Below are 212,346 nucleotides of genomic sequence, written 5' to 3'. Positions count from 1 at the left end.
TGCGTCATATAATTCTGTATGTGTGTAATTAGTGAGGATGTTTAAATACAAATATTGTCACAAAAACCTTATAGTGCTGCAGTTGATGAATAAATGTGGAACTGTTTTGTGCTGTTGTTGCTTGTTGTGAACTTGTCAGCCTCACGTCAGATTGTTGAAGATATTAAACCCATTACAATGGCATTTTTGAATTCTTATAGATTTTTCTTATTTTTTAAGGTTTTGTTCATGCACAAATTTCACAACCATTTGACTTTTTTTTGATTGGAATACTTTTTGATCAATCCAACAATATTCCTGTGTACATGTAAATATAATTTGTCGTACAATTTGTATGGCAGTATATTTGTGTATGAAGTTCAGATACAGACTTTCTTGGCCAAGTTGTTGAAAACTTTTGAGGCATTAAGTATTGCATTATTCCGTCCCCGTGTCCTGAAGCTTGTGTGGTCCTTAACCCTTTGTATGCTGGGAAATTTGTCGTCTGCTAAATTGTCATCTGCTGAATTTTTAAAATTAGCATTTTCTTCGATTTTTTTTCAAAGAATACTATCAGAATAGCAAACAGTTTGGATCCTGATGAGACGCCACGTTTTGTGGCGTCTCATCTGGATCCAAACTGTTTGCACAGGCCTTTAAAATTCGGTTCCCGCACTGAAAGGGTTAACTCTTGGGTAGACCTCACTCAAACTTTCACAGTTGAATGACCTTTATGATTAGATAATCTTAAAGAAATTAATCTTGGATGCAACAGGTTTTTAACAGAACAATGGCATTTTGTTAGTTTTAAAGCCACACACCTTGAAATCAAATACATGGCATAGTAAATTTAAGTATATTAAGAAAAATATTTTATCTATCCCAATTAGAATATATCTGGTGGTTACAAGGTAGGAATCGGTCGTTTTTTTTGCGGTTAAAACTTAAAAATAATCGTGTATGTCGAAATGTACGTATAAGTTTAGAAATCCTACTTTCGTTTTTAAAATTAAAAAAAATTAATTACTTGCTAACTAGGATTTAGATTTAATGACAATTTTGCACACTTTCAAAGTGCATTTATATGTTTTGATTAACATTTACTTCATTTCAAGGTGTGTGGCTTTAAGTCCCCAACAGTTGGAAATGGAGGGGACCATATTATTACCCTGATTTGTCCCTTCCAATCTGACTCCTGTGATAATTCTCGAGTGCTTCAGCTAGGTTGATAAAACTTTTTAAGTTTCTAGATCTCGAGGCCATTAGGGGAATATACAGATTATTTCAGTTTTTTTGTCAGCAATGCAACCACAATTTTTTTTAACAAAAGTAATTTAAAAGTAAAATTGGATACTGTGAGAACTCAAAAAGTACTCTATCTAGATAGCTGTAACTTTGTATGAGGGTAGAGAGCCATATGGAGAATATGCTCTTCATTTCAGTTTTGTGTCTGAAACAAATTGTGGTTACTATGGTTACAGATGCAATGGTCACAGAAACGATTCAAAACTGAAATCTTAATACTGAAATTACTCAAAATGCATATAGGCTAGGTTTATGAAACTTGACGTGTTGATACAGGGCCATATGAGAAACATGAAGATTGTTTCAATTTGTCCGTCTCTCTGTCTATTTATAAAATCAAGATCCTGCATCAACTCTTATGTAACTCCTGATGAGAAAAGAGGGTCATACTCGTATTATTTAAGTTTTTTTAGTCAGACAAAAATGTGGTATCTATGGTTACAGAAGAAAAACTAATTGCATACTAATACAACTGAATACAATACTTAAGCTAGGTTGATCAATCATCGCCCTAGGGTCAAAACTGGTCACACCTAGGGGGTCAAATCATAGCAAAATAACAAATCTTTGTCTGAAACCACAAGGCCAAAAACGTTAAATATTTGGTATGTAACATTGTATTGCTGTTCTCTACAAGCCTTGTTCAAATAATGTCCCTGCGATCAAAACTAGCCATGCCCCTGGGTCCATTTTATTATTACAACTTGCTACATATTACATGAGGCATATTCTTCCCTATTGAGACAATTTCTAGTTAAAGTATAACTTGTTAAAATCTGGGCACAGACGAAAGTTTAACAGAGTATAAATACCAGTACACAATACATTTATTCAAAAAATGTTCGTATTTGGTCAATATAATAGAGCTTTAACCAAAGGCGAACATTTGATATTGGAGTTAAATTTCAATATGGTTAAAAGTTGTTTCAGTATTTTATGAGCTTCATCACAACAAAATGGGTTTGATGCCAAATGTGGCAAACCTGCAGTCTGGTCAGGAGTAACCATGTCCGCTATAGTCACCAAGTTGTCGTGGTCTCGTTAGTGGACAGTGCAGCCCCTGAACAAACTTCATGAATGCTACACTGGCTGCATTTGGCATAAGACCCATTTTCGCATTATGCAGCTCTTATATATAAAACAAATATACAATTTGTTTATATTTAAAGGGATCTTTTCACGCTTTGGTAAATTGACAAAATTGAAAAAAAGTTGTTTCAGATTCGCAAATTTTCGTTTTAGTTATGATATTTGTGAGGAAACAGTAATACTGAACATCTACCATGGTCTAATATAGCCATTATATGCATCTTTTGACGATTTTAAAACCTAAAAATTATAAAGCGTTGCAACGCGAAACAATTGAATAATTTGGAGAGTTCTGTTTTTGTCGTTAAATTTTGTGAAACTACGAAGATTGCTTATATAAGGTATAAAATACGTCAAGTACGTGTACTCGGCGGAATAGCTCAGTAGGCTAAGGCGTTTTTACTTCAGGACTCTGGCAGGACTCCAGGGGTCACTGGTTCGAAACCTGGACCGGGCAATGTTCTTTTCCTTTTTTAAATTTTATTCTTGATTTTTTACTGGAGCTGTTACAATCCAATGCTTACATTTATCGATATAAAGCATTTAATGAATAAGTTAAAAAATGCCAAAATCTGTGAAAAGGCCCCTTTAAGTATGGACGATATTTTTATGCCCCCGGATCGAAAGATCGGGGGTATATTGTTTTTGGCCTGTCTGTCTGTCACTGTGTCAGTCAGTCATTGTATGTGTGTCACAAAACTTTAACCTTGGTTAAAGTTTTATAACTTTTGCAATATTGAAGATAGCAACTTCATATTTGGCATGCATGTGTATCTCATGGAGCTGCACATTTTGAGTGGTGAAAAGCCAAGCTCAAGGTCATCCTTCAAGGTCAAAGATCATTGTATTTTTTTGTTCCAAAAACTTGAACCTTCATTAAAGTTTGGTCATAACTTTTTGAATATTAATGATAGTAACTTGATATTTGGCATGCATGTGTATCTCGTGGAGCTGCACGTTTTGAGTGGCTAAAGGTCAAGGTCATCCTTCAAGGTCAAATTTATGGCTTCAAAGCGGCGCAATAGGGGGCATTGTGTTTCTTACAAACACATCTCTTGTTTATGTATACATTTATTTCTTATTTATTGAAAATATTTACATTTCAAACAATGAACTAAGTATTTACATTAAGTGAAAACATGAAGGTACACAAATACAGTCACATTTTACAAAGAAATTAAGATAAGACAGTAGAAATTTTGAAAGATTAAACACAAACTGAAACACAGATATAATAAAATGGCAGAGAACTGCAATGAAAGATGAACAGTAACTAAGATATCTGATTCTAAGTAAAAGAAGAATTAAGATCATGTTTGTGCCCATGAGGAGGGTATTCAATGAGTCGCACTGTGAAAAAAGGAGTGAAATCATATGCGTAAAATGTCGTCCCAGATTAGCCTGTGCGGTCTGCACAGGCTAATCAGGGACGACACTTTATGCATAAACTGCTTTTTGCAAAGGAGAGACTCTTTAAACGAAAATATCATAAAAGTGAAAAGTGTCATCATTGATCAGCCTGTGCGGACTACACAGACTAATCTGGGACGACACTTTACGCACATGCATTAAATCCCTCTCAAAGAACACTACACATATTAAATGTAATTTTGAGGCATAAAAAAGCAGCATTAAATTCTATTGCATATGCATAATATTCATATTAAAGTATAATTATATTAAGTTATCCAATTAAAAAATATCATGAAAGCTGGATATGTGAATTACATGAAATAATGAAAATGGAACAAGAACAGTTCTAGAAAATTTAGCAAATATAAAAGCAATGTAAATAGATTTTATGAAAATGGAACAAGAAAAGTTCAAGAAAATTTAGCAAACAGAAAAGCAATATTTGTATATTGAGAACACTTATCATTAAATTGCAAGCTAAATGATAACCCACAAAAAACAATCAAATAGACATCAGAATAAGTTGTCTTGTCAACGTTGGCCTTTGACTGGCCCGAAAAATATTATTTGGCAGGTTCTACCCATCGCCACCAACAGCATCAAATATGGCCTTAAAAGTCCATCTCTTGGTAAATTATAACTCATATAATGGATATTTAATTGGTTTCTTTTTTTACAACACATCCTTATTGCACATTGTATTTTAAAGCGTCACTTATAATCATATGATGGCTTTTTTTACATGCACATGTTCAAGATCAAATATTTAAAAAAAAACAAACCCATGAGTGCTGTCTTTCTGTCCTTGACAGCTCATATAACTCATGAGTGCTGTCTTTCTGTCCTTGACACTCCACCTATTTTGGGGAGTAGTTGGCAACGATCCATGGATGTTTCATCACATCCTCTAATGGCATCCTCGTTCTGGGGTCGTGTCGCAATAACTACAACAAACCATAGATAATAATTTGTAAGTCAAACACCAAATTGTTTCTTTTTAATCCCATTCCGCAAAACAAGTGGGAAATTATGGGAATACCCTTAGTCCTTCAGTTTTTCTATCAGTCTGTCTGTAACACTTTTGTATCTGCTCCATGTCTCCTATACCCGTTGACAGATTTTCATGAAACTTGCCTTAATTGTTTAGGTCATTGAGACAATCTTTCAGAAGGCATGAGTCTTTCATGCCAGCTCAAGGTTAAGGTTGTACTTCAAGGTCAAATGGTTGAGCATCCATTTTTGTATCCGCTCCATATTGTTTGTACCCTCATATGTTAAGATCATTGATACTATGTGCAGTAGGAATGCATCAGTCAAGCTAACTCGAGGTCAAGATTATACCTCAAGATCAAATGTTTGAGCATCAATTGCCATGTCTGGTCTATATCTCTTATGCTCATTGAAGTATTTTCATGTTTAAGTCTCTCAAACAATGTGCAGGAGACATGAGTCGGTCAAAAGATTTACTCTACATTATCATGTGCGGTCTAAATCTCATATACCAATTGAACTATTTTCATAAAACCAAATTATGAGCTGCGGTCCTCTATACAAAACATTTAGAACAAGGCTATTGTCAAGCAATATGGTCCCCTACCGGCTCCAAAATTTGTCAGAAATTCAACCATTTTCAGTTTATTTTAAAAATTTAAATTTTAGGTTGTCATAGCAACCACAATTTTTGACGTAGGAACAAAATGAAATGACGTGCATAATGTCCATATTGCCATTTATCCATGTTGCAAGTTTCATGAAAAAATATTAAGAACTTTTAAAGTTATCGCAGAATCAAGAAAAGTGTGACAGACAGACTCAGACAGACAGACGGACAGACACACAGAGCGCAAACCATAAGTATCCTCCGGTGAAACCGGTAGGGGACAACAATATATATGGATTATAATAAAGAGCAGTTCCCTATTTATCTGCTAGGCTAAGGAATGCTATAGAGCAATTTCAACAGACATGGAACTTGGGCACTGAGCAGACTCCATGTTGGAGAATTTATCATTCATGCATATTACTCAACCATTTGTACTGCTTCTCCAACAGACAAAACACCCACCATTTTCAAATAGATTAATATGCAATTTAAAGCACTCTGGTCAATGCGTTTACTATTCGAAAGGATGAAACCAGTTTAAAGAAAAAAAGGTCTACGCAGCGAGCATGCTATGAGCTACATGTTTGAAAGACTGGGCTTAAACCTTTCCCACTTAGATGCAAAAAGAATATGGCTATGTGCGAACAGGATAAAAACCAACGGTTTTATGCTGTTTGCTGCTTATCAGTATCTAAGGGTTGGAAATGAAGTCTTTAAAACTTGAATCTAGTAGAAAAGGTCTAAAATTAAATATAACTTTCTAAAGTTACACCAATGCGTGAAAATACGAATCTAAGTGGTAAAGGGTTAATTCATGAGCGTATTGTCCCAGATTAGGCTATGCAGTCTGCAGAGGCTATTCAGGGCAGACATGTTTCACCTTAACTGGATTCTTGTTTCGAAGAGACATCTTTTAAACAAAAAATTTCATAAAGGCAGAAAGTGCAATCTTTGTTAAGCCTGTCCTGACTGTACAGGCTAATCTGGGAGGACATTTACAATTTTATGAAGCCCAATATTTCAAGAAGGAGGCTCATATGGTATACTTAACCCTTTGCATGCTGGGAAATTTGTCGTCTGCTAAAATGTTATCTGCTGAATTTCTAAAATTAGCATTTTCTTCATTTTTTTTCAAAGAATACTATCAGAATAGCAAACAGTTTTGATCCTGATGAGACACCTTCTGTGGTGTCTTATTTGGATCCAAACTGTTTGCAAAGGCCTTCAAAATTCGGTTCCAGCACTGAAAGGGTTAAAGGGTCATAAAAGATTCACTTACACTTCCAATCAAGTCTCTTGCTCCAGGGGTCACGCAGGGAGGGTAGCGTATATCCACACGTGTTATCCGTCTGTAAGTCTCTGAGTTGCTCTCCGTCTCGAAGGGAGGCTTGCCAACCATCAGCTCGTAGCACAGTACTCCCAGGCTCCAGAGGTCGACGTTCTCGTCATGGTAGGAGCCCTCAATCATCTCCGGGGGCAGGTAGTCCAGAGTGCCGCACAGCGTCGTACGTCTGAAACACAGACACATGTCAGTGTTTTTTAATCCATTTGGGCTGAAATTCCGCCCCCATCCCATTCTCATAAAGTAAATATTTTTACCAACCAATCTCATAAAGAATATTTATGTCCCAAATGAAAACCTTATATTCCAAATTGAAGGTTTCCACAAAAAAGCTGCTTTTTCACAATCTAAAGGGCACTGGACCTATTCTCATAATGGCGAGGAAAAACCACTCAAGGTTGAGTGGAGCACAATCTGGTGTGAAGTGGAAGGGAGATGCTCCTGCTCCTGTTGGATTCCCCAAGCTGCCCCATTATGTTTGTCTGGGAAAAGCGTGAAAACAGACATTGTATTTTGTTTGAAAATAGTAAATGTTTCCAAAAAAAGGTCAAAACATAAAAAAGTAACAATCCTTGCATTTTGAAAAGAAGTATAAAATGTTGTCTCATCGATTCAGTCCTTTACCCTTCCATTTTTGTGATCCTCGATTTTTATCTGAATGAATGATAGAGACATAGTGACTGATCTTCATTAGTGTTAATTCACTACCACTACAGTGATCTTTTCATTTTCAATATGCAGGGAATAATCTAGAATTTACTATCTATGGGTCCCTGAACTCGCAGATTTTAGACCAATGAGTCCCAGGCCAAAATTAATTAGTCCAACTTGAAAAAGAATGTGTCCCAAATTTTGAAAGATACCAAGTAGTGAAGAACATTTAAGTGACACTAGCTCAATAACTATATTTTGCATTAAACTTTTAATAATCTCTAAAACAGAGTATTTTGAAACAAAAAAAAAACAAATTCAGGGTTATCACTATCTTGTGTGCCTTCACAAAGGCTTTAAGTGTCTGTTTCATGAATGTAACCTGTTACAAAATTTCAACTTTATTCAAGTCAATGATAATATTATTGTTAACATCCGAATTTCGAGCCTGATAATGTTATTGTTAACGTCCGAATTGCGAGCCGTTGACCTACTGTTATTTAAGTTTAGAGTTGTTTGTTTTGGATCTAGCTTCAACACCTTATTTTGGAGTCATTATTTCTGAATGATTTATGACTAAGTTACAAAAAGTTAAAGTAGGCCTTCATCCGGGGACTCTAGAATATATCATAACACACTCTATTTAAAAGGTCGATTCTAATTGGTTCGTATTATACAGCAGCGGCTCAACTAGAGCCAATCAAAAGACTTGTTGCAGTCTTCAAGCCTCATTCGGTTAAACTCAGCGTTCATCGCTACACTTTTGACGCATACCCAAGATGGTTCGTACTGATCGTGATTCGCGTATGTGTTAACGGATTCGTTTCAGCAATGCGTCCAAGTGGACGCACATATTTCAAAACTATGCGTCCATTTCGATATTTGTGCGTCATAGACGCGGGACACGCATGTAGATTATTCCCTGAATGTGACACAAACATTGAAAATTGTTCTTTTGGCAATCTGGGAACAACTCCCTTGAGTGCCTACCACTTCGTCGGGGCATGAAAAAATGGATACCTTTACCGTTCCTAACCTTATCAAAGTTGAAAAATATCTTTGAAGGAAACAGCTGCCGAGGCAGCCATTTCTGCCGATTTTATTTACGCCATGAAGATTATCTAAGGAAATATTTCTGCATACATTTGGGGCAACTGTTAGTGCAGACACAGATTGATCTGGATACCCATACATTGATACATATAGCAGGAAACCCATACATTGATACATATAGCAGGAAACCCATACATTGATACATATAGCAGGAAACCCATACATTGATACATATAGCAGGAAACCCATACATTGATACATATAGCAGGAAACCCATACATTGATACATATAGCTGTTGTTTTTTTCACCATTTTGGGAATAAGGCCACGTCCCTTTGATTGGGAACATTTGCTGCGTTTTGACTAAAATTGGGAAATTAGTGTTGTTTTTGTTGTTTTGTTAAAAAATGCTTCAAAATCGAAAATACAAGTATTTTCAGTAGTATATTTACTAAGGTTAAAATTATTTGGGTGGGGATGAACAAAATATTGAGATTTAAACAAATATATTCAGCTCCCATTTGGGAAAAATGTATACTTTTTTTCATAGGGAATGTGACCATTTACCGGACCCGATTTTGAATGGAAAATAACAATGTGTAGTAATCGCAGAGCCAGCAAAATGTTAACTACCATGTTTTAACAGCCCAGATAAATAGGCGATACCTTCTTAAGTTTTATGATAAATTCAAATATTATTGTCATTTTTATTATATTTCTTTAAAAAAAAGTATGTGTTAACATGTATATGCTATTATTATAATTCAGCAATTCTTTCATGTTATAAGTCATTTAAAGCCTAATGTAATACTCTTAAATAAAACTTCTGTGGATAGAAGCATCTGATGCTTGTGTACATTGACAACTAGAACCTTACCATATTTCAGGATAAAGTATTTAACATTTTTAAGAAGACACATGTACACATACATTTAATATAGGATTTGACTAAAAAAGTTTGTTTATAATTAGTTTAAAGTATTTATCTTGTCATGACGTAAAGACATACTCACAGAAAGCTTCTTTAATTAATTTGTTAATTTTACTATCTTTTCTTATTTGTATCAGATTTTAAAACAATATCTAAATCAGTCCTTAATATATTTGTTCTTACTTTTGACATAAACTAAAAACATTTACTTTCAAATGATTGAACACGTTTTACACAACAAATGCATACAAATCATTAAGACACTTTAAGTAAAATAATACTAAACATACACTTGATCCAATTGATTCAACTTTATAATTTGTTTAAGTTTAAAATAATAGTTTGGTATTAATCTTTAGTTATTATACCCTACCACCCCTGCTACAAAAGTCACACTGCCCTGACAAGACACAAGCAAACTTATTACATCCTACCACCCCTGTAACATAAAGACGCCAAGACCTGGCTATAAATACCAGCTGGTGAACTCTGATGTCCCATTTATATCTGCTCTTACCCAGACTGACCCATTTTTCCCCCACATAACACAGTGCAATTGCACAGGGCAATGAACTCTACTTGTTTTCAGTCTGCTTTTCAATCCAGATCTAATGGAAAAGTGAAAGTTCTCCCAGTCAATGACCTCCAGTTCAGTTCAATAAGCTCAGTGCTATGTTATGAGGTTTAGTACAGGCAGTTTAACTATGGTGTAAGATGGGAGTGTCAGATGGGAGTGTTAGACCAGTGCAGTGCCTTGCAGCTCAGTGCTGTCAGGTTACTTACATCATAATGCAAACCCACAATGGTCTGCAGTTCAGTGCAGGCAGGTTACTTACACCATGCTGCAAAACTAGGCTTTCATGTGTAAAGTTTCAAGGTTCACAGCATGTGGCTGTATTCAACCATTTTAGTCAGTCTCAGGGAAAACAGGTATTTGAGTAAAGTGTTATACCAGATTAGTTTGTGCAGTCTGCACAGGCTGATGAGGCCAGTGTATTTTGGGGCCCAGTCCCTTTGCTTGGGGCGAAATTACTGCTTTTATTAAAATTTGGAAATTAGTAATGTTGTTGTTTTGCTTACAAATGCTTCACAATTGAGAATAACAGTGTTTGGAATATTATATTTTGAATATTATATTTACTAAAGTTGACTTTTAGAGGTGGGTGAGATATGAACTAAATGTTTAAATCTAAAAACACAACTTCAATTTATGTGTAGCATAATATCATACAGTTGTTTTTTCCTCATTATGGGAATGGGGCCAGGTCCCTTGAGATTGCCAAAAAATCACAGCGTTTTGACTAAGTTTGGGACATAAGTGTTATTGTTGTTTTGCTAAGATATGCTTAAAATTTGAGAAAATAAGTGTTTTCAGTATCATAATATTAACTTTAATTCCCTTTATAGAGCTGCATGGGAGATGACATTTTATGTCCAAATATATACTTTTTCCCATTGGAAATTGAGCCATAATTATACTGGCCCAAAATTTGAACAAAAATAACTGTCATACAACTTTCATTACTAACCTACAATATGGTAATGATGTTCTCGCCTACCTAAAACATTCTATGCTGTAGATGAGAATGAAAAACTTGTCAGTAATAGAAATAATATACCAATTAACTTGTAACTTTCTTGTTTATAACAGGTATTTACTTATAATAATTGGCACTATTGTTTTGACTGATTTCTCGCCAAAATAAAGGGCTTAGCAGTGAATTTTTTGCTAAAACTTATCGCCAATTTTTTTATTTTTTTTTAAGAAAGAAATCTCTTATGACTTATGATTTCTTAACTCTAGATCTCAACTTTTAATTTAATCATCCTACAAAATATATAACTTTAATTTAGTCATTTTTGTCGATAAATAATTCCCAAGTTTGCCACTTTTATCAATTAAAACAATCCCAACATGACCAGACTCCTGTTCCCAAAATAGCTAGAAAAACCCCTGAACATGCACTTAAAAACAATTTTATTTCTGTTACTTATAATCACATTTATAATGCTTAATTTTTCCCAATTTCATGGTTTATCGCACTATTTTTCCCAACTTCATGGTTCATCGCGCTAATTTTCCCAATTCAAATGGCACAGGTAGTAACAAATACAAGCAAAAAAAAATCACTGCTTAGAAATATGTATAAAATCAAGATTGTCATTATTTTTTTAAGTACATGTTGTATTTGCTATTTCGGAATTAAATATTAGTAGATCTAGTAGTAATTGAGGTCATCAGCGATGCCACAACTATCATCAGATGCAATTTTTATTAAAGAAAGTAAAGTGTTAAATGAATTAAATTACCAAATAAATCTCATTCTTTGATAAAAATCTTTAAATGCATTTTATTTTAATATTTCACAGTTGAGTTATGTTTCAATATCAAATATACATTTGCAAATCTATTATCAATAATACATATATGTACATATACATAACATAAATCTGATGCTTATAAAAACAAGAGCACCACCGCCTTACCGGTGCACGCCGCTCATCTATTTTTCTTTTAAAAGGTGAAGGGACCTATCTCAATACTTCAATCACAAAGGAGGGAGGGTCGGGGTGGAGAGGGGTGTATAGTGTGGGTGTGTGGTCATTTATTACATTATCTTTCAAAAAAGCAAAAAAAAAAAGCAAAAAAAAACGGTCTTTCAAAAATAAAACAAGGGACAAAATTGTCACAAAACCAGGTTTTCAATATAAAAAAAGGCTGATAAAGGGAGACAACTGCAACTCAAAATGTGCATTGCTACTGATTGTTCATCACAATTACCCCCTTTGTTTCAAAATCAATCTGTTTTTTTGACCCCGTGACCTAGTTTCTGACCCGGCATGACCCATATTCGAATTCTGGGAGGGATTCTGGGGTGGGGTGGGGCGTGGGGATGGTTTCGGTGGAGTCTATTGTGGTATGTCAGGTAAGAGTCGTTTTGTCAAAGTATCAATCAAATCTGATCATGTTATATATAAAGAAGTTATGACAAGGTACAGTACCCTCATGATAGCATGAAAGTATTTGAAGTTTGAAAGCAATAGCCTTGATACTTTAGAAGTAAAGTGAATCTAAACACAAAATTAAACCATATATTCAAAGTAACTAAGTAAAACAAGGGCTGTTTGTAAAACATGCATGCCCCCAATATGGGCTGTCACTTGTAGTGGCAGCCATTGTGTGAATACGTTTTTTGTCACTGTGACCTTGACCTTTGACCTAGTGACCTGAAAATCAATAGGGGTCATCTTCCGGTCATGATCAATGTACCTATGAAGTTTCATGATCCTAGGCCTAATTATTCTTAAGTTATCATCCGGACACCATTTTACTGTTTCGAGTCACTGTGACCTTGACCTTTGACATAGTGACCTGAAAATCAATAGGGGTCATCTGCCAGTCATGATCAATGTATCTATGAAGTTTCATGAACCTAGCCGTAAGCATTCTTGAGTTATCATCCAGAAACCATTTTACTGTTTCGAGTCACTGTGACCTTGACCTTAGACCTAATGACCTGAAATTCATAGGGGTCATCTGCCAGTCATGATCAATGTACCTATGAAGTTTCATGATCCTAAGCGTAAGCATTCTTGAGTTATCATCCGGAAACCAATTTACTATTTCAAGTCACTGTGACCTTGAGTTTTGACCTGGTGACCTGAAAATAAATAGGGGTCATCTGCCAGTCATGATCAATGTACCTATGAAGTTTCATGATCCTAGGCCTAAGCATTCTTGAGTTATCATCTGGAAACCATTTTACTATTTCGAGTCATTGTGACCTTGACCTTTGACCTAGTGACCTGAAAATCAATAGAGGTCATCTGCCAGTCATGATAAATGTACCTATGAAGTTTCATGATCCTAGGCCTAAGCGTTCTTGAGTAATCATCCGGAAACCATCTGGTGGACAGACCAACCAACCGACATGTGCAAAACAATATACCCCCTCTTCTTCAAAGGGGGGCATAAAAAGGGTCATAATTCCGTCAAAATGACAACCAGAGTTATGCAACTTGTCCTGCACTGTCCCCTTATGATAGTTTGCGAGTGTTCCAAGGATGAAAGCAAAAGCTTTGATACTTTAGGAGTAAAGTGGACCAAAACACAAAACTTAACCAAATTTTCCATTATCTAAGTATAACAAGAAACCGTCGGTGACGGTTGATGCTCCCCAAAGGTTTTTTGGTCACAATATTGCACTATATATTCAGATAAAAGGAAACGTCTTGAGGGGCATAACTTTGGACAAAATAATACGATGGATGGTTTAGAAACTTAAAAATTTCAAAAGCCATAACTCTCTAACTAAATCATCTAACCAGAACCCACTAATAACATGCGCATCTCCTCAAGGTAGTTAAGCTTCCCATAAAGCTACATTGAATTCCAATCAGTAGTTGGGGAGAAATAGCCCGGACAAGAATTGCACTATATGTACAGTTTATAGAAATTTAAAAGGGCCATAACTCTGTGAAAAATCATCCGACCATAACCGGCTGATAATATGCATATCTCCTCTTGGTAGTGAAGCTTCCCATAAAGTTTCATTGAATTCCAGTCATTAGTTGCTGAGAAATAGCCCGGACAAGAATTGCACTATATGTACAGATATGGAAAATTTCAAAGGGCCATAACTCTGTGAACAAGAATTCGTCGGAGACGGGTGATGCTCCCCAAAGTGTTTTTTTGTCACAATATTGTTCTATATACCGTATTTTTCGGGGTATAAGTCGCGACTTTTTTACAGGCAAAAGTAACATGCGTCGTATGCCCCGGAGCGTCTTATGTATGTACAAAATTGATTTTTCCAAAGTCAGAATGTGAAATTTTTAAGTCAGAATTGCATAAATCCGCGAGTTTGATAACCATTGCCGGTAATTTGTTTCGCTGTTTTTGTAACACAATTTTATTTTACACATAGTTGGTTACACACTACTAACGATACTATTGGGGTACCGTAACCAAAAATGCCTATGGTACCGTAACGTAAATTAAACAACGCAACAAAAAAAGCAGTCGTCTGCTAAATTTATTTTACGAGCTAACCTTACGATTTTTACAACAATTTGAAACAAAAAATAACAAAGTACAACAAAAAAACACAATATCAATGAGAAGCAGAGTATACAACAATAAGTATACAATCAGATACAGCACAATAAAAATTCACATCATTTATTCGCCATGGTCGTCGACATCTGAGAATCCATCAGCGATGTCCCCAGTGTGCATTACAAGCGTTTATTGGTATGCCTGCAATACCACATGTCTGCAAACCTGAGATCTCAAATACCCTTTAATCATCTGCGATAGATGAACGAACATAATCTCTCCCAGTGTGGATTAAAAGCGTTTATTGGTAAGCCTGGTACACCACACGTCTGCACACTTGTATTAAGATTATCACGATAAGAATATTAGCCCTTCTCATAACAGGCCTCATTTTAATATTCACCAAAAAAATGCTCGTGTTACCAATTTACCAATGCCGGTATACTTTATGCTACAAAAGTTTTGCAAACAATACACATTAAAACAAACAAACATAGCTACACTATTTTAATAAAATGGTACATTTATTTTTTATGAAACAGCAAATGCTGCATTTATAGCCTAAATGCAGTTTATTACACAATAATTGTTTTTTATTTTGTTTTGTTGTATTATCAAATGCGCTTATTTAAATTCGTATTTCCAATTTTATTGCTAACGCCATGTTTAAGCTAGTCACATCTATAGCTCATGTACTTTTCTTTGTTCTGTTAGAAAGCGCGCGAAAATTAGCGTGGGTGTATACACTGTTGAAAGAAAAACTGTGTAGCAAAGAGAATGCTGTATCTTTGACGTTACGCTCATTTAGGTAGTTTATTATTGAAACAGAAAATGTTCTGTGTACTGATTTACAGGAAAATCTGGTCAAGACTTGATTTAATTTGGTATTTGTGAGAACATGATCAGCAGTGTTTAAACTGCGATGTTTTGACAAAACAGATACAAATGTGCAAATGCAACGGCTTGCGGATAGGGTCAAATATAACCGGTAATACATTGTTCTGAATGATGTTTTTCTTTAAATTAATACGTTCAAATAAATTTAATGGAAAAAAATATATCAATACAATGAGCATGTGAGAGAACAAATGCCAGCATTGTTTTTAAGATGAATTTTCTATCTGAAATAAAACACGAAAGAGGATTAAACATTTAATGGATAAACATGTGTGACTGCATTTTTGGGAATATTTAATGATGATTTATGTGCGTCGTTTACGCCGGAGCGTCTTATGTATGGACAAAAATAAAATAATTTTAAAAAAATGGGGATGCGTCTTACATTCCGGTGCGACATTTAACCCCAAAAATACGGTATTCAGATAAAAGGAAACGTCTTGAGGGCACAGTAGTTGGGGGGACAAGAATTTTTTTATATAAAATTTCAAAGGGCCATAACTCTGTGAAAAATCATCCGACCAGAACCCGCTGATAATATGCACACCTCCTCTTGGTAGTGAAGCTTGCCATAAAGTTTCATTGAATTCCGGTCATTAGTTGCTGAGAAATAGCCCGGACAAGAATTGCACTATATGTACAGTTAATGGAAAAATTCAAAAATTTCAAAGGGCCATAACTCTGTGAACAAGAAACTGTTGGAGACGGGTGATGCTCCCCAAAGGTTTTTTTGTCACAATATTGCACTATATATTCAGATAAAAGGAAACGTCTTGAGGGTACAGTAGTTTGGGGGACAAGAATGTTTTTATAGAAAATTTCAAAGGGCCATAACTCTGTGAAAAATTATCCAACCAGAACCCGCTGTTAATATGCACATCTCCTCTTGGTAGTGAAGCTTCCCATAATGTTTCATTGAATTCCGGTCATTAGTTGCTGAGAAATAGCCCAGACAAGAATTGCACTATATGTACAGTTAATGGAAAATTTCAAAGGGCCATAACTCTGTGAAAAATCATCCGACCAAAACCCACTGATAATATTCACATCTCCTCTTGGTAGTGAAGCTTCCCATAAAGTTTCATTAAATTCCGGTCATTAGTTGCTGAGAAATAGCCCGGACAAGAATTGCACTATATGTACATTTAATGGAAAATTTCAAAGCATAACTCTGTGAAAAATCATCCAACCAGAACCCGCTGATAATATGGACATCTCCTCTTGGAAGTCAAGCTTCCCATAAAGTTTCATTGAATTCCAATCATTAGTTGCTGAGAAATAGCCCGGACAACAATTGTGCACGGACACACAGACGGACAGGCGAAGCGGCGACTATATGCTCCCCCCAAAATAAATTTTGGGGGAGCATAAAAATCATCCGACCAGAACCCGCTGATAATATGCACATCTCCTCTTGGTAGTGAAGCTTCCCATAAAGTTTCATTGAATTCCAGTCATTAGTTGCTGAGAAATAGCCCGGACAAAAATTGTGCATGGACGGATAGACAGACAGACAGACGCACACACAGACAGACGAAGCGGCAACTATATGCTCCCCCCAAAATAAATTTTGGGGGAGCATAAAAATCATCCGACCAGAACTGGCTAATAATATGCACATCTGCTTTTGGTAGTGAATTTTCCCATAAAGTTTCATTGAATTCCGGTCATTAGTTGCTGAGAAAAAGCCCAGACAAGAATTGCACTATATGTACAGTTAATGGAAAATTTCAAAGGGCCATAACTCTTTGAAAAATCATCCGACCAGAACCGGCTGATAATATGCACATTTCCTCTTGGTAGTGAAGCTTCCCATAGTTTCATTAAATTGCGGTCATTAGTTGCTGAGAAATAGCCCGGACAAAAATTGTGCACAGACGGACGCACGGACAGACGAAGCGGCGACTATATGCTCCCCCAAAATTTTTTGGGGGAGCATAATAAAGTGGACCTAAACACAAAACTTTCTAAGTATAAAAAGGGCACATAATTATGTCAAAATGCCAGTCAGAGTTACATAATTTTGCCTGCACAGTCCCCTTATGATAGTTAGTAAGTGTTGCAAGTATGAAAGCAATAGCTTTGATACTTAAGGAATATAATGGACCTAAACACAAAACTTAACCAAATTTTCAATTTTTTAAGTATACAAAGGGCACATAATTCAGTCAAAATGCACACCAGAGTTATCTTAATTTGCTTGCCAAGTCCCCTCATGATAGTAAGAAAGTGTACCATGTTTGAATGCAAGAGCTTTGATACTTTATGAGAAAAGTGGACCTAATCACAAAACTTAACCATACGCCGACGCAGACGCAAAGGTGATGCCAATAGCTCATAATTTATTTTTCAAAAAATAGATGAGCTAATAGAACAAGCGCACCGCATAACGGGTGCCACGCTCGGCTACGGGTGCAGTTTTGAATAAATGAAGGCTTGTCAGAATTATTATTTTTTATTTTTTTTAAAGGTTAGTGACCTTGACCTTTGACCTAATGACCCAAAAATGGGTGTGGCGTGTAGAACTCATCAAGGTGCATCTACATATTAAGTTTCAAAGTTGTAGGTGGAAGCAATTTGATTTTAGAGCCAATGTTCAAAACCTTAACAAAATGATAAGGTTTTAGCACGACGGGGACGGTGGACGACGAGCTGGCCATGACAATACCTCAGGTTTTCTCTGAAAAGGCCGAGCTAATAATGATTTCACTTTGCTATTCTGTTTTTTTTGTTATTCTATATTGATTTTAAATCAAACTTATTTAAACAATTGTATCGAATACTAACCACTTTCACCAAAAACACAATTTACGCAATCGAATGACTTGTCAGAGCTATTACAATAATTGTATTCCTAATTATGCATGACAACCACACAATCACATAATCCGAAATATGTTTTGGATGTGTTCAATGCTTAAACAAGATTTTACTGTTAAATAAGAATCCTCAACGAGGGCATTGGTTTCCCTAAAGTGTAGCTAAAACTGTGTTTTGTCATAGAAATTATCTCACATGAGATACGTCATAAATTGCTTAATCAATTGAATGAAAATGAAAGTACGAATAGCTGGTTTTGTAATAAATTTTTGTTGTAATATAAACAATAACACACTACAGAGCTGGGCAGGACATATATAATCTGCTCCTCATAATGGCCCTCAGGCTGTTATGAGGGCAGTGTGCCGATTATAGATGTCCGTCCCAGCTCTGCCGTGTTACTGTCTAAATAACAAAAATGTAACCTTTTATTAAATGAAAATCATTTATGTCACACCAGAAATAAAATATAGTTTGACAGAAGTGGGTGTGGAATATTTGGAATACATAATTAAATTGTGCATCCTGGTTGTTAATTTTAACTTGAGTGTTAACAAGGTTTTACTATAGCCATATAAGGAAAAATGCCAAACCCCTGGCAGCCATGTTTTTCAACAAACCAGAACCATTTTGGAACTCGTCCAATACATCATTGGCACAAATCTTCTGACCATATTTCATGAAGATCGGACAATTAATGTGGCCTCTAGAGTGTTCACATGGCAAGAGGCAAAAGTTGATGCTACACAACACACAGGACTGACACAAGGCTATCACAAAAGCTCACCGTGGGCGCATTGTGCTCAGACAAGCTAAAAATGTTTGTTATACCCTGTCGTTTAATAGTTAATTCAAAAGACAACTTCAATTAGAGAGCAGACACCTTGCTGAATGTAAAACATGTTTTATGGGAAAGTTGAGAGCCAGTCTTATAGTCCAAACACCTTAAAACCAAGTAAAATATGGTAACCATAACAAAGTATGTTAATTGAAGTATTCAGTACAAATATTTACATGTGTAAATTATACCATTTTTACCATTTTTAAGGTGTGTTACCATTAATCTATTTTATATAAATTTGAAACAAGAACAGTTAAAAAAAAACATATCTGTGTTGTTATAATATACAAATATATAAACTAAAACTTTGTCACAGACATGATGAATACCCCCACATACGAATACCCCCACATGAAGAGCGAATGAAGAGTACTTGAAATAGGGAACACCATGCTGAATCTGTAAAACCCACTAAGTGACCCCATGACCTAGATTTTGGCCCGGCATGGCCCATGTTGGAACATGGCCTAAAGATCATCTAAATAAAACTTCTGACCAAGTTTGGTGAAGAGCGGATGATAAGCACTTGAAATAGAGTATGGACACCATACTGAATGTGTAAAACGCATTAAGTGACCCCGTGACCTAGTTTTTGGCCCGGCATAGCCCATTTTCGAACATGGCCTAGAGATAGAGCTTAATATTAAAACTGCCATTGCAAGTGGTAACTTGGTGATTTCTTAATCTGCTCAAGCATCTGGCACGCAGGTAGCTTCAATATTTAGCATTACCCAAATCCTGGCTATAGAATGTAATTTATATGAGAAAATGGCGGAACTGATTTGTTTGTTTGCACTTTCACTTCAAGGGATGATAGTTAAATGTCCTATCAGAAATGTTTAATATTACTAGTATCCTCTTTATATGGAATAACATGGTGGATAGGAGCACATGCTTGGTGTCGTAAATCATGTTTAACTTGCCAAAATCCCAGTTATAAAACGCAATATCTTGTCAGATACAATTCTAAAGAATTGTTATCCCCACGCTTTTTGAAAAAAAGGTGGGGATATTGTGGTGATCTCCGCCGTCCGTCCGTCCGTCCGTCCGTCTGTCCGTCCGTCTGTCCGTCCGTCCGTCCTGGCCACTATCTCCTCCTACACTAAAAGCACTAGAACCTTGAAATTTACACACATGGTAGCTATGAGCATATGTGCGACGGTGCACTATTTGGAATTTTGATCTGACCCCTGGGTCAAAAGTTATAGGGGTTGGGGTGGGGCCGCGTCAGAAATTATCACTCATTTTTTTAGGTTATTTTACATTTACTTCTTTATTTCTACACCGATTCACTTCAAATTGATACTGGACCTCACCTATGACAATACGGTCAATCTCAACCATGCATGGCCCCATTCCCAACCCTGGGGCGCCCCGCCCACATAGGCCACACCCACCAAAAATTTCCATTTACTATAATTTTTTCATTTCTACACGGATTCACTTCAAATTGATACTGAACTTTTGTTATGACATTAGGGTCAATCTCAACTATGCATGGCCCCAATCCCAACCCTGGGGCGCCCGCCCACATAGGCCACACCCACCAAAAAATCCATTTACTATAAAAAAAATTTAGGTTATTTTACATTAACTTCTTCATTTCTACACTGATTCACTTCAAATTGATACTGAACCTCTCTTATGACAAAACGGTCAAACTCAACTATGCATGGCCCCGTTGCCAACCCTGGGGCGCCACGCCCACATAGACCACACCCGCCCAAAATTGCCTTTTACTATAATTTCTTCATTAATACACTGATTCACTTCAAATTGATACTGAACCTCTCTTATGACAATACGGTCAATCTCAACTATGCATGGCCCCATTACCAACCCTGGGGCACCCCGCCCACATAGGCCACACCCTCCCAAAATTGCCTTTTACTATAACTTCTTTATTTTTACACCCATTCACTTCTAATTGATACTGAACTTCTCTTATGACAATACAGTCAATCTCAACTATGCATGGCCCCATGATCAACCCTGGGGCGCCCTTGGGTCAAACATGCGGCGTGGGGATACGCGTCGGCCTCTGCCGCGCCATTTCTAGTTTAGTTAATATTTTCGTAAATAACATCAATAAATACCATTTTAAAAGTGTAATTTAACCATTGTCAGATTTTTTTATATTTGTTGCCATTTTTGACGTCGAAACAAAATGAAAAGATGTGCATAATGTCCATATTGCCATCTATCCATGTTCCAAGTTTCATGAAAAAATATGAAGAACTTTTAAAGTTATCGCAAGATCCAGAAAAGTGTGACAGACAGACAGGCACACAGAGTGCAAACCATAAGCCCCCTCCACTGAAATCACAAGGGGACAATTATCATGTAGTAAACTGGGGGATTTCGGTATCCGCATACTGTGAAACCATTATATATCGTCAGGCATTAATTTTCGTATATTTCGTCAGTCGACCGATTGACGAATTCAAGATCCTAACGAACAATCATGTCCCATATTTGAACAAATTAAGACTGAATTACCAAAGGCATGAGGCACTAAAATCCAACGTAATCCACGCATACATACTCCGTCTGTTATGTAATCAAGATAAATCCGGTTTTGACACAAAAGGGTGTATATTACACGGTGTACTTAACTGACATGTGACATTGCTCTAAAACGCCAAAGCAGTTCAGCTGTATCGACTGCGTTGACTTCGTTTAGGTAGAATTGTAATGATTAACGCTAATTGTTAACAACTTAATTAACCATTGTGTGTATTGTGTTTTTCAGTGTTGTTGCAGAAGATTATACAGCCTCCACGCACCGGATTAGATCCGGATCAACGACAATACACAAAATTAAAAGATGATGCTGTATATACTTACCATATACATTCTCCGCATTGATTACAAATAAATACAGAACATTTTGATTTGTGTTTGGTTGTTTGTGTTTAACTACAATACAGGTGTAAAAATTGCTTGTGCTTCGTTTTATGGGCTATCGATCTTTTTAATCCTTGACATCTTTTACAAGTTTTACGATACATGTTTCAAATAAGTGTTACTTGTAGCAATTGAAAACATAACAGGTAAAGAGAAATTAGCAATCATGACGATTAATTCCATCCAAACGTAGGGAAATTGTTTTCAAAAATTCACTTTTATTTTTGCGCGATTTTCAGGAAATCCCCGGAAAGCACGTGTTTCGAATGACTGAGTATGACGCAATAAAACATGGCTTTGTATCCTATTGCATTCAATCTAATTTTAAATCACTCTTCCATTGGTTGTTACAATTAAATCTGAACTTTACCCTATGAAACCGCTGTCCCATAATGCACTGTTAATTTTACACTTCCGAAAATTATTGTACTTAAAGTGATCAAATATTTACGATGCAAAACTCTTGAAACTTTATTGAAAACTGACCAAACAGTTTGCTAACACTAATGTTAACCAATAATCTTCGCACCTTCTCTAATTTGCGCCGATAAAGGTAAGATTGTTATGAATTTGGCCATGATAATAAATGAAAAGGACCAATTGGCAACTGGCTTCACTGTTTCAAAGTTTAAACCCGGGTTTCAAACACTTGTTAACAGTTATTTGGTCCCACTAATCCGCTAATCATAATGATACACTAATGGGGGCAAATTCCTGATCACCTGATAACAAAAGACTAGTATATTGACATGTGATAAACAGGCCCCACCTCCTGCAAGTGACTCTCAAGTGTCCTCTTTCTTTCCCCACTACGATTTTTCGCAACCGCGATATATTTCGGACAAACTAATCGGATATTGACTGAAGCATTTTTTTTTCAAAGTCAGGAATTGGCGAATTTAAGTGCTGACGAAAACATCATTTTTATAAAAATGACGAGATTACAAGCTGGCGAAAATAAATGATTTCACAGTATCTGAAGGTCTAAAAGCGTGTTTAACTTACTGAAATACTCATTATAGATAGCTTATGTTATTTTAAAAATATATGTTTTGGCATATTTAAATAAATAAATGATACCAAACCATTTTACCATTGCTATAAGGGATGAAAACATGCTCACTTAAATCATAAAGAATGTATCGTAATTTATAAGCATACACTTTGGTGTTATCTTGTTTAGGTTTTCTGACAGCTTGATCACGTGATTAAGTGGGTGAAGCAATTGTCTTCCAGGCAAGACGTTAATCTAATACCTTCAATACTTGCATTATTATGCTCCAAACAAGATCCAGACAAACAGTTGCTGTTTTTGTAAGCTCCAATAATGAGGGAGTTATGATAAGGACGATCACAATAAAGAAAGGGCAATAACTAGAAAAACATTAAGAAGAGAGTTGCAGTACTTGAACTTGCCACTTCCTCTCAATGCCATCTATCAATTAAACAAGTATTATTCAAATCTGGGTGACTTATGCTCCAAACATGAACATCCAGTTAAGTGCAATAAATCCTGAAATCAGATTTATGGTCCATGTACACTGCTCTTCCATCAAAGCATTTTAGCATTATATGAAGTTTTATCAGTATTTGAATCCCCACAATACATCCCCTGTTATATACTCTGGACAAGCAGTGGGACAAACAGAGCGACAAAAAGACTGATGGAAAGATTGATGATGCCATTACAAAAAACACATCTTGATAAACACTATATATATATACTATATACGATATACAGGGCAACAGAAATGACCGATTCAAGAAGGAGTATTTCTGACCTCTGAGAAAACAAGACAGAACAAGTCAGGGTACAAGATGACATGTTTCCTGCAAAAATGGGTCTTATGTCATATGCACATTCGCACAGTGTGGTCCGGCGCTAAGCTGATTGCCTATGAGACCATGAAACTGCGTGGGACCTAATAGTGAAAAGAGTAGATCCTGATCAGACTGTGCAACTGGTTTGGGGCTACACTGGCCACATGTGGCATTACACACATTTTTTCAAACGCTGTAGTTCAGATGATATTACCTGGAGGATGGAGCATGTACGGACCAGCCAAAGTCCGCAATCTTGAGGTCCTGAGTCAGACCAAGGAGTAGGTTCTCTGGCTTGATGTCTCGATGGATCACCTTCTTGCTGTGGCAGTACTTGAGGGCATTGGCCAGCTGGTACACGTACTGAAAGGGACACGTCATATGAGGATAATTGAGCCTTGGCCTGGAAAAACTGCAGGGCTGGATGCGTCGGCAAAAAGTGTCATCCCAGATTAGCCTGCACAATTAGGCTAATCAGGGGCGACACTTTCTACATACACTGGATACTCGTTTAGAAGATACTTCATTCAAATGGCAAAGTCCATTCTTGAAAGTGAAAAGTGTGGTTCCTTATTAACCATTGGAGGCTGCACAGGCCTATGTGGGAGGACACTAATCGCACATAAATTAAAACCAGTTTTCCTAGAACTAGACAATAATTGTTCTCTAAGGTAATCGCCATGAAATTCCATTATGTAAAGTCATGTCAACTACATGAGAGCTTAAAATATCTATTATACACAATATATACCCTGTACATTATAGAGATTACAACTTGTAGGTTACTGTTTATATTTATACGTTCAATTTGTGAACAGAAGAGGCCTATAACATAAACATTGTATGTGGTTCAAGTCTTCATTACTAACAAACAAGAGCTTTGTCACATAAAAATGACAAATACCCCAACACTGCATTGTCACATATGTTCGAATACAAATAACTCAGGAGTGTGTAAATCACTGGATGAAAAGGGACTGTACATATTTACAGCAGTGCTCCAGCTAAGCCTAAATTGAAAGGCGCCCCGCCCTGTCCTCCCGAAGCCCAGCCCTGCCCTCCCAAAGCTCCTGCCCTTCTGATGCCCCACCCTGCCCTTTTATTATAATTTTTTTTTTGCAAAGACAATTATAATTTATAAATCTTTTATAACATTGTAATTAAATTATTCCTCATTGTAGACATTTTATTTGCATAATTTAATAATAATGGATACGACCGCGCTCTCGAAAGTGCCCTTTTGATAAAATAGCCCCCCCTGCCCTTTTCAAATCCTAGCAGGAGCACTGTACAATTCATGGTGATTAAATATTTCAAGTTCAATTCAATTGCTTTAGAAAAATAAAAGGAACTCAAAACTCAAAATGAGAAGATGTAATATACTGCCATGTTGTTTATAACATGATGAACACCTGACAATGGGATTAACCATCATGGCTACGTTAGAATTAGCAGTAAGCAAAATAGACATAGGCTACGGTGCTAATATTTCTATTTGGCTAATTATTTATGAATTTCTACTACAATTTATGTAACCAAAATGAAAATGAACCAGCTGTCTAATATTTCAAATGGAAATTTAACTTAAATTACAGATTTAATATTTGAAACAAGAGATGTGTTCGTCAGAAACACAATGCCCCCTACTGCGCCGCTTTGAAATAAAATATCTATTTATCATTTGGCAGGTATAGAAATCATCTCCCTTTAAAGCTTATTACTTCCCTTGGATTTTGTCCAATCCAACCATATATATATATATATATATATATATATATATATATATATATATATATATATATATATATATATATATAAATATATAAGCTGAGATTTATAATTATAAAAATTATTTCCCTTGAAAATAATTGTCTCTAACAAATCTCTATTTTTAGTAGCAAACAATTAAAAGCCACTACCATGACTGTAGATTCACCACTCAAAATGTGCAGCTCCATGAGATACACATGCATGCCAAATATCAAGTTGCTATGTTCAACATTGAATAATTATCTCCCTTTAAAGCTTATTAATTCCCTTGGATTTGTATTTTTGACCTTAGACCTTGAAGGATAACCTTGACCTTTTACAACAATGTGTTTGTCAGAAACACAATGCCGCCAACTGCGCCACTTTGATTTAGTTAACAAAAATATAATTTGGCAGGTCAGATAATTATGTTCATTCAAAGCTTATTACTTCCCTTGGTTTTGTTTTTTCAACCCTGTGACCTAGTTTTTGACCCGGCATGACCCATATTCAAACTTGACCTAGATATTGTCTAGATACAACTTCTGACCAAGTTTCGTAAAGATCGGATGAAAATTATTTGAATTAGAGAGCGGACACGAAAAGTGTGACCGACAGACTGACAGTGCGAAAACTATATACCCCTTTTCTTCGAAAGGGGGCATAAAAACAAGAGCTGTCTCCATAGGATGACATATGCCCCGGATAAACACTTTGATAGAAGTTATCGGCATTTTTCGAAACCTAAACGCAGATTTTTAAACCTAAACACGGACCCTAAGTTCAAGGTCAAGGTCAAAGGGGTCAAAATTTGTGTGCGTATGGAAAGGCCTTGCAGGGTTTTTTCCACTTTTTGGGAAGAAAGCCCATGGCTTTGGAATTGGGAATTTTAGCGGCATTTTCATGAAATTGTGAAAATAAATTCATTAATCTTTTTTTTTCACACGAAAAGTCCACTGATTAGGGAAATACTAAATTTGATATAACTCTTAATAATCATTCAAATTAAAAGAACAAAATCATTTAATACTTTGTTAGATGTAATTAAATTTAAAATTGAGATAAAATACGCATTAGACACATCTTTCTTTTTTGGGGGAAATTGGGAATTTTTTGCCACATTTTGTGAAAAAAGTATACTTTTTGGGATTGGGAACATAGCCGAATTTCGGTTATAAAATGGAGCCAAAAAAAACCTGCCTTGTCCATATACACATGCATTCCAAATATGGAGGTTACATTTGAAGCGACATAGAAAGTATGAGCATTTTTCGAAACCTTAACGCAAAGTGTGACAGACAGTGCGATAACTACAGTGATTCATTTTGCCGTGCGTCCCGTGTGCCAGACGCACATTTTTTCTGGGGACGCATCATTCTCAAACATGTGCGTTTTCGGGACGCATAAATTAAAAATTCCGATTCCGATTTCAACATCGTCAAAGTTGTACATGATACAGAGTACGATTCGTGGATATAAGCAAAACACATGTCAACACCGTTCTGAAAAAGTAGAACGGAAGTCACATTATAACATTGGGAATGTAGTACGCTTATTTTGATTGGTTGAAATATATCAATTATCCATTCAGTTACGGCGTTTTATTAAAAGTTTGTTGGACGATTAATTGGCTGTCCCGGATGGTAAACAAAGAAAATGCGACCGAAAAAGGTTTTCGAAATTGATCCTCAACAATTTAAACTAGCTGTGTAGATATTTATCGATAACACAGCCTCGATGTAAACCATGTGGTTAAAATATGAAGAATAAACGGCGGAAAACACAGTTTGCGTTCGTCTGTTGTGAGCGCAGACAGTTATTATTTATATAGTAAAGCGATGTTATTATACTTTTCTGGATTAATTGAGCAGTGTTGTTTTTTCTAAAGTGACAATTAAAATTTGCAAGTTCTGAAATAAATAGCATTATTTTTATACGGTACATACATAATAGTGATACAGATCGTACAGTATTCCGTCCTATGTTACGTAGAATGTAAGTACATATAACAACACAGACATCTGCTGTTCATACTGCAGGATGTGAGGGGTTTTTTTCTATACAGAATAAGGTCTTGACCAAATTCATGAACAGGTTTACTGTAGGGAAACAAATCAAACTCATGAGAGTGCAGTTGTGCAATTTTGCCCGGAATGAATTTGTGGAAAAAGCTCTCCCTGTTAGGAGAAAAAATAAGGCGAGAAGGCTATACACCTTAGATATAGTATGAGTGTTGTTACACTAAATCTGTATTGAAGTTGTAAACCTTTTGACCAAAGGAGAAATTGTATTTTGTCACACTGTTTGAAAGGGCTAATTTTGACCAAAAAATTATAAACTCTAGTCATCCAATTTATTAAAAGTCTAGTCAGTCCAAACTGTTGAAGATGTAAAAAGTTCTCTGTTTAAGATGTTATATGTTTCACTGTTTGTTATTAAAAGTAAAACAAATAAAGATTTTACTTGCTTTAAACCTATTTCTGTTTTTAGCTGTAAAATTGCATAAAAGAGACCCTGGCTAAGGTGTATCATGTTAAGTAGATTATTTGTAATGAATTTACAAAAAACACAATCTGGGACCCATTGTTTTCAGTTTTGACCCATTGATTCAAAATATGCGAGTCCCAGGGACTCATTGATGTAGATTATCATGAATCACTGTTACTTTATCAAAGTCTGCTTTGGCTCTTTAGGAGCAAGAATTTGAGTTGTCTACCTTGGCAGTTGTCTTCTCATCAAAGCGCCTCTCCTTCTGTAGAACCTTATACAGCTCTCCCCTGTAGGCGTACTCCAGTATCAGGTAAATACGGGTCTTGTCATGGAACCAGTTGTACAGGCGCAGGATGTTATCATGTCTACGATGAGTTTAAAAGCCAATTACAAACTCTATATAAGTAATACATGTTGCATACGCTATACAACCAATTAAACAAACCGCCTTGCGGGTGCAGACCGCTCATCTATCTTTCATTATAAAGGTGTATGGACCTATCTCAATTTCAATCACAAAGGAGGGAGGGGTGGAGAGGGGTGTATAGTGTGGGGGTGTGGTTATTTATTACATTATCTTTCAAAAATGCAAAAAAATGCAAACAAAAAAAAAATTATTTTGGGGGGGGGGATTCTTGGGTGGGATGGTTGGACGGTATTTCAAAAATAAAATAATAAAAATAAATATTTGTGTTTTTTAACCATGTTTGAAAAAACAAGAGATGTGTTCGTCAGAAACACAATGCCCCCATTTGCGATGCTTTGATAAAAATTAAAAAAAGTTACCTTTGACCTTGAAGGATGAGCTTGACCTTGAACTTCCACCACTCAATATGTGCAGCTTTATGAGAACGCCGCTTTGAAATAAAAAAAAATACCTTTGACCTTGAAGGATGACTTTGACCTTGAAGGATGACCTTGATCTTAAAGGATGACCTTGACCTTGAACTTCCACCACTCAAAATGTGCAGCTTCATGAGAACGCCGCTTTGAATTTTTATTTTTTTTAATTTGATCTTGAAGAATGACCTTGACCTTGAACTTCCACCACTCAAAATGTGCAGCTTCATGAGAACGTCGCTTTGAATTATTTTTTTGGCCTTGAAGGATGACCTTGACCTTGAACTTCCACCACTCAAAATGTGCAGCTTCATGAGATACACATGCATGCCAAATATCAAGTTGCTATCTTCAATATTGAAAAAGTTATGGCCAATGTTAAAGTTTTCGGACGGACAGACACCATATATTTGACATTTGACTTTGAAGGATGACCTTGACCTTCACCTTTCACCACTCAAAATGTTCAGCTCCATGAGATACACATGCATGCCAAATATCAAGTTGCTATCTTCAATATTGAACAAGATGTGTTTGTGAAACACAATGTCCCCCTATATGATGTTTGACATTGTAGGATGACCATGACCTTGTGAAGGATGACCTTGACCTTGACCTTTCACCACTCAAAATGTGCAGCTCGATGAGATAATCATGCATGCCAAATATCAAGTTGCTATCTTCAATATTGCAAAAGTATTAATAAAATAAGCGATTTGGGCCACATATATTTGACCTCTGACCTTGAAGGATGACCTTGACCTTTCACCACTCAAAATGAGCAGCTCCATGAGATGCACATGCATGCCAAATATCAAGTTGCTATCTTCAATATTGCAAAAGTATTCATAAAATGAGCGATTTTGGCCACATATAATTGACCTCTGACCTTGAAGGATGACCTTGACCTTGACCTTTCACCACTCAAAATGTGCAGCTCCATGAGATACACATGCATGCCAAATATCAAGTTGCTATCTTCAATATTGCAAAAGTATTCATAAAATGAGCGATTTTGGCCACATATATTTGACCTCTGACCTTGAAGGATGACCTTGACCTTGACCTTTCACCACTCAAAATGTGCAGCTTCATGAGATACACATGCATGCCAAATATGAAGTTGCTATCTTCAATGTAGCAAAAGTTATTGCAAAATGTTAAAGTTGGCGCAAACAGACAGACAGACCAACAGACAGGGCAAAAACAATATGTCCCCCACTACTATAGTGGGGGACATAAAAAGTTATGGCCAATGTTAAAGTTTTCGGACGGACAAACGCCATAAATTTGACATTTGACCTTGAAGGATGACCTTGACCTTTCACCACTCAAAATGTGCAGCTTCATGAGATACACATGCATGCCAAATATCAAGTTGCTATCTTCAATAGTGAAAAAGTTATGGCCAATGTTAAAGTTTTTTCTTACGGACGGACCGACTTACTGACGGAAAGTTCAACTGTTATATGCCACCCTACTGGGGGCATAAAAATTAAATTTTATTGGGGTGAGGGGTGGGGTATAGTGTGAGGGTGTGGTGGTCATTTATAAGATGATCTTTCAAACAAAAAAAGGGGGGATTGAGGGGGGATTCCGGGGGTGGGGGGGGGGTATGTCAGGTAAGAGTTGTTTTGTCAAAGTATCAATCAAATCTAATCATAAAAAAAGAAGTTATGGCAATTTTAGCAAAATTTAATAATTTGACCTTGAGAGTCAAGGTCATTCAAAGGTCAAGGTAAAATTCAACTTGCCAGGTACAGTACCCTCATGATAGCATGAAAGTATTTGAAGTCTGAAAGCAATAGCCTTGATACTTTACAGTGTTTTTTTTGGATGAAATATTCGGCGTTATTCGGCCCCATCTTTAGAGTGTATATTTTTCCCCCAAATATTTTTAAAATTCCCCTCTCGGATGTGTTATTTAATTTTAATCAATACCTCATTTAAATACGTCTTTCGTTACAAATTTACTACAATTTTCCTGAACTGCATCCGCGTGTTTACTTTATTTTATTTATTTTAGCCTTTACCGCAAACCGTACGTAGTTCACTATCAAGACTTTCGCTTTACGACATCTACCGCAAACTATACGTATTCCAACATGTCGCACAACAACCAAAGCTATCGTAAAAAAACTGACAAATCTGTTTTAACTTAAAAACAAGGGCTGTTTGTAAAACATGCATGCCCCCCTTTATGGGCTATAAGTTGTAGTAGCAGCCATTGTGTGAATACCAAGTTTGAATGCATAAGCATTGATATTTTATGAGAAAAGTGGACCTAAACGCAAAACTTAACCGGACGCCGACGCCAAGATGATGACAATAGCTCATAATTTATTTTTTTTAAATAGATGAGCTAAAAAAGGAATTTTTAGCCAATAATTTTTACTTTGAATTTAAACACACACAAAAAACAGAATGCACAACAAAATTGTACTATTTTTACACAGGAAAACAAAATTGTTAGTAAACCTAAAATTGAAAAAAAAAAAAATTAACATTAATAGCTACTGTCATCAGGGTCAAAACCAATAAAAATCATTCCATATAGACTGCAACAATTCAGTGTGGCGCCCAATTTAATATTTTCCCTTAAAAAAAATTGTTTGGGTGCAAACATTCTTGCTATATTGCTCATGGTAAACGAATTATATTTTTATACAGCCCCAAAAAACTATAGTTTTCTTTCATACAACAAAAATGAACACAATAACCCATATCACCTAAAATGTCAAAATCTCTACTTACTGCAGATGCGACTGTATTTCTATTTCTCGCCTCAGCTGATGTTCTACACCAGACTTCTGCAACTGGGATTTGAACAGAACCTGCAACAAGGAGATATACAATGCCCCAGATAATTATTTGGGAAATAGGGTTTTCACCCATCAATTTTGAAAAATAGGGTGATTTCATTCTTGAAATAGGGTGAACTGATTTATAAAAATGTATATCTTAAAATCATTGCTGCTTTACTGTGGGAGGTGGGACTTACCGATATCAGGTAAGTAATTACTAATTAAAATGAATTTTACTAGAAAAATTTGTTTTAATAGCTTAATTACGTTACCTGATATCATATGCTGAATTTGCAGCTGAGGCGGGAAGGTTCGCGAAAATCTCCCCATCACAGCGGAACCCATATCTCGGGTTCTCAGCTAATCTTCGTTATTACGGTATTAACTTAATTCACGGATAAGGGTAATATACCTATGCCGTAGAAGATACTACCGTTTGTGCAACCACAAGGGGGCCCAACAAATACAAGTTGTCCTGTTGGCACTCCAGAGAACGAAGATAAAAAGATGAAAAAGTGGCCTGATTCCTCCAGAAAGCAGCTTGAAGCACGTCAGAGAGTGGGGTATGATTAATATATGCCCACGAAGCCGACATTGCTCGTAATTCATGCGGTCTAATCTTAAAAAGGGATGAATCCCTTGAAGAAAGAGAAGAGTAAGCCCTTTTTATAGTCGAGGCTACCCAACGGGAAATAGAAGCCGCAGACACATCGCCCCCCCCCCCTTATAAGGGAATGAAGAGTCTCTTGCGAGAACCTCGAATAGACTTAACTCTACTAAGATAGAACTTCAAAGACCTGACAGGGCAGAGGAGTCTATCTTCATCTTCCAGTGCCCCAGATAATTATTTCTGTAATAGGGTTTTCACCCACTGATTTTGAAAAATAGGGTGATTTCATTCTTGGAATAGGGTGAAATGAGTTATAAGATGCATACAGTAAAACCATTGCTGCTTTACTTCTGTTGAAGCTGCACACAATTGTATTGATTCAATAAAACTGTAAACTAATATAATTAACTTTAATAAACTGATGTTTCATAACATCTTTAATCCTTGAAACTGTCAATAATATAAACTTTAAACTTAAAAAAAATCGATAACACGAATGATTCGGCACTTATTGACTCTTGCTTTCTTGGTTCGATAAAGTACGCGATCGACACATATTTTGGCGCAACAATTGCGGACGTCTTTCTTTTAGACATTTTTATTACGCATCGTATTAGAAACTGAAAGTACAGACACTTTACAAATATTTGCACAATGAACGACGGATTAAGTCAGATTGAAAACGCATGTATGTCGTCGTAAATAATTTTGTCAGCCGCTTTATTTAACTATGAAATCTAGTCCGCAGAGCGTTTGAATAGCTTTGACTGTTTTATTGCCCCGTCATCCAGGCGCTTGCTGAATAAAAGCGTCGCCGCGTAACGAAAATAATCGCAAAAAATACCGAAAATGAGCAAAGTTTTTTCGATCAAAGCTATTGTATCGTACGCATCAAATAAGACGAATGTGCGTAAAAGGCAAATCGGGTGCGTTTTCAATACGCATGATATTGTATTTCTTTGCGTTTTAAACATTTTAATAGGGTGAAAGACGCAGATACGCAGCTTATCTGGGGCACTGATCTTCATTACCACAAGTTCTAGAAAGACTTGGGACCTTGAAGGGTTTAGAAGCCATTGAGGGGAGTTGATTTTTAGCAAGGAATCCTGGCTGACACAACAAGGTGACAGAGCCATCGGAGGAATCAAAACGAAGATGGCTTTCTTCGAAAGAAAGAGCATGAATTTCACTTCTACGTTTGGATAAAGCCATGGTAAGAAGGAAAACGGTCTTCCAGGTTAGGAATTGTAAAGAAGCCTGATTAAGGGGTTCATAGGGAGCTTTAATAAGCGATCCAAGAACACAAGCCAAATCCCATTTGGGGGTAAGAGAACGTGACACAGGACATTTAAGTTCCATGGCTCGGATCAGTTCCGAAATGGCTGGGTCAGCACAGACTTGTGATGACTTACGAAAAGCCAAGGTATGCGAAAGCACAGACCTGTATCCTTTGATGGAGCTAAGAGAAAGTTTCTTATCATCAAAGAGATAGATTAGAAAATCTGCTATGCGTCTAGCAGAGGGATTGAGGGGATCAATTTTCCCTCGAACACACCAATTAGAGAAGAGTTTCCAGCGAGCATCATAGACTGCTCTGGTGGACTTTCTCCTTGCAGAGGCAACGAGCGTTGAAGCCCTGACAGAAAAGCGTTTCTTCTGCAGGGATTGCCTGATAACGGCCAGACGTGTAAGTGGAACATGTCTGGATCCAAGTGAAGTCTGCCTCTCTGAGATAGGAGATCTGACCTGTGCGGGAGTTCCCTGGGAAATTCGCACAGGAGACCGATAAAGGTCGTTGAACCAGGATCTCCTGGGCTACCAAGGGGCTATCAGGAGGATCCGGCAAGAGCTCACACTGATTTTCCCTAAGATTTGGGGAATTAGAATGGGTGGGGGATAAGCGTAAGCGTCCAGTTGATCCCAATCGAACGAAAGCGCCTCTACCGCCCACGCTGCTGGTTCGTACACTGGACTCACATACAGAGGAAGTCTGTGGTTGTCTCTGGTCACAAACAGGTCGACCAGTGGATAACCGAATGTGAGGAATATCTGATTGGCCACTTCCTGATGAAGTTTCCACTCCGATGGAAGTAACTTGTGTTTGCGAGACAAACCATCTGCCAGGGCGTTGAGACGACCTGGTATGTGTTTGGACAAGAGAGAGACATTTAGGATCTTGCAAAGAACAAGTAATTTCATTGTTTCCAGATACAGGGAGTGAGAGTGTGTAACGCCCTGTTTCTGGATGTAAGCCACGACTGATGTGTTGTCTGTCGATACCATCACACAGGAGTCCCGAAGATGTGATTGGAATTGAGAAACAGCTAGAAAGACTGCTCGCATTTCGAGATTGTTTATGTGCAGGAGAGACTCCTGAGGAGACCACAATCCTGATAATGTCAGGCTGCGGGGTTCCAGGTGAGCGCCCCAACCTTCCATGCTCGCATTCGACAACAGGGTCTCCTTGTCTAGCCACCATAGAAGGTGGGGGACTAAGGACGGAAGGATGGGAATCTGTGTTAGAGAATTGTCTGGAGACCAATTCCATCGAGCTGAGAGATAGTGCTGAAGAGGACGTAGGAAGAGACGTCCCAACTGCACGAAGTCTGCTACAGAGCTCAGGATACCGTTGAGTGAGAGGAAATCTTGAGCTGTGATATGAGATTGGGACAGCACCCATCTGACCTTCAAAAGGAGGTCTGATATACGTTGCGGTGAGACCCTGACCCGATTGATGTGGGTCAGAAAATTCATTCCCACGAATATGAAATCCTGAGAGGGAATGAGGTCTGACTTGGCTACATTGAGAAGGAGTCCTAAAGAGAGGAGCTCCTTCCAAGAGAACTCTAGGTGTAGCAGAAGCAGTTGACGATCGAGCTGGTGTAAGAGCCAATCGTCGAAATACTAAATCAGTTGAACCCCGTGTTATCGGAGGTGTGCGCTCACTGCGGCCATGAGTTTGGTGAAAACTCGTGGAGCTGTGGCCAATCCAAAGGGCATCGCCCGAAACTGGTAGACCTGGCCTTGAAAGGAGAAGCGCAGGTACTTCCGGTAGTTGGGATGGATAGGAACATGGAAGTATGCATCTTCCAGGTCCAAGGAAACCCCCCAGTGCATGGGTTTGATGGAGCGCCGAATGAAGGCAGGAGTCTCCATCTTGAAAGTAGGTTTGACTAGAAACGTGTTGAACACTTTTAAGTCTATTACTGGTCTCCAGGAGCCGCTTTTCTTTTGAACAAGGAAAAGGCGACTGTAAAATCCTGGAGAACAAGGGTCGTGAAACCTTTCTACCGCCTGTTTTTCCAGGAGTCCAAGAATGGAGTCTGGAAGTTGTGGATGCGGAGATACCAGATCTATTGGGACGCGTGAGAGTGGGGGCCTTTTTTCGAATTGAAAAGTGAGGCCTTGTGTGACAAGAGAATGAACCCACGTTGAAGTTATTTGGAGCCATCGATTTGCGAAGTGCATAAGTCTGGCCCCGACTGGTACCTCCGGCATCAGAGGTTGTGGCGGTAGAAAGGGGTATGACCTAGGGCTGACCTTTAGGAGGTCCACCCTTGCCGGAAGAAGGATTAAATGACTTCTTGTCCGCATTGGGTTTGCCCTTACTCCAATTTTGGTTTACAGAAGGCTTCCGATAGGAAGTTGTTCTGTTCTGAAAAGGAGGCCTATTTGTGGGCTGACGTGGAGCAGACGGATGCTTAGTAGGGAAACTGTCCCTTTTAGCGTTCTTGGCCGGTGGGGCTCCTGGGGGCTTAGAAGCACGGCGCTTAAAAACCACAGGGCGCTGGCCAAATTGCTCCTAGCTAAGGAGGCATGTATCTGATCTTCACGATCAGCAGTAAGTGCCGACTGTATCCTCCCTCCGAAAAGAGACTCTGCTGTTAGTGGAGCAGTTCAAAGGGAGTTTACGCCTGTTTCCAAAAGGAAATTATTGGGCAAGGAAGAGAGGATGAGGTCTCTCCGAAGCCTTAACATCTCAGACATAGACGACGCAGCATTGTGAGATAAACACTGCGTAGTACGTGAAAGATGTATCAACAAGGCCCGGAGCTCCTCTGGGATTGAATCAGAGAGCTCCCAAACCAAGTCTAAGGCTGTGGCTGCCATGAGATCTAGCTGGTTAGCCAGACCTATGGAACGGCGTTCTCTCAGCTCCCAATTTTCCAACAGGGAAAGAGGGACTGATGTATGGGTAGATGATGAAGGCATTGTAAGTGAGAGAGGATGAGGTCTCTCCGAAGCCTTAACATCTCAGACATAGACGACGCAGCATTGTGAGATAAACACTGCGTAGTACGTGAAAGATGTATCAACAAGGCCCGGAGCTCCTCTGGGATTGAATCAGAGAGCTCCCAAACCAAGTCTAAGGCTGTGGCTGCCATGAGATCTAGCTGGTTAGCCAGACCTATGGAACGGCGTTCTCTCAGCTCCCAATTTTCCAACAGGGAAAGAGGGACTGATGTATGGGTAGATGATGAAGGCATTGTAAGTGACAGCTTACTAATGTCAGCATCAGGAACCGGAAGTTTGGAAAGATCCAAACCGGTAGCAGGGTCCGGTACCGGGGCCTTATAACTTTTCCCGCCGTCCATCTGTTTAGGCTCCGTCAGCTCCTTAGAGATTTCCATGGAGATGGCGAAGGCCAGTGCCTTCCCCAGGAATTTTTTCAGGCGCCCCGAGGCCGATCGGGGGTGGGATTGGGAGGGGTTTCCCCACCCGACGTTGATTTTTTTTTAAATTTAACATGTCAATTCACGTTCTGTGGTGCGTTATAACTAAAAGAAAAACAGCGTCAAAAGACGTCATTTGGTGCGCTATGACTCTTCAAAAAAATCCCCCAGTCATTTAAAAATATATTTTTTTTTTATTGTTTAATTGTTTTAAAACTTTTCCGCACAGATAGTAAAATCCCGACTCGAACGATTCCCCAATACATCCGTTTCAACCCGACTCTATTACTGTATACTTACTATTTTTCAAGTTTCTATTTATTACGCGATAATCCCGTTTATTCCGTTTTTATCAATCTCTTTCTGGTAAATATTTACGATAAAAGCTTTCAGTTATTTCTTTAACACAAACCTTGCCATTTTTTAAGTGGCTATGTATAGATTTGATGAAATATTGCCTCTGAATATGCGTCAATCCCCTGACCTGTTGTGTGCTTGTTAAAACGCTCAATACACGCCATTTGTATGCAATAGACGCGACGTTGTACATGCTGCATAATTTTCGCGCTCTTTTTAATTGAGAAAAAGATTCGACACAAAATAAATTTGCACTGCTAATTTGAAGCAAAAATATTTAACGTTGCGGTTACATTTACATTTGGAAGTGTGTTTCGGATTAAAAACGCGTTAACATCGACTTACGGGAATGGGTTTCGGATTACAAATTTAATTATTCCCATTTGAGATTTCAACAAATATTAACCGTTGCGTTATAAATTCAACGATAATTTGTTTAAACACTTTACGAGTCGAATAAATGTTTTGACGGAATTATGCATGAAATTTACGTTGTCCACGAGGATCACGGCCTGTTGCCATCATCAGTCGTCTTACTATCGATTATCGGACGAAACATTTACAAGTGTGCGTAATTAATTCAACGAAAATTTGTTAAAGCGCATTACGTGTCGAATAAATGTCAGAAAAACGAGGTTAATCAGTTCTATAAATGGACATGTTGAAATATACATGTACTGGAATTAAATAAATTGTTATCACATAATTGTAACCGGGAGTCATTTGCACAACTTACTCGCTATAATAATTAATTGTTTACCACTTGCAATTGATTTCTTGTATTAATTATGAGTCATAGGTAACACTTGTTTACAGTAAAAAGGTGTGATGATGATGCCCTAAACCGTCTTTAATGTTCTGTACTGTACTAATTACCGGTTTATATTACTCAAATGGTACAACTTACTAATCAAGCTGCGATAAACTCTTACTTCATGCCCGACGTCAATCAAAAAAAATGGTCGATAGTTAACCCCGCCCTCATAAGCATTTGCGTAACCGATTGGACGATGAACTTCACAGTTTGACGACTGGAAAGTTACCAGATACATCCTTGTCAGCATTTAAATGACCGTGTAATGTGGCTAGAATAATCGATACGCGCGTCATGCTATTCTCTTATCAGTGGATTATCCATTACCCCATGTGATGTTTATGGCGATTAATTGTGAAAGTAGGAACCGAGTGCTCTTTTAAAACAGGGAATATTGATACACTGATAGGGAAACCTTGATTTTTTTGGACAATCTCCACTTTCTTTTACTGAAGAATACACTGATCGGAAAATTTTAAGCGCCCCGGGGACTCTGATTTCGAAATTCAAGCGCCCCGGCAAGGGGCGCTTAAATGGCCTGGGGAAGACCCTGGCGAAGGCTTATTGGCTGGTTCAAGTGACTGGAAAACAGCCATTGTGGAAGAGCCAATAGGAAGGCGTAGATCCACTCGGGAAGTAGCCTTACTTATCCTGCCGGGCTCTCGTCTGCGTGCTACCTGTTCTGTGACGGTAACCGCAGATCCTGTGAGAGACAAGGAAGGGCGGGGGCAGAAGTCCTCATCTAAGGTATTGAACATAAGTTCGTATACCTGATTGATGGAGGCCAAAAAAGTTCGGCCTCATTAGACTCCGAACCCGCCTCAATCGAACCGTCTGCGGGAGCATTGGATATATTGAAACCGGTGGATATAAAAGTAGGAATAATAGATTCATTCGCTTCTATCATGAGAGAATCGTTTTCTGGCACCATCAAAGATATAGCTGGTGAGTTAGGTCTCTCAGAGATCAAGTCAGCAGACTCACTTTGAATACCAGAGGTCACTGATAAAGGATCAGTCGAAAAAGGGACAAAGATTCCCGGCGACTGTTGGATCCACAAAGTATTGGGATTTGATGGTGTAGCGGCAGCCCGGGGTATACTTCTATGCAATGTGGAAGAGACCCGTGGAGCTGAAAACGCAGCCGAAGTGGTTAGATTGACCCCTGTACCTTGAGCCTGATATGTATGCAAACTAGTGTTTGAATACAAATTATGCTCAGTGGTTGTAGGAACGGCTCAAGTGTGTGTTGAGGCCAAAATAGAGGCCGACACACATGGAAGGGTGTCAATAGATTCCTCAGAGCAGGATCGACTAGGGGACCTAGGAGTCCGAGAGCGCCTAATAGAGGAAGGTCTATGTCCCTTATCCCTGCGATGCCGAGACACTGTGCGGCGGCGCTGGGAATGATGTTTCCTGATCAAATTTCTCCCCGAGCGCTTGTGTGATCGCTCTTTACGAGGCAATCTACGTCGAGAAACACTCGGTGAGCGTGAACGACGTCCCCTCCGATAACGATGAGGGCTATTTGAAGTAGACGATGAGTCATACGACGTCGAGCCCGAGGTGGAGGAGTAGCCGGAAACATCAGACACTACACATTTACGTCTGTGACTCACAGTAGAAACGCGGCTGCGTCTACCTTTGAGGAGTACTGACAAGGTAGTGTCATCATCTACGGTGACCGGAACGGTCTGTGGCACAGACCGGTACCCGGTGACCGGATCGGTCATTACATGACCGGTGACCGGAACGGTAAATGACCGATGACCGGTCATAGCATGACCGGTGACCTGTCATAGCATGACCGGTGACCGGTCATAGCATGACCGGTGACCGGACCGGTGACCGGACCGGTCAATGTTGACCGGTGACCGGTGAAGTCTCCGGACCGGTCAACTGGTCATTCCCGATGAACGGACCGGGCAAATTTTGTCCGGTGTCGTCACGGGGTAAGGACCGATGCCTGGCAGCTACTGGTGGCATATGGTCAAGATCGTGTGGTGAAAAGTCCTGACACACGGAACTTTTCCTTCTTTGATCTGATGCCGAGTCATTCAACTGGTCATTCCCGATGAACGGACCGGGAAAATTTTGTCCGGTGTCGTCACGGTATAAGGACCGATGCCTGGCAGCTACTGGATGCATATGGTCAAGATCGTGTGGTGTAAAGTCCCGACACACGGAACTTTCCCTACTTTGATCTGAACTATTCTTGTTGCGTCCACGACTCTTGAAGGGTCGACGCTTGATGGCCGAGTCATTCAACTGGTCATTCCCGATGAACGGACCGGGAAAATTTTGTCCGGTGTCGTCACGGTATAAGGACCGATGCCTGGCAGCTACTGGATGCATATGGTCAAGATCGTGTGGTGTAAAGTCCCGACACACGGAACTTTCCCTACTTTGATCTGAACTATTCTTGTTGCGTCCACGACTCTTGAAGGGTTGACGCTTGATGGCCCAGGTATCTGCAGACCAATGCTCACAGAATGGGCAGCAGTTATCCTGGGTACATCCTGCACACGACAGGCAGCTACCATGGTTGTCCCATGCTGCCCTTATGTGTCCACATGAGCCACGTGTTTGAGGCATATTTTGCCTTGAACAAACAAACAAATACACAAAACAATACAGAAATACACGGATATATATACGGAGAATGTTTTAACGCAATACAAAAACTTCTCTATTCTGCTAAACAGAAGAATCCAGCGAAACAGAAGCAACAATTAAGTCAATAACAAAAATGTCGGCCTTTGTATATCGCCATTCGGAATAAGAGTGGATTCTGGGTAATGTCCCGTTTTGGTTGTACGGCTACACGGCACTATGTGACCCTTCTGACCTACCTGACGGGTTAATGAAAAGTGTGGGATTCCTCGGACGGAAAATTCCGGATGAATTACGATCCTATCGGAGTAAATAGCATATGATATCAGGTAACGTAAAAAAATCGATAACACAAATTATTCTGCACTTATTGGCTCTTGCTTTCTTGGATCGAAAAAGTTTGCAATCAACTGATATTTTGGCGCAGCAATTGCGGACGTCTTTCAACCTCTCTTAAACATTTTGATGTTGCATCCTAATAGAAACTGACAGTACAGACGCTTTACAAATACATGCGCAATGAGCGACAAATTATGTCAGATTGAAAACGCATGTATGTCTTCGTCAATTATTTGGTCAGACGCTTCATTTAACTGTGAAATCTAGTCCGCAGAGCGTTTTAATAATTTTGCCTGCTCCGTTATCCGTGCGCTTGCTGAATGAAAGCGTCGCCGTGTTATGATAATAATTCCAAAGTTAAGAGAAAATTCTGAAAACGAGCAAAGCATTTTCGATCTAAGCTATTGCATCGTACGCATCAAATTTGACGAATGTGCGTAAAAGTCAAATTGATTGCGTTTTCAATACGCAAGATATTGTATTTCTTTGCGTTTTAAAACGTTTTAATTGCGTGAAAGACGCAGATACGCAGCTTATCTGGGGCACTGGATATAGTGGACATTAAAATCCCAGTAAGTAACAAGTATTATATATTAGCCATAGTGTTTTTTCTTAAATTTTGTTTTTGTATGTTCAAATTTTGTGAGATAAACTTAAAGGTGTCATAAAGTTTCACTCCTGTGAAACTAGATGGCTCAGTGCCCCAGATAAGCTGCGTATCTGCGTCTTTCACCCTATTAAAATGTTTAAAAACGCAAAGAAATACAATATCATGCGTATTGAAAACGCACCCGATTTGCCTTTTACGCACATTCGTCTTATTTGATGCGTACGATACAATAGCTTTGATCGAAAAAACTTTGCTCATTTTCGGTATTTTTTGCGATTATTTTCGTTACGCGGCGACGCTTTTATTCAGCAAGCGCCTGGATGACGGGGCAATAAAACAGTCAAAGCTATTCAAACGCTCTGCGAACTAGATTTCATAGTTAAATAAAGCGGCTGACAAAATTATTTACGACGACATACATGCGTTTTCAATCTGACTTAATCCGTCGTTCATTGTGCAAATATTTGTAAAGTGTCTGTACTTTCAGTTTCTAATACGATGCGTAATAAAAATGTCTAAGAGAAAGACGTCCGCAATTGTTGCGCTAAAATATGTGTCGATCGCTAACTTTATCGAACCAAGAAAGCAAGAGTCAATAAGTGCCGAATCATTCGTGTTATCGATTTTTTTTAAGTTTAAAGTTTATATTATTGACAGTTTCAAGGATTAAAGATGTTATGAAACATCAGTTTATTAAAGTTAATTATATTAGTTTACAGTTTTATTGAATCAATACAATTGTGTGCAGCTTCAACAGAAGTAAAGCAGCAATGGTTTTACTGTATGCATCTTATAACTCATTTCACCCTATTCCAAGAATGAAATCACCCTATTTTTCAAAATCAGTGGGTGAAAACCCTATTACAGAAATAATTATCTGGGGCACTGATGGCTGTTGGCAACATTATAATTATGATATTAGCATGTCAAAATGTTGGCTTTTGCATTTTTTACCTAACGTAAATTCTAGTTTTTTTCCTGAGATATAACACTTATTTTGGTGTCTGCTGTAACATATCTTTTTTTCTGATAAAGGATATTCATGTATATCGTCATTAAAATTCATGAACTGGAACCGTACTACAATTTTTCCAATACTTAACAATTATTATTATATCTTTTGATTTTGTATTTGACATGTAGACAGTGGCATAAACTAGAACTTACCTTCAATGCGACAATAAACTTTGTGGTTTTTTCTCTTGCAAGATAAACATTGCCAAATTTTCCCTTTCCTAGTGGCTTTCCAATGTCAAAATCAGCCAGGGACCAAACTTTTCTGTGAATAAGAAAGACAAAATATTCTTAAACCAAGCATTTAGTATTGAACTTTGTCTTTTAAATGAATAACTGAAAAAAAATGATGTAGAAATATTTCTGTATGTGTCCAGTCCATGATGCAACACAGGGACCCTTCGCTTGGTTGAGTTCTCCCCAAACTGAGCCAACCGGGCAGCAACTTAACAGACCAAGTTCAACCCCGAGCCATTTACATGAAATGTCAGTGTAACTGCTCCCATATTCTAAACACTCACCAACTCTTCTTAATAATACGTGGAAAGTATCTTATTGGTATTGAATTGATCGGAGTTGCAAAACATGTTTTTGTTTAACCGTAAACACCAAGAACATAATATGTCATCATAGTTGTAAGTTGATAAACTCGAATTTGTTAATTGTACTTATGAGTATTTTGTTCGGTAGTTGGGGTATTTAAATACTTTTAGGCTTGTAAAAAATTGGCACTGAACGTTTGGTCAGACGAAAGCAGCCCAAGCATTTCTACGAGTTTGAAAAGTGTTTTCTTGTAGTTTATGTAGGCAAGTAGCCATTCGTGGTCATTTTTCGTCACGAGGCAACCTTTCCCAACAAAATGGTACATAGTTTACAAAATCGACCGCCATTTAGGCACTTAATGGCTTAAAAAATTTGATGTAGGAGATTTTCCTGTGTCAAGAGATTCCTACCTTGTATATATATATATATTATATAAGAAATATTTTTTTGTCAAAATGATGAAAAATGTTTTTTTATTGGTAGCAGACTCTTTCGGCCCCAAGCTTTTTCGGCCCAGACCGAAATTTCAGGCTTTTTCGGCACCAAGCTTTTTCGGCCCCAAATCGACCAGGCTTATTCGGCCCTTTATTTTATTACACCTATTTACAGCGGGTGTATGATTGAATAAAGGTGTTTAAAATGATATTTTGTGTTGTCGGTTTGTTTCTTTGTATTGCTTTTGTTTATGGATGATTAAATGACATTAATTGAAAACAATTATCGTTTTACAAACTGTTACCAATGTATGTTATTGTTTAAATTGTTAAATTGTGCCAGCTTTTAATTGAATCGATTGTCGGTCTGTTTGTTAAATTGCGTTTGATTAAAGGTGCAAATGCTGAGTATTTGTTTGTTCAATTGTTGTTGTTTTTTGTCGGTTATTTAGCAGTTCTTAATGGAATTATTGCACATACGTATAAAAGTGCAATTATTGTGTTCATTTGTGTCATAAATTATTGTGCTGTCTATGTTATTCTTAGGCTACTGGTTTTATAATTGTGCTTTGAAATTTGGTATGATATTGAATGTTACTTGTGTTTATCGCTAATAAATTATAATAAACAGTGTAAGTATAAGTGTTCGTGATTGTGATTTTGCGATGGAGGAGGACTCTTAAATATAATGTCTAAGATTTTCGACAAATTATACAATTTTTCATCAACATATGTTGCATTTATACACATACCAATATACCATTCGAAAATTGTATATGGAAATCAACAAAATCTATTACAGCCGACCTTGTATGCATACAATCTATACTTTTGGTAACAAAAACTAATACTAACAATAAAATTCAAAATTTTCTCGCGAAATATAATTGTGAAAATGCTTTTTAAATGAGAACTGAGACATGTAATGCAAACTTGAATAAATCTAATGGCCTCATTACTACTTGTTAATCTGGTGACATATGTATTAAACAACATGATAAAGGTCATACGACCAGGAATAGGTTCGGATGCTTTTCAATGGCTTCACTCAATAAGGCAGGGTTTTGTTTGGTTTGTGGGGGATGGGGCCTTTAGCCCTTATGTGGGGGAAATTTTACGCCTGATTTTCCACTTTGGGGGAAAAATTGTGCGCTTTTTTCTTTAATTGGGGAAAATGTTAAAAGTCTTACTTTTACTGCTAAATTGGTTAAAAAGAAAAAAAAAGTGTTATTTTCTTCATAGACCATCTTAACTGGGATTGACTATGGCTGACTGTGGCAGACTGAGATCTTCTTGACAGGGACTGACTATTTTCTCGGCGTTTCCCTTTTTGGGGGATTTGGTTACTTACTCTCTCATTATCACATTTGTACATGTTTGCTCTATATTCATTGCTTTTTTCATAATTTATTACGTTTGACAAGATTAAATTAAAATAGAATTGAGATATTATTATCATGAGACACATCTTTCTATAAAAAAAAAATAATAATTTTTTTTGGTCCAGAAAGGGGAAAAATCCAGCCTAGTTTCGTGGGGGAAGACGCCGTTATTCGGCGTCTTATATATAAGGTTTAAAAAACCCTGGAAGGGGTTGTAGTAATTAATGAATTATGATATGATGTTTATTATTATTATAGCCTCATCCAATATTTACATTTTTCATAATTTTGATTATATAAACATTAAGATATTGATGCAATACAGGTAAGTGTCTATGCCAACTGACTAGCTAAGATTTTCGACATATAAATTATTTTCCTAAGTAAGCTTGAACATGGGTCTTATTTGCCAATGTTTTAATTTATTTTATTGTCATGGTTTTAGTTGGCCAATTTTTTAATTTATATTATTGTCAGTTCAAAGTATAAGGATTTATAATCTTATAATCTTTTTGTTACCTGTTGATTCGAATACATACCACACATGTATTTAACAACCTGATAAAGATCATAAAACCTGTCATAGGTGTGAGTGTGCTAGACAATAGCTTCATTCGATAATGAATGACGGGGTCAGAGTAATTAAAGAAAACATTATCTGTTTAATGCATAAACGATGTGTGAACAAGTGTATGATGTCAATTAGTATAAAAATTGATACTTTAATTGCTTATGAAAATAAATTGATAAGTATCTATGAAACAATAATGGTTTCGTTCATTAGTGTCAATTCATAAATCAATTGTGAATTATTAATAAAACAGGCTGTCAAGTGACCTTTTTTCAAAAAGTAGGAAAAAATAGGAACTACTTTTGCAAGAAAAGTAGGAAAAAAGTAGGAAAAAGTAGGAACTTTTCCCTCAAAAGTAGGAATACATAATACTTATTTTTTAGACACAGGTCCAGGAAACATAGCTTGAAACAGAGCAGGAGTGCCATCACATGTTCTGTATGGATACCCACTTGAAGCTACCTTAAGGGCCCAGAAGATTTCAGCCTTTTGTACCTGTTCCTTGTGTGATGGATGTACTTGCATACAGATAGATTTATCCCCACAACCCTGAGAGCTGCTTGGCTTTTGGGCACTTCCAAACAAACGCTTTTGTGAATTATCATGCATGTATTTCATGTTTTCCTTGTGTTTTTATCCATCTGCATGACTTATAAGTTGATTAGCACCAGAATTACTACAAGATGGACTTCATTCAGACAGTACAATATCTTGCAAACTCATTGCCGGTATCTCTCTTGCACCATGATCCCAGTGTTTTTCAACTGTTGTCCAACTTCTCCATCCATGAAGGGTTAAACTTTGTTTTCCCACTAGGAATTTTAGCACTTATAGTGTATCTATGATAATTAAGTTTCAAGCAAAGCTACCCTGATAAAGAAGTATACATGTAATTAGATGCTGTTCATTTTGGTGTATCATCAAATAAGTGGTTAGAGGTCTTCCGTGTATCTATATAAAAATGGTTATTATATTGTGCATGTTATATCCTTAAGCAGAAGACCAAATTTATTTAGTGATACACCAACTTGTTGTACAAGATTAATACTAGTATATAAAGCAGTGTAAATGCTCTGCTACAGCTACATTGTGAAACCTTTAAATTGACAATAGGGTGCAGTTATAATGACTTAAGTTACATTCAAAATGACTGGTCATTGCAGAGCAGATTATGCAACTGGAGATAGGACCTTATCACCTGACATCTTTTATGACAGCATTGATTGGGCAATGAAACAGTTGCACTACATTGTTTATTCCAGTTTCAAATAATGGCTTTTACATTATTGATGACTTTGCGGGAGTGTAATAATGCCGTTTAATAATTTTAATACTTCGCTTTAAAGCGGGTATATACGATTTTTATATGTGCTGAATTGTAAAATATTGATACAAATATGTTATAATAACACACACTATGCAAGAAAAATGATACATTTAAGACGAATTTCATAAAATACAGCAAATACAAATTAGCGCCCCGAGCCGATTGTGACGAAGATAATTCGTAATTATTTTCCTACAATAACCGACGCATTCGTCTTTTTTGTAAGTGTTCATGTGTCGTATGAATCGATATCGTTGCAGAAATTTCAAATGAACCTTTAAACTAAATTTAGATTCACATCGTACATGCATGATATATATGCTGGCGAATTCGGCTGTACAGCCTTTTTCGATTTCAGAATTAACTATCTGGCTTATTTAGCATTTTTCGACACATGTTCTTCTTAACTTTTATTTTAGTTTATATTGAAATATATGTATAATAAGTTTTTTACACATTTTATATTTATTACTAAATATTTGACAAGATCGTATATACCCGCTTTAACATCTTGAAGTTACCTCACTAGCTATGGCATCATTAGACAAGAATTGTGTTTGTCCGAAACACAATGCCCACTATTGCGCAGCTTTGAAATAAAATTTCAATGTATCATTTGGCAGGTTTAGAAATTATCTCCCTTTTAAAGCTTATTACTTCCCTTGGATTGTATTTTTTAACTTTTGACCTTGAAGGATGACCTTCACCTTTCACCACTCAAAATGTGCAGCTTCATGAGATACACATGCATGCCAAATATCAAGTTGCTATCTTCAATATTGCAAAAGTTATGGCCCATGTTAAAGTTTTCGGACGGACATACACACACAGACAGACAGACAAATGGACTGACAGTACAACTGCAATATGCCACCCTACCGGGGGCATAAAAATGTATCAGGGCATTTAGGCTCTGTGCATTTATCTTTAATTACTAAACATGATGTACCTATGATATCAATAGAACATCATATCCGTTGTCATGTAATACAGAATTTATTACATTATATTTGTAAATGATGAAAACTCGGCAAAGCATCAGTTTTATCTTTTTTCCAATAACTTGTGTAATAAATTCCATATTACATAACCACTCATACAATACATGTATCTCTATATCTCTACATTCCAAACAGCAATATCATGTAAACATGCATAAGGTTTGGTCAAATTGTTGTAAATGGAAACAAAATAAAACTGGAATAAACAATGGGTTCCCTCAGCTCTTGCATCACTGGGAACTGTGTAAGGTAGTGAAGTCTGCAGTGTACACATGCTAAGGAAGTAAACAAGGCACTATTGTTACTTAAAAAAAAAACTTGTCAATAATTTTAAAAGTTACATAAGAAATAAATATTTATGCTCCTGAAGAGGTGCTAGCAGACAGTCAGCATGGGTTGTCAGGTCTCATCTAGATGAATGCACCTTAACAGGGATACAGTCATGCCATAGATTCATTCATCCTGCAAGTTTACTAAATAAACTCTTTAAAAAAAATAAATTCTCCATTGAAAATGAAAAAGTAGGAATAGTAGGAAGATTTGGTAAAAAAATAGGAAAAAGTAGGATCCTGATGAAAAAGTAGGAAATAGTAGGAAAAAGTAGGAAAAAGTATGACCGCTTGACAGCCTGATAAAATGAACACTTGTGTGCAGTAAATTATATATTATGTATTGTGTTGTATATTAATGTATTGTGTTGTAAAGACGTATGTATTCCTTATTGTTATAACTTTAAAATTATTCAAATATGTGTAATAGCAATAAATTTATAGTTTGTTTTATTTTCAAAGCCGTCTCAGACTCTTGTATCTATTCTTAAATAACGCCTCATTTCCATGACGATATACCTGAAGCAAAAGACAAGAGAATCTTTTTCAAATGGATTAATCCTCGATACAGATAATATATATTACTGTAATAAACAATATTACATAGTTGTTAAGAGTTTCAACCAACATATTTTCAACCATTTATTCAAAGAAAAAATGGGGCCGAAAAACCTGGTACTTGGGCCGAATGAGCCTGAATATATGGCCGAATAGGCCTGAAAAACCCGGGTCGAAAGAGCCGACAACCGTTTTATGACATATTGATAGTGTTAGTGCCACGCGCCCAATACCTGTGGAATTTATAGACAAACTTGAGTCTTATGACAAAGACCTACAGATAACACAGATTGGAAACTCTCGGCTTCGCGATAGCGATAATATCTAACGGCGGACGCGGGTCACGTGACATTGATTTTGGAGATGCTGTTGTACAATGTACCTGTAGACTCTTCCCTGTTCCAGCTACTGTCGGCCATTTTGTTATAAAGCAATCAATTATTCTTCGTAATTAGTCGTTAATATTTGTTGTCGTAGGATATTTTGAGCATGATCTGTTCTGTTTATATTATTTTGATATTGTTATTAACAATCTTAATGTGTTAATTAGTGTTTTTAGCGCTCGGTTGTCAGTTTGCAGAGCAATGAATGTCTGAAAGCGCAACGTTACGAACATCACGTAGTGAGCAAAGTCGGTCGCCGAAAAAAGACATATTGAATATTTTTTGTGTGAATAAAAATAAGTATTTATTTTCTGTGTTGATAATTCTTTAGGTTTGGTAGTTATTATTCTAATTAATTATTAATTTATCGGAATTTGAAAGAGAACACTGGATTCGTTCATTTTCGATAATTTTTTAAAAATTGAAAGGCCCGAAGCATTTTTTAAAAAACATCTTCATTAAGCATCGCATATTGATAACGTAAGATTTTTATGCTAGGTGAGATGTTAATCTATGTATGATTGATAAAAAGTAGACGAAAATGAGGTATTTTAAAGGATTTTGCATTTGTACAATTTGTACTATTTTATACTGTTATTCCATTCAATCATTTTTCACACCTGTCGCCAAAGTGGTTTGTTTCTTTTTGAAAAACTTTTCTATTTCTCATCCCATATCGTTGAAGTAAGATTTTTATGCTAGGCAAAGTGTTAATCTAAATATAGATTTAAACAAACTAGAAGAAAATATTTAATTTTAAGTATTTGGCCTTAAACAATATTTATACAATTTTAAGCTCTATTCTTCTGTTGTACAAGATTGCTGTCAAACGTGTTTTTGTTCTTTTTGATAAACATTTTCATTTGTCATCCCAAATAGATTAAGTCAGATTTTTATGCTTGGTGATATGTTAATCTAGGTATGAATTAACTAAACTGGAGGAAAATGTTCATTTTAAAGGATTTTGGCCTTGTACAAAGATGGTACAATTTTAAGCTCTTTTACCCTATTATACACACATGTCGTCAAACGTGCTTTGGTTCATTGTAAAAAACTTCGTCATTATTCACCTCACATTGAAGAAATAAGATTTTTATTCTGGGTAATATGTTTATCTTGGTATGAATAAAAAACACGATGAAAGTACAATGTATGGGTTTAAATTCTCATTTAATATCTTCTTTTATTAGTATAACCAGTTTTCCTGTCAATGTTACACATGCAAGTTAATATACAAACATATTTTAACAGATAGCTGTGAGATTACAATTAAAACACAAACAAAAGCTGTGAGATGACTATAATTCGCCGGCTGCGGCCACTGATCACACAATCTAAATCAATCAACAATGCAAAATGATAATTGAAGTCAGGATCCCTTCTTTTAATTAATTCTCAATAATAAAGAAAAAACACACAAAGCATCTTCTTCAGTTCGCTAATTGATCCGACGATTAACACGCGCGTGAAATCTTTGTTTTTTTCTTTTCGCGAAATCTTAACCCACGATACTGAAAGCTTAATTTAATTACCAAAAGAAAAAAAACTGGATTACAAACAAAACTTTAATAACCTATAACTCATGAATAAGATCTAAATAAAAAGAGAATTAAACAATTGATAAATCTACACAATCAATATTGAAATAAGTCTAACTGAAACCGTTTTTGGATCGAATGATCATAGCATTTATTATACTGTAATGTTGTTTTAATCAGAGACCTAAAGTCGATTGGTGTATAGCGAATAGCTAAGCACTCCGAGTTTAATTTCAATTAATACATCATGCATTCGGTAATTAAACCATTAAATCTCGAAAGACACATGATTTTCCCATTGAAACATGCCAGCGGTTTTAAATTTCCGAAAAATATTTGTTTACAGCGAGAATTTCATGGTACACTGATTCAGCCATTACCGGATCGCTTAGGTCTTTATCGGATTACATGTGTATCGTGTTATTTCTTGAAATTTGACACAGCATTTGTAAAAAATAATTAAAATATATATACATTTCCAAAAAGGAAATTCATTTTTGAGTTTAATAAGACCAAATTCATGGAAATCGCTGCACAATTGATGAAGTAATTGCTGTTCAAAGCAATGCACCCTATATTCGGGTCATTTTGAGTTGAATCTATATATAGATTTGATAGCGGAAAATATGTTTTCAGAGAAATCAATTTTTCGTTATAATTTGATTGTTTTTCATTAAAAATAATGTTTTTACTTATTAATATTATAGCCACACGCTTACCACATGGACAACTTCAATTGAGATTATATTTATTTTGAGACAATCCCCACATTCCTGAATATGGGTCATCACATGTCTGTTATTTACTAAATCCCGAGTTGCAGCTTTCATGCTTATTTTATATGGTACGCATCAATTTGGTTTCTGAGCATTCTTACTTTTGTAAAGGACACATAATACTGAAATATTACATCAATGAACATTATGTTTACCAAACAAAATCTGCAAAATTCAAGAAACCATTCATCTGCACTTTTCCTGTCGTCACAAAAACGGTGCGTACACAGGGCCCTCAATCCATTTTAGGGGAAGCAGGTCGCTACCCATAGCAGGGGGAATTTTCGCGGCGTTTCCCTTTTTGGGGGATTTTTAACTTATTCTCTAATTATTATATTTGTACATGTTTGCACTATATTCTTTGCTTATTTCATAATTTAGTATGTTTGACAATATTAAATTAATATAGAATTGAGATATAATAATCATGAGACATCTATCTATCTTATTTTTTAGGGGGATTTTTTCCCCCCAAAAGGGGAAAAAAGTATACTTTTCAGGGGGGGGGGGGGGGGGGGGGGGGGGAATGCGGCCGAATTTCGGCCGTGGATTTGACAGATTGAGGGCCCTGGTACATAACGTGACCTTGTTTTGCTTTCAAAAATAGAAACAGTTGTAAACATTGACACTCATCAACAAAAACATGAATCGACTTAACAATGATAGGCTTTTTGTATTCAATTAATAAAAACTATAAATCTTAACATAAATGAATGTATTTTGCAAAAAAAGTTTAACCTATCCGCTACTCACTAAAATCCGCTATACACCAATCGACTGTAGATATATGTGTCCACATATATCTATCCGTTTTGAAATAATAATATAAGGTTTTAACTGTTTGAAATACCAAATTATACAAGAATATTTTATCAGCAAAAGCCTTTCAAATAAACTATTCAACAGCATTCTCGCCGCGATTTTTTCAACGATCGCGGCATTATAAATTCTTATAGTAGGTAAATAAAATCGAGATTTTATAAGTACCAAGTTACAGCCGCCTTTCTATAGCGCCATAATATTTTCGCATAACTTTGCTCGATAATCGTAGCCGTTGCTATTGACGCGTCGCTATCTTATCGCAATCGTGATACACCAGATATCTCCGGACTACTCCGATTGATTCATGGAATAAATCGTCTGCTGATCCTAAGTGTTCTTATCGGTTTCTCTACCACGTGACCCCGCCGCGAAGCGCGAAGTTTCCAATCTGTGTTATCTATAGGTCTTTGCTTATGATTTTGACATTAAATATGGTTAAATCAGGAAGAACGTTGAGCTGTACGTATGTACCCATAATAGCTCAGAGCATTCAAGAAGAACTAAATCTCTGACTAGAGTACATCAGGATAATTCTATTTTACATACTTTCCCTTTGGAGTTCCGTCATTTGATGTTGGTTTATTAGCATCGTTGACAGGTTGCAAAACACGCGGCTCCATTCTGTTAAAAACAAGTACCCATGAAACTACTGACAAAGAAGAACATCAATTTTATTTATCAGTTATCACAGCTACCTTCAAACACTCGCGGAAACATATGACGATGGTGAGTACGTTAAAATGGTGCTTTTAAATAAGATCGTCAATCGTATTGAACGTTCAAAATATAAATGTTTGTCGTTGTGCATTAATATTTCGACTAAGTATCAACTTTTAACAATTTTACCTTTGTTTTGTTTTGTTTAAATCTACCAGTTACTTTATTTATTTTTAATTTCCCCGCTACATTCTAATGACAAGTAATTTCATTGGGTGTTAATTAAAACATTTGTAAACATGCTGTTCATTGGTCTAACATGTAAGAACGGTTACACCGCAGTAAACTTTAAGTAAACGGTTATAAAACACTCAAGATACAACATTTTGAAACCGTGTTGTTACACTTTAATCGATTATGAACGAATGATGAGTCAATTTTTGTTGTTTTTTCAACATGAAATCCATGGGTTTTTTTTGTGATGAACTGCAATTGCCACAACTGTTACATTATTTAAATTTCAGTGACGTACCTAGGCATACGGCAGTACGCCCGTGCGTATAATTAAGTTTCAAACTTAAAAAAAAATGAAAACCCTGAAAATTAAAAAAAATGCAATAAAAAGTGGGGGCTTAGGGGCATAATTATGTAACAAGCAAACAAGGCGTCCAGTTTAAGAAAATAACTGTGGGTTCAAAACTCAATACAGTCTTAACTCCGTGCATACGAAGTAGTCTTTTTTCACTCATGAGGGGTGGTAGTCGTGTAGACTTGACTCGTTTTACGACTGTTTTGTGGCCCTTTAGTATGTTTGGAACCAATATTCGGACGCGGATACCAGATTATGTTTACATAGCGCAAATTTTCAAAATGTCGGCGAACGATCCGTTTTATCCATTTTTTTTTAGAGATTGCGTTAGGTAAACATGTTCATTATATGATACTCAAAAGCTAGCTCTTATGACAAGATAAGTGAAAAAATGTTCACAGCTTTACATTTCCCGTAAGATAAGTCGATCTATAAATCTACGAGTTCAATTAAAGTTCAGTATGCTCACTCAAGACTTAGCGAGCATGCTGTTGTTGTTGTTGTTTTTTCAAAGAGTGTTTCTTTTACAGTTTAATTTAAAAACTAATTAAATTTTATGTTTACAAATACCTTCAAAATAAATCAGTTTCAACAGAAAATGATGACAGGCTTAGTTTTATGCGCCACTTCGCACCAGGTGTGACGACTCGTCTAAACAAATACACACGACGTGGGAGCGTGGCACTACATTTTTACAGAGTCGCAACATATATACGAATATGGGAAAGGTTTCCATGGAAAATATGCTTAATCATTTACTTTTTTAGAGGAAGATATTGAGAAATAAAATTGCCAAATGTCGCTGAATTTAAGATATCAACAGAATGATCCTTCTGCAATGAAATCCAAAAATGTCTGGGGGAAGCAAGAGTCAAACATTATAGCATCAAATGACAAAACTTAATAGCTGAAAGATAACGACACAATGATCATTCTGCAATGAAATCCAAACTTTTCTGGGGGAGGAAGCAAGAGTCAAACATTTCCTCACATTTGCATACCCATTCCCTTGCACTAAAAGGCTTCTTGATTTAAAGTTTTGACACTAAAACTTAATCGATAATGGTCAATAGTTGGCAATTTTTGTTAAAAATATTTTTTCTCATTTTTTTCCAAGATTAAATTCGAGGATAAACATTGCTGAAATGCAACACCAAATTACACTTTTTGCAAAGAAATGCCCAAAATTTTCTACGGTAGGATCCCATACTCCCGCCAGTAATAGAGTTGAACATGCACACCTATGCAGCTACGAATCCATTCTCCCTCGCAATATGGCTTCTTGATTTTTAACTTAGCATTGACATTTAAACTTCGCAAATAAATTATAGTCGAAAATATATCTGCTGTTGACAATGTTTAATAAAATATTTACTTTAATCGGTCTTTTTCAGTCAAGAAATTAATGAATTAAATTGCCAAAACGTGGCTGAAAGATAACACTAAAACGCCCAATCTGCAATGAATTTTCCAAAAGTTTATTGGGGGAGACCTCCCTACCTGCCCAGCAGGAGGGAGGACCCCCTCCGGCACCTACCCCCCATTCGCAGCTTCGCTGCTCGATCGTGCGTATAGCTGAAATAGCCTCAGGAACGCCCCTTATATTATTATGTCATCTATCTAATGTATTATCCAATATTAAATAAAAATACTGACTGGATTATATCTAAAGACCAGACCAGACACCCTTACACTAGTATTTTTGTATATATCATCTCCTACAAAAATGAACTTATCCGATTGGCTTAGAGCGATCACATGCCCATGGAGTATTTTCCATACACCCCGAGTAATTTTCATACTACCTGAGTAATCGAGTAGTCGGTCGAGATAAAATCGTTACACCGTTAGTAACTGACGGTGTATGGGATATACACCGTCAGCAATAGACCAGTCGCCAAATTATCGATCGCTCCGCCCACATAGTCACGTGGTCTAGTGATTAGAAAACTCCGACAAGCAGATCGCAATTATAGCGGATTACGCGAGGGAAATTCTATATTTGTAATGATGTATTATGCTCTTTTCTATATAATAAATTATTAAAGCCGCACACTAACCTAAACTGCTTTGTAAAACGTTAATACAATCATAAAAACTTTAGAGAGAAATGGCGTAATCAAAATAAATGAGTTAACGGCAGACTGACTATCAGAAACGTTTCTTATAAATATTATATAGGGAGGTGATGAAAAATCCGTTGCAAAAATGAGCATTTATTTCATATTGATTTTGAACTTGTATTCAACCTTCTGACAGTGAACCCGGTGGCTATTCATATATAATTATGAAAATATGTTTATTAAATGCAAATGGCATATCCATATCATGATGGGTTTTTTGTTTATTAAAAATTGTTTAGATCTTTGTTTTATTGTGTTATTTTTAAAAAGACACCGATTTTTTTATTTGGATATAAATTAAATTTTGATTGTAACCATAATTTAATACAGGCCTAATTTCGTGGTTTCATTAACAGATAGTCTAATATGTATTTTATTTCATTTATGTTTAATGCGAACCTGTTACATTTCACTATCAAAAAATGAAATGTTGGTATTACGGTGCTGTTCACGAACATTCGAACTGAATACATTTAGCATATTATGCATTTGCTTATTTATAACAAGATGGCCCTTATATGTTAATTGCAATTTTCACATTTCTCCCCGTATCAAAATATGTTGTATTAGAAATGTTGTTGTTGTATTATAAGCCGTACATTTTACACTTGAAGTCGCTTTAAGCTGGCTAAGCCGCGTTGAAATCACCTTTGTGTTGTTTTCACTTTAGTTAAAACAATATTTAAGTTAACAATTTATAATGATTTCCCTTGTTTATGATCCACAGAAAATAAATATATAATTGGAAATCATTTAAGTAATTAAATAGTTTTCTTTTCTTGTGTACAGTACCTAACAATGCCTTAATGTTCCTTCATTCTGAGATCCACGCAACATACTGTTATTTATTAATCATCGACAATTACGCTGAGATTAATAAGCACGTGTGGCAATTATTATGTTGCCCAAACTGCTTAATAATATTGTGCATCAAACGGTATAACACGTTTTATAGAACACACACCTGGTGTGGTTAAACTATTTATAGTGTTTGTTTTCTCATTACTCGTTCATATGTTCAAGAAATAAAGATAAAATAATAACCTTTTATAAAGTATTATAGCACCTACAATTTTGAATAATAATCGAACAGTAATGATCATGCATTTGATATAAAATCTGTGTATACTCTTAAAAATTACGTCCATTCCATATGTACAACACGCTTTGTTTGTCGGACAAAATGGCGGCCAGATAAGCGTTGCTGAGGGGTGTGTGAAAAATCGATATCTGATTGGCTGATCGACAAAATGTGGGCGGAGTTGGCGACTGGTCAATTTAATACCATACTCGAGCTTCGCTCTCGTATGGTATGAAAATACTGAGGGTGTATATCCCATACACCGTCAGTTACTAACGGTGTAACTAATATTACCTTCAAGACAGCTGTTGAAATATGGGCGAGTATGGTAAACTCACCATAAAGCACTGCATGGTCAACACATCTAAAGAACTGGTAGATTAGTTTTGTCAAATTGGGCAGTAAATAATTTCAAGCATTACATTTACTATTTAAATCACTATTTTCTTGCAAAAAAATTATAAACACAAACAAATCCATAAAATTTATAATTATATTGAATAACAATTTATTGTTACCTACAGACTGCTGACTAGCATTTCTGTCTTACTAGAATCGTAACATTTCACATGTCATCTTTTTAATAGAGATATTATTTCAAGAATTTGATGTAGCTGACACAGATCAGGGACTTATTAATATTCCATAAAGTAAATCATGGTCAGCTTATACTACTTCTTCTTCTTCGCCAAGTAAATTGTTAATTGTATACCATTTAAATGTACATGTTCTGTTTCCATAAAAATCAAATAATGACAACAAGAATGCCACATACAAATACAGTATGTTTCATGTCATTTATTTTTTGTATAAATAGTATGTATCATACAGGTTCAACATTTTAACACTTTTAATACAAAACCCACATTTTAGTAAGCATGTCATGTTAAACAGAGTATGGTGAACATAAGCTTAGTGCCTCTCAGAAAATGAACACAATATAATAAGGCTTGAACAAATTAGCTTCAAAACAGATGGACACCACAACAGGTCAAACAATAACTTTTTTAAATAGACCTTATTCAAAATAATTTTAAGAATGTTTAAATACAAACAAAATGTATTCATATAATGGAATGCATATATTAAAATGTAACGGACAAACATGCAATTCTATCTAAAAACATTAACAGTTTTCACATAATTTTGCTTACATATATATCCATTTTCCCTTCATATTCATACTTAATAATCAAAGATATTGGACGCTAATTTTTTATAGGCAAAAAACATCCAGATATTTTTACCAAATAGAAAATACACCAATAGAGCAAAAATAAATACAACAAATGCAATACCAATCTTAACCCTAAAATAATGTCTAGCTTCACAAATTTTTTGCTACTGATTGCAACTAATGTAAAGTATTGCTAATGCTACAGAACAGGAAATTGGTAATAAAAAAATCCTATTGTTACAAGATGACTGGTCATAACTAATCTCATCATGACGAGATGACAGCATATAAAATATACCTTCCTCTGAGGATTTCCACATTCAAGAGCATACATTTTATGAGCCTTGCACTGGGAAAATCAGGCTTATTGTATGTGCGTTTAGTGTCTTCCCAGATTAGCCTGTGCAGTCTTCACAGGCTAATCAGGAACAACACTTTCCACTCTCACGGAATTTTTGGTTAAGGATGTCTCTTTTAAACAAAGCAAGTGAAGACAAAAAGTGCCATCAAAGACTAGCCTATGCAGTCTGAAAGAGTCATCCTAGATAAGCCTGTATGGACTTCACAGACTAATTTGGGATGACACTAAACACACATGCATTTAAATCCATTTTCTCAGAGACAGGCTCATATGCATATATATTATTATTACTTCTTACAGTTATCAACAAAAAACCGTCGGAGACGTGTGATGCTCCCCAAAGTTGTTTTTTTGTCACAATATCTCACTAAATATTCAGATAAAAGGAAACGTCTAGTAGTTGGGGGGACAAGAATTGCACTATATGTACAGTTTATAGAAAATTTCAAAGGGCCATAACTCTGTGAAAAATCATCCAACCAGAACCAGCTGATAATATGCACATCTCCTCTTGGTAGTGAAGCTTCCCATAAAGTTTAGTTGAATTCCGGTCATTTATTGCTGAGAAATAGCCCGGACAAAAATTGTGCACGGACAGACGGACACACACACGGACAGACCAAGCAGCGACTATACGCTCCCCCAAAAATTAGCAAGTCATCAACTGACAAACACACCCTGAATTCACTCACATCACCACTAGCAAGTCATCAACTGACAAACACACACAATCCTGTTAAGAGCCAAATTATGGAGACATTTCTCAGGCATCATCATACACAGTTCATAACCACAAAATGATGCTTGTAGAAAACTATTTTCTACTATTTCATGCAGTTATCACTGCTATCACCAATGGGATATATGCACAATAACAGCAATAAACAATAATATCTCTGTCAGCACCAATCGCGCCCTCTACCTTCCACAAATTTGAGGAGCTTATGGTAACACCAGATACCTGTATTCATTCTGACAATGCATCGCCACCACTCAATGTCTGACCACACACGTGTATTGATAATAAATATTTCTGGACAAGACTTTGAGATGGAAAATATTTGCATCCTAACCTTATCCAGTTTACTGTCAGTATCCAAAATCATCAATCTTCAATTCGACAAATTCATTAAATTCACTAAATATAATTGTATTCCATCAAGTGGAGTCATCATCATCACTGTCACTGGTGCGGTGGTAACGTCTCTCAGGGGAGAGTATCCAGCCAATGACTAGAATGACGAGGAACACAGATACACCATACATCACTGTGTATGTGTGGTTGGCACGGCGATGTAAGGAAAACCCAATGTACCTGAAACACATAGTGTTATTTTTCATTTCAGAAATAATTTTTAAATTATTGTAGCTTATCAATCAGTAATGAACAATTTAGAGTCCTAATGAGTAAGATTATTTTTCCAACAATGAATAACAAAAACAGTAAGATGTTTATTGATTTTCAGTAATTAAAATCATATGGAAATATTATGAACTTGTTAAAGAATTAGGTATATTTTCAAATAAAATAAAAAATAAGATTAACATTCGGTCAGCTTTTTTGGCACCTTCAGATAAAAGACGCTTTCCTAAAATGTATCTAAATAACAACTAAATTCAAAGTAAGATTAAAACAGACCACAGGTTTAGGGTCAGAATACAGCCTACAGCTTAATTTCAGCTGCATTTGGGGAAACTGGGTTAAATATATGTGTGTAACCTGTTTTCCCAAATTGCCCAGGCTAATCATGGAAAAAATTCTGTCGTAACTGGACTTTTGCTAAGGTAAGACTTCCTTTCAATTACACATGTATAAAACAATAAAAGTTGAAAGTGTTATCCCTGATTAGCTTGTACAAACTGCACAGGCTTGTTATCCCTGATTAGCTTGTACAAACTGCACAGGCTTGTTATCCCTGATTAGCTTGTACAAACTGCACAGGCTATTTTCTTGCAAAAAATTATAAACACAAACAAATCCATAAAATTTATAATTATATTGAATAACAATTTATTGTTACCTACAGACTGCTGACTAGCATTTCTGTCTTACTAGAATCGTAACATTTCACATGTCATCTTTTTAATAGAGATATTATTTCAAGAATTTGATGTAGCTGACACAGATCAGGGACTTATTAATATTCCATAAAGTAAATCATGGTCAGCTTATACTACTTCTTCTTCTTCGCCAAGTAAATTGTTAATTGTATACCATTTAAATGTACATGTTCTGTTTCCATAAAAATCAAATAATGACAACAAGAATGCCACATACAAATACAGTATGTTTCATGTCATTTATTTTTTGTATAAATAGTATTATCATACAGGTTCAACATTTTAACACTTTTAATACAAAACCCACATTTTAGTAAGCATGTCATCTTAAACAGAGTATGGTGAACATAAGCTTAGTGCCTCTCAGAAAATGAACACAATATAATAAGGCTTGAACAAATTAGCTTCAAAACAGATGGACACCACAACAGGTCAAACAATAGCTTTTTTAAATAGACCTTATTCAAAATAATTTTAAGAATGTTTAAATACAAACAAAATGTATTCATATAATGGAATGCATATATTAAAATGTAACGGACAAACATGCAATTCTATCTAAAAACATTAACAGTTTTCACATAATTTTGCTTATCCATTTTCCCTTCATATTCATACTTAATAATCAAAGATATTGGACGCTAATTTTTTATAGGCAAAAAACATCCAGATATTTTTACCAAATAGAAAATACACCAATAGAGCAAAAATAAATACAACAAATGCAATACCAATCTTAACCCTAAAATAATGTCTAGCTTCACAAATTTTTTGCTACTGATTGCAACTAATGTAAAGTATTGCTAATGCTACAGAACAGGAAATTGGTAATAAAAAAATCCTATTGTTACAAGATGACTGGTCATAACTAATCTCATCATGACGAGATGACAGCATATAAAATATACCTTCCTCTGAGGATTTCCACATTCAAGAGCATACATTTTATGAGCCTTGCACTGGGAAAATCAGGCTTATTGTATGTGCGTTTAGTGTCTTCCCAGATTAGCCTGTGCAGTCTTCACAGGCTAATCAGGAACAACACTTTCCACTCTCACGGAATTTTTGGTTAAGGATGTCTCTTTTAAACAAAGCAAGTGAAGACAAAAAGTGCCATCACAGACTAGCCTATGCAGTCTGAAAGAGTCATCCTAGATAAGCCTGTATGGACTTCACAGACTAATTTGGGATGACACTAAACACACATGCATTTAAATCCATTTTCTCAGAGACAGGCTCATATGCATATATATTATTATTACTTCTTACAGTTATCAACAAAAAACCGTCGGAGACGTGTGATGCTCCCCAAAGTTGTTTTTTTGTCACAATATCTCACTAAATATTCAGATAAAAGGAAACGTCTAGTAGTTGGGGGGACAAGAATTGCACTATATGTACAGTTTATAGAAAATTTCAAAGGGCCATAACTCTGTGAAAAATCATCCGACCAGAACCAGCTGATAATATGCACATCTCCTCTTGGTAGTGAAGCTTCCCATAAAGTTTAGTTGAATTCCGGTCATTTATTGCTGAGAAATAGCCCGGACAAAAATTGTGCACGGACAGACGGACACACACACGGACAGACCAAGCAGCGACTATACGCTCCCCCAAAAATTAGCAAGTCATCAACTGACAAACACACCCTGAATTCACTCACATCACCACTAGCAAGTCATCAACTGACAAACACACACAATCCTGTTAAGAGCCAAATTATGGAGACATTTCTCAGGCATCATCATACACAGTTCATAACCACAAAATGATGCTTGTAGAAAACTATTTTCTACTATTTCATGCAGTTATCACTGCTATCACCAATGGGATATATGCACAATAACAGCAATAAACAATAATATCTCTGTCAGCACCAATCGCGCCCTCTACCTTCCACAAATTTGAGCAGCTTATGGTAACACCAGATACCTGTATTCATTCTGACAATGCATCGCCACCACTCAATGTCTGACCACACACGTGTATTGATAATAAATATTTCTGGACAAGACTTTGAGATGGAAAATATTTGCATCCTAACCTTATCCAGTTTACTGTCAGTATCCAAAATCATCAATCTTCAATTCGACAAATTCATTAAATTCACTAAATATAATTGTATTCCATCAAGTGGAGTCATCATCATCACTGTCACTGGTGCGGTGGTAACGTCTCTCAGGGGAGAGTATCCAGCCAATGACTAGAATGACGAGGAACACAGATACACCATACATCACTGTGTATGTGTGGTTGGCACGGCGATGTAAGGAAAACCCAATGTACCTGAAACACATAGTGTTATTTTTCATTTCAGAAATAATTTTTAAATTATTGTAGCTTATCAATCAGTAATGAACAATTTAGAGTCCTAATGAGTAAGATTATTTTTCCAACAATGAATAACAAAAACAGTAAGATGTTTATTGATTTTCAGTAATTAAAATCATATGGAAATATTATGAACTTGTTAAAGAATTAGGTATATTTTCAAATAAAATAAAAAATAAGATTAACATTCGGTCAGCTTTTTTGGCACCTTCAGATAAAAGACGCTTTCCTAAAATGTATCTAAATAACAACTAAATTCAAAGTAAGATTAAAACAGACCACAGGTTTAGGGTCAGAATACAGCCTACAGCTTAATTTCAGCTGCATTTGGGGAAACTGGGTTAAATATATGTGTGTAACCTGTTTTCCCAAATTGCCCAGGCTAATCATGGAAAAAATTCTGTCGTAACTGGACTTTTGCTAAGGTAAGACTTCCTTTCAATTACACATGTATAAAACAATAAAAGTTGAAAGTGTTATCCCTGATTAGCTTGTACAAACTGCACAGGCTTGTTATCCCTGATTAGCTTGTACAAACTGCACAGGCTTGTTATCCCTGATTAGCTTGTACAAACTGCACAGGCTATTTTCTTGCAAAAAATTATAAACACAAACAAATCCATAAAATTTATAATTATATTGAATAACAATTTATTGTTACCTACAGACTGCTGACTAGCATTTCTGTCTTACTAGAATCGTAACATTTCACATGTCATCTTTTTAATAGAGATATTATTTCAAGAATTTGATGTAGCTGACACAGATCAGGGACTTATTAATATTCCATAAAGTAAATCATGGTCAGCTTATACTACTTCTTCTTCTTCGCCAAGTAAATTGTTAATTGTATACCATTTAAATGTACATGTTCTGTTTCCATAAAAATCAAATAATGACAACAAGAATGCCACATACAAATACAGTATGTTTCATGTCATTTATTTTTTGTATAAATAGTATTATCATACAGGTTCAACATTTTAACACTTTTAATACAAAACCCACATTTTAGTAAGCATGTCATCTTAAACAGAGTATGGTGAACATAAGCTTAGTGCCTCTCAGAAAATGAACACAATATAATAAGGCTTGAACAAATTAGCTTCAAAACAGATGGACACCACAACAGGTCAAACAATAGCTTTTTTAAATAGACCTTATTCAAAATAATTTTAAGAATGTTTAAATACAAACAAAATGTATTCATATAATGGAATGCATATATTAAAATGTAACGGACAAACATGCAATTCTATCTAAAAACATTAACAGTTTTCACATAATTTTGCTTATCCATTTTCCCTTCATATTCATACTTAATAATCAAAGATATTGGACGCTAATTTTTTATAGGCAAAAAACATCCAGATATTTTTACCAAATAGAAAATACACCAATAGAGCAAAAATAAATACAACAAATGCAATACCAATCTTAACCCTAAAATAATGTCTAGCTTCACAAATTTTTTGCTACTGATTGCAACTAATGTAAAGTATTGCTAATGCTACAGAACAGGAAATTGGTAATAAAAAAATCCTATTGTTACAAGATGACTGGTCATAACTAATCTCATCATGACGAGATGACAGCATATAAAATATACCTTCCTCTGAGGATTTCCACATTCAAGAGCATACATTTTATGAGCCTTGCACTGGGAAAATCAGGCTTATTGTATGTGCGTTTAGTGTCTTCCCAGATTAGCCTGTGCAGTCTTCACAGGCTAATCAGGAACAACACTTTCCACTCTCACGGAATTTTTGGTTAAGGATGTCTCTTTTAAACAAAGCAAGTGAAGACAAAAAGTGCCATCACAGACTAGCCTATGCAGTCTGAAAGAGTCATCCTAGATAAGCCTGTATGGACTTCACAGACTAATTTGGGATGACACTAAACACACATGCATTTAAATCCATTTTCTCAGAGACAGGCTCATATGCATATATATTATTATTACTTCTTACAGTTATCAACAAAAAACCGTCGGAGACGTGTGATGCTCCCCAAAGTTTTTTTTTTGTCACAATATCTCACTAAATATTCAGATGAAAAGGAAACGTCTAGTAGTTGGGGGGACAAGAATTGCACTATATGTACAGTTTATAGAAAATTTCAAAGGGCCATAACTCTGTGAAAAATCATCCGACCAGAACCAGCTGATAATATGCACATCTCCTCTTGGTAGTGAAGCTTCCCATAAAGTTTAGTTGAATTCCGGTCATTTATTGCTGAGAAATAGCCCGGACAAAAATTGTGCACGGACAGACGGACACACACACGGACAGACCAAGCAGCGACTATACGCTCCCCCAAAAATTAGCAAAGTCATCAACTGACAAACACACCCTGAATTCACTCACATCACCACTAGCAAGTCATCAACTGACAAACACACACAATCCTGTTAAGAGCCAAATTATGGAGACATTTCTCAGGCATCATCATACACAGTTCATAACCACAAAATGATGCTTGTAGAAAACTATTTTCTACTATTTCATGCAGTTATCACTGCTATCACCAATGGGATATATGCACAATAACAGCAATAAACAATAATATCTCTATGTCAGCACCAATCGCGCCCTCTACCTTCCACAAATTTGAGCAGCTTATGGTAACACCAGATACCTGTATTCATTCTGACAATGCATCGCCACCACTCAATGTCTGACCACACACGTGTATTGATAATAAATATTTCTGGACAAGACTTTGAGATGGAAAATATTTGCATCCTAACCTTATCCAGTTTACTGTCAGTATCCAAAATCATCAATCTTCAATTCGACAAATTCATTAAATTCACTAAATATAATTGTATTCCATCAAGTGGAGTCATCATCATCACTGTCACTGGTGCGGTGGTAACGTCTCTCAGGGGAGAGTATCCAGCCAATGACTAGAATGACGAGGAACACAGATACACCATACATCACTGTGTATGTGTGGTTGGCACGGCGATGTAAGGAAAACCCAATGTACCTGAAACACATAGTGTTATTTTTCATTTCAGAAATAATTTTTAAATTATTGTAGCTTATCAATCAGTAATGAACAATTTAGAGTCCTAATGAGTAAGATTATTTTTCCAACAATGAATAACAAAAACAGTAAGATGTTTATTGATTTTCAGTAATTAAAATCATATGGAAATATTATGAACTTGTTAAAGAATTAGGTATATTTTCAAATAAAATAAAAAATAAGATTAACATTCGGTCAGCTTTTTTGGCACCTTCAGATAAAAGACGCTTTCCTAAAATGTATCTAAATAACAACTAAATTCAAAGTAAGATTAAAACAGACCACAGGTTTAGGGTCAGAATACAGCCTACAGCTTAATTTCAGCTGCATTTGGGGAAACTGGGTTAAATATATGTGTGTAACCTGTTTTCCCAAATTGCCCAGGCTAATCATGGAAAAAATTCTGTCGTAACTGGACTTTTGCTAAGGTAAGACTTCCTTTCAATTACACATGTATAAAACAATAAAAGTTGAAAGTGTTATCCCTGATTAGCTTGTACAAACTGCACAGGCTTGTTATCCCTGATTAGCTTGTACAAACTGCACAGGCTTGTTATCCCTGATTAGCTTGTACAAACTGCACAGGCTATTTTCTTGCAAAAAATTATAAACACAAACAAATCCATAAAATTTATAATTATATTGAATAACAATTTATTGTTACCTACAGACTGCTGACTAGCATTTCTGTCTTACTAGAATCGTAACATTTCACATGTCATCTTTTTAATAGAGATATTATTTCAAGAATTTGATGTAGCTGACACAGATCAGGGACTTATTAATATTCCATAAAGTAAATCATGGTCAGCTTATACTACTTCTTCTTCTTCGCCAAGTAAATTGTTAATTGTATACCATTTAAATGTACATGTTCTGTTTCCATAAAAATCAAATAATGACAACAAGAATGCCACATACAAATACAGTATGTTTCATGTCATTTATTTTTTGTATAAATAGTATGTATCATACAGGTTCAACATTTTAACACTTTTAATACAAAACCCACATTTTAGTAAGCATGTCATGCTTAAACAGAGTATGGTGAACATAAGCTTAGTGCCTCTCAGAAAATGAACACAATATAATAAGGCTTGAACAAATTAGCTTCAAAACAGATGGACACCACAACAGGTCAAACAATAGCTTTTTTAAATAGACCTTATTCAAAATAATTTTAAGAATGTTTAAATACAAACAAAATGTATTCATATAATGGAATGCATATATTAAAATGTAACGGACAAACATGCAATTCTATCTAAAAACATTAACAGTTTTCACATAATTTTGCTTACATATATATCCATTTTCCCTTCATATTCATACTTAATAATCAAAGATATTGGACGCTAATTTTTATAGGCAAAAAACATCCAGATATTTTTACCAAATAGAAAATACACCAATAGAGCAAAAATAAATACAACAAATGCAATACCAATCTTAACCCTAAAATAATGTCTAGCTTCACAAATTTTTTGCTACTGATTGCAACTAATGTAAAGTATTGCTAATGCTACAGAACAGGAAATTGGTAATAAAAAAATCCTATTGTTACAAGATGACTGGTCATAACTAATCTCATCATGACGAGATGACAGCATATAAAATATACCTTCCTCTGAGGATTTCCACATTCAAGAGCATACATTTTATGAGCCTTGCACTGGGAAAATCAGGCTTATTGTATGTGCGTTTAGTGTCTTCCCAGATTAGCCTGTGCAGTCTTCACAGGCTAATCAGGAACAACACTTTCCACTCTCACGGAATTTTTGGTTAAGGATGTCTCTTTTAAACAAAGCAAGTGAAGACAAAAAGTGCCATCACAGACTAGCCTATGCAGTCTGAAAGAGTCATCCTAGATAAGCCTGTATGGACTTCACAGACTAATTTGGGATGACACTAAACACACATGCATTTAAATCCATTTTCTCAGAGACAGGCTCATATGCATATATATTATTATTACTTCTTACAGTTATCAACAAAAAACCGTCGGAGACGTGTGATGCTCCCCAAAGTTGTTTTTTTGTCACAATATCTCACTAAATATTCAGATAAAAGGAAACGTCTAGTAGTTGGGGGGACAAGAATTGCACTATATGTACAGTTTATAGAAAATTTCAAAGGGCCATAACTCTGTGAAAAATCATCCGACCAGAACCAGCTGATAATATGCACATCTCCTCTTGGTAGTGAAGCTTCCCATAAAGTTTAGTTGAATTCCGGTCATTTATTGCTGAGAAATAGCCCGGACAAAAATTGTGCACGGACAGACGGACACACACACGGACAGACCAAGCAGCGACTATACGCTCCCCCAAAAATTAGCAAGTCATCAACTGACAAACACACCCTGAATTCACTCACATCACCACTAGCAAGTCATCAACTGACAAACACACACAATCCTGTTAAGAGCCAAATTATGGAGACATTTCTCAGGCATCATCATACACAGTTCATAACCACAAAATGATGCTTGTAGAAAACTATTTTCTACTATTTCATGCAGTTATCACTGCTATCACCAATGGGATATATGCACAATAACAGCAATAAACAATAATATCTCTGTCAGCACCAATCGCGCCCTCTACCTTCCACAAATTTGAGCAGCTTATGGTAACACCAGATACCTGTATTCATTCTGACAATGCATCGCCACCACTCAATGTCTGACCACACACGTGTATTGATAATAAATATTTCTGGACAAGACTTTGAGATGGAAAATATTTGCATCCTAACCTTATCCAGTTTACTGTCAGTATCCAAAATCATCAATCTTCAATTCGACAAATTCATTAAATTCACTAAATATAATTGTATTCCATCAAGTGGAGTCATCATCATCACTGTCACTGGTGCGGTGGTAACGTCTCTCAGGGGAGAGTATCCAGCCAATGACTAGAATGACGAGGAACACAGATACACCATACATCACTGTGTATGTGTGGTTGGCACGGCGATGTAAGGAAAACCCAATGTACCTGAAACACATAGTGTTATTTTTCATTTCAGAAATAATTTTTAAATTATTGTAGCTTATCAATCAGTAATGAACAATTTAGAGTCCTAATGAGTAAGATTATTTTTCCAACAATGAATAACAAAAACAGTAAGATGTTTATTGATTTTCAGTAATTAAAATCATATGGAAATATTATGAACTTGTTAAAGAATTAGGTATATTTTCAAATAAAATAAAAAATAAGATTAACATTCGGTCAGCTTTTTTGGCACCTTCAGATAAAAGACGCTTTCCTAAAATGTATCTAAATAACAACTAAATTCAAAGTAAGATTAAAACAGACCACAGGTTTAGGGTCAGAATACAGCCTACAGCTTAATTTCAGCTGCATTTGGGGAAACTGGGTTAAATATATGTGTGTAACCTGTTTTCCCAAATTGCCCAGGCTAATCATGGAAAAAATTCTGTCGTAACTGGACTTTTGCTAAGGTAAGACTTCCTTTCAATTACACATGTATAAAACAATAAAAGTTGAAAGTGTTATCCCTGATTAGCTTGTACAAACTGCACAGGCTTGTTATCCCTGATTAGCTTGTACAAACTGCACAGGCTTGTTATCCCTGATTAGCTTGTACAAACTGCACAGGCTATTTTCTTGCAAAAAATTATAAACACAAACAAATCCATAAAATTTATAATTATATTGAATAACAATTTATTGTTACCTACAGACTGCTGACTAGCATTTCTGTCTTACTAGAATCGTAACATTTCACATGTCATCTTTTTAATAGAGATATTATTTCAAGAATTTGATGTAGCTGACACAGATCAGGGACTTATTAATATTCCATAAAGTAAATCATGGTCAGCTTATACTACTTCTTCTTCTTCGCCAAGTAAATTGTTAATTGTATACCATTTAAATGTACATGTTCTGTTTCCATAAAAATCAAATAATGACAACAAGAATGCCACATACAAATACAGTATGTTTCATGTCATTTATTTTTTGTATAAATAGTATTATCATACAGGTTCAACATTTTAACACTTTTAATACAAAACCCACATTTTAGTAAGCATGTCATCTTAAACAGAGTATGGTGAACATAAGCTTAGTGCCTCTCAGAAAATGAACACAATATAATAAGGCTTGAACAAATTAGCTTCAAAACAGATGGACACCACAACAGGTCAAACAATAGCTTTTTTAAATAGACCTTATTCAAAATAATTTTAAGAATGTTTAAATACAAACAAAATGTATTCATATAATGGAATGCATATATTAAAATGTAACGGACAAACATGCAATTCTATCTAAAAACATTAACAGTTTTCACATAATTTTGCTTATCCATTTTCCCTTCATATTCATACTTAATAATCAAAGATATTGGACGCTAATTTTTTATAGGCAAAAAACATCCAGATATTTTTACCAAATAGAAAATACACCAATAGAGCAAAAATAAATACAACAAATGCAATACCAATCTTAACCCTAAAATAATGTCTAGCTTCACAAATTTTTTGCTACTGATTGCAACTAATGTAAAGTATTGCTAATGCTACAGAACAGGAAATTGGTAATAAAAAAATCCTATTGTTACAAGATGACTGGTCATAACTAATCTCATCATGACGAGATGACAGCATATAAAATATACCTTCCTCTGAGGATTTCCACATTCAAGAGCATACATTTTATGAGCCTTGCACTGGGAAAATCAGGCTTATTGTATGTGCGTTTAGTGTCTTCCCAGATTAGCCTGTGCAGTCTTCACAGGCTAATCAGGAACAACACTTTCCACTCTCACGGAATTTTTGGTTAAGGATGTCTCTTTTAAACAAAGCAAGTGAAGACAAAAAGTGCCATCACAGACTAGCCTATGCAGTCTGAAAGAGTCATCCTAGATAAGCCTGTATGGACTTCACAGACTAATTTGGGATGACACTAAACACACATGCATTTAAATCCATTTTCTCAGAGACAGGCTCATATGCATATATATTATTATTACTTCTTACAGTTATCAACAAAAAACCGTCGGAGACGTGTGATGCTCCCCAAAGTTGTTTTTTTGTCACAATATCTCACTAAATATTCAGATAAAAGGAAACGTCTAGTAGTTGGGGGGACAAGAATTGCACTATATGTACAGTTTATAGAAAATTTCAAAGGGCCATAACTCTGTGAAAAATCATCCGACCAGAACCAGCTGATAATATGCACATCTCCTCTTGGTAGTGAAGCTTCCCATAAAGTTTAGTTGAATTCCGGTCATTTATTGCTGAGAAATAGCCCGGACAAAAATTGTGCACGGACAGACGGACACACACACGGACAGACCAAGCAGCGACTATACGCTCCCCCAAAAATTAGCAAGTCATCAACTGACAAACACACCCTGAATTCACTCACATCACCACTAGCAAGTCATCAACTGACAAACACACACAATCCTGTTAAGAGCCAAATTATGGAGACATTTCTCAGGCATCATCATACACAGTTCATAACCACAAAATGATGCTTGTAGAAAACTATTTTCTACTATTTCATGCAGTTATCACTGCTATCACCAATGGGATATATGCACAATAACAGCAATAAACAATAATATCTCTGTCAGCACCAATCGCGCCCTCTACCTTCCACAAATTTGAGCAGCTTATGGTAACACCAGATACCTGTATTCATTCTGACAATGCATCGCCACCACTCAATGTCTGACCACACACGTGTATTGATAATAAATATTTCTGGACAAGACTTTGAGATGGAAAATATTTGCATCCTAACCTTATCCAGTTTACTGTCAGTATCCAAAATCATCAATCTTCAATTCGACAAATTCATTAAATTCACTAAATATAATTGTATTCCATCAAGTGGAGTCATCATCATCACTGTCACTGGTGCGGTGGTAACGTCTCTCAGGGGAGAGTATCCAGCCAATGACTAGAATGACGAGGAACACAGATACACCATACATCACTGTGTATGTGTGGTTGGCACGGCGATGTAAGGAAAACCCAATGTACCTGAAACACATAGTGTTATTTTTCATTTCAGAAATAATTTTTAAATTATTGTAGCTTATCAATCAGTAATGAACAATTTAGAGTCCTAATGAGTAAGATTATTTTTCCAACAATGAATAACAAAAACAGTAAGATGTTTATTGATTTTCAGTAATTAAAATCATATGGAAATATTATGAACTTGTTAAAGAATTAGGTATATTTTCAAATAAAATAAAAAATAAGATTAACATTCGGTCAGCTTTTTTGGCACCTTCAGATAAAAGACGCTTTCCTAAAATGTATCTAAATAACAACTAAATTCAAAGTAAGATTAAAACAGACCACAGGTTTAGGGTCAGAATACAGCCTACAGCTTAATTTCAGCTGCATTTGGGGAAACTGGGTTAAATATATGTGTGTAACCTGTTTTCCCAAATTGCCCAGGCTAATCATGGAAAAAATTCTGTCGTAACTGGACTTTTGCTAAGGTAAGACTTCCTTTCAATTACACATGTATAAAACAATAAAAGTTGAAAGTGTTATCCCTGATTAGCTTGTACAAACTGCACAGGCTTGTTATCCCTGATTAGCTTGTACAAACTGCACAGGCTTGTTATCCCTGATTAGCTTGTACAAACTGCACAGGCTATTTTCTTGCAAAAAATTATAAACACAAACAAATCCATAAAATTTATAATTATATTGAATAACAATTTATTGTTACCTACAGACTGCTGACTAGCATTTCTGTCTTACTAGAATCGTAACATTTCACATGTCATCTTTTTAATAGAGATATTATTTCAAGAATTTGATGTAGCTGACACAGATCAGGGACTTATTAATATTCCATAAAGTAAATCATGGTCAGCTTATACTACTTCTTCTTCTTCGCCAAGTAAATTGTTAATTGTATACCATTTAAATGTACATGTTCTGTTTCCATAAAAATCAAATAATGACAACAAGAATGCCACATACAAATACAGTATGTTTCATGTCATTTATTTTTTGTATAAATAGTATTATCATACAGGTTCAACATTTTAACACTTTTAATACAAAACCCACATTTTAGTAAGCATGTCATCTTAAACAGAGTATGGTGAACATAAGCTTAGTGCCTCTCAGAAAATGAACACAATATAATAAGGCTTGAACAAATTAGCTTCAAAACAGATGGACACCACAACAGGTCAAACAATAGCTTTTTTAAATAGACCTTATTCAAAATAATTTTAAGAATGTTTAAATACAAACAAAATGTATTCATATAATGGAATGCATATATTAAAATGTAACGGACAAACATGCAATTCTATCTAAAAACATTAACAGTTTTCACATAATTTTGCTTATCCATTTTCCCTTCATATTCATACTTAATAATCAAAGATATTGGACGCTAATTTTTTATAGGCAAAAAACATCCAGATATTTTTACCAAATAGAAAATACACCAATAGAGCAAAAATAAATACAACAAATGCAATACCAATCTTAACCCTAAAATAATGTCTAGCTTCACAAATTTTTTGCTACTGATTGCAACTAATGTAAAGTATTGCTAATGCTACAGAACAGGAAATTGGTAATAAAAAAATCCTATTGTTACAAGATGACTGGTCATAACTAATCTCATCATGACGAGATGACAGCATATAAAATATACCTTCCTCTGAGGATTTCCACATTCAAGAGCATACATTTTATGAGCCTTGCACTGGGAAAATCAGGCTTATTGTATGTGCGTTTAGTGTCTTCCCAGATTAGCCTGTGCAGTCTTCACAGGCTAATCAGGAACAACACTTTCCACTCTCACGGAATTTTTGGTTAAGGATGTCTCTTTTAAACAAAGCAAGTGAAGACAAAAAGTGCCATCACAGACTAGCCTATGCAGTCTGAAAGAGTCATCCTAGATAAGCCTGTATGGACTTCACAGACTAATTTGGGATGACACTAAACACACATGCATTTAAATCCATTTTCTCAGAGACAGGCTCATATGCATATATATTATTATTACTTCTTACAGTTATCAACAAAAAACCGTCGGAGACGTGTGATGCTCCCCAAAGTTTTTTTTTTGTCACAATATCTCATTAAATATTCAGATGAAAGGAAACGTCTAGTAGTTGGGGGGACAAGAATTGCACTATATGTACAGTTTATAGAAAATTTCAAAGGGCCATAACTCTGTGAAAAATCATCCGACCAGAACCAGCTGATAATATGCACATCTCCTCTTGGTAGTGAAGCTTCCCATAAAGTTTAGTTGAATTCCGGTCATTTATTGCTGAGAAATAGCCCGGACAAAAATTGTGCACGGACAGACGGACACACACACGGACAGACCAAGCAGCGACTATACGCTCCCCCAAAAATTAGCAAATCATCAACTGACAAACACACCCTGAATTCACTCACATCACCACTAGCAAGTCATCAACTGACAAACACACACAATCCTGTTAAGAGCCAAATTATGGAGACATTTCTCAGGCATCATCATACACAGTTCATAACCACAAAATGATGCTTGTAGAAAACTATTTTCTACTATTTCATGCAGTTATCACTGCTATCACCAATGGGATATATGCACAATAACAGCAATAAACAATAATATCTCTATGTCAGCACCAATCGCGCCCTCTACCTTCCACAAATTTGAGCAGCTTATGGTAACACCAGATACCTGTATTCATTCTGACAATGCATCGCCACCACTCAATGTCTGACCACACACGTGTATTGATAATAAATATTTCTGGACAAGACTTTGAGATGGAAAATATTTGCATCCTAACCTTATCCAGTTTACTGTCAGTATCCAAAATCATCAATCTTCAATTCGACAAATTCATTAAATTCACTAAATATAATTGTATTCCATCAAGTGGAGTCATCATCATCACTGTCACTGGTGCGGTGGTAACGTCTCTCAGGGGAGAGTATCCAGCCAATGACTAGAATGACGAGGAACACAGATACACCATACATCACTGTGTATGTGTGGTTGGCACGGCGATGTAAGGAAAACCCAATGTACCTGAAACACATAGTGTTATTTTTCATTTCAGAAATAATTTTTAAATTATTGTAGCTTATCAATCAGTAATGAACAATTTAGAGTCCTAATGAGTAAGATTATTTTTCCAACAATGAATAACAAAAACAGTAAGATGTTTATTGATTTTCAGTAATTAAAATCATATGGAAATATTATGAACTTGTTAAAGAATTAGGTATATTTTCAAATAAAATAAAAAATAAGATTAACATTCGGTCAGCTTTTTTGGCACCTTCAGATAAAAGACGCTTTCCTAAAATGTATCTAAATAACAACTAAATTCAAAGTAAGATTAAAACAGACCACAGGTTTAGGGTCAGAATACAGCCTACAGCTTAATTTCAGCTGCATTTGGGGAAACTGGGTTAAATATATGTGTGTAACCTGTTTTCCCAAATTGCCCAGGCTAATCATGGAAAAAATTCTGTCGTAACTGGACTTTTGCTAAGGTAAGACTTCCTTTCAATTACACATGTATAAAACAATAAAAGTTGAAAGTGTTATCCCTGATTAGCTTGTACAAACTGCACAGGCTTGTTATCCCTGATTAGCTTGTACAAACTGCACAGGCTTGTTATCCCTGATTAGCTTGTACAAACTGCACAGGCTATTTTCTTGCAAAAAATTATAAACACAAACAAATCCATAAAATTTATAATTATATTGAATAACAATTTATTGTTACCTACAGACTGCTGACTAGCATTTCTGTCTTACTAGAATCGTAACATTTCACATGTCATCTTTTTAATAGAGATATTATTTCAAGAATTTGATGTAGCTGACACAGATCAGGGACTTATTAATATTCCATAAAGTAAATCATGGTCAGCTTATACTACTTCTTCTTCTTCGCCAAGTAAATTGTTAATTGTATACCATTTAAATGTACATGTTCTGTTTCCATAAAAATCAAATAATGACAACAAGAATGCCACATACAAATACAGTATGTTTCATGTCATTTATTTTTTGTATAAATAGTATGTATCATACAGGTTCAACATTTTAACACTTTTAATACAAAACCCACATTTTAGTAAGCATGTCATGTTAAACAGAGTATGGTGAACATAAGCTTAGTGCCTCTCAGAAAATGAACACAATATAATAAGGCTTGAACAAATTAGCTTCAAAACAGATGGACACCACAACAGGTCAAACAATAACTTTTTTAAATAGACCTTATTCAAAATAATTTTAAGAATGTTTAAATACAAACAAAATGTATTCATATAATGGAATGCATATATTAAAATGTAACGGACAAACATGCAATTCTATCTAAAAACATTAACAGTTTTCACATAATTTTGCTTACATATATATCCATTTTCCCTTCATATTCATACTTAATAATCAAAGATATTGGACGCTAATTTTTTATAGGCAAAAAACATCCAGATATTTTTACCAAATAGAAAATACACCAATAGAGCAAAAATAAATACAACAAATGCAATACCAATCTTAACCCTAAAATAATGTCTAGCTTCACAAATTTTTTGCTACTGATTGCAACTAATGTAAAGTATTGCTAATGCTACAGAACAGGAAATTGGTAATAAAAAAATCCTATTGTTACAAGATGACTGGTCATAACTAATCTCATCATGACGAGATGACAGCATATAAAATATACCTTCCTCTGAGGATTTCCACATTCAAGAGCATACATTTTATGAGCCTTGCACTGGGAAAATCAGGCTTATTGTATGTGCGTTTAGTGTCTTCCCAGATTAGCCTGTGCAGTCTTCACAGGCTAATCAGGAACAACACTTTCCACTCTCACGGAATTTTTGGTTAAGGATGTCTCTTTTAAACAAAGCAAGTGAAGACAAAAAGTGCCATCACAGACTAGCCTATGCAGTCTGAAAGAGTCATCCTAGATAAGCCTGTATGGACTTCACAGACTAATTTGGGATGACACTAAACACACATGCATTTAAATCCATTTTCTCAGAGACAGGCTCATATGCATATATATTATTATTACTTCTTACAGTTATCAACAAAAAACCGTCGGAGACGTGTAATGCTCCCCAAAGTTGTTTTTTTGTCACAATATCTCACTAAATATTCAGATAAAAGGAAACGTCTAGTAGTTGGGGGGACAAGAATTGCACTATATGTACAGTTTATAGAAAATTTCAAAGGGCCATTACTCTGTGAAAAATCATCCGACCAGAACCAGCTGATAATATGCACATCTCCTCTTGGTAGTGAAGCTTCCCATAAAGTTTAGTTGAATTCCGGTCATTTATTGCTGAGAAATAGCCCGGACAAAAATTGTGCACGGACAGACGGACAGACCAAGCAGCGACTATACGCTCCCCCAAAAATTAGCAAGTCATCAACTGACAAACACACCCTGAATTCACTCACATCACCACTAGCAAGTCATCAACTGACAAACACACACAATCCTGTTAAGAGCCAAATTATGGAGACATTTCTCAGGCATCATCATACACAGTTCATAACCACAAAATGATGCTTGTAGAAAACTATTTTCTACTATTTCATGCAGTTATCACTGCTATCAACAATGGGATATATGCACAATAACAGCAATAAACAATAATATCTCTATGTCAGCACCAATCGCGCCCTCTACCTTCCACAAATTTGAGCAGCTTATGGTAACACCAGATACCTGTATTCATTCTGACAATGCATCGCCACCACTCAATGTCTGACCACACACGTGTATTGATAATAAATATTTCTGGACAAGACTTTGAGATGGAAAATATTTGCATCCTAACCTTATCCAGTTTACTGTCAGTATCCAAAATCATCAATCTTCAATTCGACAAATTCATTAAATTCACTAAATATAATTGTATTCCATCAAGTGGAGTCATCATCATCACTGTCACTGGTGCGGTGGTAACGTCTCTCAGGGGAGAGTATCCAGCCAATGACTAGAATGACGAGGAACACAGATACACCATACATCACTGTGTATGTGTGGTTGGCACGGCGATGTAAGGAAAACCCAATGTACCTGAAACACATAGTGTTATTTTTTATTTCAGAAATAATTTTTAAATTATTGTAGCTTATCAATCAGTAATGAACAATTTAGAGTCCTAATGAGTAAGATTATTTTTCCAACAATGAATAACAAAAACAGTAAGATGTTTATTGATTTTCAGTAATTAAAATCATATGGAAATATTATGAACTTGTTAAAGAATAAGTTTTATTTTCAAATAAAATAAAAAATAAGATTAACATTCGGTCAGCTTTTTTGGCACCTTCAGATAAAAGACGCTTTCCTAAAATGTATCTAAATAACAACTAAATTCAAAGTAAGATTAAAACAGACCACAGGTTTAGGGTCAGAATACAGCCTACAGCTTAACTTCAGCTGCATTTGGGGAAACTGGGTTAAATATATGTGTGTAACCTGTTTTCCCAAATTGCCCAGGCTAATCATGGAAAAAATTCTGTCGTAACTGGACTTTTGCTAAGGTAAGACTTCCTTTCAATTACACATGTATAAAACAATAAAAGTTGAAAGTGTTATCCCTGATTAGCTTGTACAAACTGCACAGGCTTGTTATCCCTGATTAGCTTGTACAAACTGCACAGGCTTGTTATCCCTGATTAGCTTGTACAAACTGCACAGGCTTGTTATCCCTGATTAGCTTGTACAAACTGCACAGACTTGTTATCCCTGATTAGCTTGTACAAACTGCACAGGCTTGTTATCCCTGATTAGCTTGTACAAACTGCACAGGCTTGTTATCCCTGATTAGCTTGTACAAACTGCACAGGCTTGTTATCCCTGATTAGCTTGTACAAACTGCACAGGCTTGTTATCCCTGATTAGCTTGTACAAACTGCACAGGCTTGTTATCCCTGATTAGCTTGTACAAACTGCACAGGCTTGTTATCCCTGATTAGCTTGTACAAACTGCACAGGCTTGTTATCCCTGATTAGCTTGTACAAACTGCACAGGCTTGTTATCCCTGATTAGCTTGTACAAACTGCACAGGCTTGTTATCCCTGATTAGCTTGTACAAACTGCACAGGCTTGTTATCCCTGATTAGCTTGTACAAACTACACAGGCTTGTTATCCCTGATTAGCTTGTACAAACTGCACAGGCTTGTTATCCCTGATTAGCTTGTACAAACTGCACAGACTTGTTATCCCTGATTAGCTTGTACAAACTGCACAGGCTTGTTATCCCTGATTAGCTTGTACAAACTGCACAGACTTGTTATCCCTGATTAGCTTGTACAAACTGCACAGACTTGTTATCCCTGATTAGCTTGTACAAACTGCACAGGCTTGTTATCCCTGATTAGCTTGTACAAACTGCACATGCTTGTTATCCCTGATTAGCTTGTACAAACTGCACAGGCTTGTTATCCCTGATTAGCTTGTACAAACTGCACATGCTTGTTATCCCTGATTAGCTTGTACAAACTGCACAGGCTTGTTATCCCTGATTAGCTTGTACAAACTGCACAGGCTTGTTATCCCTGATTAGCTTGTACAAACTGCACAGGCTTGTTATCCCTGATTAGCTTGTACAAACTGCACAGACTTGTTATCCCTGATTAGCTTGTACAAACTGCACAGGCTTGTTATCCCTGATTAGCTTGTACAAACTGCACAGACTTGTTATCCCTGATTAGCTTGTACAAACTGCACAGACTTGTTATCCCTGATTAGCTTGTACAAACTGCACAGGCTTGTTATCCCTGATTAGCTTGTACAAACTGCACAGACTTGTTATCCCTGATTAGCTTGTACAAACTGCACAGGCTTGTTATCCCTGATTAGCTTGTACAAACTGCACAGGCTTGTTATCCCTGATTAGCTTGTACAAACTGCACAGGCTTGTTATCCCTGATTAGCTTGTACAAACTGCACAGGCTTGTTATCCCTGATTAGCTTGTACAAACTGCACAGGCTTGTTATCCCTGATTAGCTTGTACAAACTGCACAGGCTTGTTATCCCTGATTAGCTTGTACAAACTGCACAGGCTTGTTATCCCTGATTAGCTTGTACAAACTGCACAGGCTTGTTATCCCTGATTAGCTTGTACAAACTGCACAGACTTGTTATCCCTGATTAGCTTGTACAAACTGCACAGGCTTGTTATCCCTGATTAGCTTGTACAAACTGCACAGACTTGTTATCCCTGATTAGCTTGTACAAATTGCACAGACTTGTTATCCCTGATTAGCTTGTACAAACTGCACAGGCTTGTTATCCCTGATTAGCTTGTACAAACTGCACAGGCTTGTTATCCCTGATAAGCTTGTACAAACTGCACAGACTTGTTATCCCTGATTAGCTTGTACAAACTGCACAGGCTTGTCATCCCTGATTAGCTTGTACAAACTGCACAGGCTTGTTATCCCTGATTAGCTTGTACAAACTGCACAGGCTTGTTATCCCTGATTAGCTTGTACAAACTGCACAGGCTTGTTATCCCTGATTAGCTTGTACACACTGCACAGGCTTAACTGGGACGACTCTTTACGCACATGCATTAAACCCTGTTTTCCCAGTACAAGGCTCATATCCATTCAAACTCTGAAAGTTCAAGATTAAAACAGACTACTGGGTTAGGGCCAGGATACAGCTTCATTGACAGTCTCGATACAGTAATCATGTAGCCACAATAAACAGGCATACCCAAACTTGCATGTGAAGATCACATCATTGTAGCCGTCATTGTTGAAGTCTCCGACCACAAGGGGCCCGGTGGAGGGGCAGGGGGTAGAATGCTCGGCCAGCACACGTCCTTCGGTGAGCTCTATCAGGCTGACAGAGGACCAGCCAACCAGAATCAGGTTCACCTAGAAATCAGCATATGAGGTAATATGGGCTTAAGGCATGTGCAGAAAATGCGTAAAGATACTTTAAATGGTATTTTTGGTTTAAAGTAAGTCTCTTTTAAATGAAAATCCAGTCCAGACAAAAAATGTCTTTCCTGATCAGCCTGTGCAGATGTAACTTTACACTTCAGCAATAAGACCTGTTTTCCCAAAGCATAGCTAAAATAGAGGGGCAGGGCGTGGAATGTTCGGCCACATGCCTTTTAGTGAGCTCTATCAGGCTGGGGACCAGGACACCAACATTAGGTTCTCATAAAAATCAGCATTCAGACACATAGCATAGGTTTAGATCAACGCAGGGATACTCTTTAGCCTGTGGCATGTAGATTTTGGCCTGGGCAACTGGATTTCAATAGAGTTCTCCAGGCAGGAAACTAGGTTTTTAAAAGCTGATAACAATTCAGTGCAATTAAACATTGAATTGGAGAGTGGGGATCAATATAAGTTTAATAATATGAGTCGCGTTCTGAGAAAACTGGGCATAATGCATGTGCGTAAAGTGTCGTCCCAGATTAACCTGTCCAATCTGCACATGCTAATCAGGGACGACACTTTCCGCTTTTATGACATTTTTCGTTTAAATGAAGTATCTTCTTGGCAAAAATCCAATTTAGGCGGAAACAGGCTAATCAGGGACGAAACTTTATGCACATGCATTATGCCCAGTTTTCTCAGAATGCTACTCACATTCATTTATTTTTTGTGAGGTTATTAATTCAACTGAGACTCATAATGAAATGTATCAAAAGTGTATGATGTGAGCTACGTTAATGTTGAATTATCTATTATTTATTTGGAGAAAGCATGAGATACACAAAACATGACATGTACATGGTTCTGGACTCATTACTCTTAACCTGAACCCAAATACAAAAGATGGTTGACGGTGCGGGCCACCAATTGTGAAAAAAAATTAGTTTCTATCCCTGTCACAGAGACCCATCTTAAATAACACAGAATGACATACTTGTGATATGACACAATTTTAAGGAAGGAATTTCTAGGCACCAACATCTATGGTTACTTAATTACAGTAATTATGCTGATATTCCCTTGTATCTTTCATTTGGACATTAGCTAAGGAACATACAGAGCATAATCATCTATTTTATTTGAGTTCAGTCCTGAAAATATAGGTATTCTGCCATTCGCAGCCAAGGTAGCTCCAGACCAGCCTGTGCAAGCACTGGTTCATCAGGAGCTACCCTGTCAACAAAGCAAACCAGGAAACCAAAACCATATGTGTGGTATGTTTTTGTTTTCCTGGTCCCCAGCCTGATAGAGCTCACTGAAGGGCATGTGGCCGAACATTCTACGCCCTGCCTCTCTATTTAAACTGTGCTTTGGGGAACAGGTCTTAATGTCGTAGCGTAAAGTTTAATCCGCATATGCTGATCACGGACGACATTTTTTGCCTGGACTGGATGTTCATTTAAAAGAGACACACATAATGCTGCTGCTTGCGGCAGGTGTCGCTGGCTTAGTCAGCCCTTCTTGGGTAAATGACAAGCAACAAACTTGGTGGTTTCGTTGACTATATTGTTTGCAGACTGATGATAATATTAAGATCTGTTATGATCTGCAACAATGCACAAATCTTAATAAAAATCTTAATAGATACCTTGTCTCCATACAGCTGGAGGGGCATAAGGACTCTGTCAGGGTGGAACGAGTTGAGAAACTCATGGGACTGCTCCGTCCAATCAGATTTCTTCATCTGCCGAACTACCAGCGCAACCCCGTCCCAGGAGGCTGAAGTCTGCGTCTTAAATATGAAGCACTTGGTTTTAAGATGCAGAAAATACTGTGCAGGGCTCAACATTAACCTAAAAACTAACTTCCCCTTCCGGGCAAGTACTTAGAAAATCTACTTGCCCTGAACGTAAAGCCACTTGCCTAAACATGAAATATCACATTAACTGTAAACCTCATATTTTTTAATAAAGATCAAAATGATACATGTACACCACAAAACCTTTTTTATTTTTGAACATTTAACAAAATGATTACAGCAATTTAAGTCTAAATTAAATGCTGTTTGTTCTTTTTTGCACTTGCCCTGGCGGACAACTAGATTATAAAATTACTTGCCCGGACCCAACTTTTACTTGCCAGGGGCAATAGGACAACCATTAATGTTGAGCCCTGCTGTGCAGCACCAAAACAGGTAATTTCACTCAATACAATTACTGTTGGAAATAAATGAATAAATAATTACTAAAAATGATAATATGAAATAAATTTATATTTGGTTTGTTAGTTTCTCAAGAAATTTTGATGCATTTACCGGCATTTAATATAAGCCGGTAACTTAACCAACTCTTTTTTTTCGGCGAGGGAAGCTGATTTAAGAGGTTTACCTTCTGCCAGTTAAAGTAAAAGTACAAATTAAATTTTAATAATACATGCATATTGAAAGTGCAAATGTGTCAAAAGCCAAAATACTAATGTGCATTTTATATTCAACTAATAATAAAATGGTGTTACAAAAAATCTGATTAGACAAAACATAAATTTGAACTTAATCTTTGTTGAAAAGATAAAACAACATAAAAAAAATCCACAAAAAGACAAATTATTCTTCAATACTTTTTTAAAGATTGTAACCAAATTTGCTTTAAAATAAATTAAAAAACAAAACATAAATGGGCCACACTCTATATGTAAACCTGTCTAAGTGCATGCATATAAAGTATCTTTCCACATTAACCTGAGCAGTCCGCACAAGCCAATCTAGGACGACACTTATTGCTTTAATTGAAGTTTCTGATCAAATAAAATCTCTTTTAAACAAGCGGAAAGTTAAGTCCCTGATTAGAATGTACAGAATGCACACGTTCATCTGGTACAATACTTAACGCACATGCATAAAGCAAAGTTTCCAAGAGACCAGCTCTAAGTCTTGGCACCAGCAACTATGATAACGATAGTTTAGTAGATGTACCAGTTTTCCTCTTTTAGAGATCTTCATGCGTTTTTCAAGTCAGGAGCGAATTGATCATCAACAGGGATTTCAATTGCTTTTGAAAGCCTGGAGTAAAATGACCCGGGCTTAAAATGTTCAGGGGTTAAAGGATCAAACTACTTTTGTTTTTTAGTATTTGTTTTTGGTTATTTGTTCTTTGCTCTATGAATGTTGCTTTCTATAAATTTGTGCACATTACTAAAAACAAGAGGGCCAAGATGGCCCTAGTTCGCTCACCTGAGAGGAGTCGGTTCATTCAATATTTACCTAATGTCAAACTTGACCTAGATATTGACCAGACAAACATCCTGGTCAAGTTTCATCATTATTGAACCAAAACTCTGGCGTAGGGAGTGTTTTTGTAAGATTTGAAATAGTGACCTATATTTTGAGTTGACCCCCCTTACCAAACATCAAACTTTGCTTACAAGGATTTTGTATAATATACCAGGTAATGAAAATTTGGACAATCTAAGGGCAATAATTATGGCATTAATTATGTGGTTTTGCTCATCATCAAACTTGACTGAGATCTTTCAGCAACTTTGATAAAGAATGCATGAGAAATGTGAATGCTAGAGTGTTTACAAACCAATGTGGAAGAACAGACAGCGGACAAAGACTAATCCTAAAACCTCGCCTGAGTAATCAGGTGAGCTAAAAAGTGTGTTACACCGATCTGAGCCATTTTCCAACTTGTCCGAGAAATCAATAAAACCAATGTATTGACTAGGTTTCATGATGATTAGGCAAAATATGTGACTTCTATAGTGATCAATCACAAGGTTTCTCTCTATATAGTCACACAAGGAAAACTGCCCCACCCCCTGGCAGTCATGTTTATTGACCCATCGGGACCATTTGCAAACTCATCTGAGATATATATATAAAACCAATCTTTTCACCTAGTTTCATGATGATTGGGCAAAAAATGTGACTTCTAGAGTGTTCACAAGCTTTTTTTTACTATATAAATATAAGAAAACTCCCCCCCCCCCCAACAGCCATGTTATTCAACTGACCAGAACCATTTTTCAACTCAACTCTCGTATCAAGGAAACAAATGTTCTGACCAAATTTCATGAAAATTGGGCAAAAAAAGTGACTTCTAGAGTGTTCACATGTTTTCACTATATTCATATAGAGAAAAATGCCCCGCCCACTGGCGGCCATGTTTTTCACCGATCTGGACCATTTTTGAACTCGTCCGACAAATCAATAAAACCAATGTTTTGATTAACTTTCATGATGATTGGGTCAAAATTGTGACTTCTAGAGTGTTTACAAGGTTTCTCTTTAGCCATTTAAGGAAAACTGCCCCGCCCACTGGCGGCCATGTTTTTTAACGGACCGGAACCACTTTTGAACTCAACCAACATATCATTAAGACAGACATTTAGACAAAGTTCCATGAAGATTGGGCATTAAATGTGATTTCTACAGTGTTTACAAGCTTTTTTTTTACCTTGTGACCTAGTTTTGGACCCAGCATGACCCAGTTTCGAACTTGATCAAGATATAATTGGGACAAATCTTCTGACCAAGTTTCATGAAGATTAGACAATAAATGTGGCCTCTAGAGTGTTTACGAACAAATGTGGACGAACGGACGACGGACAAAGACCTGTCACAAAAGCTCAACTGAGCAACAGGTGAGCTAAAATCAAGAGCTGTCACCATAGGATGACATATGCCCCCTGTAAACGCTTTGATAGAAGTTATAGCATTTTTCGAAACCTTAACGCAGATTTCGAAACCTAAACGCGGACCTTAAGTTCAAGGTCAAGGTACAGGGGTAAATAATTTTGTGTCTATGGAAAGGCCTTGTCAAAATACACATGCATACCAAATATGAAGGTTATATCTCAAGGGACATAGTAGTTATGAGCATTTTTCGAAACCTTAACGCAGATTTCGAAACCTAAACGCGGACCTTAAGTTCAAGGTCAAGGTACAGGGGTAAATAATTTTGTGTCTATGGAAAGGCCTTGTCAATATACACATGCATACCAAATATGAAGGTTATATCTCAAGGGACATAGAAGTAATGAGCATTTTTCGAAACCTTAACACAGATTTCGAAACCTAAACGCGGACCTTAAGTTCAAGGTCAAGGTACAGGGGTAAATAATTTTGTGTCTATGGAAAGGCCTTGTCAATATACACATGCATACCAAATATGAAGGTTATATCTCAAGGGACATAGAAGTAATGAGCATTTTTCGAAACCTTAACGCAGATTTCGAAACCTAAACGCGGACCTTAAGTTCAAGGTCAAGGTACAGGGGTAAATAATTTTGTGTCTATGGAAAGGCCTTGTCAATATACACATGCATACCAAATATGAAGGTTATATCTCATTGGACATAGAAGTTATGAGCATTTTTCGAAACCTAAAGTGTGACCGAAAGACAGATGGACGGACAGACGGACAGGCGGACAGTCCGATCACTATATGCCCGCTTTTCTTCGAAAGGGGGCATAAAAACATCCAACCTCGAATAACAATTAACACATAAATGACACAACTACACTGTATTATTATGAAAACCTTAATAATCAAAGGGGAGTAATTACTGTAAACTTAAATGCAATATTAAGAAGAGTTGTCTCCCAGGTAACATGACCTTAATTCATGATAGTTTACAAGCCTTTTTACTACATAAATATAAAGAAAACTGCCACCTCCCCCTGGCAACCATGTTTTTTAACGGACCGGAACCATTTGCAAACTTAACTTACGTATCTAGGTAACAAAAGTTTGTACAAAATTTCATGAAAATTGGGCCAAAAAGGTGACTTCTAGAGTGTTGACATGTTTTCACTATATACATATAGAGAAAAATGCCCCGCCCACTGGTGGCCATGTTTTTTCACCGATCTGGACCATTTTCAAACTCGTCCAAGAAATCAATAAAACCAATGTTTTAACCAAATTTCATGATGATTGAGCAAAAATTGTGTCTTCCAGAGTATTTACTAGGTTTCTCTATAGCAAAATAGGTTAAACTGCCACTATATACATATAAAGAAAAATGCCACGCCCACTTGTGGCCATGTTTTTTCACCGATCCGAATCATTGTCGAACTCGTCCAAGATATCAATAAAACCAATGTTTTGACCAACTTTCATGATGATTGGGCAAAAATTGTGACTTCTAGAGTGTTTACAAGGTTTCTCTATAGCCAAATAGGGAAAACTGCCACTATATACATATAAAGAAAAATGCCCCGCCCACTGGCGGCCATGTTTTTTCATCAATCTGGACCATTTTCAAATTCGTCCGAGACATCAATAAAACCAATGTTTTGACCAACTTTCATGATGATTGGACAAAAATTGTGACTTCTAGAGTGTTTACAAGGTTTCTCTAAAGCCAAATAGGGAAAACTGCCACTATATACATTTAGAGAAAAATGCCCCGACCACTGGCGGCCATGTTTTTTCACCGATCTCGACCATTTTTGAACTCGTCAGAGATATCAATTAAATCAATGTTTTGACCACCTTTTATGATGATTGGGCAAAAAATGTGACTTCTAGAGTGTTTACAATGTTTCTCTATAGCCAAATAAGGAAAACTGCCCTGCCCACTGGCGGCCATGTTTTTCAACAGACCGGAACCACTTTTGAACTCAATCAAGATATCATTAAGACAAACATTTTTACAAAGTAACATGAAGATTGAACATAAAATGTGACTTCTACAGTATTTACCGGTACAAGGTTTTTCTTTTTTTTTGACCTAGTTTTTGACCTGGCACAACCCAGTTTCCAACTCGGCCTAGATTTTATTGGGGCAAAGCTTCTGACCAAGTTTCATGAAGATGGGACAAGAAATGTTGTCTCTAGAGTGTTTACGAGCAAATGTTAACGGACGGACGGAAGGACGGACGACGGACAAAGACCGGTCAGAAAAGCTCACCTGAGCAATCAGGTGAGCTTAAAAAAGGCGTAATAAAAAATAACATTTTTGGTTAAGTTTCATGGTAACATGGCATCAAAATGATGCAAGGGAGATAATATGGAGAAGTAAAAAGTAATACATTTATAAATGCTTGCATCCAAAATCAGGATTCTGCTTCAATAGAAATCCCTGATTAACAAGTATTTTCTGAGGCTATAAAAATTCAGCCATAACTTCAACCTTTAATAAGATCTTTGATATGATAGGGCTCAGGGAGCACCTACCTGCCAGTTAAAGTCCCCGTTCTTGTCGACAGAAGACACGCGTCCTAGACTCCCGATAGCTATAAGGTCGTAGGCATCTGTCTCCTTACGCAGATGGTGACCGAGGAGATGACGGATGATTCCAGACTTCCTCGCCACACTGACAATAAAATGGGCCCTATAGTGTGTCAATAGAGCCTTGCTCTGTGAAAACAGGGTTCAATCCATGTGCGAAAAGTATTTACCTAGATAAATTAGGGATGACACTTTCTGCTTAGTCTGGCTTTAAACGAAAAATACCATAAAAGCGGAAAGTGTTGTCCCTGATTAGCCTGTGTGGACTGCTTAGGCTTATCTGGGATGACACTTTATGCAAATGCTTAAAGCACCATTTTCCTAGAGCTAGGCTCCATATAACTCTTATACTAAAGATTTCTGTAAGCATTAATAACATATTGTATTTAAGTAAATGGCGTCCAAGAAGTTGGGCAAGATCAGCAACACGAAGGTGGACGGCAGCTTCATCAGTGACGGCTTCTCCAACTGGTAAGCGGGTACCGAAAATTTCCGGAAGCACAACGAAAGAGAGTGCCACAAGGAGGCGGTCAAGCGACTGGTGACGCTTCCCGCAACGACGCGTGACGTGGGAGAGATGCTGTCAGCGGGGCACGCTAAGGAGAAGGCCGACAACCGGAAGCAGCTGCTGCAAATCCTACGCAGCATATGGTTCCTCGCAGTGAGGGCATCGCGCTACGTGGGCACGACGATCATGAGGGGATTTTCATGCAGCTGCTACAACACAACGGGGAGACGGACAGCTCTATCCTCGCGTAGCTGGAACGGAAGCAGGACAAGTTCGTCGCCCCTGATATCCAGAATGAAATACTTAAGCTCATGGCACTGCGAATCCTCCGTAAAGTGGCCAGCGACATCAAGACAAACGAGTTCTACACAATCATGGCTGACGAGACAACAGACAAGTCCAACCGAGAACAAGTGGTGGTAGTCTTCAGACACATGGACGAGGACTTAAATGTGCATGAGGCCTTTGTTGGGTTTCACCAAGTAAATTCCATTGACGCCACTACACTGACGTCGGTCATAGAAGACTCTCTTCTAAGAATGAACCTATCCTTGAGCCAGTGCAGAGGGCAGTGTTATGACGGGGCCAGCAACATGACCGGAGCAAAGCGTGGTGTGGCGACCAACATTTTAGTAAAGGAGGAGCGAGCTGTGTTCACGCACTGCTATGGACATGTGCTCAATCTGGCGGTTGGGGACTGTGTACGTCAGTGCAAGCTCTTGCGCGACACCATGGATGCATGAAGTCTCCAAACTGATTAAGTATTCACCAAAGAGGGACAGTACCTTACAGACCCTGAAGGAGGAGATGAGCCTCGATACCCCTGGGTTCCGTGTACTGTGCCCCACAAGATGGACAGTGCGTGCAGCAAGCCTGTGTAGTGTCTTAGACAACTACACTGTGTTACAGACCTTGTGGGACACCTGCTACGAGCAGACCAAAGACTCTGAGATCCGTTCCAGGATAGTAGGCGTGCGGTCCCAGATGGAGAGCTTCGACCTCTTCTTTGGTCGCCATCTCGGTTACATCATCCTGCTACATACAGACAACTTGAGCCGCACCCTACAACAGAAGGACTAGTCCGCATCAGAGGGTCAGGCAGTTGCTTTAATGACGGTGGAAATATTGACCAGCAAGCGCTCCGACGATGCCTTCGACAAGTTTTGGGTTGACGTCAACAGCCAGCTCGATGACGTCAACGTAGGAGAGCCAGTGGTTCCCAGGCGACGCAAGATGCCGAAACGCTATGACGTTGGAACCGGGGCCCACGAGTATCCAGCCACAGCACGTGATCGGTACCGCCAGGTCTACTTTGAAGCATTCGATTTGGTGATCGCGTGTATCAAGGACCGATTCGATCAGCCATGCTACAAAACCTACAGATCCCTCCAAGACCTTCTTGTGTGCTGCGCCCGTGGTGGGGACTACGCCACTCATCTGCGGAGCATGATGGACTTCTACAGGGACGACTTCAACGAGCAGGCGCTCACCACTCAGCTGGAGACGTACCAGGTCGCCGTACGGGACAAGGTCAAGACCATCACGGACATTGTCACGTTCTTCCCCGACTTGCCTCCTGAGTCTTGCCTCTTTTTCTCGGAGGTGATGCGCGTCCTCCGCCACGTCCTGGTAATGCCCGCCACCAACGCCACCAGCGAGAGGTCCTTCTCCGGCCTGAGACGCCTGAAGACGTACCTCCGGACGTCTATGACACAGGAGAGACTCACTGACCTCATGACGCTCCACGTGCACAGGTGTGCTACCGACGCAATGGACTTGTTAGATGTTGCCAATGAGTTCTTCAGTGTGACACTTGGCATTAACATTACGCGAACAGTTTATGATAAATTGTGGCTTAAAAATGAATTATCCGTAATTTTTGTTTATTTAACTTAATTTAATAATATTTATTCATCCTGGTTCAGTATTTTAATAGTGCTCGAAATGTGGATACATTATTTACTAATCATGTCATATTGTATTGGTTGTTGTGTATTTTCATGTGGTTATTTATAACACTCTCCCATTTTCAGGTGTTAAATATGTCCATCAGTAATAAAATATATCCATTGTGAATGTAATGTCAATGTTTTTATTTCTCATATCACTTGTTAAACTCCGTCATTAAAAGACATAAACATTTACTTAATTTTATGTTGTAATTAGAGTTTTTGGAAAGAAAATAATAACATTTATATCAACATGAAAGTTCCCCCAAAACGCACCATATTAATTGTAATTGTATTTTTTTCGGAACCACGGGAGAGGACAACCCTCTCAAACGAACCTCTTTATGTTCCCAGTACAGAAACTGGACCGCCCCCCCAATGTTGGGAGGTAATGTACGCCCCTGATTTTTCTAATATTAATACCCAGTTTTGTTGGCACACGCGTTTTGAGGAAAATGAAAATATAGCATTTTAATTTATAGTATGTTCTTTTTGCTATATTGAGTACAAACTTTCTTTATTTATGTGTGGGCTCCCTTGAACTTTGTTTAAACCTTGGTAATCATGGCATTAGACCTACCATTTGTTACATTTCAGATTTTATTCGCTTTTGCCACATTTTATAATTATCAACATTATTCTTAATATAATGTTTAAATCTTATTTTCAAAAATCTTCCAAATATTCATATTATTTTTTGGTAATTCAAATTATGGTCTCTTATTATAGTTGGGCCTTACTCTGCCATATACAAAGCAGCTAATTAATCAATATTAACCAAATTCAGTATGGCTACTGTTTATTTTCATGAAATCCCAGTAAACAGATGCAATGGAAGAAATGTTGTTGTTATCATAAACATTTGGATACAGAATATTTTGAGCCAGATGGGGCACTGATTTTTATCATAAATGTAATGAATTGTAATATTCATACTAATAATGAGCTGTGTCATGAGAAAATAGGTCTTATGCCATGCGAAAAAGGGTCTTATGTCATAAGAAAATGGGTCCTATGCCATGTACAAATGGGTCTTTTGAAATTGTCGCAGTCTGGTCAAGAGCTTCCTATCCAATTGTGAGACTTTGCATGACGTTATAGCGGACAGCGTAGTTCCTAGCCAAAATGAACTTTTATGGCATAAGACCCATTTTCACATGACAGTTGGCCACAAATGGTGCATTTACATATCAGCACTTCTCTTTCAAATCAGAAGTCTTCAATATTGTTCTATTACCACAAAATGATAATAAATCTGAAAACTATGACTTATATTATGAAACTCCTTCTGGGAAAACAGGGCTTAATGCAGGAGCTTAGTGTCGTCCCAGATTAGCCTGTGCAGTCATCACAGGCTTATCAGGGGTGACACTTTCTGCTTTTATCATATTTTTTATTTATTGAACTCCCTTCTTAGAATGCACAGGCTAATCTGGTATGACAATTCACACACATGCATGAAGCCAGGTTTTCCCTCAGCAAGGCTTATTTTAAACAATTGTACATTCATCTTTTTATAACCAGCGGTGGCAACTTGCCAAACATGAATCAGAAGTCATAAATATTGTTTTGTTATCCAAAACTACTGTTAAAATCTGAAAACAATTACTTGAAATACTCATATATTCACCTTTTTATAACCAGTGGTGGCAACTTAACAAACATGTCCTCATCGTACACCCAGTTTGTGGTGAAGAACAGCCGCTTGGTCATGCACACCGGGAACCGTTCCAGCTGCTCCTTGATGGGAAACAGTCGCTGGATCTCCAGGAAACACGGGCTGTACCTGTGATTTGTAGCCCAAAATAAAAAGCCGATTTCAAATGGCAACAAAATGTGTTTGTGAAACACTATGTCCCCCCCATAAATTTGACCTTTGACCTTGAAGGATGCCATTGACCTTGACCTTTCACCACTCAAAAAGTGCAGCTCCATGAGATTCACATGCATGCCAAATATCAAGTTGCTATCTTCAATATTGCAAAAGTAATGGCCAATGTTAAAGTTTGATGCAAACAAACCAACAAACCAACAAAAAGACAGGGCAAAAACAATATGTCCCCTGTATAGACTCAGGGACACAAAAAGGTAATATTTTCCTAAATAGACCGTTCCATAATTTAGTCATAACATAATTATCTCCCCTGAATTCTCTCCGCGTCCGCCATTACACTGCTGCTTTACAATTGGTAACAAATATAAGAGAGCACCGATTATTCAACGGATGAATTTCTTTCTAAATTCTAAGGCCGTCATTACATGGTCTTGGTTGTCTTGGAAAACTAACACATTGACACATTTAAAAAAACATTTAATTAAATTAAATGCAATATTTTTTATTTGATTATTTGCATCAATCTTTAAATCGTGTATGCCTTTGCATTCCAGTGTTTAATTGCCACTTTGTTCTGCATAATCTGATTATCTCGTTTTGATCAGATATTGTCCAGACTTAACTAACCACATGGTGTGATAAACCACACTGGGTGGCAGATGACAATCTGGTCATTAAACACAATTGATGATGCCACCATGTCTCATCTTCCTGGTAGTATTAAGCAGTCATTTGGTAAGATAATTTACCTCCAACATACTTAACAGTTGCGTAAATAAGATATGTTACATATTTTACAAAGTAAAAGTTATGTCCAATATAGAATATCAGAAATTGTACACCGTAAAGATACTAGCCCGTTTAATTTATGAAAAAATAAAGTATTTAAAAAAATATAAAAATAAAACATTTAACGTATTTAGCGGGTATCGGTTAATTAAAACTATGTCATTCCGTATGAAGATTTGGTGTTACGGCAATGCACGAACGATATAAAACAATAAATTACATTTGACACCAAACAGAGGTAACAAATATTTTAAAAAATATATATGTATATAAATATATGTGTGTTAAAATGTTAGATATGTGTCACTCATACTCACTAGTAACGAGTTTTCAATATACATGAGTACACAGTTCAATTTGCATCATATGAAGTTGTGTTTTTTCAGTTGTATGTTAATATTCCTCAATAGCGTCATTCTTTGTACAAAACCCATCAAATTAAAATTACATGTAAATACTGTCATGTCCTTTGCTTTTAATATGGCTTTGTAGTATGTTTATTTTCAAAGCACTCTTTACACTTTCTAACACTCATTTATTTATCACACTAGCGTCCTCATGCCATTGATAATTATATTTTTATAATAAGATGTATTACTATTGTAATTTATTGAAGCTTTTCTGCAAAAAAAATATTACGGCTTATGCATAAAGCTCTTTATTGTGTCAAATTGTCGGCCTTTCAGTCTTCAGATAATCTTTAATTTGATGCTTATGCCGCGTTTTTAAAGTTGCAAATAAATGTATTAATAAATTCGCTTTGCGCTTAATAATATATTTTTGAAATATTATTTAGGTGTTTTTTTATCGGAGTTTTTTGTGTGGATTAATTGTCTAAACATTTGGTGTCGTTATCCATATGTTTTGCGTTACTTCAAAGACCTATAAAATACAATTTTTAGTATTTTTAGCTTTATAGCTGTTAAATGATTCAACGATGAAAATATAGATATATCACATAGATCGCATTCTCTTCATCTTCCGAATAATCACATAAAAGGTCGTCAAGATCAATATCACTCTCTCATGATAAAAAGCTCGTTTTTTAACGTGACAAAATTCCATCTAAAAAAATAAATATAAATCCAAACCACAATTTTTTATCTCTGATATCAGTTAGAACAAGAAAAATAATGGAAGGCGTATCAATAATATCATACTTAATATAATATGTAATGATTTTGGAATGTAGATTTTTACCAAATGAGATCAATTACAAGCAATTAGCGGTAATTAATTGCGCGAGAATCTTTTATAAGTATTAATTAAAATATAATCTGCTTGATGTTGCGGCTATTAAAATCAACACAACAATACATGCGTGAATTGTTTGTGAAACGTTAAAAGTAGCAAGTCTAATCAAAGACATAGTATGAGCGACTGAACCAGCAAAATTTTCGCCGATGATAACCACTTGATTACAGATAAACAAAAACAAATACACAAAAGCATTTTAAACATTTTATTTGTAACAATCAATCTCAACTTCAAACAATCATTTAAACAACAAAAATGTGATAATCGCCTCACATTCATTCATTAAGTAATTTATTTATCCGACAACGGTGAAGCGTGTATTCTCTACGTCTTTGGCTTTTGGAATCGCAGACTCGCACAAGTTAGCAGCAGTGTAATGGCGGACAGTCATGTGACTGACAATATGGCGGCGGTCAATTTATCGATTATGGAACGGTCTATATCTGACCAAAATTTCATAAAAACTATGCCATACTTTTCCACTAAACTGAAATTATTATATTTTTATAAAACAATATAGGCAATTTAAAATATAAAGTTTAAAATGCAGTTAAACATACTTTTATAAACAATAAGAATACTGTTATTTATAATCATAATAATATTGTTTCAATTTTTCTCAATTAAATGGTTTATGGCGCTTTTTTGCCAATCTAAAAGTTACAGGCTTTGAAATATAAAGCAGAAAACATCATTGTGTACCTCTCCTGCTCGCCCCACGACAGTTTCTTGATGTCATTTTCTGCGTCAAGGGTCCCGTACACCGCCCCATCGTCGGGAAGCTGGAGGCGGGTGATTGGTCGACCAGTTAGCAGGTTCAGGACCTCGACCCCATTCTGGTGGTTAATGACCACTGCGTTGGCATTAGTCACGTGTTCGGAGTGGCTGTGTGGTCTCTGGCCACCGTAGGCATATCCTGTATAATAAAGTGTATCCTGTGTAATTAAGACATCTTCTGTGTAATGCAGGCATATCTTGTGTAATGTAGGCATATCCTGTGTTAAGTAGGAATATCCTATGTCATGTAGGCATATCCTGTGTAATGCAGATGTATCTTGTCTAATGTAGGCATACCCTGTGTAATGTAGGCATATCATTTGTAGTGCAGGCGTTTCCTGTGAATTGTAGGCATATCCTGTGTAATGTAGGCATATCCTGTGTAATGTAGGCATATCCTTTGTAATGAAGGCATATCATGTGTAATGAAGGCATATCATGTGTAATGAAGGCATATCATGTGTAATGAAGGCATATTATGTGTAATGAAGTCATATCATGTGTAATGCAGGGCTCAACACTAACGGTGGTCGGTTGGTCCGGGGTCAGTAAAAAATAGGGAGGACCAGTGAAACTAGAAATTTGGTTGATCCGTCGGACCAGTTAAAAATCCTGGCCTGCTTATTGTGAAATACTGGTGGAAAGCCGTTTTCATCAATAAAACAACTTTATATGTTCATAATAAACCGATAATTTCATCATTATTTTATGGATAAAAATAGCAACATATTGGAAATTTCAATTTTGCTTGATGCCCAGATGACAAAACCTGTTGTTGCATCAAAAAATCGATTTGCAATCCACAATTGTCTCCAGAAAATGTCTCCGGACTTCGCTGTGATCAATACACAAATTGACATAAAATTCTAATTGTTCGGATCGTGAAATGAACAAAATGGTATTTATTATTTTGAAAAAGCAGCAATAATCAGCATTTGATCGATCTTAATACCATCAGAATATACTTTGTTTACCGTAAGAATTTAAACTGGAGGGCGCCGAATAATGTTTTGATATTGCGGGAGAGTAAACGACTTAACGTGCGATTTTTCAAGATTACAAGTTTTCCAGATGTGGAATTTCATTCCAGGGGTGGTTGAACCTACGCCTAAAAACCTTAAACTAATGAAGAGAAGCTTGAAGTACAGCGAAATTATGAAAGGGATATTGAGATAGTTTAGTAGATAGTATAGTTTTCTTTTTATAAATGCACACTAGATTGTGGATAGTCTGGAAAGTAGTTTGAAATTTAAGTAAAATAACAGAGAAATTGTCGGACCACTTGAAATCTTGGAGGACCAGTAATTTCTGAAAGCTGGTGGTCCTTTGGGTCAGTAGGTAAAAAAAGTTAGTGTCAAGCCCTGGTAATGCAGGCGTATCCTGTGTATTATAGGCATTTTTTGCGTAATGAAGACATATCATGTGCAATGAATGTGTATCCTGTGTAAAGTAGGCATATGCTGTGTAATGTAGGCATATGCAGTGTAATGCAGGTGATGGGACTGTTACACTAGCAAGGGGTTTACCATATTAGCATTGTTCCTGGAAAACTGGGCTTAATGCATGTGTGGATTACATGTTGTCCCGGGTTAGCCTATGCAGACCACACTAGCTCATCAGGGACAACACTATTCGCCTAGACTGGATTTTGTTCAGAAAAGAAAGCCAAGTAAACAAAGTCTTTGACTCCACATGAACCATTTTTTTAAATAGCATATACATGTAGTAAAGAAAAAAACATCTTAACCTGGTGTACTTGTTTTTGACCCCATTCAGCACAGCTCAAAACGCAGCCTAGATGGAGATAACATAAATTTTCTGACCAACCTTCATAATTGGGCAAAAAATGTGGTAACATGCTAAAAGTTGATACTGCATGGTGCCAGAAATAGACTGACAAAACTAGCTCACCATGAGCACTTTATTTTCAAAAGAGATAACAACAAGACATGTGTCAATAGGACACATATGCCACCATATTCCTTTCTTTTAATTTACCCTTTGACTACTTAGTGTGACCTTGACCTTCGCAGAAGGGAGATGGGTTGAACGACAGACACATCGTCTAATGAGACAGGCTTTTCATCTTTGAACTCTAAATGTGACCTTGACCTTTGAGGTAGGGAGACAGGTGTGCCAATTTATTTTAACAAGAGCTGTCAGAAGACAGCGCGCTCGACTATTTAAGTGCTTGACAGTATAACGTAAGCCATCATGGGGAAATAAGGTCAAGGTAATATAGTCATATTCTAAGTGGAAGAGGACCATAATTGAAACAAACAGATCGCTTATGTTTTAAAGACCCGGGTGTACATTGTCCAGGGTAATCATGGAACTTAGGCTGGAAATCCATGGTATAACATGGAATTCCATGGAAATCCCTGGAATTTGAAACAGTTTCCAGGGTTTTCCAGGGTTTTGTTCTAGAAATGTCCATGAAACGTGGACTTTTTTTCCGAGCATTTTCCAGCCTTGGATGGAAAAGCATGGAAAAGGAATGGAAAACGCTGGATTTAGGCTGGATAACCATGGAAAATATTTTCAGATAGCATGGAAAGTGGAACATAGAATTTTTTAAGCATGGAAAAGACTCTAACATTTTCAGCTGACCCTGGAAAAAACTTAGACTTTATAAGAGGAGAAAATAACTTATAAAAATGCAACACATTTTATTCAAAGTAAATCAGAGTTCAACAATTTACACAACATATGAATAAAACATAAAACAATGTGCATAGTTTGGGCAGAAATAGTAGTAGTTATAGTAGTAGTAGTAGTAGTAATAGTAGTAGTAGAAGTAGTAATGCTGGTGCTGGCAGTAGAATATGTTGTAGGAGTAGAAGTAAAAGTGTTTGTTGTATAAGTTGTACATGCAGTTAAACTACTGATAATTATACTATTGGTGCAAATTTAAGTGACAGTAGCAGTAGTAGCAGTTATTATTGTGTTGTTGTTTTAGCATTTACAGGAATAGTAGCAGTAATGGTAGCAATAGTAGAATAAATAATAATAACAATACTAGTAGCAGCAGTAGTAGTAGTAGTTAAGGAAGTAGCATTAGCAGCAGCAGCAGTAGTAGTAGTAGAAGTAGTAGTAGTAGAAGTAGCAGCAGCAGCAGAAGTAGCAGTAGCAGCATCAGCAGCATCAGTAGCAGTAGTAGTAGCAGTGGTAGTAGCAGTGGTAGTAGCAGTAGTAGTTGAAGTACTAGTACTAGTAGTAGTAGTAGTAGTAGTAGTAGTAGTAGTAGTAGTAGTAGTAGTAGTGGTAGTAGTAGTAGTAGTAGTAGTAACAGCAGCAGCAGCAGAAGTAGTAGTAGTAGTCGCTGCAGCAGGAGTTGTAGTAGTAGTAGCAGCAGCAGCAGCAGTAGCAGTAGTAGTAGTAGCAGCAGCAGCAGCAGGAGTAGTAGCAGCAGCAGCAGCAGTAGCAGTAGCAGTAGTAGTAGTTGAAGCAGTAGTAGTAGTTTAAGCAGTAGTAGTAGTAGTAGCAGTAGTAGCAGCAGTAGTAGTAGTAGTAGTAGTAGTAGTAGTAGTAGTAGTAGTAGTAGTAGTAGAAGCAGTAGTAGTAGTAGTAGTAGTAGAAGTAGAAGTAGTAGTAGTAGTAGTAGTAGTAGTAGTAGTAGTAGTAGTAGTAGTAGTAGTTGTTGTTGTTGTTGTTGTTGTTGTGGCTGTTGTAATAGTAGTAGTAGTTTTGCAGAAGTAGTAGTAGTAGAAGTAGTACTAGTAGTAGTAGTATTAGTAGTAGAAGTAATAGTAGTAACTTTCAAAGCAATGTCTACAAGTTTAAATTCCTTAACCCTGTTCAAGGTGTATACACACTCAATATTTAACTACAGTCCAGGTTTGCAATTAACAAACTATCTGAGATGCCTGTGTGTGAGTCAGATATGTCTGCGGCTAATCTATTGGTTATAAAATATCACAGCCTTTTCTGAGTGGCTGAGTTCAAATACAGAAAGTTTACCTGTTGGATTGAAATTCTGGAGAAAATATGCAGGTTAAACTTGTTGTTAAAATGAAGTTAATGTAATTTCACAAACAGTAGAGTTAATGAGTTTTTCCATTAACAAGAATTTCTTAAAATAATAATGTATGGATATCATTTGGAAAGTGACATGAAATGTTGTTAAAAAGTGATGCATACAAGTGTTTCAGAAGTCTGTCTAGGAATAGAACAACAACTGAAGGTTTGTGCTTTTCATTATTTCTAAATATTCCTTTAAATTTATTCTTGTTATGTCATCATTGTAGACCTTTTTTATGTGACATTTTAGGTAAAAGTATGGCAAATATAGAAGTTTAAAAGCAGCTGTCACACACATTTTCACTAAGTGCAGTTTGCAGCTTGATAAAGGAAGTCCTATGTGGAGATATTAATAAGCTTGAATGTAGTATCGGAAGTTTATAATGCATGGCTAGGGAACTGAGGCTAAGGGAGTTATGTGCTGTGCATGACGAGAACTCAATGCTCATTAATGCTGTTAATGTTTATAAATAAATTAATTAAACCAATAGCATTGTTTTTTAGGTTTCCGTTTGCATTTTCATACCAATAGAATTACACATCATTCTAATTATAGCAATAATAAATTTGTACTAATCATACCAACAAATTTTGTTATGCTATGCTTTGTGATGTATTAACTTCATTGTAAGTTATTATTTAAAGACCATTTTACTAAATATTTAAAACAATACTTGAATTATTTTCTATATACATTTTCATTATGTGCTTTAACTGTAGCTCAGACCAGTTGATGGAAGATACTGCAGAGTTTGGCAGGGAAATAACCCAAGACAGCAAAGCGGCTCTTTTGGCGCATTTACCAAGAGGACTAACATGGCCACAAATTCATGGTAAATATTGTTATGCCCAGGGCTCATATAAGTAATTTAGTGTTAACCACCTGAAAGTATTTTGTCTTTTTGGTATCCAATATTTTGGTCTAGTTTCAATTACAGGTTATTTTTATATGAATTAGCAATTTAGCATAACTTTCATATAGCAATATCTGAATATAAAATTCCTATATATGTTTGAGTTTCCAGATACATGCTAGTGTACCCCGTTTTGGGGCATTTAAGAAAACAACAATATAAATTTCAAAATAAAAGAGAGTCATATAAAAATATAAGTTAAATCACCAATTTATTCACTTGAAAGTCTCAGTTTTCCTGTGTGGTTGCCTGTTTGCAAGTAGATTAAAGCCCGCTTGCAAACTTTAAGAGAATAAATTTCAGTAAATGGAAAAGAAATAATTGCTTACTACTTAGGATCGTAAATGTTCACTCAAATACAAAAAAGCCAGATGTACTGAATTGAGCAGTGATATGAAATATCTAAAATAGATTAAAATATGAATGAGCATTGAAGTATAGATATTCAATCATATGATTACTGCACATTTACTTTTACAGATGAATGTAAAAAACTTATGACTTTCTTGTAATATTGTTTGCCTTGTTTTTCTTTCAGAGATCATGCAGGAGCCGTACAGTATAACAGCAGTACAAGTTCTATAAAAGATCCACGACCTACTGAAGCCCAGCTAATTAACAAAAAAGTTTTTAAAAACTGTAATTTTATCCCACCTGGGTACTTATAATTTACTAAGCTGCCTACACAAGTTTTAGACTTGCAATTACATTTTAAATTGTCACTTGGAAAGTAATACATGTACATGCATTATGTTCTGAATTTCTTTGAACAATACAATTATATAAAAGTATTTTAATGAAATTAAGCACCTAAATTGCATTAAAGTGAAAGTAGCTGAGAACAAGATGTGTTTGTGAAACACAATGTCCCCCTATATGACGTTTGACCTTGAAGGATGACCTTGACATTGACCCTTCACCACTCAAAATGTGCAGCTCCATAAGATACACATGCATGTCAAATATAAAATTGCTAGCTTCAATATTGCAGAAGTTACATTACATGAGCAATTTTGACCCATATATTTGACCTAGAAGGATGACCTTGACCTTGACCTTTCACCACTCAAAATGTGCAGCTCCATAAGTTACACATGCATGCCAAATATCAAGTTGCTATCTTCAATATTGCAAAAGTTTTCATAAAATAAGCGATTTGGGCCACATATATTTGACCTCTGACCATGAAGGTTGACCTTGACCTTTCACCACTCAAAATGTGTAGCTCCATAAGTTACACATGCATGCCAAATATCAAGTTGCTATCTTCAATATTGCAAAAGTATTCATAAAATAAGCGATTTGGGCCACATATATTTGACCTCTGACCTTGAAGGATGACCTTGACCTTGACCTTTCACCACTCAAAATGTGCAGCTCCATGAGATACACATGCATGCCAAATATCAAGTTGCTATCTTCAATATTGCAAAAGTAATCATAAAATAAGCGATTTGGGCCACATATATTTGACCTCTGACCTTGAAGGATGACCTTGACCTTTCACCACTCAAAATGTGCAGCTCCATGAGATACACATGCATGCCAAATATCAAGTTGCTATATTCAATATAGCAAAAGTTATTGCAAAATGTTAAAAGTTGGCGCAAACCAACCAACCAACCAACAGACCAACCAACCAACAGACCAACCAACAGACAGGGCAAAAACAATATGTCCCCCACTACTATAGTGGGGGACATAAAAATAGTATCCTTGTGCTCATGGGCAGCTACATATATTGTGACATACATGAAGCAGGTAAAATAACTTAAATTTTTCATTTTGTTTCTTGTATATCGTTTGTACAGGGTTCGTGAATTGTTACTGTATATTACTTGACTTGCTTGCATTTTGTTACTTTGAATACATGTTGTGAAGGTTGCATTATACTTTTTAACTTTTAAAATAGCGCCTGTTCTGTTATGTAAGGGCCTGATTTATGATAATGGACCTAGAGGCTTTGTAAGCATGTATTAAACAACACTTGTTTGATCTGAATAATTTGTTAAATAAATCTAACACAATTTGTAATCTGATGTTATATTTTGATGTATTGTGAACAAAATAATACATCGAAGAAACTAAGGCATTATGTTGATTTTTTGTTTTGTTTTAATCTAACCTTAAATTATGATTTACTTAAGCTGGGAGTATTGTATTCATTTAATACATGAATATTGTTTTTAGACCAGAAATTTCTTTTTCTATTCAGTGACCATGGTAAACGCTGGACAATTTTCCATGTTATACCAGGCATCCATGGAATATTAAACATGGAAAAAACCTGGAACATTTTCCAGGGTTTTCCAGCCAGCATGGAAAAAATACCATCCGAATACTCCATGTAATCTGGAAAACCCTGGAAATTAATCCATGGTTTTCCAGATTACATGGAGTATTCGGACGGTATTTATTCCATGCTGGCTGGAAAACCCTGGAAATTGTTCCATGGTAATTATTCCAGGGAGCCTGGAAAACCATGGAAACTATTCCAGGCTATTTCCACATACCATGGACAATTTTCCACCCTTTTTTTTTAAATATTGACGCTGGAAAAGGCTGGAAACTTAGTCAGAATACTCCAGCCTCATATTTTCCACGGATTTCCATGGAAAACCCTGGACAAAGTACACCCGGGGAAGTTGTACTTTATAGATGATTCTGAGTTCAGTTATATTTTCCACAATCTATTGAACATTTGTTAAGACATAAAACAAACTAATACTAATAAGATTTTATTTCAAGTTTGATAGCAATAGCTTGGGTCGGATGGTTGGACGATCCTTCAAAAATAAAATAAACAAAATTATTGCCAAGCAATATAGTCCCCTACCGGCTCCACCATTGTCAGAAACTCCACCATTGTCGGAATTTTTTATTTTATTTGTTGCCATAGCAACCAGAAATGTTGACCTAGGAACAAACTGAAATGACGTGAATAATGTCCATATTGCCATCTATCCATGTTTCAAGTTTCATGAAAAAATATTAAACACTTTTAAAGTTATCGCAGGATCCAGAAAACCACCATTTTTAGCAGTATTTATAGTCTATTTGTTGCCATAGCAACCAGAATTTTTGGCGTAGGAACAAAATGAAATGACGTGCATAATGTCCATATTGCCATCTATCCATGTTTTAAGTTTCATGAAAATATATTAAGAACTTTTAAAGTTATCGCAGGATCCAGAAAAGTGTGACTGACTGACAGACTGAGAGACAGACTGAGAGACAGACTGAGAGACAGACAGACAGACAGACAGACAGACAGACAGACAGACAGACAGACAGACAGACAGACAGACAGACAGACAGAGTGCAAACCATACATTTCCCTCCGGTGAAACCGGTAGGGGACAATAAATATGTGAGGTGGGGATGGAGAGGAGGGGTTTAATGTGGGTGTGTGGCCATTTATTAGATGATCTTTCAAAAATAAGAAAATAAAGGGAAAAAAAATATTTTTTTGGAGGGGGGGGTTCTACATCTACAGGGTACGTTAACCTGTCATCACTGACAATTATTTAACGGTGCGCAAGAAAAAGATTAAAAGTGTGAAATATAAATATAGCATCGGTGAAGGTTGCAAAGGTAAAAGATGATAAAAGAATAAGATACCAACTACTACCCTCCATCAGAGCGACCAATCCAGCTTGCGTAGCGCTGCCAGGGTATGATACCCTGCTGGCACAGCTCCCTCCTCATTTGGAAAAGTAGTAGTTGGAAGTGGTATCCCCTAGAAGGGTTGAGTCGACAGCTCCCTCTTGAAGGATACCAAGGAGGGAGTCTCAGCGGTGCTGGCTGGTAGTTTGTTCCACATCGGTATAGTCCGTGGGAAGAAGCTGTACTTAAAGGTGTCTGTAGATGTAGAGTACTGCCTGTATTGGTGATTATGGTGGTTTGCTGCTCTTGTCCTGGAGGTAACTGGTGTCAAGTACTTTGAAGCTGGTATATCAACTAAGTTGTTGATGACTTTATATAACATAATCAGTTGAGTTTTTCCTCTCCTTGTCTCAAGCGATTCCCAGTGCAGATGGTCAAGCATACCTGAGATGCTACTGGTGTTTTGGTATCGATTGATGACAAAGCGAGCTGCTCTACGCTGAACCATTTCAACTTTATGTATCATGTCCTTCTGGTAGGGACTCCAAATGGAAGAGCAGTAGTCAAGATTTGATCGAACCACGATGTAATAGGCGTTTTTTTAGTCGATTCAGTAGCCTTGTGCAAGTTTCTTCATAAAAATCCGAGCTTACTGTTTGCCTTTTTCGTTGTTCTAAGTATGTGTTGCCTCCAGGATAGGTTAGATTGAATGTCCACGCCTAGGTATTTTGTTGTTTTATCTAAAGTAGGTGGAATGCCTTTCAGGTGGTAGATAAAGGTCTTGGGGCTTTTAGATCTAAATTCCATGCCCCACGTCTTTTCCCATGTGGCAAAAGAATTGAGGTCATCTTGCAGAATGGCTTGATCTACATCTGATGTGATTTGGTTGTAGAGAATGCAGTCATCAGCAACAAGAGCACCGCCTTGCGGGTGCAGACCGCTCATCTATTTTTCTTTTTAAAGGTGAAGGGACCTATCTCAATTTCAATCACAAAGAAGGGAGGGGTGAAGTGGAGAGGGGTGTATAGTGTGGGGGTGTGGTCATTTATTACATTATCTTCAAAAAATGCACACAAAAAATGCAGAAAATAATCAGGCTATCAAACTTGGGGGGAGGGTTCTTGGGTGGGATGGTTGGACCGTATTTCAAAAATAAAACAATAAAAATAAATATTTGTGTTTTTTAACCATGTTTCAAAAACAAATTATTTTTTTTTTTGGGGGGGGGTCATTTATTAATGATCTTTAAGAAGAAAAAAAATGAGGGGGGATTTGGGTGGGGGGGATGGTTTGGGTGGAGTCTATTGTGGTATGTCAGGTAAGAGTTGTTTTGTCAAAGTATCAATCAAATCTAATCATAAATAAAGAAGTTTATTTTAGCAAAATTTAATAATTTGACCTTGAGAGTAAAGGTCATTCAAAAGTCAAGGTAAAATTCAACTTGCCAGGTACAGTAACCTCATGATAGGATGAAAGTATTTGAAGTTTGAAAGCAACAGCCTGATACCTTAGAAGTAAAGTGGATCGAAACACAAAATTTAACCATTTATTCAAAGTAAAAAAAGTGCCATAATTCCGTAAAAATGACAACCAGAGTTATGCAACTTGTCCTTTTACTGTACCCTTATGATAGTTTGCGAGTGTTCCAAGTATGAAAGCAATATCTATGATACTTTAGAGGTAAAGTGGACCAAAACACAAAACTTAACCAAATTTTCAATTTTCTAAGTATAAAGGGCCCATAATTCCGTCCAAATGCCAGTCAGAGTTACATAACTTTGCCTGCACAGTCCCCTTATGATAGTTAGTAAGTGTTGCAAGTATGAAAGCAATAGCTTTGATACTTAAGGAATAAAATGGACCTAAACACAAAACTTAACCAAACTTTTCAATTTTCTAAGTATAAAAAGGGCACATAATTCTGTCAAAATGCACGCCAGAGTTATCTAATTTTGCCTGCCCAGTCCCCTCATGATAGTAAGTAAGTGTACCAAGTTTGAATGCAATAGCATTGATACTTTCTGAGAAAAGTGGACCTAAACGCAAAACTCAACCGGACGCCGACGCCAACGCCAAGGTGATGACAATAGCTCATAATTTTTTTGTCAAAAAATAGATGAGCTAAAAAGGCGTGTGCTGGATTGGACGCAGTCAGGGAGATCATTGATAAAGATCAAGAAGAGTAGAGGTCCCAGGACTGAGCCTAGTGGTACTCCGCTGATGACTGGTACTGTATCCGATGCCTGACCCTCTTCCAATACCTGTTGTGTTCTACCGGTGAGAAAAGACTGGATCCACATCAGTGTATTCCCCTTGATGCCATAGTGCTCTATCTTCTTCAGTAATCGCTTGTGGGGGACCCTACCGAACGCTTTACTGAAGTCAAGGATGACCATGTCTGTCTGAGTCCTCTTGTCTAGTGACGAAGCCAGCTCATGGTACAGTGTAAGTAACTGTGTTTCGCAGCTTCTCCGAGCTCGGAATCCATGTTGACAGTCATGTAGGACTTTGTGGGTTCTGGGATGGAGCATGGGGGATGGTTCGGGTGGAGTCCATTGTGGTATGTCAGGTAAGTGTTGTATTGTCAAAGTATGAATCAAATCTGATCATAAATAAAGAAGTTATGGCAATTTAAGCAAAACTTATTAAATTGACCTTCAAAGTCAAGGTCATTCAAAGGTCAAGATCAAATTCAACTTGCCAGGTACAGCACCCTCATGAAAGTAAGAAAGTATTTGAAGTTTGAGTTATGCATTTTGTCCTGTACAGTCCCCTTATGATAGTTAGCGTGTGTTCCAAGTCTGAAAGCAATAGCTATGATACTTTAGGAGTAAAATGGACCAAACCACAAAACTTAACCAAGTTTTCAATTTTCTAAGTATAAAAGGGGCCATAATTCTGTCAAAATGCCAGAGTTACATAACTTTGCCTGCACAGTCCCCTTATGATAGTTAGTAAGTGTTGCAAGTATGAAAGCAATAGTTTTGATACTTAAGGAATAAAGTGGACCTAAACACAAAACTTAACCAATTTTTCAATTTTCTAAGTATAAAAAGGGGCATTACTCATAAATAATGCTGACAGAGTTATGCAACTTAGCATGGACAATTGTCTTGTTGCCATAAAGAAGTGTTCTAAGTTTGAGTTTATTATCTTTGATAGTATTACAATTATTTGACTTTATAAAAAACTTAAACCAATGGCGACGCCAATGGCAATGCCGGGGCGAGTAGAATAACTCTCATTTTTCTTCGAAAAGTCGAGCTAAAAATTATCTAAGGCACATAACTTCATCAAACACACTTTATTTGTTAGTAATGTAGGTAGACTCGTATACCAAAAATCCCCTATATATTTTAAAATACTTTCGTGAACAAACTCCTGAAAACAGTTTTATAAAGATTATTCCTATGTCCAATTCCCAAAACTTCGCACAAAATCAATGGCCCAGAACGAAACTCACACTTCATATGTAAGTCATGTTAGTAGACTTAAACACTGAATATCAGGTCAATATTTGAAAGTGTTAAGAAAAATGTCCAGAAAATGGAATGACGGACGGACTGAAGGACAGATGGACAGACAGGGCAACTGCTAGATTCCTACCTACCAGGAGCATACAAATAAATAGTATGATAAAGTTTCATCGTTATTGAATCTCAAAATGTTGCTTTTAGAGTGATAAAAAGGATTTTACACTTTGACCTGATGACTAGTTTTGGTAAGCACATAACCAGATTTGAACTAATATATTGTAAAGATAGATATTCTGACCAAGTTAAATCAAGGTTGAAAATACATGTAGCTTATAAGGAAGTAACAAGTCCTTTCTAAGATTCAACCTCATGTCCTGTTTTTTTAATACATCTTTAAACTTGGCTTTATTATTGTGAAGATGAACACTCACACAGGTTTCATCAAAATTGATTAAAAAATATGGCCTCTAAAGTGGCAATAACATATACTAAGATTTGACCTAGTTTATTGGATGCAAATGACCAAGATCAATCTTAGCCGATAAATTGTTAATTATAGTCATTCTGACCAAGTTTCACCAGCACAGAGTCATAATGTGGCCTCTTAAATGAAAACAAGCACTTTCAAAGATTTGACTTGGTGACCAAGCTTTTGTAAGCATGTAGCCCAGATTCAAAATGGGCCTGGATATTGTAAAGATAAACATTCTGACCAAGTTTTGTAAAGACTCAGTCATAAATCTGGCTTCTGGATTGGTAACAAGATTCAGCCTAGTGATCTAGTTTTTGGACACTCATGACCCAGGTTCCAACTAAGCCTAGATATCGTTAATATAAACATTCTTACTAATTTTCATCCAATAAATATTGTCTTAGTGTGATAACAAGATGTTTCTAAGATTTAACTAGGTGAATTTTTTTTTTGGAATGCACCTGACCCTGATTAGAACTTTGCCTAGAAATTTTCCAAATAACAATTCTGACTTAAGTTACATCAAGGTTTAGTCATTTATATTGCCTCTTGAGTAGAAACAAGGTTTTTCTAACATTTGACCTGGTTATACCTACTTTTTGGACACACTTGAACCAGAATCGAACTTGCCTAAATATTCTACGATGTGCAAATATCCATAGCTTTCATCAAGATTAGATAATAACATGTGGCCTTTTGACGGGTAACAAGCTTAATGTTTACTAGACATGTAACACTATGATAGACGCCTAATATGGGGTGATTACAATAGCTCATTTTACGGTTAAATACTCAGCTAAATACTGTTTTGAGGTTATTTATACATTTAAATGAGTTGACATTTTAAAATGTTTAAATCAGGTAACATATATTTTAAATTTATTATAATATTTTTTCCATAATATTCTATCAGTTGGCTTATTTATGTGGAGTATCCATTTATCTTTTTATCTTCAAGTCTTGTATCTCTCTATTACAAAATGTTGCATTTTCATTTAATGCCGACTTCCTATTTCTCAATTCATATGGACTACAAAATCTGATATGCAGAGGAATACTCTTAATAAGATTGAGAAGGATTAAACACAATAGTGTGAGTTGACTTAATGATATGAAACATGTCTTATTCTGTAGTAGATATGTTTATCTTAAATAATGTGCAATTCAGGATTTTTATGTTTCAAATTTCTAACCTGAAACACAACAGTTGGTAAATAGCGAGTGAGAACTGTTAAATCAGCAAAGACTATCAGATGATTTGTAACCTCTGATTTCAGAGTGTGCTTCGGTTCATTGGAGATATCATGTGTCACTGTATTTTCAGAAAATGGTTTAACCCTGCTTTATTATCAGCAAAATGTTAAGCAACTATATATAACCTTGTTTGTAGCGTGGCTATGGACTTTGTATTCAGTGTGTATTTAATAAGTTGTGTATGCTTAAACCTGCAACATAATTGAGCTATATACAAGGTTTAAGTAAAGAACATGGGAAATATATAAACTAAAAAACTGTGTGAGCTTTCATAAATACTCATTTTGTTTCCATTAATGGGATAATAATAACAGTGAAAACAAAGAACTTAAAACTCAAGGACAGTTTCATGACAATATCTATCCCAAAAGGATGGCATCTCTCAATTCAGGTCGCAACAGTTCAGATTTAGTGAGGGACTATTTTTGTGGAGGTTGCGAAAGTAGAAATATTCATGAAAGTGCAGATTATTTTTGTGCATCGTGTACAAAGTTTTTCTGCAGAAAATGCATTGATCCTCATGATCAAATATATGCAAACCATTCCAAATATGGAAGAGGAGAAACAAATAAATGGCCTCTTACAAAGACAATGGAGAACTTGCTACTGAAATGTGATGTTCATAAAGACAAGAAACTTAAAATGTTTTGTCAGGACCACAGTCAGCTGTGTTGCAATGATTGTGCTTTTCTGAATCATAGGTAAGTTGCACAAAGTCATGCAATAAATGGGGAAATCCCACCAATGTCAAATGGTACAAACAAAGCTTGCCTAATTAAATCCTTTCCAACTCATATAACCCGCAAGGTATCAAGGTCAGTTTATGGTCAGTAACAAAAACGCTAACCATGTAAACTTAAAGTTTATTTTTATCAGAAAGATAGTAAATGAAGATATTTGGCGATATTAATATGGTATGTCAATAATAGATTCTTATTTTTTTTCAAAAATTGCATGATAAGTACCAGTTTTGATTAATTCAAATAGAAATATTCAACCATATAGACCAATTTATTAAGCATGAGCACGATGATTCACAATACTATTAATAATCAAATCAAATAACAGTGTCAAACCACTAAACCAGATCTGTTCCAAGAACGTGCGTACATTTTTTCAAATATGTAAGGATGATTTCTTGTGTTGCCAGCTGACCTATAAAGCTTTCATTTATTTTCATTCTTCTTGTGTTTTTCTATTATGTAAATATAGATGTCTGATTAATAATACATTATAAATAAGAGGGCCAAGATGGCCCTAGTTCACTCACCTGAGAGGAGTCGGTTCATTCAATCTTTACCAAATGTCAAACTTGACCTAGATATTGTCCAGACAAACATGCTGGTCAAGTTTCATTATAATTTCATCTGCGAGTCATGATCAATGTACCTATGAAGTTTCATGATCCTAGGCGTAAGCATTCTTGAGTTATCATCCGGAAACCATTTTTCTAAGTTGAGTCACCGTGACCTTGACAGCCATTGTGTGAATACAATTTTTGGTAATGTGACCTTGACCTTTGACCTGAAAATCAATAGGGGTCATCTGCGAGTCATGATCAATCTACCTATGAAGTTTCATTAACCTAGGCATAAGCGTTTTCGAGTTTTTATCATCTGGAAACCATTTAACTATTTCAGGTCACCGTGACCTTAAGCTTTGACCTAGTGACCTGAAAATCAATAGGGGTCATCTTCAAGTCATGATCAATGTACCTATGAAGTTTCATGATCCTTGGCATAAGCGTTCTTGAGTTATCATCTGGAAACCATTTTACTATTTCGGGTCACCGTGACCTTGACCTTTGACCTAGTGACCTGAAAATCAATAGGGGTCATCTACGAGTCATGATCAATGTACCTATGAAGTTTCATGATCCTAGGTCAAAGCGTTCTTGAGTTATCATCCGGAAACCATTTTACTATTTCGGGTCATTGTGACCTTGACCTTTGACCTAGTGACCTGAAAATCAATAGGAGTCATCTGCGAGTCATGAACAATCTACCTATGCAGTTTCATTAACCTAGGCATAAGCGTTTTCGAGTTATAATCCGGAAACCATTTTACTATTTCGGGTCATCGTGACCTTGACCTTTGACCTAGTGACCTGAAAATCAATAGGGGTTATCTGCAAGTCATGATCAATGTATCTATGAAGTTTCATGATCCTAAGCATACGCGTTCTTGAGTTATCATCCGGAAACCATTTTACTGCTTTGGGTCACCGTGACCTTGACCATTGACCTAGTGACCTGAAAATCAATAGGGGTCATCTGCGAGTCATGATCAATGTATCTATGAAGTTTCATGATCCTAGGCATAAGTGTTCTTGAGTTATCATCCGGAAACCATTTTACTATTTCGGGTCATTGTGACCTTGACCTTTGACCTAGTGACCTGAAAATCAATAGGAGTCATCTGCGAGTCATGATCAATGTACCTATGAAGTTTCATGATCCTTGGCATAAGCGCTCTTGAGTTATCATCCGGAAACCATCTGGTGGACAGACGGACCGACATGAGCAAAACAATATACCCCCTCTTCTTTGAAAGGGGGGGGGGGGGCAAATGAGAAAACTGCCCCCCTCCCAGCATTCATGTTATTCAACTGACCGGAACCATTTTTGAACTTAACTCTTGTATCAAGGAAACAAATCTTCTGAGCAAATTTCATGAAAATTGGGCCAAAAATGTGACTTCTACTGTGTTCACATGTTTTCACTATATATATAGAGAGAGAAAAATGCCCCGCCCACTGGCGGCCATGTTTTTTCACCGATCCTGACCATTTTCAAAGCAGTCCGAGGTATCAATAAAACCAATGTTTTGACCAACTTTCATGATGATTGGGCAAAAATTGTGACTTCTAGAGTGTTTACAAGGTTTCTCTATAGCCAAATAGGGAAAACTGCCACTATATTCATATAGAGAAAAATGCCCCGCCCACTGGCGGCCATGTTTTTTCACCGATCTCAACCATTTTCGAAATCGTCCGAGGTATCAATTGAACCAATGTTTTGACCAACTTTCATGATGATTGGGCAAAAATTGTGACTTCTAGAGTGTTTACAAGGTTTCTCTTTAGCAAATTCAGGAAAACTGCCCCGCCCACTGGCGGCCATGTTTTTCAACGGATCGGAACCACTTTTGAACTCAACCAAGATATCATTAAGACAAACATTTTGACAAAGTTACATGTAGATTGGGCATGAAATGTGACTTCTACAGTGTTTACAAGGATTTTCTTTTTTTTGACCTAGTGCCCTAGTTTTTGACCAGGCACAACCCAGTTTCAAACTCGTCTGAGATTTCATTGGGACAAAGCTTCTGCCCAAGTTTCATGAAAATGGGACAAGAAATGTGGCCTCTAGAGTGTTTACGAGCAAATGTTAACGGACGGACAGACGGACATACAACGGACAAAGACCAGTCACAAAAGCTCACCTGAGCAATCAGGTGAGCTAAAAATAAGCCACAAAATCTGGCAAAACATCCCGTAACTGATTTGCGTGTGATGCATCTTAGAACTGTCCAGAAAAAAAGGCATTTCTTATCTTTGATCGCATAGACATCACTTTTGATCAATCAACATCGACCACAATCAACGCTGTATATCTTTTTTTTCAAGATATTTCTTGTTTCATTCTTCAGCTGAACTTCACAGTTGTTAAATGCATTTTGCAGTTAATCATAACAAGCAAGTAAAATTCTTCTTTATCAAACTGTTAAATTCATGTTTATAAAACTGTTTAGTGTAAAATAGATCATGATTTTTTATTAGCTTGGCTGTTTTCGGAGAAAACCCAAGGTATTGTCATAGCCAGCTGGTCGTCCGCCATCCGGCGTCGTGCCAAAACCTTAACATTGGCTCTAAAATCAAACTGCTTCCACCTACAACTTTGAAACATCATATGTAGATGCACCTTGATGAGTTCTACACGCCACACCCATTTTGGGGTTACTAGGTCAAAGTTCAAGGTCACTGAGACCTCTAAAAACAATTATTCTGACAAGCTTTCATTTATTTAAACTGCATCGGCAGCCGAGCATTGGGAACCGCTATGCGGTGCTCTTGTTTCCTTAAGGATAAGTTTTTAATTTAGACTCAAAATGTTTGCCAAGACATGACCTGCTTTGCAAATTATAAATTTGATAGTTGTTTATGTTGTATTGTCGTAAGAAAATGTTTGCCAAGACATGACCTGCTTTGCAAATTATAAATTTATAGTTGTTTATGTATTATTGTCGTAATAAAATGCATGCTCACAAATGATTCTTGCGGTAATTTTATTTCTTTATTACTATTTCAGACAATGCACAAATGTGGCTCTAATTTCTGACTCAGCCAAAAACCTGTCAATGAATATGCAACAGTTGTCAAACAATCTTCAAACTATTGTTGGTGAACTAAATAAGTTTAAGAGTAAACAAGAGGCCAGCATTCAGTCCGTGGAAGTATCATGTAATGAAAAACTACAAGAAATAAAAGACATTCGAAAGAAATTAAATGCTGCTTTGGATGCACTAGAAAATACAACATTAAAAGAATTGGATGAAATTCGGACCACATTGCAAACCTCTCTTAAGAAAGATGGTGACAACTGCATCAAACTGAAAGATGACTTGCAAAAACTCATTGAAGCTGTAAATGGCCTTTGTGATAAGAGCAAGAAAGAACTTGAGTTCATAGCCAGCAGAAAATGTCTGGACAAAATACAAGAGTCAGAGTCATATCTGAAGGAGAACCCTGTAAAGGTGCAGAGTTTTATATTCCAAGCAAACACTGACATTGAGCAGTACCTGTCTAAACAGTCTAGTCTAGGGAAGATTGTAGACAGTATGCCATCTCTAAATCTCAATATGAATCCAGACCAGGTGTTAACTGTGAAGAGGAGATTGGAGTATACTGTGAGCATACCAAGCGACACAAGTCAGCGTTACTACATTGGCATTTGCATCCTACCTAGTGGCCATGTCATTGTTGCAGATTATCATAATAAAAGAGTGAAGCTTTTTGACCAGCATTACAACGTGTCCAGTCACTGTGATGTGTCTGGTAATCCATTGGACATTTGCAATATCACATCCAGTGAGGTGGCTGTGACTGTTGATCAAGAGGTCCAGTTTATATCTGTGAACAACGGGCAATTGGTGAGTGTGAGGAAGATTTTATTACAGCATGATGCCAAAGGTATCGCCCACCATGAGGGAGCGTTGTATATCACCTCTGGCAGGGCCCTGTACCACTACAGTATGACTGGAACACTTGTGAAAAAGCTGTTTGAGGATGAAAGAGGCACTTTTACATGTAAATGTATTTTTTATTAATACACATAAAAGATTTTATCTATTGATGACACTTTAAAACTCTTAACATTTTTTGATTATTTTACAGAACATAAATGTAATAAAAGTAACAATAGTGTATATGTGTAATGCATATATCATAATCCTAATCTACTTATATACAACATGTTAATTGCTTTGCAGTGTTTTACTGTGCAGTGAATCCTGCTGGTGACAGGATCTATGTCACCAACCACTATCAGCACAAGCTCATTACTCTGGCTACAGATGGGACTCTGATATCCACCTTCACGGACCCTGAACTAAAAGACCCAAGGGGTGTAATCGTAACACCTGCAGGACAAGTGTTGATCTGCGGATGCAGCTCCCAAACTGTCATACAGGTGGATCGTGAGGGAAGAAAGAGACTGGCAACTTTGGCTTCACAAAAAGATGGACTCCGCCAACCAGCCTCTGTCTGCTACAACACCAACTCTCACCAGATTATTGTTGCTCTAAGTTCTTACAGTAAAATCATTGTTATGGACTTGCAATAGCTCTTGCATTAGATGAAAACATTGACATAAAACACTTTTATAAACATAATTACCCATTTTTCTTTGAATGGCTTATGCAGTATTAGCAATTTATATCTAGGTAAACAAGAAACTGTCGGAGACGGGTGATGCTCCCCAAAGTTTTTTTTGTCACAATATTGCACAATATATTTAGATAAAAGGAAACGTCTTGAGGGGCATAACTTTGGACAAAATAATATGATGGATGGTTTAGCAACTTAAAAATTTCAAAGGTCCATAACACTCTAAATAAATCATCTAACCAGAACCCACAAATAACATGTGCATCTCCTCAAGGTAGTTAAGCTTCCCATAAAGCTTCATTGAATTTCAATCATTAGTTGCTGAGAAACAGCCCGGACAAGAATTGCACTATATGTACAGTTAATGGAAAATTTCAAAGGGTCATAACTCTGTGAAAAATCATCTGACTAGAACCCGCTGATAATATACACATGTCCTCTTGGTAGTGAAGCTTCCCATAAAGTTTCATTGAATTCCGGTCATTAGTTGCTGAGAAATAGCCCGGACAAGAATTGCACTATATGTACAGTTAATAAAAAATTTCAAAGGGCCATAACTCTGTGAAAATCATCCGACCAGAACCAGCTGATAATAATTGAATTCCGGTCATTAATTTGCTGAGAAATAGCCCGGACAAAAATTGTGCACGGACGGACAGACACACGGACGGACAGACGAAGCGGCGACTATATGCTCCCCCCAAAAAATTCGGGGGAGCATAGAAAAACATATTCATAGAGTTAAATTTTGTTATGAACAAGTAATTAAACTTCATTTGAAAATCAGTTGTTTTCATGCTTGAAAGATTGCACAATACTTGAATTTATGTCAACTATCTTTAATGTTGATGCTGATTAGTTCTTAAGTCTGGCTTTATTTCATGTTTTAATTAAACAATATACATGTTCTATGTTAAGTAATTATTATGATGTATTAACATTTGATTATTTTTATGCCATTTATGCTTTTTCTATTATAAAATTATGTATTTTGATATTGTCATATTTGAATGTGTGCTTTTGATGGCCTATTAAAGGCAATATATATAAGTTATACTTTGGAAACATCAGTAAAATGTAACAATAAGATAAAAGCTTTTATTTGGCAATGTATCCACTTACGGCTTACATTTTAACTGTGGTCTTACACAAATGTTTATTAAACCACTTACAATATGAGCTCTGTGGTGGGTAAGACTTCTAGCAGAAAAATACACTAATATCTCGGAACAATTATAAAGACTCAGAAAAGATGGAAACATTTAAATACAAATGCCCCATGAAATATGAAAACAAATCCTTATTAATAAATGATAATTGATTCAACAGCTTGTTGTTTTCAAGGCTTGCTATCTCACTTGAGTGCATATAGAGCTTTAGTCTCAATCATCATCTTTTGTTCTCAGTTACAATTAATGGGTGGATTGTATTTATTTTTGCAGAAATGTTCTTTGAATTGTCATTTTATAAAAGTTCATTGAAATCATCACATGGTTCAAACAGAATTCTCAAACCTAAATTCAAGCACTTTTCAAGGACTTTTCAAGGCCAAATTTTCATTTTCAAGGCCGAGAACCGTAGGTTAGTTTCCTTAAAAAAGTGCATTTTCAAGCAAGTTTAACACAGTAAATATCATTTATTTGCTCAAACAAATTCAACTTATTCCACAATAACTCATACATGTTATTTCTAGTTATTACATACATGTTATCCATCCTTAACTCAATGAGTCTCACATACAGTTTGTCAACCAGTTCCCGATAATCAGCAGTTCCGATTAATTTGTATTTAATTTTCCATAATGCCCCAATAAAAACAAAATGATAAGTGTCTAAGGTATACATTAGGTAAAGGAATAAATTAACAAAGTTTTAGCAAGAAATCTTTTGTAAATAGCTTACAGGATGGAAAAATGCAGCAAAAAGTTAACCGGAACTGATTGAATGAGTTATGTTTTGAAATGTGCATATGGATATAGAAGGCTTTATTATTTTCAAATAAGTTTTTTGCTGATTGAAAACAAATGCTATGACAATGTTTTGAAATACTAATTCTGTAAGCTGAATGATTTTTTATTATTTTCCTAAGGTTGAACTTTAATTGGCTATTTATGACAAAAAACTGCATATGCCGTCTGACCTAACCTGTTATCATACAAAATAAATATTACCCTTAATTTTTACATCTTCTCACATTGACACTAAATCCCGAAAAAATTATTGTGGTAAAAAGAATAAACGTTTTTGCCGGGCGATTCTAAACTGGTGTACTGACTGTATGTATTTACTTTTTAAAGTTATTACAAACAAACACATTGCTTCTCAATTTCATGTTTTCTTTGTGGGTTTCCCCTTTCTCGTGGCTTTTCAAAGCGCTTTCCCCCATCCCCTGACATCAACGGTCTTCATACAGACCCGACAATGTGCTTTTTGAATGTCATTTGTTTTCTGTACCCAGGAATATTAAGTTAACCACCCTGGTTTGAAATGACACATCCCCATTGCTGCGTTTTCACTCGCGAAAATTGATCACAATGGAGAGCCTCTGACGTATACACATAATCTGTGACGTGTACACATAACGTTTCGTACTCAATAGTGTACGAAACTTATATATTTCGTACTCAACTTTTTGCGCGAAGGAATTTATGATAATTTTCGTAATATTTCCCTTAAGAACGATTTAAGATTATAATTAAAGCGATGATACATGTAATTTTGAGCAGAAATAAACATTTTCAAGGCTTTTTTTTACATGGAATAAGCACTTTTCAAGCACTTTTTCAAGGCCAACCTTTGTTCAAGGGCTTTTCAAGCCTAGGACTCGTTTTCAAGCACTTTTCAAGCCTTGTGCGAACCCTGCATCAGAATATTTGGAAAACTGCATGCAACAGATAGTGTTAAACATTAGCAGGACAACTTGTAAAATTTGCGTGATCGCGCACAAAATTTCTTAAGATTATTTAAATTAAAATAAAAACATGGCTGCCAATAGGAATCACACTTTTAATGTCTGCCAAAGGGAGAAATACAAGGATGAAAATGTCCTTCTGTCCATTGGTCTCTCGACCTCTTATTTATAGCATAACTCAGAAAGAATTGAAGGGATTCAAATGAAATTCACAAACTGATATGGAAATATTAAAGAATAACCATAACTCTCTTCAACATATACTGAATTATTGCCCTTTAGTCAATTTCCATTGTGGATCATGACTGCGTTGTTATTGGAGGTCTTTCAATAACATTATTTTTTATTGATTGAGGACTTTGAATGGAAATGCACTTTTAAGTACCACAACCCTGTTATCAAATATGTTTAAAACTGTGCTTTTTGCACATCTGTTCCAGATTTGAAATTGCCTGATTGTGACGCTGCTTTCGGCTTATATTGTAATTTTTGTAAAAATGAGTCTCTTCTTACCAAAATTCCAGTATACACCTATAGTGTTGTCCCTGAATAGCCGGTGCAACTTTTTGACAATGAGGTTCAAGATAATTGAACATTTGTGTAAACTGACCTATCACATGTTTAGGGTCCAGTGCTGCAGGGGTTGGGGACTGTGCCCCACTCTCCTCCTCCCCCTCCCGGTACATTCCCTCATCCACCACCTTCTGGTATCGACCCAGAGTGAATCTTGTGTCCTTTACATCACGCCAGTTGTGGGGCTGAAACATGGTCAAGATTTACTTCAGTGGGACTTAAATTAGCCTGGCTCTGGGAAAATAAGCTCTAATGCATGTGCATTCTGCACAGGCTAATCGTGGATGACACTTTCTGGCAAAAACAGGATTTTTGCAAAAAAGAGACGTGATTTATACTTTAAACACAATATTAGCTGAAAGTTTTGTCCAATTAGCCTGTGGGGACTGCCCAGGCTAATCAGGGACAACACTTAAAGCCATATTTCCCCAGAGGGAGGATCATGTATGTTTTTATTCAGTGGGAATTTAATGCATCAAGAGTTTATGCTCTCACAATAAGATTGATGGACAATAATTTTGCTATCAAAAATGATCACACTTAATTGACCAGCTAAATAGCTAGCTTTTATTTGCATCTTTTAGCTTTTTTAGACAGCTTGTACAAGAATTAAAAGTGGATTGAATGAATCAACCCTTTTACCAAGCTAAGATACCTACTTTGATGTATCTGTAGTATCTTAGAAAATAAAAGTTTAGTTTAAGAAGTTTCTTACTAGATTCAAGTTATAAATGCTTCATTTTAAACACTGAAGTACTGATGAGCAGCAGAGTGCATAATATCTGAACAGCCTCCAAGCTTCTCTGTTCTGTTCTGGTTTTATGCTGTTTACAAATACCTATTTTAACTGAGCTGCTAAACAGCATTGGATTAAACAACTACATACATTTTTACCACAAATATAACAGACACAAGGTAAGCCTATACTCTCCTTCAGTGGAACCTGTGTGGTCTAATAAAAACTTAGCTCGAATTTCACAGAACAATTTCACTGGTTTTAACCAGCTAAATTTCTGAATTCAAAGGAAAAACAAATTGGCCTAGCCAATGATGAGCAGAGCTTACCAAGGCTTTGTAGAGCTCATTCTTGTAGTAGGTCCAGGGCGACTCTCCCACGTGTAGCCGATGCCGTTTTAACGTCAACTTCCAGTGATGCTCCTGACCCTGCTCCTAAAACCAAAATGAGAGAATCTTAATGATTCATCAGTGTTTGAACCTTGCTCTGCAGACTGCACAGGCTGATCTGGGACGACACTTTTGCATAAACTAATTTTTGCTATTTTTTCCTCAACTTCCTTAAAAAAAAACATTCCATAAAAGAGGAAAGTGTTGTCCCTGATTAGCCTGTGCAAACTTGAAGCCCAGTTTTCTTAGAACAAGGCTCAGTGTTTATATTGGGTCAATTTACAGCACACAAAAAAGTCTCATGTCTCTACATAGATTTTTTTGTCCCAATATTTTGTATTTATTAAAAAAATTGGCTTAACTCAGACTACTAAAGTGGAACATATTTTAAAAGTCCATAATTTTCATCAAAATTTTGACTTCTATTTCATAAGGAAACCCTCTAACTCCATGGCTCAGAAATTCAAAAACTACAATTTTAAGAGAAATGAAAGCACTGCCAAGAATAAATGTTGCTCAAAACAAATCAGCTCAGCCGAGTTACATTACAGCTCAACTCTGTTCACCTCATGTTTTGTCTCTTCTTCTCCAAACTCCCCTGGCAGATGGTGCCAGCGTGTGGTGCCGTCCCGCCCAGCCAGGGCAAATGTTGAGAAGTGGGTGTACGTGTTCTCATCAACACTGTGTTCCTTGTGAGACGAATCTGTGGCATTGCTGGCAGTTGGAATAGAGAAGAAATACATGTACATATGTATATACAAATAAGCAAACCATAACCATATGTTGATATTGTGTTATAAAAAATAACCCTTTCCCACTCTGAAGCAAAGTTAAAATGGCTATGTGCACTCGCAGTCTGTTCAGGTTTTATGCTGTTTGCTGCTCATCAGTATCTAAGGGTTGGAATTGAAGCATTTAAAACTTGAATCTAGTAAGAAAGGTCTTAAATTAAATTAAACTGTCTAAGGGACTAAAAATGCGTAAAAATACGTAAAAATATGTATCTAAGTGGTAAAGGGATAATGCAACCCATAGTAAACTTCTCTACAACACAGCTGCCTTGTTTTTTGATGGACTGGAACCATATCTCACTCAGCGGATATATCATTAGAAAAAACATTCTAACCAAGTTTCATGAAGCTTTCACAAACAAATGTTACTTCTACAAGCATTTTCTTACATTTGATCTAGTGTTCAAAATTTTGAACTAAACTGAATCAGTTTGTAACTCGGCTGATATATAAATAGGACTTATTTCTAAACAAGTTTTATGAAGATTGGGCAAAAAAATGTAGCCTCCAGAGTGTTCAAAAGCTTTTTACCGGTACATGTAGTTCCTTTGAGCAAGTTTTTTACCTCATGTGACACAGTTTCAAACTTTGCTTAGCTCTCATTGGGATAAAGGTCATGAGCAAGTTTCTTGAAGATTGGGAAAGTTATATGCAGCAGGCATGCATACACGGGATCATAACTGTGGTTAAGTGAGGTTAGTTAAAAGTTTATTCTTCCAAGATGGCATCGTTTTTGTTTTTTTCGTGAAGAAGTAGTGGATATTTTCACCTGGTTAGCCACTTTGTATTTATATTCATATTAAATGGATACTCCCTTTAGTATTATAACAATTACTTACATTGTTAACATAAATAAACAATGATTACTCTTGATCTCTAGCGAGAAAATGTTTTCCAAAACATTTGCACCAATGCGAAATTCATTCACGACAGTTATTTGTGTCAAACCTTATAACATGGGAAAGAGCATTTTCATTTTGAAGTCAGGTTCCAAAATGTGCTAAAACAAATTTTTAAAGTAAAATTCATTTTAATTATTAAATACTTACCTGTTATCTCTAGCTAATCCCTTTCCAGGGAGTTAATTATCCGGAAAACTTTAAGCGCTGGGAATCATCCACCTCTAATAAAGAAAACCAAGTCAGGTTAAACATAGTACAATGTAACCTAACCGGAAAACAAGAACAACAACTCATCTTTCCTTTACAAAAACATAAAATGTCGATAAGCGGGGTGGGAGGTGGGACTTACCAATAACAGGTAAGTATTTAATAATTAAAATGAATTTTACTTTTAAAATTTGTTTTAATATCATAAATAATTACCTGTTATCTCTAGCTGATTTTGCAGCTGCGGAGGGAAGGTTCTGACATATTTTTTCCTATCACAGCAGAACCCATATTTAGGGTTTTTCAGCCAGAGATCGTAGATCATGTCCTCAGATTATCTTCGTTAGTACCATATTGTACGTACTTAATTCTCGGATGGCCTAGAGTACTTATGCCATAGAAGAAATTACAGTTTGAGCCACAACAAGAGGACCCAACATATACAAATTGTCCTGTTGGCACTCAAGAGAATGAAGATAAAAAGAGGAGAAGGTGGTAGGATTCCTCCAGAAAGCAGCTTGAAGCACTTCAGACAGTGGGGTATAATTAATATAAGCCCACGAAGCCGAAAGAGCTCTTAATTCATGCGGTCTTATCTTAAACAGGGATAAATCACTGGATGAAAGAGAAGAATAAGCTTTCTTAATTGTCGAGGCTATCCAACGGGAAATAGAAGCCGCAGACACATCGCCCCCCCCCCCTTTTAATGGAATGAAGTCTTTTACGAGAACCTCGAATAAACTTTACTCTCTTAAGGTTGAACTTCAAAGCCCTTACCGGGCAAAGGAGTCTATCATCATCTTCATGTCCACAAGTTCTAGAAAGACTTGGAACTTTGAAGGGTTTGGAAGCCATAGAGGGAAGTTGATTTTTAGCAAGAAATCTTGGCTGACATAATAATGTAACATATCCATCGACAGCATCAAAACGAAGATGGTTATCTTCTATAGAAAGAGCATGAATTTCACTTCTCCGTTTGGATGAAGCCATAGTAAGAAGAAAAACGGTCTTCCAGGTTAGGAACTGTAAAGAAGCCTGATCAAGAGTTTCATAGGGAGCCTTAGTAAGCGAACCAAGTACACAAGATTAATCCCATTTAGGAGCCAGTGTTCAAGATACAGGATGTTTAAGTTCCATAGCTCTAATCAGTTCCGAAATCGCTGGATCAGCACAGATTTGTGATGACTTAGTAAAAGCCAATGTATGCGAAATCATAGATCTGTATCCTTTGATAGAGCTAAGAGAAAGTTTCTTATCATCAAAAAGATAGATGAGAAAATCTGCTATGCGTCTAGCAGAGGAATTGAGGGGATCAATTTTCCCTCGAATACACCAATTAGAGAAGAGTTCTGGTGGATTTTCTCCTTGCAGAAGCAACGAGGGTTGAAGCCCTGACAGAAAAACGTTTCTTCTGCAGAGATTGCCTGATAACTGCCAGACGTGTAAGTGGAACATTACTGGATCCGCATGTAGTCTGCCGCTTTGAGATAGAAGATCTGACCTGTGAGTAAGTTTCCTTGGATAATCGTACAGGAGACTGAGAAGATCGTTGAACCAAGATCTCCTGGGCCACCAAGGGGCAATCAGGAGTATCCGGCATGAGCTCACCCTGATTTTCGCCAATATTTGGGGAATTAGAATGGGTGGGGGATAGGCGTAAGCTTCCAGTTGGTCCCAAGCGAACGAAAGCGCGTCTATTGCCCACGCTGCTGGATCGTAAACTGGACTCACATACAGAGGTAGTCTGTAGTTGTGTCTGGTCGAAAATAGATTGACCAGGGGATAACCGAACTTGAAAAATATCTGGTTGGTCACTTCTTGATGAAGTGTCCATTCTGATGGAAGTATCTGGTGTTTGCGAGACAACCCATCCGCCAGGGCGTTGAGGCGACCTGGTATGTATTTGGCCAGAATAAAAATGTTGAGTGTTTTGCAAAAACCAAGTAATTGCTTGGTTTCCAGATACAGGGATTGAGAATGTGTTCCCCAATGTGCCTGGATGTAAGCCACCATCGATGTGTTGTCTGTTGACACCATCACACAAGAGTCTCGAAGATGTGACTGGAAATGAGATACAGCTAGAAATACTGCTCGCATTTCTAGATTGTTGATATGAAGGTGAGATTCCTGATGAGACCACAACCCTGAAACTATTAGACTGAGAGGTTCCAGGTGAGCTCCCCATCCTTCCTTGCTCGTATCCGTGATACGATGTAATGACGGTTGCTGAGGAAGAAGTGCTACTCCTGCTAAGAGAGTCTCCTCGTCTAGCCACCACTGAAGATGAGACACTAGGGAAGGATGGATTGGAATCTGTTTTAACAGATTGCCCGGAGACCATTTCCAACAAGCTGAGAGATAATGCTGAAGAGGACGTAGGAATAGACGTCCCAACTGCACAAAGTCTGCTACTGAGCTCAGGATACCGTTGAGAGATAGGAATTCTTGAGCTGTTATATGAGATTGGGACAAAACCCAGTTGACCTTTACCAGAAGGTCTGATATACGTTGACATGACACTCTGACCCGATTGATGTGTGTCAAGAAATTCATTCCCATGAAAGTGAAGTCCTGAGAAGGAATGAGGTCTGATTTGTCTCCATTGAGAAGGAGTCCTAAAGAGAGGAGTTCTTTCCAAGAGAATTCTAGGTTGGTCAGAAGTAAATGACGATCGAGCTGGTGTAAGAGCCAGTCATCGAAATACTGAAGATGAACAATCCCTTGAACTCGGAGGTGAGCTCCGACTGCAGCCATTAGTTTGGTAAATACTCGTGGGGCGGTCGCCAACCCAAATGGCATGGCCCGGAACTGGTAGACTTGGCCATGAAAGGCGAATCCAAGGTACTTCCGGAAGTTGGGATGTATAGGAACATGGAAGTACACATCTTCAAGATCCATAGACACCCCCCAGTGCAGGGGTTTGATAGAGTTCCGTATGAAGGAAGGAGTCTCCATTTTGAAAGTTGGTTTGAGAAGGTACATGTTTAACACTTTTAAATCTATTACTGGTCTCCAGGAACCATTTTTCTTTTGAACAAGAAAAAGACGACTGTAGAATCCTGGAGAATAAGGATCTTGAACCCTTTCTACTGCCTGTTTTTCCAAGAGCCTGAGAATGGACTGTGGAATATGTGGATGCTGAGATACCAGTTCTATTGGAACGCGAGTAAGTGAAGGCCTTTTTTCAAATTGAAAAGTCAGGCCTTTTGTAAACAGAGAATGAACCCATGCGTCCGAAGTAATTTGAAGCCATCGGTTTGAAAAATGGAAAAGTCTGGCCCCGACTGGTATTTCCGGCATCGGAGGTTGTGGAGGTAGAAAGGGTAGGGGCCTAGGGCTGATAAGGAGGCGGTACGCCCTTGCCAGCAGAAGGTTTGAAATTCCTCTGATCCGGCTTGGGTTTGTTCTTTTTCCTAGAATCTTTACCAGAAAACTTCTTAGAAAAAGAAGGTCTGTTATAGGAAGAAGGCCTGTTAGGACCCGACCGTGGATTAACAGCAGGTCTTTTAGAGAAAAGATTAATTCTCTTAGCCTTCTTGGGTGCTGGAACTGCTGGTGGCCTAAAAAAAGGCTGCTTAAAGGCTCCTTGGCGTTGTCCAGAATTGTTTCTAGCTAAAGAAGCATGAAGTTGGTCATCCTTGTCAGCTGTGATTGCTTCTTGTATCCTTCCACCAAAAAGGAAACCTGATGTGAGAGGAGCCGTTCTGAGCGAGTTCATACCTGGTTCTAAGAGAAAATCTTTAGGTAAAGATGAAAGGATAAGACCTCTACGAATCCTTAACACCTCAGACATTGAAGCAGCAGCATTATGTGAAAGGGATAATGCTGTTCGTGATAGGTGGATCAATAAATCCCGAAGTTCTTCCGGAACTGAATCAAACCAATCACAAACCAAGTGTAACAAGGTTGCTAGCATTAAGTCTACCTGGTTGGATAGACCTAACGATCTTCGCTCTCTACTTTCCCAATGTTCTATCATGGAAAAAGGGACAGACACTGAAGTAGATGAACTAGGCATCGTCAGCAACAGCTTATTGATGTCTGGATCCTGCGATGGTAATTTAGAACAATCTAAACCGGAAGTCGGATCGGATACTGGTGGTTTGTAGTTACGTTCCTGAAGTTTAGACTCTGCAAAATCCTTCGGTCCTTTCCACATATCTCCTCGTTTAGGAATCGTTTTATTCACTGATTCCAACGATTGAAAAACAGATTAGACAGTAGTACCAATCGGAAGGCGTGTATCCAAGCGGGAACGCGCCTTAGTAACCATGGTGGGATCAAACGTACAAACGAGTTGTTCAGTAATTGAGATCGTCCAATTAGAAGAAGTCTCCACAGGTCGTGGACACAACTCTTCACCCAGAGTCTGGAATATCAGCTCGTAAATTTGATTACTGGAAGCCAAAAAATTTTCCGTATCAATGTCTGCATCCGATTCAGCTTCACTCTCTACAGGAACAGAGGTGTGTAGAAAAACAGCAGCAACAGGAAGGAAACTATCTTGTGCCAGATTGTCTGGTAAAGATGAATGATCATCCACGACGTCAGCAATTTGATAATGCTTATCAGCATTGACCGGTACAAAATGACCAGACGCATTCTGTACCCATAGAACATCAGGATTCGAATGGGTAGCATTAGGGGGTACACGACTAGAAACGGTCCAAGACACCCGTGGTGCTGATAATGTTGCAGTAGTTGTTAGCTGCGCTCCTGAAGTTCCAACATGTGTGGCTGTTAACATGGGAGCTGACACATGTGGTGAGGAAACATGTGATTCCATAAAGGAATAAGACGGTGATCGACTATCCGAATGGTAGGTAAGATGTCTACGTGAGGTTTGTCGACGTGCTCGTTTTCTGCTATGCCGCGATCATGATCGGCTGCGATGTCGAGATGAAGATCGGCTGCGATGAGACCGGGATCTTCTGGAATAGCGTCTCCGTGAACGACGACGTGATCGCTTACGCGCGTAGCGGCTATGAGAATCACTCGACGAAGATGAGCGTGTCCGATGTTTTCTCTTTGATGACGAAGATTCATTCATTGATGATGAGTTGGAAGAAGAGTAATCCGATGATGAAGATCGATGCCTTCTTCTGACTGTTGACCAGACTGGACTGGACCGTACCGGTGAAGGTGACCAGACCGGACCTGTCACCGATGACCCGACCGGTGACCGGACCGGTAACTGGACCGGACCTGTGACCGGCCTGTCATATCATGACCGGACCGGACCGGTGACCGGCCGGTCATATCATGACCGGTGACCGGCCGGTCATATCATGACCGGTGACCGGCCTGTCATATCATGACCGGTTACGTCACCGGCCAAAGACCGTAGAATGGCGGCTGCCATTTGGTCAGACATTGATCGATCCGTAGGTCCACGATCAATGTCGCCGGTATGTATGGTGGGAGTCATACTGTCAGATGATGACCGACAGACAACACCACCATCGTGCCCGGTATCCGGTGACTGAAATGTCAGCTGGTCATCCGTGACCAGTGAAGTCACCGGATAATCAACGTCCGTTAGAGGTTCGTGGCATTTGCGGCTGATCGACGTCCGACGGCGACCAGCTTGTGTCCATATGTCGTAAGACCATAATTCGCACATTTTTTAAGTAGAGTACAACCGGTACATGCCAGGCAAGTGTCGTGAGAATCCCACCTTGCCTTGATGTGACCACACTAACCTCTCTTTTGTAAGTTAATTTCTGAAAACAAAAGAAACAGAAAGAGCCTACAACAGACAAAAACCAATTGTTAAATTAAAACCACAATGTAAATAAACAAACGCTGTACAAATGCCCTCAATTATTTATTGAGGAAAAAGGCAAGAAGTCCTCGTGGATTACCTATAGAAGGAAATGGAACGAAAACCTCGTGGTGCACGTGCTCATGTACATGAGCACAATAAACAAAGATACCCAGCAAAAGCAGAATTATAACAAAAACTGCAATAAAAAGTGTAAAAAAGTAAACCGAATAATATACAGAAAAGATAAATAAAATTTATCCCTCAAACTCCGACAATAAACACAATTAAAAGAACTAAAAAGTCCTGAGCCAAAATAGGCGTGCACTTGTGGTTATCCGGAAAGGAAAGATAAGTTGTTCTTGTTTTTTTTCGGTTAGGTTACATTGTACTATGTTTAACCTGACTTGGTTTTCTTTATTAGGGGTGGATGATTCCCAGCGCTTAAAGTTTTCCAGATAATAAACTCCCTGGAAAGGGATTAGCTAGAGATAACAGGTAATTATTTATGATATTAAAAAGGAAGTCAGTTCCAAAAAGGGGGGGGGTTAAGAGAAAATGATATGTGTAAATCCAATTTCTCAAACATCACATAAGTAGACAACAAATTAGTGGATGGTTTCCCTTCAATAACTTTTTTATCCTGACATCTTCAACCTTGAAACAAAACCCAGAGAGAAGCACAAACACCGAACAGCCGAAAGGCTGCATTCATTTAAAATAAATATAAATACAAAGTGGCTTACCGGGTAAAAATTTTCCGCTACTCCGTCATGAAAAATACATAAACGAAGACACCTTGGAAGTAGATTCCAACTAACGTCACTTAAACCCGGTAAGCTCCCATATACGCACGCCCCCCCCCCCCCATTGAATATGGCCTGAGCAAATTGTATTCAGGTGAGCTAAAACTATGCAATTAACATCAACCATGCAACGCTTCATACAGCAGCATTTTTTCTAGCCCTACTTGACCAATTTGGGAATGGGGTCAGACCCTTTTTGTTGGTGAAAATAGCATCTAAAATTAGTATATTGGTGTTCAATATTATATTTACTAAGGTTCAACCCATAGAAATACTGAGTGAAATTTACTAAATGTTTGGAAAGCATCAATTGGAAATTTAAGGCAGACATTTTGGAAAAAAATACACCTTTTTATATTGGGCAAGTGACTAAAAAAAGGCCCTAAATTTGACCCCTCCAAATATGTCTTACCCATCCTTGTTTATTTCCTTCTCTTCTGTCTCGAGGTGTTGCTTGTGAGCGTAGCTGCCCCCAACAATGATCAGACCCCCATCAGACTTTTTCACGGACTGCGAGGTGACGTGGGCGCCCATGGACTTGACGTAGTAGTTATCAAACTGCTCCTTGAAGTCGAGTAGCTGTCGCTGCCAGAGAAGCTTCAGGTCAGACGAGTAACAGAACACCCACCATGTGTTGGTGACTATTACAATGACCTGGAATAGCAAAGAAACAAATTGAGTTGTGCTCTGGGAAAATGGGGCTTAATGAATGTGCGTAAAGTGTCGTCCATGGATAGCCTCAGAGACGACTATTTCTGCCTGGACTGTTTTTCTGTTTAGATGAGACTCCCTTTAAACCAAAATTCCTTAAAAGGCTTTAAGCAGAAAGTGTCGTTCCTGATAAGGCTCTCCATACTCAGTGTTTTTTTTTCACCATTTAAGGAATGGGGCCCAGTCCCTTTGGATTGGGAAAATTTGCGGTGTTTTGACAAAATTGGGAAATTAGTGTTGTTGTTGTTTTGCTAACAAATGCTTCAAAAGCGAGGATACAAGTGTGTGCAGTATTATATGTACTAAGGTTGATCTTATCTGGATAGGAGATGAACAAAATATTGATCTAAAAATAATAATTTTTTTTTTTTGGTTCCATTGGGAATTTTTAGCTCTCATTTGGGAAAAATATATACTTTTTTCCATTGGGAATGGTCCTGTTACCGGACCCGATTTTGAATGAAAAAAAACACTGATACTATACGAAGGGTGCATACACTTAAAGAAATGTTACATATACTAGGTTGGCACTAAGAAATCTATAGCCAAAATACATGTTATTTAGAATGTTACTACCGGTAGTACATGTAGCTCAGAAAGTGTGACAATCTGTTTTATTTCAAAAAAATAAATACATTTTAGTAACCAATTCATGAATTTAGATTTCAGAGCCATTTCCTATTAGGGCAACGGGTAATGCAAACATAGTAAATATTTAAAATAAAAAAAGTTTTGTTCCATTTACCTGATGTCTCACTTGTACCATTGATAAGTATGGCTCTGTAAATCCAGTAACCATGACCACCGGCCATCCCGAGGGTTGGTCCTGTCCCCCATTGGTTGCCTGGGGCAACACCGCCTTGTGCTTAACTGACACATGCGGCAGAGTTTTATCTTCCTCATCTTTTTTCACTGCATCAGGCAGGGTCATAACGCTCAGCTTCAGGTCATTTGTCACTAATATAACTTCATTAATTCCATCACTATCTAGATCTGTGATAACTGGTGGGGGCAGTTGTTCAGATTTCACAGGGTATTTCTTGTTCTCAAAATGATGATATTCCGCCCGTTTGCGCCACACTGGCCTTAGTTCATACGAGTCTCTTGATCGAATGAGATAGCTTATGACAGCACACAACAGTAACAAAATGAAATGATTCTTTGATGGAGTTCTTATTTTGCTGATGATACCCATCGTTAAAACTGAAAAGAAAGAAGTTAAATTTTTATTAAACAATGAATAAGTCTGTGAAAGGCAGTTATTGGAAGAGTCTCATGGCCAAACAAGTCCCGAACCATCTTTTTATGGAGAAGCATTAATGATCAGGCCAATTATAATTCTGATATACCACTAACCATGTTTTTGAAAATAAAACAAAAATTAAGTAATTAAGTAGGTAACAAAATAATATGCTGAGAGTTGTTCACCATGTTCAGTATGTATCTTATTCAAATTAATAACAACAGTATAGTTGTTATAGGATTGCATTTTCTTTACACTAATGTGTCAAACAATATTGTTTTGATTTATTGTGAACATATATTATGATTATGTCCTTTCTCTATATACACTTATATAAATAGAGCCCTATTTGCCAACCGATGGATTGAGTCTAACAGCGATCGGAATATTTTTTTCTCTGTCAGATGGAATTACTGCCCCATAGATGAAAAAAAACAATGGGCAGTTACAAAGTTGAATGGGCACTTTGCAAAAATGAATGGACACTTAATATTTATTTCGGGTAAAAATTACAGACAATAGGAAGATCAGCCTCAGTAAAATTGCGACCCCATCAAATTTATTTTGGAGACTGTGACACAACTATATTGTTTTAAATGTTATTTATATTTAACAAACCCAATATAAGTGTAGATAAAAATAGTATTACCTTGCAATATGATAATTAGTATAAATAGTCCAATAAAACACTGCCATTATTTACGATATATGTGTTTAGGAATTTTGTAATCATGGGCGTCCGCCATAGTAAGGAACTGTACAGAAAGTTTGTAAATCGGAACTTATTGGTATATTTTGGAAAATCATTGATAAATGTATTTGTTGTTTCAATGCTTAGGGCCGAGTAATTTCGGTAAATCGGAACTCAACTTGCATAAAACGACCAGCGTTCAACCCTGATCCGACATCCCAGGGTTTTTTTCCCCACTTTTTGGGAAGATAGCCCATGGCTTTGGAATTGGGAATTTTATCAGCATTTTCATGAAATTGGGAAAATAAATTCATCAGTCTTTTATTTCCACACGAAAAGTCCACTGATAAGGAAAATACTAAATTTGATATAACTGTTTATAATCATTCAAATTAAAAGAACAAAATCATATAATACTTTGTTAGATGTAATTGAATTAAAATTGAGATAAAATACGCATTAGACACTTCTTTCTAAAAAAAAAAAAATTTTTTTTTTTGGGAAATTGGGAATTTTTTTGCCACATTTTGGGAAAAAGTATACTTTTTGGGATTGGGAACATAGCCGAATTTCGGCTGCAGGGCCCTCAATCTGTCAAATCCACGGGCGAAATTCGGCCGCATTCCCCCTTGAAAAGTTTACTTTTTTCCCCTTTTTGGGGGAAAAATTCCCCCTAAAAAAAACAAATAAAAAAATATTTTAATTTTTTTATGAATAGATGTGTCTCATGATTATTATATCTCAATTCTATTTAAATTTAATCTTGCCAAACATACTAAATTATGAAATAAGCAATGAATATAGTGCAAACATGTACAAATGTAATAATTCGAGAGCAAGTAAAAAATTCCCCAAAAAGGGAAACGCCGCAAAAATTCCCCCTGCTATGGGTAGCGACCCGCTTCCCCTAAAATGGATTGAGGGCCCTGGGCTATAAAATCAGGCCAAAAAAACCTGCATCCACAAATAAGTATAAAAAATTCATGAGAGAAAATTACCTGTGTGGAATATATACCAAGCGACTTATGTATACCAAGAGACTCTTGTGATGAAGAATCTGTGGATCAAGGAAACTTTGCTGGTGTGTGTGACGGCACTGTCAACTGGTCTATTGTGCACAGTTTATTAGAGGGTACAGTATTGTTGAGATTTGCACCAGCTTATCAACTAAAATATCTTGCACTGGTTTTTTAAGTGCGAAAATGAAATCAAATTAAGATAACTGCTTGAACAAATGCAATAACTTAAAACATAAAATATTATTTTATTGACAATATATCACATTTAAGAATATCCGAATGTGTGAATCCGAAATTGCAGCTCTTTCAATAACTGCTTAAAAATACTAAACCAATACCACATTAATTGTGTGGCTAACTGCGACAAAAACTTCGCATCATTTTGAAACAAAACCTCGTTGAAATAGAATTTTGGCGTCAAGGAGTCAACAAAATATCAATGTATTTTCGGATGTAGCTGTAGTTTGTATTTACATGAAAGTCAAAACGGTCTGAACAAGAATTGGGTACCATTTGGTCGTGTACTTGCCAATTTGTATAATGCCAGGGCACTGTTATGAACGGTTTGTGTGGGCGCAGGATGCTGGCCAGCGTGAGTTGGAAGCTTCTATCGAACTCAAGAAGTCTCAGCCCTCTTTTGTTGGTCTCTAATGTACCAACTTGACTTACTGTCCTTGATCAGTCCTGGTAGGCGTCTGAGCCAACCTTTGCGTTCCAGTCGCTTTGGACGATGATGATCTCGTTCTTCAGGACCTTAGCTATGATGCGCTACAACTGCTCATAAAAATGTTCAGTCTTATTGGCTTCGTAGTATGATGTTGGTGCGTACTTTGATGATGGTGATGATGTTTGCTGAGATGCGAATGGAGATGAGTCCGCTGGAGACTAGGGTGCAACTGATGACACCGTTTACTACCTTCTTCACACTGATGAAAGTAACACCATGGCGATGTTTGGAATACTCCCCGTTGAAACGTATCATATCAGATCAAAACCATGCTTGCGCCACAAATGTCCAGCACCAACAATGCGAACACATGAACGTTTCCTGGCACAGGCATCGGCAGTGACCATCACTTAGCTCTCCTGACTATCAAGCTGATGACAACGAACATTTGTATTACCATGAACTTTCGCATTAGATTTGACTTACAGAAACTGAAAGATCCAGAGATAGCGGAGGCATTTCAAGCACAGATAGGTGGAAAGCTTGCAACCCTGAAAATTGTAGACAAATACATTGACACCATCACCATCAATGAAGTCCTTCTGTCATCTGCCGAAGAATTTCTTGGGAACAAGCCATGGGTAACGACCGAGCTTATGGACCGCTGCGACCAAAGAAGATAGCTGTGGCATTAGACCAGCCAGGACTCTAGAACAGAATACCAGAAAGCAGACAGGGGTCAGAAAGAAGCTGAAAGAGACAAAGGAGGAGTGTGCTAAAGACCAATTTGTCAACATTGACAAAAAGATGACTACATGCAACAGTTAGAAGGCCTGCATCGCCTTCAAGACCCTAACTCAGATCAGTCAGAACAAGGCCAGTGTAATTGCTGACGCCTACGGGAACCTTTTTGACCAATAGTTTCGCAATCCTGATCGAGCATTGAAGCGACCGTTATAACTAATCGCATCATTTTGACCCCAGATTTCTTCAGAATGATCCTAGACCTGAAGCCGACAGCGAAAGTCCGTCCATACTAGAAACATATTTGAAGGAGACTGTGCACAGTGTGAAGGCATGAAAATCTCTGGGTGTGGACAACGTCCTTTCCTAGCTGATTAAGCACGGATAATAGGCAACGACTGCAGCAATTAAAGTACTTTACCAACAAAAATCTGGGAAAAGAAGTGACCCAATGAGTGAACCCAGTCTCTGGTCATCAACGTACAGAAAAAGGGCAACCTCAAGCTGTACGAGAATTCCCGCATCATAAGCTGTATCAGCCATCCTAGCAAAGTCATGTTACACATAATCCTCAAACGACTGTAAAGTTAGGCCGAGTAGGCATTAGTGAATTCCCACATCTGTCTTGTTTTATATGATATATATTGGTTCTTGGACAAACGTATGTAAACGTATTGAGGATCATCACTTTACATGACGGTCATGTGTCATCAACGACAACGAAATACAATCATGTCATCGCTGTAAAATTCCCACGGAGACAAATTGGCCGCACTGCGACAGTTTTTTAAATATATACTTTAAAACGAATAGTTACTTTGAAGACAATCAATATAGAACAATGTATAATGTACCTTATACTAGTGCTTCATTTATCATTGTCGGCTCGGGAACTACTTAGATGTACCCCGCGTATGTTAATACACATACCTGAATTATTCAAGAAAACATGATTGCAATAAAAAAGTATATATGCATCACATTAAAAAACACTATCAAAATAAACAAGAAATATCTTTTAAAAAGATATACGGCGTTGATTGTGGTTGTGGTTGATGAAAGATAATGAGACAGCAAATTCCTTTTTCTACGCAGTTCTTAGGAGCATCACATGCAAATCAATAACCTTGCGCCATATTTCGTGGCTTACTTCGCATTATTAGATATTGTTGACCATATATCTATAGATATAGAACAAAATATACATAAAAAATAGAAATTTAATGAAGATATACGAGTTTATGGCCAAACACGAATCAACTGTACATGTTTGAAATATTAATACGCGCGTTCTTGTATTGTTGTAGTGGTTTTTCGGACATAGTTATTTGATTCGATTGTTAATAGTATCGTGAATCATCGCGCACATGCTTAGTAAATTGGGGGAATAATTCTTATTCTTATTAAATTAATGAAAACTAGTACCTATCATGGAATTATTGAAAAACAATCCTTTATTGACATACCATAATTATATCATACATATATCGCCGAATATCTGCAATGGAGATCATGTTCACCGGGTTAACGCGATAGAGTTTATATAATGAGTCTTGTATTGACCGCGAACTGAACTTTATACCTTGCGAGATGGAATGCAATGCGTTAAAGTGAGGTCACGATTTCACTGCTAGAACGACGGTTTGTTTAAAGCTTCATACTTTTAAATATTATTTTCTGTGTTTCGAAAACAATTTAACATATTTTGGTCAAAACAAATATCAGGATATGGAACAACAATATTTATATGATCTAAAATATACGTGGTCACAGAATGCAATACGGTAGTAATAACTAAATATGAGAACGCAGCCTTTAAAAACAAACGCTATGGCGCTGACCACTGAAAATAAAAGGTGCACACACAAACCGTATTGATGTCAAGAATTGAGTGTTAAACTGTTCTATCTATCAATATAAAGAAGTAAAACTCCAGCTGCTGGAGCAGTATTGAATTCTCATTAAAAACAATTAGTTGGTCCTTTATTTAAGGCAAGTGACCGATTGCCCAAACAATACAAAACAGCACAATACAGCACAATACAAACCAACATAAACACAAAATATGAATAAAGCTGGGGTCACCGCATTGGAACGGTCAATGCAAAGCATTGGGGGTTTAAACCGGTTATAGAGCGCTCAACCTCACACTTGGCCCAACAATATTCATAATACATTTAAGTGTAAATAAAATTTAACGTCATAGCATTGTAACTCAAATCAAACAATAATAAAAGGGGATTAAAACGCATTCAATTTAATTACAATTTAATTACTCAATGGTATTGAAGATACCAGAGCAACAGAGTAACAACTTTTTGACGAACGATAAAATGAAACTACAAACAAATGTCAACTTCATTCCTTCTTTCTAGAAAAAGATTTAAAAATATAGCGTCATTAAGTTAATATTTCAGATAATCATCGCGCAAATACAGGAAGAAGCAGCAATAATGGGTGTAAAAATTCCATATTACATTGCTTGGTTGTTTATGTGACTGCTAAAAATTAAATTAATAATATTTAAATTAAAAAAGAAACGCCTATCAGAGAGAAAATATAAATAAAATTGAACGTTATAAACCCAATGACCTATGCATGGAGCTTACAACTGGAACAGAGAAAGAGTTATGACGTAATGGACAGGCGAAGACACAATGACGTGAAAAAAATCCAGGGGCGGTACTGTAAAGTAATAATAAAACTATAAATGGGGGGGGGGGGCTACTGCAAAATTGTACCACTAATAAAACAAGTTTAGTTGATTAAATATTAAAAATCAAATATATAATAATAGTAATTCCATTAAAGCGACATTATTGGAATCAAACAATATATAGGTGTTTTGACAACTGACAACAGAAATGATTTGATGTACGATTTGAGTCCAAATGTAGTTTTCATGCAGATTTGTTCATACGACACAAAGACACAATTTTGTTCAACAGTGAAAAATGCCCTAATAAAACAAGTTAAGTTGATTAAATATTAAGAATCATATATATAAAAATAGTAATTCCATTAAAGCGACATTATTGGAATCAATCAGTGTATAGGTGTTTTGACAACTGACGACAGAAATGATTTGATGTACGATTTGAGTCCAAATGTAGTTTTCATGCAGATTTGTTCATACGACACAAAGACACAATTTTGTTCAACAGTGAAGCCTTTTCATTAGAGATACAATTGTTTCATGCCGAACACGCAGTAAAACAGTGTTACAAAGACGCGGACATGTTTCCAATGTTTTGGTTGTATGCTGAAATCAGCCAATGGAATAAATGTAAGTGTATTCATTTGTGTCTAGCCGCGGTCAGGTCAGGTAAGGTCAAAAGTGGCGTTAAACAGCTATGCCGAAAAATAAATAAATATTTATATCAGAGAAATTTGTTCTGACTTATTGAAAAAATGTTTGTGTATACAGTAGACTTTGTAGCCTGTATCAAAATACCTAGCCATTTTCTAATAAAGTAATCATCAAGTCGTGCATCTCGCACTAGAAAGGCTAATTTACTTGATTGGTTCGTTAAAAAGTTAGGCAGCAACGAAGTTAACGGCTTCATCGTTGGAATGCGATTGTGCAAAAAACAAATATTTGACGATATAAACAATACTTTTAGAGTAAGGAGTTATTGCAATTGATATAAAAAAAAACATTACGAGATGAAAACCTGGGACTACACCAAACTAGTATAAGTAAGGCAATATTGGACTCAGCCATTTTTCTAGGCACTGAGTCCCATTTACTCTCATTATGACATTAATGACAAATGGCAGTTTCAGAAAGACCGGTGTGACACATCGCGGTTTTACATTGTGTTAAATCACGTGATTGTCATGTGACTTCATAGAAAACACTTCCTGTTTACAAGATTGTTTACAAATAACACTGAAGTTATTGATTTCTTGTTAATTGCATGCAAATATATTGATGTAAGCTGTTCGTATAGTGAAATTTGGGATATAAACAAATATTAATGTTAAATTTTATGATATGGAAACGACGCCATCTCACTTTTGTTCTAGCATGTATTGTAACTGTAATTATAAATATAATGCGTTCACATTTTTTCAGGACTTATCATATGACAATTGAGTTTTCACATATTCTTAAATTAAGGTGCTGATTCTAATCTAGTTTAATCAAACATGTTACCCATTTAGTTGTACTTTAAATATGGGGCACATTTTTTCTTGATTGACAGAATGAAATCAGTACAGTCAAGTTACCATTATGCTTTGTGTGCCTAAGTTCGATCACGTTAAACTTTGTCTCTGCACATGCTCGACATCAACAACGATTACTGAAAACTTGCTATGGTATTGAGACAGAGTATTCAAAACTGTATCCAAATCTGCCCAAAAAATGAATTATAAACAAAAAAACGGACGTAAACAGTTAAAAACTATCTTATTACCACACATGATATACGTCACTGAGAAGCACTCCTAAGGTCAACCAGCTGTCTTCATGACGTCACAAATGGGGGCTCACATGGGGTGGATAAATAGTTATTTGCTCACACGGATACTTAAGCAAGGAGCGAGACATTCGAATGTTGTTGTTTTTTAAAAAGAAAGGTTATTCATATATTTTGAAGATTATTGTAATGCATGTCTTAAATATTTATTAAAATTAACTACAACTAACAACTTAAGAAGGTAACAGAAAAGAACATTAAACACTCATAAACACACATTTGTAAAATTACCAAACATATTTACATTATAATTTGAAATTTTTCTAAACACAATGTGGACATAGGAATGTCTCACCTCTTCTAAAAGCCAGTTTTTTGTGGCAATTGCGCTGCAGTAAAGCTTGAATATAAAAATAAACATTGGACGTCTGTTAATTTAAAAATGTAATGTGTCGATCTAATTCATGAATTCCCCCTTATGAGCCCCAGGAAAACAAAGCGCTTATTTACGGAGATTTGTATTACCTCCCCTGAATACTGCAGGGTCCCTGGCAATTTAGAAAAGAGTATTTTGATGGATGTTTTATGAATTTAATTAAGAATATAAGTGCAGTAAATGCATGAAAAATGAGGTATCAATAACAAAATTTTAGCTTTGTTATTCATAAAGACCTGTTTAAACCGCATTTTTACGAGAGGTTGACGGAATAACGACTTCTGTTATGAGTTTTCGCAGGAAGTGCTAGTATTCGAAAATACGTCATAAAAAACTGATCGAACTTAGGCACCTGATCGAACTTAGGCACATAGAGGATACCTGATCAGTAGCATTATTAAATTGTTCTGGTAAAAAAATAAAATGTTTTGAGACTTCTTTTACACCAGTTTGATTAAATATTACCTTTGCTTACTGATTCAGCACATAATCTTATTTTTAAATGCAGGCAAAATGTATTTGTGATACCTTTTTGTCGCCGCAGAATGCATGCATTAACGGATCAGTTGTAGCCATAATGGATCACATGACTGAAACCACTCAGGGGGCATCTTACATGCTTTTTGAACTGTCAAAATATGAAATGTGTTGTTTACAATGACCAGGTTACATTGCCAGTTATAAATTATATTTATTTTTTTGTTATTAATTGTTTTCTATATGTGATCTTGTATCTACACTTTACGTATGGTGTTCTTGTGTGAATTATCTGTTGAAAATCCTTAATAGATCGAAAAGATATGGGCATCTTATAAACCATATAAATTGTTTGAATCATTTATATTGAACATGGAACATAAATAAAACATTTCAATTTAAGATTGAGATCATTTATTGTAAGAATCAACAAGATTTGCATATTTTTTAATATAATATATTATCAATACGCATATTATCACGCTTGATTCGTTATTGCCCTAATTCTTCATTTCATTTAAGGTTTTGAAAAATCTTGAACACGAATCAAAACTGAAATGGACTTTAGCAGGCAGAAAGACTACTAAATGGCCTTTAAATTAATGCGTAAACTTATTACTTTCCAACAGAGTTATAGCATGTGGCCGCGATAAATGTTCAACCTCGATTTGGAAACTTGACGGAAGTCATATATACATGTCAGAAAAACATATGAAATGTTTGACAAAGTGTAGCTCTGATTACAACTCAATCAAAGCGTTTTAAAGAACAGTCCTTGAAGATGCTGTGTGCAAAAAAATCATCTAAAAATGTCAACTTTTTATTGCGATACGCAGTCTTGAACATCAAAGTGATCCGCTATGAGTAATGATCCAGTAATGGTAACTTGACTGTATTAGTTTTTTATGATTGTCCCATTTTAACGCTGAAATGACCACTCTGTTCTTTTTGTTAATTCAGCAAATTTTATTCTGTGCAAAGTAAATTTGATTTTGATTATGTACCTTAATATCAGTACTAGTATTCATTTTGATTTCATTTTCAGGAAGAATGACTAAACCTGATGACAATTGTAGTTGAACTCCCTTTGATATAAGTCTAATGCAGAATGTCAGTAAGGGAAGTCAAACTCTGTTTGCTGGGGGTAAGAAAACAACATTTATGTTCACAACTACTGTATATATTTGTCATGCAGGGGTGTGGAAGTGTTTACTTGTCCAGGGACATTTTCTTTACAAAACATCTACTTCTTTATCGGCAACCATCCTGTATTTTTTAGGTTACATCTTAATAATTACATACAATTTGTTAATAAACTAAATATAATATGATCATAAAGTTTCCAACTTTCCAATAACGATGACACTTTGAAATTGTATTTGCAGCTGAGTCCAGTTGGGTCAAGGTCACTGTTACTAAAAATAGAAAAAATGAAAATATTGAAGGTCCTATAAATTGAGTTTTGTGGTGAAATTTTATGTGAAAATTGCATAAATGAAGATATATCATGTGATTGCATGTTGAGTGTGGGGGGGGAGCAGTTAGGAAAGCTTGAAATGAAAAAAAAGAAAAAAGTCAACAAATTCTGCATATAAGCATATTCTGCTTAGTTCAACAAGAGTATCAACAAGACTTTCAATGGAAGTTTTGCCCCCCATTTTTTTTAATGTTTATATGCACACCTTGCTAAGGAAACAGATATATTTAATTAAATTGAAATTGAAGTTATTTTGTCCTGTTTACTTTTTTATATATCATTTAACAGTTACTGATATTAATATTAAAAAATGTCTTGGTGGTCATAATATCTGGTGATTTACTGAAAATATAAAATATGCTATCAATGCAAATGAATACTTGAGAATGCTGTCTTGGGACGGTTTTGTCATAATTTTAAAATTCGTCACACTCTTTTACATTGGAAATTAAACTAATAAAGTGATGACTATTGATGTAAAACCTAATACCAAGTAATTGTGTTAAAACACTCTCTTTTTCTTAGGGTTTTCGTGGTTAAATCTTAAACCAAACAATGTCTTAAACACATGAGTTGTGAAAAAAAAGAGATAACATCCCATGTGGTTTATTGCTGACAGGAGTCGGGAGTTGGCAAGTCGAGTATTGTACTGCGCTTTGTGAGAGACCAATACAAGGAGAACCTGGAGAGCACTATAGGGTACGAGAACTCTGCAATTATTATTAATGGGTATTCTTAATTGTCCCCCGCCATAGGCGGAGGGATATTGTTTTGGCGTTGTCCGTCCTTCCGTCTGTCCTTCCGGCCGGCACTTTTGTGTCCGGAGCCATATCTTGGAAGTGCTTTGATTTCATTAAAACTTGGTATGAGTATATATATGGATAAGAGGATGATGCACGCCATATGGCATTGTACACCATCGAATAATAACGGAGTTATGGCCCTTTGTATTTTGAAAAAATGCTTTTTTTGTGTGTTCGGAGCCTTATCTTGTGTCCAGAAGTATAATGGCGGGGGATATCAATTCAACGAATTTGCTTGTTTCTAATTATAACCCCTCTAGGTTGAGGGCTATATTGGGATGATTGACCTTAAAGTCTGTCCCAAAGAAAGAAGCAGTCCCTACTGTAACATACCCATGCATTGATTGAGTTTTCAATAATTTTTCACCAGTCTTTACGTTCATGGTATACTGCTCACAAAACCATATGGCTGCTTTCAAGCTCTTGGTCAATTTTTGAGGTCAAAATACAGAGTTTATTGTCATCATTTTGCTTGGCCACTCTACAATTTGGCAGAACATTAAGGTACTCAAAAATAACGAGGCACAAATGTTTAACTGTATAACTTGGTATTCTGCTTGCTATTAACCACTTTGAAGGTCAAACGCCTAAAGGCTCAACCTGTGTCAAAGCTTTAAGTAGGGGTAGTCAATCACTGTCAGCAATAGCTCAAGTTATTTAATTTTTCATTTATGTTAGAACAATTAAGTCTTGTTCTGGAAAAACTGGGCTTAATGCAAGTGGGTAAAGTGTCGTTTAACTTAAGCCTCTGTGCAGTACACATCGGCTTATCAGGGACAACACTTTCTGGTAAAACAAGTTTCTGCTGAACAAAAATCCCTCTGAGGTAAAAACTGTTATCCCTAAATAGCCTGTTAGCAGACTGCACGGGAATGTAAGTTGACACTTTACTGCATTAAGTGCAGTGTTCCCAGAATGAGGCTCAATTTATTTACACTTAAAGTAGCATTATTAATGAGAAGATTGCCAATAACACCAAACAATTTCCAATTTCTATGTCATGATCATATCAACTTGCTACCTAAAGCAAAATGCGATGACATAAGCATTACAACTTCATACCTATAGCAACATGCGATGACATTATCATTACAACTTACTACCCAAAGCAACATGCACTCAGGGGTATTCATCACTGCTGTGAGATGCTCGAGTTTATTTGTGAAGTTTAACTCTTTCAGTGCTGGAACCGAATTTTGAAGGCCTTTGCAAACAGTTTGGATCCATATGAGACGCCACAGAACGTGGCGTCTCATCAGGCTCCAAACTGTTTGCTATTCTGATAGTATTCTTTGAAAAAAAATCGAAGAAAATGCTAATTTTAAAAATTCAGCAGACAATTTTAGCAGACGACAAATTTCCCAGCATGCAAAGGGTTAAGCCTCTCTCTGGGATAACAGAGTTAAACTCTAATAGTTAAATGCCATTTGAGATTAGCCTGTGCAGTCAGAAGAATACTAAGACTGGATTTTCCCTAAGTAGAGACATCCTTGAAACGAAAATTACCATAACAGGGGAAAGTGGCGTCCCTGAGTAGCCTGTGAAGACTGCACAGGCTATTTTTGGACAACACTACGCACATGCATTAAGCCCCATTTTCCCAGAGCATGGCACATTAATGGTTTCATATGTCTTGTTATTCCAGTGCCTCTTTCATGACGAAGCAGGTTGTGTTGGATGGTAAGACATACATCTTCCAGATCTGGGACACAGCGGGCCAGGAGAAGGTAACTCTATAGTAAAACAATCTTGTTAATTATTCCCTTTGCGGGGAAAGAGAAGTTTATTCTATTGTCATACAATATTGTTAAATATCTCCCGTTTTGCAGAATAACTGAAAGGCAAGTCTTTGTTGTACAATAATATGTGTGTGTGCACGTGCATGCATGAGGGCAGGTGTGCTTGCTTGTGCGTGTGTGTAATTTGCAGCTAATGTTGTCCTTCCATGCTTAAGTCTGCAATGTGTTTGGAACAGACATGTCTCCAATCACTCCTACTTACGTAAATTAATGAACTCATGAAAGTTAGGACAACATTCTAACTAAAAGGTAAGTTGATGAGGCACAAGTGGTATGATACACTCCGGCTCCTCACATAATCCAGCCTTAGGTGTGGCAGGACCTAATAAATGTATAAATAAACACTTTTTATGAACATAATGTCTTTACTGCACAAATTAGATGAATTTCAACTTACCTGAGCATTGAAGTGTATTGCTTGTCAAATTGATGTCTTGCACACTAGCACATCAGCTATCAAGTTGTTGGACCTTGGTATTTAATAAATGGTTCAAAACTTGTATACAAATATTGCAATTGACGTGAAGTTAATTATCTCAATGATTATGACTTGTGTTTTGTTGAACTGCAGTGTAATTGTGTACACTGTATTTGAGCCTCCTTCTGGCAAAACAGGTTTTAATACATATTGTTAAATTATCGTCCCAGATAAGCCTGTGTAGTCTGCATAGGCTAATTGGGGACAACACTTTAAGCATTAAGGGTATTTTTCTTAAAAAGGAAGTGTTTTCCTTGCAAAAATCAAGTTTTGTTTGAAAGTGTCTTAACAAATAAGCCTGTACAGACTGCACAGGCTAATCTGGGACAATATATTATGCACATGCATTAAGATCTGTTTTCCCATAGTGATGCTCATTTGTCTTGTTGCTGTATTCCAGTACAGATCTCTTGCGCCTATGTACTACAGAGGGGCAGCTGCAGCAATTGTGGTTTACGATGTGACTAGAGAAGTAAGTCACATTTTATTGTTTTGTACCATGTTACAGGGGAAGTTAGTGACATTTATTGCGGTGTACAATGTAACAAGGGAAGTGACATTAGCTATTGTGGTGTATGATGTTACAGGAAAGTAAGTGTCATTCTATAGTGGTGTATTATGTTACAAGGGAAGTAAGTGACATTTAACACATTAAACTTCCCACTGTTGGAGCTGTGGCATTTGTATAGGTTTAGCATTTTTGTTTCGGTATTTGTTTGCTGGGTCTACTTTCATGCCCTTTTAATGTTGAGTTTATTGACAAGTTCAAGTTAATTGTTACCACTGTTGCAAACAGCTATGTTATGTTTATCACGCATAGATCGGACCCAAGAACTCTGGCTGGAAGCCTTTACCAAGGTTTGCCTTAAACAAAGTCACAAGGGTAATCTTAACTTAACTTAGGCTTGAAAACACAGTTCTTTGCTGAGGATGTAACTTTACATAAGTAATTATTTTGTTAATTTAATGCCTTTTATCTTGTTGACATTCAAGACTTGTTAAATGTATTTCTTCTTACTTTGTTGAAACATCATAAATTTAATATTTATAATCCCACAATCAAAGTTTGGCAGGGTATACAGGACTCATTCTGTAAATTTGTTTGTTGCTTCCTTTGTCTGTGTGTGTGTGTTGGTCTGTTAATTTTGAATGTCATGTTTTCATATATAAATATATTTATTGGTTTATAAAGTATAGATGATTATGTAGCTTTTTGTAAAATTAAATGTAGTTTTGTTTCATGCTAGTTATCCTCGTATGCCCTTGAACCTGGCATTTTTATGCATTTAATTGTATAAGTTAAGGAGTAAACTGTGTCAACGTTTCTTTATATATTAAATTCAAGCTTCAACTATATCTTAAGACCCCTTTTTTCATGCTAAGTGATCAGCACATTCCTGAGTTATGTGCCCTTTAACCTAGCTATTAATGGCAGAAGCATAAAATGTAAGAAGTAAGTGGACTAAACCAAAAATTTATTGTATCATAAGATGGAAAGTGTCATCCCTGATTAGCCTGTGTGGACTGCATAGGCTTATCAGGGACGACACTTAGCGCACATGTGTGTTAAACCCACTTTTCCACAGCTCACATGAAAAAATGAAATTCACTATCTCACCTCAGGCATCGTTTCCTGCAGTGAGGGACTGGATTAGGGAACTTCAGCGGGCTGCATCTGGCAACATTGTCCTCGCGATAGCGGGAAACAAGTGTGACCTCTCCGACCTACGGGAGGTGTCCAAACAGAGTGAGTCAGGCGAAACAGTTAGGGTGGCACTAGTATTACTAACATACTTAAGTCAATATTCTGATTCAACTTTGATTTTTTCTCTCAATATTAGAGATGAGTTTGATCGTCTTGCTCAATTTGGTGTTCATGGAAGATTGTTTGAGTATTTTTGTTTAATCAACCATGAGTTAGGGGAGGAAATTAAATTTGAGCTGTTCTCTGTGAAAAACGGGTTTAATGCATTTGCGTAAAGTGTTGTCCCAGATTAGCCTGTGCAGTCCGCACAGGCTAATCAGGGATGACACTTTCCGTTTTTATGATTTTTTTCGTTTCAAGAAAGTATCTTTTAGCAAAAATCAAGTTTAGGCTGAAAGTGTCGTCCCTGATTTGCGGTATGCTCTAGCTAATCAGAGACAACACTTTACGCACATGCATTGAACCCCTTTTCCACAGAGCACGGCACATTTATTTGTATTTATGAGATTTGAGGTTGTTCTTGAGCTGACTGACATTCTCAGTTGAGTGAAGTCTTAAAGCTTATGTTCTGAGTTGACCTGAAACATTGTGCATCTTCATGATACTGGGCCCTGGAGTGCATAGATTGACCAGTGGATACTGGGACTTGCCATTCAAGAATTGAGTTTAGCAATCATTGGTTCATTTGTCCAAGGTTAAATGATCCACGATATGTGAAAATGGTACTTATGGCATGTTTTGCCAGCGTAATTTAGCGCAGCCTGGGCATTTGCTCTGTAGGGTGAGGAGCTACATTGTCTTCTTTTGACACACTGAAACCTTCTGTGACTTAATGGTGGATGGGGTAGCTCCTGACCAGATTGTGGTACATATATACCGGTACCCAATTTTGTTTTACTAGTCTCATCGATTGAGCTATAAATGTGATTTCCAGAGTGGCTACAAGGTTTTTCTAAGCTTTTACCAGGTGACCTAGTTTTTGGATGGACATGACCCAGATTCAGACCTACATATTGTTGAGACAGACATTCTAACAAAGTTTCATCAAATTGGATGAAAATGTGGCCTTAAGAGTTGTAGAAAGCTAAAAGTTAAAAATAGACGACAAAGTACACAATGAAGGACACCTCACAAAAAGAACAATCGGCAGTGGCAAAGTGGCAAACATTATTTTACGCAAATATATCAATAATGAAACCAGCATTAGCCACACAAATAAAGATTACGTTAAGTAATGAAGAAAGAAAATGATAGAAAGTTAAAATAATTAAATGAAGTCAAGCATATTTTACAATTTGACATAGTGTAAGTTCTGATATACATTGTTTTACCATAAAGTAATTAAATGAGCCTTGTTTGGAAAGAAATGGGCTGGACGCATGTGCGTACAGTGTCGTCCCATATGTGCCTGTGCAGTCCTCACAGGCTAATCAGGGACAACACTTTCTGCCAAAACTGGATTTTTGTTTCAAAGAGACTCTCTTTAAACAAAAAATGCCATAAAAGCAGAAAGTGTCATCCCTGATTTGCCTTTGTTGACTGCACAAAATCATCTGGAAAGATATTTTACGCACATGCATTAAGCCCAGTTTTCCCAGAACGAGGTTAATTTGCTGATTGTCATGTAGGGATAGAACACTTGGTCTGTTTTCAGAAGCCAAGGAGCTTGCTGAGGAACTTGGAGCCATTTTTACTGAAACCAGCGCGCTGACGTCGGCCAATATACAGACCCTGTTTGAGGAGATAGGTCAGTGCACATGAGGGAGGAGTATTGGTTCAGCAACAAGGCAATATTTTTCACGCAAACAACTTTTTATTCATATCTGTAGTTGGTTCAGGACTTTGTCCCAACTGGCTTGGTTTTAAAATTCATTTTTAAGAATTCTATGCGATATACCATTCATTCTGTTTATGGAAAAGTAGTTAATATGCCCCCTTCAATTAGCGGGATCATATGGTGCTTGAATTCAGTGGAATTGTTCACTTTTTGATAAAAGCAACAAACTTGGCACATTTGTAGATTAAAGTATTTTATTCATTTTTAGCTATGGACCCATCTCCAATTTTCAAGATGGCCGCCATTTTCAAGATGGCCGCCAAGATGGCCGCCAAAATTTAGGAAATTACATGTTACTGCCATATTTGATTAAAATATTCTGTTTTTGGCATTGAAATTAGCTGTTTTATGTTAAAAATTAATTAAAATATGTTTCTACATGAAAAAAATGATTTAAATATTGCATATAAGTCAAAATGGCTTCCAAAATGGCCGCCTAAAGTACCAAAATAGGATTTTCCTACTCCAATCTATAATTTCAATATTCAACGAACGTATGTCATATAAGCAAGTGTTTTCCTTTTTTGTATTTACAGATATCTTCATTTGTATAATATTCTCAACATATTGTTTCAGTCTTAAAATAAAGAAATAACTGCATTCAACGAGTTCACTCTTCCAGACCTTAAAGCTGCCTTAAAATCTAACCGCGGTCACATCCTCCACCACATATGGTGCTTGTATTCAGTGGAATTGTTCACTCTTTGTTAAAAGCAACACACTTTGATCATTGGTAGTTTAAAGTATTTAAGACAAAATAGGCTATGGACCCAATTCATATCAAAAAAGGAGAAAATATCGAGGTGCTGATTTTGTGTTGCGATCTTTTACAAATCAAATGAAATATTACAATACTTTATTACTAATTATGCTGATAATCAAAAATCTTTGCAAGAAACACATTTATTAAAAGTATTTTGTTAATTTTGTACTTTTTGTAAGTTGAAAAGGTCATTTTTTTGGGGGGGGGGGGGGAAATTATGCTTTTTTGGCAAATATTCATTTACTTTAATAATAAATAAATCCATAAAGCAGATTATCATGGTCCGAGAGCGCAGGTGTTTATTTCAAGTTTTGAGGCCAAGAATGTTTGTGTATATTTGAAAACAGAATTTTATATCCTTCCGGAAAACCCATTTCTTAAGTGTCACAGCCGTGCATATCAATGATTTTTTTGGGTTAAATCACTCAAAATCTAAAGTTTTCCCTCTGATTTCTGGAACAATTAAATAAATAGACATTTTCAGTCATGGGAATTTACCCCGGGTTTCAGTTTTGGGGTATTAAATAGGTTTCAGAAACCTTTCTGATAATTCAGAAAAACAAATAATTTTCCATGTAATTTTTTTTAAGGGAAAAAACACCAAATTTTGCATTTTATTTTTGCAAATTTGACCATTTTCAAATTTTAATTCTGCGAAATCTTTTACAAAGTTAACAATTTCCAACATATTTGTCTAATCAGTGTTTTAAAAATACTCATATGGCCTCAATGTTTCATTCCAACAACGACTTTTTTTTATCAACATCTACTAGTGATTTTGGGTTGAAATGAATAAAATCATACACAAAACTGCTGATTTCTGGAATAATTTGATTAAATTAGATTTATAAAACATGTGATCATTATAATAATCAAATATTTTTCGCATATATACAATTGCATATAAGATCAATCTAAACAAACAATGCAAATAAGATCACTCTAAATAAAACAATGAAATGACCGCAGTGTTATTATAGTTCAAAGCCACTATTTGTTACAGTTCATGTAGGTTAAAAACACTAAATTTTAACTGTTTTAGTCCATTTTTCAGGTTTTAGTTCCTCGAATTTTTACTCAACTGAAATAATTTTCAAAATAGTAGTCTAACTATTGTTTTAAAAACACACAAAAGGGTTTCCTGATTTAATTGAAACATGAACATTTTTGGATGACGACTTTTAGTGAGATTTCGGGAACAATATACGAAATCAAACACAAAACTGCTGATTTCTGGAATAAATTGATATAGTTAGATTTATATAACACACGTGATCACGATAATAATAACAACTGTTCGTCTGTGTACATATGCTAATAACATTGCTCAAAACAAAACATTCCAATGAGTACTGTTTACTTGTAGGTTTAAAACCACTAATTTTTTTTTTTACATTTTCTTGCTTTTTGAGTCATTTGACCTGATTAATTAGTGCGGTTTTCATACAACAGTTGCAGATGTCGCTATCTATCTGCTAACATTTAAATGATCAACACTGAAAAGGGCCACAGATTAAAAATTGACAGACTGACTGACAGACAGAGCGCAAACCATAAGTCCCATTCAGTTTCTCCGGTAGGGACAATTATTGTTTGATTTTCATGTGAAATGTTAAAAAATTAATATTTATTGAAAGTATACGTAGTTAAACTATTGTTTCATGTTGATAAGAATTGTGCGTGATAAATGGTAGTAGATGTGTGTACATGAAAAACAGTACATGTATCAACTATAATAATTTATCGTGTATATAAAGTATGTTTAATGTCTAGATGAAATTAAATAACTGTTTGAATTTCATGTCAAATGTTGTTGCATGTAACAGTTGTGTGACATAAAATGTTAGTAGATGTTTTGTTTATAATGATACTGTAAATGTATAAAATATAGTTAAACCTTTTGCGTTCCGTTACAAAGTATAAATAAATCAAGAAAGTTGTTAAAAGGACCAAGTGACCCTTTTTCAACCTATTAACACTAATATCAAAACATTAGATTATTTTTAAATTGAAAATGTTATAGGGCATATTTAAGCAATGTTGGATCATTTTAAATGTTAGCAGATAGATATCGACATTTGCAATTGCTGTATTAAAAACTCACAAATAAATCAGGTGAAATGACTCAAAAATCAAGAAAATGTAAAGAAGTTAGTGGATTTTAGATTTTAAGGCAGCTTTAAGGTCTGGAAGTGTGAACTCTTGAATGCAGTTATTTCTTTATTTAAGGAATGGCACAATATGTTGAGCTTATTATACAAATGAAGGTATCTGTAAATACAAAAAAAAAACACTTCCTTACATAACATACATTCAATGAGTTATGAAATTATAGATTTGAGGTGGAAAATCCTATTTTTTTGTACTTTAGGCGGCCATTTTGGAAGCCATTTTGACTTATATGCAATATTTAAATCATTTTTTTCATGTAGAAACATATTTTAATTAATTTTTAACATACAACAGCCAATTTAAATGCCAAAAACAGAATATTTTAATCAAATATGGCAGTAACATGTAATTTCCTAAATTTTGGCGGCCATCTTGGCAGCCATCTTGAAAATGGCGGCCATCTTGAAAATTGGAGATGGGTCCATAGCTAAAAATGAATAAAATACTTTAATCTACAAATGTGCCAAGTTTGTTGCTTTTATCAAAAAGTGAACAATCATTTCACCATATGACCCCACTAAATGGAAAAGGTTGTATTGCATTTCCCCTGCTATTGGTTGCATGTTTGGTCTGTCCTGAAACCATATCTCATAGTCATAAACAATACTTAACATCCACAATTTTCAATGAAACAATAACTCTCGACAACAGAATAATCGAAACACTAATTAATCTATGTTTTATTTTCCTCTGCTCCAAGACACTTGTCATTGGCCTATGTGCATCATACTAGAAATAATCACAACTGGTATCATTAAAACTTAATGTTTTCCTCTTCATTCCAGCGAGCAGATGATATGAGCCTCGTTCTGGCAAAACTGGACTAAATGCTTGTGCGCAAACTGTCATTCCAGATTAGCCTGTGCCATCATCACAGGCTCATTAGGGACGACACTTTCCTTTTCAAAGAAAATCCAAGCTAGGCAGAAAGTGTTTTTCCTGATAAGACTATGCATACTGCGCAGGCTATTCTGAAACGAAATTTCTATGGACGTGAATTAAGCCTAGTTTTCTCAAAATGGGGCTCATGTGTTTTCCTGTGCATTCCAGCACGCAGACTACCAGCAAATGATATGCTCATGTACAGCGACAGCATGGCCTCCAACATTCACCTGCGTAATTCCCATCGCATAACGGAGGATCGAAGGAAAAAGTCGTCCTGCTGTGCAACAAAACCTCCGCCCCAACGGTCTTATAGCGTCACATGACCAAATGACTAGAAAGTGCTTATGCATTTAGTATATGTAGTGTTCCTTGTATATTGTCTGGTGTTTTGCTGATTCAAAACGAATGAGCAGCGTAATGTGGAAATGGGTCTTATGCCAGATTCGGCCGGCGTAGCTCCAGACCAGACTGGGCATTTGCAGGAGCTACCGTGTCTGCTAATGTGACAACAAAACCTTGCTTGATTTTATAGCAGACAGGGTAGTGCCTAACAAGACTGTGCCAATGCACAGACTAGCCTGGAGCTATGCTGACTGCATCTGGTAAAAAACCTATTTTCACATGAAGCAGCTTAAATGAAACAATCAAAGTTCATACTTTTTTTACAGAGAGCTTAATGTGTTGTTTTTTTTTCATTATATGATACTCAGATTTTTCTTTGTATTTATCTGAAATTTCTGAATTGATATATGGTCACTTTATAAAATTAAGTGTTTAACATATCTTCGACATTTACTATTTTATCTGTGTAATCCCATTTTTGGTGAGGTTGCTTGTCAATTTGTTTTTACCAAGGTATTGAACTAGACTCAGTTTTGATGCATTTCTTTTTTAGTTGTGTTAAACCTTAAATAACTTTCGATGTAAAGAAGCAAGGATTACACATTCTGAACTTATATTTTCATATTATAATATACTTACATATAGATTATGTATAAAACATAACATGAAATGAATCAAACGTCTGTACTGTTTAAACAGTAAATTTTTCTTGACATTGGGTTATTCGTGTAATTGTATATTATTATATTATAAAAACCACCAGTAAATGTCAATGAATTAAAGTATCAGTTTAATTTATTGTACTTAATCCTCGTACAAATACATGTTTGTAAAAATTGATTGTCTTTAAACTATAATAAAATTATAAGTCTTTATTGACAAAAAGTCAAATAAATTAATTTGATCTTATTATCTTATTTAGCTTAAACCAGTAATTTATAGTTTTGTTGATATATGGTAATACTTATGTTGGTCCTAAGATCTTAAACTACCTTTATGTTGTGAGTTTTAATCTAAAATGAGTGCGTATTTTGCTGTAATTAGTTTTGTAACTGATTTTCTTTTTACTTTTTTTCCATGTCATGTTTAAGCTTGTATACTTGTCCAACTACATGTATATTGATAGTTCATATATGTACAAAGTTTCTTGGTTGATACATTGTGTTTTTGTATGGACAAGGATTTTGTTGTAAGATATAATGTCTCACATCAATCACAAAATGTTAATAGCAGCACACAACAGAAAGTTTATGCATATAAATTGAACAATTCCAGTTCATTGTTATATATACAAAACTGAAATATAGCCATCTCTGATATTAATACTTGATTAATTTAAATAAAAAAGGATATTTGTCACATGCTGTTCATTGTTTCTAGTGAACAGCCATCCCAATTATTTGTAATCAACATTCGTTTTAATTTGAATATATTTTCAATAACATGTCGTGAATTTTTGTTTGCTCCTTTTTTCTTTACTGATTATAAGCATGTTATTAATTTTGCGAAACCTCAAATGACATCCCATTAGTTATCAGCTTTTTAGGTTAATTAGCATGTTTTCATAAAATTAGAAGTATTTGTAGTTGAAAAAGAGTTCGATCAAAACGATCTGACATAGGTCGTTAATGCATGCCATATTTTATAACAGTTTTTTGTATGCCATATTTTATCAAATTTGACCAGATATAGAATAGAAAAGTTAGTAAGCACATTTTTTTAATCTTTTTAGAATTTAAGATAAGTACCGCATGATGCGTAAATGGGTCTGATGTCATATGTGGCCAGAGTAGCTCCAGCCCAGCCTGGGCAATGACACAGTCTGAACAGGAGCTACCCTGACCACTATAAATTTATGCACTGTCTTGTGGTCTCATTAGCGGACAGAGAAGCTCCAGACTGTGTGAATGCGCAGGCTGGGCTGAAGCTACGCTGGCCACATATGACATCAGACCCATTTACGCATCATGTGGTTCTTATCTTAAATTCTAAGGCATACTACCTGTATGGTCATATGATTATTTAAGTTGTGCAAACATGTATTCAATGTGACATTAAATATGAGGGAATTAACAAAAATATATACCATGGCTTAACTTAAATTCTTATGAGTAAGGAAAATACATGTACATACATTGACATTTGAGCTGGTCTCTAGGGAAACCATGCCTATTGAATGCGCCTAAAGTGTTGTCTCAGATTGGTCTTCGCAGTCCACAAATGCTTATCTCTGTGAGGACGATTTCGTATTTTATGGAATTATTAGTTTAAAGGAAGTCTCTTAATCACAATCACAGTAAAGACTGGGTTGTCCAAGATTAGCCTTTGCAGACTACCATATTGTTGCTATGGTAACGGACATGAGAGAAAACCAAACCAAATAGTATTTCATCTGCCTCTTATCACAATATTTATCTGGTAGCGGACTGCTGCTTTGTCTGTGACAAAGCACTTATTTTATTTGTATTCTTTGAATATGCTTTGCACGCATTAGCTGAACCTTATTTTGTTGTCAATTTGTCGACATTGTTTTGATAATATTACTTATGTTTAATAAAATTATTGATTTTACCAATTATTTTTGTGCCATAATGTACACGGTTATTTAGCTTGTTAAGTTGAAGTATGTTTTATTTGTAAGTCTCTGTCTATCTTTTAAAATAACCCAGTTAGGACAGCATTAAAGAGGTAATTTCACTGTTTTTAAAACAGTGAATTACTTGCTTTCAGTCAAGAATAATATTCGTATTTAAAATCATAAATACATTCTGTTTATAATTTCAAAAATTAGTTTTAAAGAATGAAAGCTGATTGGATGACAAACTGGCTTATTGTTATTGTCATGTTTGGTAACTATTTTATAAAAATCTCAAACGTGCGCAAAGGTATGATCATTCCGATTTTGATTTAAATTCAACCTTCAACTATGTTACATATTGCTGGCATAAACGGTGGCAGACTAGTGTCCGGTATAATATAATTGATGGATGAAAACCATATACTATACACCAAATAGTCGAGCTAAACTCCTACCTCAACAGTCTTCAGAGCTAAACTCCTACCTCAAGAGTCTTTGTGATGCTAATCTCCATATAATTTTTTGTTTCCACTACAGGGATTCAATGGAAACTTTACACATGTTGATTGGGTCATTATGTCAGGTCACTCATCAAGTACCAAGACTCGTACATGCAATTTAGTAGAATTATGCCCCTTTTGTAATTAGAAAATATATCTGTATATCTTCAACATATTCAAATAACACTTAACACATGTGTGTATGTTCTTTATGAAAAGGCACGTACATGTGATCCAACTTTTAGCACGATTATGCCACCACGACCTATAAAAAGCTTGCAAGGTGAAAAGTATAATGAAAAAGATGATTCCGTGCACCACTGGTTTATGTATTAACTACTTCAGATATTCAATTGAAACTGTTCACATATTTGGGGACCATTATGCATGGTCGCATAATAATCCACATAAACATGACCTGTAATTTAACATTTTGGTCAACAATACTGTTCCTACAAAAAGGAAACCAACTATGTCTAAATAACTATAGTTTAGAGTGAGGTAGTTAGCTTTAATTTTGTGTGTAAGTATAATTTATATAAAGACTTCTCATATACATTTAATTATATTCGCCTAAGCTAATGAATAAACATCGCTCTTATTGATAACAGTTCATATTTATTTCACAAATGCTATTTAAGTACTACATATAGTAAACTCCTAATATTAAGGTGAGTGACAGAAAAAAACAACATAATCCTATAAAATCAGAAGAAATCGTGCGCATCGTGTTGGGACAGATCTTTTTAATGTTTATAATCTTGAGCTATCAGACATTGTCTCCCTTGACTGTTTAAAGTTTTGAAATCAATAACTAGAACAATTTCACTCTTCTCTATTGAATTTTTAATCAATAGACGAATCGAAGCATGTCCAGTCTTATGTCTATTTATAATCCGCATATTTGTAGTGGGTATACTTGTAAATGGATCATACTAGAATTTTAAATAAATATTTACGGCAGCTTATCTAGCATAGGAAACTGTGTTGATGGGACCGTGTTTGGATGTTTTGTTGACGTTTCTAGCAACAGTGTTTGTTTTTGAGTGTGGGTATTGTATATTTCCATTACTGATGTCAAAACGATTAACGTATAGTCGGTTATGTTATAACGGTAAGTTTAATAAATGTTTACTGTAGTGCGTGATATATATTTAATTGGCGTTTCGATTGATCATTAAACACTTAAATAAAATATTGGACATTCTAGTTTTCTGATGATAATGTTTAGTTTTTAATGTCATGAATATAACAACTGTGTTATTGATTTGTATCTAACGATCTCACGGTTGGAAATCGCTTTCGTAGTGTTTCGTAAAAGACATTTAACCACGAATGTTCCTAAACGTATCGATGAGCCACGAAAAAAAGACGATTAAGTCGCGTTGCCTGTACGGATTATCTCAAAGTTTGTACGAACTTTTAGCTTTTTGCTACGCATATCACGTAGAAGTGGTAAAGCATGATAATAATTATATGCTTATGGCTTATCTTACTTGATACGAAATCCATCGTAAAAAATCGTAGCGGTAACGCATTCAAACCATAGTTGTTCGTATTATATCTGTATGTATAACTGGTGCGGGGACACGATAATATGTGTCTTGTTCTGAGAAAACTGGGCTTAATATATGCTTATGGCTTATCTAACTTGATACGAAATCCATCGTAAAAAATCGTAGCGGTAACGCATTCAAACCATAGTTGTTTGTATCATATCTGTATGTATAACTGGTGCGGGGACACGATAATATGTGTCTTGTTCTGAGAAAACTGGGCATAATTCATGTGCGTAAAGTGTCGTCCCAGATTAGCCTTTGCAGTCCGCACTTTCCGCATAAACGAGATTTTCGGTAAAAAGGGACTCCCTTTAAACGAAAAATACCATTAACACGGAAAGTGTCGTCCCTGATTAGCCTGTGCGGACTGTGTGGATTATTACGCACATGCATTATGCATAATTTTCACAGAACAAGACACATTTAAGGAATTGTTTGGCTCGTCGGTACAAACAAGTTGTATTGTCGGTACCTGCGACTTTGAGCCATCGTCTGCACAGATAAAACGATGTAAAATAAAAGTTTCTCTTTGCAGGTTAAATGGTCGGTCGGCAGGTCATCCTAAGCGGAGACCTCGACGTCAAGTCGCCGTCGACGTTTATACGTGGATGGCGTCCCAATGTAAGAGCAACTTGGCGCCTAACAAAAGAGCCGCATTCTGTAAAAACTGGTCTTGATGCATGTGCGTATAATGTCGTCCAAGATTAGCCTATGCAGTCCGCACAGGCTTATCAGCGTTGAAACTTTCCGTACACATTTGTTTTTCGTTTAAAAGAGACGTCCTATAAAAAAAAATCCATAAGAGCGTTAAGTGTCGTCCCTGATTAGCCTGTGCGAATTGTACAGGCAAATCTGAGATGCCACATAATGCACAAGCATTAAGACAAGTTTTTTTTCAGAAAGAGGCTTATATGTTTATAGTATGATTAAGGAATGTAATTTATTTTTAAGACAAACTTCCAAAACGCTGACTGTCGTTGATTGTATGTTTAAATTGTACTATCTACGGTTTATACTTAGTAGATTGTCAGTTTAAGCTGTTAAACTAACAGTTTGTATGTTATCTAAGGCTTTGGTTTTAGCTTTGGCTTTCGGCCCTCATTGCATCATGGACACCTTCCGGTGATAATCGTGCAATGACCACCTTCATGAACATGTAGCACACTGTAGAATTTCTAACGCCGTCGCATAGAAATTAACTTCGCTCTGAGCAAACGGGATTTAATCTATGTGCGTAAAGTGTCGTCCCAGATTAGTCCGTGCTGTCCGCACATGCTTATCAGGACGACTCTTTCGCCCTAAACTGGATGACCGAGGCTCAAATACTTTTGTTACAGCCTTGGCGGACGCAAACGGTAGAGCTGGTTCTACAAAATGGCGTCCATTACCTTAGCATATACGAGAAAAATACCACGAAGTCGACGAAGTTTGAGGACTTCGAATTGAAAGATATAACAGAGGTGACAATGGTCCCATCAAAAACCCACGCGCATGCGTTTCACATCGTTTCCGGTGGCGCTCCGATTATTGTGTTGTCAGGGGAAACATCTATGGTTAGCCGGAAGTGGATCTGGGCATTCCGGAAGGCTCTTTTTCCACGGGAGAATATAGCTGAAACTAGTAATGTTATTTTTAGCTCATATATTAAAAAAATTATGAGCTATTGTCATCACCTTGGCGTCGGCGTCTGCGTCGGCGTCCGGTTAAGTTTTGCGTTTAGGTCCACTTTTCTTAGAAAGTATCAATGCTATTGCATTCAAACTTGGTACACTTACTAACTATCATTAGGGGACTGGGCAGGTAAAGTTAGATAACTCTGGCGTGCATTTTGACAGAATTATGTGCCCTTTTTATACTTAGAAAATTGAAAATTTTGGTTAAGTTTTGTGTTAAGGTCCATTTTATTCCTTTAGTATCAAAGCTATTGCTTTCATACTTGCAACACTTACTAACTATCATAAGGGAACTGTGCAGACAAAGTTATGTAACTCTGACTGGCATTTTGACAGAATTATGTGCCCTTTTTATACTTAAAAAATTGAAAATTTGGTAAAGTTTTGTGTTTGGGTCCGCTTTATTCCTACAGTATCAAAGCTATTGCTTTCATACTTGCAACACTTATTAACTATCATAAGGGGACTGTGCAGGCAAAGTGATGTAACTCTGACTGGCATTTGGACAGAATTATGGGCCCTTTATACTTAGAAAATTGAAAATTTGGTTAAGTTTTGTGTTTTGGTCCACTGTACCCCTAAAGTATCATAGATATTGCTTTCATACCTGGAACACTCGCAAACTATCATAAGGGGACAGTAAAAGGACAAGTTGCATAACTCTGGTTGTCATATTTACAGAATTATGGCCCTTTTTTGACTTAGTAACTTTGAATATATGGTTAAATTTTGTGTTTCGATCCACTTTACTTCTAAAGTATCAAGGCTATTGCTTTCAAACTTCAAATGCTTTCATGCTATCATGATGTTACTGTACCTGACAAGTTGAATTTTACCTTGACCTTTGAATGACCTTGACTCTCAAGGTCAAATTATTAAATTTTGCTAAAACTGCCATAACTTTTTTTATTTATGATTAGATTTGATTGTAACTTTGACAAAACAACTCTTACCTGACATACCACAATAGACTCCACCCAAACCATCCCCCACGCCCCCCCCATTTTTTTTTAAGATCATCTCACAAATGACCACCACACCCTCACACTATACCCCCCCCCCCCCCCACCCCATCCCCCCCCCCCCCAAATTTTTTTTGGAAACGGTGAAAAAACACAAATATTTATTTTTATTATTTTATTTTTGAAATACCGTCCAACCATCGCATCCAAGAATCACCTCCCCCCACCACCCACCCCCCCTCACCCCCCCCCCCACCCCCGATTTTTTTTTGCATTTTTTTCCGTATTTTTGGAAGATAATGTAATAAATGACCACACCCCCACACTACACACCCCTCTTCACTCCATCCCTCCCTCCTTTGTGATTGAAATTGAGAGTCCCTTCACCTTTAAAAAGAAAATAGATGAGCAGTCTACACCCGCAAGGCGGTGCTCTTGTTATTGATAAAGGCGTATCGATGTTTTATTTTTATTATTTAGTCGATGTGCAGTTACAAATGGTTTCGTCTACCGATTTTTGTTTATTCTAAAGACAACATGAAAAAATGTCACTCGAAGTCATTTTTTTTACGTATTGTGGAAATGATATTTTGCTAACTTTATGTCACACATTCAAAAATATAACAACATTATAAATCAGGGAGCGAAACACCACTAATGACGTAGATTCATACTGAACATTTAGCGTTGTTTATGAATTATCATTATGAAGCGTTGCAACACGAAACGTTTGAATAATTTGGAAAGTTATGTTTTGTGATGCTTCGTGAATTGCATATATAAAGTATAAAATACATCTTTAATTGTATGAGCGCGACACTTCAATACAACCAAAATCTGTGAAAAAGCCCCTTTAAGAAAAGTTACTTCAAGTTCAAGAAAGCTGACGAAATCAGTTATATTTTAAACAGAGATGAATGCCGAAACATTCGCTGGGTACTAAAAATTTCGAATATTTTGTCTAATTTTAATAAATGTAATATTTAAATTCGTGAATGAGTTATGTTTGTCATACAAAACAGTTTATTTTAGAAATGGCCATTGTAAAATTACAACTCGTGTTACCCAACACGTATATTACCCGGTATACCTGAACGTGTATAAACACTTTGGCAGAATTAAAAACAACACTACAAACAAACAAAAACGGGAATCAAACCTGCCGATGTGTGTGCATTGGTTTTGTACTTAGTCTACTTGTATTAATGGTAGTTATCTTATATCAACTGGGAGGAAATTGATTTAGATTGCTTACTGTTTTGTTCCATTTAAACGTACTGTTTGTGGGGGAAAGAAATTTTAATTAGACGCCTGGTTCGCCACTTTTAATAAGCCATACCATATTATATCTTGATGCCACACACATTAACTCTCTGTTCATTTATTTGAGACGGGCTCTGGGAAAACCGGGCTTGATGCATTTGCGTAAAATGTTAACCGAGGGACGACATTTTCCGTCTTTACTGGGTTTTCTTTTGGAAGAGACGAAACATTCCATAAAAGCGGAAAGTGCTGTGTTTATTAGTCTATGCTGACAACGCAGACCAAGCTGCGCACGTGCTTTAAAGCCGAATTTCTCGAAACGTGGCAAATTTATATACATGCAAATGACTATTGTCTGCATTTATCATTACACGAATTATCATATTTGGACAAAAATCACAGTTGTACATCAATATGGCTCATGAAAACGAACACTTCCAAATAACGTTTGTTTTCTACATTCCTATTCAGAAAAACTATTCCTTCGCCTTGTTCCGAATGCGGACACCACGCGACTCAACCTAGCGCTAGGAATCTACACTGTGGAAGTATCCGCGGTCGCCATGGAGATGACCTTCACCTCTGACGTGGACCGGGCATGCACGCCCGTGGTGCCGTTCAGCGCCGTGGTCCCCACCCTCGGTCAATTGAGGCTGCCCCTCACGACTCTGGGACGGGTGACGGAGCGGGGGAGCGACGATAACGCGTTGGTTGTCGTGGAAACCAATCCGTAAGTCTTCCAATTTGAGTTCCGAAATTCATACAAAATTGACCTGTTGCAAAAATACAAGATAACAGTTTGCTTCTCCATGCAGTTTTTTAAAGGGGCCATAATACTGTCAATAAAATTATCAAGAATATATTCAACGAATGGTTAGGGCTGTTGTTGAAGATTGATTCAATATAATAAGAACATAACAGAATGGTTTATTTTGACTTAAGCATATATACAGCTCATCGTCATAAACATACATATTCAATAACAGCATGCGTTTCAATTATATTCAAAACATACATCATTTCAAAGAAAGATCGTTTCAAAAACAAATTAAATACAACATGTTTAAGTGTGAATGTCACATGGAAGAGGTAAATACTCAGTGACCACATAATATAAAAAACGTTGTTTAATGATTGCAACAAGTATTACATTATTCTAAGCTTATTAGCTTTATGGAAGATATATAATTTATACTACATATATAATACATTTTCTCGCATTTCAAAGCCTTTAACACAAAACATGGCTAGTTTTCTCAGCACCTTTTTCTTTGAACTATTAAGTAGTTCGATAAACTTAAACATATTTGGACGAAATCTATAATACTTTGGAATTTATGTTTTCCTAACATCGGCATAGTAAGGGCATTTAAGAACAAAGTGATACTCATCCTCGATATAATTAAGGTTGCATAAAACACATTGACGTTGATCTCTAACAATGTTTTGGTGTCTACCCGTTTCAATAAATAATTGTGGGACGACAAACTTAATTTAGTAATAATGTTCCTATGTTTTTTATTTTCAACAATATCGAGATAGGCCGATCTTTCGAATTCTGGTTTCAATTCCTTATATAACATCATTGAACTAGACGATGTGACACTTATATTTCAATTAGTGATATATTGGTCTCGTAATCTGTTTTTAAGTAACGGGATAAATTGATTAGAGAATTTACAGATTCGGGGAATAACCATACATCGTTAAAACCGGTTTGGTTAAGAATATCCCGTACTTTTGATGACCAATTGTTTGTGTTGTGTTTGCGTTCGATTTCTAATCTCTGTGATAGAACAATTTGTTTTAGTATACAGTTACCCTGCTTTACAGTATATAATTTCAAAAAGTATTTGACGATTCTGACATATCTGTCTAAATATAAGGGGAATTGACCAACTTCGACATAAATCGCTAATGAGTTTGTTGACATTTTTACATTTTATATTCTTTTACAAAATTTACGATGGACGCGCTCAATGTTTTCTGCTTTGATAAATCCCCAAACATCACAGTTATAGTTTAGAATTGATGATAAATATGCGTTAAATAAATTTAACATGATATTTATAGGTACGTCCATGTCTTTTGTTAAGGCGAACAAAGAATGCATCGCTTTTAAAGCTTTGCCATAAAGTGTATTTGTTGCGGGCACAAATGATCCACCGCTTGACATGACAATTCCCAGGTAATTAAAATTATTAACAATTTCTATTTCTTGACCTTTATATGTCCATTACAATGTTTTACTGAGTGTACTTCCTTTTCGAAATACCATGACCTTAGTTTTTTCAATGTTAACCGTTAAATTCCACTTATCGCAGTATGTTTCTAAATTGTTTAATGATTCTTGAAGACCCTCCTGGGTTTCAGAAAATAAAGCCGCGTCGTCAGCGAATAATAATAGATATATCGATATTTGATCTAGAGTAATTCTGGCGTTTATTCCATTTTGCAAATCGAATTTGAGGTCGTTAATAAAGAGAGAGAACAATACGGGCGACGTTATCTCCCCCTGAAATAGGCCGACGTTACTATTAAATATGTCTGATAAGTTACCCATGTGTTTGATCTGTAATTTTACTTCATCATACATTGATCGAATAAGTGTGAAAAGTTTACCGTCGATGCCCACATTTATCATTTTACTCCATAATTGACCACGATTGATGACGTCATACGCCTTCCGGTAATCAATATAACAACATAATAGCGTATCTTTATTTTGAAACTGTGTTTCTATTAGTGCATTAAGAATAAATATTGCATCGATCGTGCTACAATTTGGTTTAAAGCCGAACTGTGCATCCGTCAGAATGTCATTTGTTTCTGCCCATTGTTTAAGGCGTTCATTTAATATGCTAGTAAATAATTTTGCAAAACAGCTTATTAAAGTTATTCCTCGATAGTTAATTGGGTCTGATATGTCTCCACGTTTGTGTATTGGAACTATGATTCCGGATGCCAAGCTGTGAGGAAAACGCTTTTTATCAAGTATGTAGTTAAACAATATAATTTTATTCCTAACGATCTGGCGATGACATGTATTGTTTCAGTTAAATATTCATATATAATAAGTATTATCACAAGCATGAGCTTTATTGTTTTTCAACCGTTTCGTTGCCTTAATAATTTCTTCTGTCGATATTGGATTATCGAGTTCGGGGTACGAAGGTTCTGTGTTTAGTCTATTATCAAATTCATGTAAAAAAGTATTGGCATCAAACGAAGTTATATTTACGTTACCTTCGTCTGCTAATTTACTGAAATAATCGTGAAATTCGATTAACGATATCGTATCTGCGTTTTGTGATGTAGTCTTACGTTTAAATAGTTTCCAAAATTCGCGGGGTTATTTACATCTCATACTATTCATTTGTTTGCTTACATCATTGTTGTATTTTAATTTCGTTTTTCTACACGTATACTTGTAATCCTTTTTCGATGCAATCATTTGCTCGCGTGTATGTTCATTTTTATTTAAATTGTACTCGTATAAAGCTCTTGTACATTGATATTGTTTGTTTTTACACTCTTCGTTAAACCATTTTTTCTTATTTCTATCAGAGTCTATAAATCCTTTATTTTCAGGTTTAACAATGTGCTTGAAATATTTTTCTCCTTTTGAATTTAAATAGTTCGAAAATTCGCTAAATAGAATATCAGGATCAGAGTTTAAATCGATTTGCGATAAAAGCGTGTGTTCTAGATTTTGGACATCGCACGTTACATTTCGTACAAAGTCACATTTGTTCCCAGGTTTCCATTTAAAATAAACAATAGGATAAGTTTCACTTGCTGAAACCGTGTACTTCGTGCGGAGATCAAATGTTATATGCGCATGATTAGAGAATTCAGTAAAATCGTTAACGGTAAAGTTTACAATATCATTGAGATTGGATCGCGTAGTTAATACATGATCCACTAGGTTTCATCATTATGTGCATAGCACGTTATCTTACCTATGTTATGGTCGTTATTTAACCGCCCATTCACTACACGAATATTAGTAGCTTTGCACATATCTAATAGGTAGTCTCCGAATCGGTTCGTTACCAGCAGTTAATTGTTTACATGTAAATCTGGATAACTCTTATCCAGCGGATAACTTTTGGTTATCTTCAATGTTATGATAAGATAACTATTTGATCGTGGGATTAGGGTTTCAATATCTGTGTCAGAAACAAAATCAATATCGTTCATATATCTATCATTTACAATATACACCCTTTCAGTTATTCGCTTTTACTAGTGTTAGAGTTGTGTCCCTTAGCCGGATGTGACGTCAACGGGGGATAGAAATTCGCCAGAGAAAATAAAATTTTACTGTGTCGCTGAAGAAATCAACGTCTTTAGCACAATATATGCGTAAGTTGCACACATGTTTTATTTTAATTATTTTATTGACGCATATTAAAGCTATCGCTTGTTGTATATTTACTTTTAAGTACGATGAAGTGAGAAAAAATGCATTAAACATTCCGTTTTGTCAAGACACATTTCATGTTCGTACATATACCATTACACCTGGATTGGAACCTAAAAGTAAATATTGTATAAAAATGCCAAATTTTGAAAGCAAAGCGTATTACGAGTTATTTTCAGAAAGTTTATATTTGTAATCATGATTTTATCATAGGAATTATATGATTTCGGGGCTTTTTTTATTCTTAAATAGAACTAGAAAGTAGAAGAATGTGAATGAAAACCAATCAGGAGAATGGGTCATTTAACTTTCATGTTTTTTACACCAAAATCTCTATATTTATAAACTTTCAAAACCGAAACTATCCTTTGTTTCTTTGAGTGTTTGACTGAAGTGTTGAAATAATATAAAAATCAGCTGCAAAAAAAGCATTATATGTGGGTTTTTTTCAGGAATCATCCCATATGCTATGTTCAGAAACAGTGAAGTACCATGGCTGAACCAGATCCTGTAACAGAAAAGAAAGTACAACAGTACACGACTGTGATTGTCATAAGGTTTGTTTTTTTGTTTAAAATGTGAATTCACTATAATAAATACTCCTAAGTTTATTATTAATATAATTATGCAAATACATACACATTGGTGGCATGAATATATCCGACATAGTCATGTACCATAAATACACTCTAATAAATATTGACTCGGTACAGAGACCCAACATGAAAGCATACAAGTTCAGCTGTCAGGTTTTAAGCATTATTGCCACTTTAAAAAAAAAACATGTAACTTACACTACATTCAGTATCGATCATATTTATTTCAAACCATTTTCTAAAAAAATAATATGATGAATTTTGTATGTTGTATAAGTAACATGATTTTTTTCTAAAGAAGCAATAATGCTTAAAACCTGCCTTTTTATTTTTTGTAGCTGTATGCCAAGGATGTCCCTGGCGCTGTTTTACCGCAACTTCAACCAGAAAGATGCAAAGTTACAGAGTTGCGAATATGGTTGAAATGCCGGGGACAAGCTGTGAAATCGAATGAGACAAAAGCCGAACTTTGCTTGAGGTACTTATTTTATATCGCCTTTTCAGGCCTTTTCCTGGTGTATCTACGGGTCAGTTAAACGGACCCATTCCCTAACCTAAATTGTAATTTGAAAAAAATAATTCCCAATAAAAAAAGAAAGAAGAGGTTATGATTATTTTAACTCAATTATATGTAAATGACATCTAACAAAGTACATTACCATGAATAATATGATTTTTCATCTAATTTGAATGATTGTGAAGGGTTATTTTATATTAGTTTTTCCCAAATCAGTTGATTTTTGGCACGAAAAATTCACAATCCTGCAATTGCTTTTTTCCCAAAATGGCCAGGAAAAAGCCTGCTTTTTATATTAAAAACGCACATTCATGTTGTGATTTTTTTTCTATATTTCTGTCAACCAGTCTGTTAAAAATAAGTTTTATCTGTTTAGTCAGTCTGACTCGACCACACGGCATATAGTACTTTACAATGTATATAACATGCATAGTGGCACACAGCTTTCTGCTTCAATTAAAATCCCTGACATAATAAGTTACATTACTCTCTTAAGTCTGCATTAGAAATTGGTTGCCACTAGTTAAATTGTCTTTATACATTTTTTGGTCACAAAGAAGGTAGGGGTGGCGTTTATTAGGTGGAAAACAAGTATCTGAAACAGACTCTGGAGTAGTGCTTTTTTTGTTACACCTTAAATCTTAATGTTCTGTTGCAAAGTTTAAATCTTTACTTTTATATATTTTCCAGGGTAAAGAAATTCAGTGACAACCAGGATAACATCCTAATTGTGGATCCTTATCCAGACCAGCCATTTGCAGCTAAGCAGAAGTCGTCCTGTATGAACTGTCAAGGACAATCAACAGTGTCAACAGCGGAAGAACATCTTAATTTGGAAGAATGCACATGGACCCAAAGCACCAGACCGATCTTCAAAGACTTTTCGTACATGAACATTCTGGAATGGACCAAAAGTTCTGGTAAAGGTTCATAACTGGGTGTTGAAAAGCCTATTCAACGAGGCTATGTGTTTTTTCATGACGGTTATGTATTCGACACATGGACATCTGAACGTAACAGTTCAACAATTGTTAGATGCAAGTGTTTCCGCTCCATGAAAAACCGGTAATCAGAAATAAAGAGTATTGAAATAATCTAAAATATATTTGATAGTATTCAATTTTGTGTTATTTTAGTGTCAGTATTTGTGAGATTCACCTCAAATCACATTTATTCATTCAATATAATCATAGGATCTCAGCTCATTTTGGTGCAATACCTGTATCTGAATGTTTGTAATTTTCAGATTGTGTTTCCTTAAATTAGTTTATGATTTCTAGCTTTCACATGTTGCCTTCATCATTAATCTTACAATTAATGATACTTCATACTGTTTTGTGATGAACTATGCTACTCAAATGTGCTTATCTTGCATTATTTCTGTTGTAATAAAGCTTATATCATTGATTACAAAGTGTTTTTACTCAAAGGATTACGCAAATCTGTAGCAGAGTCTTAGTGAAATAGTTGCTATGGTGTCTGCTAAGCAATCTGGAGCAACCAGTTTCGATCCCCATTGAGAATCAGTAATGGTTCTTCCCAGGAAACGAACTTAAGTACTGATTTGTCTCAATATGCATTGGACTTTCTTAGTTTTACCTAATATTTCCCAAAAAAACCTAAAATTTCTATTAACAAAATTATTTATTCAGTAGTCATACAATCAAAACAAATTAACAAACATGATTAAAAAGATGTATATACAATTTTTATGTAAAGGCCACACACCTTATTTGGCATAGTAAATTTAAGTATGAGTGACATATTTTATCTATGCCAATTAGAATATATCTGGTGGTTACAAGGTAGAAATCCATCTTTTTTGCACTTTACAACTTAAAAATAATCGCGTTTGTCGAAATGGATGTGTACGTCTGGAAATCCTACTTTCGGTTTTAAAAGCAGTACTGTTTGAAAAAAAAATAACTTGCTATTAAACTAGGCTATAGATTTAATTTTATTATGCCAACTAGAATATATCTGGTGGTAACAAGGTAGAAAGCCATCTTTTTTTGCGCTTTAAAAAGTTAAAAATGATCGTGTTTAATATAGAAATCCTTCTTTCAGTTTTAAAAGCAGTTATTCCTGTTTGAAAAATAATAAATTACTTGCTAACTAGACTATAGATTTAATGAAAATTTTGCACACTTTCAAATTGCATCTATATGAACATGTACTTTATTTCAAGGTGTGTAGCTTTAAGTACTCTTTAAGCATTAATCTGTAACTAAATCAATGCTTATATCAAGATAATTATCAAAAACTTTATACAAAGCCAAAAAATGTACAAATATTACATGAACAGCCAATGGTTTTTCATTAGCCTACATGTAGTATGATGTACACGAACAACAGATGTTCATATAAATGGTATGTATGTTAAACACCAGGACATGGTATAATTGGGTCTTGGAAAAGAGTGAGCAATGAGCAAACTGTCCAAATTTGATTAATTATCCCAAACAGAGAAACCAGAATGACCTGATCAAATATGTGAAAACTTTTAATCTTGTTAATTGCACGTTCCACTTGAATTCGCTTCAACAGATGTGGTTTGTCCTTCCAGCAGTCGAATAGTGTAGGGATGGCTCCTGGTTTTAGATACCTCCGCTTAGCAAATCCAGATTCATCAAGACAGTCACGTTCAAAATGGAGAAAACAGACAACCGTATTGTGACTTATCTGGAAGAAAAAAAAAAATTAAATAAATATGTGTGCTTTTTTTAATCACATCAACACTATTTTTCTGACATGAAAATGTATAGTACTTTACATGTTTTATTTTTCTTTATACAAAATCATTTAAAGTTTTACTGAAACCACTAACAACTGACCTTAAAATGTCTGTCTTCATCTCTTCGTATTTTATTCAACCAAACAGCTTGAACTGGATCATCTTCAGCTGGAAATGCATGATAGCTGGGCTTTCCATGGCCTTCTAACAATCCTTAGCCAGTGGTGTGACATTTGGGCACACAGCAGATCCTGTTAGACTGAAATTTTATGAAGATCAACTAATAATATTAAAAAAAATCAAGTGAATAACAACTTTACCAATTATTTTGGATCATTAAAATCAGTATAACAAAGTCCACAAACGTGGTTAACAAATAATAAAATGTGTTTTTATCCTATTGGTTAAGAATTTCATTTTATTTGTATTGATATTAATTATTATATGTCTATAAATGTTTTATTCCCAAATGTTATTTAAACAAATCAATTGACTAAACAATTTAATTTACCTTCAACTTCTTCTCGAGTGATACAGTAATGTCTTGAATCTGTTTTCCATCCGGTTTTGAGTCGAATACTGGTGTTGCTGTGTAAAACTGGACAGCATAGTCGTGGTCATTAATCTGTTGAACAAAATTCTGTTTCATAAGATTCATGATAACTGATTCATTGTACTTTACACATTAATACACATTAGGCCGGGTATAGCTTAGTACAAGCTCTAATCAAACAAATAGCTTTTTAACAAACCATATGTTGCATTGGATGCCGTTGGCTTTCAATTTAAAAAAATGGTCAATTGGTACAAAAGCACGGTATGACTAAGACCAGTACGAGCGTCCTTTAGTTGCTTCAAAATATAAATGCCAACGAGTGTTCATACTTTGACGAATACGAAATGTCCTTAGATAAAACAAGTCAATATTTCCACCTATTTAATCTATATCAACATTTCTGAACAGGATTTAATTCAGTAAAAAATCCTTCGTTTGAACGTTTCGTCCTCGCGAAAACATATAACAGACAAAAACAATACCGCTGCTTTATCAGCATTATAAACCGAATATCAAAATTGCATAAGAAAATAATAAATTATTAATAATAAGGTCAGTACAAACCTTTTCGTTCATATTTTAAGTCCATTTACACCGTTGAAAACACACATTGTCAAACAGACATCTCTTTGTTTGCTTACAGTCGATAATCGGGTATCCCCGGATGACGTCATTCAGGGGAGGTAATTATAATCAGTTAATAACTGAAAGGGTGTATAATCTGGTTTATTTCCCGTTCGCGAGTTTGTGTCTCCGGTGAGAAATACTTTTCCTTTGGATTGATAAAAATTTACATCAAGTTCAATACATTGAAAAATATCATAAGAATACAAAGAATGAGCAGGGGAATTTTCGGTCGCAATATATACAACACAAAGATATACATCAGATTCAATATTAAAAAAATAACTTATCTAGTTTAAGCCAAACAATACAATCAATATCATTTTTAACGAATGTGACACCTTTTTGAATAGAGTCTTTAAGATAAATTACAATTCCACCACTCGAGCGTTTTGCTCTTTGGTGTTGCAAACGTCTGTATGAGTTAATAGGTTTACTTTCTCCTTTTAGATCTATAGAAGAGTCTTTATGTGTTCAAGTTTCAGTGAGACAAATAATATCATGACAATTAAGAAAAGATGAAAACTTACTATCAGAGGATTTAAGTGTTGTTAGAAGAATTAGAAATCGCAGATGTTTAAATAAATTGGATGACTAATATGCAAACGTTTGAATTCATTAAGCGTTGTAATACAAGTAAGTACATTGACAGTGGGTGTGAATTTCGAAGTTCACGAGGTCCTTCCTCGCCCGATTCTGCATTATGCGCGGACCGAGAAAGCACTCTTACCTAATTAACTATGCCACTCACGAAAGTTGGGAATAATTTTTCAATTATAGCTGCAAATTTCCAGCCATTAAGTTTTAACTGAAACATATTTCGTGTTGGCATGTGTTGAACCCAAAGGCACCTAGGTGAGAAGCCTGTGTATCAACCACTGCTCTAACCGGACAGCCTACATGTTGACAGAAAACTGAAAGTTGACCACCTCACTAATTGATTGACACGCTACAAGTGGTCAGTTTACTAGTAGATACTTCCAATCAAGGATATTGTTGACTAATTTATTTAGATTTATTTTTCAGTGGTAAAAAATATGAGCCATGCTCTGGGAAAACGGGGCATAACGCATGTCGTCCAATATAAGCCTGTGCGGACTGTGACGGGGCGTAACGCATGTCGTCCAATATAAGACTGTGCGGACTGTGACGGGGCGTAACGCATGTCGTCCAATATAAGCCTGTGCGGACTGGGGCGTAACGCATGTCGTCCAATATAAGCCTGTGCGGACTCTAAAGAAAACACATTGCGCATAGACTTATTTTCGTTTTGAAGAGACTTGCTTGAAACGGAAAATCCATAAAAGCGGTAGGTGTCGTCCCTGATTAACCTGTGCCGACTGCACAGGCTAATCTTGGCCACACTAAACGTACATGCATTAAGTCCAGTTTTCCCAGAACGAGGCTCGTTTACACTGCTCACCCAGCGTCATATTTTATATTTTCTTTGGACTAATGTTTAGTTGTTAATAATGAAAGTTCAATTTCTGTGTAAGTATTTTAAATATATGTATGTTTTCTATCTTTAGTGACATCAGTGAACACGGGGCCTTGTCCTTATATTTCGCTACAACAGACGGCAGTCATGAATCCCGCTCTAAAGTCATTTCCGTTTTCAAGAAGGCGCTGTTCCAAGCTACAAACAATCTTCACGACTGCATTACATATTCTAACTGGGACTTTGACGACCAATTGTAGATTAGATGCTTAATTTATAGAATTTTCTATAACCTTAACTTTTGCCTTGTCTGTCAGAACCTATATATTTTCATCAAAATAATGATAGGAAATCTGTCTCTAAAACACATACTATGTGATGGTAAGTGTTTTTTTCTAAGATTGTTATTTATTCACAGTTAACTGCGAGATGGCGTAATTTTCAGAAGCGGAAAAATGAAAATAGAAATTCGTTATAACGGATGAAATTATGGTAAAGGAATTGGTTCGAAACAATGAGTTTTTATTTTGCGTTAAATTAAACGTCTTAAGTATATAGTTACTAGCATGTTTTCACTCCGAGGTATTTCGTTGCTCCTCTTAATATATGACGTCTATGTGATTGTGCATTCCTATGTATATTGCGTACTTCATATTTATTTGTAAATAGTATCTTCTGTAAGCACTTTAAACATTTTGTAAAGTATGGACAGAACAGACGAGAACAAGAAGTGTTTGTGTGACTAAAGCATGTACATCTCATCGTCACCCACATACTCGCAATAAGGCAAACATTAATACGCATGTGTCAGAAAAACAGAAACAAAACACGTGAAAGGACAAACATGCAAAAATGTTTTATAATTTTTTTTATAGAAATAACGGTATATGAGACTCTCTCTCTTAGAAAAACGTTGCTGAATGCATCAGCGTTAAGTGTTCTGCCAGATTAACCTGTGCCGTCTGCAAAGGCTAATCAGGGATGTTACTTTCCGTCAAAAGTGTATGTTCGTTAAGAAGAAAAGTGCTTTTAACGAATAATTCAATTAAAGCGGAATGTGTCGTCCCTGATTAGCCAGTGTAAACTGTACAGGCTAATATGGGGCGACATTTTACGCACATAAAAAGAGACCCGTTTTCCCAGAGCGCGGCTCAAACACAAGTTTGCCCGCTCAAGACTATGAGTCTCTGCACATAGACTTAGAGTAAACAGTTGGTCGATGGCATAAACTAATAGCAATACCATTCGGAAAGAGACAGGTGCGTTTTTAATGTTATCGAAGATGCAGATCATTTTACTCATGAATGTACTGTGTATCGTGATAGTAGAAAGAGGTACGTAAGTTCAGTTAATTATGTTTTAAATATTCCTTATTATATTTATAGAATTGTTTCAACTCATAATAATATTGTGAAAAAGTTAGATATGTTTATTTTAAAAGAGTTGGACAGTGAACAATGTTATTAGAACGATCATGACTAACTGTTTGTTGTATTATAAATAGAACACATTTCGCTTTTCACGCCCGGCTCCGATTGAAAACTTCGTTGTATTGTTTGATTTGTATTATTAACTGCAAAATAGACAATATATATGTTTTTTTATGTTTTACATATGTTTGTCTATATGAAATCGACACCATGTTGATAATACGATTAGATATGTTACATTGTTTATTGAATCATTACAACCTTTTGTTTACTCATTGGCACATTGCCTAACTATTTCTGAATAAACTGAAAACGATGCATCAATACAGTTTTGTAGTACCGTTCAATAATTGTTAACATTCCTTTTAACTGTTGTGCTTTTGTTTACATCAAGTACAAATGTATTTCCCAAATTGTCATGTTAAGAAAATACACAAACTAGTCCTAATACTGATTTGCTATTGTGATAAAAAATACGTGTACGCTTAGTGTGTTAAAAGTCATACAAATCACTATTTGCTGTTTTAAAACTCAACAAACACTTTCGGGAATCACACTAATAAAATCACAAGTCATTGTTATTGATCAAAATATTTACATGCATGTATGTTTTCCTGACAGCTACAAAAAGGCCACTTACGGAACCAATAATCTTAAGAGAGGCTGTACACAAATCAAGCCTTAAAATTTAATAATATATGTGCCGTTATAAACGACGACTTATTTTGATTTGTTTATAATTAATACATATAAAACGGAAAAATGTGCCCCTATATTTGAAAAAATATGTATTCAATAGCATACAGGTATGGCGAATTTTTAATGTATTGATTGATCTTAAAACTGTTCAACTGTATGGTACTACATATTGCGGATTGTTGTGTATGGAAAATATAGTATGAAGTGTTCTTAGAAAATTAAAATTAGATGTCGATATCGCAAATATATACACCCATGTCATTCAGTGGAACATAATTATGATAAAAATGATAAAAGTTTAATTGAAAACGATACCAAAAGAATAGTTAAAGGAAAAAATACCGTTTTACATGCATACAATTTCAACGTCAATTCCATTACACAATTAATAAGCTATTCAAAAAATAAAATTGTTAACATGATAAACATGTTATACAAAATACTTATAGAATTGTTGTGTCACTTAAATGAATATCATACTTATTCAGGAACATTCAAAACATATGGTCTGGCCAATGAACTCTGAATTATCGCCGCAGTAAAATTAACCATAGCGATGCGAACATCAGCGCACACATAATACATTGTTAATACAACTGCATACATTGCTTACGTCATAAAACACTTGTAGCACGTCAGAGCCTGGTACCATGCATAAGACTGGTAGCACGCCAGAGCCTGGCAGCACGAGGAGTCTGGTAGCAAGCAACAGCCTGGTAGCACGCCAGAGCCTGGCAGCACGGCAGAGCCTTTTAGAACGCCAGAGCCTGGTAGCAAGCCACAGCCTGGTAGCACGCCAGAGCCTGGCAGCACGGCAGAGCCTTTAAGCACGCCCGTGCCTAGTAGCAAGCCACAGCCTGGTAGCACGCCATAGCCTGGTAGCACGCCAGAGCCTGGTAGCACACCAGAGCCAGGTAGCACGCCACAGCCTGGTAGCACGCCATAGCCTGGCAGCACGCCAGAGCCTGGTAGCACACCAGAGTCTGGTAGCACGCCACATCCTGGTAGCACGCCATAGCCTGGCAGCACGCCAGAGCCTGGTAGCACACCAGAACCTGGTAGCACGCCATAGCCTGGTAGCACGCCATAGCCTGGTAGCAAGCCAGAGCCTGGTAGCAAGTCAGAGCCATGTAGCAAGACAGAGCCTGGTAGCATGCCATAACCTGGTAACAAGCCAGAGCCTGGTAGCATGCCATAACCTGGTAGCACGCCAGAGCCTTGTAGCACGCCAGAGCCTGGAAGCAAGCAAGAGCCTGGTAGCAAGCCTGAGCCTGGTAGCACGCCACAGCCTGGTAGTAAGCCATAGCCTGTTAGCACTCCACAGCCTGGCAGTACGCCAGAGCCTGGTAGTACGCCAGAGCCTGGTAGCAAGCCATAGCCTGGTAGCACGCCACAGCCAGGTAGCACGCCACAGCCTGGTAACACGCCAGAGCCTGGTAACACGTCAAAGCCTGGTAACACGCCAGAGCCTGGTAGCAAGCCAGAGCCTGGTAGCAAGCCAGAGCCTGGTAGCACACCACAGCCTGGTAGTACGCCAGAGCCTTGTAGCACGCCATAGCCTGGTAGCACGCCAGAGCCTGGTAGCAAGCCAGAGCCTGGTTGCAAGCCAGAGTCTGGTAACACGCCAGAGCCTGGTAGCATGCCAGAGCCTGGTAGCTCGCCAGAGCCTGGTAGCAAGCCAGTGCCTGGAAGCAAGCTAGAGCCTGGTAGCAAGCCATAATCTAGTAACAAGCCAGAGCCTGGTAGCACGCCAGAGCCTGGTAGTACGCCAGAGCCTGGTAGTACGCCAGAGCCTTGTAGCAAGCCATAGCCTAGTAGCACTCCAGAGCCTGGTAGCAAGCCATAACCTGGTAACAAGCCAGAGCCTGGAAGCAAGCCATAATCTAGTAACAAGCCAGAGCCTGGTAGCACGCCAAAGCCTGGTAGTACGCCAGAGCCTTGTAGCACGCCATAGCCTGGTAGCACGCCAGAGCCTGGTAGCAAGCCAGAGCCTGGTAACACGCCACAGCCTGGTAGCACGCCAGAGCCTGGTAGCAAGCCAGAGCCTGGTAGCACGCCACAGCCTGGTTGTAAGCCATAGCCTGGTAGCACTCCACAGCCTGGTAGCACGCCACAGCCCGGTAGCAAGCCTGAGCCTGGTAGCACGCCATAGCCTGGTAGCAAGCCAGAGCCTGGTAACAAGCCAGAGTCTGGTAGCACGCCAAAGCCTGGAAGCAAGCCAGAGCCTGGTAACAAGCCAGAGCATGGTAGCAAGCCAGAGCCTGGTAGCAAGCCAGAGCCTGGTAGTACGCCAGAGCCTGGTAACACGCCAGAGCCGGGTAGGACTCCACAGCCTGGTAGCAAGCCAGAGCCTGGTAGTACGCCACAGCCTGGTAGCAAGCCAGAGCCTGTTAGTACGCCGGACGTTGATAGCACGCCAGAGCTTGGTAGCACGCCAGAGCTAAGTATCACGCTAGAGCATTGTAACACGCCAGATCATTGTAGCACGCCAGAGCCTGGTAGCACGCCAGAGCCTGGTAGCACGCCAGAGCCTGGTAGCAAGCCAGAGCCTGGTAGCAAGCCAGAGCCTTGTAGCACGACAGAGCCTGTTAGTACGCCGGACCTTTGTAGCACGCCAGAGCCTGGTAGCACGACAGAGCTATGTAGCACGCCAGAGCATTGTAGCATGCCAGAGCAATGTAGCACGCCAGAGCCTGGTAGCACGCCAGTGCCTGGTAGTACGCCAGAGCCTGGTAGCACGCCAGAGCCTGGTAGCACGCCACAGCCTGGTACTACGCAATAGCGTTGATAGCACGCCAGAGCCTGGTAGCACGCCAGAGCTTAGTATCACGCTAGAGAATTGTAACACGCCAGATCATTGTAGCACGCCAGAGCCTGGTAGCAAGCCAGAGCCTGGAAGCAAGCCAGAGCCTGGTAGCAAGCTATAACCTGGTAACAAGCCAGAGCCTGGTAGCACACCACAGCCTGGTAGCACGCCAGAGCCAGGTAGCACACCAGAGCCTGGTAGCACACCAGAGCCTGGTAGCACACCAGAGCTTGGTAGCATGCCACAGCCTGGTAGCACGCCAGAGCCGGGTGGTACGCCAGAGCCTGGTAGCACGCAAGAGCCTGGTAGCATGCCATAGCCTGGTAGTACGCCAGAGCCTGGTAGCTAGCCACAGCCTTGTAGTACGCCAGAGCCTGGAAGTACGCAAGAGCCTGGTAGCACGCCATAGCCTGGTAGCATGCAAGAGCCTGTTAGCACACCACAGCCTGGTAGCACGCCAGAGCCTGGTAGCACCTCAGAGCCTGGTAGCACACCAGAGCCTGGTAGCACACCGGAGCCTGGTAGCACGCTAGAGCCTGGTAGCACGCCAGAGCCGGGTGGTACGCCAGAGCCTGGTAGCACGCCCGAGCCTGGTAGCATGCCATAGCCTGGTAGTACGCCAGAGCCTGGTAGCACGCCACAGCCTGGTAGTACGCCAGAGCCTGGTAGTACGCAAGAGCCTGGTAGCAAGCCAGAGCCTGGTAGCACGCCAGAGCCCGGCAGCACGCCAGAGCCCGGTAGCAAGCCAGAGCCAGATAGCACACCGGAGCCTGGTAGTTCGCCACAGCCTGGTAGTACGCCGGAGCCTGGTAGTACGCCACAGCCTGGTAGTGCGCCAGAGCCTGGTAACACGCCAGAGCCTGGTAACACGCCACATCCTGGTAACACGCAAAAGCCTGGCAACACGCAAGAGCCTGGTAACACGCAAGAGTCTGGTAACACGCCAGAGCCTGGTAACACGCCAGAGCATGGTAGTTCACCAGAGCCTGGTAGCACACCGGAGCCTGGTAGAACGCCACAGCCTGGTAGTATGCCAGAGCCTGGTAACACGCCAGAGCCTGGTAACACGCCAGAGCCTGGTAACACGCCAGAGCCTGGTAGCACACCAGTGCCTGGTAGCACACCGGGACCTGGTAGTACGCCACAGCCTGGTAGTACGCCAGAGCCTAGTAGCGCGCCACTGCCTGGTAGTACGCCAGAGTCTGGTAGTACGCAAGAGCCTGGTAGCACGTCAGAGCCTGGTAGCACGCCAGAGCTTTGTAGCATGCCAGAGCCTGTTAGCACGCCAGAGCCTGTTAGCACGCCAGAGCCTTATAGCATGCCAGAGCCTTGTAGCACGCCACAGCCTGGAAGTACGCCAGAGCCTGGTAGCACGCCAGAGCTTGGTAGCAAGCCAGAGCCTTGTAGCACGCCACAGCCTGGAAGTACGCCAGAGCCTGGTAGCACGCCAGAGCCTGGTAGCAAGCCAGAGACTGGTAGCACACCACAGCCTTGTAATACGCCAGAGACTTGTAGCACGCCATAGCCTGGTAGCATGCCAGAGTCTGGTAACAAGCCAGAGCCTGGTAGCAAGCCAGAGCCTGGAAGCAAGCCAGAGCCTGGTAGCAAGCCATAACTTGGTAACAAGCCAGAGCCTGGTAGCACGCCAGAGCCTGGTAGTACGTCAGAGCTTTGTAGCAAGCCATAGCCTGGTAGCACTCGAGAGCCTGGTAGCAAGCCATAACCTGGTAACAAGCCAGAGCCTGGTAGCAAGCCAGAGCCTGGTAGCACGCCACAGCCTGGTAGTACGCCAGAGCCTTGTAGCACGCCATAGCCTGGTAGCACGCCAGAGCCTGGTAGGAAGCCAGAGCCTGGTAACACGCCACAGCCTGGTCGCAAGCCAGAGCCTGGTAGCAAACCAGAGCCTGGTAGCACGCCATAGCCTGGTAGTAAGCCATAGCCTGGTAGCACTCCACAGCCTGGTAGCACTCTACAGCCTGGTAGCAATCCAGAGCCTGGTAGCAAGCCAGAGCCTGGTAGCAAGCCAGAGCCTGATAACAAGCCAGAGCCTGGTAGCAAGCCAGAGCCTGGTAGCACGCCAGAGCCTGGTAGCACGCCAGAGCCTGGTAACACGCCAGGGCCTGGTAGCAACCAGAGCCTGGTATAGTGCGCCAGAGCCTGGTAACACGCCAGAACCTGGTAGCAAGCCAGAGCCTGGTAGCACGCCAGAGCCTGGTAACACGCCAGAGCCTGGTAGATAATGCCAATCCGATTTGATTTAAACTATACAAACGAACGGGCATACTATATACTAGTACATGTAGAAGAAAGAACTCGACACGAATCTTAGTTAACTTGTTTACGGTGATCATTTTGCCGGCAACACTACCTGCTACCGGTAACCATCATGCAATCTCCAAACTTAGAGCCAACCAGTGGTTTTGTATAACACAACAATGTTTTCCATCCATACGCAAATGGAATATTTTAAAACAAAGTTATGGTAAGTGCCCATACAGAAAATAGTGTCTTCAAATAAATGCTGTGTATTTTTTTTTAGAGAGGAGAGCATTGCATAACGATAATGTTTAGTATATTGTAACATCAAGAATGCGTTTTAATTATATGCATTATCTAAATTAAGAATTTGTATGCGGTGTTTAACTGAATATTTATGAAGACTAGGTTATATATATCGTATAAAATTGCCATATCCTGCCCTATCAGTATGAAAGATGATTATTACATCATCGGTAATCGATCAAATATTAAAGTTTAATATGTTGTTGAAAACATTCTTCTTATTGTTTTTATTCATCTTCTTCTTTCTTCTTCTTATTTTTCTTCTAGTTAATTAGCATTTAAATACAAAGTATTCGGTTTCCATCTTTGAACGACATCGGATATGTTTTGTGAGAATGATGAGATGCTGACACCCTATACACCCATATATCTTTCTGTACAACTATACCTTGTATTGTCTTTTCCGCTCATCGTCCATTTTTAAATTGTCGACGTAAGTTCAATTTAAACATTCATATAAACTTTATAAATATTGCGCAGAAATGGATGTCCTAGAACTTCTTTGTACTTAAGTGATCGCCAAACATTGTGTTTTCGATGGCATACAAGCAGCCTGTAATCGCGCTTCTCCGCCCTCATGGCTTTATCATTTAACACCTATAGTCGTGCACGCAGATATTATTTTTTTATCCATATCCTTAATATTTTAGTCGCACAGCCGAACATGCCAACACTGTCAGTCCCAGCAGTGATAGAAGGTTCTCAGTTGACTCTGACCTGTCAGTTCTCAGAAGGCACATTGGGAATAACATGGATCAGTAGGTCAAACAGTAGTGCAATGGAATATGCAGTCGGGGTAATATACAACTCACTCAATAATAAATCATGTGTGCCTTTGGATCCTGAGTTTGAACCCAGCGTCACATTGTACAGCTACAGCTGTCCCAGCTCCTCCAGTCATACATTAACAATAAAGAATGTGACCTCAAGTAACCGTGGATAGATATGGAAATGTGGAGCGTTCATAGCTGGTGTGAGAATAGACAGCAATACTGTTACTATCAGCGTACAAGGTAAACCTTTATACTTATGGTGAAAAGGTAGTATAAACTGAACATGAGGACTAACATTTCACGGTGTGCATTACACGAATCCCAAAATGTGTATTTGCTGGTAAAGTACTGTCATTTCAATTAATTAAACGTGAGTTCTGCTGTAAAGAATATTTCCAGTCAACTTTTCATTCAACTTTTTAGATATAATAAACAAAAACAAATACATTTGAAGTATAAATGATGTATGATATTTGACATGATTGTTTGTTTTATATGCAGTGTCAGTCACCAGCATATCCCTCAGTCCCTCAACTGATGTCACAACAGTAAATACGTCTCAGCAAACCACCTTCGAATGTACAGTTCCACGTTCACTGCCCAGTGCTAAAATAGTATGGTACAAGAACAGTTCAGGAGTGATCAGTGATCTTACTCTTTTCACCAGTGTGAGTTCCACTTCTTACTCTGACGGTACTGTAAGAACTATTGGTAGACTCAGGTTCAGTCCCAGCAAATTGGACAATGGTGTTGGCTTGTATTGTACTGCGAGCAATGGAGGAAGCAGCGCAACGTTACGACATATAACGCATAACGTTCATTGTAAGTTCAATATCATTACTTTAGTGTAACTATCTCGTGAAAACAAAGAAGCTAATAACTGATAACTCTTTATACTGTGTTTGTTCAAGCACAAGATAATTATTAAGATTAAATTTCTTCTGGTGACGAACACTATTACAAGGCTGTTCGTTAAAACTAAATGTAAGTTTAATATAATATCACTGTTACTGCGTTAACAAACCAAAAGACCACGCTTGATGACCAGTGCACGTTCAATATAACAACATCAGTTGTGATATTACTCCCTCCAAAGTTATCAATAACAGAAGCTTGCTATTATTGCCAGTTTTAACGGAGTGGACTTATGGTTCACGCTCTGTACTGTATGTCTGTATGTCCACCTGTGCGTTTGCCAGTCATTCCATGTTTGTATATCCGTCTGTCTGTGCGTCTGTCAGTCAGTCCATCCCTCCGCCAATTCCGTTCCAGCAATATCTAAAAACCTCAACTGAAATTTCTGAGATAAAATATTGTATAGTTATTAAGGTAAATGTCAGACACCAACGACCTGTTTTTTTCTTCAGAGGTCAAAGGTCGGGTAGCTGTAACTAGAAATAGGAGAACACTTGACATTGTAATTATTCAACAAGAGCAAAATAAGCTTTTCCAAATGTACATAGATATACTAATGTAAGTTGATATACTTTCTCATAGCAATTGGGCGGTAATATGCACACTGTTTCCACCAGGAGTCAATTGTTTGGTTAATGTTTAAAATCATAACTTAATATCGTTGTGTATAATGAAACATTACCAGTGAATAGAAGATGGAAATGTGAGCGTGTTGCATTTTTTAATTGGTACGGGGGTTTTACCGACGGATAGAAGACTCCTGTGTTGCTGTAAAACCATGTTATACTTGAAATTATTTTTTCGGCGGAGCTGACTACGCCAGCTTTTCACCTTACGTGACCTTTGTTAGCGTCCAATAGAATTCAAATAAAACTTCCAGCGGCCAAGTACAGATGAATACACTTCATTGACTGCATTAGCTATTGACTGCATTAGCTGATTTGATAATACCACTAGAACATTGGAAACATGTCTGCGTCTTTGTTAAACTGTTTTACTGCGTGTTCAGCATGAAACACCTTTATCTCTAGCAAAAAGGCTTAATAGATAGAACAGTTTTACACTCAATCTCGACATCAATACAGTTTGTGCGTGCACCTTTTATTTTCAGAGGATTTCCCATCGCGAGAACGTTGTGTACTTAAAGGCCATGTTCTCATATTTAGTACTGACTTCCATATTCCTGTCAACATGTTAATGTAATGTATAAAGAGCAGTGGAAGCGAGGCCTCACTTTAATGCATTGTATTTCAACCCGCGAGGTATAAGGGGTCAGTTCGCGGTTAGTGTGTTTGAATGTCAACATTTATATACAGGTCAGACCTTATGTGCTGATCGTGTGTGTGTTTCAGAGTTTATTTACAGGTCCCTGATCGGAGTTCGCGGTCAGTAAAATAATCGTTATATAATAAAGACGCTATAGCGTGAATTAAGTGAACTGGAATTTTCTTTACCAGAAAGATGTTTAAATGAAGATATCCAGAGTTATAATTATGGTATGTCAATAATAGATTCTCAATGTGTTTTCAACAATAACATGATAAATATTATTTTTAATCAATTAACAAGAATTATTCCATCACATTTACTAATGTATTATTGCATCATATTGACTAATGTATTACCGGTAAGTAGGAGCGCGGTGATTCTCGATACTGTTAATAATCGAATCAAATACACGTAGAAATGCCCGATAAACCACTCACACAGGTTTGTTCGAAGAACGCGCGTATACATATAAAAAATATGTACGGAGACTTCGCGTGTGGTCGGTTGACTTTGGTTTTCTGTTTTGTATCTATAGGTTTATGACCAGCAATATGTAATTATGTAAAATAAGCCGCGAAAACTCCGCGTAACATCCCGTACTGCGTTTGATGCAGCTAAACACTGCACAGAAAAAGATATTAGCTATCCTTGATCTCATTCATTTAAATCTTTACCTTCCATAAACTCCAACCACAATCAACGCCGTATATCTTTTTTAAAGATATTTCTTGTTTTGAATACGCAATGTTCAGAGTAAGTTGATAGTAGTCTTTAGGTCCAACTCGTATTTGTTAAAGTATATACCTCTAAACGACCATCCTGATTTTACGACCACAACCACCCTACTGATGTAGGCAAGTTCCTTTTGCGATGAGTTTCAATTGTATCTTGAGAGCCCCGATTTATGGGCCACTTGTTATTTCATAGTTCAGTAATACAACCAATTTTCCCAAACCGGAACTATAAAATAACACTCAAGGTAGCCCCGCTATCGCGACCAGCGTCATGTTTTGTTGTTGAGATATGTCTTCTAAATGATCAAACTTACGCGTCTGATCCTTACTGCATTGCGGTATATAATGATATTTGAAAACAAACAATGAAACCGGGTATATTGTATATACCTGCATCATTTACAGTGTTGTTAATCATTACCTTTATGTATTGTCTTAACATAAAATTTAATTGCGCAAAACGTATTGATTCGCTGACAATACATACATAAGCATAATGCTCCCTAATTACAGATGAGTCGACAATTGATCGTTTCGGAATTTTGGGAAACATGGGTGTTTCAGATATCACTGTTGACGAAAACGTGCCTTCCACCATTGCCTGTTACGTGGACAGTAACCCAGGAGCTACGATATCCTTACTGAAAGCCGGCGTTCGTATGAATAGGACTGAGAACAGCCATCGACTTGAGTCCACATTAAGAAATTACTGCAATGACTCTGGGGTCTACACTTGTTCAAGCGTAAATGATCACAACATAGATGGAGCATCCATAAGGAATATAAACTTGAATGTCCAAATAAGTTGAATTTAACGTAGTTGATTTAGATTGAAGAATATAAGCTATGATTCCCTATGCAAATTGTACTCGATGTAGTTGTAGAAAATCTGGTTTCCTATGTTCACGTACATCAGTAATGTAGACATAACCAGCATATCAATAGATGCACAGATAGACAGGCAGATCGAAATCAATAACTGATTATTTTTTATTGGCGACTATACACTATTTTAGGTGTTTTCAATCGCATACTAAAGTTAATTTTATTGAGGTTAACAATCTCTCATATAAATCTTTGAAAATAAATAAATTGGGATAACGTGCATCAAAACATGTATTTGTTAACGCCAGTACCTTGCTTGTACGAGTACTCTGCTAAGTAAATTTAAGATTAGCCCCAAACGGTTGTAGTAATGATTGGATAAAAAGTGGATACATTAATCACATGTGTTTATCAATAGATAAAGCTATAGCTTCCATTCAGTTATATAAACCCAGACGTTCGTGGTTAAACTGTTAACAACGTTCATTATACCGATGTATTCATAATTATATCACAATGCCAGTAGGGAATGGGCTAATAAAGAATCATGAGCCCGTCTTATCATCGATCGTACGATTTATAAAATCGCAGCGAAACAAAAGAGCGTACGACCACCTTAAGATTTACCGTACGACTGTATTATCAAACACGTCGTACGAACTTGACAAGTTACGAATCGTAAGGAAATAACGCATGCGCACTAAGTCATCGCTTAACTCTTCACGATGAAGGTATTACGCGAGTAACTGTCATAACAACCAGACGAACATAGTTGACAATGGCAGAAAAGAAAAGGAAAATCAACTGGACAGAAGAAGAAAGAGAGATTTTAATAAAACAGTGCACCAGCGAAACTGGCCGGAAGATCAACCTAAAATTTAGCAACGAAATATCGGCAAAAGATAAAGCCATTTTCTGGGAAAAGACAGCAGAAAGGTATCGTATAGATACGATTTGAATACTGTCATGAACACTCCAATTCCTTTTTAATCACATAATTCCTATTACAATTTAAAAACAAAACGTGTTTTGCAATTGATAGTGGTTTCATCGTTTATAGTCTCATTACCATTTAAAAAGGGACCATAGTCAATATTAGTCCAAAATATTCACACGTTCACGGAAAACCCTTTGTCTGCGTCTGTTTTGCTCGTTTACATCAAACAACGCAACAAATTCCGCCATATTTACGAATATCGCAATATTTGCGAGTGCCAAGAGGTAGTCGTAACTTTTTAGGCAAAATCGTAAGATTTAGGTAAGATGGGAATTTTCATAAGACACTGTAAAATCTTAAGAAAATCGTACGACGATCTTAGCCGTTTCTTACGATTATCTTTGGCGTACGATCGTTGATAAGACGGGCTCATGGGTTGTCGCACTATGCTATTAGTACGTCGGTTTGTATTGTCAATACTATTCGTCGCAGGAATTAAAAAATAAATGGTCTACTTTATGAAAGGTCTTTGGCGTCAAGAATTGCCTGATTTCTTTCAACGTTATGGTCATACTTTGAGGAAAAAACTCAAAATACTATGATTACTAAAAAATGATAGTGTATGCACATTTAGATACACGCATCTTAAAACGATCCATCATTTAAAACTATTTTAAAATCTGTGAGACCATACACTCTTATGCTGGCCTTTTTTGTGAATGCATTCGTTATGCTAGTGTTTTTTTTTCAGGAACCCTGTAACTAATCATAATACACCAATACGTTCCGATAACTTATTACATCCTTTTTCTTGTAGGCGCTCCCAGAAGATATCCTAATAGAGACACTGTGAACAACATCAGAATCGCAAAGAATATAAATGTGACTTTGGTAATTTACACTCTAGCAAATCCTGCACCGCAGTATAGTTGGCAAAAGTGTGTTGCTACCTGTATAAACATCACCGACGGAATCAAGTATAAGATAGTTTTTGACGGCATGGTATCAAGTCTTACCGTGATCAACGTTCAGCAGTGTGATTATGGAAGCTATCGAGTTGTCGTCAGTAACGCTATCGGTACAGCATGGATCGAGAATTATAACGTTCTTCATCAGGGTAATCAAGACTCTTCGCGTTGTTTACCGTATTAAGAAGATTAACGGTAGACACTGCATTCACAAGTAAACTCCTTGTACCATTGAAACTAACAATAAACTTTTTTTCGACCGGCATAATAAGGTGAATAATTGCGGCAGAGTTTTGATAAGCTTTGCTTGGATCCTGTCAATTCCCTGTGCAAAGATTGACGTTAATCGTGTAACAGTTTAACATAATTTTATTTTCGTACAACGTGTATAGCAATATAATGAAATACATAATACGATTGTTTATCTCGCGTTTGGTATGTTTTGAGAATTGTTTTTACATTCGAGAAGACTGAGTATTTCATATTCATGGTAAAACACATTTATGTTGTTCATAAAAAACAGTAGTCGTACATGATGGCAAGTTTTATTAAAAGTAACATTCCAAATAGTTCATGTTATTTTCAGATGGACCAATTGTTCCAAGCGTACCAAGTTATTTTCATTACTTACAACATGTACAAAGTCAAAATACAGTAAGTTTTTACTGGCTGCCTGGATATAACGGAGGATGCACGCATACATTTATTATAGAATACAAAAAAATTGACGCGCAAGTGTGGGATCAGATTTATGTTGTTGATGACTCAGCTAAGCCACTAGTTAATGTCACTGTGGAAAACTTAAGCCCTGGAACGGAATATCAAGCACGGGCAATTACTAGAAACGAGTTCGGAGAATCCGGAACTACTGACACAGTAACTTTTACAACACAAGGTAAATAATATAGTGTCATTAAATAACGTGCTTGCTGTTTGAAACACAACCTGAAATAAATAACAAACTTGTTGAAATAAATAAAACGTAAAAACCTTAGAATAACGAATTTGTTTTAGCATGCATCAACAGTGCAACTCATCATCAGGTAGGACTAATTGTTGGTGGAGTTGTACCAGGGGTTCTTCTTGTTGGCTTCATAGCGATTCTGATTTACCTGCGTCTAACTAACCGTATTCGCTTCACGGAAAACGGTTTGTTTTTAAAGATATTTATATTTCTGGTATTTTATAAATGTATAAGTACTTTATACACTATAAGTCCTGAAAGCAAATTGTTATGTTGTTCGCGTTTTAGTTAAAATAAATCGATGTATGTTTTTAATACTATCCATTTATTTCAACTGATATAACTTTCAATATAATTATATTCCTTATCAAAGGTAAAGAAAACAATACAGCAGTATACGAAGATGATAGCGAAAGAAACGAAACAACAAACCGTGAGTTTACCTCTTGAAATGTTGATCGTATTGATGACAGCAGATTATGACTCTGCATGCCCAGTTTTATATCGTAGTATGCATTTTGGGTTACGAGTTGTGTATCGCTCGTTGGGTGATTGTTACAATGTTAATGCAGTAAAACTTACAACGTGTTTTCCATAAATAGACAGGTCATATAATTGATCACATTTTTTTTCCAAAAATGCTCTCAAGTAAGTTTATTGCAGGTGTCTATGAAGGATTGTCTTCTGCTTCTACGTATGTTTCTCAAATTATTTAAAAGAATTCATTCGTACAAAACACGATTATTGGTAATAATTAATGACCATGTATTAATATTGCATTTTATTGTCTATTTTATCTATGTTTGTACGCAAGACTATTTAACACTGTATGTCATTATTGGGCAATATATGTTTGTATAAATCCATATAAAATTAAACTTAAACAATTGATATGGACATTTCTTACTTTCAAAACGTTTTATGGAGAGATTTCCTAGCAATCATGTATATAGCATCGATAAAATCTCATATTGCTTTCTAAACGTTTTGATACATCTTTTAGACCCACTCGTGTATATGCGTCACCAATCTCCACGCAGAGTCGTCGTTCCTTGCTATCACATACAACTCTGCGTAAGGCTCAGCACGCCATTTTGTCTACCAAATAGCTAAAACCGAACAAACGCATTCAATGAATATTTGAGTGGATATTTAAGATCGCATGCATTAAATTAAGAAATATGACTTTTAAATGTACGATAATTCGTGCAAAAACTTGCGAGTTTTAATGGAACTCTTTGGAACTATTTTATCGCCCATTTACGCAGATGGAATCATTCCATGCACTTCACAAATGTAAACAATTGAACATGCTTTTTTATTGAGTGACGTTAGGAATTGCTTCGACGTGTGTATGTATGTTGGTTTCTTAACATAAAAAACATATCAATTTTATATAATAATGAATTAAGACTGATATAAGATATCATGGTATGAGATGGTTTTCTTTAATGCAGTTAATGCAATGTAACCGTCGTGCAAGAGATTGTTTAGTATACTGTAACCTCAATGATGAACGCTTGGAATGATCATGACATGAATGAGACGCTTTCATAACAATAGTCCGTTCTGAGCCCAACACAGAGGTGAATGTAATGTGACCGTCGTGCAAGAGATTGATGCGTCACTTCAAGACTCAACGTCAACTGACAACAGATTCGGACAGAGTAGAGAATTAGATACACATGACATTGAGCTGCAAAGTTAATTGTATCCAGTCCATATAACAGATAAAATATAGTTACAGTTTAGCTTTACGTACAACATATTCATGTTTTGTGTATGTGCAAAATATAAAAACATATGATAAATTAAAGTATTAGCACATCGAGTTGTGATACTTTGCTGTTCCTTACACATACATATTTTTGACGATGCTGAAACAGCATCGTCTAAGGTATGATAACCATTAAAAAAAATTCACAATGGCGACCTATGTACAAGACCGAGTCAGTCCGATTGAGATAACTCGATTTTTCAGTTACTTCCCTTGGGCATACGCCACTGCGTAGGAGATTGCTCGTTGATTCTCCTAGCAGAGTTGTCGTTCGTGTTTCAACATTCAACAATGGCCGCCCCTATGAAAGTCTCGATTCAAAACTTTCTTACTGCATAAATTGGCTTGTTTCGCTATTTAGAAGCTGTCATTTATGATATATGAATTATTTATTCACTAAATCTCCGCTAATGACAACAATGGATGGAATTCGAAGGATATATTCGATGTGAATGGATCACTTTCTACAACAATGACTTCGCCCATGAGAGACTTGATAACACTCGTGTCAAAACTTTCTTACAGCTTAAATTGGCTTGTTTCGCTATTTAGTAATGCAACAATAAATGGAATTCGAAGGATATATTCAATGTGAAATGAAGCACTTTCTTGATCTCGACAGATTGACAAGGCAAAACTGGCATACTGATGATACTGGTATTTTTAGTTATCAATTTAAGTCTCATTTTGCTTTATAAATTTTGTTCGAGCATTTTGCGACTTATTGAATGGCTATGATACCCGATATCAACAGCTCATATGGAATTTGCATATCACCAAGCTGTTCTGAAATACAACATTGATTACAAACTCTTAACTCAAATTACTGGTTTGTATGCATTCTTTCTTCTTTCTATTTAAGTAGTTGATATCATAGTCCAAATAATAAGACGTAATTTACCGTTTAGTCCATGTATATCGACCTCATATTTATAAGAGTAGATATTATGTTAAAGGGGCCTTTTCACAGATTTTAACATGTTTTGAAGTTAGTCATTAAATGCTTTATATTGATAAATGTAAACATTGGATCTTAAAAGCTCCAGTTAAAAATTCAGAATAAAATTCTTTAAAAAAAGTAGTCCGCCACAGGGCTTGAACCAGTGACCCCCTTAGTCCTGGAGTAAAAACGCATTAGCCTCTTCGACTTTTCTGCCAAGTATAAATGGTTGACGTATTTTATACCTAATATAAGCAAGTTTCGTAGTTTCACACAATTAAACAACAACAACAACATAACTCTCCAAATTATTCAATCGTTTCGCGTTGCAACGCTTTATAATTTTTAAATTGTTAAAAGATGCATATAATCGCTATATTAGACCATGGTAAATGTTCAGTAATACTGGTTCCTAAAAATAACATAGCTTAAACAAAAATTTGCGAATCCGATACATTTTTTTAATTTTTTGTCAATTTACCAAAACGTGAAAACATCTCTTTAAAGTTAAATGAACTGTATCCCAGTGAAAGAGACATTAAGGCGATTGTGGCCAGTTTAGATCCAGTTCAGCCTGCAGTTGCTTGAAAGCCGTTTGCTTAAGAGCGGTTTTCTGACAATTGACAAATAGTTTAATTGGATACTGATTAGACTGCCCTTTTCCTGTGACCTGGCTAATTAAATGCAGAAGCCTGGTAACAGTTTAACGTTAATGTTACCAATGTGTCAGACCAGGGCATGTATTTTGAAATCTAGGACATGCATGGTCAGAAGATGTCATTTAAGATTATACATTTTTTCAAACATATACAAATGCATAAAAATATAAATAGTAAAATGCACTAAGTCAGAAGGCATTTGACTTCGGCTGGTGCCTTGGCACACCAGGTGTTTCGGTTGCAATAGTTTGATAGACTCACTACTTGGATGTGTAGTTACATTATTTACAGTATATTTGGCAATAAGGAGCAAAGGTATGTAACAAGCAACTTTCGAAATTGTTATTGAAAATTTTAACAATTAAAGGAACACTCACAAATCTAGGGGTAACACCCTTAACATTAAAATTCGCAATTTTACAAAAATTAATTACGTGTGTAACTTCCAATAAAATTATATCTATCCATGTGCTGCCGTGGTAAATGTTACCTATATTTGCCTAAAGTAACTTTCCTTTAAAAGGTCACATGGGCAGATCAATTCAAAAGGTCCATGCGGTCAATAAACTATGAAGTATGATGATGACGAGGGTTTTATTTTATCTTTGGTTTAATACACTGTTTCGTAACAATAACAGTACAGAACGTTCCAATTAGTTTTGGCGAAAATGTCTTCAGTTGCTGTTTCTTTAGAGAACGTTTAACCCATTTATGCCTATTTGACTCTCCCATCCTTCTAAATTGGATCAATTTATTTCCAAAATTAGGGATGTCTAGTATACTTATTTATATATTTAGAATATTTCTTACATAAATTCCCTTAAGCAAACAGCGCAGACCCTGATGAGACACCGCATCATACGGCGTCTCACCTGGGTCTACGCTGTTTGCCAAAGCCTTTTTCATAGACGCTAGGCATAAATGGGTTAAGGGCAGACAAGGTCAAACTCATCGAAAGTTGGTTGAAAATATTGGCATTAGCGAAACTACACTATAGTATTAGAGTTTTTATAAAAATGACGTTTGTTTGTTCACAACATACATTGAGCGATGTTGTTTACTGTACATAAAATGCCAACAGATACACATTTAAGACTATACATCAGAAGTTGAAATAGAAACAACACGGACCATTACTTGACTCATTTAAAAATGCCAACAATTTAAACAAGTATGTATACTTGCCTTAAGTTTCACAACACATAATATATGAACACAGATATCATATATACACATATATATTAATATATAAACATATTCAATTTTTAATACAATTTATACTATAAATCATATTGCAAACTTTCTGATCATCTTCAGCAAATTATTATTTCGTGTTTTTTTTTTTCGAAATTCTAGTATATTGTAAAATAATTATTTGTGAACTATATTCTAACATGTTGTCAAAAAATATGTATTATGTATTTTGTGAACTTTAAAACATAAAAAATACCTGTTCTGTTCAATACTTTAATATGAGATATTTAAAGCAAATGTATGAAATATATGTCTCCAAACATCATTACACCATATGAGCATCTAAAGTGATCGAAGAAACAGGTAGATAGGAATCACACCTATGGCGAAGCTTGCGGCGACTCTAGGTCCGCTGTTGCAGAGGTCAGTGTTGCAGGAACAGACGTTTACATCCATACCACTTACCGATACAGAGTGGCATTCACTGGAACCATAGTAGTTTGATTCGCATTTCCGTACGACATCTGCAATATGTATTTTAAACTATACCGTTTAAGAGCTACAACGAAAACCAAATAATGTTATTTCGCATGACCGTAATATATCTAAAGAGAAACATCCTTTTCAAAACAGTTTTCTGTGTTTTCATTTTGTTTCATTTTAAGGACAGTGGAATAAACATTCGCAATTATAACTTAACTGAAAATTGTAATATTTTTAATTCGGATCTAGTCAAGAGACTCTGTACAGCATTCAAATTGATATTTAGGCATCTGAAACAAGTTACAGTAAATACAGGTCAGTAGAAGTGATGTAACTGCCACGCCTAAAGGTGTTAAATTGCACCATTTCCATTGCGACGTTCAGGCATGAAAGCAAACGTTTGCATGCGATTGAAATGTTGTTTTATATGCAAATGAAATATTGGTGACATGCGATTGAAACGTTGGAGATACTTACACTGAACAGAACCAATCTTCCCTTTGCTTTTCGAGCAATAGTCGCAATTACTTTCGAGCGTGATTCCAACGGGACTAAACTCGTCGGCACAGTTGCTGTCTGTTGTACTTACACAGGAGTAGCATCGTATCGCTCCACAAAATCCTGAATTAAAATAATATAAATACTGTCAACGAATACTATCATCCGATGTGATACATTTAATTGTATTTCAACCATGGTTGCCCAGAAAAATGATGTCATTTTGTTTATTTTCTTGGCGCATTCTGATGTCAGCAATTTCTTTATTTTTACTTTCATAATGATGGCAGTTCACTGCAAAAAATGATTGGATAACTATGATATCATAGAAGAGTCGAACACAGGTATTAGAAATTGCTCGGTACGAAAACCGAACCCTCTCGGCCAGGCCCGTGGGTCACTTTCTGGAAGTAATGCAAAATAAACATATCTGTATTCAACACTAACTTAGTATTCTCTTTGTAACATGACTTTGTATTGTTGATCGGTGGAAAACCTTAATGAAAATGAAATTTTAGTATGTGTAATGCAAAATGCTTAGGTTGCACCTTCTCTACTGATACATATCCGCATATATAATGCATCACCCAATTAATAGGATACCACATAATGTTGATCTTACGACAGAACAGAACATTTGGACATCTAATAATAATCAAAACGTCTAGCAAGAAAGAAAATTAACTCCCTTTTCACGCGTTCTTCATAACTTTAACGATACACGCTCGTTATGAGATATTCGTACGATTAAGGAATTTATTAATGTTATCATTAGTGAAATTACATGTCTGCATGTAAGATACATACGAACACACTTTTAGTGAAATTCTAATTCCATTTATTGAGCGAAGACCATTGTTCTACATTTATATAGATCGAACATTCAAATCACAGTAAAATGTCTCATTGCACGCTTGATATTTTAAAAGTTGCATGAAAGTTCAGGTCAATAAAAAAATTAGCCATGGCCCGGGGAATCGCTCTTTTTTTTTTATACAGCATCGGCTCAACCATCAAAGGGTTAAACCCCCATAAAATATTTTTGCTGCCAAGACATTTGAAAGTATTTTAAATGCCTCATGTTGTTTATACGCATCAACGACACATGTTTGAAATTCTTTATAGTAATTTCAGCCTCAACATAAACACCGACTGTCTCTTTGTCAAAAACATATTACTATCGTATGTCGTGAATGACAGCTGGTTCAGCAGATGCCCTATCACTCACACATTGTTTACAGCATAATATGAATTGTAAGGTTAACCAGTGGCAACCAAAGACAGTTACTTACCATAGCGATTTACAATAACTGAAAAATGAACTAGGGTTTATAAAAATAGGTTTGCTAAAATAAGGAATATGAGAAATTGTATTTTCCTAAACTTGTCGACAGTGTTTCCCACCAGCATATTATACATTAATTACTTAGCATGGATCGATTTTCTAAAAACTTGCATCATTCGTTATAAGTTGTATAAAAATGGTATAGCACTCAGATATTATTTGTGAAATGTGGAATATGTTTAGATGACAAACAACGCGCTGTGTGGACTATTTTAAACGCCTTAGAGCAAACACGATATATTTTATCCCTCATAAGATATTATTTATATATCAGCAATGAAATCGGGGCATTGCTTCTATAAGAGCATGTAATCTAAGTAGGATGTACACATGGCTCATTCTTTTCGTTCGCCATTTAAGCCATTTGAAATTTTGCAAATTGGCTCAAAATTTAAGAAGTCAACTGTCTGACTGGCTTTCTATTGTTTTCCCTTTTTTATTAAAAGCATCAGCAATTTAAACGGTAAGCAAAAACCGGTCATCACTAGAAAATGCAACCTCGCGTGATCTTATTATTAATAAGTTGCAAAAGAACGTACACGCATGTACACAAACGATGAATTTATTTCGATCAGAACGGCATTGGGCATTTTTACAAGCAAGATCGACATTTTTTAAAACAAAACGTATTGCTGAAAGCAACTGATGAAATCAAAGTGTATAAAAAAGCAAGTGAAACATTGTCCAACTTAAAATACTTTAATCAAAATAAATTTTGGACCTACATAAACAAGTATAAACTCAATAAAAAAAAATGTCGTTTGCATCCTCAACGGTTCTCTTATTATGATATAACATTTGCGGATATTAAGGACACAAATATGTATTATCGTCATAATGACATATAAACCTGAAACAAAACTATAAATCGCATTTTTATACGTGCTTAGCCGCATTTTTGCACCTTTAACTGATAATGTAAAAAATAAATCTTTAATTGCACATGCTTGTTTAAAACAAATTAGCGCTATTTAATTTACTTACATTTCCATTAATGTGAAGCTCATAAAAACTGCGTTGTTTTTCTTTCATATGCCGCAATAACTTTTATAATATCCGTTCAATAATTGTGAAAAAACTTGTATTTGTCAAAATGCGTCGTTAAATTGGTCAAAATTTCAAAATCATTAGTACCCATCTATAGCTTGAACGAAAGCATTATATATTTAAAACAACTCTTATAGAATTGTTATATTGCTGTTGACTAAGCTCTAATAACAATTTATAATAATAAATATCAATATAACTTGATTGCCTAGCAAAACGTTCACTTATGTATACAAATAAAGTACGAAATAATACCGGCACAGCACACGAGGAATACAATAGCCGCACACAACTGCATATTAATTTTATTGACGAGAAGTTTTTTAACGTTCAGCTGTTACTAAGTCCTGACGGGTAATGAAAGAACTGTCGGAGCAAAGGTTTTGTGCGCATTTAAGTTGCGCAGGATTGCTAGTTTTGATACCCGGTGGATAACAGGTTGCATGATCACGTGACTTTGTGGTGCATACGGCAATGTTTAATACTTCGAAGTCAGACTACAGTTTTTTGCCCTATTTGCGCATTGGCCCAAATTTCCTTAATCTAAGTTGTATAGCCTAAAACAAATTGTTTTTAACTCCAGCAGCTGAAATGAAAGTATAAATGGACAATATTCTATTAATTTCACTTGTTTTCAGTAATTCGAAACTAAGTGACCTGGATTGAAGTCAACATTCTGCACATGCTCAGTGAGAATTAAACACATGTACTTTCTGCTTGAAGCACCCGCCATTTGACCGATTTCAACAGTGGGTTTAAATAAGTTAGCAGTGCAAAAAGTTTAATTGTAATAAAGGGTTATGTTAGGCTCAGTTTGAAAGCATTTGCTGTGATAGTGCAAAGCATGTTGTCGACTGTGTGCGTAATCCCAACCGGAAAGATAAATGTGATTGCCGGGTTTATCTTAAAATGGGTTTTTTACGGCCAAGTTCCGAGACCCCCGAAAAGGTCTATTTTACCCCAGATATCAATTTAAAGAGCATTTTCTGCATTATTTTGTGCGTCATTTTCAAGCTGTTGATGAGCTGCACTGAATATTGTCTGAATCTATTTTCTGGTTCTGACTGGAGGCCTTGTTTTGAGGGTTTTTTGCAGACCAGTGGTTGTCGGCCTGGGGATTTTCAAGACAAACTGTAGACTGCCTCCTCCAGAATTAATTTATGTAATAAGCCTGTAATCTTGTCCGAAAATTCGATTCTTACAGCATTTATGTATATTATTATTATTGTTTACATCGTGTTCTCAGCCTGTCAAATTGTTGACACCATTTTCAGACGTATTCAATGATTTATTCTTAAATCCAAAGACCTATACGTCTTTGTTAAATCCTAAGATATCGGCATAAAATGCAAGCAAAGATGTCTTTTATGCACTATAGACTTTTGCAAAATGTATTTCAATAACTTGAGGTATTTGCAACAAATCAAAGTTCTTACCGATGTGTTTACATTCTGTGCAGCACGTGTGTGATACCCGTTGATCCTGCACTCGGGTAAGTGTTTTATGTAATACAACTACATTGTTAAGCGACCTTGTCATTTTGGAACATTAAGCTCTTGTTTTTAATAACTTCCTTATGGTTGTTTACGATTTCGTATTTTACATTTGATTAGATACTCCACTCATACTTGTTTTTTTTTCCAGATACAAAGTGTTTGTAGATTTTTTAATCCCGTGGGATTTTGACGGGAGCCCCCGCCAAACTCCCATTTCCATTAAACTTCCGTGGGGGGTTTGGTGGGTCTTCCGTGGGAGGTTTGACGGGGGACCCCGTCAAACTTCCATTTTCAATGAACCCCAATGGATTTTTGACTGGGGCTCCCCGCCCATTTACAAAGAACACCCGTGGGAGTTTGATGGGGGAGATCAGACTTCAATAAACATTTAATACCCATTGCAAAATATTCCATTGTATAAAGACACCCAACTTAATTAAATAATTTATGTTTTCTTTTTAAGGTGTCAAAATCAATTTATAATGATTGAATTTTCTTAAATCAGTACCAAAATTTATGTTAAATAAAATGTCTTTTTGGTAAGAGATTAGACCGACATATCGATATTTCTGTAAAGATGAGTTTAAAACGTTCAATACTTTTGAAAGACTCACTGTATAAAGTGACTTGTCTCGAAAATAAATTACATTTACCTTTTGATAATCCAAACATTGCTTTTATCCATTACTGTGATGATAAATACAATTCAGAAAGACAATAACATTGGAAACATACTTATTGTCATTCAGACTTGTATTTCTTTTGTTGTTTATTCCCGTGTAACAGTTTTGGAAGTTTTTTGCTCTAAACTTTGCTTGGAACCATGTTCCGTGCAATGTCGTACCTTAGTGAACAGGTTACATTCCACAAGTTTTTACACAAAATTCCTGAATAGGGCAGTGTGTTAGGTTCATTGTTTTGTAACTGTAGTTGTTTGTTTTTTATCTTTAACAACACCGTGCACTGGTGGCGTTATAATCAGAGAAATGAGGGAGTTTTCTTGAAACATACTGTACTGGCTACAGAACATTACAACATAATCAATACAAGCAGTTTCAATTATGGGACACAACACCACTTCTCCAATAGAATCGATTATGTTGAAATACATTTGAGTTATATTTGCAGTTTCAGTTATTTACTGGGGTGGGGTTTCTGATGAGGATATGATATATCAGACGTTAGTGCCTGTGCTGTTTTTTTTCTCTAAACGAACAGACATTAAATTACCTCAAGGACTTTGATCACTTTTCATTATTGTGTATAAAATACAAAATACCACACAAAACTGAAACATATTTGATATAACCTTATCAGCAGCATGATTTCCTTTCTAAATGTAAGAAAAACTTAATTTCAATCATGAACTTGTAATTTCAAGAAAACATGAAACCAAGAAAAAAGGTGAAACCAAAAAATGCGTAGAATTGTGAAATATGAAAGCCAGAGTTCTCGAGTTACTATTGTTGTGCGCTGCACTTTTATACACCACAACCTATCTTTGTTCGAAGTTTGATGTCATTAGGCCTTAATGTAATTGCGTTATGACCCGGACAATAAAAAAGCGAGATAAATATAGTAATTCATGGGCTATAGCCATAATTCTTGTACACTAAACTTCTCATCAATGAGATCTATCCATATATAAAGTTTCATGTGAATAGGTGTTAAAGTTAAAGAGTTATAGTCCGGACAAAGACTGGAAGCTGCCTGACCCCCGGCATGACATAGGTAATCCCTTAATATGCCCTTTATTAGACGGACGTATATAAAAAGACATATGGAAAGAATGAAAAAAAAACAGCAGTAATTAGTTTTATCAGAGACAAATAACAGAGATAGGCAGCTCGCCAAATAACGGCAAACTCTCGCATGTCGAGTGGTTTTTGCGAGACAAGTCTAAGCGCGCAACTGTTTGTTGGTTGCAACGGTAGTTAACATGCTTATCAACATTTCTAAAACACGCTTTTGCATTCCAGTTTTTTTTATACAAAACAAATATACTGTCATGTATTATTAAAATGAGAATGCATGCAGTATTATCACTCAATTGTAATGTGTCAATTAAAACAAGAGATTGCCAAGCAATATGGTCCCCTACCGGTGAAACTCCATCATTGTCAATTTTTATTTTTTATTTGTTGCCATAGCAACCACAATTCTTCAGGTAGGAACAAAATGAAATGACGTGCATAATCTCCCTATTGCCATCTATCCATGTTTAAAGTTTCATGAAAAAATATGAAGAACTTTTAAAGATATCGCATGATCCAGAAAAGTGTGACGGACTGACAGACTGACGGACAGAGCGCAAACCAAAAGTCCCCTCCGGTTTCACTGGTAGGGGACAAGTAATCACATGCCGCATTGTTTTATTAAGCGATTTTATCCGGCTCCAGTTTGAAAAAAAATATTTCTGGTATATAAAGATGGACTTTGTAATAAGATAAAGGAGCGATCAGAATCTTACAACAAACAACTAATAATAGGTTGTTTTAATTAGATTTTTGTTTTTTCATTTTTATTGCAGTGTTTAAATTTGATTAATCTGAATGCCATTTACCTGTAGTATAATTTGAATAAAGCTCTGATTTTTTTTTCTTATGGAGAGAATCTATTCTCGGTCTGTATATGATCTGTATATAATTAGCTGTATATGGTCTTTGTTCTCTTTAATTGCTGCTAAATTCAATGCACAATTTTACCAATTATAAATAACATTACCATCTAGAAATCTTCAGACCCGTATACTGTGCCATTCTCCGATATTTAGCATATCGAACAAGTTATTTAGTCTCTTTTCTGTGTTTCTTCAACATGTCTTAGACGGTTTTTGTGTCATGGGATGACGAGGATTCAAATCTGGATTTACTTCTAGGTATACGGAATATGATGAACATTGTGTTAGTAAATTTGTTTAGGACATTAATCGGTCATTTGTGTATGAGTGCCCAGAATGCAATAAGTTAATGAAAAGAACATATGGATTCCATATATTGTTAAAAAGCATAATCTAAAATTGAAAAGTATGTCCCCTTATGTACATACCGCGTTAATGATAAACTAAACGAAATGTGTCCCGGCTTCTACAGAGCAACCTATGCAACCATTTATGTGATACAGTCTCTTAATAAACCTCTGTAGTAACAATTTTAGTCTGTGCATAAAAGAATGCATGAACACAGTTTTTACAGTTTAATGATATTTCATCAAAACTTCATAATTCATGAACAAATATCAGTACACCTGGCATAAAAAAATTAAGCAATTTATCAAACATTACACATATTAAGCAAGTTGTTGATATTACAAATAACATATTGGAAGAAAACAGCTAATATTCTGCAGTTATGCAGGCAACAAACATGTAAGCATAAGAGCCATTATCGTATGAGGCAGGGTATTACCTGTAATGTTGCTGAAGAAAAATCATAGTCACATGTGACTGAGAGTGTTAACATGTTTTTACCATAGCCATGTTAGGAAAAAGCTTTTCCCCCCTGGTGGCCATGTTTTTAAACCATGATATCATTGTGACACATTGTTTGACCAAGTTTCATGAAGACCGGACAATAAATGTGGCCTCTAGAGTGTTAAAAAGGTTTTTCGATAGCTATATATAGACTTATATGAAAAAATGCCCCGCCCCCTGGTGCCCATGTTTTTGAACCAACAGGAACCATTTTTGAACTTGCCCAAGATATCATTGGGACAAATCATCTGACCAAGTTTCATGATGATGGACAATAAACTGGAACAATTGTTTAACTTGTCCAAGATATCATTGGGAAAATTGTTCTGACCAAATTTCATGATGTTTGGACAATTAATGTGGCCTCTAGATTGTTTACAAGGCAAATGTTAACGCCGCACAACACACATCGCATGACGGACCATTAGCACATTGTGCTCAAGTGAGCTAAAGGGCAAAAAGATAATCACTAAAAATTTGTTTCCCACAAAAAATGGTCCTGTGCAACTTCCTGACCATGAACATACACAGTAGTGTGTCCTGCTTCATTAAAACATACTTTCATACTTAAATATGTCTTGCCATTGCTTTGATCTGAATGTAAACAGAGAATGTCACGGTCCCAAGCGTGCATATTGACAATACACTGTAACTCCAATATAACGCGGATGACGGGGTCCAAGCCACGCAACAGCGTTATAAACGGACAGCGTAATAAGTTTTGAGCTTATTTATTTAAGGGGCTATAAAAACAGGTAAAGTATAGCCTATAATGTAGGTCATGTGTATCGTCATGCTGTGTTGTCATCTGCAAATACATGCATATAAACCGAATCGAACGATAACAGTATACATACCGCTTTTCTAATGTGCACATTTATCCGATAATCCAATATAATTACATCACTTACGAAAAAATAATGTTTAACATTTATGACAAGAAATATGTTTACGAACTTCGTAAACAAATTCGTATGCCTACGCCATTTTTCAGAAAAATTAGTACAGTGCATTATGGGACACAGCTTTCATTGGACGAGCGAATTTAAATTTAGATTGAATGCAATACGATACATGTACAAAGAAATGTTTTATTGCGTCATAAGCAGCATGTAAAAAACGTGCTTTCCGTGGACTTTCTGATAACGGGCAAAAATTTAAGTGCATCTCTGTTAACTATTACACTGCGTTAGCATGTAAATAAATCGTCAGGATTTTTTTATTTATTTTTCGTATACGTACTGAAACATTAAACACACACAAAGATATTTTTATTTATCAAGCATGTGTAGCATATAATAAACGATAACACACTTACACAGCCATAGTTTATACAATAAAATACAATACACGATAAATACAAAACATAAACAGGTAATCGTTTTAAATAACTTTAATTTGATAATTATTCCGCTTGCACTTGCCTTATTGAAATTAGCGCACCGAACCGCTCTGATAGGGAATACATGTAATAAACACCGACTCGCGAGTTTTCACGCCTTTATTGACATTACACAACAGATTAACACCAATAAGCTGTCGAGTGTCGTTTAACCTCTTATTGATTAAAATAAGTTAAACGGATGGATAAAGCAATCAAGCTGTGATCGCCGGCTTCTTTGAATTTATGAAAAAACATGAAGTTGCATAACATGGATTTGAATCAGTATGGAAGGTTGGAGAAAAAACGGGATCCAAGGACCCCCCGCGTTATATTGGACACAGCGTTATAACGGACCGCACTATATTGGAGTTACAGTGCTTTGGATCACTTCGTTCAGTATGTAACACTCAACCCTGATAGGCACAGTGATCTCAACTTGACAGTCTCCTACGTCAGCTGAGTCTGGTTCTGTTGTTGACGATGACGAACCACACTGAATTGCTTTGTCTTTATACAATGCAGTGTTGAGAGATGTATCATCCGCAGTTCTCAGTTATGGATTCATCCTCATCGAGCAGGAAACCATCGTCAAGCGCTGTTGGGGATGATTCATCATGTCAAGATGGCTTGTGCTTCTTCTGCACCCCATAACTTAGTCACTCCCTCCTGGACATGGCCAAACTGAAAATACAAATGAGCATATCAGATGAACACCAATTCATATGATATGTATTATATGCTATTCTAAACTTAGATAAAAAATATAAAGGCCTCTTGGAATTTATAAAGAAGGCATATAAGTATGCAATTTATAATGTTTCATAGGTGAATTATTTTTCTTTCTATCAGCATTTTAACCTGACAACATTCAGGCTGTTCAGTTGACTTGTTACTGCATATTGTAACATGACTATTGCCAAGCAATATATGTCCCAAACTGGCTCCACCATTGTCAGAAATTCCGCCATTGTCAGAATTTTTTTTTTGCTGTTGCTATATGAATCAGAAGTTTTGACCTAGGAACAAAATGTAATGACTTGCATAAAGTCCATATAGCCATCTATCCATGTTTCAAGTTTCATGAAAAAACAAGATGTGCTTGAGAAACACAATGTCCCCTATATATGACCTTGACCTTGTGAAGGATGACCTTGACCTTGTGAAGGATGACCTTGACCTTTCACCACTCAAAATGTGCAGCTCCATGAGATACACATGCATGCCAAATATCAAGTTGCTATCTTCAATATTGCAAAAGTATTCATAAAATAAGCGATTTGGGCCACATATATTTGACCTCTGACCTTGAAGGATGACCTTGACCTTTCACCACTCAAAATGTGCAGCTCCATGAGATACACATGCATGCCAAATATCAAGTTGCTATCTTCAATATCGCAAAAGTATTCATAAAATAATCGATTTGGGCCGCATATATTTGACCTCTGACCTTGAAGGATGACCTTGACCTTTCAGCACTAAAAATGTGCAGTTCTATGAGATACACATGCATGCCAAATATCAAGTTGCTATCTTCAATATTGCAAAAGTATTCATAAAATGAGCGATTTTGGCCACATAATTTGACCTCTGACCTTGAAGGATGACCTTGACCTTTCACCACTCAAAATGTGCAGCTTCATGAGATACACATGCATGCCAAATATGAAGTTGCTATCTTCAATATAGCAAAAGTTATTGCAAAATGTTAAAGTAGGCGCAAACAGACAGACAGACCAACAGACAGGGCAAAAACAATATGTCCCCCACTACTATAGTGGGGGACATAAAAATATGAAGAACTTTTAAAGTTATCGCAGGATCCAGAAAAGTGTGACTGACTGACAGACAGACGGAGGGAAAACCGGTAGGGGACAATAATGGCAATTTCTCTATAAGATATAACAGACTACTGCAGTTGACGTCCCCAAAAGCCAATTACCTTTAAAATAGGGATTTATGTGTGTTACATGAAATTATGTTACATTGTAACTTAAAAACACTTCCATAATACAAAATTCATTATTTTCCGTAAAGCCTCCGGCTTTCGCATGTATTGACCTTATCGCGATGACGTCACAAAAGGGGCAGTCCCTTAGCGACGGTGAAAACAATGCCCTAGATACGGTCGATTTACTACGCTGATTGAGCACCTCTGCTAATATTTCGTCAATTGCATTCCTATTGGGAAGTCGATAGGTAATTAAATGTCCTGTAATTGGTGTTTAAAATGTCTTTTGACTATTATGAAGGGTTAGATTGCACTTCGAAAGCCCGATATGATCAGAAAATAAAACTAATTGGACTTAATGAATGTCCGTACAAATTGCAAGCTGGATGTTGGAAAAATGACCCGACCAAGTGGCCGATGATCGAGTACGGCGACATTCATGATTAACTTTCTCACTGAGACACCGGGTAAATTCATTTATACTGTAATAATGGGAGTATCCTTGTAGATGTTGATGTAATGAGTATTGTCGTTCTTTTCAGGGTTCATTCATCTTCGAACATTATAATTATATTTCTACTATGTCAATTTATCATGCTAATGTGAAGCTGTAAAATACGTAGGGACATCTGGTACATGATCTACTGAAAGCCTTAGTTGTGTTCATTGTAATGAGCACGAGTGACAAATATTAAAATTAACACACATATATCTGTATAAATATTTGTTTTTCAATATAAAGAAGTGAAACTCCAGCTGCTGGAGCAGTATTGAATTTTCATTAAAAACAATTAGTTGGTCCTTTATTTAAGGCAAGTGACCGATTGCCAAAACAGTACAAAACAGCACAATACAGCACAATACAAACCAACATAAACACAAAATATGAATAAAGCTGGGGTCACCGCCTTGGAACGGTCAATCCAAAGCATTGGGGGTTTAAACCTGGTTATAGAGCGCTCAACCTCACACTTGGCCCAGCAATATTCATAATACATTTAAGTGTAAATAAATTTAACGTCATAGCATTGTAACTCAAACATTATTTACACCCGTTGCTGTCAAACGTAATTTCTTTTTTATGATGTCGATCGTTTATTGTCGTAACATTAAATCTTTATACGGAATGACGTCTTTTTAATTAACTGATACACGCTAAATACGTTACTTGTTTTTTTACGTAAATTTTAGAATTATTAAATACTTTAATAAATTAATCGGGCTAGTATCTTTACGGTGTACATTTCTGATAATCTAAATAGGACATGACTTTATATTTGACCATATGTCACATATCTAATTTAAGCAACTGTTAAGTACATCGGCGTTTATTATTCATCCAAATGACTGCTTAATACTACCAGAAAGAGGAGACATGGTGGCATCTATCGTGTTAAATGACACTGTCTGGACCAACCAGTGTGGTTTATGACACCTTTTTGTCAGTTAAGTTTGGACAATATTTGATCAAAACGAGATAATCGGATTATGCAAAACAAAGGGGCAATTAAACACCAGAATACAAAAGCTTACACGATTTTAAGACTGATGCAAACAATCAAATGAAAAATATTGCATTTAATTTAATTAAATGTTTATTTAAGGTGTCAACGTGTTTTATAAAGCAACTGTATATTCAATTATTTTGGCTTAAATGACTGCTCAGTATGACAAGAGATGACATAGAGGTATCATAAATTGTGTTTAATGACCACATGTGGTTTATGCAGAGCCCCAAGTATAGGTCCCCAGCTGGCTTTATGACACCGTGTTTTCTTTGTCTGGACAGTATCCGATCATAACGAGATAATCGGTTTGTGATGAAGGAAAGGGCATTCAAATACCTAACATGCGGAAACAAAAAGTGTCGAAATTGGTGTGAATTAAATAAAAACAATAACATTTATCATGAGAATTTATTTAATACGTAACAAGGTAATAAGGTAACAAATATAGAGGTTCAAATCAGCTACTATATGTTGCATATATTAAAAATTTATTGGTTGTTTTCATCCTTATTTGTGTTCGTTCATTAAATTAAATTTATTATGAAATAATTTCTATTTCTGGGTATTTTTATTCTAAAAAATGGTCGCATGATGTGCCTTAACTTAAGAAAATTGCGAGCAGTGTTAAATATTTCAATGCAAATAAAATATCGACAGCGCTTTTGTTTTCACCGTCGTCAAGGGGCATGTTACTCTAACTGACGCAAGTGCCCGGATGTTGCGATAAGGTCAATACTGAGCATATCGTCGCGACGATACAAGGTGATCCGCATTTTAAACCACGTGCTGAAAAAGTCACGTGAGCAGTCCATCCAACCGGAAGACAACCCGTTTTTACCATTCTTCGTTTTAGCGTGGTGCGAGGTGGTCGCTTCGGAAGGTATTTGTGAAATTTTGTGTATTTCCATATTAACTGTTACGATTTGTGATTTTATTTTCTACTGTCCTAGTACTATATTTTATCCCTAGTTGTCTTCAATATTAACTATGAGTGACGAACTTTCTATTTGTAATTCGTCCGAAGTTGACGAGTTTTCGGGCTTTGATTCGGATGAATGTGGGTTACAAACAACTAAGTCAGTGTCTAAACCGACTGTTAAGTCGGTTGTGATTCCAAAAAAGGCAGTGGTCGGTACGAAGGGTACTGACAAAAGCAAACAATTAAAAAAGAAACAAAACAAGGGCTGTTTGTAAAACATGCATGCCCCCCATATGGGCTCTCCGTTGTAGTGACAGCCATTGTGTGAATATGTTTTTGTCACTGTTTGTCAATGACCTGTGAAATGTATCCAATTAATAGTGCAAAAACCAATCAGGACCTATACTAATCAATTATATCCATTATATGATTGAGTCTTTGATTTTTTGGATTCCTTTCACACATTTTGACTTATTTGACAATATGTGAAACGTGCACACAATTTGTAATGTTTTATTTATTAATGGTAATGAAACATGTTATTTATAGCAGTTAACTCCCCTAGTCAATGACCACCATAGATAGCAATGCAATCTGATTAAAAATAGCCAAGGCTAGTGTTGTGTATTGGGCAAATGTATACAAGTGCAACTTGACCACATGACCAGTATCATGTGTTTACCACACACAGAAGTCAGTTATGTAATAGACCATTAATTCCACTCCCAACTTTGGCCACTTGCCAAGATACTGACCAGTATCAGATGGGGTTGTGAAACTGTGTAAACAGTGAACACCAGTCCATGTAATACTGGCCTACCACTTGTACTAGTTGATTTAAAGTTAATACAGTAATGCATGTACAAATGAGACACTAAGCTCAAAAGTTAATTATATGTGCCTCTGAAAACTAACCAGAGGAGTGGGTTGAAATTTACAATCTTTGCTTGGCATTTGAGGAAATCTGAACTCTCAGGGTTTGGATAGAACATCCCCAAATTAACTTTTCTTTACACTGTTGGTATTTTTGTTCAATACACAAATATTAACCTAACTTTACAAATCCTGTACAGTAAAGGAAACTAAATCTAAGTTGATATTTTAATATGCTTGATCCTATTTATGTATTAACATTGTTTTATACATACAAACTGTGTTGCTGTTTTTCAATTAACAAGCAGATTAAAAATTAATTATATTTTTATGTATAATTTGAATTGACAAAATTAAATGCAAGTTGCGTAGCAAGAATTACATGTTTGATTTATTGTCAGTGAATCGTGACATTTTCTCAATGTTTCAGACCACCAGTTTGTCAAAGCTATCAACCGCTTGGATGGTCAAGCTAAATAGAATTGACCCAGCAAATCACAACTGTCCTGTTGCCATATAATATTACATATCATATTACATTGGTTTTTTAAATGTTGAATTCTCACGTCATTTCCATAAACATAGTATTTACTGGCACAGAAACAAAGGCTTATACATCATTATGAATGAACATGTGTCAAAAATTCAATTTGTAAGTCTCTTTACTGGACAGTGTGAAAACAGAATAAACTAGTGACCTGAAAATCAATAGGGGTCATCTGCGAGTCACGATCAATGTACCTATGAAGTGTCATGATCCTAGGCAAAAGCGTTCTTGAGTTATCATCCGAAAATCATTTTATTATTTCGGGTCACCGTGACCTTGACCTTTGACCTTGTGACCTCAAAATCAATAGGGGTCATCTGCGAGTCATGATCAATCTACCTATGAAGTTTCATGATCCTAGGCATATGCGTTCTTGAGTTATCATCCGAAAACCATTTTACTATTTCGGGTCACCCTGACCTTGACCTTTGACCTAGTGACCTCAAAATCAATAGGTGTCATCTGCGAGTCTTGATCAATCTACCCATGAAGTTTCATGATCCTAGGCGTATGCATTCTTGAGTTATCATCCGGAAACCATTTTACTATTTCGGGTCACCGTGACCTTGACCTTTGACCTAGTGACCTCAAAATCAAAAGGGGTCATCTGCGAGTCATGATCAATCTACCCATGAAGTTTCATGATCCTAGGCGTATGCATTCTTGAGTTATCATCCGGAAACCATTTTACTATTTCGGGTCACCGTGACCTTGACCTTTGACCTAGTGACCTCAAAATCAATAGGGGTCATCTGCAAGTCATGATTAATCTACCCATGAAGTTTCATGATCCTAGGCGTATGCATTCTTGAGTTATCATCCGGAAACCATTTTACTATTTCGGGTCACCGTGACCTTGACCTTTGACCTAGTGACCTCAAAATCAATAGGGGTCATCAACAAGTCATGATCAATCTACCCATGAAGTTTCATGATCCTAGGCGTATGCGTTCTTGAGTTATCATCCGGAAACCAATTTACTATTTCGGGTCACCGTGACCTTGACCTTTGACCTAGTGACCTCAAAATCAATAGGGGTCATCTGCGAGTCATGATCAATCTACCTATGAAGTTTCATGATCCTAGGCGTATGCGTTCTTGAGTTATCATCCGACAACCACCTGGTGGACGGACCGACCGACCGACCGACTGACCTACCGACCGACCGACATGGGCAAAGCAATATACCCCCTCTTCTTCGAAGGGGGGCATAATAAAACTGTTGATAACAGTAAGTCTGGCACTAAGAAAAGTTCTAAAATGAATAATAACAGTAACACCCTAGATTTTTCTACATTATTCCAAGAGGAAATTTGTAATTTGAGGAAGGTTTTAGGCCTGAATACTGTTGACGAAGTCACAGAATATGATGAAATAGCCCAGTATGGGGACAGTTTAAATTCTTTACCAAACATGCATGTGCAAGTTGATTGCAGTGACTCTGAATATGATGAAGGACTGTGTTCAGATTATAATAACAATCAAGCTGTTAATAACAATCAAGCTGTTGGCGCAGATTTTTCTGCTGTGTTGTTTGATGGGAAGAGTGATAAAACTCCCAGTGATGAAATTTGGGATTTACCAAAACTGAAAGCTCCGGAGAAAGGTTCTGCTGTTTCTCAATCATTAGCTTATTTGGTCAATACAGCATGTACTGTACAATGTGACACGGATGCTATTATTGGGAAATATAGAATTCCAGAGAATTGTTCATATCTTGGTGCTCCCTTGGTAAATAATGAGATATGGAAGGTTCTTGACAAGCGTGCAAGGTCACAGGATAGAGGAATGGTGGACATTCAAAATCTTGCAGCAGTTGGCATTGTACCAATGATAAAGTTTGCTGAGTTGCTTAAGCCCCAAATTTCTAGTAATTCAGAGGCTAGAACCCTCATCTCAGACATAATGACTATTATGGGTCAGGTTCAGTGCAATTTATCGCTCAGGCAAAGATATCTTATCAGGGCAAACATTAATAAAAGATATCCAAATTTGTGTAATTTCAACACGCCTGTGTCGTCAATGTTGTTTGGGGATGATATAGGGAAAGAAATAAAATATTGTGATAATGGCGTCTCATTAGGAAAGGATTTGAGATACGCACAGAAAGGCAGAGGTTATGTCCCAAGGCCCTTCAATGGTTCCTGTGGTAGGGGTTTTAACCGTGGTGGTTTTTCTGCTGGTTATGATTTTGGTCAGCCGATGAGGTATGCCCCTTATCCTCAAAGGAGTTCATTTAGACCTGCAGCTAGACCCTTTGGTGGCGCTGCTCAACGAGGCAGGTTGTCTGCACCCAGTGCAACAGTAACAATGGAACACCAGTCAAAAAACTAATGGTGAGTACGGTGACTGTGGGTAGATTGAAAGATAAGGCTCATATATGGAAACATTACACTCAAGATGCTTGGATATTGCAAGCCATTTTTGGTTATAAAATTGAGTTTCTTATGCAACCAGTTCAGAATGTTATTCCTAAGGAAATTCCGTTCAGTGAAGATCAATTTCAAATAGTTAGAGATGAAGTAAACACATTGATTAAAAAAGGGACTATAGTACCTTCAGATGATGAGGAAAATCAGTTTATTTCTAATATCTTTATTGTGCCTAAAGCAAATGGGAAATTTAGACCAGTAATAAACTTGAAATATTTAAATCAGTTTATTATATATGAGCATTTTAAGCAAGAAACATTTAAGACCGTTTTGGATATTATTCAAAGAAATGACTTTTTCACAAGTATTGATTTGCAGGATGCATATTTTTCTGTTCCCATTCATGAGGATGATCAGAAATTTATGAAGTTTAGGTTTAACGGCGAACAGTACCAATTTGTGTGCTTGCCATTCGGCTTATCCCCAGCACCTAAGTTGTTTACAAAAATATTGCGTCCCATTTACGCATGGTTTAGATTTAGAGGAATCAGGTGTTCGTATTACATAGATGATTCCATAAATATGCATCAGGAAAGAGAGGTTTGTTTAAATAATTCCAATGATATATTAACTACTCTTAAGTCTCTTGGATTTACTATTAACTTCGAAAAGTCTCTGCTTGTTCCAGCTCAGAGAATTTTATTCTTTGGGTTTGTTATTGACTCAAGTTTATTCATGGTGTTTTTTTTAACAGATGAGAAAATTCAGAGAATTATTAACGATTCTGAATCTTTACTGCAGCAAACACATGTTACAGTTCGTAAAGTGGCATCTTTCATTGGTCGCATTGTAAATGCGTTCTTTGCTGTGTTGGAAGCACCTTTACACTATAGAAATTTGGAAAGAGACAAGTTGAAAGGGCTGGGACTTAATAATTGTTTTGATAATGTTTTGGAGTTGAGTACAGACAGTAAGCATGAATTAAGATGGTGGGTTGAAAATGCTGTTAAAAAGAATGGTCAGAAAATTCGACAAACAGATATTTCTTTTCATTTAGCTACCGATGCATCTTTAGGTGGATGGGGTTATTATGTTAATTAAAATGGTAGTCATGCAAATGGAAGGTGGACTGGAAGTGAAAGGGAAAATTCTATAAATTATTTGGAATTATTGGCTATTTTCTATTCTTTACAATCCCTATTTAATGAACACAAAGATATTCATATACAAATTCAAACAGATAATGTGTCGTCTGCATCTTATATCTCAGAAATGGGTGGAATGAATTCCTTGTCTATGGATTGTTTGGCGAGTCAGATCTGGCAGTGGTGTTTACAAAGAGATATATTTATTTCTGCCATTCATATTCCGGGTAAAACAAATATTCAAGCAGATTATTATTCAAGAAATTTTTCAGATTCAACAGAGTGGATGCTGAAGGCTGATATTTTTGCTAGAATCTGTAAACATTATTTTCAGCCTGATATAGATCTGTTTGCTTCTAGATTGAATAAGCAATTGGATACCTTTGTTTCATGGTTTCCAGAGCCTGGAGCTTTTTGCTGTGATGCTTTCTCTATGTCATGGAATGGATTAAAGCCATATATATTTCCACCGTTCAATCTGATTAGTAAAGTTGTAAACAAGATTATTTCAGATGATGTGGATCAAGCAATTTTGTTTTGTCCTGACTGGAAAAGTCAGTCCTGGTATCCTCTGGTACTATCTAATATTATCTCATTGCCAGTCAGGCTACCGAGGCACCGGGATTTATTGGGTCTGCCCCACAACAACATGCTTCATCCACTCAGCCGGTCATTGAAGATGGTCGTGGTCACCTTATCAGGACGTCGTTGGCGTGTGGAGGAGTTTCGCAAGGAGCTGCGGACGTTATCTTGTCAGCCTGGAGGGCAGGAACCAGAAAACAGTATAGCTTGGCATGGAACAAGTGGTATCTATGGTGTAGTTCAAGGGCATGCAATCCCTTTCAAACAACTGAAAGTGTAGTTGTTTCTTATTTGTTTGATTTGCATAAGGATAAGAAATCCTATTCTGTTTTGAATACCCACAAGTCTATGTTGTTACAAACTTTGCCATTTTTTTGGTAACAATTGGTGTTTTAAGATCTTTCTCATTCCAAAATTTATGAAAGGTATTTTTAATATTTGTCCAGCATTACCTAGGTATCAGTGTACTTGGGATGTGGATGTTGTTCTAAATTTTTTGACAAAATTGTATCCTTTAGAGAAATTGTCAATTAAAATGTTGACTTATAAGGTCACTGCTTTAATAGCTCTGGCTTGCGCTCCTAGGGTGCAAACTTTAGTTGCTTTGAATTTGGATTATATGAAAGTTATGAACAATAAAGTGTATTTTGTTTTCCCTAGTCATCTTAAAACTACAGGGAAACAAAATAGTTTTCAAATAGTTCTGGAACATTTTCCGGATGAGAGCTTGTGTGTTATGCATACTGTGTTGTTTTATGTGAAGTTTATGAAGTCACTGCGACAGTCAAATAATTTATTAGTTTCTTACGTAACTTTCAAGCCAGTAACCACTAGTACAGTAGCTAGATGGTAAAAGGATGTTTTACAGTTATCTGGTATAGACACTGGAGTGTTCAAGGCCCATTCATTTAGATCTGCTTCCACTTCTGCAGCTTACAATAAAGGATGTTCTTTAGCTACTATTCTGAGAACTGCAGATTGGAAGTCCGACAAGAATTTTTATAAATTTTATTATAGAACAGTAGTGGATAAAAATATGTCATTTAATAACGCTATTTTTCATAGTAAGTAATAGTATAACCAGGTAAACGGTTTGTTGTTTGAAGTGTAATAATATATGCATGGGCATACTTAAAGTAGAATTGTAGTGATTTTTAGTCACATGTATGTACGTGGTGATGATTGTTACAGGTTACTACGTTTATATGTTTGATTCTGTCAGTATTATCGGATAAAAGTATTCTGATATTATCGTTTTATGTTATGTTTTGTTGCTATATTTAAAGATGCTCAGTATACATGCGAAAGCTGGACGCTTTACGGAAAATAATGATCCATCATCCGAGCTTTAGTGAAGGATGATGGGCATTATTTGAGTAAAGCCGGAGGCTAAGCATGTATACTCCCACCCTTGGCAATGATATTTAGTGTAAGCAAGAAGGGACGAGCTGTATATTGTAGTGTACGGATTTATTATATAATAATGATTCTGTTTCCCGGCCCATTTATTTCTATTTTATTTAGCAACAAAACCTTTTTTAAAGAATGGTAAAAACGGGTTGTCTTCCGGTTGGATGGACTGCTCACGTGACGTTTTCAGCGCGTGGTTTAAAATGCGGATTACCTTGTATCGTCGCGACGATATGCTCAGTATACATGCTTAGCCTCCGGCTTTACTCCAATAATGCCCATCATCCTTCACTAAAGCTTGGATGATGGATCATTTTCTTGTAATAGAATGAGCTTCATTTTTATAAATTCATTGTCATATTTCAGCAAATGAACACCGAAAGACAATAAACAACCAATCCACCATTTACACCACACAATACCTGGTAATAAGACAAAATTTTGTCTTATTTCCAGGTATTGTGTGGTATTATATATTACCTGAGCTAAGACACCTTATTAAATTTCCTTCCTATATTATAAATTGATCAACAACACGCCGGGTATGCGAATACTTCGTTGACGGATGGCACTTCACTAACAGAGAACAACAAAAGCCACGCGCGAGAGGTGAGTTCTTCAGCTTTTTTTATTTATGTTCTGTTTATTTGGTTTTTAGACACAGAACATTGTTTGGGTGATTAATGGTATAGCACTTCGTATTGTGAAGAAAGAAATTCGCGGAAAAACAGTGAATTATTTAAAAAAAAAAACGATCAAATTCCATCGATAATCAGCATGAATTGAATGATCAGTACATATTTTAACAAATAAACATACTTGGAAATAAATCAAGAACGTGCTTACTATTCCAAATAAAAGATCAATATATCCAGTAATGTTACAACATGTTACATTTTAGTTTACTAATGTATTTGAGAAAATTCAAATGTTTTAAGAGTCGCATGCACATTTTTCATCTGCACTTCGTTTACCGATCATCTAAAAAAACAATGGCACTTCGTTTCCCGACATCTAGACACTTTTTTCCAGATATAACACACTCGTTTTTTTGTGAATCAAAAATGCAGAATTTGCTGTGGAATACTGTTAAAGTAAGCAGGCAATAAATAAAAATGTATGTACTTAGTACGCAAATAAAAAACGAATTACCGAAGCATGTTCTTATCCCTTTGAAATATGATTATGATTTGGTATAAATGTGAAAGAAACATATTAAACAAATTGGATATGTCTAATGAGTAAAATCTATATGACCATATATTTTAAATTAGTACGTTCTAAACGGTTGATCTAAAGCATTTATCTTTATGTCCAAATGAAGGTACTAAGGCTATTTACTTATATATTAGATAGCATGTCATGAAATATCACTCTGCTTAAACTGCCTCTCAGAGATTAATATTAGCAGCGATGCAGGTCCGAAATAATATTGGAACTTTTTGGCTCAATGCCAGTAAACAAAAATTAATTACACGACAGTGCTGTAAAAAGTTATGCATATCCGTTTTTGTTTTTAATATAATCAGCGACGACACTTTCGGCCTTAATTGGATTTTAGTCAAGAAGAGTCTTCCTCTAAAAGAAAAGTACAATAACGGCGCAAAGTGTCGTCCCTGATAAGCCTGTGTGTATTGCACAGGCTAATCTGGAACGATACTTTACGCCTATGCATTAAACCCCCTTTTTACAGAACGAGGCTTATATATATGTATGTATAAACATGTATGTGTGTGTGTGTTTGTTTGTGTGTGTTATGTTCACATTTATTTAATAATAAATATTATCTTATTTGAAAATTGCAATTATAATAAACATAGTATAAATTATTAGTAATGTGATTTTTGAAAAATATATTTTCAAAATGTTTCGTATGAATAGCCATAATATAAATAAATGCATTTAAGGTAGAAGATAAAACTCAGTTATTAGAGTGCCTGCTTTGTTGAAAGTCTCCGTAATCTGAAGTGCCCTTTATCGGTAAACAAAGTGCCTGCAACTTTATGTATGCCACCTATTACAACATGCACTATCTTTGTTTATATCTCATTGAATACTATCAACATTTCAGTATTTG

At 36.5% G+C, this 212,346-nt stretch overlaps 6 protein-coding genes and 6 long non-coding RNA genes across 23 annotated transcripts; 6 read left to right on the top strand and 6 right to left on the bottom strand.

Moving 5' to 3' along the window:
* Positions 1 to 3,428: 3,428 nt before the first annotated feature.
* LOC127844423 (aurora kinase A-like) lies at positions 3,429 to 53,273 on the bottom strand. The gene is made up of 8 exons (XM_052374634.1): positions 53,134 to 53,273; positions 52,834 to 52,908; positions 42,777 to 42,888; positions 31,545 to 31,624; positions 28,177 to 28,315; positions 23,926 to 24,074; positions 6,669 to 6,900; positions 3,429 to 4,730 (listed from the first exon to the last, which is right to left on the bottom strand). The coding sequence occupies exons 2-8, from the start codon at positions 52,905 to 52,907 to the stop codon at positions 4,644 to 4,646; spliced, it is 873 nt and encodes a 290-aa protein (XP_052230594.1). The 5' UTR covers position 52,908; positions 53,134 to 53,273; the 3' UTR covers positions 3,429 to 4,643.
* A 5,257-nt stretch (positions 53,274 to 58,530) lies between these two features.
* On the top strand, positions 58,531 to 62,105 carry LOC127844440 (uncharacterized). The gene is made up of 2 exons (XR_008032737.1): positions 58,531 to 58,617; positions 61,651 to 62,105. It is a non-coding gene; the product is annotated as an uncharacterized LOC127844440 (long non-coding RNA).
* On the bottom strand, positions 59,216 to 131,822 carry LOC127844419 (uncharacterized). Of its 9 annotated transcripts, none has more exons than XM_052374628.1 (12): positions 131,365 to 131,497; positions 129,143 to 129,600; positions 128,099 to 128,340; positions 119,783 to 119,930; positions 119,157 to 119,261; positions 118,129 to 118,276; positions 94,905 to 95,118; positions 91,953 to 92,108; positions 87,812 to 87,950; positions 82,276 to 82,419; positions 80,452 to 80,615; positions 59,216 to 59,590 (listed from the first exon to the last, which is right to left on the bottom strand). In XM_052374628.1, the coding sequence occupies exons 2-12, from the start codon at positions 129,590 to 129,592 to the stop codon at positions 59,434 to 59,436; spliced, it is 2,067 nt and encodes a 688-aa protein (XP_052230588.1). In that variant the 5' UTR covers positions 129,593 to 129,600; positions 131,365 to 131,497; the 3' UTR covers positions 59,216 to 59,433. The 9 variants fall into 9 exon arrangements, with proteins under 9 accessions (XP_052230588.1, XP_052230587.1, XP_052230586.1 ...); XM_052374627.1 differs by lacking the exon at positions 59,216 to 59,590 and adding an exon at positions 62,208 to 62,622; XM_052374626.1 differs by lacking the exon at positions 59,216 to 59,590 and adding an exon at positions 65,002 to 65,658.
* Positions 98,977 to 100,614, top strand: LOC127844435 (uncharacterized). Its single transcript, XR_008032731.1, has 3 exons — positions 98,977 to 99,162; positions 99,720 to 99,832; positions 100,452 to 100,614. It is a non-coding gene; the product is annotated as an uncharacterized LOC127844435 (long non-coding RNA).
* Positions 131,823 to 136,614: 4,792 nt separating the features above from the next.
* Positions 136,615 to 170,655, top strand: LOC127844424 (ras-related protein Rab-31-like). 3 transcript variants are annotated; one of them, XM_052374636.1, is made up of 12 exons: positions 136,625 to 136,697; positions 139,144 to 139,242; positions 140,195 to 140,274; positions 142,024 to 142,105; positions 143,056 to 143,127; positions 144,279 to 144,402; positions 146,015 to 146,107; positions 150,183 to 154,551; positions 155,532 to 155,617; positions 156,334 to 156,616; positions 159,366 to 159,624; positions 169,877 to 170,655. In XM_052374636.1, the coding sequence occupies exons 2-8, from the start codon at positions 139,207 to 139,209 to the stop codon at positions 150,338 to 150,340; spliced, it is 645 nt and encodes a 214-aa protein (XP_052230596.1). In that variant the 5' UTR covers positions 136,625 to 136,697; positions 139,144 to 139,206; the 3' UTR covers positions 150,341 to 154,551; positions 155,532 to 155,617; positions 156,334 to 156,616; positions 159,366 to 159,624; positions 169,877 to 170,655. The 3 variants fall into 3 exon arrangements, with proteins under 3 accessions (XP_052230597.1, XP_052230596.1, XP_052230595.1); XM_052374637.1 differs by lacking the exons at positions 150,183 to 154,551; positions 155,532 to 155,617; positions 156,334 to 156,616; positions 159,366 to 159,624; positions 169,877 to 170,655 and adding an exon at positions 149,918 to 150,157 and having other exon boundaries at positions 136,615 to 136,697; XM_052374635.1 differs by lacking the exons at positions 136,625 to 136,697; positions 139,144 to 139,242; positions 140,195 to 140,274; ... (2 more) ...; positions 144,279 to 144,402; positions 146,015 to 146,107 and having other exon boundaries at positions 150,341 to 154,551.
* Positions 163,783 to 165,524, top strand: LOC127844432 (uncharacterized). Its single transcript, XR_008032729.1, has 3 exons — positions 163,783 to 163,877; positions 164,255 to 164,394; positions 165,124 to 165,524. It is a non-coding gene; the product is annotated as an uncharacterized LOC127844432 (long non-coding RNA).
* LOC127844430 (uncharacterized) lies at positions 166,546 to 168,437 on the bottom strand. Its single transcript, XR_008032727.1, has 4 exons — positions 168,288 to 168,437; positions 167,679 to 167,792; positions 167,268 to 167,426; positions 166,546 to 167,115 (listed from the first exon to the last, which is right to left on the bottom strand). It is a non-coding gene; the product is annotated as an uncharacterized LOC127844430 (long non-coding RNA).
* Positions 170,656 to 173,224: 2,569 nt separating the features above from the next.
* LOC127846077 (uncharacterized) lies at positions 173,225 to 173,632 on the bottom strand. Its single transcript, XM_052377256.1, has one exon. The coding sequence runs from the start codon at positions 173,630 to 173,632 to the stop codon at positions 173,225 to 173,227; it is 408 nt and encodes a 135-aa protein (XP_052233216.1).
* A 525-nt stretch (positions 173,633 to 174,157) lies between these two features.
* On the top strand, positions 174,158 to 174,696 carry LOC127846076 (anti-sigma-I factor RsgI2-like). The gene is made up of 2 exons (XM_052377255.1): positions 174,158 to 174,214; positions 174,247 to 174,696. Exons 1-2 carry the CDS (start codon positions 174,158 to 174,160, stop codon positions 174,694 to 174,696), a joined length of 507 nt encoding a protein of 168 aa, XP_052233215.1.
* A 13,927-nt stretch (positions 174,697 to 188,623) lies between these two features.
* LOC127844433 (uncharacterized) lies at positions 188,624 to 192,996 on the bottom strand. Its single transcript, XR_008032730.1, has 3 exons — positions 192,866 to 192,996; positions 190,198 to 190,341; positions 188,624 to 189,761 (listed from the first exon to the last, which is right to left on the bottom strand). It is a non-coding gene; the product is annotated as an uncharacterized LOC127844433 (long non-coding RNA).
* Positions 192,997 to 197,288: 4,292 nt separating this feature from the next.
* LOC127844437 (uncharacterized) lies at positions 197,289 to 200,749 on the bottom strand. Its single transcript, XR_008032734.1, has 2 exons — positions 200,577 to 200,749; positions 197,289 to 200,285 (listed from the first exon to the last, which is right to left on the bottom strand). It is a non-coding gene; the product is annotated as an uncharacterized LOC127844437 (long non-coding RNA).
* A 5,181-nt stretch (positions 200,750 to 205,930) lies between these two features.
* Positions 205,931 to 210,040, top strand: LOC127844422 (uncharacterized). 2 transcript variants are annotated; one of them, XM_052374633.1, is made up of 2 exons: positions 205,931 to 207,096; positions 208,884 to 210,040. In XM_052374633.1, the coding sequence occupies exon 1, from the start codon at positions 205,931 to 205,933 to the stop codon at positions 207,092 to 207,094; it is 1,164 nt and encodes a 387-aa protein (XP_052230593.1). In that variant the 3' UTR covers positions 207,095 to 207,096; positions 208,884 to 210,040. The 2 variants fall into 2 exon arrangements, with proteins under 2 accessions (XP_052230593.1, XP_052230592.1); XM_052374632.1 differs by having other exon boundaries at positions 208,880 to 210,040.
* Positions 210,041 to 212,346: the final 2,306 nt, after the last annotated feature.

The sequence above is a fragment of the Dreissena polymorpha genome, chromosome 9 (assembly GCF_020536995.1).
Source record: "Dreissena polymorpha isolate Duluth1 chromosome 9, UMN_Dpol_1.0, whole genome shotgun sequence".
Lineage (NCBI taxonomy): Eukaryota > Metazoa > Mollusca > Bivalvia > Myida > Dreissenidae > Dreissena > Dreissena polymorpha.
Note: the sequence above shows the minus strand (reverse complement) of the source record. Positions and strands in the feature narration are given on the sequence as shown.

What these genes read in the sequence shown, in the direction of transcription:
- LOC127844423 (XM_052374634.1), bottom strand. Translation starts at nt 52,907, where the DNA reads ATGGAGCCGCGTGTTTTGCAACCTGTCAACGATGCTAATAAACCAACA. An exon ending in AGTTTATTGTCGCATTGAAG is followed by an intron (nt 31,625 to 42,776) that starts GTAAGTTCTAGT and finishes TCCTTGTTGCAG; the next exon opens with GTTCTGTTCAAATCCCAGTT. An exon ending in ATGAGAAGACAACTGCCAAG is followed by an intron (nt 24,075 to 28,176) that starts GTAGACAACTCA and finishes TGTCCCTTTCAG; the next exon opens with TACGTGTACCAGCTGGCCAA.
- LOC127844419 (XM_052374629.1), bottom strand. Translation starts at nt 129,592, where the DNA reads ATGGGTATCATCAGCAAAATAAGAACTCCATCAAAGAATCATTTCATT. An exon ending in TCGTGGGGCGAGCAGGAGAG is followed by an intron (nt 92,109 to 94,904) that starts GTACACAATGAT and finishes TACAAATCACAG; the next exon opens with GTACAGCCCGTGTTTCCTGG. An exon ending in ATCTTCACATGCAAGTTTGG is followed by an intron (nt 77,797 to 80,451) that starts GTATGCCTGTTT and finishes TATGTGTTTCAG; the next exon opens with GTACATTGGGTTTTCCTTAC.
- LOC127844424 (XM_052374635.1), top strand. Translation starts at nt 155,537, where the DNA reads ATGGTCGGTCGGCAGGTCATCCTAAGCGGAGACCTCGACGTCAAGTCG. An exon ending in TACGTGGATGGCGTCCCAAT is followed by an intron (nt 155,618 to 156,333) that starts GTAAGAGCAACT and finishes CTTTTGTTACAG; the next exon opens with CCTTGGCGGACGCAAACGGT. An exon ending in GGAGAATATAGCTGAAACTA is followed by an intron (nt 156,617 to 159,365) that starts GTAATGTTATTT and finishes ATTCCTATTCAG; the next exon opens with AAAAACTATTCCTTCGCCTT.
- LOC127846077 (XM_052377256.1), bottom strand. Translation starts at nt 173,632, where the DNA reads ATGGCTTGCTACCAGGCTCTAGCTTGCTTCCAGGCACTGGCTTGCTAC.
- LOC127846076 (XM_052377255.1), top strand. Translation starts at nt 174,158, where the DNA reads ATGGTAGCAAGCCAGAGCCTGGTAGCAAGCCAGAGCCTGGTAGTACGC. An exon ending in TGGTAGTACGCCAGAGCCTG is followed by an intron (nt 174,215 to 174,246) that starts GTAACACGCCAG and finishes AGGACTCCACAG; the next exon opens with CCTGGTAGCAAGCCAGAGCC.
- LOC127844422 (XM_052374633.1), top strand. Translation starts at nt 205,931, where the DNA reads ATGGGCAAAGCAATATACCCCCTCTTCTTCGAAGGGGGGCATAATAAA.